The sequence below is a fragment of the Diplotaxodon limnothrissa genome, linkage group LG19 (genome assembly GCF_057381915.1).
Source record: "Diplotaxodon limnothrissa isolate DT_005_m linkage group LG19, D_limnothrissa_male_GT1.1, whole genome shotgun sequence".
Taxonomy (NCBI): Eukaryota; Metazoa; Chordata; class Actinopteri; order Cichliformes; family Cichlidae; genus Diplotaxodon; species Diplotaxodon limnothrissa.
Genome location: NC_140614.1, coordinates 29416810 through 29648071, shown reverse-complemented (window position 1 = coordinate 29648071; position 231262 = coordinate 29416810). Strand labels below are relative to the sequence as shown.

At 41.4% G+C, this 231262-nt stretch overlaps 6 protein-coding genes, 4 long non-coding RNA genes and 1 other non-coding gene across 13 annotated transcripts; 7 read left to right on the top strand and 4 right to left on the bottom strand.

Moving 5' to 3' along the window:
• Window positions 1-1086: 1086 nt before the first annotated feature.
• LOC146612455 (ubiquitin carboxyl-terminal hydrolase 42-like) lies at window positions 1087-34462 on the top strand. Its single transcript, XM_085342491.1, is given in 15 exon segments — window positions 1087-1321; window positions 1907-2113; window positions 2190-2262; window positions 5932-5999; window positions 6081-6169; window positions 6261-6343; window positions 6391-6500; window positions 6617-6759; window positions 7003-7103; window positions 29408-29573; window positions 29669-30316; window positions 33666-33763; window positions 34018-34106; window positions 34109-34318; window positions 34413-34462. Coding segments are annotated over 15 exon segments (2370 nt in total).
• Window positions 13839-15976, top strand: LOC146612458 (uncharacterized). 3 transcript variants are annotated; one of them, XR_014904942.1, is made up of 4 exons: window positions 13839-14141; window positions 14565-14705; window positions 14877-15003; window positions 15538-15976. It is a non-coding gene; the product is annotated as an uncharacterized LOC146612458 (long non-coding RNA). The 3 variants fall into 3 exon arrangements; XR_014904943.1 differs by lacking the exon at window positions 13839-14141 and having other exon boundaries at window positions 14386-14705; window positions 14922-15003; XR_014904941.1 differs by lacking the exon at window positions 13839-14141 and having other exon boundaries at window positions 14386-14705.
• Window positions 22748-23378, top strand: LOC146612457 (uncharacterized). The gene is made up of 3 exons (XR_014904935.1): window positions 22748-22806; window positions 22904-23015; window positions 23331-23378. It is a non-coding gene; the product is annotated as an uncharacterized LOC146612457 (long non-coding RNA).
• LOC146612456 (uncharacterized) lies at window positions 25531-27273 on the top strand. The gene is made up of 2 exons (XM_085343179.1): window positions 25531-26171; window positions 26423-27273. The coding sequence occupies exons 1-2, from the start codon at window positions 25531-25533 to the stop codon at window positions 26523-26525; spliced, it is 744 nt and encodes a 247-aa protein (XP_085199305.1). The 3' UTR covers window positions 26526-27273.
• A 4517-nt stretch (window positions 34463-38979) lies between the features above and the next one.
• LOC146612454 (uncharacterized) lies at window positions 38980-45027 on the bottom strand. The gene is made up of 4 exons (XR_014904934.1): window positions 44966-45027; window positions 41261-41337; window positions 39236-39269; window positions 38980-39086 (listed from the first exon to the last, which is right to left on the bottom strand). It is a non-coding gene; the product is annotated as an uncharacterized LOC146612454 (long non-coding RNA).
• Window positions 45028-50545: 5518 nt separating this feature from the next.
• itpka (inositol-trisphosphate 3-kinase A) lies at window positions 50546-60755 on the top strand. The gene is made up of 7 exons (XM_085343304.1): window positions 50546-50956; window positions 55392-55491; window positions 56822-57035; window positions 58315-58519; window positions 59387-59488; window positions 59899-59970; window positions 60486-60755. Exons 1-7 carry the CDS (start codon window positions 50546-50548, stop codon window positions 60753-60755), a joined length of 1374 nt encoding a protein of 457 aa, XP_085199430.1.
• Window positions 60756-68477: 7722 nt separating this feature from the next.
• On the bottom strand, window positions 68478-142471 carry ltk (leukocyte receptor tyrosine kinase). Its single transcript, XM_085342519.1, has 29 exons — window positions 142290-142471; window positions 104482-104574; window positions 102510-102656; window positions 102010-102238; window positions 99091-99224; window positions 98372-98509; window positions 95292-95441; window positions 94159-94259; window positions 93857-94017; window positions 93392-93486; window positions 92366-92437; window positions 91803-91977; window positions 90918-91068; window positions 90589-90717; window positions 90109-90265; window positions 86713-86898; window positions 85909-86007; window positions 81152-81316; window positions 80874-80984; window positions 77426-77612; window positions 77233-77323; window positions 76777-76841; window positions 74746-74875; window positions 74557-74654; window positions 73019-73111; window positions 72702-72803; window positions 69938-70072; window positions 69625-69715; window positions 68478-69515 (listed from the first exon to the last, which is right to left on the bottom strand). The coding sequence occupies exons 1-29, from the start codon at window positions 142339-142341 to the stop codon at window positions 68478-68480; spliced, it is 4575 nt and encodes a 1524-aa protein (XP_085198645.1). The 5' UTR covers window positions 142342-142471.
• trnak-uuu (transfer RNA lysine (anticodon UUU)) lies at window positions 76520-76592 on the bottom strand. The gene has a single exon. It is a non-coding gene; the product is annotated as a tRNA-Lys (tRNA).
• Window positions 142472-174412: 31941 nt separating the features above from the next.
• LOC146612450 (uncharacterized) lies at window positions 174413-176577 on the top strand. Its single transcript, XR_014907126.1, has 4 exons — window positions 174413-174456; window positions 174922-175000; window positions 175379-175474; window positions 176237-176577. It is a non-coding gene; the product is annotated as an uncharacterized LOC146612450 (long non-coding RNA).
• A 35030-nt stretch (window positions 176578-211607) lies between these two features.
• rpap1 (RNA polymerase II associated protein 1) lies at window positions 211608-225907 on the bottom strand. Its single transcript, XM_085342596.1, has 27 exons — window positions 225864-225907; window positions 224922-225116; window positions 224656-224804; window positions 224443-224535; window positions 224091-224244; window positions 223767-223934; window positions 223373-223600; window positions 222553-222668; window positions 222359-222457; window positions 221792-221893; window positions 221522-221689; window positions 220958-221137; window positions 220731-220865; window positions 220483-220641; window positions 219914-220071; window positions 219402-219572; window positions 219107-219302; window positions 218731-218840; window positions 218181-218376; window positions 217231-217377; window positions 216801-216943; window positions 216063-216495; window positions 214646-214764; window positions 214338-214569; window positions 214063-214239; window positions 213529-213585; window positions 211608-212012 (listed from the first exon to the last, which is right to left on the bottom strand). The coding sequence occupies exons 2-27, from the start codon at window positions 225112-225114 to the stop codon at window positions 211863-211865; spliced, it is 4233 nt and encodes a 1410-aa protein (XP_085198722.1). The 5' UTR covers window positions 225115-225116; window positions 225864-225907; the 3' UTR covers window positions 211608-211862.
• Window positions 225908-226017: 110 nt separating this feature from the next.
• On the top strand, window positions 226018-229727 carry iah1 (isoamyl acetate hydrolyzing esterase 1 (putative)). The gene is made up of 7 exons (XM_085343273.1): window positions 226018-226062; window positions 226211-226292; window positions 226401-226453; window positions 226610-226761; window positions 228814-228972; window positions 229062-229183; window positions 229525-229727. The coding sequence occupies exons 2-7, from the start codon at window positions 226230-226232 to the stop codon at window positions 229699-229701; spliced, it is 726 nt and encodes a 241-aa protein (XP_085199399.1). The 5' UTR covers window positions 226018-226062; window positions 226211-226229; the 3' UTR covers window positions 229702-229727.
• The last annotated feature ends 1535 nt before the right edge of the window (window positions 229728-231262 follow it).

Here is a 231262-nt window from a genome sequence, read left to right as displayed (position 1 = left end):
GCGTTCCATAGCCGCCCCCTGAACCGGTGAAAAATAAAACCACATCATATCTTCCACTTCGTCTTCTTCTAGTGCGATACTGCAAATTTTGGTATCGATCAGATATCCAGTAAATACAGGACCATCGATAACGATACCTATAACTTACAAACTGTAGGGGAGGAAACTCACAATTTCTGAAATGAATCATCATTAATTTGCAAATTTAATGGCCACTAAATCACTGTGATATTTTGCATCTTCTTTAAGTGCACGTCATTACATCTCGGAATTCGACAAGACTGGTAAGCTCTCAACTTGCTCTCCGTCTGATATGATCAGGGTTTTTTGTGTGTTTTCTTGAGGTTTTGCGACGCTGCGTGTTAAAGGCCTAGCAGCCGTCATTTAGCCAATGTGAGCCACTCTGTAAGAGCAGGTGGGAGGGAACAGCTGCTTCTGTTGTAAACGTGCTTCCGACTTGGAAATTTCCTCGGTCGAGTGGGTTATCTGGCATTTCCCCTCTTGAGTTTTCTAAACACTAATTTTTGTCGATATTTTAAGCTTGTTAGTTGGACAGAGTTAAATTAGATGTCGAAAGTTACTCTTGTCTCCTGGTGTTTGTTATTTAAAAGGAATCTGACAAGATGATTCAAATAAAAACAAAGGGTCAAAAACAAATATTTGGTCCTCACTTATGCTAGTCTGTTTTTGAATGTAAACAAATCATCCAATCTAACACAATTTCAGATACTTGTTTGCTGAAAGTTTAGTCGATGGTATGAGGGCAATGTTTAATATAGCGTTATTTAACTATAAGCTATAAGAGACTTAGAGCTTTTTATTGTCATTGTGCAGTTTCTTGCACAGCGAAATTGGGTATAATCTGTTAATGTGGCTTTTGTATTTAGTTGTTGTTGTCCAAACTCACTGTACTGCTACCTAACCAGTGTAGAATTGATGTAGTATTTAAGTTTTCTTTCCCTTTCCCTTTTTCCAAATTAACAATGAGAAAATTCAAACCTAGCAACGACTTTGTTTTGTTTTTGTTTGTTTTTTGTTTTCAGTTCATAAACGTATGTGTCTTTGTTCCTAATGCAGCTATGAACAATGACCATAGTTGACAGATCTTCAGAAAAGTCTGACCACGAGTCAGCCGGATGTAACCGATCCTCCTTCACCAGTGGAGACGTGGGGATGGACGGCAGTTGTTCCAGCAGCTGGGCAGTGGGCCCCACTGTACCCAGTGACTCTCCAGACTCTCCAGTAGGCTGCCTGGCCCCCACTCCTGGAGCTGCTGTGTACAACAGTACACCCTCCTCTGTGGACCGGCCCAAGGACCAAGGTCAGAGCAAAGCCTGGCTTTTTTTCAAAATGTCTTTTTAAGCTGTTTGAAGATTTTTATTGTCAGACAGAATAGTTTTCCAACCTGTTTTAGCAAATATGGAACCACACTTTTTAGCCATTATTTACCCATATTTGTCAGAATTGGTTTTAGTAACATACAGCTAATCTTTTTGCTTCTGCTTTCACACAAGTTTGACAACTGCTTTTGTGGGTGTTGTGTTGCTGCTTCCCTTCTCCATTCATTCATCCAGTTATGTAATGCATCCAGCTTTGCATGATCAGTCACTTCAGCTCGTGATGCAATTGCTGTTTTTATATAAAGACCGGCAGTCCAACTTGTTTAGCAGAAACAAAGGAGAAGGCAAACTGTCCTGTCTTTCTTCCTGAGCCTGTTTAGGAGTTGTTCACAGTGGCCAGAATCACATTATATAACTGTTAATAGTTGTAGCTATTACTGTGATGTCCTGACATGACTTTGCCATGTGCCAGTGTGTGGTTGTATAAGTAAGGTAGCATTAAATTATGTCCTTTTTAAAATGTATTGAAACAGATTTTTAGTAATAATTGTGGCTCTGTGTGTCAGTGATGAGCAGTAGCGATGGAATTGACTTGCCCCAGAAGGTGCTGTTCTCACCAGATCGGCTCAGCCTAAAGTGGGCCGAGGTTCACCGCATTGGTGCAGGCCTCCAGAACATGGGGAACACCTGCTTCCTCAACTCAGCCCTGCAGTGTCTCAGCTACACCCCTCCTTTAGCAAACTACATGCTGACGCGGGAGCACTCCAAAACATGTACGTTATTTCACCAACAGTGGTGTTACGCAGTCCTGCGCTGATTCTCACATTGTATCACTCCTTACTCACTCAGTATTTTGTCTCTGTCTCTGCACAGAAAGTGTTGGAGCACTCAAGTTCATTAAAAAACTTGATATAATAATGAGGTATTATAGCTTGTTTTGGTAACAGGGCTTGAAAAGATCAGAAGCAGCTTAAACGTGTAGTAAAACAGGTGTCTGGGATTATGGGGGAGAGCTGCCAGACTTATGCTGGGCAGACACTGTGCGATTTTTTCAGTCGCTCGTCGTGAGGTGTCAATCGCTTCTCGTTACCCCACGTATACTATACGATGCATGACGCACGATGAAGGCCAAAATCGGGCCGATCGCCAAAACGCATAATGCTGGGCTTATTCTGGGCTTACACTGTGCGATTTTTGGCCCATTTTGAGCCGATTTTTGAGTCGTGCGACCGTCGTATAGTATACGTGGGGTAACGAGAAGCGATTGACACCTCACGCGACCGTCGTGAGGGTGTCACCGCAGTTTGTCACACTGCGCACGCGCAAACACAAATGTCAGCGAAAAAGACGGCGCAGCACGGCAGTGCAGCTGTGATCTGGACACAAGCGACGGAGCGACAACTTGTAGAACTTTGGAAAGCTCATCCGTGGTGGTGTGTCTGTGTGAGTGAAAGACAGAGAGGGAGAGCGAGCGACAGAATTTCTATTATAACCTTCGTTTTATGTACGCACAGTGTGAGCACTCAGGTCGCATCAGAGCATCAGGCCGTATAGTGTGAGACCCTGCATCGTGACCTATGAACTTCTAACCCCTGCGAGTCAATCGTACAGTTTGAGCAGGAGCTGAATCGCGCGACTGAAAAAATTGCACAGTGTCTGCCCAGCATTAGTGTCTAGTATCCGGTTGTTCAGTCTGACGTCACTAGCCGTGTCTGGGCCTAAACTCCGCTGCAGGTAGTGATGTGCGATACCACTGATTTCCTTTCCGATCCGATACCAAGTAATATTCAGGGTGGTATCGACGATACTGATCCGATACCGATACTTTGTACAAAACGGATTTTATTTATTGTATCTCAAATTATAGCGTCATAATGATTACAGGACATCAGAATACCTTCTTCTTATCACTTAATAATGCAGAGTTCATCATATAGAAATAAAAAAAACTAAAGTTGTGTGCTATTTGAACACCTTGCCTGCCTGGAGGACTAAAGGACTCCGTGAGAGACTCTCACCCTAGCAGCACCTGTCCCTCTCCTCCTCTTCAGTTCGCCTCAACATACGCTCGTCATATTTTGTGATATGATTTACTCTGAGGTGTTTGACAAGGTTAGTGATGTTGCCACAACCATACATGCCAACCCTCCCGATTTTTCCGGGAGAATCCCACCTTTCTCCAGATTTTCCACCCGGACAACAAAGTTGAAAAACCATATCGCAGAATTCATAGCGCGGCCCAGCCAATTCCAGTTTCCAACAATGACGGCAGCGACTTAGTTTTAATATCACTCTTATTTCTCTTTCTGGGTCGCAAAAAAACTTTTAACATATTTTCAGGTGAGAATGTAGCTGTGTAAACTTCAAATATCTGAGCCGACCGACACATCGTCTTCAAACCCCCGCGGTCTTTCACCACTCGGGTTAAACATGATGTACAAGTCACTTTGATAACTTAAAAAATGTTATTGTTTGGCTTTTTCAGTGTTTTATTTGTTCGTGAGTAAATCGGTTTGGCTGAGATTAAAGTTATTAGATTAGATTAAATTAAATTAAACTTTATTATTCCCTCGGGAGGGTTCCTCCGGGGTTTTCACACAGCTGAATAAACGTCAAACAGAAAACTGATTAAACAGAAGAGTTTACGTCAGTGTCCGGTTATATTTTAGACAGCAAGGAGCAGACGGCAGAGTTTCACTCCACCGAGGGAGCTCGTGACGTACTACCCGGCTTTCTTTAGACCGCGAAGGCCGGTCCTCAGGTGGAAGCAGCCTCTGAATTTGGACACCCCCGCTGTTTCCGGGCCGGCCAATAATAACGGTGACATTTAACGTATTTTATCCGATAAATAAACCCTGTAAAATATATTTATCCGCCCAAACAGCCCTTTTGAATGTCTCCCTAATTCTGAGGTCTCAAGGTTGGCAAGTATGGCCACAACACCTCACTTTTTTTGCCACATTTATTGCAAACCACGGCTCAGCTGTTTGTGGAGGTAAAATACATCCGCACAATTACGCTCAGCCATTGTTGTGAGTGCGCACGCCAAGGGGCTGCGAGACATTTATACAGCCGTATTTCGCACATGACTATGAAAGGCGGAAGAGGAAGTAGTTCCTTTGAATGTAGGCAATCCGAATGTTATAGTTTCTTTCCACTGTGTTCCTGTTAATGATAAACTACAAATTTACTCTAAATTACTAAAATATCGATATTTTAATGTGAGAATCGATTCTAGAACATAAATGATTGGTATCGGAGGAATCGATATTTCAGGATAGATCCGCACATCACTAGCTGCAGGTCCATATATCAAACGATCACTGTGGCATTACTGAGAGTTGAAAAACTGTCTAAAGTCTTTCATCTTTAATAAAATGATCAGCGTTCTGCTCTACCAGGTGTAACAATTGAGTTTAACATCCAGGCATCCATGAAAACGGAATTTATGACATTTAACGGAGTTAGAAGTTAGCAGGGAGTTAGCTCACTAGCTTCTATCTAAATACAATATAGCATGTCCTGACTGCGGGGTTTTGGAAACAAATTAAAACGTACAGCTCTGTTATCACTTCCAACATAAATGAAGACAGAAAACTAAACAGCAGTGACGTTTGTAGGGTTACTGAAGTTGGGCTAGCTGGTATATAATGATGTGCTACGTGACCGCTAGCGACACAGCCATGTTAGCATAATATAAACAAGCTAACTTTTTTTCCACTCGATAAAAGTTAACGTGAGTGTTCTCGGTGGTCAGGAACAAATGTAATCGCATGGCAGGATGCTGTAAAAGGACCAAACTTCAGCCAGGAGAACAACTGAGATAATCCATCCACAATACGAGGTTAGTCATTCATATACTGCTGCATGGGCTGGGCTGTAGTTACATCCTAAGGTTTTAAAAACTGAGCTTAAATAAATGATTAGCGGTAATAAAAGCCGAGGGAGGTCAACGGGGATCACTGACTGTTTTAGGAGCTTTTTGAGATCAAATAGAAGAAAATACAAAACATTAAACATGTTAACAACACAAAAGCCATATTAAACGCAGACTACTTTAGGCCCGGAAGTAGGATTTGTCACGTCATCACTTAACAATCAGATAGATTTCTTCTGAGCCAACAGGGTAAGCAGTTTGAGCAGGAGCACTCAACCCCTCAGGTCATCTCTTATTCACCCTAATGGCATTCGTGCTATTATTGCAGCAGCAAAATTCAGAAAATCCAGGTTTTTCTATGTGTTACTATAGAGCTTCGAAGTCTATGTGCACATTTAACCAAAACTACACGTTTAACAGATGCACTGGGCTGAGTGTTGTGCTTCTTGTTAGACTCCTAAAAATAATTTATTAATTAATTTATTTTTTTAAGAACCTAAAGTGTCAATTCTCATCAAATCAATTCTTCCCGTGTAGCAGCAGATGGCCTCTTAAGTAATTAATCGTGCTCCAATTCCTCCTATTGTCTTTTCTGCTACTTGAATACTGTAAAGTGATCGTCTGGTTCCAAAATGCTAAAAAATAAATGGTCAATCAGTTAATTGTTGCACTGTCCTTATTAGTTAACTTTTGTGCTTTATCTTTTTATTATAGATTGGACAGGCAAACGCAGGCAACCTCTTTCATCCATCAAGTGTTTGGCGGGTACCTAAGATCCAGAGGTAAGTCACTGTTTTTTAAGGTTTGATTTATTTTTCTTTTATTTGTCTTTTTATGTCTTACAGCTTGTGTGATACTCATAGCACTGATTTCTGTTTCTGTTAAATGTTTAAACTGCAAAGCTGTCTCAGATACATTTGACCCTTTTCTGGATATCACTCTGGAAATTAAGGTAATTGGACAACATTCAAAGTGACGTTGCTACTATGTATTCTCTGCATTATGGAGTGTGAGGTTTTTCCTCTCTCTCTCTGTTCATATAGACTGCTCCAAATGTCTCCAAAGCTCTGAAGCAGTTTGTCAAGCCAGAACAGCTGGATGGCGAAAATGCTTACAAATGCACCAAGTAAGTCAAAGAGATGCCAAACCATGATGAATGTTTGTTTCCTTCAGGTGCAAAAAAATGGTAACGGCCTCAAAAAGATTCACAATCCATCGCAGCGCCAATGTGCTCACCCTCTCACTCAAACGCTTTGCAGACTTCAGTGGAGGCAAAATCACAAAGTCAAATGGCCAATAGTGTCTGCTTAAGTCATAAAGATACATGACAGATGCTTTGTTTTATTAGAAAACAGGATATTTGCATGTAATGTTTGAAATTCTTTGTGTGGTGGTCATCAGGATGTGAAGTATTTGGAGCATCTGGATCTGCGGCCCTTCATGTCTCAGTCCCACGGGGAGCCCCAGCTCTACAGGCTGTATGCTGTGCTGGTTCACTCTGGATTGAGTTGTCATGCTGGACACTATTTCTGCTATATTAAGGTACTGGCTGTGCCCGAATCTGTTTGAATGCTGCTGTTGCTTAGTACAAACAAACACACACACACCATAAACAACACATTTAAGCAGAAAACTGAATGCAAACAGAGAAAAATACTTTGTATGCATTGAAAGAAAGAAAAAAAAAAAAAGACCCCTATATAACCATAAGATTCTTCTTTTTAGCTCAAATTCAATTCAGAAACTGAATCTGCTGTGTCACATCTCTCTCATTCTGTCTCACAGGCCAGCAATTTGCAGTGGTTTCAGATGAATGACTCGTCCGTGTCAGTCAGTGACATTAGGACCGTTCTCAACCAGCAGGCATATGTCCTCTTCTACATCAAGTGAGTAAACATCGGTATTTTTAAACATTCTAGGCTTATTCCTTCAGTAGAACTTTTCCCATCATTATTTAATAATGTAGACATGTTTATTCCCACTTTTCTTGTAGAAAATGTATTATTATAACCTAATGTTATAATGTTGATGCTTTGTCATGGTTAATATTATATTATATTAATATTTCTTTTATTTATTTTGGCCACATCAGATCTCTGGCAGTAATCATGGCAGTTTGACGTCTACGGCTCCTGTTCCTAATGGAATAGGCAATGACCATAGCCAACCAAAGTAAGCCTAACACTGAACTAAAAAAAAATTATTGCTCTGCTGTCCATTTTATGCATTTAAATTTTTAAGTTTAGAGGAGTGATCTTAAAACTGTGCAGACTTTCCTCTCTGCCAGTGTGACAAAGCATTGCTCATATTGCTTTTGTATTTTATTTTTCCAGCAAAGATGCCTCATCCCAGGCTAGTTCTTCTCAGAGCATTCATCCTGCTGCTAATGAAAGCCAGGATTTCTCCACTCCTGTCACAAGGGGTAAAACTCCATCTGAACCCCTGCCTCACTGTACAGAATCCTCCGCCGTTAGCGCTTCACCCTCAGCTACTGCTACAACTACCCCTTCTGTTGCAGCTAAAGAATCTGCTTCCGCTCATTCTTCTTCTGGGCAAGATGGCAACCCTGCAGCCTTACCCCCTCAGCCGGGCTGCTCTCAAAGCACCAGTGGGGCCTCTGCAGCTCGACAGAAAGTTAGCGTAAGCAAGGATGAAGCCAAGGATCTACCACAAGATAAATGTGTTGTAATAGTAATTTTACAATGTATGTTGAAGGGATATTACTGCCCTCTGTTGGTGTGTCTGTGCATTACACTCAAAAGGTGTTCGTTAAAAACATCAGGTTATGGGCCCAGAGGTCGCCAAGGGAAGCTGCTAACACGTTTCTTTTGGGAGTCATAAACAGAATTGTGGGATTCACAATGGAAGATAGACTGTTTATTGACAAGCTGAGCGGACCGGAGAATTGGGCAACGTGGAAATTTCAACTGGAGCACCTGTTGAAGGCAAAAGGACTGTGGGGTATGGTACAGGAGACGGAGCAGTTAGCTGCGGATGCTAATGCCCAAGCACGAGCTGAATTTGAACGGAAGAAAGAAAAGGCATTTTCAGTGCTGGTACTGAATGTAAGTACACCCCAATTGTACTTGATAACAAACTGTAAGACCCCCAAAGAAGCATGGGAGATGCTAAAAGCACAGTTTGAAAGAGATACTGTTGCTAACAAGCTATTTCTGAAGAAGTACTTCCGGTGTGAAATGAAGGAAGGAGAACATCTCAATGATCATTTAAAGAGGATGAAGGAACTTACTGATCAGCTAGGGGCAATAGGTTCTGTAATTGAAGAGGAAGATCAAATTGTCACTAGGGCTGGGCAAAACGATTATTTTCCTAATCGATGAATCTAGCGATTAATTTTTCGATGCATCGATTAATCTAACGATTCATTTTTCAATCCGATTCGATTTCGATTCGATTCGATTAACGATTTTTTCCCCATTATTTGACTTGTATAGCAATTTCACATTTATTAATTTATGTATATAAATGAAAAACACAAATCTATTCATTTGAAGACCTTTTAATAAAAAAAAAAAAAATTGCAAAATAAAGTTGTAGAGGTCGTACAATCAATACAATAGAGATAGCATTTAACAAGAAATGAAATGTGCAAACATATATAAAATTAAGGAAAAGTTAACAAAACATTTCAAATAAATAGCAACAATGGTGTCTTTAAACAAACAAAATGTAATATTCACTTTGCTTTCTGCCAAAAAGTGCTCTTCCTTCACAAAACAAAATCCACAATAACATTGTACTACAATCTTCTGTTTTTAACAAAAAATTAAATGTTTTGCAAAACAAATATAACAAAGGAAATCATAGCAAAAAATTAATAATATACAAACAGCAGCAATGGCGTCTTTGAACAAATAATGAAATGACAAGTTTCCCCTAAGTAGGACTCTGTGACCAGACTTGTCCAAGCATCAGTGGTAAGGGAGATTTTGGATGTGGCTTTTTTTTAGTTCATTCCTTAGTTTCTCCACTGAAGTTTCATACTTTCTCTCCATCATGCTTGTAAAATGACGCCTAGACGGCAGAGTGTAACCTGGTTGGAAAGTGGTCAGCATTTCTTTGAATCCCTCACCCACAGCAAGTGGTCTCTTGTCTTTTAAAATCATAGCTAAGACGCTCTCAGTAAGTACAGCCACCTCCTGGGGGGTGCATGGTGTACTTCTTCTCTGACAGTAGTCCTCCAGACTTTTCTGTTTATTCCTGAAATCATAAATCACACACAGCACACAGATGAATTCGAATAATTACAAAATAATTATATGGAAAGCATAATATCAAAATAATTTGATAAGGATCTGGTTGAGCTAGATAGATAGATACACACACACTGTTATGCCATGTGCTTTCATAGCATAACAGTAAGAGGTTAATAATAATCCCCAATGTTGAACATATGATATGCAGTAATCATGATGGCTGGAAAAGATAATGTTTAAACAGCCATAGCTGATGGCACCTTTACTGGTGCACTGCTTTCTAGTCATTAGATGGCATAACTTTGACTTATAAGATCAAGCTGGAGAAGCATAATGTATAAAAACAGCGTTCAAATAGGATGAAACACATTAAATTTGACAAATCAAGAGTTCATTGTCATTTTGCTTTTGCAAGCACTTTAACAATGTTGTAACAGTGTCCACGACGGCTACGTTTAGCAGGTGGTGCATTATCCTTGTTAACATTTCTCCTGCGGCCAATTCGCTGTCTCACATTTTTGTCTTTCGCCGATTCTGATAATCAGCCTGCGTGCATTCAGACTCATTTTGCCAGCATGGGCCACAAAAAAAAACCCAATAACAACAGCAGCTGCTATATGTTACTGCTCAGCAGCTTAAATGAGTTTTGCATTTACGGAGGTTGGGTGTTTATCTGTGTCTATGAGTGAGTGTACGTCTACGGTGGTTTGTCCTTTGCAGAAGCTGCTCCTGGATGCCGTCGTTTGAGGTGCTGGTGCATAGCCGTCGTGCTTTTATGATAGGCCATTTCCACCTCACAAAGCCGGCAAACGACTGAATATCTTCCTTTTCTGTTAAAATATCCCCATACTGTAGAACTGCGTGTTCGGGTGGAGTGATTTAAGTTGACTGCAACTGCCTCACTCATGATTCCGCTACTCGCTGCCGCCATGTCTTTTTTTGAAAGTGACGACGCATCGACGCAGATTTTTTTAACGTCGACGTATTTTTTGCGTCGACGTAATCGATTACGTCGACGCGTTGTCCCAGCCCTAATTGTCACCCTTCTAGGTAGTTTGCCACCCAGCTATGCAACTGTTGTTACTGCTTTGGAGACAAAGATGGACAGTCTGACACTACAGTTTGTTCAACAAGCCTTGATAAATGAACAAAAGCGAGTGCTTACTGACAACACCACTGTGTCCAGTAGTGTATCAGCGATGTCATCTCAGATGCATAGAAATGAACAGAGTGGATCAAAAACAGTGGGAGCAAACAGCTCCGACTCATGGAGATGTTACAAATATGGGAAGGAAGGACATATCAAGCGTGATTGTCCAAGCATTAAAAAGAAATACAAGGCCCACAAGGCTAAAAGCGTGGTGTATAAGGACAAAGAGGACGCATTTGAGGGAGCTTTTGTTGTAAATGAGTCATGTAAAAGTGATGCACAACAAGAAGAATGGTTAATTGATTCAGGAGTGTCAAAACACATGACATGGAATAAAGAAGCTCTACAGAACTACCAAGAGTTTTCAGAACCACAAACAGTAAAACTCAGTGATGGCAGAGTAGTTGAGGCTTTAGGTCTGGGCAACATAACAATGAAAATGTCATTCAGAGTTAGTAATGGAAAAGATGCCACAATGTATGATGTGCTGTATGTTCCCAAGTTATCAATGAACCTTTTCTCAGTGGGAGCTGCTGCCAAGAAGGGAAACACAGTGAAGTTCAAAAGGACTCATTGCTACATAAGAGGAAAGAATGGAGCTCTCCATAGAATGGGAACACAAAGATCTGACGGCTTGTATCAGCTGGATATTGAGGGAAACTGCACAACCTGTCATGGAGCGTCAACTGCTTCAGTTCCAGCAAGTATGTGGCATCAGCGCCTAGGTCACACTACAAATCTGAAAAGAGTAAAAAACTTGGTAAAAGGAGTTAGCCTTACAAATGAAGAGGAGGACATTTTTTGTGAAGCTTGTGTTGAGGGCAAATTATCAAGAAAACCTTACAAATCAGTGGGAGAAATACGAACAAAACGCAAGTTGCAATTAGTGCATAGTGACGTTTGTGGTCGTTTTCAAACTGAGTCACTACCCAGATAGCAAGGAGACATTGAACAGATGTTGATTTTCCATCTGAACCATCAGAATCGTCAGGATTGAAATATCAACACAAAACCAATGTTGAAACAACATTGAAAACGTATTCTACGCTAGATTCGACACAGCGAACACCATGAGACCGGACAGTGTGCGCACCGCGGATGACGTCAGTGTGCACACTGTGTCTGAGGAGGATGTGCGGAAGTGCTTCAGGAAGGTGAACGCGCGCAAAGCTACTGGTCCGGACGGGATTCCCGGCCGCGTCCTCAAGTCATGCGCGGCTCAGCTGGCTGGAGTGTTCACACACATCTTCAACCTTTCCCTCTCTCTGTCTGTAGTCCCAGCCTGCTTCAAAATGGCCACCATCGTCCCTGTACCCAAATCCTCCACCATCTCCTCATTGAACGACTGGCGACCTGTAGCCCTGACCCCCATCGTGAGCAAATGCTTCGAGAAGCTGGTCAGGGACTTCATCTGCTCTGCACTACCAGACTCACTGGACCCTCTACAGTTCGCATACCGCCACAACAGGTCCACTGATGATGCCATAGCCCTGACACTACATACTGCCCTGTCACACCTGGAGAAGAGAGACACGTATGTAAGAATGCTGTTTGTAGATTACAGCTCAGCATTCAACACCATCGTTCCCTCGAAGCTGGACAGGAAACTGCAGGATCTAGGACTGAGCAGCTCCCTCTGCAGCTGGATCCTTAGCTTCCTGTCTGACAGACGCCAGGTGGTCAGACTGGGCAGCATCACCTCATCCCCCATCACACTGAACACTGGTGCTCCACAGGGGTGTGTACTGAGCCCTCTCCTGTACTCACTCTACACCTACGACTGCACAGCCACTAACAGCTCCAACATCATTGTGAAGTTTGCGGATGACACTACAGTGGTGGGTCTTATCACCAACGGTGATGAGACGGCTTACAGGGAGGAGGTCAGCGCCCTGACCCACTGGTGTCAAGACAACCATCTCACCCTCAACGTCGCAAAGACAAAGGAGTTGATAGTGGACTTCCGGAGGTGCAGAGAAGTACACACCCCCATCACCATCAACGGCGCTGCTGTGGAGAGAGTGAGCAGCTTCCGGTTCCTTGGAGTACATCTGGCTGAGGATCTTACGTGGTCAGTACACATAAACAAAACAGTGAAGAAGGCGCAGCAGTGCCTCTTCTTTCTCAGGAGACTGAAAAGATTCGGCATGAGCCCCCGCATCCTCAGGACCTTCTATCACTGTGCCATTGAGAGCATCCTCACTGGATGCATCACCACCTGGTATGGCAACAGCACCGCCTACAACTGCAAAGCTCTCCAGCGAGTAGTGCGGTGCTCTGAACGGATAATTGGAGGTGAGCTTCCCTCCCTCCAAGACATCTACAGGAAGCGCTGCCTGAGGAAAGCGGGGAGGATCATCAAGGACTCCAGTCACCCCAGCCATAAACTGTTCAGACTGCTTCCATCAGGAAGGAGGTTCTGCAGCATCCGGTCCCGTACCAGCAGACTGAGAGACAGCTTTTTCCACCAGGCCATCAGACTGCTGAACACTTCATAGACACCTCAGCTTCACTACTGGAACTTCAACATTATGCACTACATACTGTATATAAATGCCACTTGTTTTGCACAATATCCAACTACAAACCTCTGTATATTTTATATATTTTATTTTTATTTTTTTTACTATTTAATTTGTAAAAATGTGTATACACACACACACACACACACACACACACGTAGGAAAATATTTAGTATACACATCCAGAAATGCATACACTATTATATATTGTACATATATTTATTAGTTTCAGATTATGGAACTCCAAAGTGTTCAAAATTAAATAAATAGGTCAAGATGAAATAAATAACTATGTGAATAAATAAGACACAGATATGTAATGTGAGAATGATATTGTGAAATAATGGAACACATTTTGAAAACAATGCTCATTATTGTGAAACATATTACATTCTGCTATATAAATTTTCTTATTATTGTGAAATATTATTTCATGGTCATTATTTTTCACAATAACAGAGATTATTCCTGAGGCATTTTATTTATTTCCAGCCGTTTTTAGTCCAAAATGACCTTTTTTCAAAGTCAGTCTTTATTTCAAAATCCCGTTTTTCCCGATGGTCTATTTATTTCATAATGCGACTTTTCAGCAGAATGACTTTGTCTGTCAATCAAGAAAGACAGGGCGGAGCCAGTTGTGTGATTGGTTGCCCCTTTACTCAGACATAAGTAATAGCACATGAATTGTCGATTTAGGTTTAATGGTGCAATGCGTCTCCTATGCAGCTGGCGGCAGTATGCAGCTCAAAATAAACTTAAGGCACCGACAAATGCAAAACACTGGGCGCGAATAACGTTACAGGTGTATCAATTCTTGTGAAGGGCATGGCTGCAGGAAACAAGTCCGTTTCTGAGTTACTCAGAGAACTTGCTAACCGCTTAGATTGAACGTCTTCACCTCAGTCTGCGTATTGCAGCAGTGTACTGGAGATGAAGTGGTCCCTGGTCCAAGTTCTCATCACAACCGCACAGTGTTAACGTTAGCAAATGCTAACGCTATCACAGCTAGCTCCACTCCACGAAACGCTGTTCAGGGTAAGTAACGATATGTTATTATTGCTTGGTTAGTCTGTCTGTCTGGCAAAAATGAGCTTTTTAATTAGTTTAGTCACAGATTTTTTTTAATACTGTTTTTTATCATAGCAAAGAATTCTATAAATTAGGTAAGAGAAAATAATTGTCTTCTGGGTTAATGTCTGTATTACTATTTACATTGTTGTAGGTAATAGTTATTCATGACTGTTTTAAAGTGGCTTATGTTCTGTGCTAATATGGAAGACAAGTAATCTATGTGAAAGAAAAGAAAGCAATTTTAGTTCAACGTAGTGATTTTGTAAGTGGGTATAATTTGAAAATGCTTTTACTAGTACAGTGGATGTTCTTTAAATATTTAACATTTAAAGTGTGTGTCACTTTACAGACTCCAACTTCAGTTTTGGTTTGGTCTCACCGTTGTAGGTCATAACACAAACAAGTCGTCAAGTCAAGCAGCTGAGGAAAGGGCTTAAGGAAACCATGGTATGGCCGCTTCTGACAGAAAGATCAGACATCATTCCTCCTTTCTTACCAAGGGAATCAGAGACTGCTCCCTGTTGTGAGGTCAGGTCACATCTTTTAACATCTGAATAGTAAAGCTATTTGGTTAATTTATGAAGGATGAACATTAATTGTTGACACAAAACACCAATATACTGTTTTGTATGCGTGGGTTAGTTGAACAGCTGGGTTACATTTAATAAAAATACACCTAATGTTGCTGATGCTCTTAAGACTACAAGATAAGTAAAGCTATAAAATGACTGTGGCCTGCCACAGAAGATGAAGATGAGGAAGAAGAGGAATGCTCTCGAGGATAAATGCAGAGTGGCAGGTTACCTTCGGTCCTTCATTGAAAATGGTAAGTCTGCTGCGATAGGTATTTTGCCATTGGTTTTCTCTGATTATACTTTGGTAAATTACATACAGTCCAGTGATCTTGGGTCATTAACAAAGTACACTATAGTAGAGCTGGGCGATATGAGATTTTTTCATATCACGATATTTATTTTTATTTATTTTTTTATAAAAAGGACAAGAGCGGTGAGGTCTATCGCAATAGTTTAATTTTTCTATTGAGAAAAAGTTATTTCGCAATACATATCGTTATCGTTCTATCGCCCAGCTCTACGCTATAGTATAATTTTGTTTTGTTATTTGCTCCATGCAATACATAAGAGTGGTGGCATTATCAGTTGCACTAGAATTGTATGTAGACTACTTTTAGCTTTGTTAACATAAAAATATCTATAAAAGCTACAACAGCAATTTGAGTGGGGCAAAAATGTCTGGTGCCCTGTATGTAAGTGGTCATCTTTTATGGTATTTCTCCATAAAAGATTCAAAATAATGAATATAGGATGTCATTATAGTTTAAAACAATCTTCTGTTGCAGCATCTTGTGCACAACAAAAAGCCCTCATCAAGTTTTGGACAGGATGGGAAGTCTTGCCGAGAAATGACTGTGGAAGTGGTCAACAGCAATCTTCCAAAGTCTTCCACCGGTTTTGAAGTACTACGTCTTCCTGCACACTACTGTACCTATGAGTCATTTCTAATGGACATTCAGGTGTGTCTCAACTCTACTGACTCAGGTTTTGGTCTGGTTTACGATTGATTCCATAACCACATGGTAAAATTAGACCATTTCTTCTTTCTTGCATCACATTACTGTACTCGGTGTTCAAAGAAACGGACAATCTAGTGAGTTCTAGTTCTTTTTAATACACTTGACAGTGAAAAATACAGAGTACAGGTGTGCATTTATGGCTTTTTTAATATAAACTGATGAAGAGTTCAGATATCAAAATCAGTTGTTCACTGTACATTATAAATTACACAATATGTTTTGTTTATACTCGCTACTGATACAAAAAAATTTTCTAGAAAAAATTATTTGAATTAAGATGTTACACTACTCTACTGTGTTCATTGTATTAAATCTGCTCAGAGTTGACATGTACTGTATATCCAACCAAGAAATGAATATCATTAAAGTGACAGCTGTATAAAACAAATCCTGTTTTATAGCCACTCACTGTTTTGTTGAAAATGAAATTGGTTATGCTGTTTTGAGTCAGTATTAGCTACAAAGCTGTAGAAATTAAAAAAAAAAAAAAAAATCCTCCTGACATAGAAACTGATTAAATGTAATAATGTCTTTCTACAAGTGATTTTGAAGTATTGGTAGCACAGCAGGGTCTTGTTCATTCAGTGCATCTGGGAGCTGAATCTCAGGAATGGTGATCTCATTTGATGGGCAGCGATTATGTTGTCCTGTCCAGTCCACACCATAATCCTCATCAACCTGAAAGAGCATGCACATGTTTTAAATCTAAACTGAAGAGGTGTTTCCTGCAGCTGTTCCTAGATGGACTTATTGAGTCTGCCAGGGCCTATGTGAGTTGCTTAGGCATTGGCTACCAACTAATTATTCATTCACCCATTCTAGGTCAGGATTGGTTCTCTTCAGGTATAACAAATTTAACTTTGTTTAAAGTATTGCCATCTATACCTGACAGGTGGGATAAAAGAGAATGGCTTGGGAGGCGCACAGCAAATCTCAAAGTTTTCCAATTAATGCTGAAAGAACCAAGGATGTAAATGTATTCTTGTTTTAGCTTTACCGAAGACACCAGAGAAAGTATATCTATAATGCTGCTGAAATAGACAAAACCATTTCAATAAACTCGCTATTTAACATCAACCTTGTTATGCGTTATCAGAGAACAATCAACTGCAAACAGCAATGAAACATTCAATTATGTACTATTTAAAGCACTAATGACCCTGCTGTCTAACAAGATGTGATAAGTAAGTAGACTGTGGAAAGCTGGTGGGTCTACTCTCTGTGTAAAAGGTTCCTACAGGCTCCACTGACCCCAGTCTCCGAGTTAACACACTAACAGCTAACACTGCTAAACGTGTCTCAACGCCGAGATGGCGCCGATAGCTTTAGCCGTAGCTGCCCCACTTAGTTTAGACAGTAACAAAAAAAAGTAAGCGATAATAATTCATTGTCAAACGTCATAATTAAGGTCAACACCTAAACAATGCTGTGTACAGAATCACACAGGTGCTCAATTACAGCATAAACTTACCTTAGACCATCCTCCGTCATTTTCCTCCTAATTGTGCTCGGAGACACAGAAAATGTATCGGCAATTACCCCGACGGTTATCCCGGACAGCACTAAAGTCCTGAGTGCTGCACCGGGATTTCTAGACGTGGACGGCCAACATTTGAAGACTGTTCTTCCTCGGCGTATTCCAAACGAACACGGTGCTGAATTGATCTTAAACCTTTGACAATGCTGTCATCGATGCGAACATCTTGAAGAGCAATTATCATCCCAAGCATTTCAGAAACATCTAAACGACTCAAAACAGTATCTACAGGTAAATGATCCCTCTCTATCTGATTTGCTTAAATGAGCAGAACTGGCTGAAGTTCACACCAGTCCGCCATCCTCCGTGACTTTTGACCTAGCACGCTGTTGCTAGCTGCAGTAGCCGTCCGCGGAGCCGGTATCCAGGAAAACTAGTCGATGGTAAACGATAAGCCAATAGGTGCAAAGGTCCAGCCCACTTACATTGATTGACAGACAAAGTCATTCTGCTGAAAAGTCGCATTATGAAATAAATAGGCCATCGGGAAAAACGGGATTTTGAAATAAAGACTGACTTTGAAAAAAGGTCATTTTGGACTAAAAACGGCTGGAAATAAATAAAATGCCTCAGGAATAATCTCTGTTATTGTGAAAAATAATGACCATGAAATAATATTTCACAATAATAAGTAAATTTATATAGCAGAATGTAATATATTTCACAATAATGAGCATTGTTTTCAAAATGTGTTCCATTATTTCACAATATCATTCTCACATTACATATCTGTGTCTTATTTATTCACATAGTTATTTATTTCATCTTGACCTATTTATTTATTTAATTTTGAACACTTTGGAGTTCCATATCAGATTAGCCATTCTTGTATTTTGCTCGTTTGTGTTGTTGTGTTTGCACATCTCTGTTGCTTGTGGGGCTCGCACACAAGAATTTCACTCGCATGTGCTGTGCCAGTGTGCCTGCACATGTGATGTGACAATAAAAGTGATTTGATTTGATTTGAAATACTGATGAAACCTGACACTGACATTGAAATAACATTGATTCACTGTTGTTCTGTCATCGTTGATTGTTGATCTATTTATAGTTGACAAGGTGACAACAATCACGTTGAAAAATCATCAATTTATGGTTGAGCGGGAAATTAAAGCTGCTACCACTTGGACTATTCCGCAGCACCCCTATCACATTGGTACGTCCCTCCAGGTAACCATTGTCTTGTACAGTAGAGCGGGACATTAGATTTACTCTCAGCGGAATTGACCGGAGAAGGCATCAGTTCATGCACTGCACTGGCCTGCACCACGATTAGTATAAGGTAAGAATGAATGACTTTTGTTCTAGTCGTTATTTCCATGGTTGCATTTGAATAACAGTAAAAAAAACAAAACAAACAAACTTGTTAATGTAAAGTTTCGGATAAAATGTGGGAGCCCGAAATTTTGTCTACTTTCATCTTACAATCCGGCAACAAATAAATTGCACTGCAAACAAAGTCTATCAACAAAGAAAACATTTTCGTTTCATACTTTTCCGTTATATTCCCTTACAAAGCTAGCTTTAACGCTTCGAGGGTTCCTTTGTTCTTGCCGTCGCCTCGGCGCTTGACCCAGACTTTCGCTCTGTAGTTGCTTTTTAGCATAGTACTACAAAAAATTGTAAATCTGTGATATATGATTGATAAACGTAAAAGTAACTGTATAAATGTGTTCAATGACTTTGTTACTTTTAATGATTGGAGAGCACCCACTTCGATTCGCACTCAATTCAAACTCTACGCTGCACGCTCACCTACCTTGCGTTTGCACCTTTTGTCCACACGTAAACTGCGTTTTCATCAACTGAAAACTGAGATTTTTAACAGTAGAAGTCCCAGACTTTTCTAACCCTCTGTTAGCCAAGTGGAAGCGAACTTTGCTAGTCTTTTAGCATCAATTCAAATCAAATCACTTTTTATTGTCACATCACATGTGCAGGCACACTGGCACAGCACATGCGAGTGAAATTCTTGTGTGCGAGCCCCACAAGCAACAGAGATGTGCAAACACAACAACACAAACGAGCAAAATACAAGAATGGCCAACCTGAAACTAATAAATATATGTACAATATATAATAGTGTATGCATTTCTGGATGTGTATACTAAATATTTTCCTACGTGTGTGTGTGTGTGTGTATACACATTTTTACAAATTAAATAGTAAAAAAATAAAATAATAATAATAATAAAATATATAAAATATACAGAGTTGAATATGTGCAAAACAAGTGGCATTTATATACAGTGTGGAGTGCATAATGTCATATGTAAATTAGGTCGTTACCTGAGAATTCTGGAGGGGAGTGGGTGTGTGTGAATGATTGCTGATGTCTAACTGCCAACTGCCTCTTTGTGTGTGTGTGTGTGTATGGGGGGTGGGGGGTGGGACTTCCTTTTGTGTTGAGGTGGATATAATCTCACTGCATTTAGCCTAATCCTTCATTGCCCTGAAGAATCCTGTGGTGTACGAACCTCCTCTCCAAGGAAAGAAAATGCAGCAGGCCTTGGAAATGATCCTGAGTGAAGTCAACCCTTGTGACTCGGATGGAGAAGACCTACAACTTCAGCCGGATTCGGACTCGGAGCTGTCTGATCAGTCTTCAGGTTAGGTTTCATTTCATATTATTTCCTATTTCATTTCAAACAAGTGAAAAATACTAAAAAAGCAGAGCAGGATTAGGGTTAGCTAGTAACCCTAACTCTAGTTGTTTCTTTTTATTTAAGAAGACATTTCATATCATTTCCTATTTCATTTCAAACAAGTAAATGGATGTAGTAAGTAAGATATTTCAGACATTATTCTGATACAGATGAGGAGATACTGGAATTATAATTAGTATCTATGCATGCATTTGTGATTTTGTTTGCCCTTCCCATTGCTCACAATTTGAATTTGTTCACACTGCAGATGAGGAGACTGCTTCTCCACCTAAAAAGAGATCTTGTTTGGGGACTGAGACAGCGAAAGATGGCACAGTGTGGCGCGAAGAACAGGTGGGGACCTGTCTCCCTTTCACCCCAATAGAAGCGTACGCTGCAGATGGAGAGCCAACGGCTAAGGCCAGGAGAAGTATCTCGAGTCGCCTTCAGAGCTTCCTGTGTTTCATCACTCTTGACATGCTTCGTAGCATTCAAGAATGGACTATTCAACATGCACGGCAAACGGAGCATGTTCATTGGTTCATGGACCTCCCTGAACTAATGGCATTTATTGCAATTGTCATCTTGCGGGGGGTTACCAGGGTTCCATCTGTAAATGACTGCTGGTCAGCAAACCTGGGAAACCCACAGATAATTGGAACTATGGCACGAAACCGCTTCCAAGACATCATGCAACACCTACGCTTTGATGACAAGTCCACCCGCAGTGATCGAGCAAAGACTGATAAGTTCGCTGCAATTTCCAGTTTGTGGGGATCATTTGTCACCAACTGCATCACGTGCTACAACCCTGGTCTACATATCACCGTTGATGAACAGCTTTTCCCATCAAAGACTCAGTGCTGTTTCCTGCAGTATATTGCAAGTAAACCTGACAAGTTTGGGATCAAGTTTTGGGTGGCTTGCGACCTAAAATCCAAGTACATTTGCAATGTCTTCCCATATCTTGGCAAGGACCCCAATCGTCCCAGTGGGGAGAGACTGTCTGAAGATGTAGTGATGAGGCTGATGGAACCATTCCTAGACAAGGGCAGAAATGTTACCACGGACAATTTCTTCACATCGCTTTCACTTGCGCAAAAACTTCTTGGACGGAAAACCACCATCCTCGGCACAGTCAACAAGATTCGCAGGGAAATTCCTCAATCCACTAGACAGACAGATCGCAATGAATTCACCACTCAGGTATGTTGCAGGTCTTTTGTGGTTCTATGTTTATGTGTTTCATTGTGTGTAAAAGGGCTATGGAAATAACAATTTATCTTATTTCTTAGGTGTTTTCAACCTCTGCTGCCACGCTGACGGCGTATGCGGCCAAACGGAAGAGGACAGTCTATATTCTTAGCAGCATGCACAGCGTGGTTCAGACTGATAACACTACCAAAAGGAAGCCAAACACTGTCACCCTTTACAACAAAACAAAGTGTGGCGTGGATGTGATGGACCAGATGGTTCGGGAGTACACTGTCCGCAGAGGAACACGGCGCTGGCCAGTTGCCGTGTTTTATAACATGATTGACATGGCAACACTGAATGCACATGTGCTGTATCAAGCATGCACCGGGACGAAGGAAAGACGGGTGGACTTCCTGGTGGCGCTTGCAACAGAGTTGGCTCGCTCTCATGTAGCTGCGAAGAAGGCAAGAAAAGAACAGTTGCTTCGGACACAACCCTCCACACCTAGCCCTGGAAAAAGAGCCACGTGTCAGGTCAAACACAAATGCAAGAAAAATCAGGCCACTATGCGATGTGTTCACTGCTACAGATACACATGTGGTAAATGCAGACGACAGATACCATGGCAGTGCCAGGATTGTGAGTGATTGCTGAAAATGTTGAAATGTACTCACTCACTTTTTATTATTATTTGTACATATGTGTACAAATGGTTGGTTTTTTGTACTGTTTTCATCAATAAATCTCAGCAACAAAGGACCTACACCCATGTGTGTTGATTTCTCCCTAAGATGGCAAACTGAAACACTCCACTCCCCCACCCCCTCAATCACTCACCCCCACTCCCCTCCCTCCAGAATTCCTAGGTAACAACCTAATATACATATGAATGACTAGCCAATTTAGCTTCCACTTCCAGCATTTGACTGACTGCTCTCCGGCTTTTAAAGGTAGAAACGCAAAATGATGACTCCGCGGGGGTCTAAGGTAGAAACCCAAAATGACTGCTCTCCGGGGGTCTAAGTGTTTAAAGACGCCTGCCAGGGCGGATATTTTCGAAAACTCCGTTTTAACATTTACGTGTGGACAAAGGAAGACGGAGAAAACGCAGCGTCAAAGGTGTGCGCCTATTTTGATGCCACACTGTGCGCCAAGTTTTTGTCTCGGTGCCATGAATTCCTACAATGGCAGACTTAGACAAAATACTGTTAATTTTATTATCTTCAGTGTTTAAATGCTTACATATACACACGCAGTTGTATGTTTAAAAAAAAAAAAAAGTGTTTTATTGGGTTTGCTTGTAATTGTTGCCTATATACATTTTAAGCTATTATTTATTATTTAGTTCAATCAATAGATCAAGTTTTGTAGTGACTATGAAGTATATTTTAATTATCTGTTTACTGTTTATCCTAGACAGGGCAAAAAAGGACTCCAAATTTTAAAAAAAGATAAAAATGAAAGACTGGTGCATTGTGCAGTTCAGCACTGGTGGTACAGAAATAGTCCCTAGTTCATGGATAAATGGGGAGAAATTGTCATGGCCTCCATATCCTCCGTGAGACACATTCAGGATCCACGCCACAGTAAAGAGGAGAGTTCATCCTGGTGCAACATGGCTCACCTATGCACCAGTCCGACTTCTAATAAGCCATGGTGGGTATCATCTGGATTGGTGTTGTATAAATGTAACAATAACAAGTTTTTCGTGTCCTAATTTATGTCTGGCCATACATTGTGTTTGTACTTCCAGACACATTTCACGAAGCAGAACGCAGTCTTCAGAAATATCTAAGTGAACACTGTGATACGTCTGACCTTCAGTCCGAAGCTGAAACTCAGACCAGTCATAAAAGAAAGCACAAGTAAAACTTTTTTTATTTCACAAACATATCTTTGATTGCTAAGAATTTATGATCTTGTCTTTTATACATATCTGTGGTGCTTCCTTACTGCAATATCACCACATAATATAGTCCAAAAAGTGGAAGCTTGTAAACTTTTTATAGATGCAAAGCCGTGTACACTTGTGCACTTCAAAAATTCCTTGTATACTGTACCTTCTTGCACATCTCCGTTTCCTGTGTGTGTTGTTATAAATCAAACTGTAACTTTAGGAATTAATATTCCAAAAGCACATTTGTAATTACTTATGACCGTTTTCAACTTTTTTTCTTTAGACCAAATCCCCTGTACACATATAGTGACTCAGAGGATGAGCAGCCCACAAAAAAACGGTTTCCCCAGGCGCCTCGAGTGACAATACCAGGTAATAAAATACTGTCTGGTGTCTTTGTACATATCTGTGTGTGACACAAGGAAACTTTTGACAAGTTGTCTGTATTCTTAAATACTTAAAAAAAATTATCTTTTTCTGTCAGACCTGACGAGAGCTGTTAACGAACTCCGTGAGGAGGTCAGAGCCATCCGCAATACCGGCTGCAATGAATCGGTAGATGCTGGGGTACTGCCTCTGGATTTGCCCTTGCACAACATTGAGGAGCTAAACAATGCAGAGGCACCTCTTCAATCACAAGAGGCAAATAAGGCAATGGTAAGTATATAAAGGTTATGTACACTTTGTAACTATAAAGTGTAATAGCTGTCAGATGTGATTTAAATACATAACAACGGCCTGTTGATTAAACACACAAGCACTTGTATACACATTAAAGACATGAGACACGCTAATTCCATCTCTTAAAATGTGTCTATAGGTGAGACGCTTTACCTTGATTGGAGGGACCACACTGGAGGTGCGAGTCCGCCGTGTAATGGCTTATGCCATTACAAACGAGCTGGCCTCGGTACTAAACTGGGCAGGGAAAAAAACCAAGGACCAGACAAAGCAAAAAAGGGCATTTAAAGATACAGCGCTCTGCAAATGCATATTTGGTAAGTTTTACTGTTTTTTTGCTATATTACTTTGTCCTTCTTAATAACAAGACTTTCATGTCCGGTTAATCTGGAGATGGAGTCTTTGGTCTTTGGCTTGTTTAGTCCTCGGGTTGTAGTTTGTACAGCCCGAGGACCCCATGTTTATTTTGTTTTAAAGACAGTTAACAAGAGCTTATTCATGTGCTCTAATTCACTTTTTTTGTTTGTGTGTGTGTGTATTTTTGTCCTAGATGGCCTGACGCAGCAGTTAGGGGCAAACTCTATGTCCGAGTTTGTCTTTGCACAAGCAGTGCAGAAATGGCTCCGATACGCCCCAGATCGTTTGGGTGGTGCAGGACGCACATCATGCATCCCCATCCCAGAGTAAAAAATTACAAACTTCTGTGAAACATATAAATGTAAATAGGAAACTGTCTTTTAATAAAGTATTTAGCAAACGAAACATGCCTATTGACCTTATTTTGTTTAGTTTTTTCTCTGTTACATCACATGCAATGCTTTCTTATTTTAGGATATTAATATTGATGCAGTAGTTTAGTATTGGTTAAAATACCTATAAAGAGAGGTAGATTTCCAGTCATGATTTAACTGTTGTTTTAATAAAAAGCAACTGTGCGAAAGAGGTGGAAAATCAACACCATAGCTCAACAGTGTTTCAATATCAGAATCTGACATTGTTTCAATGTCAACAGTATTAGAAAATATAACGTTGAATCAATGTCAGGTTTCAACATTGATTCAACATCAAAACCTGACGTTTCAACGTTAAAAAAGGGTGCAAGAGTGACGTTAGGTCAACGTCACACTTCAACGTTGATTCAATGACATCACCTGATATTGACTCAACATTGTTTCAATGTTTCCTTGCTATCTGGGTAGGAGGAAAAAAGTACTTTGTGACTTTCATTGATGACTACTCCAGATGTTGTAAAGTGTATTTCATAAGAGAAAAAACAGAAGTCCTGAGCAAGTTCAAAGAGCTTGAAAGAACCTTCTCAAATGAATGTGGACAGGGAGTAATAAGACTCAGAACTGACAATGGTGGGGAATACACATCTAAAGAGTTTCAAGAATATTTGAAAGCTCAAGGCATCCACCATGAAATGACTGTACCACACACACCACAGCAAAATGGTGTTGCAGAGAGAAAAAACAGAACTCTAGTGGAATCAGCTAGAAGCATGCTGCCACATGCAAAGTTGCCAAACACATTCTGGGCAGAAGCTGTTGCTACTGCAGCTTACATACAGAATAAGCTCCCAACATCTGCTTTAAAGAACGAAACACCCTATCAGAGATGGTATGAAAAAAAACCCAGACATTAGCCATATGAAAGTATTTGGTTGTGTTGCCTATGCTCATATTCCAGACAGAGAAAGAAGCTGGACAAAAAGGCAGTGTTGTCGCAAAATGTGCAACAACAGGGACTGAAGGACTAAATACTAAAGGAGCAGTATCAGTCCAAGCCTAGTTCTAGTTGCAATGAAAAACGATCTTCCCGAGACAGGAAAAGACTGTACTCTAGCTCTGGCAGAGATAGAGAAAAACACTACAGGGATAGGAGTCACGAACGAGAAAGCGACGATGATCGTCACCGGTACAGACGGGACTACAAAGACAGTCACCACCGCCAGTACAGGGATTGTTTCCCCCTTTCTGGACGTTACTACAGGGAATGGGAGGCCGATCGTCACCGGGAGCGAACCTTCCAGCACCCTCGGGAGCGTGATCGCGACAGGTGCTCTAACCATTACTACCGCTACCGGTCAAGAGAGGACATTGACCATGAGCGAAGGGGATATGGTTACTCCCACCGAGAGGAGTCTCGTGGCAGTCGGAGGTGGTTGCAGGATAGTAAAGACTCCTGGACAATTAAGGATAAGAGTAATGGCAAAGAGAGAGAAAATTACTCCTCAAAGGAAGGAAATTTCTCACCTTCTACAGCACCAGAAACAAACAAGTTCAAGGGCTCGCCTTTCCTCTCCAGACAAAGAGGTTCAAAATCGCAAGAGGACTCTCAGCAAAGACAGGGACGACAGCTCTGAGGCCCGCCACACTAAAAAACACAAAAAGAGTAAGAAAAAGAAGAAATCAAAGGATAAAGACAGACACCGTGAGAGTGGGTGAGTATTGCCATCTTTCTCTCGATCCTTTAATGAAAACAGAAGGAAATGTGTTTGTTTGTTTTAAGCTAGATTTTTTTTGAAAATAATATGGGGTTAAAGCTCACTATCAGTATTAATATTTTCTTAAAAACGGAAAGAATTTTCATCATTTTATTGATAATGGGTCACTTTTTCTGTCTTAGGCTGGCCGTAAAGCTTGAGATCTTGGTTTTGTTAAACAATGTGATTGGTTCTCTGTCATCCCGTAGAAGTTCTGACGGAGATTCAGACAGAGCTGCGGAAATGAAGAAGAAAAAGAAAAAGAAGAGACATCGGGACAGCGATCCCGAACTGCACAGCCCAGTGCTCTGAGCCAGGGCCGTGCAGAGAGGTTTAAAGGGGCGGGTGCTTAAAGCTAAAAAGGGGCACATTGAGCCAGGCTGAATAACAACAACACACATTCATCAAGAATCTAATATGGGCAACAAGGCAAAGCAAACGTAGCCGATGTTTTACCTGATGGGTACAATGTTGCTGTTGAGGGGTTGCTGTGGATAGTGCTGGAGGGCAGGGCTGTGTTGATCTGAGACTGTAGACATTAAAAAGTCCATAGGAGAGATGGTAGCTGATTAAACAAGTGTCATGAGATAATAACTAAATGCAAAGATTGGTGACAGCGCTTAGGCTCTGCCTGTGAATCACTCTTTGCTTCTCTTCTTCCTTCCATCCCATCTTTTCATATATCACTCTCCACTTGCTATGTGAGAACAAGGCACAACTTGCTATTGCAATAAACTATAATTTAATCATCCACACCTAACAACTCCAGCACTTAATCTACAATAAAATGATGAGAGAAAAATGTTATAGCACTGCCTTTAGTAGCCTCACACAGCTCTGTTTCCTCCTCATGTCCTTACCAGGCATGTCTGGACAATGTTATATCATGAGTAATATTTTTTTTAAAAATCCATCTAAATAAAACACACACATGCACACACACAAAGTGACATTTTAGACCTTCTTCAGAATACTGTATATACTATGGGCATCATGGTGCTGATCCAGAATCCTTACATTATTATTTATTACTAGAGCTACAATAATAAAGCAAAGAGGAGGGGGAAGTAATAAATATAAAATAATGTATTTATGATGATTCCATTTGTTTCACTATCCACTCTGTGCAGGGGCAAAGCTTATTACATTTTTAAACTATAGAGATACAATCATTTTACTGCTGTAAAATCCAACTTTTGTCTTATTTAAAATATAAATCTAATATAATCTGCTTCTTAATGTATGTTCTTTAAAATACAGCGTGTGTTTTTTAATATATTATAATTATAATAATTATTATGTGGACATGAATATTAGATCGTTTTTTAGTGAAATATAATCCCTCCAGAAAGGCAGGAAAAGCCCGGAAACTTACTTTAAAACTAAATATGTTCTAAATACTTTAAAACTAAATATGTTCCCTAAAACGGTGACAGAGCTACAGACCCATGACAGCCTTACACAGGTAGCCAGCAGCTGTGACCAGCACTACTTGTGCAGTTAATAAAAGGACAGGTAATGTTTGTCGCGCTGTTGCACACACAGCACGCTCGTTTGTCAGTTGCAACAAGACAGCTTACCAACGTGTACGTAATAAGATAATACTCCTGGGTGCTACACACTACAGTGTACGCTGTACACCTACTTACTGGTTTTGTGGCATCAGTCTGTATGGAAGAAATATAGTAAGTCTGTGTCTCTGAGTTAACTTGTGTTTCTCCTACAGCTCCGGACCGCAAAAAATGCGCGTGCTCTTTGTGAGCTCGTTCCCGGCTCGTAACCAGCGCGTTCTGCCGTCAAGGGCGATCATTGGTTAAATGTGATCATGTGACTGATGTACGGTGGCCCCTAGAGACAAAGCACGTACAACCTCTTTCATCCATCAAGTGTTTGGCGGGTACCTAAGATCCAGAGGTAAGTCACTGTTTTTTAAGGTTTGATTTATTTTTCTTTTATTTGTCTTTTTATGTCTTACAGCTTGTGTGATACTCATAGCACTGATTTCTGTTTCTGTTAAACGTTTAAACTGCAAAGCTGTCTCAGATACATTTGACCCTTTTCTGGATATCACTCTGGAAATTAAGGTAATTGGACAACATTCAAAGTGACGTTGCTACTATGTATTCTCTGCATTATGGAGTGTGAGGTTTTTCCTCTCTCTCTCTGTTCATATAGACTGCTCCAAATGTCTCCAAAGCTCTGAAGCAGTTTGTCAAGCCAGAACAGCTGGATGGCGAAAATGCTTACAAATGCACCAAGTAAGTCAAAGAGATGCCAAACCATGATGAATGTTTGTTTCCTTCAGGTGCAAAAAAATGGTAACGGCCTCAAAAAGATTCACAATCCATCGCAGCGCCAATGTGCTCACCCTCTCACTCAAACGCTTTGCAGACTTCAGTGGAGGCAAAATCACAAAGTCAAATGGCCAATAGTGTCTGCTTAAGTCATAAAGATACATGACAGATGCTTTGTTTTATTATAAAACAGGATATTTGCATGTAATGTTTGAAATTCTTTGTGTGGTGGTCATCAGGATGTGAAGTATTTGGAGCATCTGGATCTGCGGCCCTTCATGTCTCAGTCCCACGGGGAGCCCCAGCTCTACAGGCTGTATGCTGCGCTGGTTCACTCTGGATTGAGTTGTCATGCTGGACACTATTTCTGCTATATTAAGGTACTGGCTGTGCCCGAATCTGTTTGAATGCTGCTGTTGCTTAGTACAAACAAACACACACCATAAACAACACATTTAAGCAGAAAACTGAATGCAAACAGAGAAAAATACTTTGTATGCATTGAAAGAAAGGAAAAAAAAAAAAGACCCCTATATAACCATAAGATTCTTCTTTTTAGCTCAAATTCAATTCAGAAACTGAATCTGCTGTGTCACATCTCTCTCATTCTGTCTCACAGGCCAGCAATTTGCAGTGGTTTCAGATGAATGACTCGTCCGTGTCAGTCAGTGACATTAGGACCGTTCTCAACCAGCAGGCATATGTCCTCTTCTACATCAAGTGAGTAAACATCGGTATTTTTAAACATTCTAGGCTTATTCCTTCAGTAGAACTTTTCCCATCATTATTTAATAATGTAGACATGTTTATTCCCACTTTTCTTGTAGAAAATGTATTATTATAACCTAATGTTATAATGTTGATGCTTTGTCATGGTTAATATTCTTTCCATGTCATCAGGTGCACAGATGTGAAAAAAACTGGGGACTACAGCCACTTGAACCATAACGCTGGCATATCTGGTCAGTCATCTCCCCGGCCGGTGGTGATCCCACGCACCATCGCCACCATGCATCAGAACAGTGTTGGCTTCATAGGTCCCCAGCTGCCACCACACATGAACAAGGTACTTCCTCACCTGAGGGTACTGATAATGTTGTTTTTGTTAAACCCAGTGTTTCTCTTCTAAAAACCTGTTGTTGTGACTTCTTGTTCCTTCAGAGTTCTCTTCATGTTAATGGATCTCTGAGGGACTATCCCACAAGCTCCAAGCCCAGCACGGTGGGGAAACCAAACCATGGACTAGCTTCTTCTGCTTCCATCTCCCACTCAGTAAGCCAGCCCACAATGATTCTAGACAGCGACAAACAACAGAAGCTTTCATTTTCAATTGGGCAAAGCAAACCGAACCGCCCATCTGCTTCTTCCTCCTCTTACTGCCAGCCGTCCTCCGCCAGCAGCTCCTCCTCCTCCAGCTCTTTGTCCTCCTCACAGTCTACCTCAGACATCCAACCAGACGTTCGTTTTATTCCGCGTCCACTAAACCAAGTCAGCGGCATGCCTTTCAGTAATGGGGATCAGAACCCTGTAGGAAACGGGGCGTCCTTCCTGGTGCCGGATAGCCAAGAGGAATCAGACCAAGAGAACTGTGACACTCTGGATAACGGCAGTTCATCCAAGTCTCATCCTAATGAAAATAAAGACACAGGAAATGTCTTTGATAATTCTCCCAAAACCGCCAATGGGGAGTCAGGAGTGCACCATCACGGCAATGGATTAAATGGACAAGCGTATGGAGACTTCAAATCCAGCCAAAATGGGCACCACAATGGTCATCACAAAGTGAATGGACACAGCGGCCCTGACAAGGTAAATCTTGTCTTTATTTTTATAAGTTCAAGGGCTCCCCACCACGGGCTCACCTTTCCTCTCCAGACAAAGAGGATCAAAATCGCAAGAGGACTCTCAGCAAAGACTTTTTTTTTTTTTAAACAAAGTTGCAAAAACTTAACTAAAGGCAACCCACTGCATTTACGTTTTTAGGTTCTGATGGATCACTTATAATTTCAAGTTTAGGAGAAAAGTTGCTTCAACTAATGTTTTTGTGTTTACAAGATTAATAACTGCTTTTTCTTCTCATATTTTATTGTTTTAAGCAATGTATTTCCTAAAGTTTACACAAGGTATTAGTTTTAGTTTACGCAACATTTTGTTTTGCCAATCAATTTCCTAAAGTCTAGAAAAAGTATCCTTTATAGTTTCCCTGTTGTATTAATGAATGTTTACACAATGTTGATTTTCAAATAACTTTATTGTATTCAAACACAATTGCACCACTGACAATGTTTTGAGATGAGCCATTTTTAACATACTGACAACATTCAGCCACAAATAAAGTCCTTTTCCCAAAGGAGAAAAAAAAAAAAAAAAAGGTCAAATTTTTGTAATAAATGTTACAATTTTAAAGGTGTGGTATTGTCAGACAGAATATCAAACCTATCTTGATTGATAGTCACTAACAAACAGATTCAAAACATCAGATGGCAGGATGTGAACTCTTCTATCTGGTTTCCATACAGCAAACAAATGTGTACTTGAGTTCTTTGGGAAACTCCATGTTGAGTCCATAAAGTAGGCCAGGTAGGCAAAGGCAGTGGGAAGGTCTGGCAGATCATCAAGAATAATGTTCTCTTCCAAAACAATGGCAGTGTTGACCCCTGTGGACTGCGAGTTGGGTCCCACGTAGTCCTCCAGAACAGTGAGGATGCCCACCGTAACACCTCAGGTTGCCCTCTCAACTGGATCTGTATCCTATGCAAAATTAACAACAGTACATATAAGTCTCTGTAAACTAAAACTGAAGATTGAGTAGATTTGCATACTCACCAGACATGTTAAGAAGAGTTTGGTCTCGTCGTCGCGAACAAATATCAGTAACCCTTCCAAACTGATGGTTCGTTGATGCTGGACTATGTTTGAGACCTAAAACAAGGAAATCAAATAAGACTCAGACTCATTTATAAACCTACCATTTTGTTTTTAAAACACATTAAGTGTTGTTGCTAAAAATACAGCCTTAAGAAATAAGATGTTAAAATTAGTTATTCCAGATAATTGCTCATGGTTTTGTCAGTGTTTTTAAAGTAATTTTGATGCACAACCAATGTAGCACACTTATGACAACATTTTTTGAATGCATTTATAACAAAAAGTGGAATGAGAGTTGAACTCTCCGTCATGACCTGCCATCTGCCAAACACACAACGCTGCTTGTTAGCTTATAATCCCCATTCAGGAGGACACACTTTTTGAAAACTAATTTTATATCAATTTGGGAACTTCATGCACAAGTTTTGCAAACAAAGTTATATGGTACTATTTACCTAAAAATGCAGCCAAGGCCTCAGGCGTTTTTTATATAACCATTTAAATCTATTTACAAAACAATCAGGTGTTCTGCATCAAATAAGAAGGCACACAAATTATTTGTGCCAGTCCAAAAATAAAATAAAATAAAATAAAAAATAAAATAGTTTGTGTTCAGTATAAGACAGGAGAACACCAAAGGCCTAAACCCTGCAGGTCTGGCAACAGGTGTATCAGTCCTGTTTTCCATGTGGGAACAGCGTTTACAATGGAATCTGCTTTTGATGGCTTTTTTTGAAGCAAATGTGACATTGAGCAGTATAACTGACACACAATACAAAACAATAACTACACAACACACTAACTACAGCCTCCAAACATGCTAAACGTCACTAATGTCTCACATATGAAAACTCGCGCTCTCTTTCTTTTGTTCGCCCGCTTTCCGTCGCGGGTGTCACTCCTAAAACGGCCCCTTCTTCCTAAACAACCAAGTGCCACATGTTGCCATATCATTTTTGATTGGCTGACATGGTAAACTCTAACACCAATAGGGAAGGGGTGTTTTTTGTTTCGCTTTTTTTTTTTTTTTACTCGTAAGTAGAGTGTTTGCTAGCGCGGTCGTAGAAAACGCAGTTTTTTCCGTTCTTCTCGCTGTAAACACCACTGTTTTGTTAAAAAACACATCGCGTGTATTTTTTAATCATAACTCTGGTTTTACGTGGCCTATCGACACAATTCAAAAACTGGTGTATAGTTTGAAGTCCGCACTTTCGACCCAAGTTGAAATAGAGACTGAGTTGCTGCATCGTCTTAAATTGGTCATGTGATTTTGACGTGCCCCCAGAGAGTTAAAGTCTGTTTGATATGACTCTTGCAGACTCTAGTCTGCCTTCGTATTTAAAATACCCCCATATTTACTGCTCTGCTGCTTGTGCTCTGTAGCTGCTTCTCCGATCTTCCTCTCCCTCCTGTTTGTGTGTTTGGTGGAGCTCGCTGGCTGCGAGGACTCCACCACACGTTTACACAGAAACTAAACCACATTTTATTGGCTAAATATGCTTTTAACAAATTAAACGACATGGCAGCGTGCGCCCCGAAATTATTTTTTTTTAATAAAAAGCGGCGGGCGGGCGGGGAGGTTCGCCGCCGTTGGTCGTCAGCCATGAGCGAGCTAGCCTATTTTGTGGGGGTTTTTCGTTCGGTGGTATGTCGGCCACAAGCCGCACTTAATGAAATACACGTAGGGGGTGTCGCGGAGGCTTGTCAGACATGAGCGCGCCTGTTTGGTAGGGATGCTTGTCGGATTTTCATTGTTTTGTGACATGGCGATTTTTATACGAAAACTTTAAAGCACTATTTTATGATGGAAAACATTCAAGTTGCTCACGAGGGCATTCAAGCAGCACGATTGAGTAAAACAGTCTAGGGGGAATCTTAAATGATGTAGTAAACACATATAAATACACAATAAAAGAAACATTACTTGCCTTAAGAAAGTTGAGAAGAACGACCTTAGCCGCATCCAGCTCCTGGTGTAAAAAGCCTCGTGTTCGCGTTAAAGCAGACGGCAAGGTGGCTTTCAGTCCTTGCAAAAGTGCAAGTAGACCCCGTAGTATCCAAAAATATGAGATGCACAGAAAGGCGCCAACAGCTTCAACTCATGTAAAACTTGAATTCATTCATTTTGCCAGCAATAAATTTCAGCTGAGACCAACTTTTGCTCCAAAACGTTAAATGATTAGTTAAAACCCTTAATGTATTTGAGTTTATGGGGCAACTCAGCTTTTATTGTTGAATTGTGAAAGAAATGACTGTAAGCTCAGCAATTGCAAGTTTGATTTTTTTACAGTGCAGGGACGACAGCTCTGAGGCCCGCCACACTAAAAAACACAAAAAGAGTAAGAAAAAGAAGAAATCAAAGGATAAAGACAGACACCATGAGAGTGGGTGCGTATTGCCATCTTTCTCTCCATCCTTTAATGAAAACAGAAGGAAATGTATTTGTTTGTTTTAAGCTAGATTTTTTTTGAAAATAATATGGGGTTAAAGCTCACTATCAGTATTAATATTTTCTTAAAAACGGAAAGAATTTTCATCATTTTATTGATAATGGGTCACTTTTTCTGTCTTAGGCTGGCCGTAAAGCTTGAGATCTTGGTTTTGTTAAACAATGTGATTGGTTCTCTGTCATCCCGTAGAAGTTCTGACGGAGATTCAGACAGAGCTGCGGAAATGAAGAAGAAAAAGAAAAAGAAGAGACATCGGGACAGCGATCCCGAACTGCACAGCCCAGTGCTCTGAGCCACAGAAACAGAAGCAGCGAGGAAAGGGAGAGCCGCAAGCGACACCACTCTGACAGAGACTTTGAACATGACAATGGCTTTCCACCGGAAAAACGTCGCTGCACAGACTACGCTGACGGCAGCGGTGGCCATCTACTACCTTCCAATCATACCACACCGGCAAACTGTTCAAGTTACGGCCATCTCAATGGACAACCAGGTATTTATATTTAGTCTCCAAAATCACAGGAATGCTGAATTAAATGGTGCTGATGAGCTAGTCCAATTTTAAACCATCAAACCCTGTTTTGTAGGTTACAGCCAAATCAGCGGCAGTGGATTTCCCAGTGACCTGAAACAATGACTCTAATAGCTACTAATACTTTCTCTTCACTAAGACCTCATCTTTGTCATTTCAGATCCATCAACCGAATTTTAACAACAGCAGAGGAATGACATCAACTTTATTGACGTGGTGCTTCTTCATTAGGAATAAAGTGTTTTAAAATTTAAACTATCCCCCTTTCTTTTTCTTTCTTTTGTTTTCTCAAATGGGCTTATTTGCTGTAATTTCTCCTAGCTATCGGCTAAAAAGAAACCTGTTGAACATTTATGATGAAGAATATTAATATATACTTGTATGAACACAAAGCCTGGAGCTTAAACATCTCAACTGCTGCTCAGTGGAACTCAGGACTTGGAAAAAAAACGTGTTAACATCAATCACAGAAATCCACCTGCTTCGAAGAGGAACGAAACAAAGGGAATGTGTCACGGCCCGCTGTGGCAGACCGTGTGGAGAGTGTGTGGAGGACTCAGGTGCAGACACAGGCGAGGACACAAAACTCAGTTCGAACGAAAAGCGAGCCTTTATTGTGGCTGATGATACGGAGTGCAAACAAGGCAGAAGCGCAGTGACAAGACAAAACTAAACTATAACCAAACTGGGAAACTGATGCTATGATAAACTATGAAGACACAGAAAACCATAACTATGAATACAAAGACTGGCTGTGAAAACATGGAGGGTGGGAACACAGACGACGCGACACAGACTGCATGAAACACAGAGACTAAATATACATGAGGGATGATCAGGGGAACTGGCCACACATGGGAGCACAGCTGACACACATGAACCTAACGACAGGGGAAGTGAAACTAAATACCCTGACATTGAATACAGACTTTCAAAGTAAAACAGGAAACATGGAGATTAGACATGACATGAACTAAACATAACCACGCAGACGTGACGCATGAACCAGGGAGACTTAGTACAGGGGAAGATGACATAAACAACTAAGGAACAAAGGACTAAACAGCAATCTCAAAATAAACTAGATGAGCTAAACTAGGGCACAAATGAATACAAAAGATACATAAAACTCAAACACTGGGTTGCTCGACCCAGGACCATGACAGAATGACGTGATGCCCAAGAGGACTGAAAGGCATCGGAAGTTTAAGATGTCACCATATCTACACAGCTGCAATGTTTTACTTTATTTCTTTCTTTGATCCCACTGGGAGCCATGAAACTAATGGAGTTTTTGTTACATACAAACACTTTTCTAGCTGTTTGGGCTCAGCTCACTCCTAATTTTCTCACAGCACTGTATCCATGTTTGAAATAACCAAAGACCTGGTAAGTTTGGAGAGTCGAGCACTGCTCGCTGAACTCACATGCACGCAAAAAGCTGTTTTCTTATCAGCATGTATTTTTTATTCAAAGTATTCGAGAGCCATTTTCCTGCACAAACGCCAAACCGTGCTTAGAGCTGAAAGCTGCGCCCGTGAGGAAAGTTTTGGCTTTGTGGGGCGGTTTGATCTGTCTGGGGAAAACGGTCCTCAAGATTCCAGTTAGAGCATTCACACGTATTCCAGCAAATTCCAGTATCTTACTTTGAAAGGGTTTGTCCTAATTCTCTTTCATATTACATATACTATCTAAACCTCAGTAATAACAGTGTGAGGGGAAGCTGCACAATGACCCTCTTCCACTATTGTAAACTTGTTAGCTGTCAAACTAAAAATGAGAAGAAAAAAAAATGAACAGGTAAAGGCTACAGCCATTATGATTTCCACACTACGTGAACACAATACAGAAAAAACAAAACAGTATGTAAATTATATACTATACATGCATAATGTGAGTCGGGGGGGAGGGCTGCTTTTTTGTGAAAAGATGAGAAAATAAATACAAAAGAAACGATCGCAGAGGTGGATCTTCACTATGTGAGTTAATATGATGCGTTACTGCTGGCAGGCTTTGTTACACACGACTTGGTTTGCCTTTAAAAAGGAAATATCGTAAATGGACGTGTACGAGCCCATGTTGAGTATGTTTGCATATACAGGTACAGTCACTTAAAGGCTACATTAATCAGACCAGCTGACTGATGAGCTTGAGGCTTTCTGTAGTTGCGAATTATCTACAAAATATTGTTGGCAGTTGTCGAAGGAGGTGAAGGTAATAAAACGCTGAGACCAGACAAGTTGGTCTGAGTGGCTGGGAGCTGAACATTCAGCTTTCAAATCCTCCCAATGTGTTGCAGCACCTTATGTGTCCAGCAGGGGGTAGTCTCACATTAGGGCATGACGAAAAGACTAATGATTACAGCTTTGGCCATCTCCAGTTACATGAAGTCCTCATGCTGTTCTCCATCGTCGTCTAGTGTGGTGAGAATTTACCTTCTTTTTTTAATTATATTTTTTGCCTGTAGCAGACTGAATTTGAATCTTTAATTCCCAACAGCCAAGAACTGAGGTGCAGACAAATCTTCAGGCAGAAGTAGGGATGATCCACGTCAGTCCCATATGTTTTACTGCATGTCCCGCAGGGCTGACGGAGAACGTATGAATCGGACGCCTTTGAGACTCTTAAACACACACACATACACACAAGGATTCCTCTGATGACAGAAATGCTGCTGACACTTGACGTAAGTGAGGGGGAGTCATCATCATTTCTTGTTGGCTATCCTCCTCTTCCTGGTGGCCAGCATGTCGTAGAAAGGATCCCTGATGATGCTTGCTCTGTGGAGGACAGGAAGGAACAGATTTAACAACGACAACACCTATTTTTAATATCAGCAAAACTGCTTCTATCTAGTCTGTCTGTGTCAGCCCTGCGACAGGCTGATGGTTTTTCCGGGATGTACCCTGCCTCTCACCCCATGACAGCTGGGGAAGGCTACAGCCCCTCCCATCACCTTGAACTGGATATCTCTATCCTATCCATCCAGTTTTGTCTGTATAGTTGAAATAAATCACCCATCTACAAGTTCATCAGCACCAAAATCTGGCACTTACACTGAACGCTGTTCTTCACACACACACACACACACTCGCTGAGCTAGAAATCTGTGCGACTGATAATTGTGTATCTTAGTTCAGTGGAAGTCAAATATTGAGTAACAGAATTTTAGGATGGAGCAGACATGCTGCAAGCTCATGAGCTTTTAAGTTGATGTGCATTTTTTCTTCTCCAATATTTCAGTGAGGTAGTTGCTAACTTTGCGTGCATTAAGCACTGCTGTGCTGTGAAGGTGAGAGACTGAACCAAAATGAGCTGCGGGCTGTAAAGTCAACACAAGCTAAAAAAAGCTCCAACACGTCACGAAGCAAAGTGGTACTGTGGGTGAAAGTGCGAATCATGTGGGTTTGTCACAATGAGCATCTTTCACCTTGCACATGTGATACGGAGCTGCCATAAAATTGTAAAAATTACAACTTCAAGTTTTTCCATTAACGCAGCTGCTCGTCAACCACGGCGTATTTAACTTGGACTTCTATAGCGGAGTCACAGATCGCTGATGGGAATAACGCTGAGTAATTAGCCGCTTTCCCACCACCATGACGGCTGACGTGTGCAAGTGCAGAACAGTTTCTACAACAGCAGTTTCCAGCCTTGCAGGTTGAATCAGGGCCGGACAGTGTGTGTGTGTGTGTCTGTGTATAGTCGCGTGCTTGTGTGAAATCTGCTGACCACAGGACAGTCTGCCGCCCCGGAGTGTGGTTGCGGCAGCACAGCTCTGCCCCGCTGAGTCTAATGTGTAATCATTCCACTGCCAAAGTGACAGGAGGAGACTTCATGATGTGCAGCCACGACAAGCCAGCAGTCCCCCCCCCCCATGTGAAATTTTCTAAACCAAGAAAATTAGCAGTTTTCAGTATATTTAACCATACCCCAGGCCATGCTCACCAAAATAAGATTCCAGTAACTCACCCTTAAACCTTCCCCACTTTCATCAAACATCTCTCCACACCAAGGGCTTTTAAATCTCATCAGGGCACGGGGAAGATTCAGCAGTACAATTTTTCGCCTGATATTGATCGCACTGAAACAGAGCCGATCATAACCAGCATGCTCGAAAGTTACCCAGTGGGTCCAATTTGCAGCAGCACCTCCACTCCTCTCTGTGTTTAACAAGTGTTTGGATGGGAATGCATTAAAACTGTCATTATGTTTTTAAGTGTACAGCAGTGCGCCGAGTCTGAGCAGGTGTGTGTGTGTTCCCCCCCCCCCTTTCTTGTTGCGCGCTAATCAAAGGCAAGTGTGCTTATCCAGCAGAGCAGACATCACCTCCGAGTGTTATCTGCATGGAAGTGTGAGAAAATGAGTCAGTTAGTCACCAGCCTGCGTGTGTGTGTGTGTACTCAAGCCTCAAGCATAGTTATGATTAAGCTCGCAGCTCCGTGTATGTGTGTGCGCGTTTGGGCTTCTCACAGTCAAGGTCAGACATGAGAAAGTCCCACATGGGAGCAGGCAGGCGTTGGCTAAGTGCCCTCTCAGTGTAAATGGATCCACACTAACGCAGCGTCTCTTACTTGATGGATTTGATCCACTCTTCTTTCTCCTCCGGGGTGGGGGCAGATATCCTGTACACTACGTGGTTTCCCTCGACGACGCGTCCATCCGCCTCCGTTTTGCAGGCCTTGATTACCTGACCTTTATGGTTGGGGTTGTAGAGCTCAAAGCAGTTCTAAAGAAAAATCATGAAACTGTTGATTTACATGATGAAAGAATCCGAGAACACATTGTTTGTGTGTTTTGGATTTTTTTGGCAGTGCAAAGGTATTTAAATTTAAATGAGAGGAGGATTTATTCGCAGGGACAGGAGGTGTTTCTTACAGGTTTTCTCGGCTCATCCACGAGGCTCTTTATCCTGAAGAGACACAGAAAAACAGTCCTCAGTATCACTTATTCATTTGCATGCACATCATTTTACCACCACATAAAATGAAGACAATAATCATATCTATGTGCAAATGAAGTCACAGTGACAAAAGATCCGCCTGGATCATTGTCACATCACCTGTGACACCTTTAGCCTTATGCTGTAGCAGCTAGCATGGCTGCCATGACCCAGTCACAGACTGTATATAAAAGATGGATGTAGCCTCCAATTTTTAAAAAGTAGTCTGGACAGAAACTAACTATTTGCTAACCTGATTTATGAATTCAATAAACACCGTTCCGGTGAGTTTATGGTCTCAGTTGCATGTTTCAGGTATGATTGATATAATATGATGTTATTCTATAAATTATGGAACCATCATGGTAAAATAGATGATAAAGCAGGGCATGATGAGATGTGATTGACAAGATGCTTCTGGACGAGTGTTTCTGAGCCAGATCCTCCCAAAAATGACAAAAACCAAAATGTGATTTTTATTTTTTTTTAATTATCCATCTTTCATATACAGGCTATGCTGGCTGTCTTGTTTGTTGGTGGGACAGAATATGATTCATTAAAAAAAAAACAAACAAGAATTTGTAAAAAACGTAATTGCAAACAACCTTCACACTTTTATCATCACTGGTAATATTGAAGACATTTAGTATTTTTTGTTTTCTAGCGTGGAGTTTTACAGTTTCAAATAACAAGACCTCAAAAATATGTGTGTCACAAAAATTTCCCAGAGTTTTTGATGCAACACATTTGCTATTTAGTTGCCATTTTTAACCTTTATGTTAAGTCTGAATGCATCTAAGTAAAAATCAAGGTTCGATTAAAGCACTTTGAAGGTTTTTAATTCATCCTGGTCACCCAAAGGAGATGTAACCCGACTCTCTCCATCCCCCCATTGTGTCTGCGGGGCCAGATGTGTGTGTGTGTGTTGTGAGAGCTCTTGAGGAACAGCCCCATGTCCTGCTTGTCATCTTCCTTCTAATAAGGTGGCAAAGCGTGGGGGGGGAGGAAATGTCCTGGGAGAGCTGCTCACAGCTGGCTCTGCGTATGCCCCCCACCACAGAAGGCGTTTGTATGTGCTGAGGGATTCATGGTCGTGGGCTTGAGGGAGACACTTGGCTTATCCGGTCGTTAAGTCTGACGTCACTAGCCGTGTCTGGACCTAAACTCCGCTGCAGGTCCATATATCAAACGATCACTGTGGCATTACTGAGAGTTGAAAAACTGTCTAAAGTCTTTCATCTTTAATAAAATGATCAGCGTTCTGCTCTACCAGGTGTAACAATTGAGTTTAACATCCAGGCATCCATGAAAACGGAATTTATGACATTTAACGGAGTTAGAAGTTAGCAGGAAGTTAGCTCGCTAGCTTCTATCTAAATACAATATAGCATGTCCTGACTGCGGGGTTTTGGAAACAACTTAAAACGTACAGCTCTGCTATCACTTCCAACATAAATGAAGACAGAAAACTAAAAAGCAGTGACGTTTGTAGGGTTACTGAAGTTTGGCTAGCTGGTATATAATGATGTGCTACGTGACCGCTAGCGACACAGCTATGTTAGGATAATATAAACAAGCTAACTATTTTCCCACTGGATAAAAGTTAACGTGAGTGTTCTGGGTGGTCAGGAACAAATGTAATCGCAAGGCAGGATGCTGTAAAAGGACCAAACTTCAGCCAGAGAACAACTGAGATAATGCATCCACAATACGAGGTTAGTCATTCATATACTGCTGCATGGGCTGGGCTGTAGTTACATCCTAAGGTTTTAAAAACTGAGCTTAAATAAATGATTAGCGGTAATAAAAGCCGAGGGAGGTCAACGGGGATCACTGACTGTTTTAGGAGCTTTTTGAGATCAAACAGAAGAAAAGCACACCTTCACCATTGTGCACCATGAAATGGTCAAATTCTGTCCTGACACACACACACACGTGCACACACCAAATTGCCTACTTACTGTTGTGTATTCAAAGTAATAGAGGCAGTTGTCAGTCAGAATAAACCACCTCCTCTTCCACGTCTTCACTCGGCCACCTGCGAGGGAGAAACAAACAGCGTATGACGGTAAACTGAAAAGGTGAATCTGTTCGTGTATGTGGAAGCTAACCTGCTTTGTTCCACATTCCACATCTGGTTCTAATCAACATTTCCCAGCATTATAAGACCGAATCAGACCCTTATCCCTCGATCCCTTGGGACCGATGCCTGCAAGGGCAATGGTCTGGAGGGGAATGAAGGTGTTTCTCCTCCAGGAGGAATCACAGACACATACGAACACATACATGCGACAGCTAAGAGAAGCAGCGCCCTGACCCGATTTGAGAAAAGCCTGACACTTTTTAAATAGAAAGCAGCAGGAAAAAAATAAATAATGGCCTGTGATTGTTGCAGTGACAGTCTTGGAAACATTTTAATGCATCCATCTGCTTGCGCTTGTCCTTTTCAGGGTCGCGGGGGAGCGCTGGAGCCTATCCCAGCTGTCATAGGGTGACATTTTAATGCATTAATGCAAAATATAAGGTATTCCCCACAATCTGTCCATCTAGCTGTGTCATTGAAGAAAAAATGGATTATTGGGAACATGATAAACAATTTATCTATGTAATCAAAAAATAAAAACTTAATGGGACTTATGTCAACATATAATCTTCATAATAACTTGTTTGCTGACTGGATGAAATGTGCACAAAGCAGCTGTCACTGATGTAAATAAATAACGTAATGCTTATGTGACTCAGATTATCATCCTAACACCCAGTATGATTTATTGGACTAGTTAACGAAATAGAAGTTTTACTCTGCTGCAGTCCAGGGAACCACATGTACACTTAATATACAGAGCTATCATCAGTTTGTTTTGTTTACAGAAAGCTCAAATAAATGTAGTTTTTATGAAAATTTGTTGCTATGATTAAACTTTAAGAGTTTGAGTTGGTGGATGAATGGATGGGCTGGAGCCAATCCCAGCTGCCATAGGGCACGAGGCAGGTACAACCTGGACAGATCGCCAGCCTGTCGCAGAGCTAACACAGAGAGACAGACAACTGTTTGCACACATTGACAACAATAGGAAATTTAGTATTAACCTAACCCACTTGCATGTCCAAAGAGACAGACACACACACACACACACACACACACACACACACACACACACACACACACACACACACACACACACACACACAAAGGCCTCGGCCAGATGGCCTAGACCAGGGGTATTAAACTAACATTTGAGGAGGTCCAGTTGGAGAAAATCTTCTCAAGCAGAGGTCCGGGACATCATAATGTCTAACTTACGTTATGATTGTGATAGAGAAGCAACCTTTTTTTTTTTTAATTTATATCTGAACTTTTGAACAATAGACTTTCAATCAATGAAAATACAAGTTAAAAACATTTCAACAAAATTTATTGTTAACACTGAAACACACAGTAGGCCTACATTAGATATAGGGCTGCTGTTTAAAATGAATTAGAGAAAATAAATAAACTGGCTAAATTGTGCATCTTAAAACAAAGTGCTTAATTTCAGAAAAAAAAGTTTCCCTTTTTCTTTACATTTTACATCTCGACTTAACAGTCTCAATACATTTTCAACAGATAACATCAAAACATTTTAACAATTTTACAGTTTCTCTTTCTTTCACCCCCTTATATTCCACGTCCCCACTTTCTGTTGTTCAGTGAGAGAATTGAGCTTTAGTTTGCTCTACTAGGATTTTAAATCTGGGCTGGAATGGTGTCAGGGCCATTCTCATACACATGTGTAGGTGCTCATTGGTGAGCCTGGAACGATATTTAGTTTTTATTATGTTCATTGTGGAGAAAGCTGCCTCACAGCTGTATGTGGAGCCAAACATGGTCAAGATGTACAGGGCTACTTTCCTCAGATTTGGGAAAGCTGTCTCAGAGACCATTTGGGGCCAGAAAGTGGCAGGTTCAGTTCTTCCAAACTGCTCTTTCAGGGCCACATCTGCTTGGAGATCAATCAGTTGCATTTGAAGAGGCCCAGCATTTGCCCACTTGAAGTGCTGTGTGACTTCCTTTGAGAACCCTCTGACATCAGTGATGGCAAATGGGTTCTTTATGAACATTGTGAGCTGCTGTCCAAAGCTGAAGCTATCAAAACGTTTGCTGAAGTTTTCAATCAGCTTATCAACAAAGTCAACAAAAGAGGACACATCTCTCTGTCCCTGAACCTGTTCCTTCACTGTTGGGAAGTGTGCATAGTCTCCTTGCAGGTCTTCTTTGAACACTTCAAGTTTCCTCTGAAAGCAGCAGACAGCTGTCATCAGTTCACAAATTGTCCTTCCCGTGCAGGGAAGAGGTAGAGAGCATGAGATGACCCGTTCAGCTAATCGGTATGAATCACGATGATTCCTGGCATCTACAAACAATTGACGTTCTATTGACGAGTAATTTGGCCTAACCTTTTGGGTGACTTGCTGATATTTTCATGGCTGTTATATAATTTTATGCTTCCTTTCAGTGAAGTTGCAGAAAGGATTCCAATGGTTGTGTGCAGGTTTTGAAGCTAATGCTACAGCTGATATTGGGCCAGCTTATACAGCTTTTTTTGGTATGGAAAAGGGCTCTCGTAAGAACGAGCTTAGCTGTGTCCTTTGTGCCTTCTCAGTAGCCACAAGAGGAATAATACAGCCAATCCCCACGCAGAATGAGCCAGATCATTGACCTCTGACTTAACTTCGAATAAGATAATCCATCACATCACATTGCTTATACACTTATTTTCCCATTTACAGCTATGATACAACAACACAATTATATGAGCAGGTCAGCATGTTCAAGGGCCTGTTGTGCTAAGGAGATAATGGCAGCCAGTGTCAGAACGAGGGCGCTCGGTGATGAATTGAGCGGAGGAATGAAGACAAAGTGTTACCTTCCTCCTAATACAGAGATTTAAAGAGGGCGCAGCCATCACAGAGCAAAATGGAATAGCAGAACGAAGAGTGAAACAGAGGTCAGAGAGAGGGAGGGAGGAACCAAAACATGGGAGGAAAAAAAAGAGAGATAAAAAACACCATGGCAGGAAGATGAAGAGAGAAAATGCAGAGATTACTATAAAATGAGAAGAGAATAGTAGACAAAACAAAGAGGAGAGGTCACAAGCTGATGGATAAAGACAAAAACAGACATGCTGCAGGTGCACCACAAATTTCCTTTGAAACCTTTTGCCAAGGCCAACTTAGTTTTGCCTAGCTCTTTGTTTCCTTGTGATCTCACTTGCCTGACAACCAAGTCTCCCCTGTGTTTGAAGCTCATGCTGCCCGCAAATCTGTCTCGCACCATCATGCTTCCACCTTCAGCACGATCAACCCCAGCCCTCTACATTTGCTATTATTTTGCTTCTCCAAGGTTTTAATTATTCTGGAGTGAATCTGGTGAAATATTTAATCGAGTCAGTCTACCCTAGGTGCTTAACATTTATTCTTGCATGCTCGCATGCGACAGCGGTAACAGGCAAACGTCATTCGTTGGTCATAGGCACCATTTTTGTAGTTTTTTGTGGCACCTCACTATGTGATGTCTATCACAAATTTATGTTAATCTATTAACAAAAATACAGCACACGTTTGCAACTAACATGAACCACCATGGTGAAGGTTAATTTTACACCTCTGAGGCGCCCCATACATACCGAGCTTTAAGAGCCAGCCTTCCCTGTCGGGGTTGAAGAAGGTGTGCGTCAGATCGTTCCCGTCGTCTAAATAAAATAAATGTCACCGCACAGCCAGGAAACTACCCGTCAGCTTGCTGGTCCGTAACTACGCTTCTCTGCGCCGTGTCAGCCAGCGTGCTAGCTAGCAAGTAGGCAAGCTAGCTAGCCGCACAAAATGCTAGCACAGTTCGATAGCTACGTTTAGTAGCGGTTTTAGATACGGGCGGTTGCCCGGGACGGCATCACGGGCATCGGTTGAAAAAAAAAAAAATTGCTCGTACTCATGCTGCCCCGACGTCAGCCAGCGCATATTGGGAATGGCATAGGCACCGATCGGTTTTCTATCGCCCATTTGCTGGGAGTAAGGGCGCCCTTCGTTTGTGAGGTGCACCTGCTGCTTGCGGCGCAGAGAGAAGAGGGCGGGGCGGCGGGGGATTCTCTGACCGGCTGGAGCAGCATCTAATAACCAACTCGCAAAATAAAACAAAATAAACACAAACCAACAAACACGAAAACACCAGACATTATAATACAGACTTATAATTTGCACCAATGTTTTTTCGAAATTCTATACACGAAAAGTGAGCGCGAGAGCTCTCGGTGCGCCTGCTTGCTGCTGAAGTCAAAGTAAACTTTATTGTCATCTCCGCTACAGTCCAGTATATAGAGACGAGACGACGAAGCTCCAGTTACAGCAGTGCAAGTAAACAAACAACATATATAAGAAGAGTAAGAAAATAAATGTACACTTTAGGACTCGGGATAAAGGGATCAATAACAATTTAAAATTTACAGTTTGATGATTTAAAGTCTCACCCCGTCGAAAGGGGAGGGGGGCCGGCTGCTTCCAAATAGAGCGCATTTCATTCATAATGATGTAAATCCAAGCCCGTTATGTAGTCATGATTTGAATCCTGGGTTGTGTGAAATCCCAGAAATACACCTTAGACAAAGTGAATCTGTGAACTAAGGTGTCGGTGTGTTAGATCATGTTGTGGTGATCCTTGGGTTGAGGGATGGGTGTTCATACTGCAGTGCAAAATTAAAACCAATGGAAGATGGACAAGAAAAGTTCAAAGCCATCAGGTCCTCAGTTTAGAAAAAAGAGAAAAGAAGAGGAGGAGAAACGAGCAAAAGATACAGGTAAGCAGATGTGTGATTGGATAATGGCAGGACATCCTGAAACAATCAGAATCAGAATACTTTATTAATCCCTAAGGAAATTATGTGCATTACAGTTGCTCCAAGAAGAAATGGTAAAAATAGTAACAGTAACGGACTAAACTCCAAACAATACATTATGTTACAGATTTTAATATTAATTAGTCAGTGTCAATTGTTGATTTGTCCTGTTCTCATTGTATGACGAATTATGATGGCTGTTTGGTAGCCGTTTGCGTACCATGCATACTCTCTCTCTCACTTCATATATATGTGTGTGTGTGTGTGTACAACAGCTTTATGTTAATGTACAATCCTTAATATGTTTTATCTGTGTGTGTGTGTGTGGGGGGGAGGCAGAGGGAGTGTTCGCCCAGGGCGCCAAATAGGCTAGGACTGCCACTGCTTCCAGTGACAACATTGACATCTCAGCTGCCTGTCTTTTTGTCGGTGCCACTGTATCCAAACTACATATCAGAGCAGGTGTCACTACCACAGGTGTCACTTAATTCAAGAGTGTCCCTTTCACTCTTGAATTAAGCTTCCACTCCTTTGTCTTTATGAAGACGTCCTTGCAGCATTCCCAAAATCCATTGCAATGTCCATCCTCCTCTTGTGTCAGGAACGAAGATCCTCTGTTATTTATATTTAGCAGTTAAATAAAGGCTTGATTTAATGCAGTGTTCTCAGGTCTTCCTTTTCCTTTCTGTATTTTCCATTTGAAGTCATGACTCTGGTCGATTTCTGTGTGCTGTAGCAGTATCGCCTCTTGATTCAAGTGTCCATATCTTTTGCCACAAATCCTTCGCTGTCTTTCTTACCAACAACTTACCATAAACTTTTCAACAGTTTCCTCATTACCTTTATAAACTTTAGCTTAAGGCTGCCTTCCACACCATCATCGGCAAGGAATCCCACAGAACAGCAGATTAACTAGTATATACACACACTCCCTCATGACTACTCCCTCCATTTTTAGATCCATCAGTAAATACCGACATGATTAAAATAATTCTTCTTTACATAACTGGAATTCTTTCTTGTTTTTTCTTCTTCTTTGTTCTTGCTTTACCAACCGACTTATTGGTGCATTAGCGCCGCCTGCTGGATAGAATTTAAATTCAAATTTTATCCAAATTCAAATTTTATTTGTCACGTACACAGTCATACACAGTACGATATGTAGTGAAATGCTTGGACAACTGCTCGTGACCTAAAGAAAACAAAAAAGGAAAAGGCTATGAATAAGATAGGAAATAATAATTTATAATAAAATAATTTAATATAAAAATAAAAGATTTCTGGGTTAATCTGCTTGGGGTCCCCAAATGTTCCATTCAGCCTGTTTTGCCATACTTTTCCAGAATTACGTTGACAGAATTTAAAACAAACAAGCAAACAAACTACACTGATTAAGGACTTATATTCATTTATCTATTTTATTCAGTATTAGCATAGCCTCCATAGCCTTCTGTTGCTATAATGTAGTGTTTTACTCATTTGCCTAATAAGTAAGAGAACTCCAAGACACAAATTCCTTGGGGGCTGTGTCAGGAAGGGCATCTGGCAAGAAAATCTGCCAAATCAAACATGTGGAACTACCTGCTGTGGTGACATCTGGTGAAGGGAGCAGCTGAAAATAGCTCTAAATGAGCATAAACTTTCTCTGCTCAGTAGTCTGCTTATGCTTCCATCTGTTAACCCATGCCTTCTGCAGAGAAAGCATTAACAATGCACACCAACATCAGCTCAACACCACCTTGACAATGAGTGCAAGTAAACTACTGTAATCACTGTTTATGAGAGTAAAACACTGAGATTTTATTACTAAGCACATGCAGGTTTTTTGTGATGAAGATTTTTTCGTGTGCATGAATGAGCTGATTTTCCAAACTGTATCTTTAATCCCCCCTTAACTTTAGAAAAAACACTAATTTAACCCCTAACCTCATGTCCTGAGGTATGTATCAACTTCCAATGTGATGATGAGCAAAGACTTTCTCCTTCAGACTAGCACACAGGTGTGGTTCATCCAACAAGATCATAGAGCCATGCCCAGAGACCATCAAAGTATTAATTATTTCTAGGGCTACAGTAAAGTGGAGGTGGCCTCCGATGTGGCATAGGGGTGTGGTAAAGAGGTCCACATCAGGGCTGCTTGTAAATCGACTGAAGCAGAACCACCAAGGCCCAGAGGCTGAAGATGTTGCACAACAGCAGAAGGCAGTGCAGACAAAATGCACAGTACAGTTTTCGCTAACATAATTCAGAATTTCTTACAGCAACATTTCGGTATGTAGGATTATTAAAGGTGGCCAGAGTTGAGCCGCCAAGTGGTCAAATCCTGACCAATGGATGGCTTTGGAAAATGAAAAAAGTGGAAATGAAAGGAAGGCCTCCTCACAAGTATAATTTGTGTCTCATTTTAAAATAACCCCAACATGCTCATTATTTATAAAATACAGTATCATTTGAGTTGTTTTTCTTTCCTTTTCAAATAAAACCAAATGTAGTCAGACAGTAATACTCAATAAAACAAAAACAGCAACCCTTACTCACAGGGGGACACCACAACCCCACATGTTTGAGTTTTACTCCAGATGTCCTTCCTGAAACAAGCCCAAAAGGACTGTTGTATCCAGCATTGAACTAGGGAGCTTTTGCACATCAGGCATGTGTGTATACCACTAAACTACAGAGCTACCAAAATCAAACAACCAACCAATCAAACCAATAGACAAACATTCTCACACTTGCATCCATAAGTTTTAATGACACTATTTGTGTTATAGTTGTGCCTTTGTACACCAGCACAGTAGGAGTGACTGAAGTGCAGGTCAGCCTTAATCCTTAAAACTTAAGTCATTTTATAAAAGTACTAAAATAACTGTTTAGGAATTGCATGCACACTGACACATTTCCAGAGTAACTGGATGAACTCACAGAATTTGAAACATAAAACAGTTTTTAATACTCAGCCTTTATTGCAGTCGCCTTCAGATCCTGCTTGTTTGTGGGTCTCTACCCTCAGTTTTGTCTTCAGTAACTGAAAAGCATGCTCTTTAAATCAGGTGACTAACATGGCCACTAAGAACATTTCTTTGCCTTGAGAAACACTTGGATTGCTTTTTCAGAATACTGTGGAGTTGCGTCCAGTCAATTTTAGAGCATTTGTCTGAATCTTAGCAGAAAGTACAGCCCTGTACACTCCACACTGGCTACGTCTTCCATGCCATAACATTCCCTGCGCTGTGTTTGACAAATAATCATGAGCGATTCCTTTCCTTTTCTCCTTTTAGAAATCTTATCACCTCATTTTGATTTTTCGCTTTAGTCTCATTTGAAGTTTTCATTTCTTTTTATTGCAAATGCTGCATCTGCGATGAAGGTGCTTTACTCTGGTGAAGAAAGGTTGCTGCTCTTCTAGAAGCCCATGCACTGCCCCATGCAGTCCTTCTGTCATCGTGATTATGAGATGATAGTGAGAAAGCCCCTCTTTGAACCAGTGCTGATACAGGGTTTCCTCTCATCGCAGTGTGACTTGTGAACAATGCTGGAGTTCATATTTATAATAGATGAACAGGAGCTGCAAGCAGACTCGCTTACACGAGTATCATCTCCGCGCTGCTTGAGCGGAGGAGTTAACACATTATATATTTGCTTACATTTGATTACTGAGCTAGAAATAGTCACGAATCAACATCTTATGCATTCTACTACTTTGTGTGTGTGTGTGTGTGTGTCCGTGCGCGCGCGCGTGTGTACATCCTTTGATAAGAAAACTTAGAAAAAAAATATTTCGAAGTTTTCACGCAGTTATGACAGATGCCCCCTTCTGTGGATGTGAGCGCGTGCGTTTCTGTTTCTTTAGATTTAGCATTTTTTCCGCTCAATGTGTCCGATTGATAAAGATCGATTTGAAGGTGTCCGCTGATGTTTCGGCTCAGGTTTGTCTAGAGAAGCAAGTCAGAAGGAAGTCTGCAAACCTTAAAAAAAACTTAACGTGTCAGCTGGTTTAACGTTTCAGTCAGGAAGCGAGAAAGACAATGCGGAAGATAATAAACGCCGTGCAGTTGTGTGTGGGTGCGCGCACAGTGGCGCGCGCGCGTGAGTAAACCGCGTAGAAGCGCGAGCCACCAAAGAGGGGTTCCCTTTACCTTACAGTCGGCGAAGGGTGCAGAGCAGCGAGCCTGGCTCGGGCTTCTTTTTCTTCTTTTTAAATGCGTTTACGCTTGGACAGCAGCGACGGAGAGCTGCAGAGCACCGAGTGGATACGCGCTCCTTTTGGTCTCCGTCGCGTTTGAACTTTTCTCAAAGTGAAATGACCAGATTTGAAGGTTAGAGTGACGCGTCTTTGCGCCTGTAGTCGTGCGCTCTCACGACGAATTCAGCTCGCCAATGCCCAAGGAGTGCAGGAGAAAGAGCTCCAAGGACTTCGGGTTCTCGGTGAGTGGAATAAATGAGGCGTCTCGTTTAGAGCGAAGAGTGGCTGCCAAGTCTTCGCAGATTTGCGATGAGCTCATTGAGACAGCCGCTCAGATCGCTCCGTCGTCCGGACCGCCGATTGTGATGGATGCGCCCCGGGTACCGCAGGTCACCATCACCCCGGAGGGGGGCGGCTGCTCCCGGGAGATGCAGCAGGAGGACTGGGATCGGGCGGTGGACGGTACGCTGCGCAGGAAACTGTCCAACTCCTCGATCTCCTCCACGGGATCCTCCGCCGTGGAGTCCGAGGATGATCTACTGAGTGACAACGAGAGCAAAAGCAAAGGCATCGTCACTTTAGAGCATCTGGTGGAGCCCGGAGAAGTGAGTAAACTGCAAAGAGATAGCGATCTAATGGTCGGTGCAAGGTCGCCACGACGGTTCATTTTCTCTTAAACAGTGAAAAATAACCGAATGCACAGCTAACAACAGTAAAGGTGGAGAAATACCACTCTGGGTTTTTTTTATTTATTTCTTTTCAAACTGCAATCCTGACTCCCATCTGTGTGCCTTTGCAAATGTGCTATTACACCGTGAAGAGCTGAGGGTTAAAAAAGAAGAAGAAGAGGGCAAAGCAATAAAATAAACAGCACTTAAACAGCAAGCTACTTCCTAACGAAAGACCCACGGGGACTGTTTTACTGCAGAGAACAGGCAATTACAGAGTGATAACAGCATCCTTTCATTTTATATTGTTTAGTTTAGTTTTCAAACGACATAAACACACAGTCTGATTTCTCCAGAAACACATCCCCCTGGGAAACCAGTCACGTCTACATTTCAAGCTATCTTGCATCTCTTGTTTTGGTCATGGAAGTGTGTTCTGGGAAATTTCAGTTATGAGTTATACTGGTCTGACAGGTGTCTCTTGCTCTCTATACAAATACATATGTATGAAGATGCTTTGAGGTCTTTCAATAGCATTGGCAGAAAGCACAGGAGCATTGTGAAACTCTGGGTGACTCTCACCCATTTAAGTGATGTTATCACTCCTTATTTTTAATTGGTCATTAGAGCCTTTCCCATTCTATTAATGACCAGGCTGTAAGTAAAGAAACTGACATGAAAATGCTGCTAAAAGCTGGTTAGCCTTTGTTGCATGGAATGTGTTGGATGACTGATGTCAGAGTTATGTATCATCTTATTTACTGGTTTTTATCTTCAAGGCCACATGAAACTCCTTGAGAGAAAAATACAACCTTTTTTTCAATGGGATGTTTTGCACAAAAGATTGTGCACAGCTCAAGTAATGCAAATTATTAATGTCAAAAACGGACCTGTTGAACGTCAAGCTTGATATATTTTGATACTTTAAGTCTCGGCCTTTTCCCTCCTTAAGCACACAGGCTTGTGTTGAAGGACTGGCCTTTCACCCTCACTGTGGGTGGAAATTTGTTTGTATTTCACATTCTTGTGGCTGGCAAGTGTCAGGGGACATGCTTGCGTGGGCATTAAAACTGAGCTGTCTATCAAATCACATGATCTCTCTGATTATTGTACAATTACATCCGAACAGAATGTTTTTGCAGTTCTGGAGCTCGATAGCTGTCGCTTCACATGAGCTGCTGGGAAGTTGAGTGCGATCACAGTGAGTCACATCTGTGTTTCTTCACTCTGAAAGCATAATCTGCTTTTTGTCTTCATTGTCACCACTCTTAGATTCAGACTTTCTCTTGGCTAGCGTGCGCCTGAAAAGCTGGCCGTTTCTCTTTGCTTTTCCATACAAGGTCCGGATCTGTCACTTTCTTTTAAACAGACTGAACACACATGGCCCGTGTGACCCAGAGGACGATCTCGCTGAACGTCACGGTGTCCAGTCTGTTAGATTCCTTCCTAAATAAAAGGTCGTTTTCGTAACTTAAAATGGAAAGAAAATGTCACTTGTGTCAACGCTGATAAAAGCTACTGTTATGCTCCTCTCCCATCAACCCACACTCCAGCCCACACAAGGACGCCCACACACAGAGTAGCATAGGCTAACTTGTCATTGTGTAATAAAGTTTTTGTGGTCAGTACCCAATTTTAGATTTGGCCTTTGACATTTAACAAAGAAGCGCCTCAGGAAGTCAAATACACTCACGTATCAGTAGCTTTTACTTGTTTACATTTCAGGGCAGACGAGATGTTTTTAGTCGACTAAACAGCAGGTGGACGCGTTCATTTGCCAATCTCGCAGTGCTTTGCATTCAATTACCACGTCAAGGTGGCTTCACGTGGAAGGCATGAGTTATCGTGGCTGGTTTAGCAGAACCTGACTGAGTCACATGAAGTCTGATTTCAGCTATGTGTGTGTGTGAGTAAGAGCTTTTCTTTTTGGAGTGTTGTTTTTGACTCCTTTGTTCAGATCAGCCTGTTGAGTCAGTGTCTCACTCACACAGTACGGTGTTACAAAGAAAGGTGCGCCTGACGAAGCAGAAAAACATTGTTGAAGGGTGACCTTTAAGCAAACATTACACTAGTCCTGGAGCTGGATTCCTTTTAATTTGAAAGAGCAAACACGCATTATTCCACAGCTGGTGAATAATTATGAGACATTATTTGATAACTACCTAACTTTAAAGCACTTTGCTGCAAAAAGCAACTAAAATGCAAGACACTGTTAAGGATTCAGCCACTGTTTAAAAAAAAATCTTTTTGGTATCCTGCTCTTATTAGATCTCTATGCAATTACTCAGATGATGGAGAAAGAGAAAAGCTTTCTTCTGCACAGTTTTTCAAGTTTTTCTCATCTTCACTTTTGGGTTGCATTTTTGTTTTAAGATCTAAACTATACTTTTTATCATTAAAAAAAAATTCCATGCTTTTTAAAATTTAACATATGTTCTTTTAAGCTCTGATATGGTTTTATGACCTGTGAAAATCTCTGTATTGAACCGAGTTAGTCATCTAATTTAACATGAGTCTCTGTGTCTGTGGAGGCTGATCTCCTTTAGACAAAATCAGAGTAACATAATCAGTCATGGAAACATGCATCGTTGCCAACAACCTCATAATGTCATGCATAATAATAGGTATAGGTCACAGATGTCAGCTTACCACAGAATAACTCTTCATTAGACTTTGCTAATATTAGATAAGCAGAGCTCAGAATGCTGGCACTTTACTTGCAAACGCATTTTTTCACTGTTGCGCCATTGGTGCTTTTTTCTTCCTAAGTAAAACTCTTAAGTGCTTTTCTTTTTTCCATCACCTTTGCCGAGGCATGTTTTGAGCTGCTATTCTTTCTCTAGTAAAAACGCACTGTAAGCAGGTTCCAACATGCGAGTGAAACCAGTATAATATCCAGTGTTATCAGTCCAAACTCTTCCGTCATCAAGGTCAGTGCAGCGCAGGGTGAACGATGTGAAGTTTCAATGTCAGACTGTGTTTAAAATCTAAATAATGGCCTAAGAGCTGCAGGGTCGTTATGTTTACGATAAAGCGCAGAATTCAGATCTAAGCCTCTGGTTCCTCTTGCTTGTGGATGACAGCAAATTATTCCTAAATACTAAGATTCCACTGAATTTCAGCCAGTAGCCACTCGAGCTTTTCTCGCGTTTTTTTCCTCACTAATGTGCTGAAAATGTGTGCACTTAAAGTACTCACATTAACTGATAAATCAAGAAAAGCATCTGAAATTAAATCTGCTTGCTTGTGGAAGTCTTCACAGTGCAGTCTTATCAGCAAACAAGTAAGAGTAAAATCAAGTGAAGCATATCACCTGACATTTAAGAGAGCCCCGGCTGGCCCCTGAAGACTTCTGCTATTAGCGAGGATGGTAAACTGTGAGATACTCAAGCATGAGCTGAGGGTTTCACTGAGAGAAGAGCCCCTGTTTCGTTTCCTCTTTCGATCAGAGCACACAGAATGTAATGACCTCCCAAGGCTAAAACCTAAACTCCAAGGACATACACTGGTCTTTCTATCCCAAAAGTGGGAATGCACTTATTTTGCTTTAGTTGCACTTCTAATTAGTTTTGAGATGATCTGAAGAAGCACAAAAATCTTAGTGTTTTATTTAAGATGTGGTAAGTTTTCTTGGAGGAAAGATAAACAGGCAGTTCTACGTAAGTGTGAAGCATTTTTGTGTTTCTGTAAAAATGCAAGCTGTTAATGTGTTTGTTCTGAGCGTGGTGTGAGACAGAGAAAGAGAAAGAAGAAGAAGTTGGGGATGATGGTAAAAGCAATCCATAAAAAACAAAACAGATTCACCAAGAAAACATGGAATACTCCTGAGTCATGTCATTTTATTTTTATCTCCTAAATTTTTATTAGCTAAGATGACAAATCCTACTTAAAGGTGCATTCCAGATTTTTCCACTGCAACCAGGAAATGAATTAAGCTGCAAACAGGCTCCTGGTTTTTCAGCAGGAGGTTTTGGAGACTTAGATTCTCTCACTGTGAATCAAAGTTGTCAGCAAATCACCACGCCGCGTTGGAGATGCTGAATAGAGATGCTGAATGAGATAAGAGTTTCCACTGAAATGGCATTTAACTGACCTAGATAGGGGGTTTCATGCAGAGGAAAACCAAAAACCTGGCATCAGCCTCACTGGGCAGAGTTTCCGTGTGATCAGATAACTACTCAGTGAACAAAGTGGAGTGGACGAAGGCCCGTTAACGTCACTCCTTCCTGCTATCAGACCAATAAAGAGCCCACAGTTAGACCCAAGTGCTTAAAATAATTCTTAACTTTAGCAGGTTTTGAAATGTTGTATTTCTTTTAACTCTACATGAATTAATTTCCTTTCTCTTTGTTCTCTTGCATGACTTCACCAGAGCAAACCACCGTGGTGGAAGCTAAAGACGTTCGTCCACTGGCCGTTCAGTGTGTCCCAGAGGAAAAGAATAAACTGGGTCCAGTTAGCCGGGCATAAAGGTGTGATCTATTCACATAAACCACACTTGACTCGGACAAATTACATAATATTTGTCCACCAGTTTAGTGGAAGTAAATACTGAAGTTGTTTCCCCATATTTATTGCTGCCCTGAACTTTGCTATACATTAATCATGTCAGACCAGACATTAGTCATTGAACTGCCACCTCTGTATTACAGAGGTTTGTGATGCCCAGTAGAGAAGAACACGTAGCAAGGGAGTCATGTCTTATGGTGCCTACTCATCCTCTCCAGGTGCTGCCCCCCGACTAAACCAAAGCATTTCCTGAAAATCTGCTGTTGTATGAAAGTACCAAATTCTCCCAACATCGCCTGGTAAAAGCTGACAGTAACTAAAAAACAATTTGGCAAGAAAAATCCATTACAATTGCACCCCAGCTATAGACTGTATATAAAAGATGGACGTAGCTAGGACTAGTTTTTGAAAGCTCTTTCTGAAGCTTCAGGTTGCTTTTTTGGAACCTGATGTGAACATATTCAGACAAGAGGCTGGTAGGCTGCGTTACACGCTAACTCTAGCAGTCCTGGTTAGCGACTGTGTGGGTGACACAATGCCTGCTAATTAGTACTAAGTAACTATCATACTATTAAAACAGTAGATTGTTATGCAACAAATATACATTTTGGACAGTCCATTCCTAATGTTGTTTGTCAGATAATCGTATTAAAGTGCTCCAGAAAACAAATACAGTCAAAGCACAAAGTTCTATGGCTAAATTAGGTAGATGAAAGGAGTTGAACCTAGTAAAAGAAGCCACCTGCCATTCAAAGATGTCACACACTGAACTTTCTATAGGATTTCAGTCTGTGTGTAGTAAGGATCAAAGTTAGTGGCATGGCATATTTGACTGATAGCCGCTGTTATCCTATTATTCGTTTAAAATAGCCTATATCAAGGCTTTTATTGCGTCTTAATACAATTTCAGCCCTGTTTTGTTGTCAAGAAGAGGCAAAGAAATGGGAAAGACTAAAGCCATTTTTAAGCATGGCTGAATTTGGTATTTGTTACATGAGGGTCAGAGGGCGGTTATTTTGGAACCTGCCTCAAGTGACCGATCAAAGAACTGCAGCAACTTTAGGTACCTCCTTGTTTTTCATCCACAGAAGTCTTTGCTTGGTTACGAGTCATTTAATATAATTTAAAAGAAAATGTAACATTACATTAGAGTACCTACTTGTCACAGACAATGAATTTACATTGAAGGACACTTTAATTTCCCAATATCTCCCAAGTCTCCACATGCAGGTATATTTACCTCACACTGGCAAAATCAGGCCGTTGTTCATTCCTGTCTTCATCTAATCTCAGGCAACTTCAAAGCAGCAGATGAGGGCACCATTCTGAAAAAGTTCTCAGAGAACGAGATGCAGTGTTTCGAGAAGCTGAGGAATGACGCATTGCTCCCGTTTGTGCCTGGATACCACGGTGTTGTGGAAAAAGACGGAGAGTCTTTCCTTCATATGACTGATTTACTGGCAAACTTTGACCTTCCTAATGTTATGGACTGCAAAATGGGAGTAAGGTATGAAAGTTATGTCTTCACTGTCTTATTTACATGTAATTAATTTTTATGCACTGTTTTTATTTTTTCTGCACATGTATTTTTTGATAATAGAGCCATACATTCACGTAATACATGTAACTGCAGTAATATGTATATATATGTATGTATATATATATATATTATCACTACCACACTATTCGGCTAGTTGTTAGTTACTAGTGTTTTTTTTAATGAATTAATAGGAAAGTGCAGGCGAGTGATGGTACATACAGCTTAAAGTGGTTTTGCTCTACAAGGGAACACCTGTTCTAACTGCAGGCTATATGCTTGGCTTCCTGCCACAGCGGGTGGGGTGTCTCAGTGTATCATGTGCACAAATAGGCAAACACACACATGCGCACGCACACGCGCATACAAACACACAATGGCATACATATATGCTTGAATGCACACATGAGCGTATACATGCATATGTTAGTGCATGCAGAGGCATGCAGGTACTGACACTCACCCCTCTGAGGGTTTTGTTTCCGGTTCAGCAAAAAAAATACGCAGACGCACATACGCACACGGACTTAGAGACACTGACTCACAAAAACACACACGCAGAAGAGTTACACACACTACACTTACAGAAACACCCAGCATAGCGTTTCATTGCCTGTTTGGTGTTTGCGTGTCTTTATTTCTAAACTATTCGTATGCATACACAGAGTTTCACACACTCAGGGTGTCCCTGGAGACTCCCCTTTGTCAAAAACACTCTCAACCACACAGTTGCAAAACCGCTAAGTTGCACAAACACACACTCACGCTTTCACTCAGCTAAATGCTGCACACTGGAGTCTCCTCTTAGCTTCCCTCTTCAGCACAGAGGAAGTGTGGCTCGCAAACTGAAAATGAAATTAGCATCTGTTTGCACATAACTTTATGCCAACTGTGAGTGTGCTGCTGGAATGTTCATAAACAGAAATAAAGGCTTTTAGAGTTGCAGGTTTTCTTTCCCCCCCTCTTCTGTGCACTGATAAGCTCTTCTAACATTTGCTAGAAGGGTGTAGATCTCTTTGGCTTTTAGCACAACTTAAGAAAAATTGCTCTGTAAAGTTGAGCATGAAAAAGGAGTAGGCAAGTATTGACTAATCTTACTTATCTTTCATCTTAATTACTCAAGATAAGTGATTAAAGCCAGACAAACCCTGAAAGTCCACTGACATTTCTGTGCCTTTAAACTTCTCACTTCAAATGCCAATAGCCTAAATTCAGCACCTGAAAATCCTTTGCTCCATTCTTGTTGAAGGACCTACCTGGAGGAGGAGCTTGTGAGAGCGAGGGAACGGCCCAAGCCGAGAGAAGACCTCTATAACAAAATGGTGGAGGTAGACAGCGAGGGGCCAACTCCTCACGAGCATTCCCAGCGGGGGGTAACCAAGCCTCGTTACATGCAGTGGAGGGAGTCCATGAGCTCCACTAACACCCTGGGCTTCAGGATAGAGGGAATCAAGGTAAAAGGAATGATGTGGGATATTTTTAGTGTAAAGGAAGGAAAAAATAAACTTACACAAAGGATCAGAATCCATGTGTATATAAGTCATATCAGGCACTGTAAGGTAAAGCATATAATATTTAATATTTGAATTTCCTTACACCAGTATTTGGACAACAACTGGGGAAATAACTGCCTGTAACATGAAGGCTTTCTCACTGACAATGAACTCAGACTGAACTTCTCTGCTCTTTGGATCTTTTTTAGCTTATTCAAGGTCGCTCTTTTAGTTGCCTTCAGTGTTACTCTTTTTTTCATTCTCACTACTCTGATCAGTCACTATTGGCTACACCAAGCATCCCCTTTTTGTTAAAGATCTTTGATAAGCTTACTGCAGCTACGCAACATCAAACAACAGCAAAACAGAGACAGCAATAGGCACCGAATGTAGTTAGGCACTTAGCAGTGGTGCTGATGGAGACTGAAAGAAAGTGAAAGTGAATGATAGCGTGGCTTCATATATATTGAGTCTGCAGCCAAAAATTGTTTATTAATTGCAGTTTTAAATCTGAGTTTAACATCTGAGTCATGTGGCCTCCTAGTTACTCTTCCTGTGCTACACAACCTTAAATTCCAGCTGACACACCAGATAATTATCTTGAATTGAACTTATTTTATTGTGTAATGTTCATGTGAGGCATGGTGCCACACTGTGATTAGAATTGTGGCCTCACAGCAAGAACGTCTTGGGTTCGAATCCACCATTCCTGTGTGGAGTTTGCATGTTCTCCCCGTCCAAAGACATGCAGTTAGTGGGATTAGGCTACTCGGTGCATCTAAATTGCCCATAGGTGTGAACGGTTGGCTCTCTCTCTTTTTTCTTTAGAAAAGTGACGGCACATGTCGAACTGACTTCAAGAAAACAAGATCGAAGCGGGATGTCATCCAAGTCTTCAAGGACTTTGTCGGTGGAAACGTCAACATCGTGGTACGTGGCAGTCAGTTATCCTCTTCACGCACATTTTTATTCATCCGTGTAAGGACTCGGGAGTAGACACACAGTGCAGCGGTGCAGGCGTTAACCTGAAACGGCTCATCAGCTACGAATGCAGCAGCCGAATAGGCTCCCACATCCGCGTTCAGTGTTTGAACAGATAGAAATTGTTTGTAGGCTCTGCCTTTACATTTGAAAAAAGCTCTAAAGGCAAACAAAAACAGCCTCGAAGCGATCTACGAGAGTAAACCACAGAGCAAATATTCGCACTGTGATGCTGTTTGAGTTTTCTATTAGGGATGAGGTTCTCAAATATACACTCTGCCTACAGCCTGTTGTGTTCCAGCTATCTAATACCAGCTATCTAATATATGAAATATTTTAATTTTGTTTTTCAACCACAGAAGTCATATTTGAGCAAACTGACAGAGATCCAACAAGCCCTGAAGACATCAGATTTCTTCAAGCGACACGAGGTGAGAGCTCCTCTGCGTACAGTAAAGATGTGTGGCAAATTAAAGGGAAGCAAACAAAGCAGCCAAATAATATTTTTGCACCTGGCACTTCCTCCAAAGCTCCACTCAGGGGAACAAAGAGTTTTTCTCTTTTTTCTTAGAAAATATTATCTTACTTATTTCTTTTTTTTAATGATAGGCTTGAGATCGCCATCAAACACACACCGGGTACTGAGTGTTACATAATAATATTACTTGCATAAAAAATATTTCAACATGAAACGGGACTGTTAAAGTTTACATAGATACGCGGCCGTGTATCCGTACTGCTTACACTGAACCGTGGCTGAATTATCACATTATTTCTGGCCAGTTGTACGTCATGTAACAGCTAACGATGTGTTGGATTAAAAAGAAAAAGTACTGCTGCAGGGTTTTTTTTAATATGTCGCCCATCTGTATTGATGCAAGAGTGGTTATTAAAAGCAGAAGATGAAGAATCAAAAGCTAATACTAACAGCTTTTTGTTTTATCAGGTCATTGGCAGCTCCCTCCTCTTTATCCATGACCATACGGGCAACGCGCAAGTCTGGATTATTGACTTTGGCAAGACCACGGCATTACCAGAGGGCCAGACATTAAGTCATGACATTCCCTGGCAGGAGGGAAACCGGGAGGATGGTTACCTGTGGGGTTTGGAAAACCTCATCCACACACTGGAGTCTGTGAGCAGTGCCGCCGGCGCAGAAACCGGTAGCTCGGTTACCAAAGAAAACAGCCAAAATACAGAAACACACAGCCAGTGACCTTTGATTCAACGGGTTTAAGGAACAGCAACTATATTGATGGACACTGCGGGATGGTTTCAGATATGATTGATTGGTCGGGGTTACTTTTTTTAAAGCACAGAATACTAAAAATGAAAACAAGAACATGACGGGCATCAAACGTAGATCCGAGGCTCAGGTTTTCACCGTTTTAAATGTAATGTGACCACATTTAGCATCGACACCGACCAAAAAAAACGACGCTGTGCGACGGATGCTGAACAGAGGGAAGCAGGAAGTTTTGTCACTATAAAGAAAATGATTGAGAAAATGCACCGACACTAATTCAGCCTCCTACATGATGAACAGAAGTAGAAGTGCAGGCATTGTGCATTTCACTTTCAGGATGTTACAAGTGAAAATGTGCCTGTTCATTGTCTCAAGAAGAGAGCGAACGAGCACAAGTTACAGACTCATTCTCACGTTACACCACTTACTGTAACCATCAGCCTTCAGTGTATTATTAAAGGTTGGGGCGTATGTTCAGTATGTAACTGTTTGGCTCACAGACCTCACAGTTATAACTACAAAATATAGCACATTCCCAGTATAGCACAGTCTACTGCGTAATGACTGGAGTGTATTATGTGTGTTAGTCTCTGGTGAACTGTCTTTCATTGTATAGCAGATTATTTCTCTTTAATCAAGTTCATTCCTGTGATCAAACTTGTAATCGTTTTTATTTCCGGTGATGGACGTCATCAAATGTAAATGAAATTAAAATGGGAACAACGTTTTTCTTCTATCTTTAGTGGTGGAACACTATTTCACACTATATGTGTTATGCGTGTTAGTCTGGACAGAGTTGACGGCCTTTTGCAGGGATATAAATGTGTGTGACTGATCATACTCACACAAGTGAGGTTGATATATGTTGATTTATTTGGGGCACAGTTAGGTGAGATGAAAGTAAAGACGGTATATTGCATAGAATGTCTTTGCACTTTTGTTTGAGGCATCCTCAGCTACAAAAATACAGGAATAAAAACTGAAATGAGTGTGAAATAAAATCTACCGGGACATAAGAAATATAAACTATGAGTAAGATGAGGGTCTTTTTTTTTTCTTCTTTAAGAAAATGAGAAAAAAAACAATCCACAGTAATCAGTATTGCTATATGGCACAAATGTTTTTTTTCTTAAAGAGATAAACAGCAGATAAAGACACAAATATCAGCAGGTCTTATCTTATAACACACAGTAAGCCTACAGAACTCTTACATAAATGTAACAACATATCAAAAAATATAATATTGCCATGTTCAGGCTCAAAATAATGTCACACACCAAGTACAACTATAAACTTGATTAAATAAGAATAACCTGAAAGCATAAATACAGCAACTTGTTTGGTATTTCAGAGTTGAATACCTCCCCCTGTTGAGTAAACGTAAGTACTACCAGCACTACATCTATAGAGGCAGTGTAGCAGTACGTATCGAATGGCAGTGATCGATTACAGATTCATCATTAACATGAATGAATGCAAATGCAAAAACAAAACATCAACAACAAACAGCTACAAATGTAATGTTAGTCCAGTGTAAGCAAGTAGGAGCAAGTACAAAAATAGCTTTCCTGTTTTCTTAGCTGCAAGGTCGTCATCAAACTCGGACTCTTCAAACATCTCTAAAGCCAAGTAAATATTGGGACAAGGGGAACGAGACCTCATCCACAAAAATAAAACCCTCAAAGAAAGCAAATGTGTCTAATTTGGTGGGCCGGCTTCTTCAGAAGCTAACATCCATTATTTCAATCTGGAGCGGTGGTTCTCAGACTGTTTCTGGTACACTCAAGCTCACGACCCCCATCCCACAATTTTTAGCGCACTGTGAAAAAGATGCAATTCAACACGAAAGCATTAGCATACATAAAGTTATATTTACACCTCATTAGATTTAGATACACCTTACTAATGCAGGGGTAGACCCCATGTACCCTCAGAACTACCTCAGTTCTTCATAGTATAGATTCAACAAGGTGCTGGAAACATTCCTCAGAGATTTTGGTCCATACTGTCATGACTGCATCACAAAGTTCCAACATCCAGGATGTGAATCCCTTTTTCCACCACATCCCAAAAGTTGCTCTATTGGATCAGAAGATGGGTACAGCGTGTTGTATTGCTGATAATGTTTGCACTCCGTGCTTACTGTCCCTTGTGGTCCACCGTAGTGGCAACGGGGAGTGTTTGCTGTCACGAAAGTGGGTGTGTTTTATGTTGAAATGGACGAGCGGCAATAAAGATAATGGTGGCTCACGAAGCAGATTATGAACACGTTATTCATAAGTTTGAGACAGAATATTACATGGTGTCAGAGTAAATCGAACTAAACGCCCACCGACAGAGCGAAATGGATTCGTCGGGAGTTCCTGCACCACGGATGGACTGGGATTCAGCCAATCTTCCCGATGCCTGGCGGAGGTTCGTACAACATGTGAAGCTAATGTTTAGCGGCCCGCTAAGCGGCAAGCCCGAGGAGACCCAGTGCAGCTATCTTCTTCTGTGGGTAGGAGAAAGAGGCAGGGACATTTATAACACATGGCAGCTGTCTGATGAAGAAGCTAAAAAGCTGACCACATATCTCGACAGGTTTGAACAGTACCTCATGCCGAAAACGAACACCATTTTCGCCAGATACAAGTTTAATGAAAGACTCCAAGGTGAAGGGGAGTCATTTGAACACTTTGTGACCGAGTTAAAGTTACTCGTCAAGCAGTGTGGCTACGTTAACAGTGATGAAATGGTCCGAGACAGGATTGTCTTTGCAACCAGTTTACCACAAGTCAGAGAAAAGCTGCTGAGCCAAGGGTCAGATTTGACTCTAGAAAAAGCCATAGACATTGCACGCTCCTATGAGATCGCACGAGAGCAATTGAAAGCCATGGTTGACCCACACACGAGCCTGCAGGGAGCAGCGCCCGCGCATGCAGTATCCGCTAAGCGCCAGAGTACGCAGCAAAAAGATAGGAGGGCACCTCATTATAATAAGATGGGAAAAGTGTGTGGAAGATGTGCACGAGCACACAGCCAGAAGGAGGAGTGTCCTGCAAAAGGGAAGAGGTGCAAAAAGTGCAATAAAATGAACCACTTTGCCAAAGCATGCCGTTCACAAGCACCACACCAACCCAACCCAGTGTACTCTATTAACCCTGACACTCCAAGCGATGAAGCGGAGCTATTCATAGATTCCATAACAAAGTGCAACGAAGGGGAGGCCGATGAACAGGCTTACGCCGACGTAGAAGTAGGCTCACTGCATCACACCGTGAGTTTTAAGCTTGACACAGGAGCCACTGCTAACGTCATCCCTGCCCGATTGTTTAAGAAGTGTTTTAAGCAGGTTAGCTTGGCACCGCCCACACGCACACTATCTGGCTATGGAGGAGAAAAACTCAACATCAAGGGCACATGCCAGTTGAAGTGCAGGTGGAAAGGCATTCACAAGATGCTGACATTTGACATAGTAGACACTGCAGCACCCCCCATCCTAGGGTTGAGAGCATGCCTGGATCTAAACCTAGTCAAGCTGGTCATGTCAGTACAGATCACAAATGTCATGGAGGAGTTTGCCGATGTGTTCGAGGGCATAGGGAAATTCCCAGGAGAATGCGACTTACACATTGACCCAGACGCCATGCCCGTTGTGTGCCCCCCCCGGAGGATCCCTTTCACACTGCGGGAACGACTGAAACGGGAGTTGGATGACATGGAGAAAAACGGCATAATCATCAAAGTAAAAGAACCCACAGAATGGGTAAACGGACTGGTGGTCGCAGAGAAGCGTACTGGGAAGCTCAGAGTATGCCTCGATCCTCGCGAATTAAACAAAGCCATCAAAAGACCTCATTACCCGCTTCCAACATTGGATGACATCACACCAAAGCTGGCAGGAGCACAGTACTTCAGTGTCATGGATGCTCGCTCAGGCTATTGGGCCATCCAACTAACCACCAAGTCATCGCTCCTCACCACCTTCAACACGACCTTTGGCAGGTACCGTTTTCTGCGCCTTCCTTTTGGGATAATATCAGCACAGGACATTTTCCAAAGGAAAATCGATGAGACGTATGAAGGGCTCAATGGAGTGGCAGCCATCGTGGATGACATCCTCGTGTTTGGCAGGACAAAGGAGGAACACGACGAGAACCTCCGTGCCATGCTTGAGCGCACACGGGAGCGAGGAGTACGTCTCAATCCAGAGAAATGTGTCATAGGCGCCACAGAAGTGAGCTACTTTGGACACAAACTCACCCGGGAGGGCATCCAGCCAGACCCAAAGAAACTGCAGGCCATAAAGGACATGCCACCTCCTGAGAATAAGAATGAGCTTGAGACAATCCTTGGAATGGCGAACTACCTGTCCAGATTCGCACCACGACTATCAGAGGTGAACGCACCGCTGCGTCAGCTGCTCAAACAAGACTCAGAGTTCATCTGGGATCAGACCCACGACAGAGTCTTCCAGCAAATGAAAGATCTCATAACCAGAGAACCAGGCCCCATACTGGCATACTACGACACGACCAAGGAGCTACGGCTACAGGTAGATGCATCAAAGTATGGTTTGGGAGCTGTGTTAATGCAGGACGGACATCCAATAGCATATGCTTCAAAGACACTGACCCTAACAGAAGTCAACTATGCACAGATCGAAAAAGAGCTCTTTGCAGTGCCGTTTGGATGCAAGCGTTTCCACACGTACATATACGGCAGGAGAGTCATCGTAGAGTCGGACCACAAGCCGTTGGAGCACATACTGAAGAAACCAATCTCTGTAGCCCCTGCTCGTCTGCAGCGCATGCTGTTACAGCTGCAGAGATACGACATAGAGATCGTGCACCGGCCCGGAAAAGACATACCTGTGGCCGACACACTGTCCAGGAAACCATTGCCCGACCAAGACAGCACGCTGAGTGAAGGCATGGAGGACCAGATCCACTCGGTGATAAACAGCCTCCCAGTAAGTGACAAAAAACTCTCAGAGATACAGGCTGCAACAGGATGCGACCCGCAGCTCACCCTGCTGAAGCAAACTGTGCAGGATGGCTGGCCTGAGGACAGAAAAAAATGCCCCAAAACCCTTTTGGACTTCTGGACTTTCAGAGATGAAATTTCACACTCCCATGGCATCATCTTCAAAGGTAACAAAATTATAGTGCCAACAGCCCTAAGAAACAACATGCTGGAGAGAATCCACACTGGGCACATGGGGATTGAGAGGAGTAAGCAGAGAGCAAGGAACGCCCTCTTCTGGCCAGGCATGGGCAAGGACATAGCTGCCACGGTGGAAAACTGTTCCATATGTCAGGAGAGGCGCGCGGCGAATCCCAAAGAACCTCTCATCCCACACCAGATCCCTGAGAGGCCATGGCAGGCAGTGGCCTCAGATCTCTTCACATGGCGTGGACGGGACTACTTGGTAGTTGTGGACTACTACAGCCGCTACTTTGAGGTCGAAAGGCTATTCTCTACCACTGCAGGGTCCGTCATCAAAAAGCTCAAGGCCATATTCGCCAGACATGGTATACCAGAGACGCTTATCTCAGATAACGGCCCACAATACAGCTCTCGAGAGTTCAAGGATTTTGCAGTCACATGGGACTTTGTCCACACAACCTCAAGTCCTTTGTACCCGCAAAGCAACGGCCTTGCCGAAAGAACAGTCAAGACGGCCAAATCAGTTCTGGATAAAGCTCATGCTCAGGGAGTAGATCCCTACCTGTCCCTATTGGAGCAAAGGAACACGCCAGTCGACAGCTTCAGGTCACCCGCGCAGCTCCTCATGAGTCGACGTCTACGCTCAGTGCTTCCTGTTACCGGATGCCACCTGGTACCTCGCATCATAAGCCCGACGGTTGTGCAAAAAACACGGATGGAAAGACAAGAGCATCAGAGGCGTTACTACAATCGCAGCGCCACACCACTACCGAGGCTGCAGCAGGGGGACCACATTCGCTTTCAGCACGAGTCCGGAGCCTGGAAACCGGCTGTCATCATCCGACCTGCAGAGACTGCCCGCTCTTTCGTGATCCGCACTGGCGAGGGACAGACTATACGGCGTAACCGACGGCACCTGAGAGGCGCCAAGGCGTCACCGGCACCTTCGGCACCAACATCCGATCTGGTAACCCAGCCAGATAGTGCGGCTCAACAACAAGCAGAGCCCCTGTCACTATCTAGAGACACTACAACACCAACCATGGACACTAGCCCTGCACTGACCACCAGATCAGGACGAGTGGTCAAACCGAGGGTTATTCTTGACCTGTGATGTAAAGGGTGTAGGCGGATCGCTGCCCTAACAAAAAACAAAAAGGAAACATGTCAAATGTCCATGTACTAATGAGTGCATATCCCACATCGCATTGTTGTTGTTAGTTTAGGCCGCAGTAATTTTACACATGGCAATGTTGAAAAACTGTTCCTTATCCTCAGGTTCGGGATGTTCTATTTTGAAATGTATACCAGCTGTGTCACTGGTGGGCATCTAAAAAAAAAGGGAGATGTTGTATTGCTGATAATGTTTGCACTCCGTGCTTACTGTCCCTTGTGGTCCACCGTAGTGGCAACGGGGAGTGTTTGCTGTCACGAAAGTGGGTGTGTTTTATGTTGAAATGGACGAGCGGCAATAAAGATAATGGTGGCTCACGAAGCAGATTATGAACACGTTATTCATAAGTTTGAGACAGAATATTACACAGCGTGGTCATAAATCACCTTCCTTCCCCATTCTGATGCTTGCTTCAGCGGGTCGCCTTGACCATGCCTAAATGCCTAAATCAAGTTGCTGCCACCTGATTGGCTGATGAGATGTTTGCAATAGCAAGCAGCTCAACGCTTTGTTGAGTGTACCCTGATTCCTAACACCACTCCTGCAGTGGCTCTTTGCTCCACTGGGTGGGGCCCCTCCCCAGTTTGAGAACCACTGATCCAGAGTCAAAAAGAGTTTAAACCCCCCAAACTTTAAATTTATAGACCAGTATCCAGTTAGCTGAGAACAAGGCTGGAAACAGGCTCGTGCTTCACCTACCAAGTCAGAAAATACACGTTATTGCCAGAGGAAGTGTTTTCACATTGTATGGGATGAAACCAATTATATTAGAGTACCAACAAGTAGTATAAGGTCCTAAAGTGTATATAGAGCTGTAATTCTGCCCATCAGCATCAAAAGAGTGGAATTACTTTTCAAAAAATTTATACCTATGAAATTAAAACGTCTTGGAGATTCTCCTCCCAATGACTCAATATTCTTTTAGTCTTTTATGGTCATACACTAAATACTACAAATTCACATATACTGCCAGCAAAGCTTTCATGAATAAAATACAGCAAAAAGAAAAAATAACAGGTATAAAAGGAGTCCATCAACAGCAGTACGTTTTGGCAGCCCTCACCCACAGTGTGGACACTGAGGAAGTGCAGGGCCGCCAGTCTCCCAGTGTTTCAGCATCAGTGTTCAGCTACTATGGTATCAGAAGCCTTTGACAGGGCTCCAGTGTTGGCTCTCTGTATTACAGAGTGTTTGTGTGGACGGGAATGTTCAGTTGTGTTTTCCAGCATTCTACGAGCTGTAAAAATCAGACACTGTGGCACTTGACAATGAAGGAGCCTTCATGGTCATGCTTTTTATTCTAAAAATTCCAGAGCTAAAGTCTCAGTTTCTGAGAAACAGATTCAGGTGACATTTGAATCCTTTTCTTAGATAGGAGTAACACTGAGGTCTTCAGACAGAGAAAAGCCAGAGTCTCTGTCACGTGTGGGTTTCTCAGCTTTGGTGTGTCTCCTCACATCCTCATGCCCGTAGCTGGCATGGCGCTTCAGCAGCAGCAGCTTGGGCATGCAGGATGAGGGGGTATGGAGGCCTAATGCTAGTCCCAGGCTACTCCCTGATGAGACACTGGTAGCAGAGCTGGTGTTTTTCACATCTTCTGGGGCTTTGGGCACAACCAACGGCAGGCTTTCTGCCTCATAGCTTTGCTCGTCGTAGGCATAGTTGACGTTGCCACATGGGAAACTCTGGAGCTTAGCAAGGTCCATAGATTTTGTGCCACCGCCTGCTGGTGTCTTATGGGAGGACGTGCTAGAGGCAGCCTGAGCCTGGCAAGAAGAAGATGAAGTCGAGGAAGTGCAGAGGCTTTTAGGGCTGAAGTAGGTGCTGCTGGTGCCGTCACTGCCAGCCTCGTGGTTTTCTGAAGCTGGGCTGTGGGTCTGCGTTTTGGAGGTGGAGCTCGAGAGTGGCATGGACTGGGTGTGAGTGAGTGCCTTCTTCCCCCTTAAGTTATCCAAGACCCAGGATCCATATGTGGGGTTCCAGAGGTTCTTAGTCTTGTTCTTCAGCCTCTGGTTCTCTGAGGAAGAGCTGTTTCTGGAGTAGGGTCGGTGATGAGGAGGCTCAGGGTGGAGCCAGTTGGAGACCGCTGACAAACCAGGGGCAGGAACGGGCTCAGCCCAGCATGGCTCCAAAACCTCGCGACATGATGTGACTTCATGGTGGACAGGTTGGGTCCTCTGCAGGAGCAGACGGGGCTTTGTAGGCTGCAAGGGAAGAGGGGTGGGACCCAGGCCCATGGCTGAGAAACCCAGCTGGGAGGGACAATCCTGGGAGGGAGGGTGTGAGACTAGAAGTGGAGTGAGGCAGGTAGATGTCGGGTCAGTAGGACGGATTACAGTGCCTCCGTCATCATCCGTGTTGGGGCCATATTCCACAGGTAGAGGCGTGTTGATCACATCTGGATCCTGAGAGAGAAAAAGAAGAGTGAGGATTAAATGATAATCAGAGAAAAAACATTTAAAAGACACAAAAAAGCAACCTTAGCAGTCTTAAATATCTAGAGAAGATGCATGCCTGAGTACAGTAGTTGATTCTCTCCAGGATAGTCGAGAAGTTGGGCCGATGCTCAGGACAGTGCTGCCAACACTGGGTCATGATCCGATAGCTAAACAGTAATCGACAGAAGCAGAGAAACAACCAGCAAATGAACAACTGTTGAAATTCTGAATTTCTCCTTAATTCCCGTTTATCACTCACTGAGTAGACAAAAGAAGCAGGTTTAATCAACATCACATCAAAGGTGGAAGATGAAGCAAACATTATTATGTCTTTAAAAAAATACCAAGAAAAAAAGCCCACAGAAACCGCAACTTGAGTCAGTACTCACACAGGCCCTGGGCAGGCTTTGGGAGGATCCATCCTGCCTCCGCTGGTGACAAACTCCAGGACCTCCTGGTTGGTTTTACAAGGATATGGCATGTAACCCAGCGAGAGGATCTCCCAGAGCAGAACTCCAAATGACCTGAAGAGGGAGACATCGATCAATAACTGAGTGGATGAAGTTGTCTTTGAGTGCTAAATTTATTCTACTGTAATGTTCCTCAGACAAGGAACAACAAATGCAAACAACACGAACAAACACAAAACCAAAATTTTTTTCCTGAATAGAAGTTGACACCATTCAGGGTGATTCTTTTGTTTCTTTTGACAAAATAAATGCTTGTAATTGCCCTTTTCTTTCCCCTGCTGAATTAAGAGTGCAGCGAGTTTAAGTATTCGTGTAGAAATCTCCTTGTTTTTGTTTTTCTAGCTCTCTGTTTTCTCAGTTGTGTGCTTGTCATGACCCCCTGTGACCCAGATCTCAATCACTCTGCTTCCTGCTCCCGACTCTAACTGATAAGAGTCCCCAAGAGACCCTGAAAATGTTGTGTAACATCTTTTACACCTTGATAACCATGTCCAACACTGTTCAACACCTGGCAATGACCATGGAGGTGTTACCCAACCAGAACAAATATATAAAAAAACCCAGTGAATCTCCCAGTACAGCTACTCTAAAGTGTATCTACAGTGCGCCTCTGTCAGTGTGCCCCAGGGTGGCTGTGGCTACAATGTAGCTTGCCATCACCAGTGTGTGAATGTGTGTGTGAATGGGTGGATGACTGGTTGTGTAAAGCGCTTTGGGGTCCTTAGGGACTAGTAAAGCGCTATATAAATACAGGCCATTTACCATAGTAGGTGGTTTTACTAAGGTTTAGCTCTCCCATTTCCACAAACTTGACTTTCACTAGACAAAGGATCAAAGATTATTCATTGTTAGTGACATTAGGAGTGAGACTCCTGCTGTGGTTTACTTTGTTTTGGGCAGGGTATTATTTTCTTCTTCTAAATTAGTATTCTAGTGGAACAGTGTTAGTAACCACCTCTGGTTTTATTAATTTCTTTGGCTTTCTAAAACCCTGCAGGCCTTGTTACTCCCCGTTGTTTGCCTCTTCTTTTGTAAGCCTTTTGCTTTTATTTGCTTGTAAAGCATCATTTTTGCATTTGAGCAAAAAACACTCTAACCTTACCAACAACATCCAGTTACAGGTTGCTACACCGAACAGTGCAGTATAGGGATGTCAAACTCATTTCACATTGTGGGCCACATACAGCTCAGTTTAAGTGGGCTGGCCCAGTAAAACTACAGGTTAAATGAATAAAATTGTTCTTGTAGTTCATTTTTCCAGACTGCTCTGTAATTCTAATCATAAAGTGTTGGTTCATTCACAGAAAAACAGACATTTCCATAGCAGACAGTGTGAAAACAGGGATTTTTCCTGTCACATAATCTGTTAGTTAATCACTTTGTTCTAATATGAATGCCAATGGGGGAGGAGGGGGAGGGGGGGGGGGGTCTTGATTAATAGGAAAAGCTTTAAAATCTATGAAACACAACTAAAAGTTCAAAAATCAACGCACTGCTTCACATTTTCCAAAGCCGTCCAGTGGGCCGGATTGGGGTCTTTGCTGTGCCAATTCAGGCCCCCCGGCCTTATGTTTGACACCCCTGGGGCAGTAGATCACTGGCGTTGAGTTTTGCTAACCAATAATAATAATAATAATGGATTGCATTTATATAGCGCTTTTCGGGACCCCTCAAAGCGCTTTACAATTCCACTATTCATTCACTCTCACATTCATACATGACTGGAAAGCCGCAGCAGCTGCAACACTCGTGTGTTTTTTTTGTTTTTCCTTCATTTGTTCAGAGGAGATATCTTGCCGATGAATGATTCCCCGTCTAAACAGCTTTGAAGGGACGAACTGCGGTGCAACTGTAGCTGCCTCTGTGCACGTTTCCATCAATATCCTCGGATTTTAATAGACTGCTGGTCAAATCGATTATGCTGCGGTCTCTCCTCTATAAGGGTCTAACTTTCTGATCTGCAAACAACCCTCTCTTTCACTCTACCAAATAGAGGTTTTGAAATGGTTTGCCCCAAACTAAATATTTGACTTGCACTGTCACAGGAGAAGCGGTTTGGACGCCGCTCCTCTACCATTACAGCCACTGCGCTTTCCTAACAACAATAGAGTGCTCTTTGTTTGGCTGGCTCAGTGTCTTGAATACAAATGCTGTCCTGGTTTTGAAAAGATGTTCACTTGATGTAACGCACCCTAGCTTTGTCTACTAGGAGTAGACATGTTTGGTTTGTGGAAACCTCCCTGCAGGGCATCGTACTGACCACATATAGGCTTTTAATAAAATCAAATTCAGTTTCGCTGGCGAATACTTTTCATGCCTCGTGAGAATTTTTTTTTTCTGTTGTTGTTTTGTTTTGTTTTTTTGCATTTTGACACCGCTGCAAAGTAAATTTCTTTCATTGCCAGCGTCTGTTTTCGATTACAATAAGTTCGCCATCTGGTATTAGTTGTTTTATTGTCCAGAAAAATTTTCAGACGTCTGAATAATCACTGTAGTGTTAGAACAGTTAGCATGACCGCATGATATTTCCAAAGACCTACAAATGTGTGGCACTTCTAAATGATATATTTCCGAACATGGTGTCCCAGTGTCGAGACAAAAGCAAAGTGTATACAGTTCAAAATTAACAACAGCTGTCTTGTGATTTTCTTTGTCTACTGGTATTTAGTGGTAGACTTTATACCATGTGTCAGTTTTGCAGGTGAAGATCCCCTCCATGAAGGCCTCTGGTGGCATCCACTTAACTGGCAGCATGGCCCGGCCGCCCTTCCTGTAATAGCTGGCTCTGGAAAACAAAGAAAGAAAGGCAGGGTACATTTAGGCTGAGTTAAGAACAAATGGTAAATGCTAAAAGGCCACGAACTGAAATGTAAGTAAATTACGTGGCCCTGTGGAGGGAAATGAAAAATCTATTTAGCCACACTCCAATAACCACATCAATCCATCTTAAATTATGGGTGGATAGGGCGCCACTGCAGATTTAGAGTAGCGTATATGAACCTGTAAATATCTCGTGCCATGCCAAAGTCTCCAATCTTAGCCACTCTGTCCGACCCAGGGCAGGTAAGGAGGCAATTTCTGGCAGCGATGTCTCTGAAAAACACAAAATCCTTTACATGATTTATCTGTGCGATGACACGAAACAGAGAAGCTTGTTGTTACTTTGTCAAATTTGTTGCCGCAGAAAATGTTCAGAACTGTGGTTTGCAATGAAGAAACGAACGCCTTTGAAAAACCTTCAAATGCATGATTGATCGTGCTTGCAAATGATTGTACACATTTTTCAAGTTAAGAGAAGCAAATTGCTCAAAGACAAACTCAAACTGCAGTCAAAATGAAATACCGTATTTCCCGGACTACAAAGCGCACCTGAATATTAGCCGCACAAGCTAAAATCAGGGGAAAATCCTGTTTTGTACATACATTAGCCGCACCTGACCAAAAGCCGCAGGTGTTTCAATGTTGACTTATCATATGTAAGAGAATATGCACAAAGCGAATTGTCAGGAAAGAGATGGCTGTTTGGAGACACACCCCTTTTATTAATATTTTGAAAAACAAGTTATGGGTACATATTTGCACATGTGCTGTGCTTCATAAATGAGTAACAAATGTAGTACATAACAGTAACCTACAGCACACCAGAAAAATAGATTCGGACTACCTTTTAGGCTCAGGTGCAGTGACACGGCTTTAACAAGAAGAAAAGTCAGTCATTCACCACCATCTTCCTGCGCACTAAAACCACCAAAGTCCTCTTCTCCAGTGTCGGAAACGAACAGGCTCAGGATGGCTTCGTCATCCACTCTCAGCTTCTTTCCTTCGTTGTCACTTTCAAAACCAAAGAAATCCTCATTGTCAGTGTCAGAGTCGAACACCCTCTGAAGGGCCGTGGCGGTGTCCTCCTCTTCATCATGCAGCAGTCCAGCCCTTCGAAATCCGTTGGTGATCGTGGATGTTTTCACACTTTTCCACGCTGTCAGAATCCACTGGTGGTGTTGAGCATAACTTGCTTTTCGCAAGTTTATCGCCGCTGGTCATCCACGACTCCCGCTGAACGCGTAGCGCTACTTTGAAGTTTGTTTTTCGCGCTACTTGTACGGCACTATGTTGCCTGGCGGATGGACAAGTGACCAACATACCACTCTTGAACCCCGATCCTTCCGCCAGGCAACGTAGTGCCGTACAACAGCAGAACAAACAAAACAAATCGTCTTACGATATCACAAAAATCATGGACAATCCATAGAAAAGCCGCACCTGACTAAAAGCCGCAGGGTTCAAAGCTTGTGCAAAAAGTAGCGGCTTATAGCCCGACAATTACGGTAATAGTTGTTGATGTGTTTTTGTCGCATTGCAAGAGGTTTCGTTTAAAGCAACATATGCAGCGTTACAGAATGTCTAATGAATCATTTTTATGCAGATTTCACCACAGCGTAGCTCTGCTAACACATTTCCTTTTTGCCGTGGCTGAAAAACCGCTTTGAGTTTGCACTTTTATGAGCTCTAAGCTGCGAAAACTGGGTGCGAATCCGAACCTGTGTATGAAGTGGTTCTCCTCCAGATAGCGACATCCACAGGCGATATCTCTGGCCATGCGCAGCAGATCCCGCATGGTGAGAGACGAGGTCTGGCCCTGGACATAGCACAGATCAGTTTAGTGTGCGACGTAAACACACAGAGCTTGCAGGCACAAACACACATGTAAAGGTGTAGTACAGACGCACCGCTCGTGGCCTGTTTCTTCTCAAAAAGCTCTTCATGTCTCCTCCGGTCATCAGCTCCAGCAGGATGAAGCGCGGCAGGATGTTCAGACTGACGCCAATGCAGCGCACGATGTTCTCATGGCTGAACTTGCTGCATGGACAGTTAACAACAGGGTGTTTTGTTTAGAAGGCTTAAGATGACTTTGACGTCCTTAAATATACATTGATGGTAACAAGAAAGTACAATTGTAAGGTTTTAAGATTTAATAAATAATAAAAACAATCTGGTCCTCATGAGGTCTAAAAAATAATTTAAATACAACCTCAAAAACCATCAGAACAACACATGTTAATGCAGTCGTTATGTATTTAACAAAAACTAAGCCAGAATGAAGAAGCAGAGTGTGAAAAATCAAGCGCACCCCATGATTCGACTCTCCAATTGTTGTGGAGGAATTCTTTCCTTTACACTCTGGATGTCAAACTTGTTTACATCATACAGCGAAGGTATGGATGCACGCATTTGTACGTGTGGTAAAATTGCTGCTTATTTGTGTGTGGATTAGAGCATGTGCTTGTGACTCTTGTGACACATCTGTAAATCTTAGTTTAGCTATATAAAGGAGTTCACGGTCAACTCCTTTGAATGACCGCAAGGTGCCGAGGTCCTGTGACCGCAAAACAAAACCTTTCCAAACCTTTCTTTAGTCTTAGTCTACAAAATGTAACTAAAGTGTAGCTCTTGGATTTTTTGCCGTTATTCTGAGCGCTGGAGGGTCTGAGCTTGGGTTGAATTTACTGGGATGTCTGTCACGGTCCGCTGTGACAGACCGTGTGGAGAGTGCGTGGAGGACTCAGGTGCAGACACGAGTGACACGGGAGTAAACTTTAAACAAAAGCGAGCCTTTTATTGTGGCTGGTAACGCAAGAGAAACAAACAAGAATAAGGGCAGCTCAAAAGCAATAACTAAACAGAAACCTAAACTGGGAATGAACTAAGGTAAGGCTATGAATACAACAGACCGGGCATGGAAACATGGAGGGTGGGAACACAGACGACGCGACACAGACTGTAAGAAACACAGAGACTAAATACACATGAGGGATGATCAGGGGAAGTGGCCACACATGGGAACGCAGCTGATATACATGAACTTAACGACAGGACAGGAGGCGTGAAACTGAATACACTGACAGTGAATGCAGGCCTTCAAAGTAAAACAGGAAACATGGGACATGAACCGGGGAGACGTAGTACAGGGGGAGGTGACAGACGCGACAGCATGAACTTGACAATACAAGACACACAGACATAAACACACGAAGGGCAAGGGAGGCTTGATACAAGGGTAACATAACTACAAAAGGACTGGACTACCTTAAAGAACCTAAACAATCAATAAACATCAAAATAGACTAAACACAAAACACTGGGTCGCACGACCCAGGACCATGACAGATGTCCACTCCTGGGAAGATTGGCAGAAGTTTGCGACTTAATTTTTCACACGCTGCTTCTGCATTTTGGCTTAAATTTTGTTAAATAAATAATCACACTGTGTCATATTGTCATATCTTGCCTCTTTTTTAGTGTTTATTTTTTTAAATCTCATTAATGATAAACTTATTATACAACTACAAAAAAGTCTCAATTTTCAATCAGCCAGAATACAAGTATTTAAAACTGTCACTTGCTGACTGAGGGATGGACCTGTAAATAGAGTAGACTTTAACAAAATCAGACGGGAAATCATAATACTTTATTAACACCTAAGGAAATTAGGTAAACTAAGCACGCCTGAACAGGGACTTGAACCCTGGACCCTCAGATTAAAAGTCTGATGCTCTACCGACTGAGCCACCCAGGCCCGAGCAACCCCCGCTAGAAACCAATTAACGTCACACATTTTCCTGAGCTCAAAATTTACCCCTGCAGACACGATTGTCTTTGAGGGACAATTCTTGTGTGTGTGTGTGTGTGTGTGTGTGTGTGTGTGTGTGTGTGTGTGTGTGTAATGCACAAAGGAAGTGTATGGTTGCTGTCTCGTGCACCTCATAATCAGAGCCTCCATCAGGAAATCCATTTCATCCTGCTCGGAGCAGATTTCTGGTAGAGTCTGCAGAATAGAAAGAGAATTTGAGTGTGTGCTACTTTTAAGGGGAAATATAAATTTTCAGACCTAATCAGCAGAGCATTGTAAGCAGGTAACCCCATGCGGTGCTCTCTCTGCTTTTTTGCTTTTCCCTTTTTAAACTGTGTGCCTTTTAAAGCATCTTATCCAGGGACGCTGAGCAAATCTGCATTCTTCTTTTTTAGTCATTTTGTGCTGCAGTCTTTGCACAACATAAGAAAAGCCAACAATCATTTTGTAAGTGAAAGCATCTCCATGACCTTTAGCTCTGAGAAGCAGAAGCACCACTTATGGGATTATAAGTACGGAACATACATGCGAGGTGTCATTGTTAAACATTTAAGTGCAAATATTTAAGAAAATATGAGTGGCTGACCTTTATGGCCACCTGCATAGCACTGCCATCACCACTCATCCCCAGAACTTGACCTTCATAGACTTCACCGAAGGCTCCGTGACCAAGGGCCCTAAAGAGGAGAGAAAACACAACGAATGAAACGAAGGCACACGTTTGGTGGAGAGCAGAAGCTTAAACTGGCACTCTAACATTGAGTCCGCTTGTGTCATACCTCAGTAGGGTGATGTTCTTGCGTGGCACTTCCTTCAGCTCACTGAACGAAGCGGCTTTGCCGGTGAAAAAGTAGTTTGGGTTGTAGTCCGTCATGATGGTGGAGGAACGGATTTTGCTCAGCTTATACTCGGGACTCTGAAGACGCCCCCTCACTGCATGCAGGTCGTTCTTTTTGCGGTACCACACTGCAGAAAAAGACGAGGCAGAGGGACGAACAAGCTTGTTATATTAAAGAGTCGACAAACCCTTGACAAAAATTATCAGCAAACTTTAATCAGGACCCTACAAGTGCATGTAAGTGGCAGAAGGATCTTCCTGACCATCTGTCTGAATGTAGGAGCGGCAACACAAGGAGGGATCAAACCACATCTCAATAACTTTTTCCAATCCTAAAACAACATTCTTAGTGGGAATAAAGCTATAAAAATATGGCAAAAAGGGCTTCATTTTTGTTCTTAAAGAATACTCCACCAATTCTGCATAGCACTTCTCCAACACTGGAGTTCTACCTCTTCAAACACCACCCTCAGTATGGATCTGTAATTCACACGTTATGTTATGTTAGTAGCAGTTATTGAAGCCTCAAGCAGAGACGATGAGCTGCCTTCAGAAGTCAAGTGAGCTGGCTTCTTTCTAAAGCCACTAACCTAACTGACATGCATGTGGGATGGCCTCTCCTTGGTTACTGCTCCTATACTGTCTGTGCCAGTGAGTTTGGACTCACCCGCCATGGAGGCAGCCCATGTCCCCGATGCAGGTTGGTAGTCTGCCAGGGAGGGGGGGCGTTGCGTGCAGGTAAGAGGTGCCGTCGAGCCATCGCCCGGTGCAGATGCTAGGGACTCAGGAGTTGGGATAAGGGGAGTTTTAAGGAGGAGAAGCAGGAGAAGGAGGAGGAGGAAGAGGTGGGGGTGAAGGACATGGGGCGCCCAGGGAACAGACTACCTCCCTGCATGGGGGAGAGCTCAGGTAAGGAGACACCATTAACCTGAAGCGTGTGTGTACGTTCATTGCCTTTTTTAAAAGATTAAACACGCTCCAGTAAAAACACCCCATCCTCCCCAAATATGTATTTTTTAAAAGCAGATGTTATAAAAATGAATGTCATCAGCCTTTGTTTAGGAACTGATTTATTTAAGAGCAAGTGCACACATTTACACACAATGCAGTTAGTGTTCCATTTTGCATATAGTGGCCCAGTACGCACCACTAGTAGCACCGCCGTATCTGCAATTATCGTCTGTCAGATTACACTCTGATAAGCTGATTGCGGGGTTGTATTTATGTTTAATTACACCGAGCTCAAACTTTCTTAAGGAAGAACTTCACAGCAGAAATGCAGACTGCAGTCTTTTATCCTAAAAGGACATTTATCTGATGAATAACTCGCCTCTTCCAGCTCTCACACGTCGCTTTTCACCAAGTCCGCCGCACTTTATCGACATATTCTCTCACTTCTGCTGACAGAAAACCAACCACATCCAACATAAATCGCCATCTTTTAATGGTCAGCCATTAGCACTTACTGATAACAAAAAAATAGAAACACTCGACTCCATCAGAGCACTGTTTCACTGCACTGTGTGCGTTAAGGGTGTCATTTAAAATGGGAGGTTAAACGTTTCATGCTAAGCTATCATGAGATATAAGGGATTCAGAATAAAGCTTGTGGCGAAACGGAAATTTGAGGGGGGAGTGTGAAGGTGGAGGTCACCACATAAATTTTCAAATACCTTCTGCTTCAGGCTCGGCTGGAAAACGGACATTATTCTGCTCGGATTTCATTGCCAGGAGGTGAAATGTCCACATTACTCTTAAATCTGTAAGAGTTACTCCATATCGCTTTCCTTACAGGAGGTTTTTACATGCATTACTTCATTAAAAAGTCCCAACTGTTTGGTCATGCCTGGTTTTCTTGTCAGGCTGCTTTAAACCCCCGGGGAGCTGGGAGTGTAGCTGTTATTCTGCAGGAAGTCAGCGCAGCGCCGATTCCTCCAGAGGCTCTGACACAAAGTTTACTCTCATCAATTCGCGCTGTGGGAAAATAGCTGAGCTTTGCTTAATATTTGAGTTTTCAGTGAGGTCATGAAAAGGACAACAGAGAGAGAGAGAAAGAGAACCTGCTATACACGCACACCTTTACAAAGCTCTTGTTAGAGGATTCCCTTCTCATAAAGTCTGCAGCACACAGTTGTCACAAAAGGTGACAAAGGTGCTCCGAGTGTTATTAGCTGTATAATCCCTCACTGTCCTACATTACTGGAAAATGACTCCACGTGTTGTTAAAACTGTATTTGTATAAAGTGTCTGGAGTTAATCAAACGAGATTTGGTATACAAAAGAAGGCACTTAACAGTATATTTTGCATAGCAGCCTTTGAGACCATGTTCATTGTCAAAATGTGGTTGTCTCAGAATCCCTCTCTTCTTTCTTGAGCTTCCTGTTTTAAGTGTGGTTGCTACAGAGTAGTTAAATTAAAGCTATACAAATGTAATGGTTAATTCCCTAATTACTCCTATTTTAGCATTTTACAGCCTGCCTGACCATCTGATTGTCTCAAACCCGCAGCCTACAAGAGAAACTCTGGTAACCTTGTCGCTCAGCAAACAAGCACCTACTTATTCTAATACTCCATATCATAGCACTTTGTGTGGATAGCATTTAACACTTTTAAAGAGGAACAATTTCTGCTCTATCCTCTTATCACGGAGTCGATGCCCGTGGGTTCAGCTCAACTCACGCTTGTCGCTGCGCGCTTCTCAAAATGACAAAAAAGGCTAATCTCTTATCACAGTTCTTCATTTTCAAATACTGTTGTAATCTTCATGTCTGTATAATCACTTCTGTGTTTGTTTTTTTGTTTTTTACAGACAATAAATTATAACAGCTGACATTTACCGCTACAGAAACCCACTCATACTGAAAGAAACTTAAATGTCAACTCTTTCTGCTTGTGCTTTTTTTATAATCAGCATTTTTTTTAGAATGAATTCATGCAGCGAGACACTTACAGCACGTCTCGAAAATGGTTCATGCTTCCACGAGAGCAATCGTTCCACTGCAGGCACTGAATACAGCATATAAACAATACGGTATTTAACAGTCACCTCTTTATCGCCTCTCATCAGCAAAATAGTCTAGTTTCACCTATTTATACTGTATATACATACAGCCAGAGAAAAGAGAGCGTTACCTGGAATGAGTGCTTGTAATGAGTGTTCATACTGTGCTCACTGTCAGCGTCTAATAATTCACAACCATATCTTTGCCATCGCTCCTTTAGTCATCTTCCGCACAGCCAGCGAAGGGCATTTAAACCAACATTTATCAAAGTTGTTTCTGTTTCTGTTGTTAGTAACATCTGGAAGCATCTGCGTGTCCCAGCTGTGCTCACAGCCGGTGGAAGGTGGAGGGCACAGACTGCGCACAGAACTGGAGGAGTCTCTTACTGAGGATGACGCCGGCGCAGACCAGTGCAAAGCCGCTGGCGACGGTGGAGACCACAACAGCCAGGATCAGGGATGTCGGCATCAGGACCGGTAGAGTCGGGCTTTGAGTCGCTGGAGGGGTGGAGCAGAGATGGTCAATTAGTGTTTGTTAGCTGCTTAGATGGGAAAGAATTGTGAGGGATTAAACGTGTCATTAAAACTAACATTAAAACAAAACGTCTGACATATCATGGCTCACAAGTAAAAGCAAGACCGTTTGCTGGGTTTTACAGACATACTTGGAGGCCTAGAACATGTAACGTTGTCAGTGTCCAGGACTTCATCATCATCATCACAGAGGCAGAGGATGAGGTGAGTATCTGCTTCTCGTTTGCAGCTCTGCGTCTGACAGTGGCTGCAGTTCAGCTGCACCTTGATCTCACACTCACCGTGACTTTCCATTGCTAGAAAGAAGACAGGAAATAAACACAAACATCAAAAGGAAAATTATTTGTTAGAGAGTGAGGGGATGAAACCAACACACATTTAGCTCTGCAGCCTATTCATCTGTGCCATAGAGGGAAAAAGACATCTGTAGCACAGAGAAACAAGCTTTAGTATAGCAGGTTTTGGCTATAAAATGAAAGCCACACTGCTCCTTTGTTGCCCAGTAAATTCCAACTAGACCACCAAACTAAAAGGTAATCCTTAAACAAAAACTCCCACAAAACAGAGTACATAAAACTGTGTTTTTTTTTTAAATGAAAGCACAATTATGACAAATTAAAGAATAAGTAGATGGAGATGATCCAGATAGTACTTTGATCTTTCCATGACACTATAAAATCAGACTTGTTATTGTCCTAACACATCACATGTCAAGAACATCTTGTGCTTGTGATCAAATAGCTTTTTAATACATTCATAACCCCCACCTCTCTCCCTTTCCAAAAGAAGTGGGACACTCTGTAAAATTCTGCAACTACAGCAGTGGGTCTTCTTGGTTCCCAAGCTTTTACAGAGTGTTTAAAGAGTGTTAAATGATGAGATGATGCAACAAAGTGGTAAACGTGTTGCTGGCCTCAAATTCAAAATGAGCACATAAAATAAAAACAAAAAGAAGACAATTTCTCAACATCTGATGGGTTGCCTTGGTGAGTTATAGCCCATGGTCCTGGCTCTCCAACCAGTTATCTTGAATTTGTGTTGGACTTATTATCCGTTTCTTTGGAACTAGAAGATTTTCATGTTCTAGTTCTTGATTAATGACTCTTGACTTTAGTATTCATTGGTGCCCTTGAATTTTGTTATTTATATTTCTTCTTCTTGGTTCTTGTTCAATTATGTTAGATCCCTTTTTGTGTCTGTCCTAGTCGTGTCTCTCTTTGGCCTGTCTTTGTGGTTGTCTGGTCGAGTTCCCGTAATCATCACTAATCTTTGTGTTTCGTCTTTTTGGGTCCCCATTGTGACATGGCTGGACGTCTGGTCCTTGTGTCAAGTTAACATGTCTTAGTCTGGTTCTCAGTATGTGAGTTAGTTCCTATTTTATTTTGATTGTCGTGTTGTGTACGTCATGTACAGTTTTTCTTCCCCTGTCTTGTTAGATTCTGTTCAGCTGTGCTTCCAGGTGTGTCCACTCTCCTCTTGTGTCTATAACATCTGCATCTCCCTCTGTTCTTTGTTGTGCTCTCCCTCTTAGTGTGTGAGTTTCATTTGCCTCTTGTTAGTTTATGCTTATCCTGCTCCTGTTTTTCTTTCTGTTTACCTTGCCTGTTATCAGCTAAATAAAACGGATTTTGAGTTTATTTCTGTCTGTTGAACCCTGCGTTCAGTCCACTCTCTGCCACATGTGTGTTCCTTTTACAGAAAATGATTGTAATACATTCAGGTTTTCTGTTTTGTTTTAAACACATATTTTTACATTATCAGTGCATGTGTACACTACACCATCTACATATATGGTGGATATGAAAATGACATGATGTTACACATCTGAAAATCTGATGAAAATCTCCTGGTAAACAGGTGCTAAGGCTGCCTACAAAAGTCAGACAAACGTTGGTAAAAGTGTGTCCCACTGCTGCTGAAGTGTGTTGCTGGCATTAATATGTTATATTAAGTTAAATATTATATATATATATATAATTTGAAACTAATAAAGGATTTTAATTATTGGAAAACAATTACTGCAAATTTATGCATACAGTACAGCAGAGCTGCATTTTTTTAATGTTCTTTCTATAATTAGTTTAATTGATAAACTATATTGTGACGTAGGAAGAGCCTCGCTGTTTTAATGATGCAGTTTTCTAACAGGAAGAAGAATAGGGCTTCTCCATGTGTCCTCGATTTATTAAACTCATCCTTCAATTAAAGCGAGAGATCATTTAACTACATCACAGAGAAAAATGCATTTGCCTTGAAATTTAATTATTATAATAATGTCTCTCTCTCTCTCTTTTTCCCCCCTGATCATGCTTTGAATGTGTTTCATGTTGCAGACCCCGACATTGTGTTTTAAAGTGGCATGGCACACTGCATAAACAACAAAGTCTTTCACATGAGAATGGAGGCCTGTCTGTTGGCGCCGAAGGCAACAGGCTGCATGACGCTGTGAATTAGCCACTTTCCTCTTCCTCCCACTGAATAATGAGAATCAGATGGGCTGTTAGTTTCAACAAAAATAGGAAAAAAATAAGCCCATATATTCATGAGAATATACTCCTAAATGTTCATACAAACAGATAGAAAAGCAATTAACACACAAACACATATCCTTGCACACCTTTCTGAGGACTTGTCCTTGATATACAGGTAGTGCATTCCCTAGTTAATCCCCTAGTCTAAACTAAACCATCTCATCACAACTGATTGCCCAACCCTAACCCAAACAGCCACTTCTGCTTGTGGGATCCAGCATTTTTGGTCCTCACAAAGCTGCTGAACCCTGCATGTACTGTGGTCTCCTGGATTTGTGACCCCACAAATATAGTTCAAAGCAAACTTAGACAAAAGCACACCGAGAGACATTGACTGGTTTAGCTGTTAGAAGTATTACATGAACCTGAGGATTCGTCATTTGAGATTCACATTGCTGTCACAAAAACACAATGCATGGTGCTATCTTAGACCAACACATACTGAGCCTGCAGTTTGTAGCCTTATTTATGGCATTAAACATTAATCACACACTAATCAGGCAATGACCTCTGTTCTATGGGCTCAAATTGTGGTCATAAATATTTTGTACTTGTAAATCAGGTTTGTACGGAGCCCCGCAGGGGACATGGGAGAAAAAAAAATTAAGACTTTTGCGAGATCTCGCAAACCTTTTGTGAGATCCCAAGTTTGTTTTGCGAGATCTCGCAAAAGTTGAATTCCAACAACAACAGCTACTTAGTTGTAATATTACTCTTTCTGGGTCACAAAATACACTTTTAAGATATTTTGAGGCGTGAATGTAGTTGTGTAAACGTCAGATTTCTGCTCGGTTTACAAGACATCACATATTTGCAAAAGTGCTCCGACGTTTTCGGAGATGTATGAAACTTTTGCGAGATTTCGCAAAAGTTTTGCGAGATCCCGAGTTTGTTTTGCAAGAAGCTAGGTCCCCTTACTTTCAGCAGATGTTGAAATGATAAAGTTGTGGTATGTCAGTGGTTAGAAATACCAATATTACTTTAGGATTAGTTTAACACAAAGTCAGGGCTGACCCGGAACCATTGCTGTGAGTCACAGTGCGCAGCATGTGCTGCTAATGCTAACTGCTAACTAAAAGCAAAGGATCCAGAATTTGTTGCGCTGGCTGCTGAGCTCTGTGGGCTTTTGCAGCAGCTCTACCTGTACTAGATGCACCTGCTCCTTGTCGTTTCTATCTCTGACTTTGTCCTCTACAAGAGTTTCTGTTTTTTTTGCTGGTTCTTCAAATGTTCAATAAAAACATGTATGATAATTCATAACGAAGAAAGCTTTGTAAGTATCCCCACTAGTGAAGACTGTCATTTCCACAACACTGCCCCCCCCTCCCGCTCACGGAGGTTCGCAGCGCTGTTGAAAAGGTTCAGGAGGTCCCTGTATTAAGCACGTAAACCTGTGACACAAAAATCACCAAACTCAGACCACCACAGACTGTTTTCCTTCGTGGTGATGAAGGAAAACGCTGGGCTGGCATGAAAAAGGGCATTTATTCCCTTCAAGAACCTGCAGTTCAAAAAAGCACCCCGCCAACAGCCAAACCCATCTGTTCTCTGATTGGATAGTTAAATTTGTGATTGACATGACATTGGCCAATCAGATGAAAGGAAGAAAAATAGGGTCAAAATTCGTACTTGAAACTTGAGTGCAGACTTTCTCACGTATTTTTGTCCACACACAAATCTTTTTTACAAACACACAAATTCTTTTTACACATACAAATCCTGATTTACACGTACAAAATATTTATGACCACAATTTGAACCCATACTGTTCGCTGATGACATTTTTGGTAAATATCTGCGCGCACGCAGAGATTTTCATTACAGAGTTGTGTCTGTTTTTAATACAGTGTCGCCCGGGGGCCGAGCGAGCACAGCGAGTCGGTGTTGGTTTGGCCTTACATAGATATTATTAAACCGTTTAACGATGAACTCATGAGAGTGGGAATTTCCTGTTACTAGCAAACTTTTACTTTAGCTCTGCTGTTTTCCATTCTACTTTGCTGGAGTCTTCCTCTTAACTCTAGCATGATCACACAATTTTAAACCTATGCCAAGGTGCTACATGCTTTCAGCTGCATCTCATTGGCTTTATTAGCTGATAAAGTATGAAGCACTTGGTCTTTCTTGCTTTACTCTATTTAGTACTTGAATAAGCACTCAAATCTGATCTTGTACAAAGACTTGTACAAAACGTTTTAGCGAATCATCCAGTTATAACCTTCTGAAAAATATTCAGTAGCATCTCAAGGTTTCCATCTGGGAATGGTATTTGCTCTTTTGCGTCCTGTATCCTCCGCTAATCTCTTAAAACCTCTCGATATAAAGATGCAGGAGTAGGGTGCCACGCTCAGTCTCACCTGCCAGAGGCTGCAGAAAAATCTCTCCCATCGGGTGAATAAATGAAATTCCATTCTGACCATCAGCTGTGATGTCATCTGTCAATGCAGCATCGCCTCCTGTCAAAAACAAACCAACAAAAATAATAGTAATAACTTTAACTCTTGTCTAAACGACAGTTTTCTTTTGATGTAAAATATGATTATCAAGGCAAAAAAAATACCTTAATCCTAACTCAAATCTAGTTCTTAACACTGCTTGCAACAGTGGAAATTGTACATGAATGTTACACTAAAAATGAAGAACAGATTGCTGGCACAGAAGTAATGAATCAAGCTGAGCAGTATTTTCAGCAGACTGCAGTCAAAATAACCCACAATCAGCTGATACTCCTCTATGCATTCAGTCATCGAACCTCACAAAGAGGTTCGATGACTGAATGCATTTGCTTTAGCCTTCCAACAGTTTTTACTCTCTTGCATGTCCCTCTGAAGCCCTGTCAGCTCTGAGTTATAAATGTTAATCTGCAGAGTAGAGTACTATACAAAGGACAATGAAGATGAGCTGCCAGGAAGAAGAGGAGAGAAGAAGAAGTCCATAGAGTAGATTCATGGATGTAGCGAAGGAGCACATGCAGAGGGTTGGTGCGAGAGAGAACAAAGCTAAGGGGACAAAGTGAGATAGATGCAACAAGTCCTTTGTGGTGACCACTAAATGGAGTCTGAAGAAGAAAAAGAAGTACAGGAGTAGGGTAGTAGTGCCAAGTAGCTGACTAAAAATTTAGTCTGGGTTGAAATAACAATATGATGACAAAATACGGTTACCTCTGTATCCTCCTCCACCTCCTCCAGCTGTGCACGCACCGCCTCCTCCTCCAAACCCTCCGAAGGTCGACCAGCTGAGCTTAGACAGCGCCAGGGGGCATGAAGATCCCCCCTCGGCACCTTCCACCAGGGATCTGCCAGCCATCAGGTGAGAACTTGAACTATCTTTCCAGCCGCCACCTCCACCTTTAAGGGAAACAAAACAAAGTCATTCACTGTTACAAGAGCTACTTTGGGAGCATTGCACAAGGTTGTAAAACACGGTTCGTGTGTTTGATGTTTGCTGCAGTGAAAAAACTCACCGACTGAGAACAACGAAAAAATGAGTTGCCATTAAAAATTAGTTTAATAAGGGTTCATAAAATAACCTGAAGGCTTACACTGTTGCTGTAATGTGAGCGAGCCAGCTTTGATTTTAAAAGGGTACTCGGGAGATTTCGAAATTATACGCAGGCCAAAGTATCCTGACTTTTAGGCCCCGGTGTGGATCAAGATCCAAAAACAGGCTCTCTGTCATAACTTTGCATTTACCAAACCCAAATCAGGTTGTATGGCTGATATCTTTTAGGCAGCTTTTTCAGACTTGACAAGGGTCTCTAAAGAGTAACTATTTTCACACTTCATGACTACTAAATGAATGTTTTTATGTTCTGCTCGGGTTACACTGAGATTCTTTGCAGTCTGGATATAAGCACAGACACAGTCATCAGTGAGGTTTTATGGAGTATCTACAGCCACCAATGTGTGTAGTGTCTGTTGTGAGCTTGTCTCCGCTGTCACAAATTAGGCCCTACTTTCGACTGGTGATTCAGCATATTGAGTCAGCGGTGGAGGCAATCAGTGAGAGAGCTGTCTGTCTGTTAAGCCAGAAGGCACACTTTAAAGACAAATAAGTTCAGTCTTGTTTAGACTATAATTGAGAAGGTCAGAGCAAATCCACTCGGATGTGGAGCGTATCAAATACAGAAATGAGGGAGAAGTTTTAGCACAGGGCTTTTGATTTTTCCGGCTGTTTTTTGTTCTGTTGTTGTGTTTCTTTGTTTCCATTCGCAGGCAGCTGGTGGGTGGACAAAGGGTCAAGAGTAAAGCGTCAGCTATTCGGTCGCCATAAAAAATGTTAAAACTGAAAGGAGACTTTCCGCCCATCCACTTATACAGCAACAATGTAGCTATACTGCAGCTTTGTTTTGGGCATGAATTTAACCTTTGACTGCACCAAAGTGAACTGATGAATACAGAGACGCCTCGCAATGAATAAAAAGAGTTAACGGGTTCAACCATCATCTCTAATCTACAAAGACGGGCAGATATAAGCAGGTTTCATACAAACAACATATCAAAGGAAGACAAGCTTCACTGAAAGATGTTCCTCTGCCCTTCAGAGGTCTTTGATCAGTGATAATATACTGTATATATAGGGCTTGTCTCATGTGGTGGCACTTTAAACATCAGCACACATGCAAACGCACGTAAACAGAAAGACCTCATCTGCTCAGTACTTCGAGCTGCAAACTTGCCCTGACATGCAGATCTTTATCTAAACAGTCTCTCAGAGGTTTCAATAAGATGAGTTGATAAATGGTTCTCGTTGAGTCTCGGCTGGTCAGAAGGGATTTACTGAGAATGTTCCAGCGAAAGAAGTGAATTCCAGATACATCCCATTATCCACAGGCCAAACACATGCATGCCAACCTGCGCCACCCTGTGTGTGTGAGAATACAGAACAAATAAATCCTCTCATATCTCCGGCTACCTTTTGGACAAATGAAATGCGTGCTTTGGTATCAGATGACACTGAATTCAGTCAGAACAACGTCTTCTCATCCAAAGTTTACAGCACGTCCTTTATAAGAAAATGAAACTTTTCTTTGAACATAAAGTGTAAAGGGTAATTTGTAACCAAAAAGAAAAAATACCCACAATTGCAGCTTTTAAAGTTAGGGAAGAAAGTATCTGGACAATGAAACAATTTTTGTAATTTTGCTTTTGTACACCTCCACAGTGGATTCTGAATCAAACAATCAAGATGTAATTGAAGTGCAGACTTTCAGCTTTAAATGAAGGGGTTTAACAAAAGTGCTGCATTGACTAGGAAAACATAAAAGGACAAACTAAGACAAGTTTACTTATGAGGACTGTTTTCAATACTTGGATGAAGTTCCTTTCCTTTTGCACACTTACAAAAGAAATGTCATTGCCCCAGAAATCTATGGATCCAACTTTATATTAAATTTCATACGCTGCTTTCTGTAATACATTTTTGTGTGTGCTGCTAAGTAAAAAAAACCCTGTTATGCAACAAACAATAGCATTCCATCTAACTAATTCTATTGAATCTAGTTTTTAATAGGGAAAAATGCCAGGAACACTGATTCTGGAAAGCCGTTTCATTCTTTTACATAATTGAATAGAATATTTAATACTGTGGGCACAATAACAGTAACTTCATTTTCCTCAGTTATGCAAGGGTGGACGGAGTCATCTTAAAGTCAGACATCTCAAGATTTGAACACATCAAAGTGAAGTTATTTAGTGAGGAGTGACCTTTGTGGCCTGTATTGAACAAAGACTCACCCCTTATTAATTTCGTTTTTGCTAGGAAAATAACAAAATATTTGTAGTTGTTCATTGGAAACACATTATAGAGCAAATAGTTCAATTATAATGAGTTTGAAGGCAAATGTTTGGTACAACCACCTTTATTCGTTGACACAGAACTCTTTCGGGCTGCTTTCTTGTAATTTCCCTGGGGTCTTTGAAGGACATTCAAAGCTCTTCTTTGGATGTTGGATGCTTTTTGTTGCATTCACTGTCAAGATGAGCCCACACTGCTTCAATAATGTTGAGGTCTCAGCTCTGGGGGGACGAATCCATCACTTATAGTTATCGATTGTGTGTTTTTCTACCTCCATATGCTTTTACTGAATTTGCAGGGTATTTGGGATCAATGTCATGTTAAAAAATGAAGCCACGGACAATCAGATGCTTTCCAGATGGTATTGGATGATCAAGATGTGATGGTACTTTCCTATGTTTCTAATTCTGCCAAAACCTCCACTGTGTTTCACAGATGGCTGTAGAAAGTTAATGTTGTACCTCACTCAATGGTTCGAGCCAAAAATGTAAAATTCGGATTCATTATTCCATTTGACGTTTTGCCATTGACTTTCAGTCCAGTTCTTGTATAATGTCGCATACCTCAGCTGTTTCTCCGTCTTTCCCTTCCTTAAGAATGGCTTCTTGATAGCCAGCCTTCCACTGAGACCATTTCTGATGAGCCTTCAGTGAACGGTAGATGACTCAACAGAGGGGTACTTTTGGCATTTTTTATACATTAAACTAAAATAGCAGTTTTTGCAACAGGACGCTAGCAACAAAGAGCTTATATTACACTACCTGCTGCACCAGTTTGGCCATTGCTACTGGGAGCTTCGGTGCTGTTTTCATACTGCTCCAGTGGTATGTTGTCCAGACTGGACTCAGGGTCCTCCAGGTAGGCATTTCCTCCTCCACCAGCTGCGATCAGCAAGGGAACCAGCTCTCCATCCTCCTTCTGAAAAGACCACGCACGAGTAAATCTTTCAATTTAATTTATTTAAATGATGATGAACACTTTATATAAGCTACACAACAACTTTAGAAGTCCCAATGGTACAATAGATAAGAGCGATCATAAAAAAGTGAACCTCGTGCTAAAGTTCCATGCTGCATGCAGATATAATCGATCTATATTTAAATCTATGGATTAAAGAATGAAACACTGCTGAATCATTTCAAATGCTTATGTGCCACAGTGCTGTATCTTAACAATGCTATGCACACAAACCCAGAGAAAATGCACACAGTTCTGAAACAACTCAAAGTGTCTTCTGCTACCTTAAAGACGTACGTTGCTCCCCCTCCTCCGCCTCCTCCTCCAGCCCACTCTACACCAGCCTGCAGCTTGAGGTTGTCTTCAATCACAGATGACTCTCCGAGGCAGATCTTTTGGGTGTGAGGATTTCTCTAAAACATGTGGAAGATGGAAAATCAAGCTCCACAAGATTTAAAAAAAAAAGAAAAAGAAAAGTTGCAGAAACATGAACTTGGCATTAAAAAAGGAAAATCAGAATTTGGGACGCCGTCTCGTCTCTCCTCTTTAAGACATCCCACTCATCCCACATCAACAAATCCTTCCAGCCTGTTCTCACCCTCACTATACTCACCCCTGGGCATGCGTCTTCTCCCTGGTGTCCCACCAAGATGTAAAGCATATCTCCTTTTTCCAGAGGAAAGATGGCAGAAATAAAGACCCCATGGTTGCGTTTGTTGTGGTTTTTGGCTCCTTTTCCTCCTGCAGCCCCATAAGCAGAGATCCTGAGGGGGGATCATTGCAACAGAAGGAGATTTAATCCTTGGTCTTAAATGAAGTGCCACGCACTGTATACCGTAATGGATAGCAAATACCTCATTACACTGAGCAAATGGCTGCAGATGTCTGTTGTAAAATGTGGATTATGAAATAGTTAAGATAAGATAAGATAAGATAACCTTTATTAGTCCCACACGTGGGAAATTTGTTTTGTCACAGCAGGAAGTGGACAGTGCAAAAGTTATGAGGAAAAAATTAGAATACAATAAGAATAAATACAGTACACAACTGTACAGAATAGAATAAAATAAAATACTATATACAGTAGAATAAAATAAAATAAATATACAATAAGGTAAAAATAGAATACAAATACAAATACTATATACAACTGAGTAAAAATACAACGATGACAGAAAGGATTATTGCACTTAGTATTATTGCATATGTATGGATGTGTGTGCTTGATCAGTTAAAGTCTTTATTATGGAGTCTGACAGCAGTGGGGAGGAAAGACCTGCGAAATCTCTCCGTCCCACACCGTGGGTGCCGCAGTCTCCCACTGAAGGAGCTGCTCAGTGCTGTCACAGTTACCAGTGATCCTAATAAGATTCCTTATTACGAACTCACATCGTGTTAATGTGGCTAGGAATTACATGTGTGTATAATTTAACTACCAAAGTCCACTTTTTACAAAAACCGGTACATGTTCCCTGGCTCGGTATCACCAACCACTTACAGGTATCTGTTAGTAGCAGGCACCTTCCACATCTGAATTCCTTTCAAGTGTCCCTCCTTCCCCACGGTAACGTTGATATTTTTGTTCCTGTAAGTGCTGTCACACTGGGCTTGGGTTGGGCCCTGTGGTCCACTGGCACCGCATGATGTAAACCACCAAGTCATCAGAGAAACCTCTACAAAAGGCAATAGAGGGGGAAAAAATACTGCTTTTAGTTGTTTAATAAGCTGCAAAAACTATAACCATTTTCACATTGTTATGTGGAGGGGGGGAAAGTACCAAAAGCATGAAAATCAGTAAACAGCTGAGATAAGATACACAGTAAAGAACAGATGCATACATATGGCACATCTATAAGAGTCACAGGTAATTGCATTAAGGAGCTGGCATGTAATTGCCGAACACAGGCTGGATTAAAAGCTTCTGGTTAGCTGTGATGAGTAAACAATTGACCACCTGGTGTGCAAATTGTGCAAACAGAATGGATTAAAGATGACACAGTAGACTGGGACACTTCAGAAATTCACACGCTATACAAGATAACTGCTGGAGCTGTGCACTACCTGAGGCCAAAGGCTCTGGAAGGGGGCTTAAGAAATCTTCAAAGTCGGTCGCGGGCAGCAGAAAGTTGAGATCTGATGGAGGGGAGGGGAAGCCAAAGTAAAGGTAAAGGCAGGGGAAGAAAAAAAAAGAGAGGAGTCACAGTCACTCATCTGGATTTCACCTGATTATGAACTATATTTAGAATGAAAGTGGCACAGATTTCCTGAGAACAGGGCTACACCATGAAAACCTTTCTATCTTGGCAGTGTTTACCCACTGTGGAGCGTACAGACACGGGATTTTTGTCCGTTTATTGGTGGTAAAGGTTGTACGCTCCTCATTGCCAAGCCCTTAGGCAACAAGAGCCGTTAAGATCTTATAACCCTCTCGAACACAACAAGATCCCCGCATAAAGTGAGATCATAAATGTGATGGGCAGACTCATTATTCTGAATTATTGCTTTCTAAATTTACTCTAGAAACCTGATTTAAAGCCGAAGTCAGTTAGAAAATGTTCCGTCCTCGCCCAACTGCAGAAGCGCAACAGACAACTGCGCCTCCCTGGAGGCTTCAAACCATATTTCTCCTAAATCCCGCCGAAACAAAAACAGACCTTTTCATGTCTTTGTTATTAGCGTAGCACCATAGTGGCTTGTAAAAGTCTGCTCTCTACTTTGAGAATTAAAAGCTGAAGTGCAACAACACGGGAGCAGGAATGTTGGCACACACTGCTGTCGTACTGCGGCGCTACATTTGCAGCAAATCATGAAACGTCGGTTACCCACATGTCTCAGCCAATCAACTAAACGGGGCATCAAATGAATAGCTGAGGGCCGCTGTGGTGCTGAACAAAACACAGCAGTTGGGGAGGTCTCTCTGTGCTCCTCCCAAGCTCAGCCGCAGTTTGATTTCATAAAGTGCACCGATCATTATGAAAGCAAAGACTAAATATGCGGTAAAGCAAGACAAATGTGTGTTTTAGCCCTTGAGAACTTTTAAAGAAATCTGTATTGGCTTTACTTAATGGTTGTGTGATCTCAGCTTACCTGACTGGAAGCAGGCTGCTCCAAGTGCAATGTCATCTAGAGCAACGTCAGCATTGGAGCCTTGTCCCCACACAGCTGTCACTTTAACACGAAACCTGGAGCAATCAGAGAATTACAGTTGTCTTTTCTTATGAAAAAGCAGCAGGATTTCAATCCCAGCGAGTGTACTTAAACTCTTCAGAGTAAAGTAGGAGTGAAATCTCTTTTATTATGAGCACTAAATCTGATTACACATTCTTTAGATGAAAGGAGCAATTTTCCTTTTCTTATCACTGACCTAAAGCATGTACTCATCCCTAAGCTCCACTATCTCTGACAGGGGAAAACAAAGGAGAAAATGAAACTTTATGGAGCTCCATGGGAAAAAGAGGTGAGTAAACCTCAACGACACATCATCCCTTTAACACACGAGAGATCAGCCTTTATTCTTTCATTCCTCCCCCTGTTTGTTTTCCTCTTATGTACCCGTGATGAAGGTCAGTCAGTTCCAGGGCAACCGGTTCCCAGTTATCTTCGGCTTGACCATTCCTCTCCCAGACCGGTACCGCGGCAACTGTCCCGTTTTCCTCTATAGCCACTTGCAACGAGCCATTAAAATGACCACGCAGGTACAGAGAGAAATGCATCTACACAAACAGAGATGAAGATCATTAAGATTTTTGGTGAGATATTTAGTATGATTTGAACTCCCCCACACAGACACAGACAAGACAATCAAACATGCTTAAATTGAATAATTCAACTACTACGTCAGGCGAGTAACTGACCTGGCAAGCAACAGAAGAGACTGGACGAGGGAATGCAGAGCTCTGAACGAACGCTTCTTTAAGTGAATTACTCTCTCTGACAGGGAGAAACAAGAAGTGCCCTAGGGGAAGACAATAAATGTAACACATTTACCAGGTTATGTGATTTAGCTAGTTAGTTAGTTAGATTTTTGAGCCGAACCCACATCAATCTTTCTTATTGATCAACATAAACCAGCAGCTTATAAAAGTAATGACTTTTATGGAGACGCAAATTGGCCATAGACGCGAGGCAGATAAAGTACTTAAAGCTAAAAGAATAAAGTGCTGTATGAATGTGGGGTTAAAATGTGACTTGTAGACTAAAGCGCATTGAGGTTAACAGAGCTGTAAATGTAATGCAATGCTCTGCTAGTCTCAATGAATGCCGGACACTAATTTGCTTGCTAAATGACTTGTGTACAGCCACAAGATGGTCAGCTGACATTTCAGTCAACCTGAATAGAGCATATTAACTACCAGTTACAATTACATCTTTTATTTCATCTTCTGCTGGCAATCCTGCTTTCATCCTCTTTCGACATGCAAAAAAACCTCCTGCAGTGTTTTACATTTGCCTGACAAACGAAAGCTCCACAGTTCAATCCTGGGAAGAAACTTACACCCCTTGGGGTTGCTTCAAGAGCATCCAGCGTAAAAATGTTGCCAGATCAAATACGTGGCACTACCTGCTGCGGCAAGCCCTCGTGAATAAGGAGTAGCACCCGTCAGGTCTTTCTGACAAGCATACATATGCTTTAAAGTTACACTGCGAACTAGAAATGACCTGACAATGCTTCTCAGACAATGCAGCAATAGCGGTTTTATTGTTTTTACTTACTGAACATCAAAACAAGCATTCTCGTCATTGGCTGTGTATTAAAAAAGAGTAAATGCAAAAATCCTGTTTGCAACAAAGGAAAATTAAGAAGTTTTGACACAAGGAAATGTGAGCTTCAAAAACAAATGAGGGTATTTTCCCATCACTCCACACTGCAATAATTCATCGGAGCTGGAGGAGATTCACCAGAGGAAGAGTAATTAAATTAGGGCATAATTCACATGTGCTGTGCACACACACGCACACACATTCACACACACATGCAGACACAAACCTTGTGTGCGCTGCAGAGCGAAACCCTGCATGTCTTTTCTCTTCATGAGCTCATCTCCTGCAACTCTCCTCCAGCCCGAGTGCTGGTTGGACATAGACCAACCACATGAATCCCCGTCAAACGAACAGTATGAGCCAAAGGGGAGAGCATCTGGGAAGGAAGCAGATTATCATCATACTTCAAAAAGACAGAAACCACAGCTGCTAAAAAGTCCATCTCCTACTTTCAGACAAGAATTATATTTTGAAAGAAATCATCCGAGCACAAATTATACGGAGGATGTTTTTCTTCACGTGAAAGTCGCGCGTGTGTGTGTGTTTTCTTCTGTCACTCTCCACACTTTGCACTACACGTGTACTGCGACACATTTCAGATCAGAGCACTGCGATTACTCCCAGACCTTTTAGGATGTTTTTTTCAGTTTCACCTTCAAAGTGAAAATGTTGTCCAACAACTCCAAAACATAGTGACTCTTATCAGTTTTGGGGGCTTGCAAATACTTCACTGGGTCAACATATACTGCTCAAAAAAATTACTTCTTTGAGAAGATGCCACATTGTTTGAAATGAAAATTCTTATCTTACAGAGGGTTGAAATAACAGAAACCCTGAAAATCTAGATTAAAAAATGATGCAGCAGGCTTGTCCATTTTCCTGATATTCCATTGCTGCAACTCAAGATATTACTTAGTAATTTGTATGGCCTACAGGTGCTTGTGTGCATGACTGACATCCTAATGAGACGACTCATGGTGTCCTGGGGGATCTCCCATCAGATCTGGACCAGGGCATCACTGAGTTGCTGGAACAGTCTGAGGTGCACCATGAACTAGTAGGAATCCACTGCAACAGCACAGGATCTGACAGAAGGTGCTGTTGCCTAACCGATCTGAGGTCTGTGTCTCCCTCCATGGATACGTTTCCCCAAACCATCACTGACCCACCACCAAACTGCTTGTGCTGAATGATGTTAAAAGCAACTTAATGTTCTCCACAGGTCAACCTTCTCTCATCTATGAAAAGCACAGGGCAGCAATGGCCTTCAGACCACCATCATGAAGTCTGTTTCTGATTGTTTGGTCAGAAGCATTCACACCAATAATCTTCTCATCCTGTGGAGCAGATACTGGTTGTCCTGGTGGATTAAAGTCTTTGTACGACCCCCTCCTGCTCTCCTAGAATAACTGTCTGTCTCCTAGGATACCTCAATGCTCTTGGAGATACCCTACCTGTGCAACCTCTGTAGGGTCCAGGTATTGCCTCATGCTACCAGTAGTGACACTGACCCTGGCCAAATGGAAAAACAATCAGAAAAGATGAGGAGGGAAAAATGCCAGTGACCTCCACCTGTAAAACCATTCCTGTTTTGTTGCCTGTTGTTAATTTCATTAATACCAGAGGAGCTGAAACTGATTAACGATCCCCCCTGCAGCCTAACTGACCAGATCAATATCTCAGGAGTTGAACTGGCGTTCCTTCATCACAATGAAGCGGGCGATCGTGGCTCAAGAGTTGGGAGTTCGCCTTGTAATCGGAAGGTTGCCGGTTCGAGCCCCGGCTTGGACAGTCTCGGTCGTTGTGTCCTTGGGCAAGACACTTCACCCGTTGCCTACTGGTAGTGGTCAGAGGGCCCGGTGGCGCCAGTGTCCGGCAGCCTCGCCTCTGTCAGTGCGCCCCAGGGTGGCTGTGGCTACAATGTAGCTGCCATCACCAGTGTGTGTGTGAATGGGTGGATGACTGGATATGTAAAGCGCTTTGGGGTCCTTAGGGACTAGTAAAGCACTATATAAATACAGGCCATTTACCATTTCATATCTGAGGTAATGTATTTTGCTGAAAAGCTAGGACATGAATCACTTGTTGCATAAAATGCACAGCACACATGCAGACTATCCTTTGATAGTCAGCATGTGTAGGTTTAACCACCAAGAAGTATGAGGTCAAATAATCAATGTAAAACATATGTGTAGGCATATCTTTGAGCTTTTTAGGTACCTTGTGATAAGGCTATGTTTATGCTATGGAAGCTTCCCCGACTCCACCTTTGTCCTTGATGCAGACGGGAGATCGGTGTAATTCTTCTCCTCTCACTCTAAGCATGTATTTAATTGTGAAAGAAGCCAGAATACAGATAGAGCTGTTTCCAGTTTTTGTGCTAAAATAGACAAAACATGTAAGCCACCTCTCTATAGAACCCACAGAGATTAAATTGATACCGATGTTTGCACATGAAAGTGGTTAAGACACCCGTGTGCTCGTTGAAGAAATTACATCTCCGCTGTGGCCTTTCCCCCCAGCGTTTCACAGCTCAAGTGCTTTAAATAACCCTGACTATATTGATTTTACTGACTGAAGCGTTTTGCCTTTTCAGTGTCTCGGAGAGTTTTTTCTTTGCACACAGTGATTGATGTTATAAAAAAGAGAAAGAGGTAACTTGTTAGATTGTGATGTGAGAGGAACTGAAAGGTAATGACTGATGCTTTTTTGTGCATGTTTTTTTCAATAGGATAATAAATCTGCAAAGGGTTTATCATATTATCTGAAATCTTTGATGTAGACAGAGAAGAGAGCTTTGAAAAGAGAACAGCCTATTGGATTCCTGACACTACATTTTACTGCTAATTAGGAAAAAACACACTAGGCGGTGAAAGCGTTTTAATGCAAATTATCCGAGGAAGAGAATCTGCACTCAGGTTTCAGACTTTAAACACCCCACATAATACTTATTTTCTACACTTTAAATTTATTGTGTAAAGGCCCTTGGCATGGAATAATCTTGTGCCTTTGGTGAAAGGATTAACAATTTATCATGGACTTAAATTTTATACAGCTAATGCAAATGGATTACAGCTTGCCAATAGCTCGCTGACTGCTTCAGGACTGCGCAACAGTACGCTGGCCTGATATAACTCCCGATGTGCACAAACTGAAGCATTCACACGTGTTTTCCTGCTCATAATGCTGTCGCTATAAGAATCGGTCAGATGGTGCAGATGAAATCGAATCAAATACATCATCATAAAAGCTCTGCTGCACTCTGTGTGATTTTATTTAAAAAAAACAACAAAAACAAAATCTCACCACAGATGAAGCCCTCGTCTTCTCCATAAGGACAGTCCGTGTGGAAGTTACACACTTGGCTCGTGGCGATGCACTCTACTGAGTGGTTGCAGTGGAAAGATTCCTCACAAATGGGACTCATTTCACCGAAATGGTGTTCTGCAATGGAGACAACCACACAACAACTGTAACAAGGTACAAAGCAGATTTAGAGGCCCGGTGAGTTAGGATGAGCGACGAGGCAGCTTTTACAGGAAGGTCGGTTGATTCTGCGGAGGGGCTTTTCTTGACTCGCTGCTCTATACCGTAGAGACTTGAAAAATGTGAAACCACTGAGAAAAAAGGTTCAAGAAATCTGCAAAACAGACCAGGCATCTTTTGCCTGTTTGCAAATTGACCGCAAATCATGAGCTTTTAAATTTTCCTGACACCAGAGCATTTTTGTGTGCTGACATTCACTTGCAAAACATGCATGAGACAAAAAAAGTAAACCTAAACACATTTTGAGTGAATCAGTTTTCATAAGCAACCTTAACTGTAATCTGTAGAGAGAAAAGTTCTCCTGTAGCAGCTGTGGAAACGTTAAAACACGAGTATGTGCTACTGTGAAAGTACCTCAGGTTTTAAAATAAAGTTTACAGCTGGTTCCTTTTATCTGGTCTGTACGGTTGTAGGTGCTTATCACAGGAAATGACCATGAGCATCTGGTTTGAAAGCTCTTAACGACCTGATAAACTCACCTGATTCACAGTTTATGAACTCCAGCGAGTCCAGAGCCACAGTGGCTTCTCTCTCACACGAAGTGTAGAGCAGGGTCACCTGAAAGGGTCCAGCCACCCAGCCAATCGGAACTCCAAAAATCTGCCACTCAAGCCTGCATTAAGCAATCACACAGAAACAAAATCAATTGAATTTCTCACATAAGCAGCAGCCCTGGGCCATGTACTATGAAGCGAACTCAACATACCCAGGGTATCTCTCCAATATCTAGATTCACTTGCCCTAGCATCAGCAATTTGGGTAGCGTCAGCAAACTCTGGTTTTCCCCTCTGGGTTCACATGAAAGTAGTTGCTTTGGCAACAGCCAATAAGTATACTGGCAGCAGAGGGGCTGAGTTTACAAAGGATCCAGAAAGTATAAGATTACAAGAATTTAAAGAGGTTGGACTCATAATACAGACCGATGCTCATCAGTGAAACGCAAAACCATCAGCCCCTCTTACTTTCGACGTGCAGAGGTTTGAGGAGTGGTGACACGATTTAGGTGATTCATTTATACCTGATAATCTCTTACTTGGAGTATAACCTGTAAGTCACCATGGTGATTTACCCCAGGAAGAAATGAACCACCTTCATAATACAATAACCTCCGTGCTAACCCTGAAGTTCATTCAAAGTACACACTTCTGAACTTTTGTGGACCTTACCTGACGAAGGTGCACGTGAGAACCAAAGATCTCACACAGTTAGAGCTCACATCAAAATGTCAGCTCACCAGTGCAAACTACACGTATTATCCAGCTGCAGTGATTTGTAATGATGGGAGAAAGCGCAGGTAATAGACTGGTGCATTCATAGCTAGTGGTGATCTCGCTGTGACCTGCCTCCAGCATGCTCTTCTCAGACATCATCTTCACCTAAACCAAAAAGACTCTTTCCATTAGTGAAGTGAAAACTGTTTCCTGCTGTGCGCTACATTTGAAGACAACTGCGGACCACGTCCTGACTTGACTCTCCCCCACGTCTTCCAAAGTTCAGATGTGAAAACAGCTACATGTGTATCTTTTTTTTCTAACTCTAATTTTTGGCTTTTATAGTTACATTAAAAAGAAGTGCATTAAAAGTAAAACAAGTAAAGGTTAAAACAAGAGTATCTTCACTTTCTTGCCTTCTTTATGCAACATTACTGCCAAGATGATTTATTTTGTATAAAAGCCTGCACTGCAGTTTCTACAGTCAAGTTTGCATTTGTTATATGTTCTGCTAAAGCCCTCTGCATTCTCTGAAATAAAGAACCTTTGTAATGTATGAAAACTGAAGCTGAATATTAAAATCCTTCACCTGCACCCTCTTCTCATTTCTCACCATAGTGTTTTACTAAATAATGTTTGAGCCTTCTTCCATCTGTCATTTATTGGCACATTTCCACTACTGCTGCCATTATCAACCATGGGAACCGCACTCCTCCATGAGCATGTGTTCCACGTAACAAAAGCACCAAACATGTCGCTATTATTCAGCATAATCCATCTGTCACCTTGTCATAAGTCCAACCTGATTGTGTTTTCACAAAGCTGGCCCACAGCTGTGTGATTATAGGTGGCGTAATAAAGCAAAGCAAATCCTGCTACCTGGGATATGTGACAGCACCCAAGATTTACCTCACACGTCACAAATCCTGCTCTCCATTTCTAAAAATACGTCCATGCTACGTAGCGCCAACTGCCTATCGCATATGCAAACTAGACTATTTTCACCATGAAAGCTGTTTAGAGATCAGTGCCCGGAAATTATGTTTGACCATTGAAACTTTTGCCTCTGCAGTGCTGCCTGATCTCCTCTGGTGTGACAAAACAGTGATCCCTCATCTATGTATTCATTCAGAGAAAGCAGGAGGTGGTGAGCAAAGTTTGTACTGATGTGATCAGAAGAAGTTGCAATGTTTCCAACACACACGGTGGCAAATGGTGATTAAGTAGGACGCTGTGTCGACAAGTCTAACTCCTGTTAACGCATTCACACCTCCTGGTCACCAGTTTGCTCCTCACACGACGCACCACCTTGAGTCTAGGAAACTTTGGACTACGTCAAGTTCTCATCACGAGGATTGTTTCTCCACACGAAATCCAGGCCTGCGGACGTTCAAGGTGAATAGGAAAATCACAGACCGCACACTGCGAGTGATTAAAAATGGCAGCAGCGATCAAAGTGGTTTTGAAAGAGAGATTAGCCTAATTCTAAGTGGTACGGGTTTTTTTTTTGCTTATTTGTCTGTCCCAAGTACACAAAACTTTTTGACAACACCTCATACAGCCCGATGTCAACTCCTGTGACCATTCAGTCTCTATTATGCACTTAACAAAATTGCGCCATATGTCAATACGCATGACATCCCACACAACGCACAATACACACTGAACTACTTCACTGAAAGATGAAGCCTGTTGGATGGTAACTGTGCTTTAAATGAAGAGTGTGTCCAGACATTGTATCTGCAGATTTTGTTGGATGAATAGCCAGCTTAATAAATAAAGTCACTGTGTGTGAGTGTGTGTGCTTGTGACTCATAATGGAATTGCACAGCCCATTACTGCGCAGCCACTAACAAACCCAATGTACAAACTTATTGCATATGCCAATCCATCCTCCTCTGTCCTAACCAATTATATGTAACTTCATTTCCAGCCTGCTTCTAGTCTCAGGAATGCTTTTAGCTGTTCTAAAGATAGTTGTGCTTCAGCATTAGATCAATAGGAAATATCTGTCCGTGTTTCCCAAACAACACGCAGTCACAATTCTACAGTTTGCCTTAGATGGTAGGCAGGAAACATTTTTCTTACATAACTTTAGTGGGACAGAAGTGTGCCTTCTGTTTTTTTTTTTCAGTGAAGAGGACTGGTTGTGTTGCACAATAACAAAAGGTGAGTGTGTTCGCTGACCTGCGGTCGTCTCGTCCCCTGTGGTGCAGCATCTCCGAGTGAACGTCTGAATCTGGTTGAGCAGGCTTGATCAGCAGTGTGAGGTTCCCCACCACGGGGCCGGCCTCATACACAGCCACCTGAAGCAGGCAGTCCATGCTGCTTTTTGGCAATACTGGGCTCATTAAGTGGTAGTCACATTTCCCAGAGGCCTCAGCTTCAGGTGACGGGGTTAAAAGAAGGAAGTGTCCTAAGGTAATAAAACAAAGTGGAAAATTCATGGTTGACTATTTTATAGCAGCCTCATAACACTGTCTAATGCTTTAGCGTTATGACAAATTCTGGATTAGGGTATATTTGAATATATGAAGCACAGAGTGAAAGAAAATGTCAAGTGAGAAGCAACGTTTTCACACAGTAGCTCAAAGACTCTTCTAAACATATTTGACAGAAGAAAGAGGAACACTGTGTATCAGAGCACACTGATTTAGCTGCTCCTCTGTGAGTCTCTGCACTCTTACCATCAGACCTTCCCTCTGAGTTGTCAGTTGCAGGCATCATCCCAGCCTTTGTACTCTGTGGTTGCTGTGGCGACACCAATAACCAGTCACTTCGGCTGCTGTTCGATAAAGTCCAGAGACACGGTGACTCAAAATCACAGGAGGGAACTGCAACACATGAAACAACAAAGATGAAAACTCAATTTTTAAAAAAAGAGTCCATCAAATTATGTAGATTATTTGTTGTTGTTTTTTTAATGTTTTTGTCTGAATGTGTAATTACTGTATCGATTTAAAAATGCACTGATTTGATTACAGCTCCAAGCTAACAAATATACTGAAATATAAACATAAAATACGTCTTAATGGCATTTTTTTCCCCACTAGCCTGAAATAATCATATTTATACACACATGCAAAACAGCCCCAAATCTAAGAACTGAAAAAGTGTATATTTCTCACGTTATCTTTATCCCACTATGTATAAAATCTTGAAACGAACTGATACTGTATTAAAGAAAAAAACAACTTGTCCGCAAAACTTCACAGTAAATAAACAGCATCTGCGATTTCACAAAAAAAGCCTCCAAACTCATTTATATGAATGCCTGAGTGGGGATGAGTAACACCATATGTTTTTTAGGCTTTTTTTTTGGGGGGGGGGGGGGGGGGGGGGGGGGGATTGGGGTGGCGGTGGTGAGTGGAAATATGAGAAATGTGTTTCTTTATTATCTCGAGACCAGAAAAATCCCAACAGAACTAAAGAAAAAAGTTAGGATGCAACTCCTCCAGTGATGCTTCTCTCTGAAAATATCTCTCTTTAATATAAAAAACTAATAAAACGCAAATTCCAAACACATAAAGGATAGATAAAACTAGACAGGAAAAACTGTGCCTGAGAAAATGAAAAGCTATGAAGGATATATATTTTAAAAAAGCCACAACATTTTAAAAAATTTTTATAAAATGTCAGCTCAAGGCCTTTAGTTCCACTAAATCAAATTTAAATCCAAAATCTGTTTAAAAGTCAAACAGACAGAGCCTTTGACTGATTTTGTGTCTGTCTGTGTGGGGGTCGATGAACAGGAAGGGGACGGAGGAGACGTTCAAGACATCATGTGACAACTGGAGAGGAAACTGCCTTAACCACTAATATGGCAGCAAGCCAGGGGAATTAGGAATCCCTCCTGGGATAAAGCACAGAATTATTAACTAATTATTTCATATTAACCCACATTCATTTCTTTAAACCAGATAAAAGAGTAGCCTTCCTCTGATCACAAATGATATAAAAATGTTGCTTTTTCACAGGCATCAACATGCTACTTGTGCTCCTGGCAATCTAACAGGGGAGTGTTGTTACAGCTCGAGTGATGCTTGCACTTGAAATTCAAAATGGGTAGTTTTGTCTCAAAAATCCAGTTTTTCAGGGATAATTCCCAATGTAGTCATCTTTGACAGATGCCAGTCTTTTTGATCCTCTGCCTGCACGACAAACTACTCAGGTTCTTAATTTAACCATGCTTTCCAGTCAAAGAAATATTCATGTAGATGCATGCAATGAGTATAAGAAAAGCAATAAAAACAACCCAGGTGATAACTGGAATACAGATTTTCAATTTGTGTCAAATCATCAAAGGGGCGAAAGAGTTGGGAGTTCGCCTTGTAATCGGAAGGTTGCCGGTTCGAGCCCCAGCTTGGACAGTCTCGGTCGTTGTGTCCTTGGGCAAGACACTTCACCTGTTGCCTACTGGTGGTGGTCAGAGGGCCTGGTGGCGCCAGTGTCCGGCAGCCTCGCCTCTGTCAGTGCGCCCCAGGGTGGCTGTGGCTACAATGTAGCTTGCCATCACCAGTGTGTGAATGTGTGTGTGAATGGGTGGATGACTGGATATGTAAAGCGCTTTGGGGTCCTTAGGGACTAGAAAAGCGCTATATAAATACAGGCCATTTACCATTTACCATCAACACATCAGTATTCTAGATACAAACTCACAGTGGCTGTCATTGTCCAGGGGATGAGGAAGAAACTCATCTGGGAAGTCTTCGTCCAGAAATCGGTCAAAAAGGGCGTGGCAGGTACTGCTCACTAATGACAGAGACAAACAGGTTTTATTAGTTCGAGATGTCATACAAGCATTTCACTGTCTTCAGTCACTCTAGTAAACTGCAGCCATCAGAACCGCTTTAACTCTTCATGGCAAAAATTCAACAAGGTGTTGGAAACAGTCCTCAGAGAGTTTGGTCCATATTGACACGATAACATCTCGCAGCTGCTGTAGATTTTGTCGGCTGCACATCCATGGTGCAAAACTTTCCATCACATCCCAGAGGCTACTGGACTGAGATCTGGTTACTGTAGTTCTTAGTGCTTAGTTAGTAATAAAGGACCAAACCTGTGCCAAACTGTACAGAGAGAAATTCCCTAACACCATTACATCATGACCATTGATACAAGGCAGGGTTTATCTATGCTTTCACATTTACGCACATCCTCAGACCAGGCAAGACTTTTCCAATCCTCTGTTGCCAAATTTTGGTGAGCCCATGGGAATTGTAGCCTCTGTTCCCTGTCTTTAGCAAGCAGGAGTGGCACCTGGTCTTTTGATATGGTCACCTTGATTGATTTGATTGATTTTCCCATTGATTTGAGATACTGTTGCCTTCCTGTCAGCTTGAGGCAGTCTGGCTTTTCAACTCTAACCTTAGGTAACAAAAAGGCATTTTCACCCAAAGAACTACCGCTTACTTGATATTTTCCTCCTCTTGGAGCATCCTTTGTACTGTAAACCTGACATGCCTAAATCTATTAAGTTGCTGTGATTGGCAGGTGTACCTAACAAAGTTGCCAGGCAGTGTATCTTTTTGTTTTGATAAACAGAATCAATAATTTTCATGGATGAGTCAAAGAGAAACACTCAGATTTAGTATGAATAGCTAAAATAAAGGAGGTTTACAGCAGCGTCTACCAATAAACCATGCTGCTGCAAACAAGACGAAACAAAGTGTAACACTGTTAAGAAAAACATCAAAGTGGTCGTCTGAATCCAGGCTGTGGAAACCTAAAAACTAATATGACGCATAATTGCCCTGAGTTTCCACTGCTGCCTCGTTAGCGCCGCAACAAAAGTGCTACAAAACGAACACCAGAATTTTCAGGTGTGAAAACATATTGTTAGCATGAAGTTTCACATGAATTAGAGGACTTTACATGTCAAGACGAAAAACGAAAGCAATTACCAACTGGCCCTTTCCCAGCTTAACTTTTATTTTATTTGATTCCTTATTTTTTTGGCATCTGTCTGTGATAGGTTTTGTATGGTTGATTGTCATTTATGCTTAGAAATATTTAACCATAGATGCTTAGAAGTGTATAATCAATTGTGTAGTGATAAGTTGTGTAGTGATAAGTTGTGTGATCTTTAACAGGCTACAGAGGCTTGGTGTGTATTCCACACTGGAATGCACACCTGCATCTTGGGGGCATGGGAAAAGTTCGCATCTTGCCTTATTGTTTTATGGTAGGATTAACGTAGCTACGTCTGTTCTAGTCTAAGTGCTTTTCTGTTTAGATGAACTGCTGGACTTCCTTACCGGGGGGGTCTAGTCTACCCTCTTCCTGACCAAGGATGTTTGCTTGTGTGCTTTTATGACCCTTTGATCAGCAGTAACACACACACACACACACACACACACACACACACACCCATCCACCACACATACACAGGCAAGGTACTCTTTGTGTGTATGTAGATGTCATATGTTAATGAACCTATGCATATTCATGTAACCTCAATAAAAGGACAGTGGTACGGGAGGACGGAGAGAGCAACTGGGGTCAAGCGAAGGGACGGCGCTCTGTCCGGTTCTCTCCCGTATACGAGTAACATGAAGCTTGCCTACTTCGTGTCTTGCTTTGCGGTGTAATTATATTGTCTTCAACGTTCCAGCGAATAGGTTTATGCTACAAACCTATCAGTCTGAGACCTTTAATAAAACAAAGTGGGGTTCTGGCAGCACTTCACATACAAGCAAGAGTCATGGAAAGGAATAAAACTGCTGCGATACAGTAACTTTAACAGTAAACCAACGCTTTTAGATACACAAGCCTTGAATCCATGAAAAAAACAGCAGTAATTTCTGCTATGCAAGAAACTCCACACACTGGAAATTCTTCCAGCATGTGGCACTTTCTGCAGCTCATTGTGACACCAACCTCTCAGTCTATTAGATGTAGCTGAGTCAAAATGTTTTTACTGTCCCCCGTTTAATTCCATCCCTTTCAAAGACAGCTTGCCTTGAGGCTTAAATGCTCACACAACCACCAAAATATAATATTTTTTATCTTTTTCTCCTCGTAGATAAACTCCTACATGAATGGAAATATACATACAGAAATAGCATTCACTGCTTCGCAGCAACAATCAACAGACATACTCTTATTTTGGAGACGCAAGCTGAAAGAAAAAGTCACATTCAACGTATTAACTAGCATGACGAGTGGACAATGAGGGAGATGATAATATCTTAGAGGGTCACAACTCAAATGTTGCAATGGCCCCTGAACAGTGGCGTTACTGTTATCTGATGCCTGCAGGGCAAAGTCAAAAAAGCCAAGCAGGACAAATTCAATAGCTGAAATTGCTGTTTACTGAAAGCGGTTAGTGATGCTAATGATGAGGAGGTGAGGGGTCGTGCCTATGAATGGCAGCCTTGCTATTTATTGATAATTATGGAATAACAGCTGCTATGGATAGTTCCGAGCACGGAAACGGGAAAAATTAAACTGTAGGAAAAAAGAAAAGGATTCAGCCAAAAGAAGAAAAAAAAATTAACCCGCTATTATTAACATAAGCTTGGGAATCCCCCAAGAATCCAAACTTTTTATTTTACTCCCTCCAACTCCTTTCTTATCTTGTCCAGTATGGATTTAAAAGATAAAGAACAAAAGAAATACAAATAAAAAAAAAACACCCAAACACTCTCTTTTAAGCTAGAAAGGAAATGAAAGAATTACTGAACTATCTGCATCATCATCAGCCGGCAGCGAGTTTCTTTGATGACAATCCAGGACCCCGACTACACTGTTACTGCACCAAGGCCTTTGAGGAGAGTGTAACTTTTAAAAGCTGTCAGCTCAGTTGAAAGCAAAGCCTGCCCTTGTTAGTTTCTCTATCAAGGTACTGTGGAGTCAGAAAACTGCTGTGCGTTGTAGTTTAGCTAAGTTCAAGGACGGGGCTTTGTTGCAGATCTGAACAGCTCAATAGAAAAGGCAGCAAACTAGCAGGGGCCTCTTTGCCACCAGTTTGCTGTCTCTCCGTCACTCAGCAGAAGTGAAACCATTAAGAGTGAGCTTTTGTTTAAAAGCAAGATCAGCCAGAATCAAAGGAACTTATCATCAGGCCACAGAGCAGCGGCCTGATGATAAGGTGGATAACCTGGCCTCCATCTCCTTACCTATCTCCTGCTCTGTCATCCATCGCATACGCTGGCCTCTCAGAGGATTTGCTTTGCACTACCAGGAAATGTATGACAACAACAACAACAACAACATCTGGGCGTGCCTAGAAAGCTTTTTTTTTTTTAAATGTACGTGTGAATATTGGCTGCTTGTCAAGTCAATAAAACTCCAAAATTGCAGCTTCAGAAGGACTCGGAGCAATTTTCTAATGAGCAGACCATGAATTATACAGTTTTTATCTTCAAGGCTAGTTTCTGAGTGCTGAAAGCTATTTGTTACATCAGCCTCGGCACTTGGATAAACACATTCGCTCTCCATGTGCTCATGAAAGTGGCATGCTGTAAATGCCTGAGCTAAATTAAGCTAAGCAAGGGTACAACCAGAGCACTGCCTGATGCTATTTACACGCTCGCTCCTGGATTCTCTTTCTCTACCTGTGCCTAAATCATCATATCACCTGACTGAGGGCATTTCTCACTCTCTCTAATGAGTTTTGTAGTTTTGCTGCAAATTTTGCTTCCAGACCAACAAATTAATCATCAATCAATTATGTTGAAAAGGTATTTTTTTCACTTTTGGTGTTATTTAGATGCCACCTTCCGTTTTCACCATGATTAGGGTCTACTGGTCATTTTCACTTAACTCACAAATAATGCTGAAAATAAAGTTTGCATTATTACGGCTGTGGACGTTTTGAGTTACAGGTTGGTGCCATAATGGTATAAAACATGGACGTAGTTTCCAGGTCAGAAAAATCATGCCAGTGTACAAGTACCTTGAACCTGCATTCTACCTGAAGGCCACCAGATGGCGATAGCTGTGGCCTAAAGCAGCGGTCGCAATCTTAAGTTGTTAGCCAGTGGGTGCATGGTTTCATGGTCATACTCGCCCTCTTTGTCGCCTCTGTTTTATTGCAGCCAAGATGGCGATGGCATTAACACTCATGCTGAGGCTTCAAAACAGGACTTCAGAAACCAGTGGCTGATGTCACAGTAGCTACGACCACTTTCTATTTTGTCTGTGGTTGGTGCCTGCCAGACTTGTCTACTAGGCATCACTTTAGCTAATTTGAGCATTTGAGGAGCATTTTTTAAAAAAACAAACAATGTAATTACATGTCAAATGATATGTAGCTAGTGCACTTAATGGGCTTAAGAGCCAATGTGAGGAAGTTTTCTAAATCTGGTGAGTGAAATTCGGATATTTATTTGTGGGTTTGCGCTAATGGCTACACTTTGCTATCAAACCCCATTGTAGTTAGCTGATAACTTAGTATTCCCACTTCTCATTCAATAAATCTAGCTCCAATAACTCAACGTAGCAACAACAGTAATGCAGTAATGGGTGACAGCCCAGATGTGTGTGTTTTTTTACGATCTATATATCTGAGAAAACCAATAAAGGGAACAAAAGTGGAAAGAATAATATCTGCTTAAAGTTTTATTGTAAGCCATCCAGTAGTTCCTACAGATATTCTTAAACAGATATGTGTACTATTTAAGTAACACCTGATTAGGTGGATTTATACCTCCTTTAAAACAGCACTAGAGCTCAGTGGGACATGACACAGTTCTGCACAGCTCTCACACCTGGTAAAAATAAAAAAATGAGTGTGGAAACATTAAGTACCTACAATTTATCTCCTTGCGCATTATGCAGAATCGTCCTTTGTAGGAAGAAGCTTCATCTCTCCACACTCGCCTAATAAAGTCCTTAACCTCTCAAATCTCTTATTCGCTACCAGGCCTTTATCCTTCATTCCCAAGATACATGACAGCTGAACTGGCTATAGACAGAGCCACGATCTATAATTGAAATGAAAGTTCAGCATTTCAGAAGTTCAGAAGTGAAGACAGATGGTGGTTTAGAAGGAGATTAATCAAAAAGGAATAAAATATGGAACTAATATTGTTCTGATATGGAAAAAATACAAGCCCCACCTCCCCACCCCCAGAAAAAACAATACTAGATCTTAATGTTTTGCCTTATTAGGATTTTATGTCCCACACTACAATTTATTCACCAAAGTGAACCATGCTTTTGCATTTTTCTCACACAAAATGTTACTTGATGCATATTTCATTTTTTTTTTCAGTTTCAAAACAGGCCACTTACATGAGGAATTCATTTCATAATGAGATGAGAACAAAATTAAAATTGACCATAGGCCATATATTATTCTATTCATTTTCTATATGGACGATAAAGAGAGAACTTCAAAGGTAATGCCTCACATGAAATTCACATAATAAAAGTCCTCAAGTTTACCCCTGTCCTTGTTAGCATCACTATCATGTGCATTTTAACCATTGTAATTGCTTTCAAGTGTGCAGTTTTGAGCAAAGTGGTCTCAGAACTATGCATTTTATTTATGAGGATGTCAAAGAAAGGGGGGAAAATGAACCAAATACACTGTAATAAAACAAAACCAGCAACTACTCACATTGCCTATTCTTGTAGTGCTTCCTTTCAAGTTAAGAAGTACGATTAAATCACAAAACCAGAAGCAGAAGTGTGCGAAGAAAAAATAAAATCAATGAAGTGGCTGGAGATCCTTCTTACTTAACTGGGGATGGGGGCAACATTTCTGGGAGACTAATGATGAAACAGTGACAGTAAAGTGACGTAAAACTGACTGTAAAATTACATCATTAGTTAGAGACTGGATTCATGGAAGTCATTTAGCAGAGTACATACACGTGTGAGTGGGGGGATGTTATGCTTTCACGTGCAGTGACTCATTTCCAATTGATTTTACTGGAGCAATTTATAGTCTGTTCTCTGGGTTATTATTGTTGGTGGAACGTAAAATGGAAAAGTGTAAAGCGCATGGTCAGTCAAGGCTAATTGGTGCATGTGAATGGCAAAGGCTGGCACATGTGACTGGAACCCGTGTAAGAGCTATGGCGGCACAGAGTGGTGAAAACCAAAATGCTGTATATGATAAAAAGCAACAAAACACACAGTTTATTACATATTTAAAAAGCAGAGCTTCAGAACTACACCACGGAGAGATAGAAGAAAGTGCCCTGTCGCCATTTGGATGTCTGGGTGAATACAAGTCAATTCCCTTTACTGGCTCGCTCAAAAAGAAAAAGCTCAGGAAGTATTCAAGATATTGACTGGGCCTCCAATTTCCCCAGATCTCAATGAAATCGAGCATTTTTGGGATGTGCTGTGGAAACAAATCTTATCATCGAGGCCTCGTTTCAAAACTTAGAGGATCTGCTGCAAACGTTTTGGTGCGTGACCTCACAGGGGACACTCGGAGGCCTCAGACAGTCCATATCTTGAATGATCCAGGGCAATTTCAAGCAGGTGGTTTTAATGTTGCCGCTGATTGGTGTACGTCCATACAGTACATTACTTTTAATTAGTTATGACTCATGGTGCAGTCGAGATGATATCGTTTTGGAGTGGGGTTCTTTTGGCTGGCGCTTTGTCAGAAAAGTATCAGAAAAGGAGAGAAAAGTAAAAGGAAAATGTCATAAATGAGTTTGAGCAAACTCAGAACAGCTATCAAAACAATACAAAGTACAAAACAACAGGAATAGGCTTTGGCAGGAGAAAAAATAGTCTGACATTTTGGGAAAAAGAGGAGGTTGATGATTCCTGGACTCTGATACAAGGTTATAAAAAAAAGGTAAAGGTTTTTTTTTTTTTTTTTTTTTTGGCCTGTCCCGTTTGGCTCTTTTGCCCTCAGAATTGTTGTCTAAAGGCAAAGAAAGATACCCAACGGATTTACTTTACCAAACTGACCATCCCAGCCTTGCCATAATGGTCCATTTGATTCACCTTTTATTGTTTATTTTATTTTCACTTACTGAATACGGGACAGACTTGACTGGGGGAAAGAAGGGGAGAAAGAAAGAGGGAAAGAGAAACAGCTGAGAAGAGGGACGGGGGAGAAGGGCAAAAGACAAAAACCAACAGAACGGGCAGAGAAAAAAATGCATATATCAATCACCTGGATCACCTGCTGAGAAAGAAAAAAGAAAGCAAGCAGAAGAGAACAAGAGTAATAGAATAAACAACATCACAATGATATATGGGAATATGACAGTAAATACTAAATGTTAAACATTATTGTGCAGCACATAAGATCAACAGAACACAGTGTGCTTTGAGGTAGGAGCCAAAAAGGGTGTAGTTTGTGGGTGTGATCACCCGTGTGTACACCTGTGAGCATGGACGCGCTTGTTTTTTGTTTTTTAAAAGGTTCCTTCATGTAATAATCTGCTAGAGGGTGTGGGGGGGCCACAGCCCCGTCCTCCAGGGCATGAAGCAGGTATGGAGGAGATCAAAACTCCAGACATCCAGAGGCCCCCAGAACACAAGAGACCAAGGAAGACCAACAGAGGGGCAGCTGCACCACTGTCCCAGAAAGAGCTGAGGAGAGTCCCAGATGAGGGCTCACTCAGCAGCCGCGGAGCAGAAGCCAGGGGGAGTTGCAGTGACGCGCCCGTGAGCTCCGCCGGCAGCCAGCTGCGCCTGAGTGACCGAGCCCCAGGCCGAGAGGCTGGGGGCACCCCACCTCCGAAGTGGCCCGAGCGAGCCCCAGGCTCCAGGCCCCGATAAGCGGCCGCCAAGGAGTGAGCCGGTGTGTACCTGGACGCCCATCCCCGGACACAAAGAACCACCAACGCACCGATGTCTGAGGGCGTCTGCCACTGGCAGGGGAAGTGGTGGTAGGGAGAGATAGGCCTCCAAACCTTGGAGGGCCTGAGATGTCCCCAGAGAGGTGGCGCCTGACACCCAACCTGACATATAGACACAGACATACAGGCACACACAGATACAAACATCCATTCCCACACTCATGCTCTCATATGCACTTACTCCACACTCAACCAACGTGGAGACAGACATAAAGAGACGTTGTACACACGATCACACTCCCCAAGCGTACTCTACAAACCGGGTCTAGGTGCCCCCGCCCCTGGAGGGGGGAACTGCACCCAGACCCAGGTGGTGTTTCCCTTTTCCCTGCGGTGGGGGGAGGCAGACCGCCCCGACTCCGCAGCAGCAGGAAGGCTCCACACTCCAGACCGCAGTCGGACGGCCAACTCCTCCTCCAGCAGGTCGCAGAGAATGGGGGTGAGAGAAGACTCCAAACCTCCCTCCACCTGCTCATTGTAGTGTTGATGCATGTGTGTTTTAAGGTGCATTTAAAACCCAGGAGGGCATGGAGCTACCTGCCAGAGAGCAGCAGGTAAGCGCATGGTAAAGGTAAAGGTTAAAAAACGTAATGTGCCGGTTTCTCTTTTAATCACTTTTACTGCCATTAATAAAAATCTAAAAGCTGAACGGCTCAAAGATATTTAAAACCTAACATGGGCTTTAGTTTATATTAAATTTCAGGTAAAGAAATCTGCATCGACCTTAGGGGAGAGGAAAGAGAAAATGGAACGAAACTACACAGGAAATAAATGAATAAGTAGAAGGATGTGTCAGCTGAAGACTGCAAGGGGAGCTAACTAATTACAGTGGGCAAAAAAGTATTTAGTCAGCCACCAGTTGTGCAAGTTCTCCCACTTAAAATGATGACAGAGGTCAGTAATTTGCACCAGAGGTACACTTCAACTGTGAGAGACAGAATGTGAAAAAAAAAAATCCATGAATCCACATGGTAGGATTTGTAAAGAATTTATTCGTAAATTAGGGTGGAAAATAAGTATTTGGTCAATAACAAAAATACAACTCAATACTTTGTAACATAACCTTTGTTGGCAATAACAGAGGTCAAACGTTTACTATAGGTCTTTACCAGGTTTGCACACACAGTAGCTGGTATTTTGGCCCATTCCTCCATGCAGATCTTCTCGAGAGCAGTGATGTTTTGGGGCTGTCGCCGAGCAACACGGACTTTCAACTCCCGCCACAGATTTTCTATGGGGTTGAGGTCTGGAGACTGGCTAGGCCACTCCAGGACTTTCAAATGCTTCTTACGGAGCCACTCCTTTGTTGCCCAGGCGGTGTGTTTTGGATCATTGTCATGTTGGAAGACCCAGCCTCGTTTCATCTTCAAAGTTCTCACTGATGGAAGGAGGTTTTGGCTCAAAATCTCACGATACATGGCCCCATTCATTCTGTCCTTAACACGGATCAGTCGTCCTGTCCCCTTGGCAGAAAAACAGCCCCATAGCATGATGTTTCCACCCCCATGCTTCACAGTAGGTATGGTGTTCTTGGGATGCAACTCAGTATTCTTCTTCCTCCAAACACGACGAGTTGAGTTTATACCAAAAAGTTCTACTTTGGTTTCATCTGACCACATGACATTCTCCCAATCCTCTGCTGTATCATTCATGTGCTCTCTGGCAAACTTCAGACGGGCCTGGACATGCACTGGCTTTAGCAGCGGAACACGTCTGGCACTGCGGGATTTGATTCCCTGCCGTTGTAGTGTGTTACTGATGGTGACCTTTGTTACTTTGGTCCCAGCTCTCTGCAGGTCATTCACCAGGTCCCCCCGTGTGGTTCTGGGATCTTTGCTCACCGTTCTCATGATCATTTTGACCCCACGGGATGAGATCTTGCGTGGAGCCCCAGATCGAGGGAGATTATCAGTGGTCTTGTATGTCTTCCATTTTCTGATGATTGCTCCCACAGTTGATTTTTTCACACCAAGCTGCTTGCCTATTGTAGATTCACTCTTCCCAGTCTGGTGCAGGTCTACAATACTTTCCCTGGTGTCCTTCGAAAGCTCTTTGGTCTTGGCCATGGCGGAGTTTGGAGTCTGACTGTTTGAGGCTGTGGACAGGTGTCTTTTATACAGATGATGAGTTCAAACAGGTGCCATTCATACAGGTAACGAGTGGGGGACAGAAAAGCTTCTTACAGAAGACGTTACAGGTCTGTGAGAGCCAGAGATTTTCCTTGTTTGAGGTGACCAAATACTTATTTTCCACCCTGATTTACGAATAAATTCTTTACAAATCCTACCATGTGGATTCATGGATTTTTTTTTCACATTCTGTCTCTCACAGTTGAAGTGTACCTCTGGTGCAAATTACTGACCTCTGTCATCATTTTAAGTGGGGGAACTTGCACAATCGGTGGCTGACTAAATACTTTTTTGCCCCACTGTAGAGTGTGTGAGAAGAAAGAGAAAAGACAGTGCTGTGTTATTTCTGCATTTCACTTTTTGGCACTTTGCCCTTTATTGAATAGTTGCAGCAGAGATGGTCAGGAAAAGAGCAGGACAGTGACAAACAACTCTTTTCTTCAGTCCTGCATTAAGCTTGACGCAGCTACAGTTTTGCAGAATATTAAAGAAGGGCACAACGATCCTGTTTGATGCTAAAGGGTTTTCCCAAAGGTCTACTGGCAGAGAGTAGAAATAAAAAAAAAGAAACCCAATTTACTATCATGTTTATGAGGAAATGTCTGGATAGTTCAACTTAAGAAATTACACTTACTGTATGTTTTACCAAAAAAAAAAAACAGGTTTGTCGGTTCAAAGAAATGGTTCATAGTGCTTGATAGAAATACTGCAAGCTGGTGTTAAAATAGAAGTCATCTCTTTAGATGAACAACCTTCATAGTTTCAATGTTTCAGACAAAAACATAAAATAAATCCAACCATCCATCCGCTCTTGCCCACTTGTTCAGACGGGTTTGTGGGGGCACTGGAGCCGATCCCGGCTACCACTGGATTAGATTCGGTGTGCACCCTGGACTGCTCACCAGTCCATCACAGAGCTAACACAGAGACTCGCCCTTACATCCGTGCCAATTAACCTGACCTGCATGTCAAGTTAATTGGACTGTATGAGGAGGCCAGAGCACCCAGACAAAATGGACACAGGCAAAGGGAGAACATGCACACTCCACAGACAAAGGCTCCAGCCATCAAATAAATCTGCTGTGTGTTAAAGCGTATTGAAGACAGAAAAGGGGCAAAGGAGTTTTCCATGAGTTTTGTATTCCTCCCTCAGATCTACCAAATGGAGCCATTACCCTCTCCTCTGATCTACAATACGGGACTTAGACGCAGATTATACAGGAAAAAGCACTTATTTAGAATTGGAGAGCGCTGGGAGAAATCCGGCTTCAGGGCTTGCAGCTCTAAAGGCTGTTCGGCAGAAAGCTTTCTTTCCTTTTGTTGTATTCAGTTTTCAGTCACCACTTGCCTAGATTCAGCTAAACAGTAATTGGTTAGGTTAAGGGCAAGATTGTGGTTTGAGTTAAAATATAGAGAGCATGTCTGGTCAATACCCCTCATGGAAAACTCTTCCCACACATGGCTCCTGAAAGCGTCCTTGTTATTCCGATATCACGGCGATTTGTCACAATTTCTTTAATGTCAGTTACTTCTGTTGTCATGGAGCTAAAACTAATGTCCATCTGCATCATGCTTTTCTCCTGAGATAACTCTTCTGCCGAGGCCACGCTCTGTGTCGGTAGTCAGGAGGAAGCTGAATGTCATGGAACTTGGAGAAAAGGTCGTCTTCTTCATCTTCAACAAGAGAAGTAAGTACGTTTTGGTGCAATGGGAATCAAAACTGCAAAATGTGTTTTTTTGGGGCAACTGTGCCTCAGTAGGGAGAGCAGGTCACACACTAATTGGAAAGTCAGTAGTTTGATCCCCAGCTGCTTCAGTGGGGCTTGTGTCCTCAGGCCTGATACCAAACCTCTCCCAAACATGCATCCATTGATGTGTGTGCATGTCAGTGTGTTTGTCTGTGTGTCGATGACAGGAAAAGCATTGTATAGCCCAGTTAAAAGTGTTGCATGCCTGTGTTTGAGTGGGTGCATGTGGCTTGCAGCGTAAAGCGCTCTGGGTGGTCAATAAGTCTAGAAGAGCGCTGTTTGAATGCAGTCCATTTACCTTGGCAGAGCATGCTCTCCCTTCTGATTATATTGTGTATGAATGGTTGAAAAAAGCTTTAAAGTGCTGCTCTAATCATACCTAGAGTCTAAATCGCTATTTAGTTTTCTTTCACGTGTGACAAAGAACAACATGAAATGTTCTTAACCCCACTCGGTGGAAGCCATCACCACTTTCGCAACTTAAACTTTGGCGTACTTTTGCTAACATTGCTTCAAAACATCCCCCAAGTTTTCCCTTGCTTAACCAGATGCTACAAACAAACCACATGACATATTTCATCATAAACCAGAAAGGTTCAAGTTTAAATTCTTTAAAAAAAAACAACAACAAAAAAACCCACAAAAAAACAAACAGACACGAATGGTTAATGTTGTTTTCCCCATCCATTTCTTTAATCTACCACCTCCGGCTATCAGTGCTTTAATTTCTTCCTTACAGACAAGCAACTCAATTTAATGAAACTATCACAGAGCGCGTTACTCATGCAATATCTGGCTTATGATGTGACTGTGGCCCTAATTAGAAGTTACAGGAAATGAACAAAGCAACAGAAATCAAAATTGAGTCTATAAAAATTTACTTTGTCTTCCCGTCTGATGCCAGGTCGCCACTTACCACTTAATGCGTCGAATGTCATTAACCATCAAGTTACCAAGAAAAAGATTTCTCGGATCTTTTCTTTGCCCCTTACAGACTGTTCTTGGAAGCTTGTCCAAAAGAAGCAAAATGTTGCTCTCTCCTCCCAAAACCTCATCTATTTAGCTCCATGCACACACACAAACACATATTTGGAAACCATTTGTACATACCAGCACGATCCTGAACCATAAATCTACTTTAATTTTATGTCAGTCATCCACAAAGCCATTAGAAAGAAGAGGTATTAGACATGCAGAGGCAAATTAAAATTCACTCAGGGCCCTGAAATTGTTCTTAATGTCTTCAGGTTTCGTGTATCCAAATAAAAATGTAGACATATGGGGAACAGCCGCGGACAGCCGTCATCACTACTGGAAATTGAAGCAAATTGCTGGCTTTCATTCAGGGTTGTGCTCCCATTTATTGAATAGTCAGGTGAATATTGAAGCATCAGAAAAAAATACAGTGCTACTGTGTACAATACGGTGTAATGTGTTTTTTTTAAATGCATACAGTACAACATGAATATTCCAGCTTTTAAACATGAAATGGATTCACATTTTGCATTTTCCTAGCAAAATATAGAGAAATAGGTTGCGGCTCAAGACTTTTGCACAGTTCTGTACCCAAACCTGCACATTTTCTTACTCAAGTCATTTTGTTTTAAATCTTTTCATTGTAGGTTTCAGCTCAACCGTTTGCCAGTAAATTCCCTGTTGAAACTCTAAGGTTGGAAATGTGTCAACGCAGCGTTTGCTGATTTAAGAATATTAACCGAAAGCATGTCAGAATCCACCAGAAAATATTCCCACAGTGTTCCCTTTCTCTAAAAAGTGTTTGCTTGCTATGCATGACAGGCCTGTCAAGCTTTGGTTCTGCTTGTGTCTAAATGATATGCATTGCTGTGGTAATATGTCAGAAAATGTGAGACGGTGACTATCCAAAATATGAAGCAGGGAAATATCTGGTCTTATTGCACTTTCAGTATGGAAGAAATCCACAGGTCTCATTTTTTTGTGTGCAAATTTTTATTTGACAAGTGTATCTGATAGGATAAGAGACTTCAGCTGTCAAGTTAGCCAAATAAAAAGGGCAATCCAAAGAATCACATTAGTTTCGTATGAACTGAGGAATCCAGTTTTGTCCACAACAGCGACTGTGGACTTTGTCTCCCCTTTGCTCATATGGAAAGCAGATAGATATCTTTTAATGTTTGCACAGGTGGCAGCAATAGAAGCAACAAAAATGTTTTAAATGGGAAACTTACTCTTGTTTGCAGAGTAACTGAGAGTCACTGGATTTAAAAAAAAAAAATCATCTTCCTTAATTTTTCTGTTGCAGTTTTTTTTCCTGGAATTTTATTTTTAAAATTTTAACAACACTAGGGTGGAAACCTCGTGAGTGAGACTGCATACAAATGACACGATACTGAACCCAAAGCAGCTCATCATTACCTCCACAAAGGCAGGTATATTTTTGGTAGGGTTTGCCTGCGTGTCATTCTGTCTGTAAATGCAAGAGCTCGAAAAGTTTTGAATGTATCCGAATAAAACTTTGTAGGGGTGCAGAGTGGGGTCGTGTTGACAATCCATCAAAAATGGGCTTGCACCCACCAAGGTCTTCAAAGTCAACTTAATGGTTTATTTGTCAAAAATTGTCAAAAAGTCCTATAACTTACAAGCGTGGTGGGTATTGTCAACATACAAGTATCATATAAAGATAAAGATCTGAAATAACATGTGACATTTGATCTCTGACCTCCTCTTCTTTAAGGTCAACAGACTGAACAGAAGGTCAAAGTGATTATAATGCTATATAGAGATATTTACTGCCATTGTTTGTATTGAGAACATTTAGGGATGTAGGTAGTGATTCTAAGTATCCCATTACTTTGGACCTCTGACCTCTTCTTTAAGGTCAAATAAAGTCAAACTTTCATAAAATGTCTTTTATCTTTAAAACTATGTTCAAAATTCTCCTCCCTTTATTTGTATTAGCAACATTTAGCAAATGATACTGGTATATGGGGATACTACATTTGACATTATAGTTTGCATTCAAATATCATGTCACGTTTGACCTCTGACCTTTCTTTAAAATTGACCCCAATAAAGTCATCGATCATTTAAAAAAGTATTGTTAAGAGAAAGAGAATGAGCTGCTTGGTTAGTTAGAAATATGCTCTAGTTCAATATTACATAATAAGCTCAAGTTATTTGTATCCAGTTGTTGACAAATCTGTTACCCATTACCTACGTCTACATAATGTTTGCGTAAACACCTGTCAGGCTAACCCTTATCTGAGTATTACAGCACTACAAACTTCTTACGGTATGTTTAAAAAGATCAAAGAAAATAAAATGAGTATATACAAAATACAATACTATTCCCTTAAAAGTAAATACCACAAGAGAGTGAGCTGCTTTTGTGGAGGTTTGCGCTCTCTGAGTGCTTCCAGTTGATTTTACTATTTATACCTGTGATTTGCTTTTTAAGTGCCTGTAGAAGTGCTTGTTCATGGGAGGTCTTGGGATTATTGGGCTTTTCTTTGTGTTATTGTAGGGTCTTTACCAAGCACGTTGAGAAGACCGCTGTTTTGATTCTTTCCACTATATAAATAAAACTGAACTGAACTGAAGGCGAATTGATAGTTTTCGTGTGATTATGTCAAAATGGTACATGCAGACCTGATTTTACCCTCATATTAGAGACGCAAATTATCAGATGAAAACGAGAGATGTACAAAAACAAACTGAATCTTATTTGTTTAAATAAGGAAAGCATTAAGTATCCAATGACAAAACTCAGCAACTTTTTATCAAGAAAATTTGGATTCAGCACTTCTGATGTCACTTCTGCTTATTTCCACTCTCTCAAGGTGTAAAACTTTAGAAAAAAAAGCAAAGTCTTGTGACAGTTCGTCTGGATCTTGCACAAGAAGCAACTTTAAAAAGCCGAAAGACTTCAGAGGTGGAGATACCAAAAAAAAAACATGGGAAAAAAGTATTCACTGGCAAGGTTATGAGAAAAAACTGACAAATGAGGCAGCTCCCTGAAAGAACACACTAGAAAATCAAGTTATGTTGTCCCTGGCTTAAAAAGAAAATTCATCTTCATACTGAACATTACAAAACACTGTTTGTTCTCCAAACACCTTTTTGCTTTTAGACAATGAAGACTTAAAGTAAGGGGCTTTCTCAGGTCAGAACAAAGAGAAAGAAAAAAAAAAAAAACACATTTACCCAAAATTTCACCTTAATGCAATTAAACAGTTATGAATTTATGGGTCTGGGGAAAATTATTAGTCACTTGAAGTGAATAAAAAATGGAAATATCTTCTTCCTCTTTTTTAAAATATATATACACACCAGTACCTTAACCCATGTTCACCCAGCAGGCTTTAATGATCAGGACTGCATTTGTGTTGATGGAAATCGCAACCAAAGACCTTCTGGATTCAACTCTACCTCTGTGTCTCAGCAAATGGAGAGGTCGTCTCCATTATATAATATAATAGAGCTTCTATTATATATATATATTTATTTTTTATAAAAACTAGACAGATGGATGATTGTACATGTCCAAGTCAAAATATGCACACCTTTGCTGAGCTTGAACGTCTTGCCAGCATCCACACAGACTTCTGAGGACCCATTCATGTGCAGTGAATCAGCCTTTGGCATTTAGGAATTAAGACCCATAACTCAATTTATGATTTAATTGGCTGCAGCATGACTTCATTTAACTGGCCTATCGTGTGAGATATGCAGCTTCTTCCCAGAAAGTCCCTTTTCAACAAAACACAGAGATTTTAACGCAACATGCAATTTTCTGTTTTTTCCTTCCCGATTATGAATACAAAGCTTAAAAGCAGCATAGACACAAGCTAATAAGAATTTCAATTCAAGGTGGCTTGGCACAGTTTAGCTGAGGTGGGAAAAGGACATGGGAGTTTGACGGAAAATCAACTGAATAAAAGCTTGGAGTGATGGGGACAGTAAAAAGCTCTCACTACGTTAACACGAGTTATGTTTTCGCAAATACATTTTCATTCTTGTCAGAGTATGCCAAAAGCCCTTCTTCTTTACATACATCTCAAACGGTGTTCATATAGAAGAAGAAAAATATGCCATCTATACATTTTTGTAGCCCGCAATACACAATTCATCACGCAAATTAAATAAAAACTGCACAATCCAAACCAAAATCTGGTTTATTGCGTTAGTTTCAAATGGACTGGTGGGTTATTTATTCACACTGCTGACTTATCCAAATACATTAAGCCACAAGGTGGTCTCAAGAAAATAGACATTTATCTGGCTTTAGCTTGGTGGGGGTGGCATTAAGCTATGATAGCAAAAACGAGGTGAAGTTCTCTAGCCTTGACTTAGTAGTTTCAGTTGTGTAAACAATTACTGACACAGTTTTTTTTTTCAGAAGATTACCATTTTTGAACTCTACACACTACGTTCCCTTTAGCCTATATGTAGCCTATATACTTTTTTACTTCACAATTAGCTGATATGAGATAAAATCTCTCATAGACCTCGTGTGTCCCAGCTGGCCAGCAACAAACACTAGATATTGTTACTTATTTTATCTCATTTAATCTTTATTCTCCTGTCATGCACACCTAGACGATGGTCAGTAACCCTCTGATAACCACCAGTCACTAGGGAAAAGTCCCCGATCAAATGCAAGTGGGCGTAGGAGGTTGCTTGCTGTCGCTCTTAGAAATTGTCTGGAAAGAAGTATACCGCGTTTCACTGGAAACCTCCTTATGGTTGCAGAGGTCAGAGGTAGTTTGTATGGAAGACACTGACTTGTTTTGCAAGTTCCTCACCAACTCCTCGCTAATTAGTGAGTTAATGAAACTGAAGAGTGTGGCACAAACTACAAACAGAGACCGTCTGCCTTCAAAGCAAAGCTGCACCTTTTGAAATGCTTTCGTTTTTCGCAACTCACAACTAACGCAGAAACACATCCGATAAAAAAACATGCATATGTTTATTCGGAAGGTTTAATACACAGATCAGCACCAAGAACACGTGAGCAGCTGACAGTGTCCGAACTGGTCGCTTCGACATCTGTCAGGATAAAACCCCGGGGGGTCCGAGGGGACTGAAGCAGGACCTTCTCATCTCAAACCACAAAGTTCAACTCCCACCCAGTCTGAATGGGCCAGTAAGCTGACATTTCTTCCCTGAGATCAAACAGCAGTGTCTCAGTTCAGCATTAAAGGCATAAATTAGACCCTTTTTTTAAAAGAAAAAAATCACTGTATGACTCACTGAATCACTTTGCTTTAGCGAACCTGAATATCTGCTGCCCAGTGATTTAAGACTGATTCCGTCTGACAGTTTGTTGAAGCGACATTTCCTCCTATTGGGTTTCCTGTAAGAATGTGTTGTTTGTTGTTTGCTCCTAAATGAGCACCAGAAAAACCAGAAAACCACAATAACTCCGTTAGTATATACAGAAAAAGAGAATAAAGGCAGTCTGGATCTCAGCTGCTACCCAATCATTCTGCAGAACAGACATCAAAACCCTTTCTGACATATTAATATCCTTATTAAATGCCGACCTTCTCCTGTGTGTCTTTGAGGAAATGTGAAACATTTAAATGCCTGAAGCCAAACTGGGGTGAACTCTGAGTCATATTAGTGAAGAAACACAAAGCTGTGCTTAGATGTTGCAAAATGAATACAACAAAGGCATTAATGAAGCACGGCACCTGGATGTGCGGTTTTGTCCTGGTTCTGGAAGACTTGAACAGCTCTCCATTCTCTTGTAGACATCTGGGAGTGCGTGGGAATTTATCCAACTACTCCACATGTGTTTTGTGGACCTGTAGAAGGAATGCTTACCACACCTCAAGGAGTGTCCTGTTAGGGAAGCTTTGGGAGTTTGGTTATCAGACCTGTTTTTGCAGGCTCTGTCCCTGTAGAAAGAGCCTGCTTCACACTGTTAGTAGTATATCAGACTGGTTTGCAGAGCATGTTGGACTCCACCAGGGTTGTCAGTTGTTGTTGATTCTGTTCATAATTTTTATAGATAGAATTTCTAGGTACAGATGAACAATTGCAGGTGATGTAATTCTACAGGCTTCATCAAATGAAGGCAGTGTGAGGGTAAGTGTAAAGCAGCTGGGATGAGAATTAGAATCCCCAAGTCTGAAAACCTCAGTCAAAAAAGGATGATGTGTCCATCTCATTTCCAGGTTGGAAATGAGTTGCTGCTCCAAAGCGTTCAGGAATCTTATTACACAGATTATTCCTATTCTTTCCTTCATCTATGGCAACAGGGTGTGGGGAGTGACCCAAAGAATGAGACTGTGCACACAAACAGCATCACGTGTCTGTCCTCAACCTTAGAGATAGGGTGAATGGCTCAATCATTGGGGAAGGACTCAGAATAAAGTCGCTACGCCTCCACATTGAATGGAGACAGCTGACTTGGTTCAGGCATCTGACTAGGGTGCCTCCTGAATGCCTCTTAGGTGAGGCATGTCCTACTGGGAGCGGACCATGGGCCAACCTAACACACACTGAAGAGATTGTTTTTCGGCTGGCTTGGGCATGACTCGGTGTCCCACCTGATAAGCTGCAGGAGGCTGCTGAGGAGATTGTTTCGAAGGATTGATTATAACTAGAGTTCCTGCTGTTATCCCCCTTAAAGTGGTCCACAATATTGATTAATTTATTCTGCCCTATGGCAGCTGGGATGGGGTCTAACCCCTTCACAACCCTGAATTGGAGGAGCAGAAGAGAATGAATGCATGGATGGATAGATGGCTGGATTAGTAACAATAATGGATTGCATATATATATATATATATATATATATATATATATAGCGCTTTTCGAAGCCCTTTCCAACTCCACTAGTCATTCACACACACTGGTGGAGGTAAGCTACAGTTGTAGCCACAGCTGCCCTGGGGCAGACTGACAGAAGCGAGGCTGCCATATCACGCTATTGGCCCCTCTGGCCATCACCAGTAGGTGCAGTGTCTTGCCCAAGGACACAACGACCGAGACTGTCCGAGCCGGGGCTCGAACCGGCAACCTTCCGATTACAAGGCGAACAGCCAACTTTTGAGCCACGGTTATTGTGGGAAATGGGCGTTGTTGTCATGGACATTAATTCTTTTAATATTGTTTTTTTTGCCTTAACGTACCCCAATTTACAGTTAAAAGATATATAGAAATACTTAACAAATGTCTCTATAAAATGCTATATGCATTTAATAGATGTCTGAGTCCTCATAAATATTTCTGGAAAATATTTTAAGGGCCTAATACTAAGGGCTACTTATGGATGCAAGTATGTTCTCTGGCATAATGCCTTGTTTTCTGAGTACATAACTCCTCAATCATTTTTGCAGACTTCATCTTCAGACACACAGATCATCTTAGAGTTTGTTGCTGACTAAAGTGCAAAAAACTGACGTGCCATCAGTTACATTCTTAAAAACCACAACTCCTCATTCAATTTCAGATTGACACAAAATAGTCTTGCAATGAGAGTATTCACCTTCCCATCTTGTTGCAGTTTTATCCTTTTTTTTTTTTTTTTTTAGAGTTCCAGAGTTATTAGAGCTAATTATGATCCACCAGCGTCTGGAACACGCTATTTGGGCTTTAAGAGCAAAAGGTTTAATTTGGAAAACTCAACACTTCTTCCAGAAGTAAACACCCACAGGATTTATTAGGTGCCTTGCTTTATGAGGAGTGAGAAGTGAATATATTTAAACTTCGCTCATTTTTGTCAGATTGTTTATGACCATCTGCATATTTACATTTTTTTAAACACATACTCATAAATCATAACAAGAGAAACTTCTCATCGTTTGGGTGTGATTTATTTATGTGTGTTCTTCTTTTTATAACCTTCAAAAATATCAGCAGATATTATCTTTAGCCTATCGGTGTAAGTTCTGGTAAAGACTGAAAAAGTTGTGGCCTGTGAAAAATTGTTAAACTTTTCAATGAAATTCACTGTGCTGCCAGCTTCAACTGAGAGGAAAAGGTGAAAAGCCTTGACTTTGAGACGACCCACTCTATTTGCAGACAGCAGTTGAGTAGGCGCCCCCTAGAGGTCAAATGCGACAATATTTGTAGAACTCAAGAGAATCTGTTTATTCTAAGTTTATTTTTTATTTAAAATAAAATAAAATTGCAGTGTGTCAGACTTCAAAACTTATTACCCTTCACCTCTGGGATACTAAAGATTTCCATTGTAATAAAATATTTCTGAACCCTCTTTGAGTATCGGGCTGCTGTTGACATACAGGACATCTCTGGAGATCTCAGAAACTGACACGGGTACTTATCAGTTCTTTTTTGATGGTTTACAATTGCAGGAACAACTTATTAGCCCTTAGGGATTTTCTCCAACTCTGCATAAATATGACCTATGATTTCCACTGAGTTGAAGTCATAAAAACAGTAATGAAACAAATTATACTCAGTCGTTATTTATTGAGGAAAATAATACGATATGGTAGGAAAAGTATGAGAAGGTGTTTTCAATCACTGGGATGAAAATAAGGGCCTGAGAGAGTGGTCTGTTTTTATTTAAAGAACAAGGATTTATCAAAGACTGCTAATTAGGACACATGTTCACGGAAGTGTGTAATGGCACGAACAAGGAGAGTTCTCTGGAAGTATATAAAGTATCAAATATCAGTATCGCTGTCGGTCCTATAAATATTCATTCATGAAGCAATTTGGAATTATAAAAACAATGAGTGAATTCTAAAAAAACACCCATCAATGTCCCAGAGGACAGTGGCTCATGCAGTGACAGTAGCCCTGAACACTGACACTAACCCTAGCAAAGAATAAAGACAATGTTTTTGGAGTGGCCTTAACTATGAATGCACTGATACAATATTTCCTAGTGTATCTGCTAAATCCTCATTTGAAAAGCAAGACTGGTAACATGACTCATCCACTTTAATTCAGTTTTATATTGCTTACAACATGTAGCACTTGCTAGCAGAAGAGCTAACGTAGCATGAGGGATGCTAATATAGGGTGACCAACCGTCCTCTTTTCCCTGGACATGTCCACTTTTCACGTTCTGTCCGGGGCATCCGGGTGGATTTTCGAGATTGATGAAAATGTCCGGGTTTTCCTACAGAGGACCCATATGTGTGATGTACGTCCCTCGTACCGTCCCAGTAGTGGTAATTTTTCTTATACAGATGAGGCCTTATCTCTGTACCAGTATTAGGTTTTTAAGTTATTTTTTGCCCTTGTTGACTTGTAAAAGCCTATATGACATTTTTGTTTCACCATTCATTAACCGCACAGAGAAGGCATTGTTTAAATATGTTAAAAATTTCTTTAAGCAAACAGTATTATTAAAGTTCTTCATGACTGGGCCAAGTGTCCTCTTTTTTGGAGATCAAAATATGGTCACCCAATGCTAATAGGGGCAGCTTGGGGGTATTTCACCTACTATTACAAACGCTGGATTGTTGCATCCCTGAACTTAGTCCAACAAAAACACTGCTCAGTTACCTGAAGTGAACAGTTCACGTAAGGAAACCCATAAACACCCGCAATTGGTGCTATTCACTGAAAAAAAATGAGCTGAAATCAAAGGTTAGCACCGGTTTTCGCATTACAAATGCAAAACATGTTATTTTGGCTGATAAAAAAAAATATTTATGCTGTCTAACTTGTTTTTTCCTCTTTTCCTACTTTAGAACTTGTCACATTGGGTCATTGTGGGTCACAGTCATAAATCATGAAAAAAACAGTTAGTTGCAGGCTATTAATCATTTTCATTTATCTGAGGCTCTGAATTACAGTATTAAGCAAGAAAACAAAAAACCTAACTTAGACGCTTGAAATGTTTGCCAAGTCTAAAATCTCACTCATTTTGAATATCTTGCCAAAGGTCAGTTTCATATCATGTTTCTGCCTAATTGTATCTCTGGACTATTTTAACAACCTTCTTTAAAAAAAACTTTTTTTATGGAAAAAAGGGTTTGGCTTTGTCCCAACCCAAAGTCGCCCTTGAACATGGGCGACACACAGCTGGCTACTCATCTATCTGTTAGCCAGCCAGAAGAGGGAAGCCCCCAAGGTCAGCTTTGATCCTCTATCCCTTCCTCTTTTTGCCAGCAGTGGAAAAAGATCATTACCCTCGAACTACACCTGAGCAATAGACATTAGACCAGCAACTTCACTACAAGGACACAGGAGGAAATACTCTCACTTGTCTCTTTGTGTTACAGGCTGTTGATGGCTCAGGAGGTGGATAGCAATAAACAGAAAGAGCATCCAAGATAAAAAGACAGATGGAGTTCTAAAACATGAGGTCGATGCCAAAGCCTGCCAGACAACTTCAGAAAGGAGAAAGACTGAGGAAATGAGATGTTTTGAAGAGGAAAGTGAGAACAACTTGCATATGCAAATGATACAGTTTGCACTTCTTAAAACAGAGTGAACAGAGTGATCATATAAATACAACAAATCCTCACACCAAGTTCCTGAAATATAAACACATAGCTCCTCAGCAAGTTTAAAACTTGGACTTACCAGTTTATGCCTTAAATTTGCTCATCTTGGGTCAACCTTTCATTTTTTTAAATTTGATCTCGCCAAAAAAGTTGTCTTCTTTACCATTAATGCCACATTAAACAGCAGGTAAATTCTGGAGGTGAGTTTGGTTTTTCTATATATAATAATAGTCACTCCAATGTTGAACTGACATGCTTTGTATGTGAACGAGCGAAGGGAACATTGCGTGCAATTGCATTCAAACTTTGTTGATTAAGTGCAGATCAGATCGGTCGTCTTTTAACATTCACAGAGACACATGGGGACCGAGACGCATAAAATAAACACAGGTGATTGGAACTATCATTAAAGCCTCACACACACACACACACTGCGTGTTAGCACTGTTTGAAATTCACAATCAAAATCAGATCCAGCAGTTAACCACATATTGAGTCAGGAAGCTTCACGCATTCACACTTCCATTGTATTTACCTTAGAGTCCCAATAGAATAGTATGCATAAGCAATCCCATTTAGTTTTAATTAGCAGATATCGTGAATAACTATAAAAGCTAAAGTGTGATCAAAGCACAAGCTGAAATCTGAGGATACAGTCAATTTGGCCTCTGTTACTGGAAGCAGAAACAGGGTAAACTACTCAAAATGGTCATACGGCAGAAAGAAAGCACGATCGGAATTTGACTCTTTGTACTTTATATTTTTGCATATTTTAAATTCTTTCATGATAAAACGCATTCTTGCCAATTCACATTTTTTCAGGAAATCCCCAGTGGCATTCGGTTAATTGATAAAAAGAAGTGATTGATTGAATCAGTGTGACAAGAATCACTTTCTCCTAATACTAAAGGGATAGTTGGCTTTTGTCTCTGCTTCTTCCTGTGCCATTTCGAAAAATGCAATTTTGGCACAACTCTTAGACATGAGGAGAAGGTAAGATTATGAAACTTGGATAACAGTAACTGTTTCTGTTGTACAATCCTATTTTAAAGCCATCTCCTTTATATATTTTCACGTTCCACTGTGTTAATGTCACGGCTGCACAGCAGTCGTGTGGTGAATTGAGAAAAGGATCCAAGATGCAGGCACTGACTGGGGTGCGAGTGAAAATTTATTTGCAGAGGTGATAAAGTGACAAAACAGGAAGAGCAGAGCGGGGAGTAAACAAACCTAAACTGGGAAAACTAAAGAACAAAACTTAAACCAGACACTCACGGGAGGAGGAGCGAAATGCACAAAGAGAGATGGCAGAGAGACGCAGAATGAATACCAGGTAACAGAATAATGCAGACTGACATGGAGTTAAACAGACGACGCGACAGAGAGCACAGGAAAACACAGGGCTTAAATACACGGGGAGTAATCAGGGAATGGGCCACAGGAGGGAGACACAGCTGGGAGCAATAAGGCTAACGAGACAGGGGAGAGGTAAAACTGAACACACTGACATGAGACATGAACTTTCAGAATAAAACAGGAAACTAACAGACACAGAGAACCAGACCAGACACTGAACTTGACAGGCAGACTCATGAGCAGACACAATAACACCATGGACAGACAGAGGGAACACAGAGAAGTGGAAGCAGGCAGGCAAAGAACAGAAACCTAACAAATGGCAAAATCACAACAGAATACACACTCTGAATGAACAAAAGCATAAGGAACACAAAACACTGAGTCCTCAGACTCAGGACCATGACAGTACCCCCCCCTCAAGGGCTGGCACCAGACAGCCCAACAGAAACACAAAAACGGACCAAAGCCAAAAAAAACCCCCACGAACCAAAAAACAGAAAACGACCCGACCAGGGCGGGCGGTGGGGGTCCAGGACGGAGGGACATAGTCCGAAAAGGCCCAGACGGACAAGGTCAGGGGGCCGACCCGGAGGCCAAAACAGTTCAGTTCCGGGGGCCGACCGCGTGAAAGGCAGCAGCAGTGGGGCAGGTCCGGAGGCCGGCCACGCAGTAGGCAGTGGTGTGGAAACAGTTCTGGGGGCCGACCGTGCAGACGGCAACAGCGGCGTGGAAACAGCTCTGGGGGCCGACCGTGCGGACGGCAACAGCGGTGTGGAAACAAGTCCGGAGGCCGGCCACGTGGAAGGTAGTGGCGGCGTTCAGGAGGGCGTTCAGGAGGGCGTCCACAGTGGCGGAGATGCCCAACAAGTGGCCTGGCAGATGACCGACGATGTGGAGGTGGTAGTAGGGGACCTGAAGGCTGCGTGGCCCCTGCAGCCCCAGGCGAAGCGGAGGCTGGACCAGACGAGGCGGAGGCGGAGGCTGGACCAGACGAAGCTGATGAGGATGATGAGGATGCGGAGGCTGGACCAGGCGAGGCTGAAGCAGAAGCGGAGGCTGGACCAGGCGAGGCTGAAGCAGAAGCGGAGGCTGGAGCCGGACCAGGCGATGCTGATGAGGAGGCTGGAGCCGGACCAGGCGATGCTGATGAGGAGGCTGGAGCCGGACCAGACGAGGATGAAGCGGAGGCTGGAGCCGGACCAGACGAGGATGAAGCGGAGGCTGAAGCCGGACCAGACGAAGCAGCTGATGAGGATGAAGCGGAGGCTGAAGCCGGACCAGACGAAGCAGCTGATGAGGATGAAGCGGAGGCTGAAGCCGGACCAGACGAAGCAGCTGATGAGGATGAAGCAGTGGCTGGACCAGACGAAGCAGCTGATGAGGATGAAGCAGTGGCTGGACCAGACGAAGCAGCTGATGAGGATGAAGCAGTGGCTGGACCAGACGAAGCAGCTGATGAGGATGAAGCAGTGGCTGGACCAGACGAAGCAGCTGATGAGGATGAAGCAGTGGCTGGACCAGACGAAGCAGCTGATGAGGAGGAAGCAGTGGCTGGACCAGACGAAGCAGCTGATGAGGAGGATGCTGAGGCTGGACCAGGCGATGCTGAAGCAGATGCTGGACCAGGCGATGCTGAACCAGGCGATGCTGAACCAGGCGATGCTGAACCAGGCGATGCTGAACCAGGCGATGCTGAACCAGGCGATGCTGAACCAGGCGATGCTGAACCAGGCGATGCTGGACCAGATGCTGGACCAGGCGATGCTGAAGCAGATGCTGGACCAGGCGATGCTGATGAGGAAGTGGAAGCTGGACCAGGCGAGGGTGATGAGACTGCAGCTGGTGATGAGACTGCAGCTGGTGATGAGACTTCAGCTGAGGGCTGGACGGGCTCCTCGGGCCCCCCAGCTGACGAGGCAGAAGGCTGGACGGGCTCCTCGGGCCCCCCAGCTGACGAGGCAGATGGCTGGACGGGCTCCTCGGGCCCCCCAGCTGACGAGGCAGAAGGCTGGACGGGCTCCTCGGGCCCCCCAGCAAAAACAGTCTCAGAACCAGTGGGCACTAAAGCCCCTGGCACACACAGGACAGAACCAGCAGGTGCGGAGACCTCTGGCAGAGACAGAAAAGAACCAGCAGGCACACAGGCCTCTGGCAGGGACGCAACAGAACCAGCAGGCGCACGGGCCTCTGGCAGGGACGCAACAGAACCAGCAGGCGCACGGGCCTCTGGCAGGGACGCAACAGAACCAGCAGGCGCACGGGCCTCTGGCAAACACATGGCAGACTGCAGCTGCACAGAGCATTGGGTCTGCTCAGGCAGCGACGGCCGGGTGTGGTCCTCAGCTGGCTTCTTAACCGCCAGGGGTCCTGAGTCTGCTGGGGGCTGAGACCCAGCCTCTGGGGAGGCCCTGGGGCGAGTAACAGTCTCTAAATTAGCCAGTTTCTGAGAAACTAGAGTGGTTTTAATGCATTTGTCTCTCCGCTCAAAATGGGTGCTAGGAACGAGATTCAAAATGGGTGGCACAGACACAGCCTCCAGTATGGAGGGAACGGGTGATCGGGCTAATGGCATAGATGCAGGCTGGGCTAATGAACTGGCTAAAGGCTGATGTACTGGTTGAAGTGAGACTGGAGTTGGTGGTGGAGTGGATGAAACACAGTCAGCTACTGTTATGGATGTTTTGAAAATGCCAACTTGTGAGAGGTCAGTTACCACGAAGGTAGGTAAACGCCGTGTACTGTCTTTACCCTCCCCATGAACGGCCCCAGAAAACACAGTCCCAGAAGCACCAGCATCCTTAAAACTCACCACAGCTGGTCGCACAGGAGTCCCTGAATCCGGCTGTGGGGTGAAGCGTCGGTGGCGCGAATGTTTCCTCCCCACCGCTGACGGCTCCGACAGGCAGGGAAAAACCTCTGGGGGTTCGGGCCGTGAAACCTCCGGTGGGTGAATCTGAGACGGATGCTTTGTGGCGGTCGTAGTCCATTGTTGCTGGACACAATTGGCTACTTCACGAGCTTGCACCGCTTCCTGGGCTTTATGCAGCTCAGCGATTAAGTCTGTAAATCCCCGGACCTGGTGGAGATAGGGATTTCCGGCCAGGATTGCCTCAACGGCATTTATCCCCACAACTTTCGCTCGTGCATTGGAGGTGTGGGTTACCCAGTCCACCAGGCGTAGGGCACGTGTGAGGTCGCTCTCCCCGGCCAAGACCGCTGGATCCATCTTGTGGTCGCGTCGTACTGTCACGGCTGCACAGCAGTCGTGTGGTGAATTGAGAAAAGGATCCAAGATGCAGGCACTGACTGGGGTGCGAGTGAAAATTTATTTGCAGAGGTGATAAAGTGACAAAACAGGAAGAGCAGAGCGGGGAGTAAACAAACCTAAACTGGGAAAACTAAAGAACAAAACTTAAACCAGACACTCACGGGAGGAGGAGCGAAATGCACAAAGAGAGATGGCAGAGAGACGCAGAATGAATACCAGGTAACAGAATAATGCAGACTGACATGGAGTTAAACAGACGACGCGACAGAGAGCACAGGAAAACACAGGGCTTAAATACACGGGGAGTAATCAGGGAATGGGCCACAGGAGGGAGACACAGCTGGGAGCAATAAGGCTAACGAGACAGGGGAGAGGTAAAACTGAACACACTGACATGAGACATGAACTTTCAGAATAAAACAGGAAACTAACAGACACAGAGAACCAGACCAGACACTGAACTTGACAGGCAGACTCATGAGCAGACACAATAACACCATGGACAGACAGAGGGAACACAGAGAAGTGGAAGCAGGCAGGCAAAGAACAGAAACCTAACAAATGGCAAAATCACAACAGAATACACACTCTGAATGAACAAAAGCATAAGGAACACAAAACACTGAGTCCTCAGACTCAGGACCATGACAGTTAAAGCAAAGTCTGTGTGTTTAAATCTTTCTGTGGGGTGAAGGAGAAATTTCATCTGTCCATCTTTCTTCTTTACCACTTATCCACTTCATTGTCATGCAGGGACAAGAGCCTATCCAAGCAGTCGCAGGGCGAGAGGCTGGGTTTATCAGAGGGCCGAGGATAAACATATATACGGTACTGCGCTAAAGTCTCGAGACACCTTGTATCTGATTTGCAAGGAACAAGATAAACAGGTGATTTACTGAACCCTGTGCAAACTTAGATGGAAACACAGTATATAAGGCAAAAAGAGATAAGACTCTCAACAAGTTTAAAACTCAATATTTAGCATGACCATCTTTATTCTTTAACACAGCCTGAACTCTATTAAACTTTCTTATAATTTCTTTATGGAGTCTACAGGAAAAGTCTTCCAGGCTTCTTGAAGGACATCCCAAAGCTCTTCTTTGGATGTTGGCTGCCTTTTGTTCTGTTCTCTGTCAAAATCATTGGGTTAAACAATTTTGAGATCCAGACTCTGGGGAGGCCAATCTATGACTGGGTGTTTTCTACCCAGGTATGCTTTTACTGCATTGGCGGTGTTGGCACTGGCCAATCAGGTGCTTTCCAGATCTATCTTTGGCTTTTTTGAGAGACTCAACTAAAGAAACGAGAACATGATATGTAATTTTGTGACAAGCTTGTGAAAAAGGGACAAACATGAACTCATTATTTAAGTTAGTTGCTTTCTTTTTAAATGCAATTGATTCATAGGTCAGTGTTAAGTGGCTTAACAAACAGGGAGATAAAATCTCTGAAGTTGATCTGGTACCAGACTCAACTGAAAATGAGTGAAAAAGTACTAAGAAGGACCTTCAGAAAACCTGGAGAACTTTTGCTCAAGACCACTTTTCAGAAAATGTCAAGAATGACTGATGGAAGCAAAATATAATTTGATTTGATGAGCGGCTCAAGACTTTTGTACATATTACCGTATACATCTTTTAAATAATAGGAATTTAATTAACAGTATTAATTAAAAGAAATTGACAAAGATAAGCCTCTTTTAAAAAGACTGCACTGAAAATGTGTTTTTATGAGTGTTGCAAAAAGAATCCAGTCTTTTCCTTCGGCCTACTGGGCCCAATAGTGCTTACAGTGCTGCATGAAATTTGCCAACAGGAGCCCAGGAAAGTCCTGATGGTTGGCACTGCCCCAGATACGTCCACCATCCACATTGATCACCCAAACCGTGCTCATAAGGTCCTGCTAAAGGTTGTGAAGGTGTATCTGTACAATGCTGAGTATTCATTAGAGACCTTTGCTGTACTAGATGACCGTTCTGAACGATCCATCATCCTACCACCAGCTGTGCAGCACCTCAATCTAGGGAAGGAAGCCGAGACACTTCCATTAAGAACTGTTCGTCAGGATGTGATTCACCTCCAAGGGGCCTGGGTCTCCTTTGAGATTTCCCCTACCCATAATCCTAAAGTGAGATACCACATCCATCATGCCTTCACTGCTGACAAACTGGGCCTCTCTGAGCACAGTTATCCAGTTATAAGATAAGATAAGATAAGATAAGATAAGATAAGATAAGATAAGATAACCTTTATTAGTCCCACACTTGGGAAATTTGTTTTGTCACAGCAGGAAGTGGACAGTGCAAAAGTTATGAGGCAAAAATTAGAATACAATAAGAATAAATACAGTACACAACTGTACAGAATAGAATAAAATAAAATACTATATACAGTAGAATAAAATAAAATAAATATACAATAAGATAAAAATAGAATACAAATACAAATACTATATACAACTGAGTAAAAATACAACGATGACAGAAGGGATTATTGCACTTAGTATTATTGCATATGTATGGATGTGTGTGCTTGATCAGTTAAAGTCTTTATTATGGAGTCTGACAGCAGTGGGGAGGAAAGACCTGCGAAATCTCTTCGTCCCACACCGTGGGTGCCGCAGTCTCCCACTGAAGGAGCTGCTCAGTGCTGTCACAGTCTGCTGCATGGGGTGGGAGATGTTGTCCATCAGGGATGACAGCTTAGCCGCCGTTCTCCTGTCACTCACCACCTCCACTGGGTCCAGAGGGCATCCTAGAACAGAGCTGGCCCTTCGGATCACCCTGTTCAGTCTCTTCCTGTCCCCAGCAGAGATGCTGCCGCCCCAGCAGACCACGCCATAAAAGATAGCAGAAGCCACAACAGAGTCATAGAATTTCTTCAGGAGTGGGCCCTCCACTCCAAACGACCTGAGTCTCCGCAGCAGGTACAGCCTGCTCTGCCCTTTCCTGTAGAGGGCGTCTGAGTTATGAGTCCAGTCCAGTCTATTGTTCAGATGAACACCAAGGTACCTGTAGCTGTCCACAGCCTCAATGTCCATACCCTGGATGTTCAGTGGTTGCAGTGGAGAATGCTTGTGCCTGCGGAAGTCTACCACCAGTTCCTTGGTTTTACTGGCGTTGATCTGGAGGTAGTTCAGCTGGCACCAGTCCACAAAGTCTTGGGTCAGACCTCTGTACTCCTTGTCGTCCCCATCAGTGATGAGGCCGACTATTGCAGAGTCATCAGAGAACTTCTGCAGGAAGCACTGGGTGGAATTGTGGGAGAAGTCTGCAGTGTAGATGGTGAAGAGGAACGGAGCCAGAACCGTTCCCTGTGGGGCCCCCGTACTGCAGACGACCCTGTCCGACACACAGCCCTGAGTCCTCACATACTGTGGTCGGTATGTGAGGACTCAGGGCTGTGTGTCGGACAGGGTCGTCTGCAGTACGGGGGCCCCAGACGACCCTGTCCGACGACCTTATCCAGGCACTCATGCAAAAATATGCGCACCTGCGGGGACTCCCACTTTCCCCTATCGACAGGGTGCAGCCTTTAGTCCTTATTGGCTCAGACTTCCCTCATCTGCTTATCCCAATGAACCCTATACGGTCTGGCCCTCCTGGGGGTCCATTGGCAGTCTGTACCCGCCTTGGATGGGCTCTGCAGGGTCCAGCTAACTTAGCCCAGTTCGCTGTGGAAGAGCAACAGTGTCTCTTTACTGGGTCCCCAAGCAATGATCTCCTTCAACATGCAGAACGATTGTGGAAGGCGGATGTACTCCCATACACAAATGTGAAGACTGCGACACGTTCTAAGGAAGATCAGAAAGCACTTGAAGCTCTTGAGCAGCGCACTACCAGAGTACAGGTGGAGGGAGTGACATGCAACGCCCCTCCTCCGTCGCAAAGACATTCGTCACCTCTATGCACCCAGGCTGGCCTTGCTACAAAAGTTACGGAGTACTGAACGTCGGATAGCAAGAGACCCAGGGCAGGCTGAAACCTATTGTCAGGAAGTACATAAACTGGAGGTGGTAGGCTATGTTGAGAAACTATCACCTGAGAAGGTGGATTGTTCGAGCGAGTCATGGTATCTACCCCACCATGTAGTTCACCACAACAACAAGGCTAGACTTGTATTCAACTGCTCGTATCAATATAATGGGCTAAGCCTCAACAGCCAGTTGCTTCCAGGTCCAATTCTGGGACCTTCACTGCTTGGGGTCCTCCTCCGCTTCAGGGAGCATACTGTGGCCATAAGTGGTGACATCAAGGCAATGTTCTACCAAATTCAGTTGCTGCCTGAGGACAAACCTCTGCTCCGCTTCCTATGGAGATCTATGAGGAAGGATGAGGAGCCAAGCGTGTACGAGTGGCAGGTTCTGCCTTTTGGTACAACATGCAGTCCTTGTTGTGCCACCTATGCCCTCCAAAGACATGTCAGGGACAACAGCCAATGTAATGAAGATGACGGTGGAGAGGGCCTTCTACGTCGATAACTGTTTGCATAGTCTCCAATCTGCAGAGGAGGCTAAGACACTCATAGATCGGATGCGGGAGTTACTTGCCAAAGGGGGATTCGAGATTAGGCAATGGGCCAGTAACGTTTCATCGGTGTTGGAGCACCTGCCAGTGGAAGTCAAAGCAGCCAGCACAGAGCTTTGGCCAGCACAGCCAAGACCCAGAAGAACCAGCTCTGGTCCTTTGTTGGAACTGTCTCACTGACCGCCTTGGATACAGGCATCGATTTGTGGAGTACTCTCTGCCCACACTGAGAAATGTTTATCGGGTGATGGCATCGCAGTATGATCCTCTGGGCTACCTCATACCCTTCTCAACTCGAGCGAAGGTTTTAATTCAGGATCTTTGGAAGGCAGGAGTTGGATGGGATAAACAAATCCATTCTACGGCCCTACTAGACAGATGGACACAGTGGGAGAAGGAACTAGTGTACTTGCCACAGGTGGAATTACCAAGATGTTATGTGCCACCAAGAGCAGACACCGGGAGACCAGGTGGAGGGGCTCACATATTTTGTGATGCCTCCGAAAGAGCCTATGGAGCGCCGCCTATCTATGAACACAGGACTCCCAAGGCGACGTCCACGTGGCATTCATGATGGCGAGGTCAAGAGTAAGCCCCCGGAAACAGATTTCTATGCCACGTTTGGAGTTATGTGCAGCTCTTGCCGGAACCCAACTGGCTAGAGTACTCGAGACCGAGCTGGCATTTCAACCCAGTGACATCACCCTATGGAGTGACTCAACAACAGTTTTGACCTGGATCCAATCCGATTCATGCCGCTATAAGGTGTTTGTTGGTACCAGGATTGCCGAAATACAAGGTCTTACTGAGGTGTCAAGTTGGAGATATGTCAACACCAAGGACAATCCGGCTGGTGACCTCACGCGAGGGAAAACCCTTCTCGAGCTGAATCAACCAAACCGTTGGACTCAGGGCCCACCTTTCCTTTTAACGAACCCTGATACCTGGCCAACTCTCCGTGAAGGTGAAGGTCAAGAAGACAATGGGGAGCTGAGAGCAACAGCATTCTGTGGAACCACCACCACATGCAGTCCACAGCTAACGGTGCCAATTTCCAATTTTGGCAAATGGAGTGCAGTGGTTAAGGCTGCTGATCATGAAAACCATGTCATGACTGCTACAGATGCATCAGCTGCTGAGCTGCATCTCCTGAAACAAGCTCAAAATGATAGCTTCCCTGAGGAATTACAGGCCCTGGCTGCTGGTAAGGCAATTCATAAGCAGAGTCGCCTGCTAACACTCGCTCCGGAGGATGACCCGGCTATTGGGCTGATAAGAGTTGGGGGCAGACTAAGAAGAGCAGAAGGTTTGGACTTGGATGCCATGCACCCCATAGTCCTTGACCCGCAGCATCCGGTGACTAAACTGCTGATTAGAGAATATGATGAGCAGCTGTTGCACCCTGGGCCAGAACGAGTCTTCGGGGAGATAAGGAGAAAATATTGGATTCTCCAAGGAAGGGAGGCAATCAAGCGGCACCAGCACAGCTGTGGTGAGTGTTGAAGGTGTCGAGCCCGTCCTAATATTCCTCGGATGGCAGATCTACCCCCCGCGAGGCTGCGCCTATACAAACCACTTTTGGTCCACTGGAGTCGACTGCTTCGGTCCTTACAACATCAAAGTAGGACGGCGCACCGAAAAGCGTTGGGGTATCATATTCAAATGCATGACTACGAGCTGTGTGCATCTTGACCTGTTGGACAGCATAGATACTGATGCCTTTCTCATGGCTCTGCGTCTGTTTATTGCACGCCGGGGCAAGCCATATGAGATCCTATCTGAATGTTCAACTTCAGGGGAGGAGAGATCGAACTGTGGTCTAGTTTCTCAGCTCTTGAAGCCCCCATTAAAGAGTAGCTGGCGGAGCAGAGGATTGAGTTCCGGTTTAATCCACCAGGTTCCCCCCATTTTGGAAGTACTTGGGAACGGGAGATAAGATCTGTGAAGGCAGCTCTTCAAGTGGTGCTGGGAGGCAATACGGTCACAGAGGCAGTTTTGCAAACTGTGCTCGTCGAGGTGGAAGGGATCATTAATGCAAAGCCTCTCGGCTATGTCTCTTCGGATGTAGCGGATCCGGATCCAGTCACACCCAACTTATTGCTAATGGGGCGACGAGATGCATCACTCCCCCAGGTGATTTATGCTTCGAGTGAGATGCTGGGAAGATGGCGATGGCGCCATAGTCAGATTCTGGCAGACCATTTTTGTTCCAACTTCCTGCGTCACCATCTGCCTGATTTTCAGAGGAGACAAAGATGGCAGGGTGATACTGACAACTTAACCACAGGTCAAGTGGTTATGGTGGTTGACTCACAACTACCACGAGCGCAGTGGCCTATTGGAAAGGTGGTCAAGGCCTGTCCAGGGCCAGATGGTCGGGTGAGAGCGGCTGAGGTGACAATCAAGGGACAGACATATCTTCAACCTGTTGCCAGATTAGTCAGACTCTCAGCCTGGGAGGATGAGGAGGACTGTAAACCCAATGATGCTTAGACTTTCGGTTGAAGAGCAAATTTACTACTTAAATTTGGGGGCGGCTGTGTCTCCTTATATTTCAGTTGCATAGTTATAAGTGCACTGGTAATGTCTGCCGATAAGTTCCACTTTGTTCTTACTGTTTGCTACGGTGATGACGTCACATGCTTTTACAACGGTCCTGCCGTATCACGAGTCCGGGGAGCACTAGGCATGCTTTTCTCCATGAGTGTGGGTGAATAGCGATCTCCAGCCGTGTGTGTTCCTGTGCAAATGTGAGTCGAAATCCTTCCAATTCTACGAGTCCATTTCCACTTGTACTTTGATGATAATTACAGGGGGTTTAGGCTAGGAGATTTATCGAGATTGGTAGAGGCATGTGACTTACCACCGTAGCCTTTGTTGCGGGTTGGATCTGTGCACCGCAGTTAGGTTATTTAGCCACTAGAGGGCACTGAAGACCATGTAATTGTCAACTTTTCCTAATTTTGGGGCATTAGGTCTTTTCTGTTGCCTGAGATATGCAGGTCTTCTTGTTTCCTGCCTGTTCAAATGGGATTGTGGGACTTTCTTGTGTCAGAGCATTCACCTCCGGGCATTATTTGTGTTACAGTTCGTTATATTGGTGTGATGTTGGGAAGTGATAATTGTTATATTTACATGTGATAATTGTTTCTCCTTGTTTCTTGTTATTGAGAACCACACGTCTGTCCGCCCCTCCCACACTTGTTAAGTATGCCTACTGCTGTACTGTTGACCTGCTGTTAACTTCCATTAAAGTATATCTGGACATCACTCTCTGTGCCCCACTCTCTGACCGGAGTTTAAGTCCTGAGGGAGCTATCATCCCAGCATCCCAGAGACAACTTTCTAACAGTGATGTTTAAAAAAAATAACATAATGATAGGATCTTAATAATACACATATGATGAAAAGACACCAATGCAGGAGTATGAGAAACAGTTCACTGAGCGGCCACTTGAGCCGGCCTCAAATGGCCTCCTAGACCCTGCTGATAAAATGCCCCAATTTAGAGAAGAGATAAACATGTTTACAGAATAGTGAGACGTCTACAAACCGATGGGTGACCTCACAGTGCTCACATCCATCATTTATACAGTTTATCATGTTAATCAACACTAAGCACACAATAGGACAGTGCTACCAACCTGGTTAATCACATCCGCCCTTTGATCACACAGTATTTGCCACAGCAGAGAAAGCAATTTTCAGTCAGATATGTATCAGCTGATCTGTTTTGCATTTCCACTTGAGTGTAATTGTAATTTTTATGGGCTTTCTATAATTATGGTTAAAGATTCTCTCTCCAACTCCCCACATGTAGTTTGAGAATACTGCGAATAGATAATGTTGCGAAAATCAAATATTGGCCGCGCTGGTATGAGAAGACTATCCCTCACGAGTCGGATGCATGCTAGATGTGCCTCAGGCACAGAGAGGGGAGGAGGGGGATCTGACATAATACTGTGAGTTTTGGCGGAGCTCATCCTGGACTCATTCCTGTCACTGGAGTGACTGCAGTAAGAGCCACTTACACTGATCCAGCCACAGTGGCTGCTAAAGCCAAGGGGAGGGGCTCCTGCATGTGGCTTTTTCTTGCAAATAAAAAAACAAGGTGTTGTTGCTTCAAGTGGAGTAAGCTATCTACAGCCCTCTTTAGGTACATGTTGATTGGCTAAACATATATGATACATACAGCTATTCAGCAGAAAGAGAAAACATGTGGTGCTGCATCAACCTGTGTGAAACATAACAAAATATATGAGCACTTACCAGCAGTAGTACTAATAATAACTCCCCCCTCTAAAGAACTAATAACAAATCTGGCTTTCAATAAGCATGAGCAGATCATTCAAAATAGCATTAGCATGTAGAAAGTGAACTAACTGTGCTGCATGAGATGATTTAAAGCCAGAGGAAGTTACAGTGATGCTAATAAGCCAGCTCTAGTGGATCCCTGTGAGTGAGTTCACCATCATTTCCCTGACCACATGACATGCCTCTGCTGGTCACAAACACTCACTCTATTCATATGAAATTAAGCCTGATTGGATCTGGCAGGCAAGAAGCACAAACAAACATGATTTTCTTCCAGTAAACAATGATTCATGGATTTTATTTTTTTATTTTCTAAATACTACAAAAGGGGGGGGGGGAGGAAAAAAATTCAGGCATTTTTTGTTTAATGATATTTGCCTTTTTCAGCTAGGTTTAACAAAACAAAATCTGGGTTAATCTGCTTAAAGCCTAAGGAAAAATGTCATATTTTCTTCTGTTTATTTAAGATAAGCAGTATAACCAACAGCATACAATTATTATGTAACCCCATTAACTGCTCCGAGAGCCCATTCCTTGCCAAGTCTTGTCGTCCTGCTGCAGTGTAAATGAATGTAAATCAAATTCCGTCAAGTGTTGCCTCCAGAGAAAATGACACCTCGCCTGATGTCGCTTCTCAGAGTGGATGTGGAAGCACCGCTGGGACGTGTGCGAGACGGCGCGTTTTTGTGCCAAAGATTCATGATCGGATCAAACTGCAATAGACTCGGTCTAAACCCTGGACCAACTCTCCCCCGTGGCCCCTGTGAGTGGCACGACGCTGCAGAAAGGCTAATTAACGTGGCACACTGTTGCCAAATGTGCCCATTCAACCATTTAAAGAAAACACAAAGTAAGCGCAAAAAGGAGACAGAAGACGGGAAAAGTTTTACCAAAACACTCACTGGAGTCAAAGTGCGTGACTTACTTATTAAAATGAAGAAGGGGAGATAAGTGTTGTGGTTTTTTATATAGTCCATGGCTCCTCTTTCTTCGGCGGCAGCTCCACAGAGAGTCCGTGTTGGGGGTTTCCTTGTTGGCACCTTTTAAGCCCTCATGAATACGCTGAAGAGAAACCCGGCTCGTGAAGTTAACGATTAACGGTCACACGCGCGCTCCTCCAGACACTATAGTTATTTCTCAAGTTGCGCACTGTTACTCATTCCGGTGATGCTGATGCTGCTGCAGCTCCCAATGACGACAACCGCCCCAAACCCTCCTCCCTCCAAACCCTCCTCCCCTGCCTCTGCTCCCTTTCACTGCGTGTTAGTCACCAGTCAAAAGGGCTCCGAGTCCAAGAGAAGCTTTCAGGCTCACTCTGCCCACATATGTCAAGACAGACTTTTATGGAAAGGACTCTGTGAACCAGCTTCTCACGCCAGGATTAAAAACCTTACCCTGAGAAAATCAAATTAAAAAAAAATAAAGCGGACATTATTGCATAATTGAAGTAACATCGCAGAAAATCATTAAACATTTTTCCATATTTCAGTTTTATCTGAACAGTGTCAAAAACAGCAAAAAGGGAACATCTGTAGATAAAATGAATGCAGTCGAATGCAATAGTCATATACTAGAGCCTACTTATATTCATGAAGACTAGCTATAAAGATAAGCCTTCCAACTTTATGGTTATTTTGGAAGTTTGGAGTTTATGGTGTTGTAAATAGACACATATAAGGTTTTACTTACTAGACCTTGTTAGTATCGGTTTGGACCCCGTTTTGCCTTCAGAACTGGTTTAATTCATCGTGGCAGTTGCAGCAGATTTTTTTTTTTTTTTGGCTGCACATCCATGGTGAGAATCTCCCATTTCATCACATCCCAAAAATCCTCTATTGGACTGAGATCTGGTGACTGTGGAGGCCATTTGAGTACAGTGAATTCAATGACATGTTTGAGCAAGCAGTTTGAGATTATTTGAGCTCTGGTGCATTATCCTGTCTAGAAGAAACCATCAAAAGATGGGTACACTGTGGCAATAAAGGGATGCACATGTTCAATAGAAATACTTAAAGTCTGTAGATCATGAGTGGTCTAAAATGTGTTGTGAAGATATCCCCCACACCCCCAAAAGCAACTTGCAGTATTGATACAAGGCAGGATAGAGATGAGCAGTTTCTGAGACCAGCCTGTCTGGTACCAACAACCGTGCCACATTCAGAGTCACTTAAACTACCTTCCTTCCTCATTCTGATGCCTGGTTTTAATTTCAGGAGGTTGTCTTGACCATGTGTACATGCCTAAATGCAGTGAGTTGCTGCCATGCGATTCACCCCTCAGCCAAACATCACACTATCACTGATTCCTTCTTATATAACTCACAGTTACTCCATGAGATCATTAATACCTCCTGCCAGCAGCTGATTTTGAGTAAATATTTATTCAGGTTTCAAGATTGTTCAAACTTTTGGGGATTAAAATAAACAATGCATATACCCAGAATATCTTCAAGTGTTTTGTACCTGTCAGATTAAAGTGATGGAAAACAAGTCAGTGGGTAACCAAAAAAGCAGCAGTGCATGACAAGGCTTTACTTCAGAACGACATAGAAAAAGGTAGACTGTGGCATTTAAACGATTCTCTGCTGACACTAGGGGGCCCAGAGTGTGCCAAGAAAACCTCTCCCACACCATTACCCCACCACCACTAACCCGAACCGTTGACACGTGGTAAGTTGATCTATGCCTTCACATTAGTTACATCAAATTTTGACCCCAGCATCAAATGTCACAGCAGAAATTGAGACTCATCTTATTAGATGGTTTTCTGATCTGCTACTGTTTTATTTTTGGTCTTTATTACAGCCTGTTTTGTGTTTCTGCTTTCCTATTTTTAGCTAATAGGAGTGGCATACAGTGTGCTCTTCTGCTGTTGTAGCCCATCTGCCCGAGTCAAGCTAATCAAGTTTGCAGATGACACCACCGTTATTGGACTCATCTCGGACGGGGACGAGTCTGCCTACAGGAGGGAGGTTGAACGTCTGGTGTCCTGGTGCAGCCACAACAACCTGGTGCTGAATGCCCAGAAGACAGTGGAGATTATTGTGGACTTCAGGAAGCACACAGCCCCACTCCCCCCCATCATCCTGACTGACACCCCCATCACCTCTGTGGACTCATTCCGCTTCCTGGGTACCACCATCACTCAGGACCTGAAGTGGGAGCCCACCATCACCTCCGTCATCAAGAAAGCCCAGCAGAGGATGTACTTCCTGAGGCAGCTGAAGAAATTCAACCTGCCAACACGGACGATGATGCAGTTCTACACTGCAATCATTGAGTCCATCCTCACCTCCTCCATCACCGTGTGGTACGCTGGAGCCACTATCAGGGACAAACAGAGACTGCAGCGTGTTGTGCGCTCTGCTGAGAAGGTGATTGGCTGCAGACTCCCATCTCTGCAGGACTTGTACACCTCCAGGACATTGCGGCGTGCAGCTCGGATCTCAGCTGACCCTTCTCACCCTGGACACAGTCTGTTTGACCTGCTCCCCTCAGGCAGGAGGGTCCGGTCCATCCGCACCAGAACCTCTCGCCATAAGAACAGTTTCTTCCCCTCTGCTGTTGGACACATGAACAATAACCATATGACTGTCCCCGCCACTAACACATGACCCTACGCTGTGTTCACTGTATCATTCCATGTTTGGCACTGATCACCACCTGCACTCATGTATATATCTTTCAACGTAGCACTCTTAATTCTTACTCTCATGTATATATCTCATGTATATCTCATGCACATATCTTTCCACGTAGCACTTTTAATTCTTATCCCTACTTTTATTTTTTCCATGTCTATTTAAGTGTTATTTATGACACCATGTTTGCACTGAAGCACCGCAGCAATTTCCTAATGTTGTAAACCTGCTCAACATTTGGCAATAAACCCCATTCTGATTCTGATTCTGATTCTGAGTATTTTATTTGTGCATTCAAAGAAGCTCTTCTGTATACCTTGTTTAGAACAAGTTACTGGGTTACTTCATAACAGTTCGAAGCAGTCTGGTCAGTCTCCTCTGACCTCAACAAAGCATTTTTTGCCCAGAACACTGCTGCTTGTTGAATATTTTCTCTTTTTCAGACGATTCTCTGTAAAGCCTAGAGATCATTATGTTGGAAAATTCGAGTAGATCAGCAGTTTCTGAAATACAAGCAGCAGCAACCATGCCACATTCAAAGTAATTTAAATCAGCTTTCTTCTCCATTCTGACGCTCTGTTTGAAGTTTGGCAGGTCACGTCTACGTGCCTTATTGAGTTGCTGCCATGTGATTAGCTGATTAAATGTTTATGTTAATGAGTAGTTTAACAGGTGTAACTAACAACATGGTGAGTGAGTGTATCTGAATATTTTGAGAGTCTGTAGTCAAAGAGCAAGACTTTCACTTTTAGGAGGTTTTGTTCTATTGACAAATCACATTTGAGCAGTCTTAGATGTTTGCAAGTAAAGAGTTCACGTGGAGAGACAAAGTCAGCCCTGCTGAACTGAATTGCATCCCACAGAAAGGTGTTCCTGTCATTTTCTCCACTCCAATTTGTATCATTAAGGGCAGGCCATTGTAAATATCAAATTGCAGTACAGTCAAACAGTAGGCTCCATTAGTTGTGGTAAGCATACTTAATAAAGTTGCAGCTGAGATTATTATTGGCTGCAGCCTAGAAATTGTAAAGTGTCATTCAACTTTAATTTTCAGTAGATGACGATATGTTGTTATTTATTTATTTATTTTGTCTATAAGATCGTAGCTAACACAACAAATACAGCTGTCCTTACTCCTGGTGATCTAAATATAACAGTACAGGTGTCATGCATATTTATCAGGTGTTTCTAATAAAAAGATTAAATGCTCATAGACGTGATACAAACATGCAGAGGATGTTAACTTTAATGAACAAACACCAGGCTTTTGTATACAGACACTTGTGTTTTAAATATAAGCTAGGGTAAATCACTGAATTATTCAGCTTGAAATACGCACCCGTCCATCCACATCAGTCAGAATTGGCAGATAGCACGTACTTCTAAAACGACTGAAGTCACAGGCAGGTTGAAAATTAAAGCCGGAGTAATGAAAGGCTGTCAAGAAAATGATTAGCTTTGTTTTTGTGCTTTTTTCTCTTATAAAGAGAATTTCTTTCACCTTTTCTTTGAATTAGTCCAATATCTATAACCTACATTTACACACTGACGGGTTTGCAAAATCCAAGTTATAAATCTCCTTTATACACTGTTTAAGTTTTCTGTCTTTCTTTCTTTCTGTCAGTCAAGCATGTAGCACTAACTGTAGCTTTCTCTCCAGAGGATGACAGTTCAAAGGTCAAACCTCTGTGTTGTTCAAGTTACATCTTCAAACCTGTGAAAAGTACCTTTCTCTTCATTTATGAAGCTGTCAATCAATGTCAGTTTGAAGAAAATGTTTTTCAAGGCACTGACACTATAGATCTGCAGGTAGGGAGTGCATTAGAGTGGGAGGAAAATAGCTCCAGGATAGGGAACAATACATGAACTGAGAATAATAACCATTGTTAAAATAATTATAAATCATTACATACTATAAAAATGTGCTGCTCACAATAACAGATAAGAATAAACACAGGAAATGCAAATTACTGTCAATGATGCCATGTGCTCTCTTCTTTAAAAGCCCTCAAAAAGGCATTTTAATGCTCATTGGCCAACAGTCCAAGCTAAAGTCCTGGTAAGCACCAGGAAGTTGCTGATTTTTAAACTTACCTTTCTTTCATTTTTAAACTTTGCCAACAACAAAGCGGGATTTAAGCTATAATTCTGCACATCTACCTTCAAATCTGAGGTAGTATATCATTAAAATCAGATGTGTCTTCTTTTCTGTGGACGTCAAACTGTTCATTCCTAAAATACTTTCATGTTTTCCCATCTGGATGACTGCAATTCCCTCTGTATGTACCTCAATCAAGGTGCACAAAATCGATTACAGTTGCTTCAAAATGCAGCTAGTAGCCTCTCAACTACAACTATTGCCCATCTGATCTTCCACCCCCCAAACACACACACACACACACACTTGTTTCCATTAAAATTGATAATAAAATACATTATTTGGTTGATTAAGTGAACTGCACAGCCTTACTGCTTTTTATATTTCTGATCTTGTTGTTCCTCTTTCTGCTTCTCAATCACTCCAGTCCTCAAATGTTTGCCTTTCATCCATCACCCACTCCAAGTGCAAAGCAAAAGGCAACAACCCTCTGCAATCACCTTCCCAAATTCATCAGTGTTTCTGAATCTTTAGGTTGTTTCAAGAAGCTTCTAAAATGCATTGCTTGTTTGTTTGTAACTTAGCATTAGAATGTGCTAGATAAATGACGCTTCACTAAATTACATACGACACTAGAGATCTGTCAGACTACCACACAACCAAAGTGCAGGTTGGTCTGCAGGTTAATGGGGCTAGTGCCCTAAATCAAATCTGATTTAAGATCTGATAATCCTGAAGGTCAGGATCAGGGTTATGTTAAGTTACAAGATGAATGTAATCGTATTAGATCTGTTGACATGAGGTGATTTGCAAATGTCTTGAGCTACCTCTCATTTCTTTATAATCCATGTCACGGCTGCGGTGGCAGACGTGCGGGGTTATGAATGAAGGACCCAAGATGCAGGCACTGGCTGTGTGGCGAGGATGGCAAGGACCGAACTAAGAAAACCTAAACTGGGAAAAACCTAACAAACCAAACTCGAAACCATACATGCAGGGAGAAACACAGGGCATGATGAGCAAAAGACCCCACGACAAACACTAGAGAACACACACTCATATACACAAAGGGAAACAAGGAAACAGCACACAGGAGGGAGACACAGCTGAACCCAAGAAGCATGACAAGACAGGGAGAACGCAAACTGAATACACTGACATCAGACACAGACCTTCAAAGTAAAACAGGAAATACACGCACACAGAACTCAGAGACACCACACTGACAGAGAACAGAGGGAACACACGGGCAGGGACGTTAAACATAGGGAGCACAGAACTAAAACCTGAGAACGAGGAAAATCTTAACAGAATACATAACCTGAATAACAAGAACATAAGATAATGTTAATTAATACCCAACCCTGAGTCAACAGACTCAGGCCCATGACAATCTGCCTGGAAAATGAAAAAAAAAAAGACATTGTGATTTATTAAAACATGTTAAAAATACATAGAAAGTTTCCTTTAAATTCACTAATAACCTTGAAAGCCAATATTAGCTGCTGAGTTTGAGGAAAACTTTCAAATAATTTCTTTAAACAGTCTTCACAAATAATTCTCCAAGCTTCTTAAAGGAGATTCAAAGCTCTTCTTTGGATGTTGGCTCCCTTTTGTTTCATTTGCTGACGATCCCACATTGGTTCAATAATGTTGAAGTCCAGGCTCTGGGGAGGCCAATCCACTGACTGATACCAGTATGCTTTTACTGCATTAGCAGTGTGTTTGACTACAAAATGAAGCTGCTGCCAATCAGACACTTTCTAGACCTATCTTTGACATTTTTGATAGTCAACTATAGTCATGCTGAAAAATGGAGCCGTTGCCTATCAGATGCTTTCCAGATCGTATTGCATCTTGGACGGTACTCTTCCATGTTCATAATTCCATCAAACTGACAAGATTCCCAACACCACCGGCTAAAATGAGGACTTGAACCGTGACATAGTGTCCATCGTTTTTTGCAGATGGCTGTAGACACTCATTGTTCTACAACTCTCTTCACCTCCTCTGTATATAATAACAATTATTTAAGTCAGAAAATTTCAAGGCTTTTCCACAGCACAGTGTTTCCAAACAATATGATTAAAGTTCTTTGGAAAAATTAAAGTGCAACATCATCAAGGATTAGGCGGATCACAATGAGCTGTCTCTACAAGTAGACAAGCTTCTTTTTAATTTGTCTGCATGTACTTGAACTTTTAAAATTGTTTTGAAAATTTGTATTTTGTGTCACCTGTCAATCAAATCATGGCAATCTTGGCCTACCATGCCTGCAACCAGCCAACCACTCCAAGGTGAGTGGCCACTTTGTCACATAGAAAGAATTTTTCTTGTAATGTAGAAAAGGGCTCTATCAATACTGTGCAATGTGTTGCTTCCTTCCCAGTAATGAAAATGCTGTCAAGATCAAAATAGTTGATGTAAAACTTAGAAGGATTTACAGCCTTCACAACATTTCTCTCGTGTACATATAAAACCTTTGCTACCTATTATGGAAGGTTAAAGAAAAAAACAAAAACGTTATTGATGAAAGATCCCAGTTTCATCAATAACAAGAGGAGGTTATGATGGATAAGAAAGCTGGGTTTTCAGTTATTCTCCTCAATAACTGTGATTGTGGTTCACTTTTTCTAAAGCTCATCTGCTTAGATAATTTAGTTACGAGTGTGTCTGTATTGATTGACAGATGTTTTGATCTAAGTCTGCCAGATTCAACAATCATGGAAAATTTAAGAAGGCTTCACTTCTTGGATGTTCTGTAATCGTTCACTGTTTTGATTGAAATTCGAGTATTTTATTAGTCCTTTACTTGTCACAAATTAGCAACACATGTGTGTCACTGTGTTGGATCCATATCATTTATGAATGCAACCTGTTATGGCCTCAACCATAGAGGTCTAGAGAGGATCTGGCAACCCCAGGTTACAAGGTAAAAGTGTGCATTCCACAACAGGTTGGTTAGTGGTTGCTGGGGGTGAAAATGGTTGCAAAGAGGTGTGCAGTTCGACACCAAACAAATTGTGACTGGTATGGCTGCTAGTTGTCATGATCAATCACAAGTTTGTGGGCGTACCACTGTGCAAATGACAGCCAACAACCTCCAGCAGCCAATAACCAAGCTGTGTGGAATACACCAGTGGTGTTCTGTCAGGACGAGCAAGGCAGCATTGCTATTCAAATATGTGTATATATATATATATGTCTCGAAAAGCGCTATATAAATGCAATCCATTATTATATAAAAATAGGCATAAATTAAAAGTACCAAAGAAAACTGATGATTGCAAATTGATGAGAGTTCAGCATGCAAGGCAAGCTGCTGCTGGCTCTGCTTTCACTGCTCTGCGATCTGTTACAACCTGCACTTTGTATGAAAACAGCTAGCATTAGCAAGTGAACAGGCTTCAGTGATTTATCATCGTAACAGATGAGTTTCGTCTTGCTAACCAACTTCACCAACATGTGTGATGTCAAGAGCGTGAAAAAGTTGTTAATAACTAATCTGATTCATCGCCAAGGAAGTTATGACACTGTTGGAGAGGGGACAGCAGGTCTGACCATGTCTGGTCGAACAAAAAAAGGAAATTTAACTAGGTAAAAGCTCAGCAGCACCTTCAGATTAGCATCTAATCTTAATCTAACACACTTAATTTTTCATTTATATTTTTAATCCTCCACAGATATCGACAGTAACCATGTCACACACTGCTCACGCCTTTTAATTCAGATTTTCTGTTATTAATATTTTAATATAATTGATAGTACTGTGATGTGTTACATTACTGCATTGCTGAAAAATATAATATAATTACACCAGCATTACAATAATGTTGATTTGTAACACGTTACACCCAACACTGTTTACCAAGCTTGCTCTTTTATCTTTGTGTCCTTCAAAATGCTTCCATGTTTTATACTGTCTATGAAAAGAAGAATCTCTGGTCAACACTGCTACAAACACAACAATATTTTAACATAATTGAATTCTAAAATTTTCAGCTTTAATCAAAAACATTTGTTTCCCTTACCTCGATTATAAAATCTTTTTCCAGCATGACAAATCCACGTTGTATTTCTCCCTATAAAAATGGCAGTAATAATAATAAAAAAAAAACTATTGTGCTCCAACGCTGGCTCTGATAGAGAACTTATGGGTGGAAATAAACCAGACCACAAGACCTTCTGCCAACACTTCTCTTTTTTCTGTTCATCCCATTTAACGGTGTCATCCTCGGCTGACAAACATAAGCGTTTAATAAAAACACAGCTTCTGTCTTCTCAATCATCATGCTTTCTGTATATGGATTGTGTTGGAAGAAATTCTTAAAACCAATACTGTCATGTTTACTTGCATCCTCAACCCACAGCAAAAAGGTGACTCTTTGCAGATTTTCCATAGAGAACAGAATCAGAAACGACCCAAATGCAAAAGGCCCCCTAAACACTTGTGGAAAGTTCTGCTGTCATTATTTATTTAAAACGTGGGTTCCCACAGGATAATTTGGCGACTGTGGTTTTTTGCACAGCTGAGTGTCTTTTTCATGTGGAGCAAAGAGGTCTGCAACACATTGGCTACAAAAGCCTTAGGCAAATCATGACTTGTGAATCACCTTTAACTGTGCTTCTGTTATACACGTGGTTGCAAAGAAGAATCCAACATTATCATGCCATGCCTGTCTTTTACCAACCAACATGTCCAAATCTTTTTGTGTGCTCTTGCTATGGCGACACATCACCTTTTTTTTTAGAGGAATGTTAACTATCTTAACAAGTGTGTTGCACAAAGTCTCACCTCTGCTATCCAGCATGATGTTATGTTCAGATTTGCAAATTCTAACTACAGGAGCAACTGACTACAGGACAAGCAGGTCATCCATTGGTCTAGATGTTGTGGTTTGATCCCAGTCTCCTCTGGTTTGAATCATGTAGTGTCCTGGGGAAATATGGCTGTGTGTGTCATATAAATGCACAAATGGTCTCTGTTAATGGATGAATGTGACTTGTATTTAAATGACTTCATTGTTTAAGTGGAACAGAGTGGAAGGATGGATAGATTTGGTGGTGAGAAAGATTTGTATATCATTATATTGTAAGACTTTTAAGAGTTGTATTCATTTCCATACAAAAGACAGCATAGTCCTCGTGCCAACCACTGCTTTACAAAGCCTTAACATTAGCCTTTACCCTGCCCATGTTGTTTTCCTTTTCTTACTTGTTCCAGATGGAAAACAGCTTGAAATGATATGCCAAATTTATTTTTAACAACTGCAAAGGCATTCTGCAATCATTACAGCTGCATCCCCGCTGTGTAAAACATGCACACATTACAATTACACAAGTTGCTGACGAAGGCCAAATTAAAAAAGAACGTCAACATTTTCAGGTAGAGAAAAGAAAAGAGATTCCAATTATCCAGTCTTTGGATTTGACTGAATGACACAAATGTCTTTCTTTTTCCCCCCTCCCTTATCTGATACACAGCATTTTAAATACCGAGGCAGGACACAACTTAAACATGTTAAAGAATTAGGTTTCACTTAAAAAAAAAAGAGTGCATGAACTTTATGATCATGATTCCTTTATTCAATTGTCCAATTTGTCTGGCTTTATGCCAGGTACTGTTTTTTCATTTACTCGTAATTCTTGCAAATTAGTACATTTTTCCCAGAGGAGCTTTCATGTGAAGTTTCTTCTACTTCCTGGATCTGAGCTTCTGTGAAGGCAGTTCAGTTTGGTTGCTCTGAAGTGACCTGAACTTATAGTAGAAACATAAATGTAACAGCAGCCTCTGGAGCTGTTGATTGAGTGTCTTTGTTCAGGGAGTGAAACTGAAATTTATGACAGGAATATAACCAGTCATGAATGTGAATCTCTGTAATGATACTGTCAGCAGAGGTGTTTTAAAGCCAACGCATCTGCTAAATATGTAGATCCTTAAAATAAATGCAGAGTGTTTTGCTCAACCTAGTGTAAGCCTTTAGAATAGCTGGGGATAAAATTACTAGTCTGGAGTATGAAATTTAGGGTTTTTATCTGAAAAGTATCCAATGTACTTTTTTTAAGCAAAGGTTTTTCCACATAGTGTCTCTAAACACACTAGTTTTCTTTAGAAAAGAAATAATTTCTATTTGCACACAATAACAGGATTATTTGAGAAAAAAAACACGATTAGTCCCCTGACAAACTGACCTTTTTATTGAGCCATAGAACAAACCACTGGAGTGATGTGCTTTAACTTTGTAACGCTTAAAGCTTCTAAAATCAAGTTAAAACAAAGCGTTATCTTCCAATTTATACACTGTATAAAAACTTCAGCAAGGGTTTGAGCTGTCACTTGAGAAAGCATCATGCCAAAAACAAAAAGAATGAGTTTAGACTAAAAAAGGAGGTACTAATTGCAGAGGAAGCAGGAGATTCAGTTAAAGTAATCAAAGGATTTCCTGGTGTCAAGAACTGGTGTGAGAAGTATCATCAAGAAATTCAAAGAAAGTCACACAGTACAGAACAAGCCTGGCAGAGGTAGAAAGTGAATGATTTCAAAGACTCTGGAAAGAAAACTAGTGAGATATGTGTCTAAAGACTTGAGAACAAGTGCCAAGACACAACTGAATCTTAGCCAATTTGGGAACTGTAGTGTCACTGAAGACAGTCATTAGAACCCTGCACAGGAATCGACAATATCATTGTACAACCAATTGGGGGATTAGGGTGAGAATGTGAATAAACACAATGCAGACGTTTTGCGTACATTGGACCCTGTTTACCTGTTTCTGTTAAATTAATATTTAAAATAAAGGGGAAATTTTGGTAATTTTGGAATAAAAATGCTTCACTGTGATAGCCAAACAGTCTTAGTGTGGTATTAATATTACTGCAGGTGATTGCAGCCAAAGTGGCCAAGCTTTTTTTCTAGTTTTGGTTTGAAGGGATGGATCTTTTTTTTCTGAGTTCTTTGTGTTGATTCGAGAATCCTTTTCATTTTTTAAAATTGTGCAGATATTTTAAAAAAAAATTCTTCTACTTCTCTCTGATCTATCACTTGATCCGAGACAAGTGATCACGAAAGCAAAGAATCCCAACATTGGCAGGATCAAAAAGACAGAGTACAGACTGTCACGTTCATGGTAAAGAGAAAATGATTATTGTTATTACGTGTACCATATGTGCACCATTACATCAACAACAGAGCTGCTGTGGGTGCTTATTTTTATTAAGCCCCGAAACATTATAGAATCAAGTTACTACACTTTAGTGTCGTTGTGCAATACGGGTAGGGAAGATTTACCCTATTTCCATGGCAACGCTGAAAACATATTGCTATAAGTCCAGCATGACCTCAGTGGTACTCTATATGATTGCGTAAGTTCTTTCACTAAAAGTTTCTGGATCACGCAAACAAAGAGCTGAAGAATCTTTATATACTTAGAAATTTATGATAAAATTTTTATTAAAACTTATTAAACATTTTATTAAACAACACTATAATATCTGTATATACAAGATGCTTCATATGAAGTACGGCCACCTCTTGACCTGATGCAAGCAGTCATGTTTCCGGATCTGTCATGGATGAATTCATTTCTGCAAATGGTTTTTGGTTGTGGCTGCCTCTGATTAGCATTTCAGCCCAGGCATGTTCAGTAGAAGACATATTGCAAATGCTGTTAATACAGAAAGGTCTGGGCTATGCTGGCAGTGTGTGTGTGTGTGTGTGTTGTTCTGATGAAACAGATGTAGGTCATGGTGCTCCTGCCAGACTTGCACAAACACCTCACCTCTGCACCTGTGTCCAAACAGATTTCCACCAAGAACAATCGGGTCAGAAAAGGTGCTCTCATAAGTGTACCATATCCCATCTTCTGGGAACTTTAGTCAGTCTCAGCATGGTGCACAGTGTTGTTTTTTGTTTTCTGACACCACTGGCCTGGGAATGCAGTAAGCTTTTCCTTAGTTAACAGTCTCCCCATTGACTCAAACCAATCAACCAACGCCAAACACAACTCACAGAATATGTTTGGGTTTTCTAACAGATTAAAATAATGTCCTCCAAATTGGATTCACAACAAAAATTGAAAACATTTTTCACAATTCTTTTTTTGATTTATATATACACATGTAGCTCAACCAACAAAATGTGTGTGTGTGTGTGTGTGTGTGTGTGTGTGTGTGTGTCTGGAAAGGCGTAACGTAAATTCACCAAAAGCGTCCCTCATCAATTCTGCATTATCTCAACATGATGATTTTCCAGGTGCTCTTCACATCCACGTGCTCTCAATACGCTTCTGAAAAGTTGAAAAATCGCCAGCTGAATCAGGAGTACAGAAGGAAGGCAAGCGTGACATGAAGTAGATGCGTCAGCAGGAAATAACAGCTGAAGCACAGCGAGTATCTTAACAGGATGATATCTCCTTGTTCAAGAGTTTGAATATGCATTGAGTAAACTTTGGACTGATACTGATACTAAACACATGATCTCGGGACTAAAGAAAAGGTGTCAGTGGTAACGAGGTTGATTTAAAATGTCTATTCTCTACAGCTGTAATGCATGCTGTTGTATAACAGGTGATTATTGATTATGTGTAATATGAAAGCAGTTTCCAGCAGCTCTCTTTTTTGTACAGTCATTCAGCTCACTCAGAAGATTAGAGAGGTTTGTTGGATAATCAGAAGGTCAGGATCAGCGTCCTCTATAAATACAGTCCCTTTAATGATTTACCTGTTAGCCTTCCATCTTGCTGCTATTCCTGACATTATTTGCAGCCCCAAGACAGCTTTTTTTGTACACTTGACCTTTTTAGGCATGACAGTGTTTTCTATGGCCCGTCTCCAACATTCATTAGTGGTCTTTTCGTGCTCTGTATGCTGCTCAGGTTACCGGTATTAGATCTCTCATGCTTTTACTCTGGCCGTTTATTGGTGCATATCTCTAAAATCTTGAAGCTAGTCTTCAAAAGTTGATCAGACTGGATTTATCCGGCATTAAGGCAGCTGTTGTTACTCTTTCACCACATTTCCCCCGACCTTCATAAAATACTGCTCAGTATCATTTTGAGAAGCCCATTAATCTTTTTTTTTTGTTAGAGGAATGTGACCGAGCTAAAGTTTTCCATATCTGAAAAAAAAATTGTTTAAAAAAATTGTTTATGTATTTAAAAATACTTTTATAGAGTTTCTTTGATTCAGTTGCGCCTGTGACTGTCTGAGAAATGTGTTGATTCAGACACTGTTTGCTGGATTAGACTGCAGTGTGAATTGTTTCATTTATTGTTGTCTCTGTGTTTGCTTTAGACAGAATTTGCCAATGAAGCATGTGGTTTGATACTTTTCTGTGCGTCACTTCTGATTAGGACCATCGATGTGTGTTTCTCTTATTATTCCATTTAGCATTGTTTGGATAAAGGGTTTGGAGACACAGCTTGTTTTGTGGAAACTCTTGGAGCATTTGAAAGAATCGACCACTTGCCAGAAAAGAAACACACTGATAGAATCAGGACCACGATCGATTGTTCTGGCATTGATACTGGTATAATCCATGTGAATAATCTCTTTTAAGTGGAAGCCTGCAGAAAAAATGACTTCAACCTTTTGATCTTTAGATTGGAGGTCAATTAGTCGAATAAAATTGTCCTGCAGCACATCTGGTTAATTTTATGTGGCTTCAAGTGGATTTCACTGCCATACTTCTTACATTAAACCTGATTTGAACCATCCAGAGATGTTTTTGTCTTACTCTGCCAATCACACAGATTGCTCAGACATCCGATATTTCTGAAATTTTTCCACAACAGTTATGTAATTCATAGCTAGAGTTAAATGTTGAAAATTCTTTAAATGTAAGGAATTCATTGTCTGCATGATATATATATATATATATATATATATATATATATATATATATATATATATATATATATATATATATATATATATATATATATATATATATATATATATATATATATTATGACCTTAAGTGTCAGGTAGGTAACATGTTTTTGGCTTTACTATACAAAGAAAACCATATTAATCTTTTGTCATATTGTAATCCTAGTTGTCTGACAGAGCTTCAGATCCCAGCACCTCCTATAAGCTGTGCTTTTAGCTCATCCTTTTGAAAGACCAATACGTTTCTGTGAAGGCAAGGTGTAAACCATCTGGCATCCCTCCACAGCTCACAAGAATGGCCAGTCCATGAGAGTTGGGGTCAAATTTTAGTGAAACCTCTCAAGTATTGGTTGGATTTTACAACCCAATATCACGGCAAAGCGTGTAATAGGCACAAGCTTGAAATGCACACTCATGCAGAAGCTGCCTTACCAGCAGGGGGAAATAATCAGAATCAGAATCAGAATCAGAAACTTTATTGTCATTGTCATGAGAACAACGAAATTAAGAATGGTCCCCGATCATTGCATCATCCCTAGCAATATCAAAATATAAATAAAACAATAAAATTCAATAAATAAAATAGATAGAATACTTAAAATACTAATAAGATATAACAGTAAAACATTCACATACATTCCCACACACATGCTTCAGACCGTGCATAGATTAACACAAGAGTGGCGTGATGGACATTTTTTTGTAGTATTCAGATGTGTTATTGCAGTTGGATAACAGCTGTGTTTGAGTCTATTAGTCCTTGCTCTGATTGCCCTGTACCGTCTGCCTGAGGGCAACAGTTCGAACAGGGAGTGGCCAGGATGTGAGGTGTCTTTTATGATGTTTTGGGCCTTTTTAAAACAGTGGGCGTTGTGTAGAACTTCCAGTGTGGGGAGAGGGCAGCCAGTGATCTTTTGGGCGGTGTTAATGATCCCTTGGAGTGCTTTCCTCTGAGCCCCTGTGCAGCTAGTGTACCAGATGCATATGCAGTAAGTTAGAACACTCTCAATGGTGGCTCTGTAGAAGGACACCAGCAGTCTCTGTGTGATGTTATTCCTCCTGAGAATTCTCAGGAAGTACAGTCTCTGTTGGGCCTTTTTCAGCAGCTCGGAGGTGTTCACACTCCAGGAAAGGTTCTCCTCTATATTGACTCCCAGGAAGCGGAAGCTTGCCACCCTTTCTACACAGTCCCCATTTATGAATAGTGGTTGGATCTCTGCCTTTTTCCTTCTGAAGTCTATTATGAGTTCTTTGGTTTTTGAAGTGTTGAGGAGGAGGTTATTGGCCTTACACCATGACGTCAGCTGCTCCACCTCGTCTCTGTACGTAGACTCGTCTCCCTTGGAAATGAGCCCCACCACTGTGGTGTCATCTGCAAATAACATGTATGAAGTACATTCCAGGGTCCTTAATTGCCAGAAATGATTAAGCTAGGTAGGTAGGTCCAAATTTCACAAAGATGTTGCTGTGGTGGCGAGGAGTGCAGTCGTGTGTGTAGAGAGAGTAGAGCAGTGGACTGAGCACACAGCCCTGGGGTGAGCCAGTGCTGAGACTCAGGGCTGAGGATGTGTGATGGCCAACTCTGACTCTCTGTCTACGGCCCGAGAGGAAGCTATTGATCCACATGCAGGTGCTGTATGGAAGCCCCAGGTCTTGTAGCTTGGCCACCAGTTTGTGTGGAAGGATGGTGTTAAAAGCTGAGCAGTAATCCACGAAGAGCATCCGCACATAGCTACCATGCTCTTCCAGGTGAGTTAATGCAGCATGGAGTGCTGTGGCTACAGCGTCTTCCGTGGATCGGTTTGCTCTGTAGGCAAACTGGTGTGGATCCAGGCTGCGGGGCAGGGCTGCTGTGATGTGTCTGCGGACCAGCTTCTCAAAGCATTTCATTACCACTGGGGTGAGTGCCACCGGTCTGTAGTCATTCAGGCCGGTGATGTGGGGCTTCTTAGGCAAGGGGACTATGGTGGAGGACTTCAGGCAGAGTGGGACAGTCGCCTGTGCGAGGGATTTGTTGAAAATCCTGGTGAAGATCCCAGCCAGCTGTCCTGCACAATCCCTCAATATTCGACCTGGCACACCATCAGGACCCGCCGCCTTCCTTGGGTTAACAGCCTGCAGCATGCGCCTCACCTCGTGCTCTTCCAGGGTGAGGGTGGTGCTGCTATGGGTGGCGTGTTGCTGCTGTGGCTCCAATACCTCCGGTACCCTGGTCTCAAAGCGGGCAAAGAAGATATTCAGCTCCTCTGCCAGCTCCAGGTCACCGTCCGCAGCTCCGAGATTGATCTTATAGTTGGTTAGGTGCTGGATGCCTTGCCACACCTGCCGGCTAGGTAAGCTAGGTAATATGTATGGCGCCAGTGTCCGGCAGCCTCGCCCCTGTCAGTGCGCCCCAAGACAGCTGTGGCTACAATGTAGCTTGCCATCGCCAGTGTGTGAATGTGTGTGTGAATGGGTGGATGACTGGATATGTAAAGCGCTTTGGGGTCCTTAGGGACTAGTAAAGCGCTTTATAAATACAGGCCATTTACCATTTACATGGAAATGTGGTAATAATTTTTGTTTAAACACTTTCCTGCTTAAACAGACATTTTTTCACGTTTACTTAAAATGAAACGTCTCCCTCTGCAGGCAACTGTTGTTCTGATTTGGTGCTATATAAATAAAATTAAACTGAACTTCATTGAAAAGATGCTAACTTGTCTTCAAACACTTAGTCAAGCTGTAGTTTAACCTGAAAAAGTGTGATGCAGACTGGAAACAGAGAATCAGAATAACAATAATGAGTTTACAGTTGCTCCAAGACGGTAAAAACAGCAACCAAAAATATAACATATCAGACATTGAGTTGCCACGCTTATCCATTCAACCTCCAACAACCACTCGGAAACTGGTTGGGTAACTGGTTTTTCCCTCACAATTGGTGTTGGTCACACAGATGGTCGCTGACAGCTCTCTCAGCCTACGTGACTGCGACCTATATTGTCACAGTGAGTGTTGCATGTCTAAATTTGTGTGGTTACCAGTCACATGACTGCAGAACTTCAATAAGAAGTACTAAAACCCATCAGTGACTATTAATCCTGTGAAGTCAAAGGTCAGTCCAAATGTAATTTTAGGGTGTATGAATGACTGCGCTTGTCTGATGGGAGGGGCTTAGCATAAGAGGGGAGGGCTGCAGGAAGTGCGCCACCTATTTTCTTCCTTTTCTAGACTTTTCCTACTGCCACTTTAACCCTCAACGTGTCATTTTAATTAGTGTATTTAAAACGATCTCAATATGTTTTTCTGTTAGTTGTTGTTGGTATAATGCATCTAAAAATGGCACAAAAACAAAAAACAAAATTCAGAAGGCAAAACTAATGAAGATGACCTTTAAGTCGTTAAATTAATTGAGGATTTATTCATGCATGTGTTTCCCATTCACGTCCCTCATTTAATCTCATTAAAAGTTTACCCCAAGTTAGCCCCCTTCAAATTCATTAGTTCATAACTCGTTTAGTTAACAGACAGATGTATTGACAGATGTTGTCATGCAGCAGTGAAAACATTGTTTACCCCCACTGTCGGCAGGAAACAACTTGGTCTTGATGGCTAATCTAATAAAAGTGAAATGCGAAGCTGTCTGCATCTGTCAGGATGTGTTTTCCCCATCTTTACTGTGTGCGTGTGGGTGTTCAACAGTCTTGTCGGGGTCCATCAGGAAGTATCTCTCCATTTTACCTCCCCCAGTCGCTGTAAACAACTCCCCTGATCCCACATATACGAAGCAAACTTATCTGCAGAAATCTGACACAACTGTGTAAAAAACAAAAAGTACCTAATATATCACTGATACATGATACAAAAAGAAGACAAATCGCTTCTTTCTTCTTTTTCTCTTTCTTTCAGTGCCTCATTGGTCCAGACATGTTGACAGAACAGTTAATGCTGAGCAGATTCCACAGCTTGTCGGTGTAGGTTTGCAGAGGAACCACATGTAAGGCAATAAAGCTCATGTGATTAGTTTAGTGAACCTGAGCTCAAGGCCAGCTGATTGAAACCTTTTTAGGCTCATGAAAGTTTGTGTATGTGAGAGAGGAAAACAACTTTTACAAGGTACCTAGAACTTTTTGGTACAAGTCAGACATGTTGTGAAAACGCTGTTGGTTTTCTGTCTGGAAATTTGTTCAATGCTTCATTTTGACATTAGAGGTAAAGAAGACTGGATATAATTTCCTTTCTTCTGGTAAACCATTAAAATTTGAAAATGTCTGACGCAATGCAGTGAGGAGATTCGCTCGCAAATGGAAGATTCCTGAGCAGACAGGCGGAACTAATACTGTAATGAAATATAATGAACGATCAAGGAAAAGCACTGAGTATGCAGAAGGATAATAAAACTCACCTGAACGTACCTCTAAATGAACAAAAAATAAGGTACTGAAACAAAGGTAGAAAGAAGAGCGGAGGAATTTGGAAACTGTGGCAGCACACTGATGAGTCACAGAAAATGGGTTGCATCTAAAAGATGATGGGAGAGCACAGAGAAACAAAGGAAGATTGTTGAGTGCAGCCAGATCAGAGAAGAAAAATGAAGGGACTTCATCAATGTGGCAGAAAATATGTCGGGCCTTTTAAGTGCTTGTCAAAGAGCAAACAGCAAGTGACCCCAAAAATGTGCATGAAAATCATGCAGAAACCAGACTTTTGAAAAACAAAAATGTCTGAATGTGCACTAAAATAACATTGAGGAGTTTTGTACTGCCAGAAAATGGACAACTTGGCCAAGACATCAGGGTAGTTTGACAGAGAGAGGACAGATTAAAAATACATAATATTAATCCAATAACTGAAGTTAACAAAATCTGCATTGCTTTCCTGCCAGGTGTCAAAGGAAAAGGTAACATAGCCTCGACCATATTTTACCCATGATGCACTGCAGTCACACAGGAACAGGTTCTCCAGGCAACCGTCAAACCAACACTGGTTCATCGAAATGCCAGAAGGAGAAGAGTGATCCGTCGAGTCCAGTAGCGGTGTGTTTTACACCACTTTGCATTGCACTTGGTGATGTAAGGCTTGGATGCAGCTGCTCGGCTATTCCATGAAGCTCTCTGTGCACTGTTCTTGAGCTAATCTGAAGGCCCAGTCGCTTCCACTTTGTTACAATACCACTAACAGCTGACTGTGGAATATTTAGCAGTGACTGCACTTGGACTTCATGACTGGACTTGTTGCACAGGTGGCATCCTATCATGATACCACACTGGAATTCACTGAGCTTCTTTTATAAATGTTTGCAGAAGGAGTTTGCCTCCTAGATTTTAGACACCTTTATGCATTTTTTAAAAACACCTGAATAGGTGATTTGGATGGGTGAGGGAATACTTTTGGCAATATTATGTACATTTGAATTGCTTGGATCAAACATTAAATGCTCTTCACCCTGCCAGCTCTACCCAGGAACCATAATTGAAACCAACGAGTATTTTGGGTAATTAGAACATGTTCTCCTGTTGTGACAACAATGGGCCTGATTCTCCTGACATAGTTCATGGTTGAAAACATCTTAAAGCGCAGAGTACACTTTAAAGTGCCCAACAGGATGTGGAGAAAGAGCAAATAATCAGTTTTTGTAATTGTAATGAACTGGCCTTTTAAATAGCCCTTAGGGAGAAATTCCATGTTGTAATCGAGGGAGAAAATCTCTGTGAAGTCTAACGGCCGCGCAAAACAACAATATGTCATTATTATCACATTAGCCCAAAATCTGTCGTTTGTTTTGTTGATAAATTTCTTTTATTAGTTTATTATGGACTTCTTGATTTCGTAAAATTAGGAACATGTATAATGATAATTTATTTAACAGTTAATGAGTCCAAAAAATGTGTTTTTATTGTTACCAGACTAACCATTCCAATCTTTTTGTTGTTTTAATGATTAGAGAGGGGATAATACATTATAAATACTCATGTGTAGAATAGAAATATTGCAAATAATGCAAATAATGACTCTAGTCCACACATTAGACTTTTATGTAAAGTTAAATGTAAAGGTTCTGAAAGCTGTGATGAAGCTCAGGGCCCAATCTTAACATGGCCTCATTAAACACTTGCAGTGACTCCCTGAATACTCCAGCCAGCAGGTGTTTAGCTCAGCACAAAGACTGGGGTCAGACGTAAACCTCAGCTTTCCCTCATGGAGCGCTTAGGCTCTGTGTGTGGACATGAGTACTTTCAACAAAAATGCTCTTTTACAGGGTTAATGCACAATCCCTTCCATTACTTTAAATTCAGCTGCACGAGAAGTTTAAAAAAGTGCACGTTCCCAATGCTGAACTATTCCTTTAAATAAGCGTTTCTTTGAGGGAAGCTGTGGATGAACCAGGCAGGCGGAAAGCGAGGGTGTGTTTCATTTATTTATGGTCAACTCCAGGACTGCGATCGGGTCTCTGCTGATGTTATATCTGGCTACGAGTCCTGCCACGCTGCTAATCACACTAACCACAGCTCCTTGAGGGTGTAGGTCGACATTTTGACCTCAGCGGGGAATATTTTTTCAAGCCTTTCCAGAAGTCTGATTCGCAAACGAAAAAAGGAGATACATAATAATTTTCTTCTGTGGATCGCATAACACCACTGTTTGTGTTTTTGCAGAGGGAGCAGTTAGAGAATTTGAGGCTAGATTCCTATCTGCTGTGTTGCCAAATGTTAGTCTCAGCTCCCTCCTTTGCTATTAGATCTCACAGGAGGAGGTCTGGCCATAAACCTGGGCTACATAAAGTAATCCATCACTAAGCACGAAGGAGTGCATTATAAATCTCTTAGTATTACTATTTTCTGGACTTTTTAATTTAACAAGCATACACACAATTTTATGTGACCTATAGTTTGTATTTCAATTAGCTTTTAAAGTTCTTTCTGCACACATAAATCGTGAAATGTTATACTCGGCTGTTGTTGCTGACAGTTCACAATAATCACTACTCCTTCCTTTTCTACCTCTCACTTTGTAATCTTCCGCAGGCCCTGAGCCTGTTTGTCTTTTCAAAAATATAACCCTTTCCTCATCACAATATGAGCCACAATTAAAGCTGAAAAACGAAACAGTCACTCACTCAATTGGGAATGAGAACACCACAACCACCTGTTTAACATCAGTCGATTTTAAGTTTTATGTCATCGTTAAATTTGTTGGTCAATGAATTCTTCTTTGTTTGACAGTTTTGCAAGCAAATGTGATAAACATTACCAGAAAACTCCAGTTTCAGATCGGTTTTGGTCTTTTTTCCTTTCCTATGAGACACTTTTACTTATCAAAGCACAGCTGTTAATCAGTGAATGATATGGCTCTGTTTGGATTAGTCTGCTCTGACACTCATAGATCGGATATAACTGTGAATACCCAGAAAGAAAATAAACACATATTTTATTGCTTGTACCTGCTACATAATAATGTGCCGGATATTCAAAATTATCTCTGTAGCATTAACTTTTTATAAGGCAATTCAAATTTCAGGCCCGAGGGTGTTATTGGAGGATATTGAAAGCTACTTTCAGCTGCTCCCTTATTCACAAGGTGTCACCACAGTGAGTAGTTCTGTTCTGTTTTATTTGGCTGATGCTTTTTATGCTGGATGCCCTTTCCGATGCAATTCCAAATGGATTTGAGTCTCCTACTTTTGCTTGTTCAGCAAATGTGTAAACCTGGGAGGATATTACAACATTTACAATATATAATCATACTTTGTCTGTTGACAGTGTGAATCAGTGTTAACTTTTTAAATTTAAAGCAGCCAAATTCATTAAACACAACAGAATTTAAACCAACAGAATTTGCAGCAAGTCAACAAGTTGCCATTACTTCTCTACACAATGTGTGAATTGGAGTGTAAGCTGTCCCTTTACATTTGATGTAATGCTCTTTCCGACAACAATGTCTCAACAATCAGGAAGACAACCAGGAGAGTTTTCAGTTGCAACCTGGAAAACAGCTGAAAGGAAAATACAAAGTGTTTACAAAGGCCCCAGTCTGAGATCAAGCTCACACTTTATCTAGCCTCCCTGTGTATGCAGAGGACCAAGATGTTTACTAGAAGCAGATTAAAATATTAAGAGAAAATATTTTTATAGCCCAGTGATGGACTGGCAGCCTCTCAAAGGTGTACCCCGCCTCTTTCTTTGGCAGCTGGGATAGGCTTCAGAACCCCCAGCAACCCTGAACTGGATAAGCAGAAGAAAATGTATTTTGTTCCCAATAACACCAGCATGCAATTAATCTCCCAGTGACAAGCATGCCCACCTTTATAATTTAACAGTAATGTTAACTAAGTAACACTACCTAAGTAGCTAATGTAAGTGGAAGATGCTGTTCAGTGCATTTGGTGGTCAAACTGAATAAATTAAGTCAATCAATTAACTAACTGGTCTTATTGTAAAATATAAGATCAGTTACTCCAAGTAGAGCAACCCAACAATCACAAACAGTGGGAATGATGGCCAAATCCACTCGTCTCAACTGCCCAGGCTGCTGGCACCAGCAGCTGGCAGCAGTACACAAGGTCGCTTTGAATTGCCATCAAACTATGTTGGAAAACAAAAATCAGCCACCAGAGTTATCCGTCTAAACGGGAGAAACTAACTGATGTCAAACAAAAAATGAGCCCTTAATACTGCTGATACAAAAACAGACAAACAAGGCAAGACGAAAAAGTGGATCTAAAACAGGGGAAACTATTACTGACTATGAAAGCGATGATTACGGCGAAAACATGAAACTGAATGGGAACATGCGAAAGTGTAACTGTGAAATAATCCAAACAAGAGCCTGAGCCTGACAGTAGGAAGCAGAAACGCCTTTACATAATCTGAGTCAACATAAAGCGAGACAACCCAACACTGAACAAAGGAAGACAGAGGACTTAAATACACAGGAGGGTAATGAGGGAAGTGGAAACACAGCTGACACAAATGAACATGACGCCACAGGGGGAAGTAAAACAAAACACACTGAACATGGAAACACTGGACTCTTCAAAATAAAACAGGAAAGACTCATAAACAGGAGACATTGACGGAACAAAAACTAGAATAAAACTCAACTAAACCCTAACTACATAATAACACAAGAAATTAATATTATCACAAACTTAGCATAAGAAAATCAAGTTACTACTAGTAAAATGAGACAGTATCTGCAGCCCACTCAGGGAGCCGGGGAAGTCCAGATCCTGCAGGATGCCGTCACAAGGTTTGCTGTTTCTCCTAGTGTAGTCTCAGGACTAGGAAATGCCATTAGATGGACAGTTATACAAGGAGCCATAGGAGGCTCCTGCTGTTTTGTGCAAGGAGGAACAAGAGGAGGACTGCAAATAACCTCCACCAAGCTACTGACGTGTATGTTTATGACAAAACTGTCAAAAACACACTTCATGATGGTGGCATGAGGTCCTTTATCCTTTAGATGGACATTTGCTCACAGCCCAGCACCAATGATCAGATATTCACTTCATTGTTTGGAGCAGTTTATTTACCGATAGCTACCAAGGAACGAAGAGCAGAAAAAGAAAAAGCAGAAGAAGATAAGGAAGAAAGAATTTACAGTTTAGACTGAAGTGCTAAAGTCTAAAATGTGATTCAAGTAGAATTAATATTATTTTCTGAAAACCTCTGGCTCAGGCAAAAGAGAACATGAGCCACTGAAAGACACATCTGCTGAGCATCACTTTCAGAAAGTAATCTAGTCACATTATCTGGCAGCATTAGCGCCTAACTTGTTGTGTTAAATGAGATGATTACATAAAAGCCGACATTCATGAAGTTAGCTGAAGTGGGGTACAATTTCCTGTACTAGAGATTGCTGTGCTTCATAATTATTTTGTATTAAAGTGTATATTGAATCAAATGTACCAACAAATGACTGATTTGCTTAGTGAACGGATGAGTGGAGCTTTCGAACCTTTGTGCTATTCAAACATGTCACACAGGCATGACAATGTGAATGTGAGCCAGCACGAACTATACTTGGCAGCGATACCTAATGTCATCATTTTCACATGTGCTTTTGCAGTTGATATGTCAAAATCTTCTAGGACAAAAGGATTATTTTAATAGACAACATGTCCTGTTACCAAACAATCTCTTGATTAATCAAGAAAATAAACAACAAATGAATAAACAATGAAAATAATTGTTACCGGCAGTTTTGACTCGTGAAAGTGACGCAAATTCAGGCCTCTGATGCATCTGAGCTCAAAGATACGCTGTAATTTGTAATCTTGTTAGATCGAATGACAAGAAGAAAAATCCTGACACATCTGGTGTGCGGGGAAAAAAGTTCGACTATGGCTTCATATTTTATTGCATGATGACAGGGCTGTCTTTAATCACTTTTATTTTCAAGTCTTAGGTGACAGTCCAAGACATTCCTTGCATTAAGGACACTTTTTCAACCACATGTGATCTAGAAGCCCAAAAACTGAGTAGCTTAACTGAAAAGCTGCATAAATGATTTATTACAGATCATGCAAAACAGGAAAATTTTCTTTTTCTCTGTGATAATGTCAAGAGTCTCTTGAGTTATCTGAAACACATGATTACAACAACAACTTCATCCCCATTAAATCCCTAACAGTTTGAAGTAAAGGCTTCAACTTTCGGGTACCATAAAAGACATAAAATGATGTTCTTTCCATTTCCAGTGCTCGCTAATGGCAGGGGATACAGCTGGGAGAGAAACTCGAGCTTCACAGTTGTCATCCAGTTGATTAAGCAGAGTTTCTGTGTCTAACTGATCTGAGGGGCCCGGGCAGGGCCATGCTGACTTCAGCTAGAGTCCAAACCAGCAGCTTCACTGATCTCAGGCCAAGCTTTACTTCAAGCTGTGGCCCAATTTAACACAGCATGCTTCGCATATAGCAGACAGACGACAGTGAGATAATGAAGGAGCTAAGAAATAATGAGAGATAGAGGTGACGCAGACACACTGACGAGTGCAGTGTAACTTGAGTGTGTTGTTAATACTAAGTATGAGAGTCTCCTCTGTAATGGACGAGCAGTTTCTGTCATTTACCTTAGAAATTTCTCAGCATAAACCAATGGATATTCAATCCCAATTGTAATGATGGTCATGGCTAAAGCAGCAGAAAAACAGCAAGTTTAATCTCTTTATAGGACACTTTTAATTATTTTAAATTTGTTTCAGTATCATCTGTAAAAGGTGGGATTGTGGGTCACACTTTTACAAATAAAGCAGGTAAGAAAGGTTAAGACTTTTAGACTTTTCTACTGCGATTAACGTTTGGTTTTCATCACATTCTTATCAAATCTTTCCAAACCATGACCACAAGAGATTCTTTTTGTTGTTGTTGTTGTTTTCAGTAAAATACATCAAAAGTCATTTTTAAAACGTGGGATGTGGGACAGAGTGCATCACTGCTTTGCTTTACTTGCAAACTTTTTTTTTTGTCATTAAAATAAAATATAGAAATTTACCCACTGGGTATTTTTTCTTTCTCTTAGTTCCTCCCGAGACACCTCCTGTTTACCAGACTCAAAAATGGATGGTGCATTTCATGGTCAGGAGGACCCCCATTGCTATTCAGAGCTAGCATCTGGTGTAATTGCCATAATTAAAAACAGGTCAAATAAGCCTGCTGACTTGTTAGTGCCACTGCAATTTGCAACAAACAACTCCATTATAGGATATCGATTGGAAGCCATGCAGGAGCGTCACAGCTTCTCTGGGGTTCCTTTTAACCACACCAGCGGGGCTCTGGCTGTGCAACACGAGGCAAAAATCTTTTCTACTTCGGAGAGGGGAAACTTTAATGCATACAAACTTATCAAAAGAATAAAGGATCTGTGTTATGAAAGATTAGTGTAAAACAAGCTATGTGGCATGTAGGATGGTTGTAAATAAAGATAAGTCATAGTGTAACTGCAACCTTACATTTGTCAGATACAGTTTGTACTAAAACCCAAATTCCAAAAAAAGCTGGGATGCTGTGTAAAATTTGCATAAAATGTTTAAAATATAAAAAAAAAAATTTTCATTTCATGATCTATCAAACATTTTCATTTGGTGAAAGGTTTGGAATGCAGACATGGCCAGGTCAGTACACAGTCTCTTCTGCTGTTGTAATGGGTCCAGCATGTGGTTTCGTATTGTCTTGCTGAAATGTGGAAGGCCTTCCCTGCATAGTCTGGCTGGAAGCATATGTTGGTCTAAAATCTGTATATACGGTGGCCCCTAGAGACAAAGCATGTATAAACTCCAAAACACTTACAAATTCCAAAGAGCACGCACAAACTCCTCAACACATACAAAATCCAAAACACATGCAAACTCCAAAACACATGCAAAATCCAAAACACGTACAAAATCCAAGACACGTACAAGCTCCAAAACACATACAAAATCCAAAACACGTACAAAATCCAAAACACGTGCAAAATCCAAAACACGCGCAAACTCCAAAACACGTGCAAACTCCAAAACACGTACAAAATTCAAAACACGTACAAAATTCAAAACACGTACAAAATCCAAAACACATGCAAAATCCAAAACACGTACAAAATCCAAAACACGTGCAAAATCCAAAACACGTACAAAATTCAAAACACGTGCAAACTCCAAAACACGTGCAAAATCCAAAACACGTACAAAATTCAAAACACGTGCAAACTCCAAAACACATACAAAATCCAAAACACGTGCAAAATCCAAAACACGTACAAAATTCAAAACACATGCAAACTCCAAAACACATACAAAATCCAAAACACATGCAAAATCCAAAACACGTGCAAAATCCAAAACACGTACAAAATTCAAAACACGTGCAAACTCCAAAACACGTGCAAAATACAAAACACGTACAAAATTCAAAACACATGCAAAATACAAAACACGTACAAAATCCAAAACACGTACAAAATCCAAAACACATGCAAAATCCAAAACACGTACAAAATACAAAACACGTACAAAATCCAAAACCCGTACAAAATCCAAAACACATGCAAAATCCAAAACACGTACAAAATCCAAAACACGTGCAAAATCCAAAACACGTACAAAATTCAAAACACATGCAAACTCCAAATCACAACGGAAGTGCTCCAGGACGCTAGGGGCAGTGTTGAGCTCGATTTGTAAAATAAACGGCAAGTTTGTTGCAAACACATGGGCTCTAGTCTCCGTTGCGCTTCCCAGGTTGCCTAGCAACTATGATACTAACAGCTGGAAACGTGTCATACAACTTTTTTTGACAGAAATGAAGGAGAACATATTTTTTTTCATTTGTTTGTTTGTTTCTACAAGAGCTTTGTGTGATTTGATAAGTATCTGAGGCTGAGACCACAGGACAGTAAAACATGATTTTTGGGCTTCATTTCTGTACTGAACAGTCATTTAAGATTAGCTAGTAAATAACAATTAGCTAATGTTGTTCATGAGACTAAAGTCATATCACTTTGGTAATGTAAATATAATATGGCCAATATTATGGTTATTATATTAGTCATTATTAGGTATTACAGCAGTGAACATGAACTCTTTGTCAAATACTGAGCTTCAGTACAGATTCAAGTTGCAGTTATTTACATGTCTTACCACCTTAAATCTTCACTCAAAGACAAGTATATAGGAATGACTGCCAAATTTATTTGCCACTGAAGCCGAAGGATGGCATCTGAATAAAACCTCTCTTGACATGCCTAGATGACATTAAAGCTTGGTTGGCTCTAAACTTTTTAAATTTGAATGAAAAGAAAACAGATTTGTTGGTGTTTGGACCCAGTGGCCCCTGTGAGTCCTCTTCTTTTCATTTGGAACCCCTGGAGGTTTATTTTAAACCTGTTGTTACTGCCCTTGGTTTTAAGTTGGACCAGTCCATTTTTATCATTTAAGGCGACTGGCAAGAGTGAAATCGTTTCTTTCTAGGCAGCACTTTGAAACCGTGATCCATGCTTTTATTTCTTCCCCTGTGGACTACTGTAACGCACTTTATGTGGGGGTCAGTCAGTTGTTACTCTGACATCTGCAGCTGGTTCAAAATGTATATTGACAGTGCATATATAGGTGTATCATATATAAGAGACAAATGTTGTTCCTTCAGTATGTTGGCATTACTAAATTTGGCTCAAATGCTTACATACATGTGTAAAAAGAAAATGTACAAGCTGTGAGCTGTTTCAAATCAAATCACTTTTATTGTCACATCACATGTGCAGGTACATTGGTACAGCACATGTGAGTGAAATTCTTGTGTGCGAGCTTCACAAGCAACAGAGTTGTGCAAAATACAATAATGTAAACAAGCAAAATACAAGAATGGCTACATCTGAAACTAATAAATATATGTACAATATATAATAGTATATATATGTTTCTGATAAAATGAAGAGTAGACTGATGTATTAAATATTCCTTTATTGGGTGAGAAAATCAGACCATGTCATAACTGCTTTAAGTCATACAGAATAGATATCAGAGCTTTAAACAGGCTGACGTCTGCTAAATGGGTCAAACTGGGCAGAAAGTCTACAAACACATAACATCCTTATAGAATATGATGTAACACTATAGATCAACTTACCTCAGAATATATAAAGCATATAAACAATTACAGCAATATGATGCAACAAACACAGCAGTGCTACTGATCCAAAATACTCAAAGCTTCATAGAACTGAAACAAACATTTATTTTTAGTTCCATTCTGCTGCTGATACATACTTTAGGTTTCTGAACATTAAACTTGTTGCTGCCTTTCATAGTGTGTAACTTGAAGGCCCTGAGTACTCTGAGTACTTTCTCCCACACTGGAAACACTGGAATGATAAAATTATTTGAACATTACCTAATAAGACTGATTCAGGACAGACAATTAGTTATTTTAAACTTTTCTAGCAGTCCTTCACAAACAGGGAACAGTCTGTCTATTCTCTCCATCTGTCAGCTGCTGCTGGCTCTTCCTCCTCCTCTTCCTCACATACTGCTGAGATTGTCCTGGTGGATCATCAGGGGTGCAAAGCCTCACAGATGATGTAATGCAGTGGGTCCCTCAGTCTGTCCTCACTCTGGACACTTGCAGGTGTCACACATAGAAATCAAATGTGTGATAAGCTGCAGGATTCAAACACAAGTGTGACTTATAAATACATGTTCATACTTTTATTACACAATCAGAGAGAAAGAAACAGAGAGAGTGCAGGACAGACAGACAGGTGACAGTCTCAGGTGTACACACTGCTACAAAACAGCACCAGAGAAGGAGGATTTAGTGTTTGTGTCATTACGAGTGTAAACAAGAAGAGTTCCCAGATGGTACAGTGGACACATGTGTGACTCCGGTGATTAAAGCATCTTTCTTTCAGCTTAAGGAGTGAACCGTCAGCTGACTGACATGACTGACTTTAATTACGCATAAAATCATCACATTCTCTGTAAGATTAAAGTCAGCTATTGAACGGCGAATATTTTGAAGTGAAGGCTTTAAAACCAAGTTAGTACAAACGTCACTAATGTCACATAACTTTCCCGACATGTTGCCAACATTAATGTTTTAATGTTCTTCATTATAAAAACATTTGCGCATAAATAAGTGACATAATATTCAGTACTTACTTCTGGAAGTTTACTCTTCGCCCGCTCCGCTTCCGCCGTTTTTTTTCGGCAAAATTATCCAAACCACCGCCGCGCTATGAAGTCTGGGATATGTTGGGCCATGAAGGCTACACAGACCCATCCTTAAAATTCAGGGAAATTAAGGACGCATTTGAGGGCCGCATTTCGAGCAGCCTTTGAATTGGGACAGTCTTTGTCGTGTCGCTGTGACATAATCGGCCTTAAAATGCGGCCTTTAAGGCTGCAGACCCCAAATCCGGTCATTGGTACTTCCTGGCTTGTGTAGTTACTAGGTAACAAAAGCTCAACACTGCCCCTAGCGTCCTGGAGCACTTCCGTTGTGTTTTGGATTTTGCATGTGTTTTGGAGTTTGCGCGTGTTTTGGGGTTTGCACGTGTTTTGGATTTTGCACGTGTTTTGTATTTTGCACGTGTTTTGTATTTTGTACGTGTTTTGTATTTTGCATGTGTTTTGTATTTTGCACGTGTTTTGTATTTTGCATGTGTTTTGTATTTTGCATGTGTTTTGGAGTTTGCACGTGTTTTGGAGTTTGCATGTGTTTTGGATTTTGCACGCGTTTTGTATTTTGTACGTGTTTTGTATTTTGCACGTGTTTTGTATTTTGTACGTGTTTTGTATTTTGCATGTGTTTTGTATTTTGTACGTGTTTTGTCTTTTGCATGTGTTTTTTATTTTGTAAGTGTTTTGGAGCTTGCATGTGTTTTGTATTTTGTACGTGTTTTGTATTTTGTATGTGTTTTGTATTTTGTACGTGTTTTGGAGTTTGCATGTGTTTTGTATTTTGTACGTGTTTTGGAGTTTGCACGTGTTTTGGATTTTGTAAGTGCTTTGGAGTTTGCACGTGTTTTGTATTTTGCACGTGTTTTGTATATTGTACGTGTTTTGTATTTTGTACGTGTTTTGTCTTTTGCATGTGTTTTTTATTTTGTAAGTGTTTTGGAGCTTGCATGTGTTTTGGATTTTGCACGTGTTTTGGATTTTGTAAGTGTTTTGGAGTTTGTACGTGCTTTGTCTCTAGGGGCCACCGTAGTATATACCTCTTCAGCACTGATGGTATGGGGGTGCATTAGTGCCAGTTTCATAGGCACTAATGCACCCCCATACCATGAGACATGCTGGCTTTTTAACTGATCTTTAATGCAGGGTCCATATTTTTGAAAAACAGTTACAAATTTCAGATCATTGACCACAGAATAGGCAGCACGGTGGCACGGTGGATAGCATTGTTGCCGCACAGCAAGAAGGTCCTGAGTTCAATTCCAACACCAGGCCGGGGTCTTTCTGTGTGGAGTTTGCATGTTCTCCCCATGTTTGCGTGGGTTCCCTCCGGGTACTCCGGCTTCCTCCCACCGTCCAAAGACATGCAGCTTGTGGGGATAGGTTAATTGGAAAATCCAAATTGTCACTGGGTGTGAATGTGAGTGCGAATGGTTGTCTGTCCCTATGTGTTAGCCCTGCGACAGACTGGCGACCTGTCCAGGGTGTACCCTGCCTCTCGCCCTATGACAGCTGCACTGTAAACCCCAACAGTCTACCTGACTTATAAAGTTTGTGGATATAACAATTAAAATTCCTCACAAAGTTGAAACAACTTAAAACTTTTCTGTTCGGTTAACGATTCAAACAGTTATAATTGTACATGGCTTAGAAGTTAAGAGTAAATACTGCTTTCTTAATTATGATTTTTGAGTAAATGTTTTTTTCCGAGCTCCGCATGTGGACGTCATGACGTCATGACGTCTTCTCTCTAACCTGAACGACGTTGACAGAAAATTCTGTTCAATATGGCTGCCCTTCTCGAGCGACTGGAGAACACATTTGGAGAAACTTGTAAGTAAAACGGAAGCTTCGTTATGTTTATTTTTTCCGTAAAAAAGCAAGTATATTAATATGTTGCAGCCAATAACTTGTTTTCGAATGCGCTGTTGTGTTAAAAAGCACAGACCCAGGTGGTGAATAGTTGTTCGCGGTTGTTCGCGCTCTTTTTCAAACATAGATTATGTCGTCAGTTTTACAGTTTTAACCGATTAAAACACAGTTTTACGAAGAATCACACATAAAGAAAGGGTCTTAGTGATATTTTAACGACCCCTTGCCAACGCAAGAAAGTTGGCGTTTTTACAACAGCAGCCTCATTGTTCGGCAGGTTTTTGTTTGTTTTTCTTCTCATTAGCATCATTCAAAAGTGACTTAGCTAGCAGTGGCAACTTCTATCTAAAACAATTGAAATATAGCAAGGTGTTGTATATTTAGTGTGCTGATAAGGTTTTCAATATTTTTATTTTTTCTTCCAAGGCTGAAGGCCAAAGACAAAAAGACAGAAGAAAAAAAAATTCAGACTGCAATTAATTTCAGGTGGAGACAGTAAACACAGGTGAGTTGAAAGATCTATTGAAGAAACCATTCATTAAGTCCCTTAAGGTGAAGATTTCATATATTGATAATGATAAAATTAACACAAATTAAAGGTTTCACTGATAAACACACAATTTTTCCTTGCTTTGAACCCCATGTTCTATATAGATCACAGCTCTGATCTGGAGAACACTATTTTAAAATACTGTGTAGGGTTTTTGTCAAATGATTAAGAAACATACTCTCTGTCACAAGAGACAGAAAGGTTGTATCTTAAAAGAAAAGTCTCCAAAATTTAGTGGAGTCTGATGTCATGCAGTTTCATAAACATGTATTCTCCCCAAAGAATGACACCTGAAAACTTTGCGTTAAATGAACTTTTCTTTTCCCTTTTTAGGAGGCGCCTGATATCAACGTGAAACGCACTGCAGTACTTCGTGCCCTTCCTGTATACCTGCGGGAGGAGGACCCAGAATTCTTTTAGACATGTAATGTAAGTGTATTTTTGCATTACTTAAATTCTGCCAGTAAGATAAAATGCTATGGATTTTTTTAAATACAATTTAATACCCTAGCAGCTACCAAATTGTACAAACAAAATACCCTCTCTGTAGAAAACCCACACACACACAGGTCAGGAGCAGGGCACAGGCGTATCACAGCACTATGGCTATGCTGCAGGTGGCCCAAAAACCAGGCTGAAGTCAAGATTTAGTTTCTTTTTGAGATAAAGTCATGAAATAAAAAATTACTTTTTTTTTTAGAAAAATAATAAAAATACAAATTATGTAATGCAAGAAGCTAACACGTTAATGTACATTTTTCAAAAAAAGTAGAGTACCCTAACTCGTTACAAAGTAACCCACTACACTGCTGAATGTTTTGCTAGATTACAGGTCATGCTTGTCACATTCTCTCAAACCAACCTTACTTATTTAATTGGGGCGATCGTGGCTCAAGAGTTGGGAGTTTGCCTTGTAATCAGAAGGTTGCCGGTTCGAGCCCTGGCTCCGACAGTCTCGGTCGTTGTGTCCTTGGGCAAGACACTTCACCCGTTGCCTACTGGTGGTGGTCAGAGGGCCCGCTGGTGCCAGTGTCCGGCAGCCTCGCCTCTGTCAGTGCGCCCCAGGGTGGCTGTGGCTACAATGTAGCTGCCATCACCAGTGTGTGAATGGGTGTGAATGTCTGGATGACTGAATGTGTAAAGCGCTATACAAATACAGGCCATTTACCATTGATACTGTGTCTATTCCAGGCGGACGCATTGGATGAGTCGACCCTCATTGACACTCCAGTTGCCCTTCTCACAGTGGTTACCGACGGCGCTTCCCAGTCCAGTCCATTTTACTTCCTCAAGCATGGCTGTTTTGGTGAAAGGCGACTAGGTGATGCGTGATATTCCCAGATTTGCAAATGCATTTGCTTTATTGTTTGGCTTGATCTATGCTCTGCATTTAGACTACCCCAGGAAGCTGGTTCACACATTTGCCTTAGTCCAAAATATCTTCATGGGGCTTGATGACGGCAAACCCCTGAAACCCCTGCCTACATGCTCTTAAGGAATATAAGGCAATGTTTGTTAGGACACGCACTCTGTTACTGAGCACTTTGCTTGAAGCACTTTAAGCACTTTAAGTTTACTACAGGCTTTGGGTGGATTTAACTCCATCAGTTTACCTAATTTTCCTATACTTGACTGCCTTATCTGGTTATTTGGAAGCTGATCATCTTTGTACCCATTTTAAAAAATTGTTTTTCATTTCTATTTAAAAAAAAGTGATTAGTATTTGACTTTTTGTTTTGCATTTTTGTGTATTTTGAGAAAGATGCAATTAGGACTGATGTCGTCCTTTGTGAGTTTATAAAAAGATAAATGTTCTACACAGAATTTATAATGCTCACTTTATGGTGCCGATGTCCATGTTAGTTGTTTTATAAAAACATTTGTGATGTTTTTAAATTTTCATGAAAAAATATTAAATAAACAAAATGTAAAGTAACTGAATTTCCGTACTTTTTTTTTTTTTAGTAGTCTACACTCACAACATAAATATCTTTTAATTAATAATCAGATAATTTGAGTTTAGGTTGTAATATAATTGCATTGTGTTGCATCAAAATAATAAACTACAAGAAACACAAAAATATTGAAATTAAAGTATACAGTCTTTGAGTAAAGCTCAATTAATAAAATATAAAATATAATTTAAAATTTTTAGGTTAACAATAAATACAAATTTTGAGTACCCCATACTTAGAAGATATGAGTTTTTGTACTTAAATCTTTTGAGGTAATCAGTTTCCACAAAAGTTTTAAGTTCAGTCAACTTGTTCGGGTTTACAGTGTGGGATAGGCTCCAGCGCCCCCCGCGACCCTGAAAAGGATAAGCGGAAGCGAATGGATGGATGGATGACCACAGAATAGTTTCCCACTTTTCTCACATTGACATGTGGTTTCTTCTTTGCTTCATAGAGCTTTAACGTGCTTTACAGTTATGGTTGTTTTCATAGATAGCAAAAGTCTGAAGATCTGCATGACTGTTTAATGCATTGCTTCTTCAGAAATTTTCTCTGTTGATGTTATTCACTGCAGATGACGTGATATTTAAAGTCTTCAAGTTTTTGTTGAGAAACATCATTCTGAAACTCTCTATGATGCTCTTTTCATACCCACTCACGTTTCTGTTGCCATTTAACGTAAATTGTTGCAAAGGGTTCTTCCAAGTGTTTCTTTTTAGTAACACTTACTTTGCCAGCCTTTTTATGCCCCCTCCCAACATTTTTGAGACTTGTTGCGTTCGTAAAATTCAAAATGAGCTGATATTTTTTATTAAATTGTAAATGTCTCAGTTTAAACATTTGTTTTCCATGTAATGACTTGTTATGATTTGGTGCAAATCAAAAGACTCAAGACGCAAAAGAACATAAGAATTCATAAATCAGCCATCACCATCAGTGTTACAACGTAATCTTGATTATCCACAGCTTTAACAAAAAGGTACAGAAAAGGTGACTGTGACCTTATTTCACATTTCACTGAGTACTGAACTACAGACAGTGATCTTGGTTAGTGAATTTTCAAACAGCGGTGCCACTTACATAATGTACGCAAGGTAACCACATGCTTCTTGTCTCCAATTTCTTCTTTTATCAGTGTCATCTTCTGGCAGACACGAGAGTACATATGATGAATTTGAAACACATTATTACATTACAGATTATTCAGATTTTTTTTGTATTGAGGGTAATTCATTCATTTAGGTAATTCGTTAATGAAGAAGCAGCAGAGGAGCGGGTATACTGTATGAGCGTGCTGCCTATTGAACACACTGAATAATTCTCTCTCCGACTGGCAGCAAAGGCTAGTGTAAAAACATAAAAAATCTGGTTACTGACAATGTCTACTTGTCATGAGAAAGACTGGTTGGACTGAGCCATGCCTCAATTACAATAACTTTCATAAAACCTTAGAAGAAGAATTATAATGATGCGCAGGCTCCAAAAACATTTCTAAAGACCCAAGTGTTTATTACTCCATGATAAGATAAATTTGTCTCCCTTCAAGAGAACCGTGTGAAACACAAACAAAGGTGAAAGAAATCCTAAGATAAAAACACAGTTTGCAAAGTACCAGCTGGACCTTCCACAGTACTAGTGGGACAATTGTCATGGCCCCTGGTGTTCCGGTTCTTCGGTGACAGCTCACCTTTTCTATTTATTCCCTGCTCTTCTTGCTCCATCTTTCTCTACTTCTCTCCCTCGGTGAGCATGTGCGCTTTGTGCTCCGTATTTCCAGAGGCGAGGCTATTCCTGGTTTCCGCACACACGCACTGATTACTCACCCACTGCAATAAGAAGCCGGTCCTTCCGCTCATTCACTGCCAAATCGTTCCACCATTTATTATTATTACTATATTACTATTCAGGCTCCCTAGTGTTTTGACTCACAGTTAACTCCCTGTGCCCTGTTCCTCATACCTACCTGTGGACCTATGCTCTCCTCCTCTGTGCAGACTCTGCTCATGTGCCAGTATCAAATCTGTAACACTCTGATAGGTAATTCAGGAAATTACCTCGCTGCCCTCTGGCTCTCCACTCCGAACCTCTTGCTTCCCCCACTTCCCCTTCTTTGCAGACTTTTTTAGGTCTGTGACAAAATATTGTGTTTGTAGGAAAACAAGAAACTATTAGCAAACACTAATACCTTCACAGACCTTCACAGACATATTAGCAAACACTGAATTGTCTTTGAAACAATAAAGATTGATGGAGGGGGGGGGATCAAACTGCTTTGCTACCCCAGGGCCTGAACGCCTTGCAGTGTGCAGGATAAATGAAGTTTCCCCTCCCTGCAGTGTGTGTCATTACTCAGAGTGTTAGATAGATATGAACACAACTACTTGTGTCCTGACTTAGATGAAGATGAGACCACAATTCATGAGTAATCAGTTATTGCAAAAAACTCTAAAACCTATTCCTGTAATTGAATGTATCCCCATACCACAAATAATAATAATAATAAAAAATCTCTACATGCGGCTTTACTATCCTCCGATCCTTGACTCGGATGAGCAATGACTTCTATAAACGGGCGTAATGGATAAACATAAAACTTGACTGGCCGGGGGAGGATAGCCACCGGAAGGGAATATGTCCACGATGACAAAATGTGGAGGTGATAAAAAGCAATAATATCCATATGTTTAGAGAAGAGCTGTGTGTTTATCATCAGTGTCGTAATGCGTCACAAAACGGCCACTAACATTTTCAACATAAAATGTGTGCCGTACGGAGCCCCGCAGGGGACATGGGAGAAAAAAAATTAAGACGCAAAAGTCAGACTTAATTTTTTTTTCTCCCATGTCCCCTGCGAGGCTCCGTAGTGCCGCATTAATATGCCAACCAAAAGATAATAAAAATCACTAGAAAAGAAACAAAAAAAAATAATCATAGTAATAATAATTCGGGGGCTATGTGATCCTAATGTCTCAAGGAAGGGAACAAATAGGATTTATTAGCAGTCCTAAAAGTGGAGACAAAAAATGTGACTTAATGACTGAAAACAAAGTGAAAGGGAAAAAAATCTGCTTACAATTAGGCCACTGTTGTTAAAATTAACAGGGAATTTATATGCGTGCAACATCAACAACAGAGCCGGCTGTGATAGACTGCTGATTACTGGAAATCTGAAATGAATCTATAATTAACTCATTTTTTATTCTTGCCTCTTTTTAGTCTTCCTACACAGCTGTTTGTCTTTCTTGGAATAGTTTTTTTGTTTTTATAAATTCTCTTGAGGACAGTGAATGAGTGTTTGAGGAAAAACTGTAACCAGCGAGAAACAGCTATCCAAAGTCATCCACATCTTCTTATCGCTGTCATATATCCTACTTTTAACCATTTGTGTTGAATCTGATTTTTTTCTAGCCAATGAACAGAGACATGAGGTGGGATGTGGATGATAATGGTGGAAATGAAATCATGAATGAGTGAGCTTTTCTCTTCTCTTCACTTCACAAACTTCTCACTCGTCACGATTTGGCTTTTGGACAGAGAAGCAGTGTGTGTGTGTGTGTGTGTGTGTGTGTGTGTGTGTGTGTGTGTGTGTGTGTGTGCATACTCCAGCATTCAATGCAAACCTGAGTTTGGCCCAAAATGTGATCATATTCTCTATTATGTAGATTTTGACATCAACAGAGTAGCCATTCATATTTGGTATTGTATGTTTTTCTCATGCTATAGTGGCTTATCTTGTTTGGGGATTAAGGAAGATACTTATATAAAATGCATTCTTATGAAGTTATCCTTTGTTTTATTGTCTTTGAAGTCTGGAAAGTTTGGCATGTTTCCTTTTTATGAGGGTAAAGTGTAGTCAGAGGGTAGAATGAAAATGGAAATAAGTGCAGAAAGTATGGCGTACAAGCTTCCTGTGCAATCTATGTGCAATTTATCAAAGAGTAACATTTTTGTCAAATACAAATGCTCAGAGCACAAGCACAGATTAAAAAAGAGGTTCAATTCTTAGACTTTAATTATCCTGAGTGATGCCTCCTTTCTTTATATTTTACTTGCAAGGAGTCAGAGTTTCAAAGCTGTTGTTAAAAAAAATTCTCAGAAGGTGTCTCAAAGTCTTTGAATATTTGCTGCTTTTTCTCTCATTTTCAGTCCACTCCTTGTACCTGACCATTTTCAGAGGAATGCTTTTTGTTTTTCTTTGTTTTTTTGTTTTGATACTTAATCCACTTCTTAAGCCACACACTGGTCTATGAATGATTAGAGCATAAAAAGGCAAGGGATGGGCTAGTGTCTACATACGACAGACAACTTAGCAAAGAACCGATTTTAAATGGCATCTTTTGGCAATTTGTTTTTGGCAGCCTGTCACAAAAATGCATTATTTGTTCCCACGTCTATAGTGGAATCTTTGATAAAGTGCCAAAGATAAAGTAGTTTGTCCAGCATAAAATAGTGTTTTTGCACCAACAAGGTGATTCCTAAATAACTATTAGCCAAAAGCGGTGGCACACCATGATATATTGTGCCGTTGTGTGGAGTATCTGTTTAAGGAAAGGTCAGGAAACTGGACAAGTAGAGGAGAAAAAGTGGCAAAAATATCAACAGCAGATGACCAGAAAATAAAAGTTGTGTACTTGAGAAATTGGGGGGAAAATACTGAAAAGTCCTGAAAGAGGACTGAGAGATGCATCTGGGGCTACAGTTATTCCATCTACTGTTTGCCAAACCCTCATCACAGAAGGTCTCAGAGGAAGGGTGGCTCTCAAGGAATAATTCTTAATGAAGGGAAACGGGGAGAAAGGCTGAGATAAAATTACACAAGAACTGGACTGAAAATCAGTCAATCTCGTGGAGAGATGAATCCAAAAGTGTTAGTTCAAATCATTGTCAGCGTGTACAGGGGAGGTCAGGAGAGAGATCGGATCTGGAAAACATCTGATTGGCAAGAGCTTCATTTTTCAGCATGACAACAATCCCAAACACTTGCAATACAGTAAAAGCATACCTGGACAGAAAAGCACACGATGGCCTCCCCGGAGCCCTGATCTCAAGATTAAGCTTTTTGGGAACATCCTTACGGAGAACAGTACAAAAGGCAGCATCCAAAGAACACTTTCTTCTCCTTCAAGAACATACAGAACTATTCCTGAAGGCTTAAAGAAATTAACTTGCCAAAGAGAGATCAGGCTGGGTTTCAAAAATAATGATCATACCAAATACTGACTTTAGAACTGTACAAAATCTGTTTGTCTTTGTCTTTGTCTTTATTGTATTTCCTCGCATACTTCCTTTGCACACTTCATTTACTTACAGAACCTTTTTTTCTACCTTTTTCTAGCAAAATACACTGCCATCTTACAATTATATCAAAGTGGAAAATAGCAATAAGAAACAAACAATTTTTGTACTAGACTACAAACATACCCATTTCTTCTTTAACTTCATTAACACCTTAGCTTCCAAGTATTAAAAGGCCTCAAGTGGCCATTAAAGGAACTGCAATTTTTGGCACCCTGGCGATTTGTTGCCACAGCAGATGCTGGAGGTCGAGTGGGCTGGTTTAAAAAGGAAAAGAGAATATTTCTTTCCTTTAGTATGTAAATAATAACACATCACAAAAAGGGTTTTTATTTGGTCATATGGGATTTGTTTCCCTCCATTGATACTGGAATAATTAATCCCTCACAAAAACTGACCGATGAACCATGTCACGCAGGACAGATGTGTGTTAGCTTTTTAATTTCTTTTGTTTTGAGTGATCAGCTAAACTTTTGCAGTTGATGTGGTCTTTGATGCTTTCACCAAAGATGTTGGGAATATAAAGCATAATGGTATAAATACTGTTTTTTAGATTTTGTTCTCATTCGTGATGTTTTGTGTATAACACGCATATGTTAAAACTTACACGGCTGATTTGAGAAAGCATCCGCTTTTTAAAAAAAAAATTATTTATTTATTTGAGGTCAAGTGATACTCTTAACTGAACAGATATGAGGGCATTTTTTCTGAAGCCTGCTCATCCATTGCTGCCTTTTTGGTTACCCATTTACTTGTTTTCCATCACTTTAATCTGACAGCTACAAAACACTTGAAGGTATTCTGGGTACGTGCAGCGTTCATTTTAATCCCCAAAAGTTTGAGCAATCTTGAATCCCAAATAAATATTTACTCAAAAGCAGCTGCTGGCAGGAGGTATTAATAATCTTATAACCATGAGTTATATAAGAAGGAATCAGTGATAGTGTGATGTTTGGCTGAGTGGAGGAGGCAGAAATGAAGAGCCTATAAAACTGTTCAATAGTCTAGATTTATTTTATTTCACCTCTCTTTTTTTACAGCAGTTGATTCTGTTCACATATTTTACGCAGGTTTGTTGGTGCCAGGATGATCTCCTTGCTGCCTTGTATGAGTTCACATTGCTGCTGGTGGTGGGGGGGATATTTTCGTGACATCCTTTGGGCCCCTTAAGACCAACTGAGCATTATTTCAATACCACAGACCACAGTGTACCCATCTTCTGATGGTTGCTTCCGGCAGGATAACTCCCCATGTCACAAAACTCAAATCTTTTCAAATTGGTTTCCTGAACACGGCAATTAGTTTGCTTACTCAAGTGGCTGCTATAGTAACCGGATCTCCAATAGAGCACCTCTGGGATGTGGTGGAACGAGAGACTCACGTCATGGATGTGCAGCTGACAAATCTGATTCAAGTGTGTGATGCAGTTATGTCAATATGAACCAAATTCTCTGAGGAAGTTTTCCAGCATCGTGATGAGTCTGTGCCACGAAGAATTACAGCAATTCCTGTAAGAAAAAGCGGTGCACTGGTGAGGTGGTGATGCACGTACAGTGGCTTGCAAAAGTATTCGGCCCCCTTGAACTTTTCCCACATTTTGTCACATTACAGCCACAAACATGAATCAATCTTATTGGAATTCCACGTGAAAGACCAACACAAAGTGGCGCACACGTGAGAAGTGGAACGAAAATCATACACGATTCCAAACATTTTGTTGGGCCTGTGAGTTTAGGTGGACGGCCTTGTCTTGGTAGGTTTACAGTTGTGCCATACTCCTTCCATTTCTGAATGATCGCTTGAACAGTGCTCTGTGGGATGTTCAAGGCTTGGGAAATCTTTTTGTAGCCTAAGCCTGCTTTAAATTTCTCAAGAACTTTATCCCTGACCTGTCTGGTGTGGTGTGGTGTGTTCTTTGGACTTCATGGTGTTGTTGCTCCCAATATTCTCTTAGACAACCTCCGAGGCCGTCACAGAGCAGCTGTATTTGTACTGACATTAGATTACACACAGGTGCACTCTATTTAGTCATTAGCACTCATCAGGCAATGTCTATGGGCAACTGACTGCACTCAGACCAAAGGGGGCTGAATAATTACGCACACCTCACTTTGCAGTTATTTATTTGTAAAAAATGTTTGGAATCATGTAGGATTTTCGTTCCACTTCTCACGTGTGCACCACTTTGTGTTGGTCTTTTACGTGGAATTCCAATAAAATTGATTCATGTTTGTGGCTGTAATGTGACAAAATGTGGGAAAGTTCAAGGTGGCCGAATACTTTTGCAAGCCACTGTATGCTATGATCTTAAATCGTCCGATCGATAAATAGATGGATACTGTAATGGTTCAAAGTACACAAGCTGTTCAATCAAAATGATATTCTTAATTAAAATATAATTATTGCTGTTATCCATGGATTTTTTTAATTTACTGATGTACAAAAAAGCATAAATCAGTATTGTGATTATTTTGACTAAGATGCTAAATTAAAGTTATTTACTTGCATTCCTGAGCAGAAAAATTAGCTTTAGTGGTTAAATGCATGCTTGATTAATTTCTGACTTTACAGAGAAGTTCAGGTTGCCGATTCAGATGTGGGTTGCTTAAAACTGTACTAGAGGAAAAGAAATGCACTTAATTGGTAATACATATGCACAATGTACTCAGATCTTAGGTCAGAACCACAATGGCAGCTTTCACGGCTACATCTACAACACATGAGGACATGTTCCTGATTCAAGAGGAAATGGTGGAAATTCCACAGAAAATTGATGCTTTGAGCCGAGGCGACTAGAAGCTGTGCTATTCCCAGTGGGCTTTCCATATGTGCTGAACACATGCAGCAGATTTCAGGAAGAACAACAGGCGCACACTGGCCTGTAGTCAGTTTTCTACAGATTTCTCCAACCACATTTACAGCATCTGCTTGCACAGATAGGAATTAAATCCAGAGAAATGTATATATTGTCTCCACAGTAGAATAAAAAATTGGTGAAGCTAAAAAGAAAAATTTGGGCCAAGAAGAAACAAATCCATATGGGGAAAAAAAGTGTTAACTATTTAAATTCTGTCCTCTCACCGTAAGAAGGCTGTCACCGTTCTCACTAACTAGAAAGACATGTCTGTTGGGTTCAATTGGTGATTCAAAAGTGGCTGTAGATGTGAAGGTCTACTCTCTCTCTGTCTGCCCTGTATGAACTGCTAACATGTCCAAAATAAGTCACCAGTAATAGCTGAGACAGCCTGAAGCTCAAGAAAAGATGTTGGATGAGAAAAATGTGAATGGTATTATTTTTGCTATATCATATATCCAAGTCATATATCAAATAAACATTTACCACCTGTTTTTACTATTTCTTTCCCACATGGGAGAATCTCACCCCTCCTCTGGAAAAGGTGCTCAGTGGGATTTATTAAGAGAATACCTTTGGCTGTATTTTATGTAAGGGCTTGACAGATATTGTTATTAATTACATGATGATAAGAATGATAAACAAGCGCAGGGTATTTCTCCTTCAGGTTCATCCCTGCACTCAAAGCACAAACTTCGGGGTCACGTCTTCAGAGAGAATTGATAATATCTTTATATCTCTGAACGTGAGTCTTAGGCATTCTTGTTGAAGAGAACTCCAGCCAGCAAATCTTTGGATCACAGCTATTAATTTGTCACCCTGTCAAGATGTCGTACTGTGCTGAGATGGCTTTATCTTTAGTCAGCTTTAAGTCAAATCAATACATTTCTATAGAAATAATAGGGCAAATCTGAGGTCAGAAGGGAATAAAGAAAAATACAAACACTTGCAAAATATGGAAAAATTATCTAAACTATTCTGAGGAATATGAAGCAAGGCATGAAAAAGATTTGTAATAATAAACCAGAGAACTAGAAAAATAATATTTCTGGCCTGATTGTCTTAGTTGAGAGGCGTTCTCAGGTTAGACATTTTTAGGGGCCAAGCAATGATTGAGCACAGGGAAAAAAATGCTAGTTAGTGTGGTTTGTGTTGGCAATAGTTTTTCTATCAAAGTTTATATGCATATTTTTGTAACCATTGCTGAGTTGGTTGGTGTATTTTATAAAACCAGCTGCATTTGTGTTAGAAAGGTTTAGTGTCCTTTGATAGCTGAAATGGAAGAGATGAAACTGAGGAGAAATGCCACTGTAGTCTTTTCCCTGTGGATGAACAAAATGTACAGCAGTGCATTCTTGTTGCACTTTGCACCCATAGGACACCAGCGAGGCCCACACACCTCAGTTTGAGCACCCTGACAGTAAGAGGAAAGCTCGATCTCACATCTTAAGTTCTGAAAGTTCTGACCTACACTATCCTATGCTTTAATCACCTTATAAAATCATAGCATTATTTTCATTTCACAACAGAAGCATCTTGTTTGTATCCACAAAAACTTGAATGATTCATGATTGATTATGATGTCATGTTGCCTGGTAACCATCTACAAATGGGCAAAAACACAGACCAAATAGTGGTGTCACTACAGTGGTAGAGAGAAAAGAAGGAAATTCTCTCTTTACTCACAATTGGAAGTGCATGAACAAGCGTAGGAATACAGTCCATACAAAGCAGTATTTATGCTGTGGTAGTCGATAAATAATTCAATATACAACAACAGGATTACAATCCAACAACAAGATTAGTCTCAGCTCAGTGCTTCTGAGAAGAAGCAGACCTATGGGAGACATCCCCGGTGATCTGTCCCTGCCTCATGTCTGTTTACATTTTCATTTTATAGAAGTGCTTTTGTTCACCCGCTGTGTTCTCTGTTTCCGTCCACAACATGTAAACAGCCTCGAAAGAACAAAGATAAAAAACAGAAGATCCATATTACAGTTTAAAATGATGTGACTGAGCAATGTCATGGATATCTGCACATATGGAATTAAAGCACAGCACTACACACACACACACACACACACACACACTCAGGTCAGCAGAAATAATATGGCTCTGGATCTGCCAGCTGGATGTGAGTAAAGGGGAGGAAGAAGCAGGGGAAGAGACCACCTATTTCTGTGCCTCCTGTCCAAAAATATTTATGAGTTTGGAGTACAGCATATCAATCTCAGCTTGTGTTTTTTGAGATCTTCCCAAACAAAAAGCAAATTCATATAACAAACTGCATCAAACCACATGAGTGTTAAATAGCTGGATCATGGAGAAGGGAATTTTAAAACCAGATTTTCCTTTTGCTGCAGCAGCATTGCACAGCTGCATGTGGATACAGAAAGGTTGTGTTTGTGTATGTGTGACATATCATTTCTGTCATCATGTCAATCGAGGTGACCAGAAATTTCTTTAAGGTGTCTGAAGCACTGAAACATTGATAAGCTGTGTCTCTTCACTGCCTTAGAGCTAAATGCAAACATAAGCCAGTTAACCAGTGTTTGTACAAGATAGATGGCATTGCTGTGTGGTCAGTTATTTATGAACAGGACACACATATTAAACAAATATGTAGGACTGCCTTGTTGCATTTTCTTCCCCTCTGCTTTTGGACACATGAACAATAACCGTATGACTGTTCGCACCACTAACACATGACCCTACGCTGTGTTCACTGCATCATTCCATTTTTGCACTGATCACCACCTGCATTCATGTATATATCTATCTACTTAGCACTTTTAATTTTTATTTTTATGTTTATTTAAGCGTTGCCTGACAGTATGTTTGCACTAAGTACTGCAGCAATTTCCTAATGTTGTAAACCTGCTCAACATTTGGCAATAAAACCCTTTCTGATTCTGATTCTGCACAGTATCTCTAAACTTAGAAACATCCTGTCCCAGAGTGATGCTGAAATAGTACTTCATGCATTTACTCTAATAGTTGTAGGCTGGTTTATTGTAATTCATTATTATCACAATGACCTAAAAACTCATTGAAAAGCCTTCAGTTGATCTAAAATGCTGCAGCAAGCTTAGGGAGAGGGACAAGAAAGAGAGACTTCTCTTCATTGGCTCCCTTTTAAATCCAGAATTTAATTTATATGCTTCTCTTCACATACAAGGTCTTGAATAATCAGGCCTCATCTTATCTTAAGGACCTCACAGTTCTGTACTGTCCGAATAGGGCATGTTGCTGCCAGACTGTCAGACTGTCTGTTGCTGACAGACACGTGTGATTTCCATAAGCAGATAGAGAGGCAGAGCCTTCAGCTTTCCGGCTCCTAGTTTGGAGTTGGGAGACAGACACCCTCTCTACTTTTAAGATTGGGCTTAAAACATTACTTTTTCATAAAGCTTATAGTTCACTTTCCACGCCATCATTGCATTTAATGATTGGTAATTCATTTTAAACTCTTGCTCTTGTGTTTCTTTTGTTCTGCCTCCTTCTCCTCTCTTTTCTTTCCTGTCCCTGAGCCTGGTTCTGCCTGAGGTTTTTTTCCTGTTAAAAGAAAGTTTTTCCCTGCCACAGTTGCCAAGTGCTTGCACACAGGGGTCGTATGATTGTTGGGGTTTTCTCGTTATTGTAGGTTATATAAAGGTTATATAAAGGTTGCCAATCCATCACAGGGCTAACACAGAGGTAAAGATGTCAACAGTTAATAAAGAACTGTGACAGCTTTAATAGGGACAAAACAAAATCCTGAAGTCCCAATTCATGAAGCCGGTTTGTGAGGATAGATTAACACAATGTTTAAACTGATCATAAGTGGTTTTCTCTCAGTCGATTGTGCCTTTCGACATCTTCTAACTCAGTAACGACACACACACGCACACACAAGCACACACACGCACAACAGGGCCTGTTATTGATCATTACCTGGATGCCAGTCTAAAGCAGGATCATTCTGCACATCTTCAACTACTCACTTGATCACTGTCGCTGCCGAAGTTGTGTGTGTGTGTGTGTGTGTGTCACATCACACTAATGGTGTTTAATAGATAATGATTAATGCAAAGCTGTTTTTCCAAGTGATCACTTCTGTATTGATGGTTTTAATGGGTTTATAAGTACATCCATACACCGCCTCTTTCTATGTCACTCTCACAGACACACACACACACACTTATAGATCTAATTAATTAGTCTGTACTGACTCATTCACTTTGACCTCCTGTTGTGCCACAGAAATGCTATCCTTATTGGGGGTTAATGGAAAAGCTTAATTTAACGTTCAGCCTTTTCCATTTAGGAGGAAGTTAATGTGTTTTTAACACGGTAATTAAGCTGTAAACACAGGTTAGTTGTCTGTGGTGGCATCAAAAACATATTGTGACACATAGTGTCCAAAAGTAAAAATGGAAGCAGTCTTGTTAATTGAAAGGAATCTTTAAAAGAGATAATATTTGTAACACCATACATGCAATTAATATTTTCTTTATATCGCAAGTTTTAACAGGCAACCTGTGAAGAATTTGTACGATTTAGATGTTTAAACTACTACAAGAGCAGCTTCTGGGTGCCTTCATGTTAAATTGAAGGGTAATCACAAGCTCTTGTCAGATAAGCGCTTTGAGGGGTCCCGAAAAGCGCTATATAAATGCAATCCATTATTATTATTATTATTATTATTAAAATAGAACTTTTACAACCAGCAACAATATGAATCTGCATAAGGGCTGAAAGTCAGTTTTGCTGCAGGATACTCTGTGCACTCACAGGAAAAAATGTATAAGTTTCAGATTTTAGAGCTTAAGAAAGCAAACAGAGGTGCTCAGGGCATGAGTTAGGCACATCCAAAAGCATCCAAGCTGGTCAAACCCCATCAAAATTATTTGTTATTTTAAAGTAGAGGTAAAATAGGAACTGGAGTCATTGGCACTGTCATGCTTAGCTGAGCAGGAAATGTTATCAACACAAAGTGATTTGATGAGAGTCCCCACAAAAACATAAGTCACCAGGAGTCATCTAATACAAAAGTTCCAGAAAACACTGGGAACAGGTGACCAGGGAGCACAGGGAATACAACAGCATTAATACAGCTCTACAACATGAAAATTAACAAAAGAATGACAGGACTATTTATAAACTAAAGACTCAGCCTACAACACATAACAGTCAAAAAATACTAGATGTTATGATCACAGTAACATCACAATTTCTATGTAGAAAACATAACTGAACCACATGAGCTGGATCAGAGAGAGAGAGTATATTAAGGTACAGACGTAGGCCAAGTTTTTGGCCAATCAGAAGCCTTTCTTCAAATTGTATTTTTTTTTCTTCAAATTGTAAGACACTGCTTATTTTTTGTCATGAACCAATTTAAAGAAAAATTAGACCATAATTGCTGCATAAGCAAAAGTTTTAACTTATAATCATTACTGCTCCTAGTGGCTAAATGTAGGAAAGGTTAGCATTTGTATTTTTAACTAGGATTGCGCCTCTGAGGTTCTGCCTGGAATCTGCTGGAGAGACTCTTCCAGTTTTGGGGTTACAGCTCCTATTACCACTGGGACCAGTTTGGACTTTACGCTCCACATCTGCTACAAAAAGCGCTTTACAATGCCACTATTCATTCACTCTCACATTCACACACTGGTGGAGGCAGCTACAGTTGTAGCCACAGCTGCCCTGGGGCAGACTGACAGAAGCGAGGCTGCCATATCGCGCCATCGGCCCCTCTGGCCAACACCAGTAGATGTAGGGTAAGTGTCTCGCCCAAGGACACAACGACCAGGACAGAGAGCCCAGGGATCGAACCGGTGACCCAACCCCCTGAGCCACGGTCGCCCCCGTACCCACATATACTTTAAGTCCTGTAAGCTGCAAAAGTGGGGCTTCTATGAACTTGTTTGTTCAGCACATCCTACAGATGCTTGCTTGGACTGAGATCTGGGAAATTTGGAGACCATGTCAACACCTCAAAGTCGTTGTTGACTTAGAGCCATCAGGGAATAGAGTTTCAATGAAAGGCTGTACACAGCCTGCAGCAATGTTTAGGTAGTTGGTACGTGTTAAAGAATCATGTACAGGGATGGCAGGACCCAGGATCTCTGCAGAATATAGTCCAAAGCACCACACTGCCTCGGTCAGCTTGCCCTCTTTCTATCCCGGTGTCAGGTGTTACCCAAGTAAGTGCCACACAGGGCCGTCCAAGTGATACATCAGACCAGGCCGGCTTCTTCTGCTCCATGGTCCAGTTCTGATCCCCCTTGTTGGTGCCTTCAGCAATGGACAGGAGTCAGCAGCTGGTCCCCATATGCAACAAACCGAAATGAACTTTGTATTTTGACACCTAACTGAACCACCATTAACTTTTGAGCTACTGTAGCTCGTCTGCTGGATCAGACCACATGGATCAGCCTTTGCTCCCCACATAAGCGATCAGTGAGCCATGGCCGCCCAGCACCCTTTCACTTGTTTACCACTACCACTGACCCAGTCTAGCCATCACACTTTGGCCTTTTCAAACTTGCTCAAAGCCCAAAACACTTCTCCTGCTTCTAACTTTGAGGACAAAATGTTCACTTTCTCCCAAACACATCCCACTCACTAACAGGTGCCACGATGAAGAGATAATCAGTGTTATTAACATCACCTGTCAGTGGTTATAATGTTATGCCTGACTGGTGTATTATCATGCTATTATTTATACAGTATATATATATATATATATATATATATATATATAAAACACCAACCTGGGAGCACCCTGATAACCTTCTGGAAATCAACTTGAAGTAACTATAATTTGATTAAATGATAACCATATGTGCATATTAGGATTAAGCTAGCTAATGTCTCTCAGCTTTATAAGACTTCATGTACAATCACACCTCAAATTACGCAGCCATTCTAAAACTATTAACAGTGGATCCCAAAGATTTTGTGTTATGTGAAAGGTGACAACTGGGGAAAAAACAACTATCCAGAGGTTTAAGGCCAGCTAAGTGTTTTAACAGTTGTGGTTTTACCGACATCAAACCAATAACACCGTGTAAAACATCTAAAGGAACACATACCACCTCCTCAGTGCTAAGCAGCAGGCAGACACAGTTAAAGACTAGCTGATGAACACAGGGAAACATTTTACCTTTGATTTGAGCCCCACAAACTCCTGAGGGAAATATCAGGCTTTTTAGTTGCTAAATGAGAGCAAATGTTGGCCCTACGTTTGACAGGTGGCCGGAGGCACAGTTCCAAATGAATGCTAATGTTGCTCCATGTCTGGTGGATGACTAATAAGGCAATTGTCTGTTAATGATAATAATCAAGCAATACCGCTTTACCAGGAACATAAGTCGTGAGGAAACTACACAGATTTAGACACGCACAGGCACAGGTTAGCAAACAAATGGAGGAAAGTTGCTTATAGCGGTAGTAGTAGTTTTGTTTGTTGGCCTCTGAGCTGCAGCACATCAGACTTTACAGTAACAACTGGCATAACTTATACTGACTTAAAAATGGCTGTAAATTATGAAGTGATAATACTGCATAGTGCCCATTCATTATGATTCATATTTGTGACTATTTCTAGCTGTCTCCTTTTAGCTCTTTGGAGAAACAGCCACTTAAACCGAAAGATGCTAAAACTGTTAACAGACACGATGTAATCTGTGTATTTCAGTGATGTTTCCCTGTGAATTTCTCATGAGAAGCAACATGTTTCACATGAGTATCAAAGTCTTTATGATGCATGCTTTAAAATCTTTTTAGAGGTAAAGTCTACAGGCTAAAACAACTGTAGTCATAGCAAACAAGAATAATCACTATTCATGTTTTCATACTAAATCAGTCTTGATGTTATGGTTTCATTGCGCAAATATGTGTGAGTTAATACCAGCTGCATATGTATACCATGTAATGTTCATTCTGTGATTTTTTTTTCTTGCCTTCCTGACTTTGGGCGGTGTCTGGCTATTGTCATTTAGGCTCACATACTATGTCTGGCAAGGCAAAAAGGAATAGCAAACTCACATTAAGTCCAAGCTCATGCTCTACATCTCCATATGTTAACATTTCTTTGGCTTTTGTTGCCCCCCCCCTATCTTCACATACATGCACATGTGCACATCACATACAGCAGAAGCAGAGAAATTCCCAGGATGTTTTTTGGATATTTTTTTCTTTTCTTTTCTTTTAACTGGGCTTTCAGTCACTTGAGTAAGAGTAAACTGGCGAAGCCTAATTTGTCTTTCATCCTGGGATCCACAGCTCAGCCTGGCTGGAGAGGCTCAGCCTTTGTTAGATCAGTGCTAAATATTTAATGCTCTCTAAACTACAGAGGAAAGAAGACGGACACAAAAAAAGAAAAAAAAAAAGACTGGAGATATGAGCAGCAAACCTGACAGAAACACGCAATAGCAGCGTGTGTTGCGCTTTGAACAAAAAAAAAAACAGCAGATGATGTAAATGAAGGGTGTTGGCGCATATTAGGGCAAATTTGTTGTAAAAAAATAAATAATTAAAGAACTAAATGTAGACTTTGATCACGATCAGCTGACCTGTTTCTGTTCTGGTTGGTTTAAACTTTTATTTTTATTTTTTATGAATGATCTAGGGAGTGTAGGCTACTGGGGCTTTGGAGGTTTGTAGCACACAGCAAGGAGCAAATCAGCTCCTCCATGAATTTACATTCATGTATTCACTGTGTTCTTTTTCAAACACTGAACCCAGCGAAGCTCTGTGCAAGGAATGAATCAATATCCACTAGTAAAACTTCTGTGGGATGCAGTTTAAAAAATAAAACGTAATTCACACAGACAGATAAAAATTCAATAACGGATAAATGCGTGCTGAGCTATTTATAAATGCAAATTCCTTGTGCCACACGTACCCTGCTCTCAGAGTTTCTTCTTTGTAAAGTCATATTTGCAGGTTTAGCCTCCTCTCCTCTCACAATGTTTCTCTCTGCTTGTTTTTCTAGCTGCCATATGAATCGGTATGGCCTCAAGGCAGGCTTTGTTAGCAGGACATCGTGAGGGCATCGTGTCTTCTCTCTAATGAAATCAGTTTCAGTGAATTACAACAGCGCCTAATGGCATTAGGACCTGGTGACACTCATTTAGTCCAGTTAGGTTCCAGCATGTCCCAGACTTTGGAAAATTTGGAGTAGAGAGCGACAAGAGTTACATGTGTCTAAACAGCACCTCTCCCTGGTGAGAGGGAAGAATTACAATTAGGATTTTACTCTGTGTCTGATTCTCCAAAAAAAAATCTCTTATCGCTATTCACGGCACTGACAGAATACTTAGTCATAATAATCTGTCCTAAGGGGGTTTTCAAGGAGTTTAACAGAGTTGAGCTTAAATTTGTCATCAAAATTCAACAAATTTTTTTTCCAAAATGCAAATATGGAGAACCTCAAACCACCGTGAGGGTGCAAATCTCTCCCAGCTCTGCAAAAATAGGAACACGGTTATGTTTTAGTATAGCTTTTGAAAATGTAAATATCACCATTAATTAATGATAATTAATGATTTGGCCTTTAAATAGTAGTTGAACCTATCAGAGTTCAGATACTTTCTGTTAAATGCTGCCTGAGAGGCTGCACAGCAGTGCCTTGAGCTAAATGCTGACAGGTGCCTTTGTTTTCTGGAATAAAACACGAAGCAGCTGAGACTGAAAGAAGCTGTCAATTCCTAGGTATTTGGTTTTAAAGCAAACCAGTAAAATGTTGACATCTGGTGGTATCTGTGGGAATGTCGATTCATCAGTTATGCACCAAAATGTATAGTTTATGGAAAGTGTCAGCACATAGTCAAAGCAGCTTTTGAGGCCCTTGTTCAAACACTTCACTGGTGTTGTGAGATAAAGGCTGCGGTATGCTTGCTCGTCACAGGGCGATTGCGGCTCAAGAGTTGGGAGTTCGCCTTGTAATTGGAAGGTTGCCGGTTCGAGCCCCGGCTTGGACAGTCTCGGTCGTTGTGTCCTTGGGCAAGACACTTCACCCGTTGCCTACTGGTGGTGGTCAGAGGGCCCGGTGGCGCCAGTGTCCGGCAGCCTCGCCTCTGTCAGTGCGCCCCAGGGTGGCTGTGGCTACAATGTAGCTGCCATCACCAGTGTGTGAATGTGTGTGTGAATGGGTGAATGACTGGATATGTAAAGCGCTTTGGGGTCCTTAGGGGCTAGTAAAGCGCTATATAAATACAGGCCATTTACATTGGCAGACTGACCCTGTCAGTTCAGCTATACTCCAACCACAAAACATGAAATGTTACCTCAGTATCTTTAGGCTGTTAAAAGGTTTGTATGAAACCAGAATTAATAGATAAAGGAAACAAAAAGAAGTTGTTTTTTATGATCAATAATACACACATACACATAATAAAAATCTCAAACATCACCTAACAAAATGTATTCAAGCCCAAGTTTGAAACCCCCATCAGATAAAGTACAGTGTGCTCACTCTTAGTATGATAAACAGCACGTGCTCGCCCTCATACCGTTCAGATGCATGTGATTCTGAAACAGATGAGGTGGTGCTGCACACTGTAAAAGCTTATTTCTCACCTTTGATGGAAAATGGCAGAATGAGTAATCCTGAGGGTGTCATAGTTTAGACAAATGCAGGCATTTATATTATTATGTTTCTCAAAAGCTGAGTAAACACGACAGTGACCATAAATAATAGCCTTCCACTCTCAGTTCTTTAGACCTGATCTATTTATTATTTATTACTTCCTGGGGTTCTTGTACAAACATTGTTCATTCATTAACACAGAAACTTTGTTAGCCACTTTCTTGGACACGAACCCAAATTTCTCCTGCAGAAACGAGCATTTGACAGTCCTTGCTTTGCAGCCATTTCAAACCAAACCTAAACCTACTAACGAGAAATGTCCTGATTTCTGATCTTTGTGGTTTTTTTCCTCAACTCAGCATGTTCGTAGGCAAGATCCTCAGGGAAGTGTCCTGGTGGATTAATTTTTAATCATTTGACTCCTCTCAGACTGATGCTGCAGCTCATGTTAAAGGAATTCATGAAGAGAGAGCAGCAGACTGAGGAAATAAATGACCATCTTTAAAGAGCAGCGAACATGTATTTAATGTTAACATCTATCAGTTGTGCTAACAGTGTGTAAACGATGCAGATTTTAATAATAAGTATGCATATCTAATGATCATATGTGGACACTTTTACCATATGATAGAATAGGTATTTGTCGTTTATAAGCAGGTGCAGTGCAGGTCATGTTGTTTTAATATTGTGACGCCCATCACACATTCACATGTGTCACACATTCGCCGCAGAAATCAAATCAAATCAAATCAAAATTTATTTATATAGCACATTTTTAAGACCGAAGTACACCAAAGTGCTTTCCATTAAAATCGCAGTACAAATAAAATCACAATAAAATATAAATTAGAAATATATAAAATATAAGATAATTACATAATCTGAATACAGAGCCAGATGTAAATTACCCTAATTCGCCTTAAATGCCAGATCAAACAAATACGTTTTTAGACGTGATTTAAAAGACTGAATGGAATCTGACGCGCGAATATGAAGAGGGAGAGTATTCCATAGCCTGGGTGCAGCAACGGCAAAGGCACCGTCTCCTCTGGTCTTCAGCCGAGACCTAGGTTGCACCAAGAGCAGTTGGCCCGATGATCTTAGAGCTCTCTGAGGGCTGTACAGACAGAGGAGATCAGCTAAGTAGTCAGGTGCCATATTGTTCAAAATTTTATAAGTAAACAATAGAGTTTTAAAATCAATTCGATATTTGATAGGAAGCCAGTGTAAATTTTTCAGAACAGGGGTGATAGAGTCAAACTTTCTAGTGCCGGTCAAGAGACGTGCTGCAGCATTCTGGACCAGCTGCAGACGCTGCAGAAGAGAAGATTGTAGACCCAAGTAGAGTGAGTTACAATAGTCCAGTCTTGACATAATGAAAGCATGAATGAGTTTCTCCATATCTTTGTGTGGTATGTAGGGTTTAGCCTTAGAAATTAGGCGTAGTTGATGAAAGCTAGTTTTTACCACTGTAGAGACCTGTTTGTCAAGTTTGAAGGAACTATCCATGAAAACTCCAAGATTCCTGGCAGTATCAGTAAGGTAGTTAGCAACTCATCTGGGCCTTTCTGACTATAAAGCTCCACCTGGTTTTACTGTTTTATATTTAAGGAATTGTCTTTTAAATTTCTTGTGCAGACTCCCTCGTTGTCACTTATCTTGAGTCAGATTGGGACATAGAGGACTGGCTTGTCTGAGGCTTCTCTGTTCTTTCCTGTAAGGCCTGTTTTTGAGCTTAAAGGTTGTCTGTCAGTGTAGCAGGGGAAAGTCCAGTGTTGGTCTCTATAGATTACTAGTTGGTGTTCCAGCTAGTGTAAGATTCCTTTTTTCGTAATTCCCATGATGGCATTTTTATATTACTGTTGGCTGTGGCCCTGACAGTAAACATATTCACAGATTTCTGGCACATTTCTCAGGTATGCCGAGTCTCACCTGCTACACTACATCCAATTACATGTGACAAGACACCAGTGTCAAAACCCACCACACCTTTAAGAATAACTTATTGGCCAGTGTTACCTTAGCTTTTGCTACACCGCATCTAGATTCATTTTATTAACTACAGCAGATTGTATACTTATATATAAGTATAGCATTAGTATAAACTGGACTAACCTGTACGAGTGGAAGAAACTGATTTAAAGAATTCATAATAGTTTCAATGGCTCTGACTTTTTACACCTGTTAATTCAAAGCAGGACCTTTATTTGATATTTATTCAGAATATTAAAACTTTCCCACTGCACCAAATGTTCTGTCAAACCACCAGAAATGAAGAGCGAGTGGCCAATTGTTTGCCAATTATCCAGCCTCTTTATTTCAAAGTTTAATCACAGAGATATTAGTTTTATGGCTTGATTCATTTTAATTTCCTGTTTTCTTGTCTCAAAGAGGCATGGTGTGAATAAATAAGTGTTTTACTTATGGTGTATATTAGAATTCAATATCCTATCCTAAAATCCTAACAGTCACAGTGACTACTCTGAACTGTTTGTTGTTTTTTTAATTAATATGAGGTGTATAAAAAACACTTTTTTTCAGTGCAAAACAGATAAACATGTGTTATGCTCCCTGAAACAGGTTAGGGTAAAGTACAGTAAGCGTCCAGGTGGACAAAAAATGGAGGATGAACATGACTACTGTTAAAATTTCCCAATTCTTTTAATCTTTGGGCTGAAGGAAGGACAATACTCGGTGTATAAATGCTCAATCAACAATCATTTATTTCCATACAATTCAATACTTATGAGCATAAGCCATCATGATGGGGAGACATGCATGAAGAGGGTCACAGCAAATCTCGAAATGGTGACGGGTTTCACAGCCTCTTATACGCTTCTGTCGACCCCCACTAGTCATAAAAGCCTAAACATTCACATTCTGTCTCTCACACGGCGCCTAAGTTATGACCTCGGCTCCCTGTCTTTCTGCTCTCTGAAAAAGGTGGGGGTATGGGATGTGGTCTGTTTCTTCCATTATCAGCAGCACAAGGCCCTCCACACAGAGTCTCCTGCATACAATCCTTCTTTTTATGATTCAGCAGTAAAGCATGTCAAGAAAACCGTGTAAGACATTCACAGCCGATCAAGGATACAGAGTGATGCACCCTTATCTAATGAACTACAAAATGATTATGTTCTTTTAACTCAAAAGTATAATGAGGACTAAACTACATACACAGCACACCATCTAAACTAAAGGATAATATATGTCCTACAGCTGTTATCATAATTCAACTACTTTGGTTACATATATAAGGTAACATATGATAACAGAATAATCTCAACACTACCATAATGTAAAGGACACTCCTTCACCAGCAGGAACATTTGCAACACAAGTACTCATTTGTATGACCGGGAGAGAAATTACCACAGCAAACATTGCAAAGTAAATGAAGGCAAGTAACTCAATTGAATCATTAATGTTTTAGGAGTTTTAGTTGAACAGATGGATGTATAATGGTGGTCATAATCAGTCTCAAACTGAAGTGAATAATGACATTGCTGGGGAACTTTCCATCCTACATTCATGTGAACGTTACTTTGACACATACTGTACATCTAAAGATTGCTGCACACCAGCACATGCCCCCATGACAGCTGCACTCTCTCAGCAGGACAGCATTCCTCAAGAAGCAACAGAAAGTAATCAGAAACAGCACGAGGAACACAACAAAGAGCACAAGGCGCTGACGTGGGCTCCAGGTGCACCAAATCTGATGGAGCTTTTGCAGGATGCTCCGAAGAAAGCCCGATCTCCAGAGAACCAACAGCAGCCAGAGGAGCAGCTGCCCGCATCCAGGACACCACAGGAAACAACCAGAGGATTCATCGCTGTGGCGTAAAGTGTCAGAGCTGTTTTGATACAAACAGATATGTGCAAAATATTAGGCAATGCTTTTAATTGTTCACTTGAGCATAGGGAAGTGTAACCTTCACTTCCCAATGCTCAAGTGAAGTAGCACGAGTAATTTAGTATAACTGGAAATAAGTAAAAAAGAAAATATTTCAGTAACACACATGCACAAAGTGAACACGTATCACTGAACTGCTAAGTCAAAACTTTTTTTAAAGGGGAAGGAAAAAGAACTCACTTGAACGTGGTTGTGTTGACAAAGATCATCTTTACATGGAAAGAGGTTTTGAGTTCAGCCATGAATTCTTCGAGGTGTGTCTTCACTGCACGGCATGCGGCTATTATGACTTGGATTTCATTACAGATCAACTTCAGCTTCAATATCAGATGCTGTAAGAGTCAAAAAACACATATATTTATTGGATTTAATACACTTGACAATATTACTAAGTCATAGAATATTCACTGTCCATGTATAATGACACTAAAGGACTGTTCTATTCTAATTTACCTCTGCACCTCAGTTACAGTTTGATTTCCTCACAAAGGATAAGAATTGATAAGACTTTAGTAAATCCAATCCCATCATCGAGATCGCCCACCAATAAAATTCCTTATCGATTCTCATTCACTCCGTTTTCAGAGTCACTACCATTGCTAGGCAGCAATAATTAACATTCATGTCAATAAATGCATGCTGTGTCGATCTTACGTGCTGCACAATCGTGTTTAATAGTTAGTATTTACTGTTATATTCCCATAGATCATCGTGATGTTGTTTATTCTATTACTCTCTTTTTCTTCTTCTTATTTTCTTTTTTCTTTCTCAACAGGTGATCCAGGTGATTGATATATGTATTTTTTGTCTGCTTATTTTGTTGTTTTTTGCCCTTTATCCCCGTCCCTCTTCTTCGCTGTTTTTCTTTCCCTCTTTCTTTCTCCCCTTTCTTTTCCTCAGTCAAGTCTGTCCCATATTTAGCAAGTGAAAATAAAAAATAAAATAAACAATAAAAGCTGAATCAAATAGACCATTATGGCAAGGCTGGGGTGGTCCATTTGGTAAAGTAAATCCGTTGGGCATCTTTGCTCACCTTTAGACAATAGAGCAAAAAAACGGACAAAGGGGAAAGAATTAGTAATCAGTGAACACAGGATGTAAAGACCAGAGAAAGAGAACAGGATCACAAGCAGTAGGGGGAAAAAAATTACTTCAGGTCTCCACATCCTGTTTTTCACATACCGGTAAGAAAAAACCAGTGCATGCTAAAAAAAGGACAGTAGTACCTTGCATGCTGTGGACCAAATGTTTGTGCATTTTTATATGTTAGTGTTATTTCTTAAATGTGTAAAATCTGTAACATAAGGTGTTGTTTGGAGTTTAGTCTGTTACTGTTACCATTTTTACCATTTCTTCTTGGAGCAACTATAACCCACATAATTTCCTTAGGGATTAATAAAGTATTCTGATTGTTTCAGGATGACCTGCCATTATCCAATGACACATCTTCTTATCCGTATCTTTTGCTCGTTTCTTTTCTCTTTTTTCTAAACTGAGCACCTGATGGCTTTGAACTTTTCTTGTCCGTCTTCCATTGGGTTTAATTTTGCACTCCAGTATGAACACCCACCCCCCAACCCGAGGATCACGCCCTCTCCTCTCTGTGCAGCAGGCGCACCTCGCAAACGGAGGGTGCCCTTACTCCCAGCAAATGGGTGATAGAAAACCAATCGGTGCCTATGACATTCCCGATATGCGCTGGCATGACGTCGCCCGTTTCAAAAACCGCTACTGCATGTGTGAGAGGTCGCCATGGTTGAAATGGAGGCGCGATACAGAGGAAACACATGTCAAGGATAACTACCTAAGCACTTAGCCTACTGCTTACCTTATTTGGAGTCCAGTTGAAAAGGAAAGTCTTCTCAGGAAGCTGAACGACAAAAATAAATGTTAAAGGAGCTAAAAATCAGTGGTCAAGGTGATATTGACTCCACATGCATCCTTTAACATAGCTTCCACACAGTGTCTGTTAAAATAATTTTTTTTTAAAAGAGATTATAAATATGCAGGCAAGACTAGACACGTAAATCTGCATCTGTACTTTTACTGAAGTGTGATTTTAAATGCAGCACACTAACTTTTCACAATATATTTTTTTACAGTTTGTCTTTTAAGGTTGCAAAGAGCTGCACTTTCTTGATTAACATTAAACACTTATAGATGAACACTACACAATTCACGTGTAACTTATCATATTTTATTATTATTATTATTATTATTACTTCAAGATTATCTCCCATACCTCCAGAGAAATTTCCAAATTCACCTTCTCGACATCATTGGTGTTGACTTCTGTACTTCTACAGAATCCAGTCCAGGCTATGTGGGGTGGGAAAAAACATGCAGTCAAATTCGCATTTATATTTTAGATGCTTCTCTTGAAAAATGTCCCTAATAATGAAAACAATATATTAATACCGATTCCCAAGATGCACAAGAAGACAGACAACTTCATCGTGGAGAGGTTAATTGATAATGGAGAAGACACACAGGCTGTGGGACAGTACATAAAAATGTCTCACTTCCTCAAATGTGCGCTCATTTTCCCCTGAAGTTCATTTCCTCCACATCAAGATGTGGAGGAAGTACAAGAGAGGTGCAAGATCTCAGCCTGAGCGCTTACTGTCTTAATAACTACAGAGGAACCCTGGCTCTGGACATTTTCATGACAAGTGACAGCGCTGACATCTACTAACGAGAGAACATGTTTTATCATCATAAACACGGTGATAAGACGCATCGTTAAAGCGTCACTTCAGTAATGTTGACTCATGTTTTTTAATAGATGACTTAAAACACTAAACTCTAATTTCTGTGGTTTATTTTAAGTTTACAGAATATAACATGTGGTAAGACGACGAGTTTTACTTCTCACTGTCCGTGTTATGTGTATCTATTTAGCATGTATGCTACTTTGCTCTGTGGACTGTAAAATGTTTCATTGTGTTCATGAAATAAACCAGACTTTCACTGTCTGCATCTTTTACTGTTTTTCTGCTTTTGTTCACTCCAAGTTTGACAAAACCTACAGATATCCAGAGTTAACTCACTAACAATGTGGAGCAGTCTCAGTGTATTTAGCTGCTTTTTCCCTGAACACAACCAACTGAGAGAAACGCCTGTAGGCCTCACTTTGGTCATTTCGAACGCTGAAGGAGATTTGTTCAATAGACACCTTATACTAGTGTTTCCTGCACTTAATCCATCACTACTATGTTCTATATAAATCCAGATTCCTTTTATAGTTTGCAGTGAAATTTGTTAAACCGTTGCTTAATGGGACAGAAGTACAAGTCGCTCTTTACTAACACATTTGTAGATGAGTTTATTGCTGAACAACACAGCTAGCAGTCTCACACACTCTTTAGGTTATTCAAGTTTTGTGTGTAATGGTTTAGTCTATCAAACCTTACCCTTTTCTCCTCAGTATCACAACAGTATGACTCCCAAAGTACGGTTCAGTAAACAACCTATGATTCTAAAGCCAGAACAGAAAGATACAGTTGGAAGATGAATGATTGCGTTTTTATGATGTGTAGTAAAACGACCCCCTCTTCTTCTTCTCTGTGTTGTTGTTGCTGTCCAAAAATCACAGACAAAGTCAGGAATGTTTTTACCTCGTCTAGCTGCTCTGTGTGTGTGTGTGTGTGTGTGTGTGTGTGTGTGTGTGTGTGTGTGTGTGTGTGTGTGTGTGTGTGTGTGTGTGCGTGTGTGTGTGTGTGTGTGTTTGTGTGTGTGTGTGTGTGTGTGTGCCTTAGAAGTCAAATAATACATTAGCCATACTTAAAAAAACATCTGAATTTCATTTAGAACTGAGATTCTAAGTTGTAAGCAGAAATCTTATGCACAGTCAGAAACATGTTTCCCCACTTTCACAATGCTGAGGTGTCAAATCCACAACCCCCAACAAATGGTTTATTACACGTGGGTGTGAAGGGCAAGCTTTACTTACACAGCCTCACACACAGTAGATTTTTAAAGTTTTTTGGGTACAGTGGTTTAGCCACAGATGCAACATCCACTTTTGATAAAGATCACTCCACCTGTTTATTTCTTAAGAAATTAAGCATCTTTATTAAGCTCTTATTTATACATGTCTACACAATAATAGACACCGTGTGCTCTGAGACATTATAGTCTTCTACTTCTGCTTCCATCGGTATGCATTTTAAACTCCCAACCTTTCAGTTTGTTATGAACGACTTATATTTCTAACATTTTGTGATGTAAAAGTGAACCATGTTTTTTATTTTTTTATTTTTTTTATTTTCTGTTTGATGGAAGGACTTAAGACACGAGTTATTTAAACAATTCTAAATGACCGTGTGATGGCCATAGTACTTTATGTGGGCCAAATGTGTTAAGGATAATGTTTATCAATGTAAAATTGCAAAGAACCTTTGAATAGATTATAACATTTTGTAAACAGATACCTCAGAAGCTGTACTGGTAGATCTATGTATGTAAGGTAAAACTTTCCACAGTACTTCCACTTAAGTAACTAAACACATAAAGTCACCCTTACCAATAATCCACTGCTCCTTGAAAAAAAGTAGCACAAACAGACAACTGACTGAGCAATGATAAGTAGAGCTACCCGAGGCCGATACTCAAGCAGAAGAAAATTAAAAGTTGTTGTTTTCGTGGCTCGAAAAATTAAAGAATGTATGTTTAATAATTCAACAAGACCCGCACCTTCAACACATGTACATTCAAATTTTGGAACAGGCTCAACATTGCTGCTGTTCAATAGTTTTTATCCGTTTGAAAAAGTCATTTTACGGCTTTAATGTTTCCAGCTGATAAGGAGAATGAGTGCATTTCAAATGTGCGTCCAAAGGCTTTAAACATCTGCTTTGTCTGTAACGACAGTATCAAACTACAGAGCATTGTTTTTACTAAAATTCAACATTTTCCGATGAAAATTTGGCTACTTTTTTTTTTTTTTTTTCTTTACTGTAACACGCACCTCAATGCCATTTTTAGGATATTCTTGGTGATCACATTTTTTTCATATTTATGCTTTTGGCACTGAGGGTATCTAATACGCATGTTGTCACTGTGTTTGTACTACCAGCTGTGAGGGCTCTGCTTTTGCTTTGAGCAGTCTGTTTTTATTTTGTCTCGTGAGTGTGTGTGTTTTTCAAACGAGATCCTCGTCAGTTTGATTTTGTTACCACAAACTTTGTGTGAAGTTCACAACAGAGGTAAAGAGATTTAAACACCCCAGTTTAAGGAGGCAGGCAGGGGTTGGACCACCTGCACAGGGCTGGTGAAGCAGAGAGTGTCCGGGGAGATGTGCAACAGAAGCAGAGGGAACATTTTACTAGATGATAAAATGGCAGCTTTAGGTGATTAAGGATTTGTTGACAAGATTAAAAGACACTTCCGTCAGAGTTCAACAACATTACAGTTTGATTAAATAAAAAAGTTTTTAGAATACACAAGGTTCATTTTCTCCTCTGATAGTAATCATATTAAACATGTCAAGAAAGAAAGAGTATAAAGAAAATAGTAAATGTGTGTCTATTTAAACTCTTCCTGTGAGCCTTACATCATCCTTTAATATGTTTGGTGTTACAAACTTGAAGAAGCACAGAAAAGATCATCAGACATTAATCTAATCAGTTTTCAGCCTTCATTCATATTGAAAAGTTGAAATCTTCCCTGCTAGACCCAAGTGCAGCGTTTAACACCGTCGGCCATAACATTTTATTACAGCTATTATTAAATGGAGAGTCCTCTTCACACACTGAGGTTAATTATGAAGCTCCACAGGCTTCTGTGCAAAGACCAGTTCTGTTTACATTATACGTGCTTTAGAAGACATAGCATACCACAGGTCAGCTCAGCAACATCTCGACTTTGGCTTGTTTTTTCTGGTTAACGTTAATTACGTAATTTAGAATTAAAGTTTAGTGTTCTTAGCATTTAGGATGGCCGTGGCGAGTAACTCAAGTGCTGTAAACATTTCATGAAACCTCATCAAAAGTTATCTGAGTTGGAAGGGTGGCTGTGTGGTAAGTGTGTCTTCTGCACTTCCTGTTCCACTATAAAGTGTACAAAACCTTATGGTTATAGGGGAACTACAGGAAATGAGGTGCTACTTACGTAAGTAGCACCCTGTTACCTGTGTGTTTCTTTTGTTAATTAAATCAAATCAACAAACATAATGCATGTCTCTTTGGTTATTGGGAGGGAATGAATCAGCAAAATTAAGTTACTTAAAAATGGAGCCAATTTTTTTTTAATATTCCCTTTGAATCTAAAAACAATCTTTTGAAATTACACTGTGTCTTAAAACTGAACCTGTCTTCTTTCAATATAATGCTTGTTTAAAATACTTCCTTGAAATTTCCTTGCAGATTTTAAAAAGGGACATTGTAGCTTTTAGAAAATGTAAATATTACTATAACTGTGCATTCAAAACAGTTATTAATAGAAAATTGAATGTCCTGTAACAGGGTGGACATTTGGCACGTCATGGTAAAGACTTTGATTTTAAAAAATATTATAATATAATATCCTTAGCTGGACCAATACATTTTTCTTATAGGTTGAAAATCCCTCTTTTAGATGAAATGTTAAAATAATTCAAAATTTTGTATTTTTTGATGAAGAGTGATCACACTGAAATGGCACCGAATAGTAGGAATGACCCAGGCACTCGTTCCATTTCCTCAACCATAATGTTTCATAGACATCTCCACACTGAGCAGTGTGAACTAGATTAAATGGCACTTCAGTTATTAATAGAAGCATTACAGTTTTTCTCAAATGTTAAAACACAAAAGCCCATCCTGTAACCCAAATGACCAGTAAATGGTAAATGGCCTGCATTTGTATAGCGCTTTTCTAGTCCCTAAGGACCCCAAAGCGCTTCACACTACATTCAGTCATTCACCCATTCACACACACATTCACACACTGGCGATGGCAAGCTACATTGTAGCCACAGCTGCCCTGGGGCGCACTGACAGAGGCGAGGCTGCCGGACACTGGCGCCACCGGGCCCTCTGACCACCACCAGTAGGCAAACATGGGGTTAGTATCTTGCCCAAGGATATTTGGCATGCAGCCAGGAGGCAGCCTGGGATCGAACCACCGACCTGTAGTCTAAACACATTTACTAAATGTAGCCACCATATACCAGTACCATAAACACATGTCACATGAAGACACAATTCACAAAACACAACCCTCTGTACTCATAAATCTAGTGATGGCCCGCTTGAAGCTGACGCTCCGGAGCGTGTGTCGAAAAAAACAACACACTGGTTCAGAAGCACTGTGTCGAGGCTTGCTTCGTTTGCTTCGTGACCAGTGACGTCCGAAGCTTCATTACGCACGTAACTGCTTCGGTACCTGATTCAAACGGATATAAGGAAGTGAATCATCCACGGGATTCGTGGAGTGTGTTGATGGTGACAGAGAGCGAAGAGGTGATCATTCCACTGACAGATATGGAGCCAGCGAGGAAGAGAGGACATTCTGGCGTGTGGGAATATTTTGAGTTGATTTTGCTCAATTCATTTTATCTGCCGAAGTGAAAAACTTGAAATGTCCAAAATCATGTTTTCATAATGTAAATATCATTACAGCATATGACTTTAGGAACACTTCCATGTGAATTAAAGCTAATGAAGACTACAAAAATGTATTTGACACTATACGTACATTACATTGCTACAGTTTAGAAAATCATTTTGTTTATTGTTTTTAGGTGATAGTCTGCAGGACCCAGGAATACCTGCATATCTACCAGCTTGCAGTGTAGTTCCTGCACTCCACAGCCTCTTCTGTTCCATGCAAGTGGATTTTCTCCAGGGCAGGAGAAACTATTTCTAAGAAAAGAAACAGACTCAGCCAGCGCACAGTAACACTAATCCTCTTTTTAAATGTAAATAACAAAAGGGCTACCTTACATAGATCATGTTCTTACTTTGCAAGTTCTTGATTAGGGGTGGGTTTTGATTATCGCCTTTCTGATTACAATCCATGCTAAATTGAATAAAGTGATATTGATTCATTAAAATCCCGTGTCGATTTGTAAATTAACGTTATTATGCCTGAAACGCCAGCATCTCAGGTTAAACCTCACAACATGTCGTCAAACACCATGCAGCTAAAACAGTAACTGGGAGCAGGTTTACGGATTCTGCATACAAACGTGAACACAGAGCGCGGACCCGACGCGTCAGAGTCAGATTTTGGTGCGTCGTCGGGTCCGCGCTGTGTTTGCCTCTTTTTTCCCCCGCTGGCTTCTGCAGCTGCAGGTTTCATAACTCTCTGTTTACATCTCTAATTAAGTCTCACATGTGTCAGCTTTCTTTTAATAGATACGAAATTATGGATATATACTGTTAAATGATCAGAATTGTAATATTTCTGACTGAGGCAAAACTTTCCAGATTCCAATCAAATTGAATCGGATCCTGTATCGAATCAAAAATGATTCTACAAATCAGTGACGATGCAGCCGTACTCAGCTCCCTAAGCATTTTCCCTTTCCAGTTCACAATCAATCCCACCCCTAGGTCAAAAATATGTATAGGACAATTGGCCTCATCTAATATTTTGTATGAACCTGTCCAGCTGTCCAGTGATTAAACGACAAGTAGATGGAGGCAGGACTTCACAGCAGGGGCATACTCCATAATGTGCTGTGCATTCTCATATGTATATTATATATATTGCTCACTTATTGTATTTACCAACATCAAGGAGTTATGAGCAAAGAAAGGCCACACCATAGTGCATGTTTAAATAGGGAAAGTTTATTGATCAAAATGTATTACGCAAATACGCATTACATTTTTTTCAGCCCCCCAATCGAGAAAACAAAACCAATTACATGTTCAAAGCAACGGAACGGTGGCCCAATATCAGAGAGAACTCCACTCTTGAGTGAGCAGTGATAATTGAGCAGTCCGTTTTATTTTGCAGATTCAAGCTGCTCTTCAAAATTTTCACCACCAGATGTCACCGGAGAGGACTGTGTTGAAAAGCTTCGAGTAATGAACCGTTTTTCAATACAAGCTTCAGTGCTTCGGAAAGCTTCATTTGGCCATCACTACATAAATCTAAACACATTTTTCCTTGCCAAAACACATGTTGCAAAACAACTCTGCTCATATTCTCAAATGAAAGCCCATGTGATGCAAAATGCTTGCCACAGTCACCAATCTGTGAACACAGGGAACACACCTGGCGTCAGTCACTACACACAACGACTCAAAATTGAAGACACCTGTTGCTAATGATGTGACCCCACCTATGAAAGCATAGTTTGGTGAAGATGCCAAACAATCACAATGGATGAAGACATTCGAGCGTGCGGAAGGAGAAGAGCTGCAGGCCAAAGAGGAAGAGGGGTTGAGATCAGAGGAGGAAGAGGTGAAGGCCTAAGAAGAAGAAGAGGAGTTCGGAGTAGAGGAGGAAGACAAGGAGGCCAACAAGAGAGAGGAGAAGGTCCAGGTGGGAGAAGAAGACAACCTCGCACCATCATAACAGATGATATGCGAGCAACAGTAATTGATCATGTCATTGTCCATGGCATGACAATGGCTGAAGCGGGACGAAGAGTACATCCAAACCTGAGTAGGTCCACCGTGGCCACCATTATCAAGGCATTTAGACAACACAACAGGTATAGTACGCTATTGCTTTCTTTGTCACACTACAGTTTTACAGGCCTGTGAAAGTGGTCTGTTACCTTACATGTAGTTTTACATATAAATCAGTCAATTGACAACACATGTTTCTTTCTTTAGAGCTGAAAGAATGCCACATAGAGGTGGGAGGGTTGCCATATTCACAGCGGCACAAGAAACCCTCATTGCAGATATGGTCCGTGAGAACAACTGCATTAGACTCCGAGAGATCAGAGACAAAGTCATTGCAGATAATGTAAACTTTGAGAACATTGATGCTGTCAGCGTGTCCACAATAGACCGAGTTCTCCGGCGCCAACAGATGAGGATGAAACAGGTCTACAGGGTTCCCTTTGAGCGCAACTCTGCGTGACACATAGGACAACGTTACGAGTATGTGCAAGTACGTATACATCCATGTCCACAGTACAGTTAGTGGACATACTGTGTTGCTTAGTGGCCTACATTACTTCTGGACAATACTGTGCTACCTGATTGACCGTTCTGAACACCTGTACGCTTTCCCATGTTCACAGAGGATAATGCAGTTGGACGCGATGGCCAGACCCCATGAGTACCTCTTCCTGGATGAGGCTGGCTTCAACCTCCAGAAACGAAGGCGAAGAGGCCGTAACATCATTGGCCAGAGAGCCATCACTGAGGTCCCTGGCCAACGGGGGGGGGGGGTAATATTACTCTTTGTGCAGCTATGGGTACGGAGGGGCTTGTCCACCGGCATGCTGTCCTTGGGTCTTACAACACCCAACGTCTCCTCACCTTCCTAGAGGAGCTAAAAGACATCCTCCTGGACCGTCAACAACACCATCCTTGGCTAGCACATCACATGTATGTGATCATTTGGGACAACGTCCGCTTCCACAAGACACACCAAATCAGAGAGTGGTTCACCACCAACAGTGACCACTTTTTAAACGTCTGTCTGCCACCCTACTCCCCTTTCCTGAACCCTATAGAGGAGTTCTTCTCATCATGGAGATGGAAGGTGTATGACAGACAGCCATACACAAGAGAGAACGGGCAATGGAGCTGGCCTGTGCTGACATCCCAGTGGAGGCCTTCCAGGGATGGATTCGCCATTCCAGGGCGTTTTTCCCGCGGTGCCTAGCAAGGGACAATATAGCCTGTGATGTGGATGAGGTGATGTGGCCCAATGCAGCTCGGCGACATGATGCCGCACAGTGACTGTGTGTAATACTGTAAAATGACCGTGTAGACAATAAAAAAGACTTCACACCCTGATCATGTTTCCGAGAGTACTGTTGTGTGCGATAGATTCTGTTTTTGCATTGAGTTGTGTTACAGTAGTGTACGTACATGCAGGATGTTTTTATAGATTTATAGTCTTCATGTGAAACTCACAAATCTAAATGCCTAATCCTCTGCAGGGTTCTATGACGATCCGTTACTGTACAGTTTATAAAAATATGCATTGGCAGTTATGAACCAAAGAACCTTCTCACAAATTGAGCATTGTGTTTTCAATTGTTTTGCTGTAGTGTGTAATGCTGTGTATAGTGTTTACAGTTTTGACAGCTTCGAGCTGCTCTCTTGGTGTGGGAGTTTGAGTTTTGCAGTGGGAAGGTGTGGTTGTGTTTATGTAGCTTTAGAGAAGGGTGTTGTGTTTGGCCATTGGGGGACCTGGTGGTAACGTTTGTGACGTGTTTTAGCATTTGAGAAAAACTGTAAAACTTTTTAATCTAACCATTTTGCCTCCTTGTCTCTTTTTCGACCTGGATACTTTGTTACTTTCCCTCATCCCCTGGACCTTTTTAGGGGAACCTAACACAAAGACGATTGCAGGTATACCACCTAAACCCACTTACTCTTTCAGCTGTAGCACAAAAAGTCGTGAAACCAAAACTTGCTGATTGTTGTTATGTGCAACAATTATGCAAATGTTAACATTTACGAACAGGCAATTAAACAGGAAGCGAACGTTTTAAGATGTACCAACACCGCAGGAGCACTTTCGTTCCTACATTCATTTTAGTCTCAGTTCCCCCATGAATGTCTTATTTACACAGGATGTTTCACAAACATACTAATATTAAGAAGGTAAAAATTTCAGAGCTCAGGTTTAATGGGATAAAAGGTTACACATCATATTTTATTCAAACATCACTGTTTTATTTACAATCATTTCAGGCACTAGTGAAGCAGGAAGAACTGCCCTGCCATATTTTTTTAAGAACCTGGAACACATGGTGGCATTTTTTGCAAATATACAAACATATTAGTAACAAAACAGGAAGAAAACATTTGACATTTTTATTTAAACTTTGGCCTCAATGTAATAATTTTCAGAGAATTTCCGGTGAGAGCCTCATCAGGCTACCATAAGCACTAGAAACTGAGTCTAACTCAGCTTTAGTTTAAAGAAAAAAGGGCCACAGAAACAACTACATGTGACATTGTTAGGCCTTGAAATGAACATCTCGCTGTGGTGCAGCACCTTCTGCTTTCATAATACCGCATCTCGCCTCTGCCTAGCCTATTTTGAGAATACAACCCTGTTATTTTTCTTCAGGTTTTTTATCACTCTTTTCAGTCTCCTTTGTCAACACTGCTCTCCTGCAGTCCCAGGACTCTCTCCAAACGTTTGGCCCTAATGGGAGGCAACTGTTCGTACATGTCGAAGCTGAGCTGTAAGTGATGCTGGGGCAGACGGAAGAGCAGCAAGTGACTCCTCAACACCTGGAAATGAGAGAATGACAGTGAGAAAGATGTGAGAGGAGCAGCAGGAGTGATTGTGTGAACCAGATATTCCCAACAAGACATGCTTGTGCCCCATGTGGACCCTGCTGTTACCAGGGGGGATAGAGACACCAGCTGAGGTTAAACACACACATTTCCTTTTTCATACTGACTGTTACACACTATGTGATTTAACCGGACCTGGTGTTTACATGCTAGGCTGGACGTGCACTTAATCAGAACAGTATGAAATGTGCACAAGTGACAGCTCCTCGCATGCCTCTGCCTCAATGACCATCTTTCATTGATCACCTCCCTGAAGATGGATTTCTGTCGTCAATGAAGTGCAGCACTTCCCGTTACGGAAATAAAAGTACTTATTAACAACATACTCTCCCCCGAAAATCAGGGCCTTGTTCCAGAAAGCAGCTTTAGTAGAATTTGTTCACCCTGAGATGACGAGCTCTGTGAGTTTTCTGTTCCATGATGAGAGCTAACTGAACCCAACCTGCTCCCTGCCACATTTCTGAAACAAACGCTGATTCCTCTCCTCCTGCTGCTCCTGAACCCGCTGCCTGACACGTAGTTTGATTTAGTCGTTCATGTAAATACGTCAAAGCCCATATTTGCACTAGTTTAAAAATATAAAATCCCCACTTGACAGTAGGAAACAGACAGCGATCACTGCACACTCTGAATATTATCAGTTTAAAACAATAAATCTTTAAGCTTTTGACCTTTCAAGCCAAGAAGAACTAAATATTTGCCCCCATTGAGCTCCACAAACGTGCAAAACTAAGTCATTCAAAACTCAAAACCTACTATGTTTCTAAATATAACTGCAGGACATGCAGGCCTATAATGAAACAGTGTTTTGCAAATGCACTCAACTGAAGTGAGGCCACTACTTAAAACCTGGATTTAAAGAACTAATGTACTTTTCACTATTTCTATCATACATATAAACCTTTTAAAATATCCATGCTCACAGTGAGGTCACCGTATGTGAGCTGAAAGCTCAGACTTCATAATGTTCTAAACAATCGGCTTCAGACAGTTTTCTAATTTGGTCTCATAAGAGCTCTGGCTTTGAGCACAGAAGTCCTACCAATCTGCTGTTTACATCTTTTGTTTGTGAGCAGCAGCCACTCAGAAGAAAGCTGGATTAAATGGATGGAAGGAGGAAGGAGAGAGCTAAAAGAGGAACTAAAGTGGCTGCGCAAAAGCCCAGTACAAAATAAATAAGGATTATTTTGTATTGTGAGTCACACAAATCTACTCCAGTACAGTCCAAGAATAGAAATGTGGAGCTAGGACTGAGCACAATAGCTCCACTTTGAGAAAACAAAAGTATTAAGACATTATGGTGGTAAAGCACGCAATGAAAACAATGAGAGTTTAGCAAGACTGTAATAACAAGGGGGGAGAATGAGTAATCAATGAACACAGCATGTAAAGACCAGAGGCAGAAAGAGAGCAGGAAAACTACCAGTGCATGCTAAAAGGAGAGGAGTACCTCGTCAGTCAGGTAGTAGATCTTCCTCAACATACTGTGTCGAGCGGTTTCAACCTCCTGGAAAAGAACAAGGGAATTAAAGATCAAAGCCTGGCTCGTGCACTTTATGTCTCCGTGTTTAATGCTGCTCCACTGCACGTATGAATGTTTTCAGCTTCACCCCTCTAAAATAATGCCTTTGTGAATTGAGCAAATATGATGTGTTTCTCATTTTAACTTCAAACGCTTGCAGCCAATTCAAAGTTACAAACCCATGAATAAATAGAAATAATATGAGGACTGGTTTTGTGCATTTGTCAAATTGTCAAGACTTTCACCCAACAAGCTCCTTTTTGATCCAAAAATGTACAAAAGCAGATGTAGAAGCTGTTCCCACAAACCCAGGGTCTATTCAGAGCAGCTGCAGGACATGTGGCAGCCGGGTTTAGCTTTCACTGCCATTGATACAAAGGACAATCTTAATATGAATGCACACCTAAAACATTCAGATAAAGCAGAGCAACTCAGTGCTCAGTGTGTCAAGTGTTGCTGTACCTGTGCAGCAGCATCCTGAGAGAAGATGAAGGAGTTCACGTGAGACAAAGCAGCCACATATAAGACAGGACACCAGGAGCGCTTCAAAGTCCCAGTTACCAAAGAGCGGAAGTAGAGACGGAGGAGAGGGAGGGAATCTTCAGGTGGGGAGGTGAACCTCTCGATAGGAATGGACAGCTTCAAATGACAAGACAGACATATAAACAATAAATAACTTATTATAACAGGAAGTGGAAAAATCACTTCAACAGAGATCATTACGCCATCATCGTTACCTGTTCTAGAGTGACCCCCAGAGACCTCAGCATCCCCACGTGCTCGCCAAACACCGCCAGCCTCATGGTGGTGCTGTACCTCCTCTGCAGGGGCAAGAGGACCCAGCAACCAAACAGCCGGTCTCCAAAAGACACAGCTTCATACTGGGACACAAGGGCTGAATACAAGTCCTGGAATGAGGCCAGACCTGGAGGAGGGACGTTCAGGTCCAAAGAGTCCAGCTTGGTGCTCCTGAAAATGAAGGGTCACTGTTAACTTTTAGAGATTAGTTGGTGTAAAAGAAAAAGCTAAATGTGTCATATCAGACCTGGTGAGCAGTCTGAACAGACCCCAGGTCAGCCTCTGAACGGGTCTCTCCAGGAACAAGTCACTGGAACAGAGGAACACACAGGACAGGCGGGCGAACTTGGCGACAGGGAGGACCACCTACAGCATGACACAGAAGCAATCAATTTATGTGATAAGGAAACAGATCTACAGAAGAAACATCTGAAGGGTGTAGGTTTTCTTTGTAACTCCATTGCATGTACAAAGTACTTCTCTATGAAAATTGTGAACTATCTTAAAATATATGTGAACTATATTTTAAGACTAGCACTAATAAACTGACAAATAATTGACATTTGATTTACTGTGAAAGGAGAATATGAAGTAAAAGTTATAGATTTTGGATAACTGCGCCTGCTAGTCACCTAACACAGCAAGCACGTCAGACATCCTACATCAGTTTCTATAGAGTAAAACAAGCACATACCAAAAGAAGTCACATATTCAGACACTCGGTGACTCCAGAATGAATACAGCGAACGTTTATCATGGCCTCTAACTCTGCCTTCCCCTCTCTACCACCCCTCTGCCTCTTTCTAAAGTGTTACTATGACAGCATCTCACTATCTCACGCACAAAAAAATTAGTGTGCTTGTTTGTCTCTGTCCATAAACTCCTCCCACACCATCTGGAGTTGAGCAACCAAACTTGGTATACAGGTGCATTTGTGGCGCTTGAAGGTTCCTATCTATATCATATATTAAAGGTGTCATTATGTTGCTTAGCAACTGCCTAGCAATGAACTGAAATGGCCTATATTTAGCAATTATGGACCTGTAACAACTTATAAAAGCTTCATATCATTTTTATTTCCTGAAAATAACTAATTTATATACAAAAAAGTTGAACTATGCATGATACATTACGCCACCATCACACTGCCTGGCAACCAACTAGTAACAGACTAACAGGACGTGTTTTTAGCCTCGATGGACCTGCAACCTCTTATGAAGGCATCCTTCTGTTTTCATTTCATGACAATAACATCTGTGTTATATGACCAGAAGTTGCATCATACAAGCCTAGCGATGACCTCACATAAAAGCCAAAATGGCACGAGCTAAACGACAAACAACAGCATCTACCACATCTATGTTTTCATTTTTTAAATGTGATTAAGTACATCAGTTTGCCAAACAGGCCAAACAATTCAGTAGTATGTGCATGTACTAGTTATATTACTATATAATGGATCAGTTCTGCTGTTACTGATATACATTTTGTTGGCTGACATGGAATATATAACACTTTTCCATTTATATGTACAACAACCCCACAAAATTGCCTATTAATTAAATGTGTTAATAATCAGATTTCTATGTGGTCTCCGCTGAGACTTGACACCAAAGCCCTCTGAGAAAATTCAGACGGGCAACTGACTTGACTTGTTTGAATACCTTTAGCGCTTCCTCCCTCCAGACCTCCAGCAGCAGCAACCACTGCAGACAGTGAGTCACAGCCTGCAGAGCCCCCTGAGGAAGCTCCTCCACTGCCAGCCCTCCACCATCAGACACCCCCGATTGCTCATACAGGCTGAGAAGTGGAAGGAAAGGCCAATCAGATGGCAGGATGGGACCGGTGAGCTCTGGCAAGAGATGACTTTTGATCCAGGGGTTGTGGCCCAGGAGAGCATCTCTGGACACTATTACAGACGACTCCAGGTGGGCCAGGTGAGTGAGGAAGCAACCTCGTATGGATGGCAGCTGGACACAGGCTTCTCTCAGGAGAGCCCCGACAGTCTGGAGAGAGGGAGAGGTGTCCTTTTGTGTTTCCTCATGAAGCTTCAGCTCCCCCAGCTCCACAGCCTCAGGTCCTCCGCTGTGTCCTTCTCTGGAAATCAAAGAAATAGACATAAACACCCTGATAATTTAATAAGCGAAGAAACAGAACGAGAAATTTTTGATGGAAATGGGTCATTTGTTAATTTAATCTTATTTCAAAGAAATTAAATTTTATATATAATGTCGTTAGCAAAATTAGAGGACAACCATCAGTCACATTTTTGAGGCACTAATTTAAACATCGATTTAGACAAACTATCAAAATAAAAAGTAATTATAAAAATTCAGGCACTTTAGAGTAATATTGTAGGTGCTTCACTTATCTCAGATTAAACTGATTAAAGGTAAACATACGATATAAAGTCCTTGCTGAAGACAATGGTGGAGAGCAGTTCATGTACCAGGTATTCACTGCCTGGCAATAACCAAGGCAGTACAACTAGCGCCACCTGGTGGTAAAGTGAGGCATGTTTTGCTATTTCTGAGTCGAGGGGAACCTGAGAGAGGTAAAACAGAGGGGAAAAAATAACATGATTAGGTTAAAATAAATAATTAAACATCAACAAGTGAGCAGATAAAATCTGATCTTATGCTCAAAACACCAAAATCAAGTAGAAAAGGGCTGCACCCATTTTCATTCCATACAAGGCAAAAATAAATGAACTAGCCAGGAATCATACAAGCTGCGGCATAAGAAGGAAACTAAAGCCTGAAAGAAAAATGGTTTAAAATACTGTATAACATGGCTAAACTGAGCTCAACATTAAAGATGGAGTGGACGTACCAGTCTGTGAGCCAGTCGCAGCAGCAGGTAGAGGAGGTGGTGTTCGTGACGTAGAAGCCAAGCCTTGGTGTGAGACAGGCTGGGTGTAGCCTGACTGCAGCTGCGCAGGTAACCAGTCACAGGCTCCGACAGAAGCAGTCCGGTGAACTAGTGAGTGAGAGCGGGGACATCTAAATATACGATCAGCCAATCACATGGCAGCATTTAGGCACGACGTTGAGGTCAAGACGACCTCTTAAAATTCAAGCTGAGCATCAGAATGACACGGCATGGCCGTTACTGCCAGATGGATGCATACATTTAAAGCATGCAGAAGAGCATCTCTCAGTGCACAACATATCGAGCCTCGAAGCCTGTCAGCTAAGAAGAGAAAATTAACACTACAAGCCATGTGGACTCACCACAACTGAACAAAAGATTAGAAAACAATAAGTCTTGATTTCTGCTGCGACATTCAGTCAGAATTTGAAATAAAAACCTAAATCATGGATCCATCCTGCCTTGTATCAATGACTCAGGGTGGTGATAGTGGGCCCCTTAGTATCAGCTGAGCTCACTGTACTCGGATGAACTCCATAGTTAGCGGATCCTAATCCAATAGAGCAGCTATGGGATGTGGTCATCATGTTCAGCCAAAAAATGTGTGTGATGCTATCATGTCAATATTTACCAAAACCTTAGAGGAATGTTTCCAGCACCTCGTTGAATCATTGCCACAAACAATTAAGGCAAAAGTTCTGAAGGCAAAAAGGGAATCTAACCTCATACTACAAAGGTGTACCTAACAATGTGCCCCAGAGTGCAAAGAGTACCCATACCTTCATTACAAGGAGAGTCCACATGCTTTACTCATTAGTTCTATGTTTTGGTTGGACATAAACGAAGCAGAAAATGTATAAAACCAGCAAACAACAACAAAATAAAAACACCCCAAGGACAGTCAGTCCTACCTTGCTGCTGAGGCCTTTATGGATCCCTGTGATCGTCTCCAATAGGAGCCCCAGTCCAGTCAGAAGAGGGAAAGGGGAGCTGGGAGCAACCAGCCCCGGACGATTCCTCCATCCCATGCACGCCAATCCAGGGAGGTTATTAGTGATTTCTGGGCCCAGAGGTATAGCCTGAGCATTACACACTACAGAGGAAGACCTGGTGTGGAAAAAAACATTAAACTGTGCTGTTATAATGTGTATGTGTTAGTCCCCATAGGGAAATAGTTCCTCTGCATTTAACCCATTCACCCAGTGAAGCAGTGGGCAGCCACCAATGCAGCGCCCGGGGAGCAGTGTGCAGGGACGGTACCTTGCTCAGGGGTACCTCAGGGTAGCCGTTCAGTGGAGTCGAACCCCCGACCTTCCGATCATGGGGCCACCACTCTACCTACTGAGCTATCCCTGCCCAACTTTTTTTTTTTTTTAAATAATAATGAATGATGTTAAAGGTTCAACTCAAACACAAATTTTGTGGAAAAAAGGCTAAATTGCCATCTGTTTTCAGACATACTTGAGATTCTTTATCAGGCCTTGCACAACACTGTGAGACATCAGAGGGAGAAGAGCATCAGATGTCAGCAGCTCGAGCTCTTGAAGAGTCTCCACGGGCTTGAAACAGTTCTGTGGAGCAACATGTTCATCAGTTTCAAGGAATTTGAGACGTAAACAGCGAACAAGATAATCCTCAAGTTCCTCTTTGTCACATGTAGCGCACAACAGGACATAATTAGCTGCATTCTCACTGTTGCTTAAACTGAGCGTGCAGAAGGAAGGATACACGATGACCACTCGCCAGCTGGGAAATCACATGACATCAAATTTTAACTTAGCATAAGTAACAATAAATATGAAACATCTCATTTATGGAAGGGAAAGGCAGGAAATACCTGTCTGGAGAGCTGATGGTAGTATGCTTCTAGGTAAACAAGGTAAACTGGTATCAGAGTGAGGCTGCCGTCTTTCTGAAGTAGATCATCGAGGTTCTTAATAAAACCCTTCAAATGCCCCATTAAGGATGTCTGCAACCCTGTGACATGACCCCAAGATACAGGAGGAGGGGGAGGGCACTCTTCTCCACCGGAGCTGCAGTGAAAGCAGAGGAACTGACATGTAAGATCAGAGCGTTCAAGCCAACACTGCTTCCTCCAGATTCTCTAGCAGAATGGCTTCATTGATCTGTACCTGACCATCCCAGCCTGGAGCTCCTGATGGCAGCCAGCTGTGTGTGTAACTTGCGTGAGCAGAGAAAGCAGAGCCAAAAACCGCTGGAGCTGCAGAGGTTGCAGAGGATCTGAGGCAGGTGGAAGTCTGTGAACAGACTGCAGTGCTGTCACTAAGGCTGGATACAGGTCTCTGCGGGAAAACACAGCAAATCAAAGCAATTAAATACTCACTGTGAGTGAAGAGGAGAGCCTGGCTCTTACGTTTGGACAGAGCGCGAAGGGAGCCACATACAATATAAACTGGTAAGGGACCCTTTATCTAGCAGGCTGTTGGCCCATCATAAAGTAAATGTGCAAATTCCTGATAGAATCATTTGCAAATTTTCTATCTCAGTGTAGATACAGACATTAATTGTTTACATTTTATTCTATTTTCTCACTAGTGCATCAACATAGCAACATTTTTTTAAATATGACAAATATAACTGTGTTAAGAACTGTGGCAGTAATCGCTCTCACATTATAACTTACATGTATAATTTGCACGCCTGTCCATAGCCGGCTGCTACGGCCCACAGCCTGTAGGCCTCTGTGGTGATCCTGAGGGACTCGGTCGGCTCCAGCAGCAGCTCGTTGGGCTCTGCACTCAGGAGATGAGACAATCGCTCACTCGCTCCCAGAGAGTTTAACTGGAAAGGCCAAAAAAGAAGGCACAACACCGATTACCCTTCTTTCCAGCGGTCTCCACAGAGGATGTTTATTTGGCACAGATTTTACACCTTTCTGATGCAACCCTCCCATTTATCCTGGTTAGGACTGGTACTAGGAGCACACTAGCTTATAACCACTGGTCTCAAACCAGGGATCTTTTGAGTGCAAGCCAAATGTGTTTTCCCACTACAGTACACCGATGAGCCTCCAAAAACATGTTTGCTACTAATATTAAAAACAGGAATACATCATAAGTAACGCTAAACACTGTTTTTATAGCTTTTGTCTTAAAAGTCGGCCCCTGGACTGGCAGCTTGCAGAATCAATGCATTATAAATCTCATTACTCGAGTATCTTTGCAGTTAAAAAATTACACTTATTGATTTTACCAGTCTTGCACAGGCATGTCTGCCAGAGGTAGCCAAAACTCTTAGAAGCTTCATTGCGCTGGAAAGTGGAAGTCCATAAATGGACTGAGATGATGGTGACCAGGAAGTGGGAAGAAACTCTGACATTACTGTCTCCATCAGACGAGGACAATCCAACACCTGAGAATGGGATACACCAAGAGGTATTTCAGCTATGAAGGACTTTGAGTTTAAAGACTTCTCAGTTGTTAAAAAGTTGCTGTTGTTACCTGCGTAGCAGATGAGGAGGAATGCCTAGCAATGCGAGTCAGGATCTCCAGGACATCCTGAACCACCCGAGGTGACGGCCGGACCACCTCGAGAATGTAACGCAGCCTGGGGAGCAGTTTCATTTTTAACAAACCCTGAAATCAGAAACCTTTGATCAGTTTCCATCCACAGGTCACGAAGGCAACATGTAGAATGCAAAAAAAAAAAGGGATATTGAGATCTTCACCTTGACAGCATCCTGTCTGGCCACTTCATGATCGCTCTGCCTCTCTTCTTTCTCCTTGGCCGTCTCCTTCATACTTTCATCCAGCCCTTCATCCTCCTCATCTTCTTCCTCCTGAGCAGATGGCAGCAGGGGGAAGGAAGACAGACCACGAAACCAGGAAAAAGTGCAGTCCAGACACTCCTGAGTGAGGGAACTCATTTGTAAGAGGAACTTGACTGGGGTTTCAGACACTTGTACTCATTTACAGTAAAGGAACAGTGTATTCTATTCTATTCAGCTGATGTGTTTTAAAAGATATTATCCGATAATGAGTCAATGCTGTGCTGTTTATGCACAAATCATCGAAATAAAGCTCTGAGTTTTACATGATATAGTTCTTTCTTTATATTAGTCCTCAGTATGAGGACAAATTTCTGTGATATTTGTATTTATTTATTTGCTTTTTTCAAATAGTGCATATAGAAAATTACAAAGAGTAAATTAGTGCAGGTTAAACAATTATTATTATTATTATTTTTATTATATTACTATTGCAATATTTGGCTTTATGCTTTATAATCTTACTTCATCTTCTGCACACACAAGCAGTGCTTTAAGAGCGTGCACAGCTGCAGACATCACTCCCTCCACGCTATCGTCCAATGCAAAGCGGAGCAGAAAGAGCAGGCCGGCGTCGAGCAGAGTAGACGTCACGCTGCCTTTCAGAACTGACACGTATTCCCCAGCACACGCCTGCAAAAAAAAAAAGAAGAAGAAGAAAAAAAATCCAGCAACATGACAGAGGCACGCTTCTTAAAGCTAAGAGTGGAACTTCATGCGTCTAGGTTCTGGTACCTTTGAGAGGATGTTCGCCAGAGTGCTGAGCGACAGCGTCCTCTGCTGGATGACCTGACTCCGAGACAGCAGGAAGAGTTCCTGCAGGGAATAACCTGCCCGCTGGGGACAAATGTCAAGATGAGATCTCATGATAAGAGTTTATACATTTTTACAGGTGCAGATATGAGAAGAACTGAATTTAAATGAATGAGAAAGAAATTGAGTCTGATGGGATCAATCAGACTGAATAATAACAGAGAAAACTTACAGATAAATGGTGAATGGATCGGTACTTATTAGTGCTTTTCTACTCTTACTGAGCTCTCAAAGTGTGTTTCACTACAAACCTCAATCTTATTTAAATCCTCTGCAGTCTTGTTTTTGTACTTCAGTAAAAAAACATGACATAAACTTAAAATTAAGCCACAGGTTGTGATATTTAATCTACACGTACAATCCAGTAGGTTCTACTGTGTTCTACCAAGGAGTCAACTGGAACTTGACATTGTTGTCATTTTATAAAAGCATCACTCCAATTTTAAGGAGGTAAAGTTGTCTTTTTGTTGTGACTTTGTGCTGACTGACCTCAGGCTCCTCTCCATGGTGGTGGAGGCCCAGGTGCGTTGGCAGATCCTCAGTGGGCGGAATTAAAGTCCCCGCGAAGTCAAAACGAGCCTGCATGGCCTATCAGGACACACAAAAACAACGGAAAGTGTTGAATAAAATACAGAATTTTAACTAGATCTTTCATTACTTGCAAGTCAAATACCAGATCTTACTTTCTTGGTTCCTTTCCTTCTGGGTTCAGGCAAGTCTCTCAACCACTCCAACTTCTCCGGCTCCAGCTTATCCATGTGGACCCATTCCTTCTGAGGCTTCACTGGCAGATCCTCCTCTGTATTCACAGACGCATCCATTGTGGTAAAAACAGCGTAGCATTGTAAATGAAAATGACAATTAGTTAGCCAAAAACAACTTCTCCAAACAATTTTAGAAGCTGCATCTGCTGCAAAAACCTCAGCACTCATTAAACGTGACTAGAAGCTTAAACAATCTGGCTATTAATTGTAGCCAATGCAAGCAGGACAGAATAACATAATGAAGTTCTAACTTTTTGGGGGGTTCGTGTGATGTATAAGCAACAAATTAAGGGGTGAAGTTGATTTTTGCATTTTCTGAAATAAAACTTCAAAGAGAGGCTTCTATCACTCCAAATGGAGATATGAATCAGTTTTAACCATGCAGCAACTACATCTGACATTAAGTTACACAGTGAGAGGATGGACAAGTACGAGAGCGGAAAAGCGTGCAGAAATGAGAAGAAGATATTTGACCGGGAAGTGAGGGAACGCTGGTTAACAGCTAAGTGTCATCGTCTCTTTAAAAAGTGGATAAAATTGGTCTCCTTAAGCAAATTTAAGATCCCAGAAATGAGGATTCAATCTTACCAGGAAAGCAGGCACAGGAACAATGTGAAAGTGTGCTATTGCATAGGCACACTTAATAACAACATCATCCACATATATTAGAATCTAAAATTTCATCTTAATCACCAGCAGCAGAGAGCAGAAACTGGTGTTGAATTTGAATAAATCATACCCGTCACAGCAGGTGGTGGCGCTGACAGCTCCTCCTCCTCTCCTTCCATCTCCACCTCTTGGGGTTTCTGACACAACACTGCAGCACTGCAGGAGCCTGACTCTCTGCTCACATCCTGAACTGGAGGATCTTCTGTGCCACTTTTGTCCTTGGGGTGTTTGGATGGGGAGGGAAAGGATGAGACGCTCTGTGCTTTGCGAGATCTAACAAAGTCCACCAGTCTAGGATCTGAGAAGCAAAAATAACTGCATTACATGCTGTACAGAAATGGTGATAAAAAAAAGTGTGATGTACGTGACTAGTACATCTAAATGGATAGAAAATCCACCCCATCACATCTTAATTATAACGTGCATTATAAAGAAAAGATCCTGCCGACAACATCAATGCCTACCGAGCTGAAACAAGAGCTTCTTCTGCTCCTCGAGTATCTCAGACTGGGACATGGCTTGGAGCTTGGCCTGGTTTTCCATGTGGATCCTCATGGTCTCTCCTGAGCTATCGGGACCCTGAAGCCCCTGCCCGGACACCAACCTGGGACCGGAGACTGCTGCTGGTTCTACTGAACAGAGAGACGAAGAGGATGGTATAGAAGGGAGGAAAAATATTTTTCAGAAAGTGTTACTACTGCTGAAAATATGTAATTCCTAAATTCTTCGAAAACACACAAATAAACTGAGACCTGTGTTGCATTTGTGATATTAATGGTTAACCCCACCTGCAGCATCACACTGATCTGTATCCATAGTAGTTTCTGGGGTTGGAGCAGCTTCAGATAAACTATGTAATGTTGTCTTGCACTCTTTTAGTTTCTGGGCAGCAATCTGACGAGCAAAGATGCTCTTCTTTCCTCCAGCTGATGACAGAGGTGCCTGCAGGGAGGGAACAAAAAAAAACAAAACAAAAAAACCAGGATTATTTCACACGACACCAAATGAATGCAAAAATAGCATGCCATCGTACGAAGAGGGGGTGACTTACTGCAATAAATATAATAACTGATTATGAATCTATAGTGGCTGATAAGAAATTTTAAAATTTAAAGAAGAGATAATATTATTGACCTTTACCTGATTGCTGGTTTCTGAGCGGTGCAGCACTTTGGGGAAAGCCATGCCTGTAAATGCTGGTAGAGATATTGGAGTGGAGCTGGTATCTCTCTCCTTGACACAAAAAAAATACACATACGTAAAATAAATAACTAAAAGAATCCCAAACTATGGATACACCAAACAAGACATTAAACAAGTCTAACTGAGAACAGACAAGAAGCTTCCACTTACAACAATTCTGGAGAGAACGGCACTGATGTGAGTGTCGTGTCTGTCCAGCCTTTCCTCGGCATCCTCATCCTCAAAGGTGACACGACTCGCTTTAAAGCGAGACTTCTTAGGAGGGGCTGGTGTCAGAGAAGGGAGCTGATCTGGAAGATCTGCATTTAAGAGAACAGCTGAGCTTTAGCTACTTACACAAGAGACCCCAAAAAGTTAAAATCAGACAAGTTTTAAAACACAATATGCTCTTGTGAAAAATCTGTGTCATCTGTAACCTTCAATGGTGACCACATCCCTCTGGCTCCCTTCATTCTCCCCACTCCGCCCTTCTCCCTCTCCAGCTTCTCCTCTCCTCTTGTCAGGGCGGCGGACAACACTGGCGGCGGAGGGAGCGCCTGAAGTGAGAAAGTGCTCCTGCTCTCTCAGGAGGTCTGCCTCTGAGTCAGTTGGCTTGGGACGCCGCAACATTGCTGTTAAGGACACAAAGAGGACATTAAACATAGGCATCTTGGGAATATTTTAACAGCAAAACAAGCCTTTGTAGCCACAGCTGGTCTGCATGTTGTTACGCAAAGCCTATGTTATCTTATATTACAACAGTCTTTCAATTTCCTACTTACTTTAGGGAATTTTATAAACACAAATATATTTAAGTTTGAGTAAACTTCACGTAAAAAAAATGTTTAATGATATTGTTAATAATACCATTTTTAATATGCAGGGAAAACCCTGACTTTATCCCAGCCCATCACCTTCCAACACCTAATCCTAACACAAGTCTTATTAATAGACGCATCTGTTGTGTCAGGCTGTTTCATTGCTGTGTTTATCTGAGACTCAGGTTCGTCAGGTTGGAAACTACAAATAGAATCTGTGGTTGGAGATCATAGTCAGTGGAATTTGACAGTGTCATGCCCGTAGTGCTAACTAAGCCCATATAAGAGGGCATTAAAGGATAAAAATACACTATCTTCAATTAAGCGTTTAGACATTAATAAATAGTGATTATATGAAAGGAGTTGGGGGGGTTTTCATCCATTTTTCACGTGTAGTTAAGTTTACCGCGGATGAATGTAACGTACAGCTGACGCTAGCTTGAATTCCATCACAGTTCCTTTTTATCTGGAGCTAAATTTGTCCAAAACAGTACCAAGGAGTATAAATTTAAACTATCTGTTTTTTGCTATTTGAAAATCTTGATAATAGCGGGAGCTAACCTTCAATTATTAGCTGGACCTTTGAAGAATCCACACATGACTCTGCAGCTCGCACGGAAGATTTTTGATGTGACACAACAAGGCGGAAGGGGAAAACGTACTCCGGGAACCTTCAAAATAAAAGCCCCATCAGCATTAAAAAGTGCGGAAGACATTTCCTTATTTATTCCTTCCTTCCTTCTTCTTCCAAGGCTACTGGGTAATTTGTGGATTGAAAATATAAATTCTAATGAGTTGTTGTGCAAACACTTTTAACGCGTCTCGGAAACTGAGTTTACAGTGTAAACAATGCATTTGATGTGCAAGCTTTACCTATAAAATCTGACGTTTCTCTTTCCTTTCTTTAGGAACCGGCTTGGCTTCACCATGTCCAAGTTCACGTCAATCATTTGGCCTAAAGTTATTTTATTTGGGGACTCCATCACACAGGTTAGATAGTGTTTACACTTTAATCTATTTTACTATTTGTCTGCTCAATCACTGTCCACTTTGACTGTTAGTGTGGAAATAATTAATCGGTGCTGTTGATTCTTTCAGGTTTCATTTCAACCCAATGGGTGGGGAGCAGAAATTGCCGATAAACTTGCAAGGTGTGTAGTTCCATTTAAATTGCATTCCCTTCATAATAGCTCTGACTTCCAAACAGGTAAAAATACACACTCCTTCTAAGAGAAATTGTGCTTGTGTTATGCAGCAGTTGCTTAATGTGACTGATCTCTGTATCTGCGATTTTATTTTGCCTTTAGAAAATGTGATGTTATAAACAGAGGACTGTCCGGCTATAACTCCAGATGGGGCAAGATTGTTCTTCCTCGCCTCATAAACCCTGAAAATTCAGCAGACAGCAAGATAGAAGCAGTTACCATTTTCTTCGGAGCCAATGACAGTGCATTGGAAGGTACAGCTTCACTGGAGCATGCTCACTCTTGTTATAATTTAACAAATACTTGCACATTTGCAGTGATCTACACCAGGGGTGTCAAACATAAGGCCTGGAGGGCCAGAATCGGCCTGACAGAGATTCCATTCACAGGCCATTTTATTAGGTACGGATTGCTAGTGCCACTTTAGACCACCTTTAGCTTTTAGGCCTGTCTTATTTCTTTATGGCATAGATTCAAGTGCTGGAAACATTTCTCAGAGATTTTTGGCTATGTTGACATGATAGCATCATAGACCTGCTGCACATCCATGATGTGAATCTCATATTCCACCACATTCCAAAGGCCCTCTATCGGTTTGAGATCTGCCGATTGTGGAGGCCGTATAAGTTCAGTGAACTCACTGTCATGTTCAACAAGCCAGTGTGAGACAATCTGGGCATTGTGGCGTTCAGTCTGCAGTTTCCTCAGTTTCCTGTTCTTACCGGACAGCAGTTGTACCCGGTGTGGTCTTCTGTTGCTGTAACCCATCCGCTTCAAGGTTCACGCATTCAGAGAGGCTAGTCTGGACAACGTAGTTGTATGCAGGTTGAAAAACTGAGAGCAGCCCATCTATCACCAACAACTATGCCACTTAAATCACTTTTTCTCCTATTTCAATGCTCAGTTTGAACTTCAGCAGGTCATCTTCACCATGTCTACGTGTCTATATGCGCTAAACTGCTGTGATCGGGCGATTAGATATTTGTGTTAACAAACAGGTATACCTAGTGCTGGTCAAGTTACTTGAAAAAAGTAATCAGTACTTAATTACTGATTACTTTGAAAAAAGTAATCCCATTACTTTACTGATTACTTATTTTCAAAGTAATTAATTACTTAGTTACTTTTAAAAAACAGGATTTACAACCTGAACAGGTAATAAAGCGATAGATCTTTCGGCCCAATTCTACTTTTTCTACATAATCCATCATTCAAAATGTAATCAAATGGAAAAGTCTCTTTTTAAAACTTGTTTTATTAGTTTTAACTTTATGCATCAAGCAAAAATTAAATTAAATGCAATATTCTCTGACTGGAAGAAATTTGTTTAACATTTAAACCTATTTCCTGCACATTCCAGCACATAAAATAAAATATTTTTTTGTGTTTACACTCAGTCTTTCAAATAAATGCAAGTGAAACACAGCAGAAAATAAATAAAATCAAAGACTCAGCGGTCCTGTTGCTCTATTTTCACCTGTAAAGCAGGTGGAGGTTTGCCGTGGTGCAGGTGTGCCGCAGCGGTCAGTGGAAGAATCCGCGAGTTTCTCTGTGAATTTCCCATCACGTCGTCGTGCACTCGGTGCTTGCTTGGAAGTTTAGGGTTTTTTTCGCTGTAAAAAGAAGTTTTCTTCCCACGCACAACGGACACTAATGTTTTTGTCACTTTTTATAGAATCAAACTCAAAGTAAGGTCAGTACTTCCACGCTTTAAACGCTGCACGCTCATACTCTCTCCCGCACTCGATATATTGTCCATTGTTGATCTGCACACAGCTGTTGTCACGAACGTCGCACTCGCTTATGTCATTGTCATGACACATTCTCGCAAAAAAACCACGGTTTTAGTAACGCAGTGTTCCTACGGGAAAGTAACGGTAATCTAATTACTGTTTTTGCAATAGTAATCCCTTACTTTACTCGTTACTTGAAAAAAGTAATCTGATTACAGTAACGCGTTATTGCCCATCTCTGGTGGCCAGTGGATGTTTATTGGCATCTTGAGAGTTTCCAACAATGTCATGACTGGTAGTCAAGACATCACAGACCATATTGGCTTGGACAGCTGGATTTATTGCTGGATTTTTTTTAAAAAGTCACCGGCTCTCCTCACGGATGAATCCTCATTTCTCCGCTGTTCTTATTATACATTAATGACTGCTGGGAACATTTTTTTTTGTGATGACAAGAGACTGCTGGATGTTTATTATAATGTCTCAATTGCAAGTGCCACAGCCTTAAATGAATTTTTATGACATATTTTTATTAATAAATGTGTCTGTATATTATCATCTCCTTGTTTACAGGTAAGAGCCAGCAGCATGTGCCTGTGCACGAGTATTCTGAGAACCTGAAGGAGATGACCAGGTTTCTGGCCTCTGCTGGTGTAACTGCTGACAGAGTTATATTCATCACACCTCCCCCCTTGCATGAGCCATCTTGGGAGAAGGAGTGCATTCTTAAAGGTAACAGGAGCTTTTCTCCTTCTTCATTCCTGTCTTTTTACACACCCAGTCCTACGCAGATCCTGAGCATCCCTTTGCGTCTCCTGCAGGATGTCCTCTCAATCGCCACAACTCTGTAGCGGGGCAGTATGCACAGGCGTGTGTCGAAGCTGCTGGTCAGTGTGGTGTAGACGTCCTGGATCTCTGGACACTCATGCAAAAAGATGGACAGGTGAGGATCAATACTTCTAGCTGCTGTTTGTTGCTGATATTGAGGCTTTTGGCATTCAGGTGCTGCAGTAATCCAATGAGATCCATAACATAAAAAAACTAATGCTTTCTCAAATGAATAACAAACATTTTTTTATTATAATTTCATTATTTTGTCAGATTTTCTGGTATTAAACGGTTAATTTTAATATTGCCAATCAATATTATAATGTATATAATTTTTTATGCACTCACTGTGATTTCCTTTTTTAAAATCTGATATGATCTTGTATTCCTGTATACAGTGTTTCTGTTTTCAGGTCTTTTGGCCTCAGATGTCTTATTTTATCATCTTTTGTACAGGACTACACGGTCTACCTGTCTGATGGGCTGCATCTCTCAGAGAAAGGAAACCAGTTTGTGGCCCAGCATCTGTGGAGGCTGCTGGAGAGCCGTGTGGCTGACCTGCCCTTCATCCTGCCCTACTGGGGAGACGTGGACGCCAAGAGCCCCGAGAGCAGCCTGCTCTGTGATCAGTGAAGGACACTTGTTTCAAGATTGTGCAGAGAGCCTTATAGTAGATTGCATCATGCAACTCAACATGCAACACAACATGCAAAAAGGTTCATAAGAATTAATGTGTCAAATGCTAGAACATGTATGAAAGCACAATAAAGATTTTTACATTTTTTTTTATATTCTGTGGCATGCCTGGATAGAAATCATAGGAAGACTTGTACATAAAAAGCTTCACTTGAGCATCTACGCCCAGCATTTTTACACAAATGTCAAAACTTTCTTCTCCTTAAAATTTAAAAACAGGCTTGTTACTTTAGTTTTAACACATTTGATCAGAGTTATTATTTGATGGTGTTGCATGCCTTATTTTTTTCTTTTTTGCAGATGAGCCATTTTAAATAAAGAGGTGGTTTATTTAGTGGACTTTAAACACAGTTTGCTGAGGCATTATGGAGTATATGACACCTTTGGGTGGATCCAGTGGTTGACCCACTGAGACAGATTTTAAAAATATATATACAGTATATGCAGGCCTTCAAACCGATTCAGCCTGAACAATAAGGCAATCCTAATGGTGTAGCTGGTGATTCCTTTTGGGTTTTGTTTTTTGGCTCAACACCCGATTGTGCAGTTGTCTGTAAGTTGTGGCCTCTATTCTTTAGCATCTAGCTGGCGCTGCAGAAGAAGACCGAGCTTAAAGGGAGTAACGTTGAAAGCTCACTTCTCTCAGAGATGGAGAAAGAAAGGACTGCCCAATGTGATTTAACACATTTTCTTAATAAACTGAAAGCCTAAAGAAAATGTGTTAAATCAGATATTGAATCTGTTTATGATGTAAAATAATGGGGGGGGTCATATTCTGCAACAAAAAAATATGATAATCTGAGCTATGCTAACTTTGTGTTATTTAAATGGTGGATGAAAGAGGTTTGATGGATTTAAAGTAAAGCACTTTGTTGGACAGTAGCTACAGTGTTCATGGTCAGATTTAGGTTATGTAAAGAACAGCAGATGTTAATGATCCTTAGATGCATTTACTGAATTCCACCTTTATACAAACTTGATAGGATTTAGTGTAAAGACAGTATAAACAGTATACTGTAAATGTAGGGGATGGAAATTGAAGCGAAGACAATTCATGAAAATCTGCTTACATCCTGTTGAATTCATTTGTGCAAATCCACAAAGCGCAGTAAACCTCAGAGCAGCAGTAACACAGTAGATGCTGCTATAAAACTACTATAAAGATCACAGTGACTTGTGATTCTTTTTCCCCTGCTGATTTTTCGTTTCCTCACCTCCCATATCTCACTTTAACCCAACTGAACTCCGTTTCCTGTTTAGGTGTTGAGGCAACGTCACCCTCTAGAATGTAGGCAACGAAAAAGAAAGCGTTTTTTATAACTGATTCAAGCTGAGTTCATTCATTAGAATAAAAAAATAGGTCTGGTTTGGTTAACTCCTGTGCAGCTTCAAGTATCATTGAGAGGCTAAAGAGATAGACTGCATCATTCCTCATTTACAAAAAAAGATCATTTTATAATATGTATGGTACATACCTTGCTCTGCCCTTGCTTCTGTC

Excerpts from the sequence above, each read along its gene's own strand:
- rpap1 (XM_085342596.1), bottom strand. The coding sequence starts at position 225,114 with ATGTTGCGGCGTCCCAAGCCAACTGACTCAGAGGCAGACCTCCTGAGA. Across the intron at positions 224,245-224,442 it reads GCTCAGAAACCAGCAATCAG|GCACCTCTGTCATCAGCTGG; the intron begins GTAAAGGTCAAT and ends CCCTCCCTGCAG. Across the intron at positions 216,944-217,230 it reads TGCGACTGGCTCACAGACTG|GTTCCCCTCGACTCAGAAAT; the intron begins GTACGTCCACTC and ends TACCTCTCTCAG.
- ltk (XM_085342519.1), bottom strand. The coding sequence starts at position 142,341 with ATGGACTATATAAAAAACCACAACACTTATCTCCCCTTCTTCATTTTA. Across the intron at positions 77,324-77,425 it reads AAGAACATCACCCTACTGAG|GGCCCTTGGTCACGGAGCCT; the intron begins GTATGACACAAG and ends TCTCCTCTTTAG. Across the intron at positions 70,073-72,701 it reads ACCTGCAAAACTGACACATG|GTCATTTGGAGTTCTGCTCT; the intron begins GTATAAAGTCTA and ends CTCCCTCTTCAG.
- LOC146612456 (XM_085343179.1), top strand. The coding sequence starts at position 25,531 with ATGAAAAACGATCTTCCCGAGACAGGAAAAGACTGTACTCTAGCTCTG. Across the intron at positions 26,172-26,422 it reads GACAGACACCGTGAGAGTGG|AAGTTCTGACGGAGATTCAG; the intron begins GTGAGTATTGCC and ends GTCATCCCGTAG.
- itpka (XM_085343304.1), top strand. The coding sequence starts at position 50,546 with ATGCCCAAGGAGTGCAGGAGAAAGAGCTCCAAGGACTTCGGGTTCTCG. Across the intron at positions 59,489-59,898 it reads GTGGAAACGTCAACATCGTG|AAGTCATATTTGAGCAAACT; the intron begins GTACGTGGCAGT and ends TTTCAACCACAG. Across the intron at positions 59,971-60,485 it reads ATTTCTTCAAGCGACACGAG|GTCATTGGCAGCTCCCTCCT; the intron begins GTGAGAGCTCCT and ends TTGTTTTATCAG.
- iah1 (XM_085343273.1), top strand. The coding sequence starts at position 226,230 with ATGTCCAAGTTCACGTCAATCATTTGGCCTAAAGTTATTTTATTTGGG. Across the intron at positions 226,454-226,609 it reads ATTGCCGATAAACTTGCAAG|AAAATGTGATGTTATAAACA; the intron begins GTGTGTAGTTCC and ends TTTTGCCTTTAG. Across the intron at positions 228,973-229,061 it reads GAAGGAGTGCATTCTTAAAG|GATGTCCTCTCAATCGCCAC; the intron begins GTAACAGGAGCT and ends CGTCTCCTGCAG.